General features: G+C 31.3%; 34 protein-coding genes, 1 long non-coding RNA gene, 3 other non-coding genes and 3 pseudogenes across 46 annotated transcripts; 21 read left to right on the top strand and 20 right to left on the bottom strand.

Annotated features, from left to right (window-relative positions):
- Positions 1-1,727: 1,727 nt before the first annotated feature.
- LOC130495541 (agamous-like MADS-box protein AGL27) lies at positions 1,728-14,517 on the top strand (annotated as a pseudogene).
- Positions 14,518-16,020: 1,503 nt separating this feature from the next.
- On the top strand, positions 16,021-20,323 carry LOC108812187 (protein MADS AFFECTING FLOWERING 5). The gene is made up of 7 exons (XM_018584373.2): positions 16,021-16,349; positions 18,224-18,281; positions 18,614-18,675; positions 18,758-18,857; positions 18,977-19,018; positions 19,311-19,361; positions 19,963-20,323. Exons 1-7 carry the CDS (start codon positions 16,165-16,167, stop codon positions 20,062-20,064), a joined length of 600 nt encoding a protein of 199 aa, XP_018439875.1. The 5' UTR covers positions 16,021-16,164; the 3' UTR covers positions 20,065-20,323.
- Positions 20,324-22,256: 1,933 nt separating this feature from the next.
- Positions 22,257-26,896, top strand: LOC108812188 (protein MADS AFFECTING FLOWERING 5-like). Its single transcript, XM_018584374.2, has 7 exons — positions 22,257-22,559; positions 24,578-24,635; positions 25,329-25,390; positions 25,472-25,571; positions 25,710-25,751; positions 26,014-26,064; positions 26,603-26,896. Exons 1-7 carry the CDS (start codon positions 22,375-22,377, stop codon positions 26,702-26,704), a joined length of 600 nt encoding a protein of 199 aa, XP_018439876.1. The 5' UTR covers positions 22,257-22,374; the 3' UTR covers positions 26,705-26,896.
- Positions 26,897-34,200: 7,304 nt separating this feature from the next.
- Positions 34,201-36,898, top strand: LOC108810211 (type I inositol polyphosphate 5-phosphatase 5-like). The gene is made up of 9 exons (XM_018582340.2): positions 34,201-34,472; positions 34,557-34,634; positions 34,846-34,909; positions 34,993-35,097; positions 35,190-35,754; positions 35,832-36,025; positions 36,108-36,216; positions 36,308-36,456; positions 36,526-36,898. Exons 1-9 carry the CDS (start codon positions 34,418-34,420, stop codon positions 36,725-36,727), a joined length of 1,521 nt encoding a protein of 506 aa, XP_018437842.1. The 5' UTR covers positions 34,201-34,417; the 3' UTR covers positions 36,728-36,898.
- A 3,446-nt stretch (positions 36,899-40,344) lies between these two features.
- On the top strand, positions 40,345-41,442 carry LOC108810994 (ethylene-responsive transcription factor ERF057-like). The gene has a single exon (XM_018583063.2). It carries the CDS (start codon positions 40,497-40,499, stop codon positions 41,313-41,315), a length of 819 nt encoding a protein of 272 aa, XP_018438565.2. The 5' UTR covers positions 40,345-40,496; the 3' UTR covers positions 41,316-41,442.
- A 2,495-nt stretch (positions 41,443-43,937) lies between these two features.
- Positions 43,938-46,997, bottom strand: LOC108806821 (probable trehalose-phosphate phosphatase J). Its single transcript, XM_018579017.2, has 11 exons — positions 46,408-46,997; positions 46,177-46,317; positions 46,017-46,088; positions 45,839-45,934; positions 45,695-45,751; positions 45,505-45,606; positions 45,288-45,365; positions 45,122-45,191; positions 44,806-44,876; positions 44,537-44,629; positions 43,938-44,375 (listed from the first exon to the last, which is right to left on the bottom strand). The coding sequence occupies exons 1-11, from the start codon at positions 46,675-46,677 to the stop codon at positions 44,325-44,327; spliced, it is 1,101 nt and encodes a 366-aa protein (XP_018434519.1). The 5' UTR covers positions 46,678-46,997; the 3' UTR covers positions 43,938-44,324.
- A 22,214-nt stretch (positions 46,998-69,211) lies between these two features.
- LOC108810896 (PLAT domain-containing protein 3) lies at positions 69,212-70,013 on the top strand. Its single transcript, XM_018582969.2, has 2 exons — positions 69,212-69,390; positions 69,487-70,013. Exons 1-2 carry the CDS (start codon positions 69,322-69,324, stop codon positions 69,940-69,942), a joined length of 525 nt encoding a protein of 174 aa, XP_018438471.1. The 5' UTR covers positions 69,212-69,321; the 3' UTR covers positions 69,943-70,013.
- Positions 70,014-70,238: 225 nt separating this feature from the next.
- LOC108810800 (succinate dehydrogenase [ubiquinone] iron-sulfur subunit 3, mitochondrial) lies at positions 70,239-71,947 on the bottom strand. The gene is made up of 5 exons (XM_018582880.2): positions 71,666-71,947; positions 71,454-71,569; positions 71,116-71,354; positions 70,719-70,928; positions 70,239-70,594 (listed from the first exon to the last, which is right to left on the bottom strand). Exons 1-5 carry the CDS (start codon positions 71,832-71,834, stop codon positions 70,408-70,410), a joined length of 921 nt encoding a protein of 306 aa, XP_018438382.1. The 5' UTR covers positions 71,835-71,947; the 3' UTR covers positions 70,239-70,407.
- A 7,844-nt stretch (positions 71,948-79,791) lies between these two features.
- LOC108807166 (uncharacterized) lies at positions 79,792-81,259 on the top strand. Its single transcript, XM_018579424.2, has one exon. The coding sequence runs from the start codon at positions 79,968-79,970 to the stop codon at positions 80,973-80,975; it is 1,008 nt and encodes a 335-aa protein (XP_018434926.2). The 5' UTR covers positions 79,792-79,967; the 3' UTR covers positions 80,976-81,259.
- A 4,244-nt stretch (positions 81,260-85,503) lies between these two features.
- Positions 85,504-87,562, bottom strand: LOC108806309 (U-box domain-containing protein 38). The gene has a single exon (XM_018578384.2). It carries the CDS (start codon positions 87,361-87,363, stop codon positions 85,729-85,731), a length of 1,635 nt encoding a protein of 544 aa, XP_018433886.2. The 5' UTR covers positions 87,364-87,562; the 3' UTR covers positions 85,504-85,728.
- Positions 87,563-88,112: 550 nt separating this feature from the next.
- On the bottom strand, positions 88,113-89,470 carry LOC108808911 (short-chain dehydrogenase RED1). The gene is made up of 3 exons (XM_018581016.2): positions 89,088-89,470; positions 88,835-88,994; positions 88,113-88,685 (listed from the first exon to the last, which is right to left on the bottom strand). The coding sequence occupies exons 1-3, from the start codon at positions 89,425-89,427 to the stop codon at positions 88,328-88,330; spliced, it is 858 nt and encodes a 285-aa protein (XP_018436518.1). The 5' UTR covers positions 89,428-89,470; the 3' UTR covers positions 88,113-88,327.
- A 127-nt stretch (positions 89,471-89,597) lies between these two features.
- On the bottom strand, positions 89,598-90,218 carry LOC108808912 (uncharacterized). The gene has a single exon (XM_018581017.2). The coding sequence runs from the start codon at positions 89,959-89,961 to the stop codon at positions 89,743-89,745; it is 219 nt and encodes a 72-aa protein (XP_018436519.1). The 5' UTR covers positions 89,962-90,218; the 3' UTR covers positions 89,598-89,742.
- Positions 90,219-99,560: 9,342 nt separating this feature from the next.
- LOC130495540 (transcription factor TGA1-like) lies at positions 99,561-100,550 on the top strand (the record flags this gene model as incomplete). The annotated part of the gene is made up of 3 exons (XM_056986948.1): positions 99,561-99,836; positions 100,017-100,244; positions 100,325-100,550. Coding segments are annotated over 3 exons (657 nt in total), but the record flags the coding sequence as incomplete, so codon positions are not given.
- A 705-nt stretch (positions 100,551-101,255) lies between these two features.
- Positions 101,256-102,057, top strand: LOC130495951 (50S ribosomal protein L29, chloroplastic-like). Its single transcript, XM_056987624.1, has 2 exons — positions 101,256-101,445; positions 101,685-102,057. The coding sequence occupies exons 1-2, from the start codon at positions 101,335-101,337 to the stop codon at positions 101,856-101,858; spliced, it is 285 nt and encodes a 94-aa protein (XP_056843604.1). The 5' UTR covers positions 101,256-101,334; the 3' UTR covers positions 101,859-102,057.
- A 94-nt stretch (positions 102,058-102,151) lies between these two features.
- Positions 102,152-102,236, bottom strand: TRNAM-CAU (transfer RNA methionine (anticodon CAU)). Its single transcript is given in 2 exon segments — positions 102,152-102,187; positions 102,199-102,236. It is a non-coding gene; the product is annotated as a tRNA-Met (tRNA).
- Positions 102,237-102,364: 128 nt separating this feature from the next.
- Positions 102,365-103,872, bottom strand: LOC108813284 (uncharacterized). Its single transcript, XM_018585802.2, has 3 exons — positions 103,101-103,872; positions 102,848-102,958; positions 102,365-102,724 (listed from the first exon to the last, which is right to left on the bottom strand). The coding sequence occupies exons 1-3, from the start codon at positions 103,734-103,736 to the stop codon at positions 102,632-102,634; spliced, it is 840 nt and encodes a 279-aa protein (XP_018441304.1). The 5' UTR covers positions 103,737-103,872; the 3' UTR covers positions 102,365-102,631.
- Positions 103,873-103,889: 17 nt separating this feature from the next.
- Positions 103,890-106,313, bottom strand: LOC108813285 (polyadenylate-binding protein 2). Its single transcript, XM_018585803.2, has 6 exons — positions 106,133-106,313; positions 105,951-106,050; positions 105,810-105,880; positions 104,444-104,635; positions 104,243-104,364; positions 103,890-104,140 (listed from the first exon to the last, which is right to left on the bottom strand). The coding sequence occupies exons 1-6, from the start codon at positions 106,232-106,234 to the stop codon at positions 104,092-104,094; spliced, it is 636 nt and encodes a 211-aa protein (XP_018441305.1). The 5' UTR covers positions 106,235-106,313; the 3' UTR covers positions 103,890-104,091.
- Positions 106,314-112,992: 6,679 nt separating this feature from the next.
- Positions 112,993-117,342, top strand: LOC108813556 (uncharacterized). Its single transcript, XM_018586140.2, has 14 exons — positions 112,993-113,405; positions 113,587-113,675; positions 113,972-114,130; positions 114,234-114,447; positions 114,589-114,675; positions 114,759-114,898; positions 115,020-115,100; positions 115,184-115,248; positions 115,416-115,591; positions 115,689-115,819; positions 115,893-115,974; positions 116,049-116,262; positions 116,357-116,460; positions 116,526-117,342. The coding sequence occupies exons 1-14, from the start codon at positions 113,238-113,240 to the stop codon at positions 117,015-117,017; spliced, it is 2,202 nt and encodes a 733-aa protein (XP_018441642.1). The 5' UTR covers positions 112,993-113,237; the 3' UTR covers positions 117,018-117,342.
- Positions 117,343-118,018: 676 nt separating this feature from the next.
- On the bottom strand, positions 118,019-118,625 carry LOC108809278 (uncharacterized). The gene has a single exon (XM_018581421.2). It carries the CDS (start codon positions 118,616-118,618, stop codon positions 118,169-118,171), a length of 450 nt encoding a protein of 149 aa, XP_018436923.1. The 5' UTR covers positions 118,619-118,625; the 3' UTR covers positions 118,019-118,168.
- A 1,332-nt stretch (positions 118,626-119,957) lies between these two features.
- Positions 119,958-120,042, bottom strand: TRNAM-CAU (transfer RNA methionine (anticodon CAU)). Its single transcript is given in 2 exon segments — positions 119,958-119,993; positions 120,005-120,042. It is a non-coding gene; the product is annotated as a tRNA-Met (tRNA).
- A 5,056-nt stretch (positions 120,043-125,098) lies between these two features.
- Positions 125,099-127,416, bottom strand: LOC108813103 (homeobox-leucine zipper protein ATHB-5). Its single transcript, XM_018585548.2, has 3 exons — positions 127,002-127,416; positions 126,163-126,575; positions 125,099-125,817 (listed from the first exon to the last, which is right to left on the bottom strand). The coding sequence occupies exons 1-3, from the start codon at positions 127,066-127,068 to the stop codon at positions 125,359-125,361; spliced, it is 939 nt and encodes a 312-aa protein (XP_018441050.2). The 5' UTR covers positions 127,069-127,416; the 3' UTR covers positions 125,099-125,358.
- A 4,691-nt stretch (positions 127,417-132,107) lies between these two features.
- LOC108809377 (transcription factor bHLH99) lies at positions 132,108-134,348 on the bottom strand. The gene is given in 3 exon segments (XM_018581524.2): positions 132,108-132,317; positions 132,456-132,827; positions 133,353-134,348. Coding segments are annotated over 3 exon segments (774 nt in total). The 5' UTR covers positions 133,665-134,348; the 3' UTR covers positions 132,108-132,227.
- Positions 134,349-137,851: 3,503 nt separating this feature from the next.
- Positions 137,852-139,097, top strand: LOC108807814 (agamous-like MADS-box protein AGL75). The gene has a single exon (XM_018580056.2). It carries the CDS (start codon positions 137,964-137,966, stop codon positions 138,981-138,983), a length of 1,020 nt encoding a protein of 339 aa, XP_018435558.2. The 5' UTR covers positions 137,852-137,963; the 3' UTR covers positions 138,984-139,097.
- A 3,245-nt stretch (positions 139,098-142,342) lies between these two features.
- LOC108810555 (protein MIZU-KUSSEI 1) lies at positions 142,343-143,398 on the bottom strand. The gene has a single exon (XM_018582661.2). The coding sequence runs from the start codon at positions 143,365-143,367 to the stop codon at positions 142,612-142,614; it is 756 nt and encodes a 251-aa protein (XP_018438163.1). The 5' UTR covers positions 143,368-143,398; the 3' UTR covers positions 142,343-142,611.
- Positions 143,399-147,285: 3,887 nt separating this feature from the next.
- On the bottom strand, positions 147,286-147,906 carry LOC108806381 (histone H3.2). The gene has a single exon (XM_018578477.2). The coding sequence runs from the start codon at positions 147,847-147,849 to the stop codon at positions 147,439-147,441; it is 411 nt and encodes a 136-aa protein (XP_018433979.1). The 5' UTR covers positions 147,850-147,906; the 3' UTR covers positions 147,286-147,438.
- A 1,377-nt stretch (positions 147,907-149,283) lies between these two features.
- LOC108807813 (putative clathrin assembly protein At5g65370) lies at positions 149,284-150,441 on the top strand. The gene is made up of 2 exons (XM_018580055.2): positions 149,284-149,726; positions 150,003-150,441. The coding sequence occupies exons 1-2, from the start codon at positions 149,284-149,286 to the stop codon at positions 150,439-150,441; spliced, it is 882 nt and encodes a 293-aa protein (XP_018435557.2).
- Positions 150,442-150,561: 120 nt separating this feature from the next.
- On the bottom strand, positions 150,562-163,310 carry LOC108806257 (protein DETOXIFICATION 27-like; annotated as a pseudogene). Its single transcript, XR_008934776.1, has 10 exons — positions 162,924-163,310; positions 161,635-162,676; positions 161,277-161,563; positions 160,849-161,102; positions 160,680-160,766; positions 154,616-154,672; positions 151,264-151,502; positions 151,061-151,179; positions 150,874-150,963; positions 150,562-150,750 (listed from the first exon to the last, which is right to left on the bottom strand). The product of XR_008934776.1 is annotated as a protein DETOXIFICATION 27-like (transcript).
- A 2,502-nt stretch (positions 163,311-165,812) lies between these two features.
- Positions 165,813-167,481, top strand: LOC108809069 (uncharacterized). Its single transcript, XM_018581193.2, has 6 exons — positions 165,813-166,199; positions 166,290-166,388; positions 166,476-166,517; positions 166,585-166,729; positions 167,022-167,123; positions 167,213-167,481. Exons 1-6 carry the CDS (start codon positions 165,828-165,830, stop codon positions 167,305-167,307), a joined length of 855 nt encoding a protein of 284 aa, XP_018436695.2. The 5' UTR covers positions 165,813-165,827; the 3' UTR covers positions 167,308-167,481.
- A 3,222-nt stretch (positions 167,482-170,703) lies between these two features.
- On the top strand, positions 170,704-171,754 carry LOC108809991 (zinc-finger homeodomain protein 1-like). The gene has a single exon (XM_018582120.2). The coding sequence runs from the start codon at positions 170,866-170,868 to the stop codon at positions 171,652-171,654; it is 789 nt and encodes a 262-aa protein (XP_018437622.1). The 5' UTR covers positions 170,704-170,865; the 3' UTR covers positions 171,655-171,754.
- A 3,307-nt stretch (positions 171,755-175,061) lies between these two features.
- Positions 175,062-177,565, top strand: LOC130496684 (uncharacterized). Its single transcript, XR_008935860.1, has 3 exons — positions 175,062-175,948; positions 176,023-176,115; positions 176,209-177,565. It is a non-coding gene; the product is annotated as an uncharacterized LOC130496684 (long non-coding RNA).
- Positions 177,566-177,576: 11 nt separating this feature from the next.
- On the bottom strand, positions 177,577-180,196 carry LOC108810640 (cyclin-D4-1-like). Its single transcript, XM_018582740.2, has 6 exons — positions 179,654-180,196; positions 179,332-179,418; positions 179,139-179,240; positions 178,845-179,049; positions 178,633-178,760; positions 177,577-178,102 (listed from the first exon to the last, which is right to left on the bottom strand). Exons 1-6 carry the CDS (start codon positions 179,900-179,902, stop codon positions 177,956-177,958), a joined length of 918 nt encoding a protein of 305 aa, XP_018438242.1. The 5' UTR covers positions 179,903-180,196; the 3' UTR covers positions 177,577-177,955.
- A 1,713-nt stretch (positions 180,197-181,909) lies between these two features.
- TRNAS-GCU (transfer RNA serine (anticodon GCU)) lies at positions 181,910-181,991 on the bottom strand. Its single transcript has one exon. It is a non-coding gene; the product is annotated as a tRNA-Ser (tRNA).
- A 1,753-nt stretch (positions 181,992-183,744) lies between these two features.
- Positions 183,745-186,900, top strand: LOC108835765 (O-fucosyltransferase 39). The gene is made up of 8 exons (XM_018608989.2): positions 183,745-184,145; positions 184,491-184,547; positions 184,628-184,709; positions 184,795-184,954; positions 185,045-185,248; positions 185,318-185,597; positions 186,120-186,347; positions 186,424-186,900. Exons 1-8 carry the CDS (start codon positions 184,047-184,049, stop codon positions 186,829-186,831), a joined length of 1,518 nt encoding a protein of 505 aa, XP_018464491.1. The 5' UTR covers positions 183,745-184,046; the 3' UTR covers positions 186,832-186,900.
- A 257-nt stretch (positions 186,901-187,157) lies between these two features.
- LOC108835767 (uncharacterized) lies at positions 187,158-188,821 on the top strand. 2 transcript variants are annotated; one of them, XM_018608990.2, is made up of 3 exons: positions 187,158-187,280; positions 187,619-188,100; positions 188,303-188,821. In XM_018608990.2, the coding sequence occupies exons 2-3, from the start codon at positions 187,731-187,733 to the stop codon at positions 188,347-188,349; spliced, it is 417 nt and encodes a 138-aa protein (XP_018464492.1). In that variant the 5' UTR covers positions 187,158-187,280; positions 187,619-187,730; the 3' UTR covers positions 188,350-188,821. The 2 variants fall into 2 exon arrangements, with proteins under 2 accessions (XP_018464492.1, XP_056845255.1); XM_056989275.1 differs by lacking the exon at positions 187,158-187,280 and adding an exon at positions 187,315-187,432.
- A 10,820-nt stretch (positions 188,822-199,641) lies between these two features.
- On the top strand, positions 199,642-201,039 carry LOC108807811 (non-functional pseudokinase ZRK15-like). Its single transcript, XM_056986947.1, has 2 exons — positions 199,642-199,794; positions 199,981-201,039. The coding sequence occupies exons 1-2, from the start codon at positions 199,642-199,644 to the stop codon at positions 201,037-201,039; spliced, it is 1,212 nt and encodes a 403-aa protein (XP_056842927.1).
- A 2,493-nt stretch (positions 201,040-203,532) lies between these two features.
- LOC108807242 (receptor-like cytosolic serine/threonine-protein kinase RBK1) lies at positions 203,533-206,414 on the bottom strand. The gene is made up of 8 exons (XM_018579503.2): positions 206,064-206,414; positions 205,512-205,976; positions 204,714-204,971; positions 204,472-204,629; positions 204,310-204,389; positions 204,086-204,224; positions 203,853-204,002; positions 203,533-203,775 (listed from the first exon to the last, which is right to left on the bottom strand). The coding sequence occupies exons 1-8, from the start codon at positions 206,074-206,076 to the stop codon at positions 203,626-203,628; spliced, it is 1,413 nt and encodes a 470-aa protein (XP_018435005.1). The 5' UTR covers positions 206,077-206,414; the 3' UTR covers positions 203,533-203,625.
- Positions 206,415-210,816: 4,402 nt separating this feature from the next.
- On the bottom strand, positions 210,817-212,086 carry LOC108809598 (dof zinc finger protein DOF5.7-like; annotated as a pseudogene).
- Positions 212,087-228,871: 16,785 nt separating this feature from the next.
- LOC108813620 (transcription factor bHLH93-like) lies at positions 228,872-233,883 on the top strand. Of its 7 annotated transcripts, none has more exons than XM_056989248.1 (9): positions 228,872-229,293; positions 229,371-229,417; positions 229,535-229,629; positions 229,730-229,956; positions 230,113-230,168; positions 231,892-232,521; positions 233,043-233,225; positions 233,391-233,558; positions 233,661-233,883. In XM_056989248.1, the coding sequence occupies exons 4-9, from the start codon at positions 229,935-229,937 to the stop codon at positions 233,745-233,747; spliced, it is 1,146 nt and encodes a 381-aa protein (XP_056845228.1). In that variant the 5' UTR covers positions 228,872-229,293; positions 229,371-229,417; positions 229,535-229,629; positions 229,730-229,934; the 3' UTR covers positions 233,748-233,883. The 7 variants fall into 7 exon arrangements, with proteins under 7 accessions (XP_056845228.1, XP_018441729.1, XP_018441730.1 ...); XM_018586227.2 differs by having other exon boundaries at positions 229,700-229,956; XM_018586228.2 differs by lacking the exon at positions 229,371-229,417 and having other exon boundaries at positions 229,475-229,629; positions 229,700-229,956.
- Positions 233,884-244,273: 10,390 nt separating this feature from the next.
- LOC108807414 (uncharacterized protein At5g65660) lies at positions 244,274-245,436 on the bottom strand. Its single transcript, XM_018579699.2, has 2 exons — positions 245,068-245,436; positions 244,274-244,630 (listed from the first exon to the last, which is right to left on the bottom strand). Exons 1-2 carry the CDS (start codon positions 245,287-245,289, stop codon positions 244,448-244,450), a joined length of 405 nt encoding a protein of 134 aa, XP_018435201.1. The 5' UTR covers positions 245,290-245,436; the 3' UTR covers positions 244,274-244,447.
- A 17,760-nt stretch (positions 245,437-263,196) lies between these two features.
- On the top strand, positions 263,197-265,878 carry LOC130497128 (probable E3 ubiquitin-protein ligase WAVH2). The gene is made up of 2 exons (XM_056990123.1): positions 263,197-263,774; positions 264,053-265,878. The coding sequence occupies exons 1-2, from the start codon at positions 263,376-263,378 to the stop codon at positions 265,775-265,777; spliced, it is 2,124 nt and encodes a 707-aa protein (XP_056846103.1). The 5' UTR covers positions 263,197-263,375; the 3' UTR covers positions 265,778-265,878.
- A 3,488-nt stretch (positions 265,879-269,366) lies between these two features.
- LOC108806755 (phosphoenolpyruvate carboxykinase (ATP) 2) lies at positions 269,367-272,912 on the top strand. Its single transcript, XM_018578943.2, has 10 exons — positions 269,367-269,606; positions 269,712-270,006; positions 270,299-270,471; positions 270,568-270,721; positions 270,876-270,960; positions 271,060-271,633; positions 271,717-271,961; positions 272,046-272,215; positions 272,314-272,482; positions 272,604-272,912. Exons 2-10 carry the CDS (start codon positions 269,717-269,719, stop codon positions 272,745-272,747), a joined length of 2,004 nt encoding a protein of 667 aa, XP_018434445.2. The 5' UTR covers positions 269,367-269,606; positions 269,712-269,716; the 3' UTR covers positions 272,748-272,912.
- Positions 272,913-277,143: the final 4,231 nt, after the last annotated feature.

Raw genomic sequence — 277,143 nt, 5'->3', positions numbered from 1 at the left:
TTGAATTTTGAATTTTTTTATCCAATATTGTAATGCACTTCCAGTAGAATTGTTGAGAGATTAATTGGGGTTAATTTTAACACTGATCAAGAATCTTTTGTTTAAAGGATGTCTTTTGTTCAATTATTCATCTGAAATTTATTGTTGACTATTTGTTTTGTGCTTTCTCTGTGATTGAATTGTTGATGAGTTATCCTCCAAATGTCATGTTTGGTTGTAGAGCATTGAAAATCCACATAAATACTTGTCACACATGCTACATTACATCTAGCTAATTTGGATAATCTGTTCTCGCCCTTTAATCTTGATCGGTGTGTCGTGTGTGCATATGACACCATCCCAGATATATGTATAATGTCTAGATTGATAGCGACCTTTTGTTGCTCCTCATGATGTTGTTCCTTTTCTTCTTGCAATTAGCAAAGAAACAAAAACTAGACTAATTGCAAGCAGAAAGGAACAACATCCACGACTGCTAAAGAACACTCGAACTTAAAGCTAGTTTACAAAAAAAACACTCGAACTTAAAATTAGTCTACGGTCATTATATTCATATATTTGGCAGTGGCAAAGGCCTAATGGATTTACAGTGGAAACTAACCGTTGTTTTTTTCTCCTATAAGAATTAAATCACTAAGCTACAACCACTTTTAACGGGTGTGATATTCTTCTCTATCTCTGGTAGTAGAAGTTCTTAACTAAAAACATACAATACCTTTTGGCATTTTCCTTATATATCTAGGAGAAATAACAATGAGACCAAACTAAGCTTAAAAATTTCCTATCTTACGCTTAGAGAATCTTAAAAATGGATGAGATCAAATGTATTGTAAGAAATTGAAATGTAACTCATTAATATGACAATATGCATATGAGTATATCTCTGTATAGTTCCTTCGCATTGTGCTTCCATTTTACAATAGTCAAACTCTACAAGTCTAGTTAGCTAGTTTCTTGGTAGTTTCTCCTATGTATTAGCACTTTACAAAGTGTACTGACTTGAGATTAGGCTCTTATGTTCCTTATTAATTGCACAGTTTTTTTCTGTGGTTAAAAATTAAATTACTAATTCATAACTTCATATGCAAGTGAAGATAAAGTGGATTAAAGCCAAACTGTGTTTGAATTCTTTCAATAAATCATGGACTTCAAGAATTAGGATTCCAACCGTGACCTTACCTAATTTGTTATACTTGCTTTCTTGGCTTATCCTTTATGGAGTGATTGTCCCACAACTTTAAGCCAAATTTTTGTTTTCAGTTCTCCGATTCAATTGAATATATGTTTTAAAGCTTCAGTAATAGCTAGGTGTGACCTTGGACACCAGGCGAGCTAATCCATTGGTATATATTATTTTCATGTATAATTAGCCAAAATTTGTAGCGACTTCACCAACGTCTAGAGATTTTTCCTTGTATATATCAACATGAGATTTTACCCATGTATATCCGTGGACATGGAAAGAAGAAAATACTGGAAAATGTAAATCTAATATGGACATTGCAAAAATATTGTAGCTAGTTACAAAGATACAAGAAGTGACTGTAAACAAACATGTTTGTGAGTTTGTTTTAAGCGATATATACTACATTCACGTCTATATAGAAGCCTAGTTAAGTAATATTATTGATACAAACTGATGTCAAACTCATATACAATTTCTAATATATAATAGCATTCTCCCTATAAAGCCGCTATTGGTGCTCTTTCTAACTCATAATTTTGAAATGTTATTTTCGTCAATTGGCTCTGATACGTATTTTTGTTTTGTTCTTGATATCTCCAGCATGACCAACATCATCGATCGTTATGAAATACAACATGCTGGTGAACTTAGAAGCTTGTAAGTTAGCTGAGAACATCATTTAAGTCTTATCTTAGACGTGGTCGTTGATGTCGTGAAGGGATCTAAGTGCTGACTGCGTTTGAAATAAACTCTATGCTTTGAGCTTATCATTGCGACTAAAGTTTCTAGGGTTCCCATCATTTTTTTTTAACGTGCAGGATCTTGCGGAAAAAACTCGGATTATCTTCCACACAATGAGTTACTCGAATCAGTCAAAAGGTTAGCACTAATTAAGACGCCTTTTCCCCTCTTCATCTGATCAAAAAGTTTTTTTTTCTTCCTTTGTCTACTTTTGACTATGCAGCAATCTTGAAGAATCAAATGTCGACAATGTAAGTGTAGATTCTCTAATTTCTCTGGAGGACCAGCTCGAGACTGCTCTGTCTGCAACAGAGCTAGGAAGGTACATATGCTGCTACGAAGTGAATGAACCTATATTACATAAATCTTCTGTCTAGGTAGTTTTCTAAGACCTTGCTTGACTTAAAATGAAATAACTTAGTTTTAATATCTTGTTGCAGACAGAACTAAAGATGGAGTTTGTGAAGATGCTTCAAGAAAAGGTGTAGTGCTACCATCCCGGTCATTATCGGCTATGCTGATTCTTGAATCCTCTTATCCTCAGAGTATGCAGATCACTAGACTCAAATCTCTAGACTTTGGATATATCTTTTGGTGTTGTCTTAGTCCCTGAATTGCTTTTGGCTTTTGTTATGTGCCATTCTAATTAGAACAAAAAAGCTTTGTCGAAATTTGATAAAATGTGACTTAACCCTAATGGATCACTCAGTCTATGATGAATTTTCTATTTCGAAAAAGAAGTTTCCGGGAGATGGCTTGAAACACATGTTAATTAGGAGACTTATGGACTTGTTGATCATTTTCAAATAGGAGGAGTTGCTGAGACAAGAGAATCTGGTTTGGCTAGCCAGGTAACAAGAGTACTATTGTTATACTTCTATAGATTCTAATTAGATAGACATTAGACATATACGGTGTTCAAAAAAGAAGACATTTAGACATATACAAAGTTGAAGACTTCTATGGATGCAAGACTATTTTATGTGAAGCCCATAATTTAAGATTTGTTTTTTTTTTAAACAAAACTTATTTCCAAAATTTATAATTGCGGGAGAATAATAAAAAAAGAATAAGGATGCAAGAAAAACAAAAAGAGAATAGGAATGCAAAAAAACATCTTACAGGATCCCGTTTAAATTTTGGCAAAAGACATTATGCTTCTAGAATTCTTTTTCTTGTCCTTGTTAATAGAGATGAATTCTTTTTACAAAGTTTCAAACGAATGTAATAGTTGCACAATTTTTTCGGTTTTCTTTTTTAAGTTTACTGTACAATACTTATTTTTTAATAAAACTAGCTGATTTTCCCGTGCTCATGCACGGGTATAAATATTTATAAAAAAATATACTATGATAGTTGATTGCTATATACTTTAATTTTAAATTTAATTTATAAATTTTATGCATAATTTATATTAATAATATTACATTACTTTAATTAAACAAATATGATTTTAGATATGTTATATCTAGTCGATTTAGTTATCATTTAGGTATATTGGATTGTATTTATTTCTCTAAATTCAACTATATATATTTTTATTCTAAATATATTAAAATTTGATTAATTTTCTTATTTGCATTTAGGTTGGTTGTTGTCTTCCTTAATTTTAATATAATCTATTATTTTAGATTTAAGGTTGATTAGTTTATGTTACTTAATTATTTTATGTAATCATCTAAGAAATTAGATAGATATATCAAAATATTTATATTACTTTGACAATATATATTTTTATTGTTAATAATTATGTTTCAAAATAAACAATATTTCTTTTTCTAATATCAAAATTATCTTTCTGAAATTTGTTTTTATGAAATCACATTATATACAAATGTGTATATTTTTCATATAAGATATAAAGTTAGTATTTTATTACTTCAAAAGTATATTTTATGTTATTTATATTTTTTTTAAATAGAATATTACTATAATGTGAAATTTTCCTTTTTAATGAAATCATATTATATATACATATATTTTTGTTTTTAAATTCGATTTTAAAAATTTATATTTTTTTCCTTTTTAATATATATGTTATATGGAGAATTTAAAAAGAAAACTAAAAAAATAATAGTATTTAAATGTAATATTTTTAATTCATTAAAGTTATCCGTGTAATCAACTATCGTGAAAAATAACGGCTCTAACTGGTGACCACAAATGGAATAATAGGAACAAAGAGGAATAATGCAGAGGAACAAAAATAATAGGAATACTTATTCTTTATTGTTCCTTGCCAGATTTTATAAGGAATACTTTTACTTTATAATTCCTTAAATTAAAAAGAACGAAAAGGAACACTAGAAAAAAAATATTCCACATAAATGGTGTAAAATTTGAATGAAGAGGAATCACTCATTCTCATTCATTCTTTTGGTCACCAGTTAGAGCCAACGTGAGTGTGACACATAGGAAATTGACTTCTCAAATTATATTATAGATAGATATATAATTTGTATTGTTTAAAATTATGTTTTAAAATAAATAATATTCTTTTTCTAATATCAAGATTATCTTTCTGAAATTTATTTTTATGAAATCACATTATATGCAAATATATTTTTCATCTAAGAAACAATAGATATAAAGTAAGTATTTATTACTTCAAAATTATAATTTATGTTATTTAAAAAATATTTTTAAAATAGAATACTAATCTTGTGAAATTTTCTTTTTAATGAAATCATATTATATATACATATATTTCGTTTTTAAATTTGATTTTTAAAATTTACAAATTTCCTTTTTAATATATACTAGATTTTGACCCGCCCTTTGAGAGCGGGTAATTATTTATTTTTTAGGTTTTTCTAGAAATTTTTTTTTATGTTTTTGTAATCATATATGTGTATACCATTTTTAAAAATTATTAGTAAAAAGTTTTGATACTTTTATTGAATTTTTGATGTTGCATAGCTATACACTTGTATCTAGTGTTTTGAAACCCGAACTGGACCCGCCAGTTAAATAGATAAATTCGGTTATCAAGTATGTAATCCGGTTTGAGTTTTATGAAAAATATTATTTAATAATCCAGTAAAACCTACAAAAATCTGCTAAAACTAAGGACCCGGCTACCAGTTAAATAACGGGTTGAACCAATACGTAACTTTTTATTATTAATTTTTTAGTTATATTTTAGATCTGTTTGTATTCTAATTAGGAAGTTTAAATTTTTAGTTTTCATAAAAATATATGATATGATTTTATATATTAATAACGCACAGAACACAGCCTATCAGTTAAACCATTGGTTGAACCAATACGCAACTTTTATTTTTTAATTTTTTTTAGTTCTATTATTAGAATCTGTTTGTATTCTGATTAGGAAGTTAAATTTTCAGTTGTCATAAAAAGATGATATGATTTGTAGATTATGAATGTATTAACAAAACTAATTTTTTGATTTGAATTAGTTTATTTTTGTTATCAGTTAGCTATTATAATTTATAATAGTCCACTGTATATATATGTTGTAAAATATAATAAAATAAAATTCACAAGAAACCTGTGTTACTATTGGTACGAAAAAATAATTTATATTATTTTTCACCCGTGAATACAACATATTTGTTATCATCCCTCTTTATGTTGTAAAATATAAATAAAAAAAACATCTTCAACTTCTTTTTGCAGTTGTATTAAGATAACATTTTTAACGTTTTGCAATGATCACAAAACATTATAATTTGTTTCAAAAATTGTTCCACACTTTTAAAATTAAAAAATGACTTCGGATAATATTTGCGGTTGCAGATGGTGTAGATAAATAAATGTAAAAATATTTTCTAAAAGTATTTAAATTTTAAATTTTAAAATTTAAATGTTATAACTAAATATATTATAAAATTCATTTATATTTTATATATATTCACTAACAATATTATAACTTGTTAAAAAAAATAACCAAGAATATTCACTATAATTTGAAGTATTAATATTTATGTTGCTGAAGATATGTAACTTAAATTGTGTAATCCAATTTCTTAAGATTATTAGATTTATCAAAGTTTTCAGGTTTCTTAACGACATAAAAAAAACAAAGCCTATATTAAAGTTCATAACCCAATTTGTTTTAATCAATTTAGGATTTAGTTGTATCTATATCAGGGTGATATTTTTTTAAAAAAATAATAATAATATGATGATATAGCATTACATAAGAAAATGTATGTTACGGAACTAATGTCAGTCGACAGTTTTACTTATTAATTATTGTTAGGAATCCCTACTATTAAGGAACTAAATTAGTGGTTACAAATATATATTATAGATACATTACAAAAATATTATCGCTTATTTTTATAAATATGTATTATGTGATTATTTTATTGGACTAACATATATTAATAGGTCATGTTTCTAATTTAATAGTATATAGATGTTAGAATAAAAAGATGTCAATTCGGTTTAGTAATGTTTTGTGGGAAGTAGTTTGTATAAAAATTTAAATGGCCCACATTTGTTGGTATAGTTTTAAATGATTAAAAGAATCATGGAATCTTAAATATCTAAGAGATCTTCTAATAATACAAATTATTTTTTGTTTTTAAAATAATTAAAAATGGTTTATAACTAATAAAAGTAATGGTACACTTGAAAATACTAAATCAATTCAATGGAAACTAAAAAAGGCGTCATTTTATATGTTACTATTTTGCTTAATTTTAAAAATTTGTTTAGAAAATGCGATCTTTGTAGTTTTTTTGTTTAAAGTTAAAAAATAACATTTATGTGGTCATTTTAAATGATAATTTCAACACATATAAAATTTTTTTAAATATTGAAAATTTTGTTTCACTTAGTTTTTATTTAATTTCGGATGTAAATAATATACTGAAATATTTTAAGTTTGCAAAATAGAACAAAACAATTATACAACAAACAAATGAATCCTAAAATAAAGGGTTATTTAAAATATGAGATTCTATTGTTGTTCAGTTATTTTTAAAAAATCAAAATTAAATATTGTTGGATTAAATAGATTCTGTTAGGACTAAATAGATTTAATTATGATTTAAATAAAAACATATGTTTAAAATAATTTAGTTACACATAATGGTAAATAATCTTGAAACAGAAGGACACCTCAAAAAAGAAATTTCTGTTTTAATAGTATTGATATGAAAAATTATGTAGTACATTTTAATTTACAAATTATATATATATATATATACACCATTAGTACAAAGAAAAATATTTAATGTGAAAAAAAAAAATTTATATGGTCACGGGTCAAACTCTAAAAATAAACAACAACATCATATATATTTCTATATTATTTTTAATCTAAATTTATATTTTAATATTACAAATATATCATTTAATATATAAAAAAAAACTAAAAACATAAAATAAATATGAGGTTTGTTTTTATTGTCAATGTCAGAACTTTCAAATCTTCTTCTAGATGTCACTCTGAATATTACCGCCTATTAATTGTTATGACAACCTCCGTTCTCCAATAGAAACGTCATGAAGAAACTTCTAGATGCCACTCTGAATATCACCGCCTATTAGTTGTTATAGCAATCTTCATTCTCCAACAGAAACGTCATGAAGAAACTTCTGTCTTTTGTTTGGAAGACAGTATATGCTCTATTTCTTTAAGAAACGAACGTGTTGCTTTGAGTTTCGGAAGATGGTTTCAACGTATATATAAGAAGGGTTAACGCGTGAGTTTCTATTTTCTGTTACTGAATATATTTTCATAAAATCACATATCTTGCGAATCAATCTAATTTAAGTTATAGAAAAATTAGTTTTTCTGATTTAGTATATTTGATATTAATGATAAAACTTCCGATTTTATGGTTTATATTTTCTGTTACTGATATGTGGAAGATTTACAAATACAATGATTGGCTGGATCACATATCTCGGGATAAAGATAATTTAAGTTAAAGAATATATTGTTTTCTGATGTGGTATATGCTATATTAGTGATAAAATTTCCGATTTTATTGTTCTTATTTTCTTTTATTGATATGTAGAAGATATTCAACTATACTGCTTGGCTGGGTACTTTACGAAAGAGTATATTCGAAAACTCCACTAATCTCTTCTTTCTATTTTTTCTAGTTTTTAAAACAGATGTGCAAATATAATGATTGGCCGTGTAACCGGGCTTCGTAGCCTGGTGGTAATGGAACCTCGGCTGAGGTGCCCGCCACCCAGCTTCGAAACCCGGCCACAGCGATTTAACATCCTTACTGCTGGGGCGCTGGACCCCTTCGGGGGATATTTGGGAAAGTGGCTGCCCAGACACCAGAGATATCAAAAAAAAATGATTGGCCGTGTAATATGCATTGTTATTAAAGATCTTGGTAGTTATCCATGTTTGTAGGTTTATAGTTTATTTTTAATAGATACTGAGGTTAAGGGTTTTGTAAATTAGAAGTTATTGAGTTATGATCATGCTTAAAGATGACAAACCATGAACCAAATTACGATGTAGTATTAAGTTTTGCAGAAGAAAATAATCTATTCATGGTTTACAAAAAAAAAAAAATCTATTCCATACAATACGTAAAAAATTGTGAAGCTTTCAAATATATAGTTACGTTTCATACAGGATTCAGAACTCATATTCTGAATAGTGCTATAGATCATAGAACATAATAAGCTCTATGCTGGTATATAATAGTATGTAAATTTGAAATCAGTGAAATGTTGAATTGTGAGTGTTGAATGTGCCAGATGGTGTAAGATTAAACATGTAAAACTAAAAATACACTTTATAAGAATGAAGATCGATGGACTGACTTCTGTACAATCAATACAATTATTATAAAATGAATAACTCAGATGTTCACAACTATGGGATGACATATGATGCAAAAGGGAAAGGAATTAAACGTGAAGTTGGAATTAAAGTTGCCGTGGATTATTATCAATAATTAAAAGGAAGCATATGATTAAAAATAAATGCAGTGGCATATAATGGTAAATATTGTTGAAACAGAAGGACACCTCAAAAAAAGGCCTTCTGTTTTAATAGTATTGATGTTATATGGCCGACAAAAAAATATATATGTTGTATGGAAAATTTCAAAAAGGAAATTTAAAAAAATAATAGGTATTAAATGTAATATTTTTAATTCATTAAGGGTATCAATGTAATCAACCATCGTGAGAGTTAACGTAAGCGCGACACATAGGAAACTGACTTCTCAAATAATATTATAGAGATCGTAATATACTGCACGATATCTTTTTTATAAAATCGTAATTAAGTTCTTGTTATAAAAGTATCTGTAGAGACAAACAATCTAAGGAATTTTTGTTACAGATAGGGAAGACGAACGGAGGGAGAGAGAACAATTCACCGGAAAATAGCTCCGGCATCAATCCTCCGGAGACTCTCCCGTTGCTCAAGTAACACCATGATCCAAAGGCCGAGTTAACTGAAAGCCTGATTTGAAGTTAAAAAGCAGATGTGTATATTATAAAAAGCTGCATAACCTCAAAACCCTTTTTTTATCTTGCTCTAATGCGGAAGTTTAGGTGAAAAAAAAACGGAGCTATATAAAGGTAAAGACAGAGTATAGGAGACCTCAGATGTAAAGATGAAAGTTTGCGATTTTATTAACTTGTTTTGATACAACTCTATGCTTCTCTATTTATAGAAAGATGAGATGATTCTCGAACTCTGACAGCTAGCCCTGACAGCTCACTCTCCTTGCTCCAATAGTGAGTCAAAACGGTTGCGCAAGATGACTTGACCAGCTGGTGAAACCGTACCTTTGTTATCTTGCTTTCCTCTGTTTTGTCTTGATGTCTTTGTGACCGTTGCAGGTATTGCAGGGTTTGGAGTGGGCTTCTTTGCTTGACGGGCCAGCTGCTTTACTTCTTCAGATCCATTGGGTCTTATATCCCCGCGCAAACTCGAGGTGGGTGGCAAAACAACTCCGAGTTTGGAACGAAGATGAAAGAAGTTTCGTTGAGGCAGAGACTTGGTGAACACGTCTGCGAGCTGCTGAGCTGCTGGAATGTGTTTGACAATGAGTGAACCATTTGCGACTTTCTCTCTGGCAAAGTGATAGTGGGTGGCGAAGTGTTTCGACTTTCTGTGTAACACATGATTCACAGTCAGATGTACTGCAGAGAGATTGTCACAATAAATTTCTGCAGGTTCTGCTTGCTTCACACCGATGCTTTGCAGCATCAAACCAATCCACTCGAGTTCAGCCGCTGTGTCAGATATACATCGGTACTCTGCCTCTGTTGACGACCTAGCCACGGAGTCTTGTCTCTTGGCTGACCAGGAGATCATGTTTGATCCAAGAAACGTACAAAAACCTCCTGTTGACCGTCTTGTTTCCTGACATCCACCCCAATCACTGTCGCAGTAAGCCCGGAGTCTTGAGTCAGAGTTAGATTCGAGTTGAACACCCATCTCCAGTGTACCTTTGACATATCTCAAGATCCGTTTCAGTAGATTGAAGTCTGAGACCGACGGGAGATGCATCTTTTGACATACTATATTGACTGCAAACTGTATGTCTGGTCTTGTCAAGGTCAGATACTGAAGTTTGCCGGCCAAGCTACGAAAGTATGTTGGGTTGCTGAACATTTCATCCTGATGTGGTACTCTATCAAGCTGAAGTGGAAGAGATGTTGGCATTGGAGCACAATCCAACATCCCTGCAGCTTGAAGTAGGTCAGTTGCATACTTAGCTTGATTCAAGAATAATCCAGTAGGTGTAAACTGAGCTTGTATACCCAAGAAGTAGCTTAGCGGACCCATGTCTTTCATTCTGAACTGTTGCTTCAACGAGTTGAGCAGCTGCTTAAGTAGTTCTTGATTGTTACCGGTGAGAACCATGTCATCTACGTACAGGAGAAGAAACATGACGTCCTTGCCTTTAAGATAAACAAACAGCGATGGATCTCCAGTGTTGCAGAGGAAACCAAACTCTAGGAGAAAGGAGCTGAATTTGTCGAACCAGGCTCGTGGAGCTTGCTTAAGGCCGTAGATGGCTTTTCTCAAGAGACATACATGATCAGGGTTGTTCTTGTCTTCGAAGCCTGGTGGTTGTTTCATATACACCGTTTCAGTCAAGTCGCCATGTAAGAAGGCGTTTTTGACATCGAGTTGCTTGATGTCCCATCGAAATATCACTGCAAAGTGAAGCACCATTCTAACAGTTGCAGTTCGAACAACAGGACTGTATGTCTCTAAAAAATTGACTCCTTCTTCTTGTTGGTTTCCACGAGCAACTAAACGAGACCGAAGCTTGAGAAGTGTGCCATCAGCGTTCAGTTTTACCTTGTGTATCCATCCACAACCAATAGGTTGGACATCAGGAGGAGCTGGAACGAGATCCCATGTGTGTGTTTCATCGCACATATCTTTCTCTTCTGTCATGGATCCGTTCCAACCTGGATGATTCAATGCTTCCGCAAGCGTTCTAGGTACTTGAGGAATGCCTTTTATCGCCATCAGGGCATATCTTGGATTGGGCTTCATCACCCCTGCTTTGCCCGTTGTAGTCATTTTATGAGAATTGGCAGAGACCAGAGGAGCCACAGGTGGTGCCTCATGATCAGAGTCAGACTCGGATGAGGAGGAACTTGACGCAATTTGCTCTTGATCATTGCCAGTAACTTGCGCAGGAGCAGGAGCTGGTTGTAAGGAACCCATAGGTAGTCTTACTGGAACCGTTCTGCCAATCTCTTCTTGCTGTTTCTCTGCTTCACACTGATCTTGAGGAGAAACAGGTGGTTCTTGAAGCCTCCAAGAAGAGTTTAAGTACGTAGTTGCTGCAGGAAGAAGGTGGCAATACTTGTCTTTATAAGGAAGAGACACGTCCGGTAGGTGGATGATAACATCTGTAGCCTTTGTAGCGCTCGTTATATCCAACAAAGACACACGACAGAGATTTGGGATCAAACTTGTTCTCTGCGTATGGCCTAAGATATGGATAGCAGGCGCAGCCGAAAGCTCTTAGTGCTGTATACACTGGTGATTTTCCATGCAGAATCTCGTAGGGGCTGATCATCTTGTCATTAACAGAGGTAGGCAGCAAGTTACTCAGAAATGCAGCGGTGAAGAAAGCTTCAACCCAAAGCTGCTGAGGCAGAGAAGTCTCAAACATCATTGATAATCCTAACTCGGTGATGTATCTATGACGTCTCTCTGCTATACCGTTTTGTTCAGGTATGTGTGGACATGATATGAGATGTTTGATTCCGCATGAAGCAAAATGATCCGTCAAACGTTTGTTAACAAACTCACCACCACCATCTGATTGAAACAAGGCTATCTTCGTTCTAAATTGGTTCTCTACTTGAGCTTGAAAAGTTTTAAAGACAGAGAACACATCAGACTTTGCTTTAAGTGGATAGAGCCAACAGAATCTTGAACAATTGTCAATGAATACAACATAAAACCGGAAGCCCTGAGCTGATACAACAGGAGCAGGACCCCATACATCACAATGTATTCTCTCAAGCACTCTGTTGGAGCGAAAATCTGAACTAAAGAAAGGTAGTTTACATGTCTTTCCTAACTGACATGCTTCACACAATGACTTAAGAGTCTTATTGAACGAGATAGCTTTGATTGTAGATAGATGCTGCAGAACTTGATCGTTGGGATGTCCCAATCTCCTGTGCCACACAGTGTCACTCGCACTCTGCTGTCTAGAAGAGTAGAAGGACTGAAACTGCGGATCATCCAACCGATACATGCCATTAACCTTGCTTCCCCGACTGAGAACCTGACGAGTGACGAGTGACCTTGTCCTTAACATACACAGCAGAACCATCAAACGTGAACTTACAAGGATAATCATCTGTCAACTTGGACACAGAGAGCAATGACTTGGTAATAGTAGGACACACTAGTACATCCAAGAGAGGGATTTTACCTGTTGCAGTCGGAATAGAAGCGGAGCCCACATGTGTGATAGGTAAGAAGTCTCCATTGCCTACCATAACCCTGTCATTTCCATCATATTCTTGTGGCGTGTCCAAGTGTTGAGCAGAGTTGGTTACATGAGCAGTGGAGCCACTGTCTGGGTACCACTCCGCTCCGTTCTGTCTGCTGTTGGAGCCTGTCGTTAAGACGTTGGCCTGAGGAGGGTCTGGAACATAGAAGTTCTCGTCAAAACAGTAGTGACACTTGTAAGCTGGATGTCCATATTTGCCACAGATTTGGCAAGTAGGTCGTGGGTTGTTGTTGGAGGAACCGCGTCCCTGATGAGCACCTTGACCAAACTGTTGGGGGAATCCTCTGCCTTGTGTAAAGTAGGAGCCACGACCTCTGTAACCTCCTCTGTTTTGACCTCGTCCTCTTCCAGCGTATCCACCACGATTCACATAATAAGCCTGATGTGGAGACGGTTCAGCAGGTACTTCATATGAGCTCAGCTTGTCGTCAAATCCTGTGAGCTTGTGAGCAACGTCATCAAAGCACAGACCAGGAGCAAGATCCATGGAGTGTTCAATGACGGTACACATAGCTTCGTACTCCTTTCCTAGCCCATTCAGGACTCCATATATCTTCTCTTGCTCAGTAATGGGAGCTCCAATCGAATCTAGCTGATCACAGAGAGACTTGATCTCAGCTAGATACACCGACATAGTTTTGGTTCCTTTCTTTGTCGTTTGAACCTTCCTCTGGAGATCGAGACGACGTGTTGCTGAGACGCGGTTGAACTTCTTCGCTAGAGCCAGCCACACCTCTTGAGATGTGTGAAGGCCGTAAACGGATTTGAGAGCATCTTCCGTCAGTGTTCCATACATCCAGGCTAAGATAAGTTGATCTTTCTGCATCCACTTGTTGTATTCGGGATTGACAGCTTGGGTTTCTTCTTCGCCTTGTTGTACAGTAACTGTCGGGAGAGGACGTAGCGTTGCTCCGGTGACATGACCAAGGAGCATTTGGCTTGAAAGAAACTGCTCGAATTGCAACTTCCATAGAAGATAGTTGCCTTCTTTGAGCTTTAGAGTTACAGCCTGCGTGATTGTCAACGCAGAAACCGCAAGAACTTCCTGTTCTTCATCCATGATCTACTTCCAGAGCTCTGATACCATAAAGGTAAAGACAGAGTATAGGAGATCTCAGATGTAAAGATGAAAGTTTGCGATTTTATTAACTTGTTTTGATACAACTCTATGCTTCTCTATTTATAGAAAGATGAGATGATTCTCGAACTCTGACAGCTAGCCCTGACAGCTCTCTGACAGCTCACTCTCCTTGCTCCAATAGTGAGTCAAACGGTTGCGCAAGATGACTTGACCAGCTGGTGAAACCGTAACTTTGTCATCTTGCTTTCCTCTGTTTTGTCTTGATGTCTTTGTGACCGTTGCAGGTATTGCAGGGCTTGGAGTGGGCTTCTTTGCTTGACGGGCCAGCTGCTTTACTTCTTCAGATCCATTGGGTCTTATACTATATTCCTCTTGCTAAAAAAGGAATTGTAAAATTAAGATAGTATGGAACTTTGTTGTACCTTCGTAGACAAGATCGGAGCTTGTGTACTTGTCTGAAAGTACAGGTTTTGGATTTTAAAAGTCTTTGCTTTTCTTCAGAACACTGAAAGTACAGGTTTTGGATTTTAAAAGTCTTATTCTATTTGTTTTTCCGTAATTAATCGAGAGTTCCTTGATTACTTGTCTTACGTTACGTGGCAGAGTTAGATCGATCTTTAGTTGTTACTTTTTTTTTTGGTAACACCTTTGGTTGTTGTTACTTAGTCATGTTTTTTTTTAACAAGTTACTAGTAATGTGCGGTAGTAAATTTTTTAAATTAAAAATTATTAAAAATAATATTTTATTATTATTGATTTTATTTTTTTTTACCAATATTGTAATATAAAATTTGATTAAAATTAAGATAAAATGAAAAAATTATTAATTTTAAATTATATTTAAGAATAGATAAGTATATTTTTAAATTATAATCTTAAATAGCTTTTTTATCTATTTTTTGAAATAAAATATATTAAATTAATTTGTGTAAAATTAATAGAAACTAATATAAAAATTGTATAATTATCAAAAAGTACAAATGAACATATTTTTAAAAATTTTAGATACGTAAAAGAAGCTAATAATATTATGGTTAAAATTTTATAATTAAAAAAAAACTGCAAAACAATTTGAAATCTTTTTAGTAATCAAATTGTATAATTAAATAATATTTCGAAATGTAAAATCATAAATAATTTTTCTAAATTTGTAAAATATTTTTATATTATTTATTTTCATATTTGAAAATATTTATTTTAATGATGATGTACAATTTATTATCATATTATAATTTTTTACCAAAAATGTAAATAAATATTAAATATAATTATTTATATCACATTTAGACTTAAGTCATGCCATTATTTTAATGATTATGGACATGATTGTGGAAAGGATATATATCAAAATCACTCGGTAAATAACGGGGATATTTTTAATTTAATTAAATCATATATGTTTATCGTCTTTCCAAGGACCCTTCTGTCCAATAATGAGCTTCGGCACGGGAAAGGAAAGGCCATCTTAAACGGGCCTTACATTTTCCTTATGCCAGAATATATTGGGCCGAACTTGTTTTACGGCCATATTTGTACGTGGCAAGCCGAACCGAAAACGGGAGCCTAGTAACGATAATTCCATTAGTTCACATCGTTTTGACGAGTCCGAAACTGCGTTACGGCCGAGTCAGCTAAGGTACTTATTAACATTTACAAAGTACACTTGTCGTCACATTATTGTTGGATATGCTGACATACAAGTACAATTGTACAAATGACCAGAAAAGAGCAAATCCAACTCCCAAATTTGTTTTTCTTTTAAAGTAAATTCGCGTTTAGGAGATATTGTAAATTTTAAAGAAACATGTGGTCTGATAAAACGACATTAAACATGTTGATGAGTTTTGTATTTTATTATTAACGAAGAGATAATAACTAAGATTTAAATTGAATGACACGAAGAACTTAAACGCGCCCGCAGGGAATTCGACATGCGTTAAATACGTGTCTAAACGCATCGTTTTCGCACATTCTTTTTTGGGTATCTATATTTCGTTTTTTGTCGCCCGCTCGTTTAACAAAATAAAACAAAATAATGCTTCTAAATAATATATTTTTGATAAAACTTCTAAATAATATCTGCCAAAATAAAATAAAAAACAGAAAAATAAAAAGATAGAAAACGTTTCAGTGTCTCCGACCAACTATACGACCATCTGAATCGGATTAGGGTATAAGACTAGTCGGAGAAAGAAGTCATGGGAAGAAGAAAAGTGGAGATCAAACGAATTGAGAGCAAAAGCAGTCAACAAGTCACTTTCTGTAAACGCCGCAATGGTCTCATAGAGAAAGCTCGTCAGCTCTCAGTTCTTTGTGAATCATCAGTGGCCATTCTAATGGTTTCCTCCACCGGAAAACTCTATAGCTCCTCCTTTGGCGATAGGTAACACTATTATCTCCTCTATCTGTAGATTATCTTTTCTTAGATCCTCTCTAGAAAAAAATAGAAACTTAAAACTAGGGTTTTTCATTATACTCCTTTGAATCTGTAGATCTGATCTTCTTGTTTGATCTATTCCATAATTATTGTGTAGATCTAACCAAATTTTAGATTAAACAATGTGGTGGCCAAATATGTTTTTGGTGCTCGTTTTGTTTGTTGTTTTTTCGTTTTTAATTGTTTTAGTTTGCTGCAAGGATTCTTATTTTCTTATTTTGGTGAGAGAATATTATTGCATGCGCTTGTAGAGTTTTATCTACACGTGGTAATCCACACTTCATGTTCGTCTATGGGAATTCAAGTTATTTTTGTGTTGCAAAAGAACAATGTTATCATGTTTATCCAATTCAATTAGACACCTCCGGTAGATTTGTACATTGAGAAATTGTGTGGGAGTAATGCTATTGATCAAGAAACTTTAGGTTGTTACAAGTGTATTGTAGATGATTTCTTAATTTCTCTTTTTGTTTTTTTTTTGCTTGAGTAAGAGGTTTCTAGTTGATCTTGATGGTCAAATATAGTGCTTGGATATATAATATGAATTATGACATGCTGGTATAAATCACTAGGCTACAAATTAACCCCTATTATCGTATCCCTCTTTCACTTGTAATTTTTGTGTTCATATAATAATTAAGAGATGCATGTGTACTTTAGAGCATGATTAACCTCACCCTCTTAACTGGAATTTTTAGTTTCCACTAAAAAAACGTTCTTAACTTTTCTTAGATTTTAATTAGTTATTGGATCTTACGGGCGGCCAAAGTCACTGAGCGCCAACAATGACCCGAAGAGCTTGAAGATATGGGAATGTAATCTTCCTCACTATATATATACTTACCATATATGTACATATATAGCTTCTTAGCATTGCTTTGACATATACCACTAATGCTTGATCCTGAGACTATATTTGTAAGATTGGGTAACATGTACGAATTATAGAACTAATTCTACTTCTTTTTTTTTTGCTTCAATTCTCTATGGGTGAAAACGGTAGTTGTGGCTACTCTGATGATACCTTAATTTAGTTGTACTATGAAAAGTGTGTTGACTTGAGATTGTGATTCTTATGTGCCTTATTATTGCATAGTTTCAAGTCACAACTTAGTATTAAATCAAATTCACTCTAAATTTGAGAACTCGTAATGGATCTCTGACAATACAAATTAGTAGGATTGAGTTTGTCGTGTATCAATAAAAATCTCACATCGAATAGGTAATGCCTTAGAATAAAGGTATATATGTACACATAAACTAGCTTTTCTGGTGGATCTTTTGGGCTTCATCCGGGCTCAATCTTTTTAATTTATAATATTCACTAAAATGCTAAACTTTTGCAATCTATCTATCCACTGATTCTGTTCTCTGGTGCTGTTAGTTCTCAAAATAACAAAAAGACCATTCTTCCCATATATATGTCCATAACCATTCTTTGTCAAGACGAAGTCAGCAGTTTAAAAGCTGATTATACAAAAAACTTAGAGATGGACTTGTTAGCTTAAGCTTGGTGGTTATTAAAGTTGATAATTGCAAAGGTAGAAATTAGAGCATGTATAAATTACGTTAAAGTTACCCATATATATATGCCTTGACAAGTTAACATTAAAATGTAAGACAATACTATGTACTGAAAAGTTCATAAAGTATTGCATACCGGACTATGAATATATCATCATATAAATACCAAAAACCTATTAGATAACTGAACCTACAATTAAGATTAAGTAACCTAAATATATATATAATGTAAATATATATGGTTTGGCATAGATTGTTTCTAAAGCCTTTTTGTATTTCTCTTGATATCTCTTCAGCATGGCCAAAATCATCAAGCGTTATGAGATACAACATGCTGCTGCACTTAAAAACATGGTAAGTTCATTTTAGGTCCACATGCATAACCAGAGGTTTCTAAACTTCTTGCAGGCTTTTATTCTCGAGGGTTAGAACAATCTCTTTTTATCCATGTTTGCACTCATTGCACTAGCTTAAAGTCGCCAGTGCATATGCAACTGAGATGAGCGTTTAGAAGCTTCAGCTAGAATACTCCTGTCATATACTGAGATGGTTGTCATATATTAGGTGGTCTATGAAAACGTCATAAAGTTGTTGTATCGCACAATTAATTCTCGTTGGTATCGCTTATTTGTCTTTGAAATACACATTCTTTCTAACTATTCACATCGTTATTTTTTCCGTGGCAGGATCTAGCAGAGAAATCTCGGAATTATCTTTCACACAAGGAGTTACTGGAAATAGTCAAGTGGTTAGCACTAAAGACTATTTTTCATATCTTCCCATGATCAAAAGAAGTTTTTATTTTCTATTGTTGATTAACATATTTGCAGCAAGCTTGATGAAGCGAATCTCGATGATGCAAGTGTAGAGTCTCTAATTTACCTGGAAGGGCAGTTCAAGGCTGCTCTGTCTGTAACTAGAGCTAGGAAGGTATATATGCTGCTACGAAGTGATTCAGATGATTATTTCGTAAAATCTTGGGACCTTGCGGGTCCTTGCCAACTTTGGATCATGTTTCCAATTTGACAATCCCCAATTTCTTGTTGTAGACAGAACTAATGTGGGAGCTTGTGAAAAATCTTGAAGAGAAGGTTAGTGTTTTGCTTTTTATTAGCGGTCCGGCCATTGTAGCCTTATGCTGATTCTTGAATACTCTTAACCTCAGAATATTCCAATAAAACTATGTCTAGCGCTCTAGTCTCTGTCTTTTGGTCTTACTCTTGTCTTAGTTTCCTGATTTGTTATTGGCTTCCTGAATTGAAACTCTAACGAAAGGGTGCTGTTAAAATCATAAAAAGTCCATCCTCGGTGAATCACCAAGTTGTGATGAGGATGTTTTGGAGCTTGTTTAAGGAAGATAATGTTGTGGTCTTGGTCAAACAGGAAAAACTGTTGAGAGAAGAGAATCACATTTTGGTTAGCCAGCTAGCAAAGGTATTATTTTTAATATATGCTTCGAAACGCTATTAATCATTTAATACACATTTAGATGGACATTAGATAGCTACAGTTTCACATATATTCACATAGACTTGCTTATGAAACTCGAGTTTGCAACAACAACAAAACTATGCTATTAAACGTCTGTATTTCTACCATCATTTGTCTAAAATAAACAAAATGGTCCTGTTTTTTTGTTTCTGCTTCCTCTTCATTTCAAGTCTGGGCCCGTTCTTACCCAAGCATATTGTTTCTCTTATTTACAGTGGCTACTAGGTTTTGGTTGAGGTCAATTTGTTTCATTGTTTTCTGAAATTTTGGGTTCCCATGAAGGGCAAATTGCTGTCTTCTCAGAGTTTAAATTTCGTATTTTAATCATATAAGGTCTTTATTTCTTGTTAATGTTTAGTATATGTAGAAAAATGAAGTTTCTTACTATGAAAGTTAAAGGACTTTGATGGATTTATGTCACAGAATTTTGGAATGAAACCCATAATCTTTTTATTTATCTTACACTGTAGTTTTAAAGCCTATATTTCTTGTTAGTAGTATATATGTTAGAAAAGGTTGAAATTTATCTACGGAAGTCTTACAGATGGAGAAGAAGAGGCTTCCGGAAACAGAGGATGAAGGAGCAATGTCATCGGTAAATAGCTACGGCAACAGCCCACCGAAGACCCTCCCGCTTCTAAAGTAACAATCATCATCATCGGCTGCTTTTGCACCATATCCTGGTTTTAAATAAATGTAAAAAAAATCATATATGTATCCTAAACATCCTCTTCTTCACCTGATCATACGGAAAGTTGAAGAAAAGAAACTCAGGGAAATCATTAAACTATCTTTGCTGTTACCTTTGGAGACATGACCACAGTTTCATATGGTTTCTATGTTTTGTATGATCTTGTGTTGAAAAGTATGACTTATTGAGCTTATAAAAAGTCTTGATTTCTTCAGCATGAAGATCCCAGATTAAAATCCTTTTATTTACTCTTTGTTACTTATTTGCTACTTGATACTTTAACTTCGTGGCAGAGTGTAAGCATATCCTTAGTAACGAATTTACATGTTCATTTTGAATTTATTTTTAGGTGAGAAAGTAAATTTTAAGATATCAGATAAGTCCTGTTTTTAGGAACTCTAAAAACTCAAATTTAAAGAAAAAAAAGAAATTGATTTTAGGCAGAAAACCGGTAGAGACTTGTCTTATTTGTCACATTGAGCTCATAAGAGGCCTATTTATTAAATATGTTGGCCCATTATTGCTGCCAAATGTTTTGTGTTAAGAGACAAGTAGTGCATCCTCGGTTGTGTTGGCAAACTTTGCAAGATAAAGCCACCTGTAATCCTAAGTGCGCTTTATGTTTTTGTCTATGTATCATGCATGTATGTATGTGTTTGACACCAATGACATAGTTTCTTCTGGTGGCTTACATTTATTATTATTTTTTGGCTTACATTGATTATTATTTTTTGGCTTACATTGATTTAGTGCATGGGATCTAACTTAAAAAAAAAAAATTTACTCTAACTAGTAAATTCTTAGAGAAATCCAAAATTAGTTAATTCCACCTTGGTAATGTATCAAGGTGGAATGTAATACAATGACCTTACCACGGGCACGGGCCTATTTTGTTTATTACAGGTCATACCACTTACTTTAGCCCAACCAAAATGGGCTTACAGATCATCTTTCCGTCCCGTGTCACTGCCCGAACCAAGAGACGGATGATGATCGTTTTGGCTAGTCGGTACCTGCGTTAAGCTTGAGCCCTGAGCTAACTCGATTTGAGTCTAACGAAGAGAAGATATTTTGTTTCTTTTTTTTTCATACTGTAGAGAAGATATTTTTGACAAACAAATGAACTGACAATAACGAAGAGATAACAATAACATTTTAATTGAACGCACAAGGAGGGAGGCGTTAGGAAACTCGACAAGTCGACATGCGGTATAATACGTGTCTGAACACTCTCCTAAAACGCATCGTTTAGCATTTTTTTTGTTCCTGCTCTCCCGTCACCAAAACAAAATATCCTTTTTTTTTTCCGTCTATAGCATTTTTATAAAAAAAGGACAGGCCCAAAACCGGAACAAGCCCAAAGATACAAACCAGCCCGAAGACCCAAACGACAAAACAAGCCCGACACTAGGGCAAAACGAAATGGGCCACGCCCAAACCCACAGACTAAACGGTGCACATCCAGCCACGTGTCTGATCTCTTCCCGTACCAGCCCACGTGTTCAAACCGGTCACCGTTCGAGACACGCGTCTCCTTTCCACCGAAACGGAGACCAAACGCCGGAGAAAGCAAAAGACCGCCGCTCCTCCGCAACGCACCAAAACCAAACCGGAGAATCGCCGTCTCCATCATCTTTGCCGACGAATCCATTCCCAACGACTGTATTGGAGATAAAGGATTGCGTCGGAAACCCAAACTCCGGAGATAGACGCTGTATCATTATACAGTTCTTCGCCGGACCACATCTATGACATGCGTGTACCGCGCATGCATCGTTATCACCACCGCCTCTTTCACCAGGGGAGCATCAATTAAACGAAACCGAGATCTCCTCATTGAAACGAGGCCAACACATCGCCATCGGAACCCTTAAGCCGGCCGCCTCACCTGAGAAAAAGTGACACGCCGGAATCATAAGCCGGACAGTCACCAGAAGAAAAGCGCACCGCCGGAGTCAAAAATTGGCAAAAAACGCTAGTCGATACTCTAGCTAAACAAACTCCCACACCCTCAAAACTATCTCAACCTCTAAAGAGAGGAAGAGGAAACGAGAGAGAACCTCTCTCTAGGAGAGGATGAGAGAGCCCTTCCGACCCACTTTAACCACCAAAACAAAATATCCAAACAACATAGAAACAGAATAAAAATAAAAATGAATAAAAATAAAAGAAAAAGAAAAAGGAAAAACGTCCAGTGTCTCCGGCCAGCTACACAGGAAGACACTAGAATCAAATTAGGTGTAGTACTGGTCGGAGAGATAAGCCATGGGAAGGAGAAAAGTGGAGATCAAACGAATGGAGAACAAAAGCAGTCGACAAGTCACTTTTTGTAAACGACGCAATGGTCTCATGAAGAAAGCTCGTCAGCTCTCAATTCTCTGTGAATCCTCCGTCGCTATTCTCATAGTTTCCTCCACCGGGAAGCTCTATAGCTCCTCCGCCGGGGATAGGTAACACTATTTTTCCTCTCTTTAGTTAAATTTTCTCAAGAAACATAGAAACTTAGAAACTAGGGTTTTTTTCTTTTCCCCTTGCATCTTTAAGGCTGATCTTGCTGCTTTGTTCATCTCCGTAATAGACGTGTAGGTTTAAACCAAATGTAACACTAAACAGTGTGATGGCCTGCCAAAGATTATCTTGGTGTCCGTTTTGTTTTGTTTTTTTTTATTGTTTTAGTTTGTTGCAGGGATTTTTTTTTTGGGTGAAAATATTATTGCATGCGCTTAAAGAGTTTGTTCTACACGTGGTGATCTTTACTTTATATTTGTCTATTGGGATTTCAAGCCGTCTTGTTATGTGTTGTTACTAGAGTTATACAAGAACATTGTACATTGTTTAATTTGAGATTAATATAGGCTCATCACCCTCTTAATTAACCAATTCAATTCTTCTTAGATAGATTTGTTGAGAAATTATGTCTCAAGAATCTTTTGATTGGAACGGCTGCCACTTTTCCTTTCAATTTTTTTCTTGGTTAGTTACAAGTGTATATTCTGGATGACTAATTATTTTATATTTTAGTTGATTTGATGCTTAGGTAAAAGCTTTTTGGTTGATTTTACTAAATATAGCTTTCCCACATGCTGAATTATACTCCTCTGATCGAATCTCGTTTTTTCCTTGTCACCGATAACTCACACACTCCCGGACTTGAACTTGAATTATAACACAACGGTGACACTAGTACAACCAACTAGGCTACCAGCTCATGTCATCCATTTTCTCCATCTTTAATTCTGACATTTGTGCATTAAACAACTTTACAAGATACATGTGTACATTGCTTAGTGGATCTTTTTTCTTGCTGAATTGTTTTCTTCCCTTTGTCGTGCATTTTAATTTCTTTTGTTGAGGTATTGGGCCTGATGGCCTATAGGAGCCTCTGTAATCATTTAGTTCCTTACACTTTACCTTGTATTTTTCGTTTATACCATTTCCTAGGTGATTATAATGAACCGAACTGTGATCTTTTAGGAATGGGAATGTTTTGTCACTATATATAGAGCTTCTTGGCATTGCATTGATATCTAGGAAGTATATTTGCTAAACTCGCAGCTAGGACTACAAATGAAACATTTTTTTGTTGCTTTCAGTTTTAACAGCAGTCAGAAACTCCAGTTGTAGATAGGCTACCTTAAACTAGCGGCATTATACAACTAAAAGGCTTCTGACTTGAGATTGAATTCATAAGCGCCTTACCAATTGCATAGTTTCAAATTATAATTTTTATGGGCCTTAGGATTCTAGTAACAACATGATGATCAAGTCCATCAAATTCACTCTATGGAATTTGTGATAAGAATGTTATGTAGTATCAATCAAAATCTTACATCGTAGTGGATAATATAAACTTTAATGTCTTTTTTAGACCAACGAAAATGAATTTCACTGATATTTCATTTTAAGGGGGAATTTAGTGTTCAGTCTGTTTATCCACTTAATCTTTTCTCAACTGCTGTTAGGTTTCTTAGAATAACAAAAATTTGATCACTTAACTTTGATAAGAAAGTATGAGGTAATTAACTAGACTCCATAGGAAGAAATTGTTCTTGTGCATATATGTCCATAGGTCGAAATGAATTCAGTGGCTAAAAAGTTGATTACAACCAAAAAATTTTGATGGACTTAGTGGTTATTAGATTTGTATACTGGAAAGTTAGAAATACATAGAGTTATAGATTTACTTTTAAAGAAGTAAAGTATCCATTTATATGCATTTGACACTAAAATCTAAGACACGCTTATGTACCAGAAAGTAAAGAAAGAAGTCTGTTATAACACATGAATCTGTCTATTATTAGATGTGATTTTTTCGAAAAGAAAACTATTAGATGTGTTCCTAACACGTGCAGAAGCCGTAAGTAAGGTTCATCACCCGAAATGTAGAATACTTGGTCTCTATTGATGCTATATTTGTTTTGTCATGATCTGTATCTAATACTTTGTCTCTTTCTTGATTTTACTTCAGCATGGCCAATATTCTCAAACGTTATGAAATACAACATGCTGATGAACTTAAAACGGTGGTAAGAATTTCTTAGCACCCACTCCTATGTAATTGACACGAGTCTATAGAAGATAGTTTATATTGATCATGGTTTCTATGTGAATACTTTGTGTCGTGCTTTAACTATTATATACTTCGTTCATATTCTGTTGATATTGCACTAAAAATTCTACGGCAGGTCTTCTATCGTTGTATACCAAACGTAGTTCTCGAGGGTTAGAACTATATCTTGCCAGAAATACATAGATTTATTGCCCTCAATGCATCTACGACGTAGATGAGCATTTAGAATGCTAGAATAGTCCATCGAGATGATTTGTGTAGTTAGAAAACATTGTGGAGAGATAACTCATGTAACAAATAATACAATACTAAATTTTCAAACTATATAATCTCTCAAATGAATAGGGAGGTACTTTGTTATTCAGTACTGCTTGCATTGCATTAGAAGACCTCGGGAAGGTTGTAAACCACTTTTGGTGTACCAAACTTAATTGCCGAGGAACCACAAAAAAAAATCACAATACTTTTTACTAAGTAGATTAATGGCTCATAAGCTTTGATATTTACATAATCCTAGTATTAGAGATTAATGGGCTCTATAAGGATTATATAGCAATTAACGGGTCATTGGTGTTAAGTTTTAGCTAATCTATTATTAGATGTTAATGGGCCACCTAATCGTAATACTTCCATCCTTTTTTTATGGCAGGATTTAGCAGAAAAAAATCGAGATTATCTCTCCCATAAAGAGTTGCTAGAAATAGTTCAATGGTCAGTACTATCCTTCTCCCCCTCACCGCCTGGAAAAATTGTTTGATAAAAAAATACTCTTCTATTTGTCGATTTATGCAGCAAGCTTGAAGAAGCGAAAAGTGGTAACATAAGTGTAGAGTTCCTAATTTCCCTGGAAGAGCAATTCAAGAGTGCTCTGTCTGTAACTAGAGCTAGGAAGGTATATGCTGCTACAAAGTGATTCAGCTTGATTATTGTTAGTGTTTGTCTACTTTTCATTCGAAGAACAGTCTTTGGGCACTGCTTGTCTTTGGATCATGTTTCCAATTTTGACAAATTCCTTTATCTAATGTTGCAGGCAGAGCTAATGATGGAACTTGTGAAGACCCTTCAGGAAAAGGTTAACGCTCGGGTTTTATTCGCCGTCTTGGCCACTGTAGTTTTCTCCATCCTCAAGAGTATTCGGATCACTAGACCTAGCTTAGCTCTCTAGATATGTATAGTGGTCTTGTTTTAGTTTCTGATTTAATATTGGCTTTGTTACTCTAAAATATTAGTGAACTCCTATCGCCCCTCTCGGTGATTTACCACTGAACTGCGATGACGATCGGTGTTTCAGAACATGTTAGAAAACTGATGTAGTTCTGATGTTTTTTAAACAGGAGAAGGTGTTGAGAGAAGAGAAGAAGGTTTTGGCTACCCAACTTACAAAGTTACCATCACTTATGCTTCTAGAAGCTAATAGTTAATACACATGTAGATGGGCATCAGATAGATGCCCCTACAGACTTGCATATACTATACATATGAAACCTAAGGAGCTTCTGGATGCTATAAAATTTTTGAGTGAACACATGTTTCGATTTTTTATAACTTTTTCCAGCTTTAAAATCTAGATTTTTTTGTTAGGACTTCGATGGGTACTATCATACCACACGATTTCTAGATATATTAAATTCAGATAACTTAATTACAAAAAGAAATATCATGCTTATAATGAAGATTTCTTGTTAATAACTAGGAAAAAAATTGTAAGTTTCTTACAGATGATGAAAGCTTTTTTTTTTTGACATAGATGATGAAAGCTAAGGAAATTGATTACTACATAACTTCAGTGAAATCCATTTTTTTTTGGTAAAATTTTTGATTTTTTTTTCTTTAAACCATGCTTTTAAATCTAGATATCATATATATTGTTAGGTAATAATATTTAGTATTTCTAGTAAAGAAGTGTAAGCGAGTTTCTTACAGATGGAGAAGAACAGGTTTCTGGAAGCAGAAGATGAGAGAGCAATGTCACTGGCAAAAGATTTCCGCAACAACACACCGGAGACTCTGTCGCTTCTCAAGTAACCACCATCAATCAACGGACGACTGATTTTTCACCATCCTGTTTTAGAAATAAAAATGTAAAACATTCAGATTTGTAAATTACAAGGAAGCTATACATATCTTAAAATCATCTTCTTCCCCCCTGATACGTTATCCATGGGAAATGTAGCGATCTGTGTTGTTACCTTCAAAGGGAGGGTCACAGTTTCAACTGTTATCTGTGTGCTGTCTGAAAGTAAGAATGGAAACCATAGAAGATTTGGTTTCTTCAGAGTGAAGAACTCTAGTGGCCAAAACTATACTTTTTATATATCAGATGTTATTATGGCTAAAAAGGTTTGTCAGATGTTATTATGGGTAAAAAGGTTTGTCAGATGGTATGATGGCTAAAAAGGTTTGTCAGTTGGTACTTTACCTTCGTGGCAAAGTATAGCATATTCTCATTCTGTTTCTTAGGAAATATAAAAAGTGTAATTCAAAAGAAAGTTGATTTTTGGCTACTTGTTTGAGTCCAGATTGAGGCCCTCGGCTCATCTGTTTTTTTTTTCTTCTCTTTAGTCGGCTAACACTTTCTAAGCATTACAGAACCTAAAACCAAACCAAACAGTAATAAATTAATTTAACCAGGAAAATATTTCATTTCAAAAATATATTTTTATGTTTTTAAAGTATTTTCTGTCAACTAATAATGAATCATTATAAATTTCAAAACAATTAATTGTATTTAATGAATTTTTATTGCTTAAAAATTATAGGAAAAAATATTCACAAAATCTTATATAATTAGCACTAAAAGTTAATATATCTTATTAATTTGTATAGAAAATAAAACATGCATTATTTCAAAAACATAGGAAATAACAGTTTTTATTTGAGTTTATTAAGTTAAATTGTCAAATGATTTCGACCATAAAGAATATTGTCCACACATGGTGATACAAGATGTAGGATGAAAATTAACTGGGGTCACACACACAATTTTTTATTATGCATATTTTCTTATTGGGGGCACATGTACAAATAGCAAGCTAATTATTATAGAAATTTAAAAAGTAGACGGGGTCACGTGACCCCGTAGCCGTCTTAGTCCGTCCGCCCCTACTGATTTAAATTTTAACTTCATAGTCAACGCAATTTCTTCTAATCTGACTAGAATGATACCGTGATGGCATTGGCCATGATCTAATGTGTTTGATTGCATATGAGCATGGATACGTATAGGGCTGAAAACGTGGGAACTCAGCACAAGCTTTGGACTGAGGACAAAGGAATTAAGTAAAGGCCTTTGCTCTCCACTAAGCCGCAACATCAGGAATTCAGGATCATTTGCAAGCAGATCTCCCATTATTTCCTCCATAGTTTTTATCATCGTCTCAACTAGTGATGAAAAAAGTGATGAATGTAGTTACCATATCCTGATATCCCTATAACAATACAACAGAATCATCTCGGGATAATCATTCTATAATTTAAGAAGTTCGTTTATGACCATGGGCGGAGCAGAGCCGGTCCTAGATTTAAGAAGGCTAGAAGTAAAAAAAAAAATTGTGGCCACTTATCAAAACAAAAAAGAGAAGAAAATATGTACTACGGTGGTTTCGAACCCATGTTGCCCGAATTAAGCTTAATTGCTGCGTCTTAAACCACTAGACTAAAGAAGTATTTTACAAAAATGTGACCGGAATTTGTTCTTACAACTGGCGGCCGGAAACATGGGCTTCATTGGCTTGGCCCAAGAGCCGGCTCTGGGGCGGAGGCACGCAAGCAGTGGTGGGGTCAAGTGACCCAGTAAATTTGGGAAAAAACATTTTAGTGCATTTTTCTACTAATTTATGTTTAAACTTTTATTTACCCTTATTAATTTGTAAAATATATTTTTATTATATAAATATATTATTTTGAATATTAAATTTATATGTTATGACCGTAGTCAAAAAATTTATAGTTCCGCCGCTATTTATGACCTCTACCCTTTGAAGTTCCATACCATCCAAACGCTAATTAACTTGCGTCCAATATAAGACGTCCCATCTGAGGTTTCGGGCCATACAGTGGTCACTTCTTCATATCTAATGAAAAGGCTATGCACATATTTCAGGATATTAACAAATGAAAATGTTAGTTTCTTTTTTTTTTTTATATCGTGATTTCCCTATCATATGCCGCTAATTAATATTGGTCAGATATACAAAAACATATATCCAATAAATAATCAAATCTTAATTATTAACTAGATTTTGATGCGCATTATTTTATCATTTTATTATTTAAAACTGATTTAACAACTAACATTATTTTTGTTTCTAGTCTTAACAATTGAATTTCTTTATGTTTTTATCATTTTTTATCAAATTATGGAATGTATTGGAAATTGATTTAAAGAGGATATAAGTGATTTAATAATATAAATATTCTATATTGAAGAACAATCTTCTCTCATTATTGTAATATAATAACAATATGAATTGTCGATTTTCAAATGAAAATGAATTTTTCTTGCCATATATATATATATTATCTACACTACTTTTATCCATATTCAATCAGAGTTATTACTATTTTTGAAAGTGTGGATATTTTCTTCTTGAACCATTTTGATAAAGTTTATATGAAATTATAATTTTTTATTAGAAATAATTTAAAAGTTGTTATGTTATAATGTTTGAGTTACAAGCTGTGTTTTCATATCCGTCCACATCTGTAGTTAAACCAGTAGATTTGATACTTTCTATATAATCCAGTTCAGATTTAATGAAAATTTGTTAATTAAAAATCCGGGAGAATACATTAAAACCAAAAACTCGATATTAATAAACGATCTGATGAAACCCAATATATATTATAATATTTTTTAAAAAATTGATTAAAATTACTCATATGATTTTTTTAATATTATTTTTTTGTAATTCCTTAAACTTTGATAAAAAATATTATGTCATCCAAAGAAAATAATGATACTAAAAACAAAATTTATTGATATGAAATCGTTAATTTTTTTGTTATTGATATTATAGGTTTGTACTTTTTATTTAAAGACTAGTAATTGCCATTTTAATATTATGTACAAAATGATATAGCAAATAATATTTTAAAAACTAGTAATTGCCATTTTAATATTATGTACAAAATGATATAGTAAATAATATTTTAAAATTTGTGTGGATCGTTAAATAATATTATATGCATGAAAATGATATTAAAATATGTATATGATATATTGTTTAGGTTTTTGGTTTGTATTGAAAATATGCACATATAATATTCGAATGATCTATCTTTAATATTCATATATAAATTTTAAGAAAATAGTGTTTTGATGTCAAGATATTTTTTAGGTTCATAATATATGTAGGTCCAATATCTAAATGTATATTCTTTTCATTTAAGGTTTCCATATCTTAGAAATATATGTAGACCTAATATTTATTGATCCATTTAAGTGTACATGTATGTCCAAAATCAAAAGTCTAAAATGCCATTAATGAGACTTAAAATTTCTTTTGTAAATTTAAGAGGCATTTTGGAAAATTTGTCGTTTTATTAAAATGGAAAAAAAAATTGTTTTAATAATATATATTAATTTGTTCCTTTAAAAAAGATTATTAAATATTTTGGAAGAGAAAGCTTTTAGTATAAATATGATTCATCAAATCAGATATTTCCATCATCTTTAAAAAGTGATATGTAGTAGTAGTATACTAATGGAAATAGAAAATTAGGTGTAAAATTTACCATTCCTTAATAAGAAATATAAAACTAAACATAGGAAGTGTATTCAATTTAAAGTTTTAATGAATTGAAGAGTTTAAGGTGATTTTTGTTAAACCATTCTATAATTTCACATAAAATTATGAGATTTGAGTTTTATTTTTTAACTAAGAAACTCCATCTAAACATTCTAAAATCACTTGAAAACTTTATAAATTTTAAATAATAATAGATTTCAAAATATTTTATGAAATGTCAAGTTCAATAATAGTGAATTTTAAATAAATTTTAAATGAATTTTTAAATTTATATTTGAATAACAATAGATTTGTCGTCTTTCATACACTAAACACACAAATCACCTAGCCATCCAAATTATGACACCTAATTTGTGATTTTCAAAAAGCAATAAAATCATTAATTATAGACAGCATAAAAGCTACTCCAATTATAAAATTATAAATTTATAAATAAAATTTCTATAACCAAAAATAACTCTACCATCTACAATTTCCTGAAACTGTAGGTAAATTCCTTGATTTTTCGGATTCCTAATTTCTTGGTACGATTTCAAACTGTTTAATTGTTAATATGTTTATGTTTTCTTTCTTTTGGTTTTGATTGATGACATGATTTACACTTGATTAGTTTTGAGTCAGAAGCATAACTCAGAATTTTTCTAATCATGAAGTAGTTTTATTTTCTTGAGTTAATTTTTGATTTATGATGTGCTATACTTGATTATCCTTTTTGTTTTTGTTTTTCGACTAGTGTCTTCTGTTACCCTTTTTTATTTTGTTAGCAGCTTTTTTTAATATGCATATGCTGTCTTACGTTTAACTTTGTTCAGTCTAAAAGTATATTTTAAAAATATATAGCTATTTATTTATTAGTCAATTTTTTTAAACTACTATTTTAATTATAATTTTAATTAGAACAATTCTCTCAAATAGTATTTTTAAGTTTTGTCACAAAATCGTGTTTGTAATATTCTCATCGTTGTAATAGCATAATTAATCTCGATAATAATCGATTCAGACGTTAAAAAAAAAATTGTTACAAAATAGCACTCAAAACATAAAATGACCAAAATATCACATTTTTGTTTTGAAAATTTTAATAATTGTTTTTAAAAAAAAATTGAAAACATTCCTAAGACCCCAACCCTTAACTCGAAATCCTAAGTCTTAGATTAATTAACCCAATAATTATAAATGCATATTTACCATTCAATAATATTTTTTTGGTCATTTTTCTCATTTTGATGCTATTTTGTGACAAAAACTTGGTTTGGTGCTATCTTAATCTTTTTCTCTTTTAATTACTTAAACAAAATTATTCATATAATTTTAATTGTTAATTCTGTTTGGTAACTAAAACTTATATATATATATACAATTATATGTAAAAATAAAGATATTATTGTTAGAATATGTAAAAATTATATTTTCATAATTTTATTTTAATTATTTTATATAATATATTTATATCTATTTTATTAAATTTAAAATAAATATTATTATATCAAAACATTACCAGTCAATAATCTTTAACTCATACTTTTACAGAGAACTCACTACACAAATCTACAGTTTTTATCACATAAATTTTATTGTCAACTTATATCTTTTATTGTAATTCAACTCTAATTTAATATGTGCCCAATCAATCTTAATGGTTCGCTCTCTTCTTGACCAAAAAAAGTTTGATCTCTTCATCATTGTCGTGGGTTTCGAGTGCAGCAACAAATATTAATATAGCTTTTGACTATTTTTAGGGGTATATTCAACCGAAAGTTTCAAGTGATTTGTATTAAAATGACAAATCTACTGTTATTCAATCATGAATTTTAAAAACTCATTTAAAATCCACTGTTATTGAACTTGACATTTCGTAAAGTACTCTGAAATCCACTGTTATTGAAAATATTTTAAGCTATGGAGTTTTAAAATTTTGAGGTGATTTTAGATTGTTTGGGTGGAGTTTTGTTAGTTAAAAAAATTAAAACTCAAATCTCATTGTTTTATGTGATATTCTAGAGTAGTTTAACAAAAATCACCTAAATCTCTACAACTTATTAAAATCATCTAAAACTTCATTAAAAATCAAATCACATCAAATGTTAAATTGAATACATCCCCTTAATTCAAATTCACTTTTCTCTTCTTCTCAAATTAATATTAGTTTATTATTTTGTATGATCCATCTTTAAGTTTTTTTGGGGTAAAATCCATCTTTAAATTATTTAATGAATTAATCACAGGAAGACGCAGGAATAATAAGATTGCACAAATAGAGTTAAAGAAATCAGACCATGGATGGAAATACTAAAGACAATGTTTTAGTCATGGGGCAAATGGCGTTCCAGAAAAAGTCATGGGGGCAAAAGGAAGACATAAGCTTGCCATTAGGCTTGAGGCAAAAAAATTGAAACCGAAGAACTAAACAAAAATCTAACCATACCCAAAATTGGATCGAAATTTTCAAATATCTGAATGATTCTTATATTTTTATATCTAAAATAACTGAAACCGAACTTAGAATCAAACGGATACTCAAATATATAAAAATATTAGCTATATATATAACATAACTAAATATATATTTATAATTTAAACCTATTAAAACTATCCAAAAATATTTTAAGAAAACAAAATTATTACAAAGTATTCCAACCAATCAAAAGTAACTGAATATTTTTATATTCGAAGTAGTCCGAAATATATAAGATTTTAATTAATTATTTGATATTTTACCCAAAATACTCGATTTTTAATCATAATTACCCGAATTACACAAAATAACTGAACCGAAAGTATAACCAAATGAGAACCAAAAAAACTTTCTGTGTATTTTCTGATTTCTAGTTTTACTATCCAAATAGAACTGAACCGAAAATAAATGAAATAGTAAATGGATTGTATGATCTCTTTCCCGAACTATCTGATACCAAAATGCCCAGACTTAGTTGCCATTATTTAAGGAATGACATATTGGTGGTGCTTCTAGGACTAGATTGATGTGATAGTGTAAATACAAGTATTTTAGTTTATCATCTGATGTAAATCGTTATGGTTTAATCGGGGCTTCTAGCTCTGGTGGTAAAGAGCTCACAGTCACGGTTGTGAGCTCCGTCACCTGGGTTCGAATCCTGACCATTGGAGAATTAATATTTCGGCATCGCCAGAGACAGAGAACCGACATGTGGCAACACATGATTAGTCTGAACCATTTCTATTGGGCCAGGATACCTCTGTATAATTCAAAAAAAAATTGTTATGGTTTTCTGGATATCATCCATAATTCATGTTTTTATGCATGTAAAAGTTAACCCCCTTAGATATCTCTTGACACCCAAGAATAGTAGAGATAATTAATATACGTGGTGTTAGTATATTTTTAACCCAATATATGTTATCTTTAATACATGTTCAAAACTAATGTTAAATTTCTGAAAATCAATTATTTTTATCCATTATAATCCAATTGGAGCGATCAAACATAATCCAAATAAAAAAATAAGATTAAAATTAAAAATAATTTTAAACAAATTTATAAATTATGGTATAAACTTTACATAATACTAAACTTAGAGCTTCATATTCGATTAAATATACCCTTAATATTTTTGGAACATAGTCCATAGATAATCAGAGTTAGGCCCTGCCAAGATCTATTAACTTCAATGTTTAACTCTTTTTTGCAACTTCTCTGTTTCCAGTCTTTTTTTGTGTCGAAGATTTTGATGAATGAGTTCCAGTAAAGATAGGGACTCTGAGAACAGCCACCGAAGCAAGAAGAGAGAAGGTTCTCTCTCTCTCTTCCTGGTTCAATTATTGTTGTCACTGGAGTTTTAATTATAATTCTCTTCGAAAATGTGACGACGTGAATCCCATAAATTTCGTTCTATTTAAACTTGAAAAATAAGTGTTTTTCGTTTTTGGTGTTTGTGGAGAATAGTCAATCCTTCCCAAGGTTTTTGGATCAAGACGGTCTGGTAAAGAAGAAAAAGATGCATCAAATAATATGAACAACAGAGGAAATCATGATGATCAAGGCAACAATAATGAATATTTCAATGGTATTCTTCTTTAAATACGTACATCACAAGAAAAGATATTTATCATTCTTATAATTAAATGGCTCTTGGATCTTTGTTTGATAGATTTGAAGCGACGAATGGCTACTCGAAAGAAACCGATTCTTGACAACTCTTCTTCGATGATCTGGAAGACTGCTTCTGGTTAGGAAAATTTTGATTTATTGGGTAAACCTACCCTAGAAAAGTTTATATTTATCATATGTACGATTGCTTGCAAACTAAAGAAAAATAAATTTACATTGTCATTTTTTTTCTTCTTTATCTTGATATGTATGTGGGGTCTTCTTGATCCCAGATGAAATCTAAGGTCTGCTAAGAAAATTTTGATATTTTTAATTGTAATATACGTCAGAGAGAATGGAAGGCTTGAACCTGTCGAGTTCTATGGCACCAAAAAAGGAGTTTCGTGAACTCAGGTTTGATAATGAATCAATCTCTAATTTATAATCGTTCTGCTTTTTTTTCGAATTCATATTCACTGTTTTTTTTCATCTCTCAGGGTGTTTGTAGCTACGTGGAATGTAGGAGGAAGAACACCAAACAACGATCTTAACCTCGAAGACTTCTTACTCGTTGAAGGCACAGCAGATATATACATCTGTGGGTATGAATTAATATTTGATAATTTTAGGATTCGTAGGTCTTTTAACGTTATAAAAGAATGAATTATCATTACATGGTTTGTGTATATCTCAGGTTTCAAGAGATTGTTCCTCTAAGTGCAGGAAATGTATTAGTGGTTGAAGACAATGAGCCAGCAGCTAAATGGTTAGCTCTAATAAGCCAAGCTTTAAACAAACCGAAGCAAGACTCTGCTTCAAGAACAACAACCGCTAGTAGTAGTTGTCGTGGTGAAGAGTCAAGAACACCAAGTACTCTAAGTTTCTTTCAAAGACCTAACCTTAAAGTTTTGAGCAGAAACTATCGTGTCGATTCAAGTCTTTTGAAGACTTGTAATTGTCAGGTTATTGGTACTTCGTTTGGTTGGGAAGCTAGGCGGTCAAAAAAGTATAGTGATCATGTTGTAGATAACGATAACTATGTGGAGCCTGAAAATTTTAGGGTTCATGAGAATTTATTGTTTGATGATGTTCCTGCGACTACCAAGATGCCGGAACAAATGAGTTATAGATTGATTGCTAGTAAACAAATGGTTGGGTTATTTTTGTCTGTTTGGGCTAGAAAAGAGTTGATTCCACACATATCTCATCTTAGGCTTGATTCTGTTGGAAGAGGAATCATGGGTCGCTTGGGAAACAAGGTAAAATAACGTTTTTCTTGATTAATTCTAGATTGTTGACACAAGCAAAAAGAATATATATCTTTGTGCTTTTACAGGGATGTATTGCTGTAAGCATGTCACTGCACCAAACAAGCTTTTGCTTTGTGTGTAGCCATTTGGCTTCTGGTGAGAAAGAAGGTGATGAGATGAGAAGAAACGCAGATGTAGCTGAGATTCTGAAGCATACTCAATTCCCCAAAATCACCAAGAACCCTATTTGCTGCGCACCAGAAAGAATCCTTGATCATGAGTATGTTCCCATGAAACTCATAAGCCTTTCTTGATAAACAAGCAAATAAAAACCGCTAAAAGGATGTTTGGGAATTTTGCAGCCGAGTTCTTTGGCTTGGAGATTTGAATTACAGAGTTGCTTTGACCTATGAAGAGACAAGAGTATTACTACAAGACAATGATTGGGATAGGCTTCTTGAGAAAGATCAGGTTTTGTATTATAATGCTCTTAAAATTTCTTATAAGTTTTCGTTCTTTTATTTTGCGGTTGACCAACTACTTTGATCTCTAATTATTTCAGCTCAACATTGAAAGAGGAGCAGGAAGAGTCTTCTCTGGATTTCAAGAAGGTCAAATCTTCTTTGCTCCAACATATAAATACTCTCAAAACTCAGATGCTTACGCCGGAGAAACCACCAAGTCAAAAAGAAAAAGACGTACTCCTGCTTGGTACTAATCCAAAACTTAAGAACCACGTTGTATGGTTTGATTAAAAGCTATACATTTGAATGTGTTCAGGTGTGATCGGATTCTATGGAGAGGAGAAAGAATAGAACAACTTTCTTCACGGTTTTCAGATCACAGACCGGTTTGTGCAATCTTTGCAGTAGAAGTTGTTGTAAAGAGTATGAACAAAGGTAGATTCAGGAAAGGTTATTCTAGTGCGGCTGCAAGATTAGTTGAAGATTGCATACCACAAAGGCATAGTTTTTACGACTAAAATTGTTACAATTATTTTTGAAATAAGTATTATTTTTTATTGTATAGATCATTTGGATAAACAAAAAACAACAAATTCTTAACTCTATTTTTAATACAATGTGTTCTTGAGACACAAATACATGCCTTCACAACCCATGTCCCATATAAATGATACAACAACACTTAGGTACGCTTGTTTTAAAATTACGGGTTTAAACTGTGGAAAGGCTATATAACCTTGCAAAGTCGGTCCTAGAATTCTTAAGCCTAGAATCCGAAAAAGAAAAAAAATGGCTGAAAATAAAAATTTTGTCGTTAGGAGAACTTGAACTCCGGTTAAGGGACATCTACATGGACTATTCAACCACTACATTAAAGATACATTTTGAAGAAATATTACATTCCGAAGAAATGTGGCCGATTTTTTATTTTTGAACTCTGTAACCTTGTCTTCTATATTTTAAACAAATCATGTGTGTATCGATTTTAATAAAATAAAAAGTAAAAATAAGAAATACTACTAAAACTTACAACTTATTTAGTAATAGTACTAAAGTAATTAATAAGTCTACTTAAAAGTATTCTTTTTCTAATTAAATAAATTCCTAAACCAATTTCAATATAAAATAACTATTTGATTACACTTTAATGCCACTGAAAACTACATAATCTAAATTTTAGCATTTATTATCCTCTTAGCAAATTAAACAGCCATCAAAATACCTATATTGATTTTTAAACTAATTAATGTTAAAACATAAATTTAAAATAGTTAAATAATAAACATGAAAAATAATTAATGCTACATTGATTAGGTAAACAACCTTAAAACCATGAAAAAAAATATATTTAGATATGTTAATGTTATATTATTAATAACTAATTAATAAACATTAGAAAACAATCATAAATCCACCACCTAAACTAATTTAGATATTCATTAACTAAATTTAGAATACAATATTATTTTAATCCATATAGTTATATTTTTATTATTTATTACTTATTAGTAATAACTAAAAAAAGTCACATAAAAATCATTTATATAATATATAAATAAAATATAAATTAATATATAAATATATTACTTTACGTATATTTTTATATAAATATTAGCTCAATCTAATTTTTTTTTGTCATTGATTCTGTAAACCAAATTGATAACTCTGCATCCATATGTACGACAAATGACGTTTATTTCCTAGCAAAAAATCTAAATTCAATATGATAAATTTTTGAAGAGTATAAAATATATATCACTAATTTTAAATAATGTATAATTTTTATTATACATGTTTTTATCCTTAAATTTTACCCGTAAAAAGAAAATATACATTCGTGTGGATGCATGAATCATATTATAAAAATGCGGATAATATTATCGACAGTTTACAAGACTAAATAAAATTACTCAATATAAACTATAAAATTATTATTTTGTAAATATCATATTAAATAATTATTTAATATATGTAAAAATTTAAATATATATTATCACTTAAACAAAATAATTATTTATTTATAAAAATAAACATCCGCGTGAGCTCTGGCTATACCTTACATCGTCTTTATCTGATTATTGCATCTATATTAGTGAAAAACTTGTTCCTACTAGCACTTCTCTGTCGGTTCTGTGTGAATTTTTACCATATTGGTCTATGTGTTGTACTCATTTTCTCTTGAGCACGTCTCCATATGGTTTCTCATACTTTTGTTACTTTAAATGCCTCTTGATGAACCTTAATTTTATTAATAAGTGAAACAAACTCAAAGTGTCATTTATTGTCGGAATTATAAGTAAAGATAAGAGGTAGCATGCAATCGGTGCGAGTCCACTGGTGCTAATTATCTATAGAGATCCATTGAATCATGATAAATATCGATTAGCTACCTAATCATGTCTATTAGATTAGCAATGAATTCATTAAGAATAGCGGATATTATTCTGCTTTGACATACAAAAGTCAACTACTTAATATTTTTTGAAAAAGGATGGCCTATAGTCAACTAATTAGCGGTTTCATCACAAATTTCTTTTGGTTTTATGATTTTTGCATTTCACCCGTAGAACTCAGATATACGTAATTGTTAAGCCTTAGTGATGATACTTCTAAGCAAACAAATAAAAACCTATGTGAAGATACAACATATCGACATTGGTATAAACCAGTCACTTATATAATCTATGTACATTTATAATTTTTCGCATGGCTTAATCGAAACCGTTAGTCGAGTTATGCACTCCTATAAGGCTATAACTATAATGGTTTTGTTCATAAAACAAAATACGAGAGAAATGATAGTAACTTTTCACTTTCTGTGGTGGTTGTTGTAAACAGTTTTTAAGAGAAGCAACATAGAGTTCCCTGCTTTCCCTGAAGCAAACAAAAGCTGATAAAGAATCCAAATTTACTATCTAAAGCTTTTTCTTTTGTAAAAGTATCTAAAGTTATATTTATATACATTGACCATTTCTTTCTTATTGTTTGACATTGAGCCTCATTTCTTTTAATACTATGTTTGTATTATAATTAAAATTCGAATATTATTGTTTTCAATATATAAAAATGTCTAAACTCCGAAGTAAAGAAATCTTTGTCGGTCTCTAAATTACAAAAAAAAGGAACTAGAAGTCATGAGCTGAATAAATTTGTTCTGCTAAAATGATACTCAAGATCGAAGAAGGTGCTTTGCGTAGTTTACAAGTCAAGTCCACGTAGATACAACGTGTGAACACGTCTCTATGGGACCCAATAGAGTTTCTCTATGCAGGGCCAGTTTGTTTTTACCCTCAACGCTGATTGGTTCCAACTCCATTTCGTTCCTTTGAGTGTTGTGCATTTTATTTTCAACTTAGCAAAGTTATTGGAAAATTAGCAAAGCAGGCTAAAAACCATGAAAAGAAACCAATCAACACTCAAAAGTTCATAGTGATTTGTATATGAACTCTGGAAATTGATGTTTGTTATTGAAAAGAAGAAGCACTGTAATACAAACCATGAACTTGTCAATCAACACTCAAAGGAACCAATCAACAGTCATTTCCAAAGTTTTTTTTTTTTGAACTTGTCATTTCCAAAGTTCATATACAAATCACTATTGATGTTTGTCATTGAAAAGAAGAAGCACTGTACTACATTTTATACATGCCTTTTTGTTGTTATATCAAAGATTGGATTATATCAAAACTTCAATCAACTAGTAGATATGCAAGAGACTACTAATGGGATTGAAATCTTAAAAAAAAATATCTATATACATTGTTCATATGATTTAGTTCGCAATGAATTTAACACATGGTAAAATTCCATAAACATGTATGAATTAGTTAATTCTTTTTATTTCTTATTAAAGAAGTGGTAATAGACTTGAGTACATAACGAAATTTGAGTGGACATGGCAATTGTCAACGCGTTTGTATGATACTAATATTTTACTTCGATGCATTTTTATTAGATATATGCATTTGATGTTTTTTTTAGAACAAATATGCATCTGGTGTTGTAACTAAACATTAGTGTGTAGTTATTTACAACACACACATGATGTCACCAACGTCATTGACTTCACCACATATATAAGCCAGAGGATATGGCGAAACTATCAACACACAAGAATATTTCAAATCCAGACGACAAACAAAAATCTTCGTTCCTGTCTTAGCATTTGTGTGCATTTTTCCAATTATTTAGTCGAATTATTTTTCCAATAGGGCTTCTTCTTTTTCTATAGAAGCTCATCTCTATTTCCGTCAGTTGTTTATTTTCATTTTTTGTATTAAATCACAAATGGAAATAGCTTTAAATATGAATGGCTGCAAAGAAGAGTTCATGCAAGCTCTTGAACCGTTCATGAAGGTAACTTCATCTTCTTCTTTTCCATCTTCATCAAAACAAGAACCATTAACTCCCAATAACCAAACGGGTCCAATTGGGCTAAACCAGCTCACTCCCACTCAAATCCTCCAAATTCAAAGAGAGTTACATCTCAGACAAAACCAAGCTCGCCGTCGCGGTAGTGCACATAACCTCCATCTTCTCAACGCAAAACCAACCCTAATGAAGAAAACCGACGTAAGTAAACCGGTTAAGCTATACCGCGGTGTAAGACAACGACATTGGGGCAAATGGGTTGCTGAGATACGGTTGCCTAAAACCAGAACCCGGTTGTGGCTCGGTACGTTTGAAACCGAGGAAGAAGCTGCATTAGCTTACGATCAAGCTGCTCGTAGGATAAGAGGAGAAAACGCTCGTCTCAATTTCCCAAACAATGGAGAATACAAGCAGACCTTGTCTCCTACTGTCAACGCTAAGATCGAATCCATCTTCAATACCTCAGATCTTCCCCTGCATGAGCTCAAGAAACCGGCCAAAACAGAGGAAGAGTTCTTTGGTTTTCATTATACAGGTCCTACACCAGATCGAGAGCGTGAATTTTCGGATATGTTCGGATACGGGTTTGGTTCTTCTCTAGAGTCGGATATAACGTTGTTGGATTTGTCAAGCGAATGGGTAAAGGAAGATGAGAGCTTTTGCATGGGTTTGCAGAAGTATCCTTCTTTTGAGATTGATTGGGACGCTATAGATAAACTATCTGGATCCGTATAAGCCTTCAAAACTCATTCGTTTATAATTGTTTTAGAAGTTTATATGTTTTGAGCTTTGTAATATAGAACTTCTTGATGCAGAGGACCAATGAACTTAACTCTGTTTATGCTTTCATTTGTAACATCATTTATTTTAATGGGCCATGTTTATTGGAATATCCAATATCTTTGTAATGGTACGGACATTTGCTATCATGGACAACAATAACGACAACTAGATTTTGAACCGCACGCCCGTGCGGGTGTATATTTCAGAAATATATTGCCCAATCCAAAATTTAAACCAAACCAATTTATATGTTAAGTTTAGATATTCTGACATATGTTATTCAGATTTATATACAATATATTATTTTATTTATATATTTTAAGAAATTCAAAATATATAATCAATTTTAAAAAATAATTTAAATGAGTTATCCGAACCCGAACTGAACCCGCAAAGATCTGAATATAATCCGAACTGAAATTTAGAAATATCTGAATAAGACTGAAATATTTGACTCCGGAAACCCAAAACTCAAACAGATCCGAAACGAACCCGAATGGATACCTGAACGTCCAGCCCTAGTCATAATTCAAACTGAAATTTAGAAATATAAGAACGGCCTGAAATCTTTGACCCCAGAAATCCGAAACCAAACAAATCCGAAACGAACCAGAATTGATACATGAACGCCCAGCCCTAGTCACTGTTATGTATCATATATATGTCATCATATAATTAATTGTATTGGTCCATCATATAAATAATCATATAATTAATAGTATTTTATATGTACTGTCTTATATATAATCATATATATTATATTCTTAAAGTTTAATGTGAAATATAAAAACCATAATTTAAGTTGGTATAGGAAATTAATCTTTTTTGTATTTTTATATATATTGAAAACATTTTTTAGTAATGGTTATTGAAAAATATTTTAGTAATAATAAATTTTTGAATATATGCATATTTTAAATAAATTTTGATATAAATCAACTTTAAATTATTATTTTGATTTGAAATATGTATATAAATTTTAAATTTTATTTTATGATTATCTTAGACAAAACAATATTTTAGGTAATTAGATTAGTCCATTTGTATATTTTAAAATTGATATGATGGATTTCCAATTTTTATTAATAACATAAACCATTATTTTTTATGATGTATATAAAAGGTACACAAAGATGAACAAAGTTATAATAGTAACAACAATGTCATAACAGAGGAAGAATGTTATAGTACGATATGTAAACAGGTATTCTATTTGTGATTGTTTAGAAATGATTATGTTTAATTATTGGTCTGTCATTGTATGATATAGTAATGGTTTAATAATTAGACATAATTTTCGGTATAAATTTTTTCATAGAACGTATGCCTTAAGCCTTGAAATGGTTCAGTAATTATGATAACAATTTAATGGTTTAAGTTTAACGTGTCGGTTTATTAAAATTAAGCTTGGTTCAATTTAAATACAAAACACAGTGTTTTTATATCAGTGACATTCTATTGTAATATTTGTGCAACTTTAACGGGTAAATAATATTTGTACTTCTCCTTTAATAGTTTAGATATTAACCAAATCCATAATCTTAAAAAAAAAACTTATTCCATAATTATGTGCTTGTTTGTTCCTTGTTTCTTAAAGCATTAACAATAAACGATCATAGCATTTAAATTTCTCTAGGGAATGCCTCTTCCCATGCATCCCCATGTGCACAGTTATACATATGTGATATGTTCTTTTTTTCTTTAAACACCACATATGTGATATGTTCATGATCCTTTTTTAACTTAATACGAACATTGATGCTTGAGTTTAGACAGATCAAAGATCTCGAAGCGTGGACCGACATTTCCAATGTTGAAACGTGTAAGAAATTTACAGATAAATATGCGCATGGTGGGAGCTTGAGCGGCCAATGATATGAAAGAAGAACACGTCCCTACTTAACGTTTATTTTCATGTGGTGCAAGCATAGCAACAAAGGGAAAATTGTACTTTTACCCTTATTTTGTGGTTAAAAATGTACTTTAATTCACAAGAAGATTTGGAAGTTGGAGAAATAGTCATTTCTCAGTCATTATCAGAAAAAACACTCTGTATGTTTTCATGTCGTGGAAAAAGGAACGGACCCATCAAGGATGTCTGTCTAAATTTCACTAGTCGACAATCTACATCCTATTAAGCATTAAATTATTTTTAGTTAACTCCTTCCTTTCTTATTTGAGATGTTTCAAAGAAAATAAATTGTTTCATTTTATTGTATTTTAAAATTTTCGTAAATTTATTCGATTTTTGCAACCATATATACAATAGATGCAATTTTATCATGTTTTTAATTAAATACTAAAACCGTATTTTGATAATAAAACTATATTATGTGTATTTTATATTTGGTGTTTTAGTCCAAAAAGAAGTAGTATATTTATAGTGAAATTAAAAATGAATGTTACTTAAGAATTTTTATTTCCGGTTGACAAATTTGTATTGTTCAATATTTTGATGCATGATTTTTAAAGAATGGTTCCAGCATTTGAAATGAAACATTCTTTTTATTGAACAAATAAACTATAATACGTTCTGCAAGATGATGCCGGAAAAAAAACATTTTACAACATTACTGGTGGAGATAAAAACAGCCATATATAGGACAGAAAATATGATTACATCATAAAATAATACACATTTTTCTGTAGATTTTACAAAAGGTATACCCCTTCCCATACTTTCCCTTAGTTTACAAGGTAATAATGCCTTCAAGAAATAGAATTAGAAGGCTATAAAAGAAAGAAAAATATATCCCTGATTGACAAAAGGTCATGTTCATATTTTTCTCAAGGAGAATTATGATGAACAAGATCAACCTATATATAAGGGCACGTTAAGAATTTTCCCTCGTATGTCTTGTAAAATGTTCCATTGAAGGTTAGGGATATACATCATCTATAAATATATACTATATGCTGATAATTATTTTTACTGTGACTACTCCATTGCCCCCTTTACGATCATTGTTGAATCTGTTTCCACTCCACCAACCGTCGCAAGAAATCCATCACCTGTACATTTCACACAATTAAATCATTATACTTGTACAAATATACGGTGCAGGAGTGCCTATACGCGTAATTGGATACATGTATATTTTAACTTGTTTCTTTTTTTAACTTGGATAAATGTATATATGTTAACTTGTTTGTATATATGTATATGTACTTGCCTCGGGTGGATCTTGCAAAGAATACGATGCATTAGTGTCTTTGGGGAATTTGGAGACAAGAATACCAAAGCCTTGTTCTCTCTCTTGAAGCAGCTAAATTAGGTCACAAGTTAAAACGTATATAAAATACAATTAGTAATGTGAAATCATTTGTACAGTATAGGATTTTATGGATAGGTTTCACATAAAGGGGTTTTAATATATCCAAATGACTTATAACTTCAAATTATGAAATAGAAATATTTAAAACACTAAGTAAATTTGTATACCTTAAAAGCATCTTCATCGGTTCGATCATCACCAATATAAATCGGAAATACGTCGTTAGAGTTCTCAAATCCTGCAACAGCCAGAGCATTAGTTAATAACTTATTATTCATTTTTAGCAAAAGAAAAATTATTATTATAAAATAACACACATTCAAGAGCGTTACTATTGTTGATGATTCTGTTTTTCTAAATAATATACCGTTTTGCAGTAAGATACGTCAAACAAGCACAAGGTATAAAACTTTTCGAGATCTCAACTTTTTATGTGCTTTGAAATGTAAAATTAATCAAAATAAAAGAGGAGAAATATATTACCAAGTGACTCTAACAAAAACTCAAGAGCCTTGCCTTTGTCCCATTTAATCATTGGTCGGATTTCAAAAACCTGTTTGAAGTCCAAAAATAAATTCCACTTACATAAGTTTTACTACATTTTTTATAGATTACTTGAATTCACCAACAAGAAGATGTCACAACATACCTTCCGACCTTGGGACAGTTTCAATGTCGGATAGTTCTTTACCACCGACCGAACTTTTAAAGCCAGTTCGCTCCATTTCTGAATATTTTTCCAAACAAAATTGTGAGCATTTAATATTTTCCAAATAAAATTGGAAGAACTTACAGTAGAAATTTGCTTTTAAATATATATATATACAAGTCAGGAAATTTGTAAGTATATATAGTAAAATATTTACCTTCTCATCGACGCAACGGAAGTGTACAGAAAGACAGAACTTGTTGTTCTCCACTTTGGCTCCTGGTGTTGATTTGGTTTTCTCCACTAATTGTTTAAAAACCTATAAAAACATTTCAAATTAAATACTCAACCATATACATACAGATTCCAGAAAGATGAACAAAAAGAAAAAAAAAACTTTTCTTTACCTCATCGATCATGGGAAGAAAGTCTCCTGCTGGTTGATAAAGAACAGATGGTTTATCCTAAACAACAAAGTAAAATTTAGCTAAACAAAAGAAAATTTGGGATTGTAATTTTATATACTATTTGAGTTTTATAATCTTGTATACCTTATTGTATCTAGAGAAACCTTTTGTTGGGCCTTTAATATCCATTCCATGGCTTCCAGCATAATACAGTTCTGCTAGTTTCACAAAGCCATACACCTACAAAAATATTAGGCTTATAGTTAATTAACTTCAATTTGTTGATTAATATTAATCTTTCAAAATAGGAAATGAAATGTACCTTGTCTATGCATCTACCAGTAACTATAGAAGTTGGAAAGCACTTAGCCAGTTTTTTCACCGTTCTTCTCATCTGTGAAACACAGAACGAAAATTAGATACAGAAAGAAACAACAATGAAGATGTTTATAAAACCTATGTCTTGATAAATTAATAAGAACCTTGCTGGTTATGAAAGCTCTGTCTGGATCAGAGACGATTGGAGAGAGAGTACCGTCATAGTCCAGAAACATAACGATTTGTTTTCCCCTCGAAGCTTCGATGATTCTTTCGAACATGTCAAGTGCCGAAGGATGTCGTTTCTGGTAGAAATTATAACGTCAGAAAACATAAATTCAAGAATCACCTATGAAAACAGAGTTTGTCTGAAAAAAGTGTGTGATGGAGCTTACAAGCCAAGTGTTGAGCTCATCTTCTGATGAAAGAGAAGGAAGTGATTTGAGGTGAGTAGGAGAAGAAGCTCTCATGGAATCAACCCAAGAGTTGAGTCTCTGACTTTGAGCGCCACTGAGCTCAAGGTTCTTGAGTAGTTTCTTCTTGGAAATCGAGATGTGACCAGGAACAGTCGGTGGTTTTTGAGCAGAAGGAGTAAAGACGGAGGAGTTGGAGACGGTTATGATTCCGGTATTGGCGTCTGATACGACGACGTTTTGGCTCACCATCTTATAAAACTATAAAGCAGAGAAGAAGTAAAGAAAAAAACAGGGGATTTTCTGATTTTCAGAACAGAGGATGTGAAGTGAAAGTTATTGATCTTCTTGTCAAGATCGTGCCCTTATAAGAAAACCAGTGATTGAAGATGAAACTTCAAAAGGGTTTAGTAAAGAGAATGTGACTAGGAGAGAAGTTAAGGAAACGACAGGTGTTGGGAACAGAGGAAGGAGAAGAAGAAGTTGCACTGTTATTCGAATCTGTAATTTGGCCTTTGCAGTGTTTGAAGAGATGAGTAAGATGGAGAGAGATAGTGTGGGAGAAATGCCAAGTCCAAGAGGTGGCTTATATAGATGCTCAAGCGCACCAAGATTTAGAGCGAGAGAGAGAGAGAGAGAGAGAGAGAGAGAGAGTCTCGTGACAAGTGGGAGCCATGGGACCGAAGTTCTGAGGTAGGACCTACAAGGTTCTGGTGGTGACTCTTCCCTTTGTATATAAAAATAAAGTTGGTCCCAATACATGCCACGTGTGTTAGATGCAAAGGAACCACATTACATTGCCACGTGGTTAGACCGAAAGGAATCACCGTTTTCATCTCATCTTGTTCATGTAACGTCGTATAGATATTTGTTTAAGTAAGCTAACGTCAAAGATCATAATATGGTAGTTAAGTAACCAAGAGCTTTCACGATCAATTTTAACATTCATGCAATAAACTTGGGATAGGTGTGTTTTTATATGCGTATAATCGCCTTACTCAAATCTTTAAAAGTTTAAATTATGTATTGTAGAGTTATTAAATTACGTTGTCCAGCTCTTGACGGTAACCCAAGCTAGACGACTTCATCGCTTTCGTTAACAATCAAATGCAGTATTGTATAATATGAGGGTGAGTGTGACCCCTTGCGGAGTTACGATGGATTATAGATACAGCCATGAGCCATGGCCATGCACACGTAAGATAACTAAAATGACATTACCATTATTTATAGATTGTACGTTATTTAATCAAAGATGAATCATCATATTGTAATAAACCAATAGCTCTCGAACTTTCTTCTATACCTGACTTTTTTTGTTCAGGAATTGATGTTTAAATAATTAATGGAAAAATTCGAAAGTATCCAAAAGTTTTTAGCGGATTGCCAATTCGACATTGATAACTACTTCAATTTCGAACATAAAATTTGATCATACTAATTTCAAATGTACATATCGATCAGCAATGAGCACGAAAACCAAAACTTACTAATCTACTCTAAGTTTTCCTTAAAATATGAGTGACCATTCGATGGAGTTTTAGTTCATATTTGAAGTATCAAAACAATTTGAATTTTGATTGTATAAGTTGCAACGCTTCTTATTTTTTGCACGTGTATATATGTTTTGCGACCGTTTCTGATCTCGTGACCCATCTGGCTTTGGTACTTATCAACTACTATTATCTATAGTGATAAGCTTTTTGGGCAATATTATAGGATATCACACTGTCACGAAAATGGTGTCACTCTAGTGGAACACACATTTGTCACTCCCACACATGACATGCAACCCCAAGTGTGTAATTTCTTATAAAATAAAATGTTCGAGGACGAAACATACAAAACTAAAGCATTTGAATTTCTAGGAAATATATAAAATTGCTCAAAGGAGATATATAAAAAAAACTTTATCAAATTAATAATAATGTTGTTAATACAGTAAGAAACTCTATAAATTAATAAACGAAGTAAATTAATAAATATTTCTCGTTTCAAATTAGACCGATTCAAAATATGACACGAGTTAAAATAAAAAGATAATATTTTTTAAAAAATTATATATAAATATATAGTCCCACTAAAATCATAAATTTATCAAATAAGTTTATATAAGTACAAACAAAATATTATATCATTTATTTCATATTAATAATGAATTTATTTTTAATTTTATTTTAACACTTCAATATATTTTTATAATATTTGGTGAAATTATATCTAAAACTACATTTAAATTCTATGAAAGATATTGCATATACGATAAATAGTATAACAACGATACAAAAGTCAAATTTTAAAAGTTAATATATATATATATAAGAAAATCAACTATTATTATTTTATAAAAAAATATTCTAGAAATAAAAAATCTAAAAGGGTTTTTGTAAACTGTTAAGTCTATAAATTAATAAAATTAATAGTCTCAATATTAATAATTTATAGAGTTTTTACTGTACAAATAATTATATAAATGCAACTCGAATTCGCCACTTATCTTTGAAAACAACATTATTTTGAACTAACCATAAAATCGGCTAAAATAAACTTACTAAACTTTAACCAGCATATCAAGATATATATTTATATAGTTCAAATATATAAATTTGATTGTATAGTATATATTTTTATATTTTAATGTTATGTCCCTAATTGTGTAACTCTATAATCTTATTGTTTATATATATATATATATATATATATATATATATTTTAAATTGAATGTTTAAATTTAGTTCAAAAGAAAATATCTTGTTACAAGAATTATAAAAAAAACAGAATAGAAAACTCTTTTCTTCTCTTCTTCATCAACCTTACTTGTCTACCTTCTCATAAGTACCTAGTTCTCACTCCTACTATTGTTTATATTTTTTATTTGACATAGCCAATATATAATGATTTGTTTTATAAATATTTTTATTAAATATTATTACATAACTAATATATTTTTAAGTTTTGTACAATAAATTCATAATTTTAAATAATCAAATAAATAATCTTCGTCATTTTTTTTTTCCAATTTTAATATTTTGCATATAATAAATTTTTTAAAAATTATTAATTATATTTATTTAGAATAGTTTATATCTTAGTGTTGTGTTCAAAAAATAAATCTAAAATTTTAGTATATTATGGGAACTAAATATACTGTTTTATTTACTTTATTTTAAAATACTGAATAACTTTGTACTGGTAGTTCTAAGAGAAATATTATATTTCAATATATTTTTTATTTGGAATATTTTTACTTTGAAAATTTTATATTTGTCAAAATATTCTCTGACAAAAGGAATATTTACTTAATATGATATAGAATCTCGATTATGCAAATATTAAATATTACAATCACAAATTTATATTTCAGATATTAGGGAGACATAACTTAATTATGGTGACATATTATTTTAATAAATTTTATTGATATAAGATATTTTGATATTATAGTATTAAGTTTTCTGGTTTTTTGTTATTAAATTAAAATTTCAGAATATTATACTACATTTAATTTTTATAACATAATTTATTTTTTTTCGTGCTGCATTTCAAAATATTACACTTTTAACCTCTATAATTTTGTCTTTTATAAAATTTTAAAATATTATCATTTTAAGTTTAGAATATTTATTTTCAAAATTATATATTTGGTTTTTAAAAATTAGAAAATTACAATACTATTTTGAAATATTATCATTTTGAGTTTGAAATATTTAGTTTCAATGTTATATATTTGATTAAGAAAAATTAGAAATTAAGAAACTATTTTCGAATTTGGAAGAGTATATGTGAGATATGTTAGGGTAATTATTGGTCGGTTGTGAAAAAAAATATTGATTTTGGTTATTGTATATTTATAGTGTTTAGCTTATGCGATAATTATTACTGGTTTCTTAATTTAATATGTCGACATTAATTATTAAATATTAGCTTTAACATATTAACTTACTGCATTAATTATTAAATTTAACGTAATATTAAGAATATTGGAGTTGTAAAAAAAGAATATTGGAATAAAATAGTTTGGAAGATTCTTTCCAAAAATTTAGAAAATTCAAATTGTGATATATAATTATGGTTAGATTGTTATTAGGTAAATATAAAAATGTATTTAAATAAAAAATATTAATATACAGTTCAACTTAAAAATCACATATTAAAAGATCATATCACACATTAAAAGATCATGTATGAAAAAGATTATGACTTCTATTTCAATAGGTAAGACTAGATTTTGATCCGCACGCCCGTGCGGATGTATATTTCAAAATATATTGCTATTTATTTTTTGATGTTAATATCAAAATTGGATAAAAATTTCAAATCTAAAGAACCGAACCGATCATGATCCGAAAGAGTAATACCAAAATCAAACCAAAATTTATTAAATATCTAAATTATTCAAAATTTTAATATTTAGACAACCGAAACCATAACCAATTCGAACCGAAGTATTTTGGATATCAAAATGTATCCGAAAAAAAAATATATACTTGTATATATATTAATTATTTTAGTTTTAATGTATATAAAAACATCCTGAATATATATGATACTTTTAGGTTGGTGTAAATACAGTGAAACCTCTATAAATTAATAATGTTGGGACTACACCAAAACTATATTTTTTTATTAATTTATAGAGATTATTAATTTATCGAGATACTAATTGAACTAAAAACTCAATTTGGGACTATGAAATTATATTAATTTATAGAAATATTAATCTATCGATTATTAATTTAAAGAGGTTATACTGTACTTGAAAATATATAAAAATAGTCAAATATAAATATCTAACATAGTGGAAGTACACTTAAAACACCAAAAAAATTTAAAATAGTTTTTGATTCAAAATTTAAACCAAACAATTTATATATTAAGTTTAGGTATTCTGACATATGTTATTCAAATTTATATACAATATATTATTTTATTTATAGATTTAAGAAATTATATGTAACGAATTAAAAATGGGTTATCCGAACCCGAACTGAACCCGCAAAGATCCGAATATAATTCGAACTGAAATTTAGAAATATTTGAATAAGGCATAAATCTTTGACCCCGAAAACCCAAACAGATCCAAAACGAACTCGAATGGATACATGAACGTCGAGCCCTAGTCATAATTCAAACTTAAATTTAGAAATATATGAATGAGACTGAAATCTTTGACCCCGAAAATCTGAAATCCAAACAGATCCAAAACGAACCGGAACGGATATGTAAACGCCAGCCCTATTCACTATTATGTATCATATATATGTCATCATATAATTAATTGAATTGGTCTATCATATAATTAATCATATAATTAATAGTAATTTATATGTACTATTTTATAAATAATCACATATATTATATTCTTAAAATTTAATGTGAAATATAAAAATTACAATTTAAGTTGGTATATGAAACTAATATTTTTGTTGTATTTTTCTTATATATATTAAAACATTTTTAATAATGGTTATTGGAAAATATTTTAGTAAAAATAATTTTTTTTAATATATGCATATTTTAAATCAATTTTTGATATAAATCTACTTTAAATTATTATTTTGATTTTAATTATGTATGTAGAATTTAAATTTTATCTTATGATTATTTTAGACAAAAAAATGTTTTTAGGTAATTAGATTAGTCCATTTTGTATATTTTAAAACTGATATAATGGATTTCCAATTTTTATTAATAACATAATCAATTACTTTTTTTCTTACTTTTATCCATGTTTCAAAATTTTAATTTTTGCATTATTTTTCTATGAATTATTATTAATTTTATGATATTTGTTTTTTGAAAATTGAACTCGTGAAATTTTTATATTTGACTAAACTAAATAAGGTAATAATACTGTTTTTAAAAATAAATTATATAATATACTATTTATATTTCAGTTTATGTTTTTATTTTCACCATAAAAAATTGTAAATATAATTACAAAATTGTAAATAAAAAGAAATATATAAAGAATGTTGTTTGATTTATTGTAAAAACAATGGCTAAATATTTAAATAAAAAGAAGTATTTTCACCATAAAAAATTGTAAATATAGTTACAAAATTGTAAATAAAAAGAAATATATAAAGAATGTTGTTTGATTTATTGTAAAAACAATGGCTAAATATTTAAATAAAAAGAAGTATTAAAATGTTACTCATGTTTGTAAACAATTCTAATTTGTTATTAATTTATTGAAAATACAATGGGTAAATGTATAAATAAAAGAAAATACACATCTCTACTATCTATGTTTCCAAACATATCTCATTTATACTATTATATTTGTCTCCAAACAATCTAATTGTGTACTTCAACTTTAGTAATATAGATTTTTATATTTGACTAAACTAAATAAGGTAATAATACTGTTTTTAAAAAAGAATTATATAATATACTATTTATATTTCGGTACATGTTTTTATTTTCTCCGTAAAGAATTGTAAATATAGTGACAGAATTGTAAATAAAAAGAAATATAGAAAGAAAGTTGTTTAATTTATTGTAAAAACAATGACTAAATGTTTAAATAAAAAGAAGTATTAAATATGTTATTCATATTTCTAAACAATTCTTATTTGTTATTAATTTATTGAAAATACAATGGCTAAATGTATAAATAAAAAAAATACACATCTCTACTATCCATGTTTCCAAACGTATCTCATTTATTCTATTATCTTTCTTTCCAAACAATCCAATTGTGTACTTTAACTTTAATAATATAAATAGATATGCGGTTTTAAATTAGTTTAAATACATTTCCTTTTAAAATTTAATCACAGTAAAAACCAGAATATTCATTACTAAAAAAAATATTCCTTACTAAAGATAAGCAATACGTGTTCTCAAAGTTTGATAAGAGAATATGGAGATTGTCTCAGTTAATTGATATATTGTTTATTATGATGATGATTGGTTGAAATAGGAAAAAAATAGTTTGGAAAACACGTTATTATTAGTATCCATTAAATAGCTTTAGATTTAGATTGTTTGTGTTAGTTGCTTGATATTGTTATATTTATGACGATTGCCTGGAAGTAGGAATGGTTTTGGAATCATATTGAGTTCAGAAAAGTAATCAATCCAGTTTCAAAAAAAAAGTAATCAATTATTAGTTTTGATTTTGTTCACCGAGAAAATTTAATGATACTAACTATAATAATATTTTTGATGCTAACTAATAAAACTAAGAATTTCAAATATATATTAACATTTTATACATGTGTAAATCATAATATATATGATGTTACAAACATACAACTGCTCAAACCATAAAACCGAGCAAACAAAATAAAAGATGCAATTTAAAAGTTAGATGACAAAAAAGTTACTTGATAGCAAACCAATGTATATTAAACCGAGGGATGCTGCGGAGAATGACATATTTTTGGTTCATTTGGTTTAGTTTTAAATTAAATCAGAGAAGGGGATTTCAGTTTCCAATTAAATCAGTAAAGGAGACATCAATTTAGGTTTGGTTGTTAAGGAAATATTCACATCGTTTATTCTTAAGACAGTGGCACAAAGTGGTAATTTTTGTGCAAACTAAGGATTAAGTATTATTTGTATTTCAGTTTTAGTAGATTAGATTTGTTTGCTATTATTTTATTCTCATTAACTATCCAACTGTTTAATACGATGCATTTGCAAAGTTTTCATTTTCTGCCATCAAAGTTTTCATTTTCTGCCTTTATATTCAAATTGATTTCATAAAAAAACTCTCACTGGGATAATTTGCTTAAAACAATCGAACTATTAGAGGTTTATATAAGATTTGCCTTTTATTTCATGCTGTAACAGTACTTGATATTATAGTTTTATATACATATATGTGTGTGTGTGTTATTTTTTGCATAAGAAAATGGTAATGTGGACTACTGTGTATACGGGGTATGTACACGTTGATGATTGTAAGCAACAAACAATGCGTATGTGTGCATAAAAATTTGTTAATCCTGTGGATTATGTATATAACTATATGCATGTAACAAATCGAACCGTGGATCGCGTGGAAATATGCTCTTGTTACATCCTTGTTATTGAATACTAGGATTATGGCCCATGCTATGCATGGGCATTACTATGCCTAATAATATTCCATTCCAAATTTGAAAATATTTTGTTACTCTGAATCAAATTTCTATTATATTAAATCTGAAAAATAAATACAAATAGTTATGAATAAAAATAAATAGAGAATTTGAATATATTTAATTATGTCTAGTACTATGGTATTATGGCCCCTACTATGTGCAGGATCACATTATATTTAGAATATAAAACGGTAATTAGAAAATCAAAAGTGTATGAATGGTGTAGGATATGATTTTGTTAAAATATAAGTCTAAGTATTAGTTATTATGATTGCTTATATATAAAATACTTATATATTTATAGAAAGTATGATTAAATAGTTAGAGATATATATATTCTTTTAAAGCATACATATACGTTATTACTTTTTGCAATCAAACACATCAACCAAACGAAATTCACAACAAAATCAGCAAACAATGTTTAAGGTTAAATATTTCAGCTGAAGAAGTTGAAATAGTTTATAAGAATCTCAGCAAAATCAACCAAAATGTCATAACGAATGATTAACAAAAAAAACTATAGGATTAGAAAAGGAGAACTCACCGATTTGTTAAAAGATGGTACTAACGTTCATGAATCCGGATGCCTAGATGATTTTCCTTCTTATTTTCAAATCACCCTTCCTCGGTAATTTTTTTCAATCTTTATACGGCTCGTATATTGGTTTGATTTTCACTGAAAATTACTTGCATATAAATGTCAGAACAACACGTCAACACATGTGATTGACTTTTAACTGGCAATTCTACAAAAATGAAATAGAATGAAAATATAAAAAGAGTAAACATGGAAACGATCATCCATCTCCATGTTCCTCTAATCGTTCAACCTTTTAATGATGCGGTGTCAACAAAACTCTAGAATCATTAAAATTTATCACTGTTAGATGAAACAAAAGTTCAAAACAACTCATTTTTCATTTAACAAAATAAAAAACTAACTCACTCTTGACAAAGGAGAATGAGTGTTGTTTTCAATTATTCTTTGATCTCAGTTCCTCTGTCTTCGTGTTCCACCATCTTCAGTCTCACCTTTTACTTTACGATAGTGGTAATTTCTCGAATATTAGGGGATATATATGATTAGAACCAAACAAATAATACATTAAAAAAATAATACATTAAAAATCGTGGAATGGGGAAGTTACGTGAATCATGGGTGTGTAACTGCTTATCGGTTTACTTGTCTTTGATAAAAAAAATATTTAGCAACTAAAACAATTTCCAAAAATTAATTATTTTTAATTAAAAATGATAAAAGCCACATGTCACTCATAGAATTGTCAATTGACTTCTGTTTTATTGTATAAAAGATTATAAAAAAATAGTCAAGATATATATATATATATATATATAGTCTTATGTGCTTAATCAAAGTTCACCATCTCCGTGACATTGAAGTGGAAGAAAAAACTATATATTGGAAAAAACTCTCGAAAGAGGGAGAGATATAAAAGGTAAAAGGACATTCGAAATAAAAATGAATTGTAATTTTTTTGTGAGAGCCGAGAGGTTAGATGGTATGTCGAGAATTCAAAATCTAACAAGGAACCTGTTTTTTTTTCTGACAAGAATTCAAATTCTTACAAAGAATCTGGGTTGTTCAAGTAAATCTCAGTCTTAGTGTGCGAATGGAATAGCGGGACAAATGTGGTTCTCCTGCACATGCAATTCTTCCGCACTGCATTCACCATTCACCTTTTTATGTTTATAAAAGTAGTTTAAGTAGGAGATCTGCAGATCAATATTTTCTGTCTTTTTGTGGAAAAAGCAGGAGATCTGCATGCAGATCTCATCCGCCAACATTTGGTGGTGTTGATCTGCTTTTTTTTTGTTAATAAATAACTTTGTTACAATACATAACTTTAAAATATATTTGTCGAGTTTTATGAATATAATATTTTTATTTTATTTTATTTACAACTTTAACAATACAAAATTATGATTTTACTTATTATTTTTTGTCATATAATATTTACTTTTTTAATAATTATATTAATATAATGCATATTTCAATTATAATATATTATGTATATCTATAGTAATATAGCTTAAATATGTATACTAATATAAAAGATGCGTATTTTGTATTACGCAAGTATATAGTAATATAATTGAAATATGAAAAATAATGGAAGTTATATATTTCATTAAATTTTTATTTTAAAATTGTGATATCATGGATTTAGTGCAATAATATTTGTTATTTATATACTATATTTATATATTATATATTTTCATATATTTTAATACAATCTTTTAAACATTTAATCTATTTTATTTGAATTTTTATCATTTAAAACTATAATAGCTATTTTCTGATTGAACCGCATTTCTCCTACTTGATCCACTTGATCTGCACTTCTCCTATTTGATATGCACTTCTCCTGCTTGATCCGCTTGATCTGCTTGATCTGCACTGCTTGAACCGCTTTTATCATTCGAACATTTAATTTGACCACGTTTGTGATTACCTGGTCAATGGCAAGAACCAATAGACTTCCTGCTTGGTTGACAACTAACACGAATAAGATTCTTGGAGACTGGAACAGAGCGTTTGACATTTTGACCAGCTAAGAATATTGGATACTATCATACTACATTCTAAAAGAAAATCAAACCATCCTTTTCTATTATTAGGAATGACAATTTTATGTGTTATATAACATCTTTATGTCCAGGATTAACTTTTAGCGAAGTGCCGAACTTTAAAACCAATGAAGGGATACCAAAACTCGGATATAAATTTCAATATGGCTAGTCAGTCATCCAACTCTTTTTAATAAAAAGCTTATTGTTAAGCTATTCGCATTTGAACTCTTCCAGTTAAGCTATTCGCATTTGAACTCTTCTTTTGTAAGGTTATATAATTGGTATCATATTAAACTACGATCAAAATGAACGAATATATGTTTTCATGATTCCGTGACGTGCTTATACAATGTTGACCAAAAAAAATTCTTTACGTGAACGAGAACATTCACGCCTACGCCCTCGGGGAAATACTAGATGGACAATTGGACACCGGACACCCTTGACGAATCAGTTATTTTATTTTTTATTCTTTTACCTAAATAAATTTATAAAAGATAATATTTTCGATTTGTTAGGATCTCATTCGCTCGCCATGTGCTTCCCGTTTTCCGATTCGTTGTATGTTAAAAATTTCTGAAGTCAAATGCGAACGTGATCGATACACTTATTTGTAGAATGCTATTTTTTTTTTGGTAAAATGTTAAATTGTAGAATGCTATTTTCCTTTAAAAGTAGTTTCTTTGACATTTTTTTGGAAAGTAGATTTTCTTTGACATTCATAGAAAGTTTCTTCATTTTCTTACAAGGTTTCGAATGGTGTAAACTCAAAAATGGAAGTAATAGTTAATTGTTTTAAATACTTGCCATATCAAATAATTAGGTCATCCAATCGATGTACGTAAGCGAAGACGTAATGGTTTAAGAAAAAAGGTTTCACGGCTGATCCTAGACTAGATAGATATTCAGATTCTTTCAGTTCTTTGACCACCGTTAGTTTTTATATAATTACACTTAGGGCCTTGCACTTTAAAGTATAAAAAATGAAAAGCTGCAAATAACACTTTTTATATAATTACACTTTGGCTGTAACTGGTGACCTCTTGAAACTTAAGGAACAAGAGGGAATGATACGTTCCTGTTAATTCCTTTTTTTCTTTTACCATTCATTGGTAATTTTTAACATAAATGGAACACACAAAGTTCCTCACTATTCCTCTTCGTATATGGAACGACAGAAGAAAATATTCCCTAGCAATTTTGACTAGGAACTAAATGGAAAATGACAAAACTTGTTAAATATCTTTAACATGAATTAGAAAATTAACATTTTAATTTATTGAGTCCCCCACATTCATTACTTCTATTATATATGTGAAAACTATTCTACTCACCTAACCTAAACAACCATCAGAGTTCTAACGTGAAGAGGTACGCAAAGAAATGTTATAATATCTCGACGCAAAGAAATGTTATATTTGCAACAATGGGACTACACAACTTCATTCGCTGGAACAAAATTAAAGATGTTGACTTTGAAGAATGGGATGTGGGAAGAGACACCACACATATGCATCCGAATGTGAACAACAATTCAGACGATGAGAGTGATGAACAAGTGAACCAAAATACATCGGCAGGAGTTTATATGGAAATTGTGCGAGATCATATTGCTGAACAAATTTGGACTGCTAAAAGACATGCCTCCCGGCGACGATAGGTTCGTATATGTCTTCTTTCTATTAAATATATTTAAGTTATAGATACATGGAGAAATAGTGGTTATAGATTAGAGTTCTGGTGGAAAAAAATAATCATGTCGTTGTTTTGTGCAGGCAAAAGATATGAGAGAGGAGTTTTAAAGCTTACGAAGAAGAAAGCTAATTATTTTTAAATGTCTTTGAACTAGTTTATAAATTATATTAGTTAAAAATACTTATTCCTTTTGTTGGTTACCATTTAAAGGGACAATTTATTCCATTCCCTCTCTGCATCTATTCCTTTTAATTTATTCATGTTCATTCCTTTTTGTTTAGTGTTCCAATCGTTCCTCTTGTTCCCGTAACGATCACCAGTTAGAGCCTTAATGTTTTGACTGTTACCCAATTTTGTCACAAGTTATAAACTGTAAGCAGACCCATGTTTTGTTTCAAAAAAAAAAAAAAACAGACCCATGTTTTCCGGCCGAATCAACGCCTTTGATCATCTTCAGTTAGTTTTTTTAAGTATTAAGATATATTTTTTTTTTGTAACTAAGATATATTTTTTTGAGAAAGAAAAAGCAAAGTTTTAGATTTCGCGATTTTTTTAAGTATTAAGATTTTGTTGTGGGTTTTCATTACAACCTCTAATTATTATTATTATTTTTTTGGCGACGAACGATTCATCGTGTAGCTAATTGTATCAGAAAGTTAGATTGTGAATTAGTTACACGTGCATGCACATCGACAAAGTTTTTTTTTAGGAAAAAGTTTTTTTTTGAAAAAGTTTCTTTTTTTAAAAAAAATGCAACACGAAAACTTTTTGGAAGGTCACATGTCCTAGTATTACTCTCGCTGAAACACGATTAACTACAGAGTTTTGATGGAATCCGGTGCATTAGTGTTGATATGAGCGCACCCGACAAACTATTTTTGGTGAGAAAAAAAAGAAGATTTCACTTATTTGCCAGAAATCTAAACGAATTTTTTTTTTCATATGAATATTCTTTTTCAACAAATTTTTTTTTTAATTAAAGTCATGTTTTTTTTTGTTTTTTCAACAAAATTTGAATCCGAAACGAGATGCTTACTAAACATTTTTTAATATTAGACCACAGTTGTGCCCATCCACGAAGTTTACGAGTATTCTCTTGACTTGAAACATGGTCGTTCTCTTAAAATGATGTTTTGGTCAACAAGAAAATTGCTTGCTTCAAGTTAAAACAAAATTGTTAAAATTTTAAAATAATTATCTCCTTAGAAGAATGTTTCTTTTACAGAAACTAGTAACATGATACATGGTCTACGAAGTTGTTTCAGTGCAAAATTTTCTCTTTGATCACAACAATTCCCTTTTCAAAGTTTTCCATATAAATTACTATTCTGATGCTAGGTTTCTTATAATGAAAAAGAAAATATTTTATTTCAAACAATAAAATTGAGCTTTTTTTGTAACATCAGTTGAACTACATAAATATTTAAAGAAAATTAACCGGTACGTTGATCCTTTTATTATATCACTGTTTAGTTCGAAGTAGTATTTCAACGTAAGTTTAAATTTGCGTATTAATTTATACAATGTCGAGAAGATGACATGTGACTTTCATATCTTTATTATTTTGTACACTTTTTCTTTACGAATAAAATACATAGATTTAACTCAACTATTAATATAGTGTAACATTTTTTTATTAATCAAGAGTTGTCTGGGCTGCGGTCCAAACAATTCCTCTAGACCGAGACCAACCGACGCTAACATACATTTCCTAGTAGTCAATTGAAGTGTCAGGCTAAATCGCCGGCCATGGACCGACCGTGCTTCAAAGGTTCATAACGTGTAAGAGCTTGCAAGTCGTCTGAATCTGTCGTTATCCAAAACGGACATCACACCTGTGGGTCTTACTTCAGTACGTGTCCCTGTTTAAACACAAGCACTCTCTCTAATGGTCGGTAGATTCTTTTCTTTTATTTTTTCCGTCATTTTTTTTGCCATCGAATTTTATTAGAAGATCAAACCTTTTTTTTTGCCAACTAAAATTATTTTATTAAAAACCTAAAGGTCCATACAAACATACAAAAAACATTACTAAATCCCAAAGGACCAACCGAAAAGACCCCAACAAAGAAACCCGGGTCCAAACAAAGCCATCCGACAAACACGGGTCAAGTTGTGAAACGAACAAAACACGTGTCATTCCTCAACAACGAGAAGATCACACGCATCGCCCAATCGATCACCTCCACCGCTTCTTAAGATTCGCCGGAAACTGACCGGCGTTTTCCGAAGTCAAGCGGAGCTTCCATATCTCCACCACCGGAGTTTCATCCACAGAGAGCCTCCATAAACGAAGCCGGGAACTCCTCCGAAACTTCAAATCATCCCGTCGGGATTGAAATCCCCCAATTACACCTTTCGTCTTCCTCGTCGTAGCATCACCAAATGGAAAACTTCATCGCCTGTCGAGATCTCATCCAAAGCTAGCCACGCCGTCAAACTGAAGACAAAGGCATTCCCCAGTCACACCTCCCTATCCACACCAGAGCCGAAACGAGAAAGTAGTCAAAAACCGGCAACGGGGAGCTAAGAAAGCCTCCACCCCCTGGAGTCATAAGCCGGAGACGACAGTGCTGCGGAAGCCACCTCTTCCCGGAGTCAACAAACTTCTAGTGAACCGAGAGCAAATCAATATCTCTCCCTCACTAAAAGGACATGCACGAACAGCAACAAAACAAAACAAAAGACAAAAAAAAGCAAAGTCGGACCGGCGGTGGCTGTGGAAGCCCACCCGCCGGCCGAGATCACAAACGCACGATGGTTTCTTTTTTAGAAAGAAGACAGAGCAAATATTCTAGAGAGAGACTTTTTTTTTTGCTGATTCTTTTTCAAAAAAATGTTCTCTTTCTTAGAAGATCAAACCTAAAATACAAGGTCCATATATCTTACAAGAAAAAACAAAGCCGAAAACCCAAACTAGAAAACAAAGAAGAAATAAAAATATTTGGAATTCTAAGCCATTAAACCTAAACCCAGACATAAGAAACACCGACCACACAAATCGTTTTTTTCTTGAAGAGAACATATGTTAGCCATCAAACATCGAAGAACACGTGTCCCACAAATCTTTCCACCTTCCTCATCCAAAGAAACAGCACCAGAAAAATTGAACAGCGTCGAAACCACACCGAAAAGAAACTACAACGCATACTTTCATCACTTGGGATCCTTTCAACGGAAAACGTCCATCAAATATATCGAAATTTTATCCAGATCGCCAATTCACCAAACATGAGATTATAAAAATCAAAATGAATCCGAAAAAGTCCGGAAATACCACTATCAAACACCAACATAAGATGTGAAGCAGAACCAAGTACAGACAAACCAACACCGAAAAAGAAGATGTGGTTCTCAAATCAAAACCGATCGTCCACCAAAAAAAGATGCGGCACCGGAACAAGAGTCGGACATGCATCACCGACAGATCCATCCAAGCCGAAAAAGCACGAAAATATCTCCTCTTGACCGATGGTGGTAAAGAGACACCACATCACCGGTCAGAAAAACACGATTTCATAAAAACTTTTCTAGAGAGAGATCACTTATTTTTTCCGTCATATATACGGGAAGAAGCTCGTAGCAATTAAGTAAAACTAATAGTGTAATACTAAGATATTCCATGCATTCGTACGTGCACCCACCAAGTCCACATGCTGGGTCTTTCCCCGACTAATCCCATCAATAGGCCAAGCAATTTCCTTAATAATCTTCCATATATATAAACCCGAGAGTCGGGTCTCCCTACGGGACATATTGAAGGTGATTCAGATGCTCCGCCTTGTTGGCGGGTTTTGTCAGAGAAACCGGTCGATTGGTTGAAGCAGCATGGCGTGGAGTAGAGGCGAAAGGCGGTGAGACGAGGATTGGAGAGGAGCGACGGTTGTTGATGGTGGTGGTGGACGAATCTGGATTACAACCTGAAGAAGACTCGACTTTACACAACAGAGAGATGCCTCCTCGTCCATTACGGTGAAGGTTCGCAGCAGTGGTGAAGGAGTCTAAGTCAGAACGGCATGCAGCGGAGTTGAAAGAAGTTGAGGAGCTGCAGAACCGAGCAGATCTGGCGACATGGAGTGATGGAGGCGCTTTGGATATGCAGAGCTAAACAGATCTGGCGAGCTTGTGCCCGAGATAAGTGGATCTGTTGGTTCTGTTTGTAAAGAGAGGCGCAATACCAAGGAACAGAGGAGCTGGAGAGATTGCGGCGATGGGAGGAGCGTGGGAGGCTGTGGCGGCGAGGAGGCCAAACGAGACAGCAACAACGAAATAAAACAAAGACATGAAAATAAACATGGTAGGACAAAGTAGAAGAAGAACGGAAGAGAGACAAGTGGTGACGCCGGCGAGCTCGGTCGCTCCCGGCGTCGGGAAGTGCATCGGAGGGTTGCGCCTAGAAGTTCGTGCCTAGGAGCTTTCTCAAAACTATACAAACTTCAGTTAAATATTTAAGACTATACTATTTTATATTTCTAAATAGAATAGAATACATCAACATTGTGTCTCATTTTAGATAAAATCTAACTATATATATATATAATATATATATATATATATGTATAAATAATATATATAAATTTTAAATTGCGATTATGTAATATTATAAAAAATTATAAAATATATGTTGTTTTGAAAAGTTCAGAACATGTTATGGGTAAAAAATCTATGTTTTGTTATATGAACTACAAAGTTCAATAATTATTTTAACAGAATTTGAAAACAATTAAAAGTATAATGAGAAAACATATTTGTAAGAAAAGATTAAGGAAAAAAAACCATTCAAACCTAGTGCATGTCAAAGACAAAATAGCAATTTTTATATAAATATTATAGCATTTTTTCTTGTACATATATTCAGTTAAATCCTTCAATGGATATGATCTCAAAAAACTCTATTTATTTTGGGGAGAATGAAAAGAAAGTAGAAAAAATGAGCTGTAAAGACTTGTAATGAGTGGAGAAATGAGAGTGTGATTACTGTAAAGAAGCTTATTCTACGTCGTTTGTTTGATGTGTTTCTCATCGCTTTCCTATCTTTTCTTTTTCTGTCGAAGCATTAAGGAGCTAACACGTCTCGGTCCTCTTTTTTTGTCATGCAAGTCTGAACCCTTTTCTTTTGCGAGTGCATATAAACTTGTTAGTCTAGGAAGTTGTGAAGTTTTTTTTTGTTGTTGTGATAATCATAAATGCTTCTGAACATGGATTCATAAAACCATGGTGAAGTATATAAATATGTATATATACATTAGAAACATGTGAAATTTTATCTCATGATTCAGCTATATGTTATTTAGGGTTATTGTTGAACTTGTGACTATATTTACTAAGGAAAAAATAATACATAAGATCGTCATAGTTTATTGATTTTGAATCCAGCATAATATTGAATATTAGTGATAAGGCTCAAGCTATGTAAATTTTGGTATGCTATCTGGTTTATCTAATGAAAATGAGAACATTAGTTCTTCAATAGCTTCTGTATTAATTAGAACATGTTTAACTACAGTCCATATTTCACTCCAAAATTTATTTATTTTTAGTTTTACTTTATTTTACTTCAAAGTAGAATAAAATAAAATTACAAATCAAATAACTATATCATAACTTCGTGTTTTAGTCGGTCTTGATTTTCATTATTAAATGTAATAGATATGGACTTAACTCAATAATTTGCAGAGTAATTTCAATTTGAAATAAAATAGAGTAACATTTAATTACATAATTTGATATATTTCTGTTAAAATAGTTGATGTCATAAAAAAATTTATGTCTCTACAAATCTCAGTTTTATGTAATAGAATGATTCACTTCACACTATCGATGAGCGAAAAATGTGTACACAAATATGTGTCCTGGTAAAAAAAAAGCATGGGTTACCACTTGCCAGGAATTATATTCTTCATTTTTTTTTTGTAACAACCATGTTCTTCATTGTTTTATACTTTGATTGATGAACTTTGTTTTTATTTTTGTTGTGGGGTGTGTCCAGATTTATTCTGAATATTTATTTATTTTGAAATTAAAAGAAGAGGGAAAAAAAGAAGTAAATTGACAGGTAAACGGAAACAACTGCCGAACCCTAACGGTATCGTTCCTTTCCACGTACTTTCGGTCGTGGATATGAGCCCACTTTTGTCATCCCCTCGGCTTTCCTACGTCTTTATGACTCAGTTACTTCTTGGCCCATAAGATGATATATTATTTAATTATTTCAAATAGAAAACGGTAATGGGTATTTTGTAAATTGTAATTAGTGAATGTTGAACTAGAAGACAAACCATCATATCCAAAAAAAACAGTAATATCTAATTTAATACATAATCTACAAATGTTTAGTAGTGGTTTTAATTAATCGTAGAGTTATAATTAAATAAAAAAGAAGTCGGAAAATGAGTTGCCACTTATTGTCGGCCCACACATACACTGCATAAAGAGGAAAAATAATATTCTAAAACTTGGATTCTTTTGTCATTATTTGATTTGCTTTTCTTTGTTTATATCATTTGCTATATGCCCTTGTTTTTAGTCATTTCTCTATTATCAGATGAATTCAGCAATTTGCTTCTATTATCTACGATTTTAAGACAAATTCAGATTTTCCTTTTCGTTTATGGTTCATGTTTTGAGTTTGCAATCAGTATATTTCCACCTATTTTGATATATAGTAGATTTTGTTGAGATAAATAATTAAATATCAAAAGATTTATTTACCTCATATTTTGTCACATGTTTGCCAAATAAACATTTCGTTTCATATTATACTTAAGTCTCTTTATATACTTTGTCATGCGGCCATGAAAAGAAAACAAACTTAAGTTTATTACTACTATATTACATAATTTATTATATATTCTCTATTATATATAACTTTTTTTTGAGAAATTCTATTGTATAACATTGGTTCCTTTTTGAGTCGCGGTAGTTAATCCTTATCCCTATAGGTAAGAGAAGATTACAATTTATCGACTACTTACTTATAATATTTGTGATGATAACAGATAACAGATAACAATCCAACGCACTAATCAAATTGATACATCACCACATTAGCAACAAAATTATTAATATATTGCCTTATAATTAATTTATTATCAATTACTAATATTTTGCTGTCATTATAGTTTGTCTTCTTCATTTTATCTCTACACCCAAAAGGACATTAAAGTATATGCTTTTCTTGTCGACTTATTATCCTGATAAGGCTTTTCTAAGTCTGAGCTTCCATGTCTCTGAGGAAACTTATTAAAATAATTATCGCAGAAGTAACATTTAAACACGGCAGATGAAAATACATATGTTGAGTTATATGCAAGTAACTAGCTAGCTAGTGTTTTAAATAACAACAAGATTTGGCGGGGGTTTTAAAAAAAAAAAAAAAAAAAAGATTTGGCGGGTAATATTTTTGTTTATTTTTTTTAATTTCATTTTTATATTTGACTTTTTTGTAAACATATATGTATTTAATATTAATTTAATTTGATAGAAAATTATCTTAAATAAATGAAATACATATATAGTTTGACATAATAATTATTAATAGGTCATGTTTTTGTTTTAATAGAATAGATACAAATTTGATAAAAAAAAATAGAATAGATACAAATAAAGATCAGTGATGATGCTTTAATAATTTGGAAAAAAAATTGAATCAACTATAGATTTAAGAATCTGAAGACGAGAAGACACTACACATAACAAATAAGTGGAGAATTTTAAAATTACCACGCCCAAATCCTCATGGTTGCAAAAGTGTTTGCATTTAAAATTCTCAAAATATCAGAATACTCCAATAAAATCAGGAAAAAGAGATATTTACCTACAAAATCTAAATGCGCAATAACAATTAAAGACTATAGTAATGATTAATGAACTCCGATTGTAGATTCACGTTTTACTTGTTTAGTATAAATTATCACAGTTTTAGATTAGTCTGTTTATGTTGATGTAAAAGAAGTATATATAAATTATGACTAATATGTCATGCATTTGATGTTTCCATATACAATCTAATATGTGTGTTTTGTGATTTCGCAATAAGATTTATACGTCTAATATTTATATTCCTTAACTCCTGTATGCAAATGTTAAAACGAGAAGAAAAAAAACACTTTTCTTAACATCCACTAGTCTTGTCCGCTTGGTTTGGTTTGGGGATGCTTCTTGTTATGAAATCCATGCATACACAAACGAATGTGTGTTATAGATGCTATGATGAACTCTTTTGCTAGTAGACTAGTAGTGATTGAGTTATTTAGTTTAACAGGGGCTAATAGCTCTCCTTGATGTGAAAGCTTAGCTTTAGTCTTATTTGCTTGTTTTAGACTAAACCTACAATCACGTATCTAAAGACTTTTTTTTATCTTTTTGGGGGTCTTTTGGGTAGAAATTTGCTTGATTGCAGCTTTAGATCCAAGTTTACTTGTATCTTCAAGCCATTTCGAAGAAATGAATTCACATTTTGACCCCCAAAAAATTATATGTTATCTTACAATTTTGTATCGTCGTGACCATTTCTACTTTTGTTATTTTACTTTGATTCCTTATTGGTGTATCACTTTTCTAGTTTTGTTTTGATAGTTTACATTGTTTAATACTATTTGGCTTAAAAGCTTAATAATAAAATTCAGTGTTAAAAAAAACCATTTCAAAACAGCGATCGTTAAAGTAACTTGTGATGTCAGTGTCATTAACCAGAACAAAAAAAAATATACGACGTGCATGCTTAATTGACAATCGTTTAGTTTCTATTATTAAATAGCGAATTATTGTTACTAGATAACAAAGAAACCTACGTACGAAATACTGAAAGAGTAGTAATTAGAACCGGTAACCACATTACTATTTTTCAACCATTCGTTTCAGGTCAGGGCATATTAAGTATGAATTACAAGTGGGTGTCTTTAAAACGATATCGGATTCTGATTTGATAGAATCCTCAACGGCTCACAAATCACCTCTTTGAAGTTTTTTATAAAGAAAAAGACTAAAAATTCGAATATTTAATCAAATATGATTTGCTTCTGAAATCTGGGGATAATTTAATCTGGGCCGTCTAACTTGGTGGGTTCACACACCCAACTTAGCTTCAGCTGGAATATGTATATATATGATAATAGCAATATAATTTTTTATGCTCCTAGTTTTTTTTGTGAAATTTAGAGTTATTATTAGGTTCACCACTCAATAGTATTTTTTTATTTCATATTCGAACTTTAAAAAAAAAATATATTATCGAGTTACATTATGTTTTAAAAATAAAATAAAAAGGTAAAAACAAATGAAAAATAATAGTAATTGTATTTTTTAAAAAAAAATATATATATCTTACACCATCAACAAAATACAAAATCCTAAATCCTAAACCTAAAATTTTGGCTAAATCCTAAACCCATTAAATAAAATACACTAAGCACTAAATCTTATAAACACTAAACTCTTAGTCCTAATCTTTAAACATTTTGGATATAAATAAATAAAAATAATAGTAGTTGCTAAAAATCGATTATCTTAAAAAATATTTTTAATACCATTAGCAAAACATTAATCTCTAAATACTAAACACTAAAGATTAAATCTTTGAATAAACCATAAACTCTAGGATCTATAGTTTATCTAAGGGTTTATAAGTTAGGATTAAGGGTTTAGTGTTTAGTGTTTTTGATGTATGATCTATCTAAAAGTTTAGGATTTATCCAATAGTTTAGAATTTAAGATTTATGGTTTAATATTTTGCTGACAGTATTAAAAATATTTTAAAAGTTCTTTTTTTGCAACTATTACTATTTTTATTAATTTTTACCTTTTTATTTGAAAAACATAAATATATAATCTAACAATATTTTATTTATTTTAAAAATATAGTGAATATAAAATAACAAAATATTTTTAATTCCTCAACCTCTTAAATCTATGCTCCTAGTTTCTCAGTAAGAAACTCACTTGGAAAATAAACTAATGTTTTCGGTTGACAAAGAATTAATATCTCGAGAACATAATGTAAGTTCAAAGCACAATGAGCATATACTTTGACAAAAAGCATATGCTACGTTTATTACTATCTTTCTAAAATTATAGTAGAAACAATAATAACAATAAGACATCAACATTATGGTGGACAAATAAAAAAGAAGTATACCATTTTTATTTCATTTATTTTATTAAGATGAAAATATGCTCGCAAGGCCCAAAACAAAACCCAAATTCTGATAAAATATCAGATAAGAAAACAATGAGATGCAGTTAACAACCATTAAAAGAACTGGAAAATTATAGTAGAATAATTCATTAGTTCCAACGGATTATAGCTACAGCACCGGAATATCCACATAAACTATTGCAAGAAAATTTAATATCTCAAGCCACAGAAAAAGTATTATTATTATCAGAAATTAATAATCTCCTTAAGCGAACAAGTAAACGATTGCAATAAATTTAAGTGCTCAACATCACTCGAATTCGTGCAATTTGCCTCTCTACCAACCAATAAACATAAGAGTTTTACAAGACGACTATGTTACGCAGCAGCTCCACCGTCCTCCTCTGTTTCATCCTCATCTCCGCCGTAGCAATCGCTCTTTCTGTAAGTCACTTCCTTACAAAAATGCACACACAAATCGTATATTACAACTTACAAGTCAATCGTTACAATTTATGATTAATGATATTATTTACCTAGTTTGACAATGATGACGACATGTGCGTGTTCACGGTTTACATAAGAACCGGTACTGTTTGGAAAGCCGGTTCAGACTCCGTCATGAGTCTCCGTCTCTACGACAGTTACGGGCAAAATGCTGTTATATCCGATTTGGTGTCATGGGGAGGTTTAATGGGTCCATTTCACGATTATTACGAGAGGGGTAACCTCGACATTTTCACCGGTTTAGGTTCTTGTCTATCAGGTCCGGTCTGTGCCATGAATTTGACTTCTGACGGCTCTGGCGATCACCACGGTTGGTATTGTAACTACGTGGAAGTGACAATGAGTGAGAGTCGTCGGAGAAGTTGTTCTCAGGAGAAGTTCACGGTGGAACAATGGTTGGCTCGTGATACTTCGCCATATGAGCTGTCGGCCATTAGGAATCAATGTTCGGACTTTGTCAAGAATCGAAGAGTCGTTTCCACGATGTGAATGTGTTATTTATTTATTCTCGTGGGGGTTGTCAATGAAAAATGATTTGATCATATTTGAGTGTGATTGAGATTTCGTGTTAAAAAAAATAAAAGAGTGAAAGCAAATGTGTTACTGAGTTACAATGATTGATACTTGAGTGATTAAAATATGTTCATTTGTATCGTACTACTGTAGGTCAGTCTTAAACTCTATTTTTTTTTCTTAGTGTTGAATTTAAAAGACTATTAATCTTTGGATTAGGATTAGAATTGTCCGAAAATTAGTATCAGTTTTTTTTTTCCGACTGAATCCATTTTTAGACATTTTTATGGAAAGCACGTATATATCTATTATATTCGCTTTGATGTAACAAAGCGTGTTGTGACCAAGTTATATAAATGGAAAATAGTCGAGAAACACACATAACCAGAGAGAGAAGCTTTTTATTACATGATAACTGGACAGGATGGAGTAATGGTATGGCTAGGCTCTCTCAGCTCTCTTGACCGGATCAGGGAGCGAATGCTTAGCCTTCATCTTCAAGATGGCACTAGCTGGGTTAAGTCCTTTAGGACATGTGGCCGTACAATTTTTGATTGCTCTGCATCTATACACTTTCCTTTCATCCTCTGTGATCGCTTGTAACCTCTCTTCTCTAAACTCATCACGGCTGCGTTAAACAAAAATAAAATATAAATCTATTTAAAGATATGCATGAATTGAAACCATTAATCTTCGATTTTCTATTCTAGTTTGAATAGAATGTATTGAAGATTTATTTTATTTTATTTAACCTGTCACTGATCCAACGGTACGCTTGTAGTAAAGCCGCAGGTCCTGGAAACTCCTCGGGATTCCACCAATAAGAAGGACATGACGTGGTACAACACGCGCATAGTATGCACTCGTACAACCCGTCTAGTTTCTTCCGGTCCTGTGGTGATTGACGGTGCTCACGTCCATCTTTAGGCGGCTTCCTTGTCTTTAACCATGGCTCGACTGATCTTTAATCACAACACAATAACATTCTTAAAGTTTACATAGAAATCACGATTTATGTTCCATTAATGTTACACATACATCATAGAAAGATATGGCTGGTAACACACGTTATTTATCTTTTCCGTTTTAAGATCAAAATATCTAACCAACATATTACCAATAAGGGACAAAGAAGGGGGATTTACTTACTTGTATTGTTGGTAAAAATTAGTGAGGTCGATGACTAAATCTTTGATGACGTACATGTGAGGTAAGGGAGTGATAATGGTTGGCTTCGACGTGTCGGAGTTTATAGGTTTAAGACATGCAACAGTATTAGTACCGTCGATGTTCATCGAGCAAGATCCACATATTCCTTCTCTACATGATCTCCTGTAACTCAAACTCGCATCTTCCTCTGCTTTTATCTTCTGTAAGACGTCCAGAACCTACGAAACACACATCTGGTTATCCAAGAATCGAAGCCCTCCAAAATTAAAACTAATCCTATGGAACTAGTTAGCAATCAATAAACCGTAGTAAATTACCATGGGGCCGCAAGTTGAAAGATCAACGAAAAATGATTGAAGAAAGGGTTTAGTATTTGGCTTATCAGGGTTCCATCTGTAAATCTTGAACTCCTTCTTGGTCACTTTGTGTTGGCCTGTTATCAACGGATTTTATATATATTATATAAAACAACATTGCGTCTTTAAAAATATTATAATTTGCTTTAAAATAATTATTGGTTTATTCATACCTTCTTTGTCTTTGATTGTTTCATGGGACTTTAGAGTATCTTTGGACAAGTCCTGAGCAGCCTTGTGACCTTTTAAGATGGGAAAGCCTCCGTTGCCACTTAAACTGCTGCTCAAACGTACTTTCTCCGCCGCTGGATTGCATATTCTCCGCTGCAGCAACCGGAACATCTCTGCTCGCTTGATCAAAAGATGTTATTGCATGGTTTTTAATTCGTTCGTGGAAGGAAAGAGAGTGAAGTTAGCATGCCGAGGAGAAGAGACCTTCTTCATTTCACTGACACGTAGACACTGTCGAGGATGTACTTCAGGGCACGTGTGCAACAACGTGTTCGAAGAGAATCTTTATTACATCATCTACTTATAAGGCCTATATAAAGCCCAAGTTTTCTACGATAAAACCCATTTCTCGAGGACTTCGACAAATCGGTCTTTATTTGTTTGACAGGCAAGAAGCATTCTGTCAATTGCATTGGATCTTATAATTTGTAAATCCCAAAAAGTTTTGTAATTGAAGTTAGTGGTCCAATTTTCTGATATAGGGAAAGAGATGATGCAAACGTGGCATGTCTCATTGTCTGAAGCATAACCCGCCTTTGATTAATCACACACACCCTTCTATACTTCAGCACTCTTTTTGAATGCTGCTTGTTTGAATGTCATTGTATGATTATGTATTTTTTATTTTTTTTTAAAAGGATTAAACCCGGGTCAATGATAACACAAGCCTAACCTCTATGTGGAAGTACAGCCTACGGATAGACCTTCTCATGGACATTCAAATGAGTCGAAAACAATAACTCATATCCGTGTGGCCGGTGGGGTTTAAATTATGTATTTTTTTATATAGCAAAATAGTAGGATATGATTTTAACTTTGGATATCAAACAAAAGAAAAACTTGTTGCAATGATTATACATTTTGATCAAAAATATTATATTGGTTACAAAGTTTTAATTTTTCCATTGGTTCTCTTTGGCTTGTTCTGTCTGTGTATAAAAAAGAAGTAATCAAATTACGAGTGAATTCTTCAAACATAAGCCAAAAAGATAACAATGAAAATTAGTAAAGATAGATCTTGTAATTTTCTTCGTGGTGTCTAGTTGCTTTGCTACAATCGTACAAGTTAACAGTTCCCGAAACTCTTAGATAAAAATAAAATAAAGAGGTCAAGACTTCAAATACTTTCACATTTAGCTTTTGACACCTCTCATTTAGCTACCTTTCAGTAACAAATCGCACAAAATAAATCATATCAGAAAAAGAAATAAAATAGATATTGTATGATCGTAGTGTACTTACTATTCTGTAAATTTAGATATTATGATATCAAGTGTGGATTCTCCGCGAGTGATTGAGATCAGATGTCAAAGAATCAAGCCAGTGAGGAAACCAACAAAACCTAACAGACAAAATAAATATTCTTACAGGTGGTAGGAATATTTTTGTTTGAAAATATAATTATTGCTTAAACTGTGGGTAACAGCTTAGACATTCGCTTCAAAAGGGAAATGAAAATATTTATGTAGATATGCATTATGATAATATTAATGTAAACTACAAGTGTTATGATCAGTTATTTATGAGTTTTGATTCTCTACATGTGTTTATCATGAACATTGCCTTTTGTAAAACAATTGCATTATCCACATATGATTTTTCTGTGATAATGTTTTATGATATTGATTTGATAATAGAAAAAAATGTTAAAATAAAATTATTTAGACGAGCATCACACACACACACACATATATATATTTGTTATTGTTTACTTTATTTTAGTAAAACTATATGACGATCTTTTCTTTTTTCTTAATTTTGTTTTGTTTTGTTGTTTATCGGATATATTCTAAATTGAGTATCCTGTAGATTTAATTTTTGGAATCTCTTTTCTTTTGTAAACCAATGGGTTTTTTTTTGTCGGGAATCAATAGATTTGTCATATTTGAGCACCTTATATCATGGGTAATATCCCTGAAAATCTATAAAAAAATGTAATGTCCCTGAAAACATTTTTTCTTTCTTTTGTTCTTCAGATTTTTGATTTATATATTTATATATTTATGACAAGTTCTTGTTAAAACTTAAAAGTAGGCAATAACATGCTGTTTAGATATGTGTAGTATGGTCAATATCAACAGGGGTAAGGGTTATGTTAAGTGTTTTTAAATTGTGTTTTTGTAAAGGGGGGGGGGTCTAATCGGTATAATACTTTTTTCTTATTTGTCACGATATCTATATGAAATTGATCCCTACCTACTATCCACCGATATTTTGTAAATATATCACTTTATACTTATTTCGTATATTTTATTTTATAAGATTTGACAGGTAGAATTTATAGAAGAGCATTAAATCAACGACTCAATTTTGATTAATTAATCAATGACAGGAATTCTTCGTTTACAAAAAAAAAAAAGGCTCTTTTCTTTCAAACTTCCAATTTGTTATGTTTTTTTGTTTACTTTATATAAGAACATTCAAACTTTAATATAAATAATTTAATTATAAGCAACCTATGAGTCAGTCCATATATAAGCAGGCAAGGGCATTGAAAGCCTTAAATCCCATGCAAAATTTATGGCTGGATTGAGATGTAATCTAAAATTAATATGTTTTTGTTTGCTAAAATGTAAAATATTATTTCAGAAATAAATATAGGTGTTTTAAAAATATGAATTATTAAATATAAGATTTCCATATTTGACTCTATAGAAAGAACAAATTAAAATCATAGACGTAAAATTAAAAGATAATTTGTTCAATATTCATAAGAGAGAAAAAGACTAAGAATATAATTATGCTACATATGAATTTGATAGATGGAGCAATTGGCACAAATGTGACTGAAATTCCCTTCTAAGTGTGTGTGTTTGATATTAACATTTTAAAACTAAAATTATCATACTATACTACATATCATATTGCATATTCGCACAAAAGAGTTAACTAATTATGAGATTGGATTTCATCCATTTAATTACATGAGTATATTAAGTGTTATGATACAGTATAGGATACTCGATACAAACACATAGTTCTTCCATATATGGATTTTTTTTTTGAAAATTTCATATAAAAAGAGAGAGAGATAATGTAAAGTTACAGTTGTATTCTATATTTCTCATATAGAGCACAACAAAACAAAATATTACATTTCAATTTGAATTGCTCATTTTTTCTAAAGATGATGGATAAGAATTAGAAGGTGTAAGAAGACATATGATTTGAATCATAAAATCATTGATCACCTAAATGTTTCTCTAATAAAATAGAACAAAAAAAAACACTTTGAAAAATAATAAAACACTAGGATTTGACCCGCGCTTTAAAAGCGCGGGTTTATTTTTCTTTTTTTTTAATAAATTTTGAATAAGGTTGTTAAATGAAATATTTTCATTTATTTTTATTGTATTGTTTTATTTTTATTTTTATTTTATAAATGGGTATTTATGTTTAAAATTGAACTTGATTTTTTTCAAAATTTGAAGTGGTATTTTAAATTTTTTCAATCAATTTTCACTTTTATGTACTGAATTTTTGAAAGATATAATTTTTAACAGATTTAACTTGTGAATAAATTAATATTATATTCTTTTAATAATTTAAGTCTTTCATTATCAATATTAAAATATTTTCAGAAAGTTTTAATTATACTGAGAAAAAAAAATAATTATGTGTAAATATTTGTTAATATCAATATTAAAACTTGGCCCAAATGAAAAATGTGAACTTAGATAAATATTAAAATCGGCCCAAATAGCCCAAAACCGTGAAATTAAAGGAACAAAAAAAGTTTGGGCCTATAATTAAAAGACCTATTAATTGAAAATGATACAAAATAACAGAAATACCCTTAATGAAACATGCAACTTCCTTATAACAGAAGGGTAGGTTTAGTAAAAAAACCAATAGGATTCTGCTTTAGTAGTATAGATATTTATGTCACTAATATAGAATAGTTCATCGCAATGGTAATTGTTTATCTTTTTCATAAATTTTCATTTCTTTAGCAATCAAAGTAGATGAATAGTTCAGATAATCAACCTCATGTATCGATCATTGATGCATTCAAGTGATACAAACGAAATCGCTGCCAATCTCCGCTTACCACCATTCTTGGAGCCGTTATTGTTTTTAGCATTTTCTCAATGATTTTTTCCTCATTGTTTCATTTTTCAGATGAGTCATATATGATGCATATCCATTTGTAATCTTTACCACAACAAACAAAAATATAAAAAAAAAAATCATTTGGGCTAATGAAACACATGTACAAGATAATTTTATCATTAATACATAATATATAAACAATATCATAGTCATCAACTTGTTACTTGGGTATGAACTTAATATTTTTTCTGTTATGTACATGATCTCTAATTTTTCTAAAAACAATCCACTCTATAGTAATTATGCTTAAGACGATTTCCGATAATTTACTTTTTTCTAAAATAAAATTGGTTGTTGCTCTAATATTACTTTATTTTAGTATAGAGTAAAATATAGAGTGATGACTAAAAAACAAGTTACTATATGTATAGAGTAAACTTATTTTATTTTATTTTATTAGAGAGTAGAAAATAAAATACTTTGGAACATTTTTACTCTAAATTCTGTTTTAGATTAGAAAACAGAATGATGTTGTAAATGCCCTAAAAATATGGATCAAAATTGATGTAAGTCTCTCAAATCTAATAAAGATTGATTATGCAATACTGAAATCTTTATGAAATTACTTGTAAAATAGTCAATATATAGTTCATTTGATAATACTATAATTATTATTTATTATCAAATGATTATAGAAACAAGTAAAGAATCGTCGGTTATAAGTCCGTATTTAGGGTTGGAATTGTTAGAATGGTGATGGCGGATTTGGTAACTAAAATGATATGAAATTAAAGTATGGTACGGTGCAGCTGCAGTTCATGCGGAATTAAAGTATAGTAAGATACAACTGCGATTTTAAGTAAAAAGAGGTGTAAAATATTGTTTTATTGGTACTAATATATACTCCCTTCATATCACTTTAAGTGGTGTCTAAAGAAAAAAAAATATTTTAAAATAATTGATGTTCTCGTTGTTTTAAGTAGAATTTAATATCATTTAAACTTTGTAATCAATTACAAACTATTGAATCTTTTTTTATTGGTTGAATTAGTTTCATTGATGATATTTTTATATAATCAAGATAAATTGTATTGAAGTCTGTATTTTTTTAATCTACGTGCAAAAACTTTAAAACCACTTAGATTGATATTATATGCGGTATTGAAAAATTATTAAACTAATAAAATAATATTGTTTTTGATATGTAATATATTTAAATAATATAGAAAATAAAATAAAATTAAAATATTAAATAACAAAATAGGCCAAAATAATTTCGATCAGAAAAGTATATTTAACGGTTTTGCTAAGTAAATTTAAAATAGTTTAACCTAAATTTTTTTTTGCAGATTTTTAACCATTTATCGACTTAACTAAAATACAGTTTTTAATATAATATATAACTGGATAGATAAGCCCTAATTTTAAGTATATAAAATTTTATTTTTGATATTTAGATATACATTCATTTTGGTTTGATGAAGTGTTTTGGAAATAAAAATCTATAGTCTGATCTTTTTATTTCAACTACATAACTATATTAATTAGAACTATAATATAATAACTGCAGTTGTTAGCAAATAGTTAAATAATAAATAAATACCTAGAACTAAAAACGCACATCTATCTCAAATACTGCACTATAATTGTAGCTAAACTATGCTAAGTGTGTTATTGTAAAATGTAGACAAACAGAAAAAAATAGTTTTTATGAGGTATTACAAAGGCGTTATTAAACCAAATACATCCTTCTTTTAAATTTTTTCCCCCGCTTTTAATTTTTGTTGTGATTGGTTTAAAGCGTACTAAATTCTGATCCGTCTTTTTAAAGACGGATATATTTTTTGTTTTAGTTTTTTTTTAATTTTAATTTTTGAATTTGAAATTTTTTTTTAATCATATTTGTTTTAATATTAATTTAATTAGATAAAATAATTATTTAAATAAAATATATAGATGGTAAAGACGGATATATTTTTTTGTTTTAGTTTTTTTTTTAATTTTAATTTTTGAATTTAAAATTTTTTTGTAATCATATTTGTTTTTAATATTAATTTAATTTGATAAAATAATTATTTAAATAAAATATATAGATGGACATAATATTTATTAATAGCTCGGGTTTCTGTTTTAATAAAATAATAAATTTGAAACCCGCTCTTAGAAAACTTTTCCATTCACACACTTAGAAAATAAATAGATTAATATTGTTTATCAAACAAGTGAACAGTACGTGAAGATGTCAGATCTCGGGATTTCACTTCAAGATTTCGGAGAAGCAAATCTAGGCAACTAGACAACAGCTATGAAATAGAACGACAATGACCTCAACAACTACACAGCCACCTCTAATTTATCCCTAAAACAATTAAATCCGTGAAAAAGGCATAATCTAAAAATAAATACTTTTATGTGTAACGTGTTACAAAGAAAGTAAATGCTTTAATAAGTTTTGCGGTCAAAAATACTTTTGTTAGCTTATAAAATCTCCAGTTATACAAATTATTTCGATTTGATCTAGAAGCCTTCCGTGATACTTGAGAAAATTGACTAATATTACGCATAACTTAATTAAGTTCCAAGTTAATGGAAAAGTATCGATCTTATACGAATACAACAAAAACTTTAGGTATACTTTTCAGAAACCAGCGAGTAAAAGTTTACTGTTTTTGCACTGTGACTGTAGTTGTAGTTCGTGGTTAAACTGAAGTTATCTACTCGTCCAAACAATTGATCAATCTAAAAAATGCCACAATATTAAGCAAAGAATACGAACCATAAAAAACATATAAATTATTAAGAATGTTATTATATCACTGTATACTCCATAAACCATAATTATCAAATTTTAATTAGAAAGTTATATGGTTTATGTGAGAGTATTAGAAAATGACGAAATAGCAAGTTCTTGTCAGTGACTAAATGACAATAAGCGAATGATTTCGTCTTGTTTACGATTCACCTTGTTAGTCCAGACCATAAAACAAATAAAATCAAACATAGATTGAAGAAAAGTACAAATGTACAATAAATACAATTAATTCAGGAAAAGGATACACACATTGTTCCATTTACTAAATTTAATTTGGTCACACAGATCATTGACCCGGTCAAAGGCTGTGCTCTGTTTGACAACTTCTGGTACATGTCTCTATTAATCATACCAAATGTCACTATTTCACATGTAATTACGCATTTTCGTACATATAGTAACACATATAGATGCCGACTTGAATATTTACATATTAGCCTCTCATTGGAATTCTACTGTTTCTAAATACAATTCTCTTAGCATAGAGAAGTTTTTTCATAATGAAGTATCGTTTTAAGTATAAAAGTACCGGAAAAGAATTAAGGAGCTATATGGTTATTGGTTGTATCATTTTCATATAGACTAACAACTCATCATTTTCATATAGACTAACAACTCTCTACCTAAATTTCCTAGAGGTTTTACATTATATATTATCAGTTAACTATATTATTTGCAAAAAAAAAAAAAACTATATTTTTAAAATCATTTAAATTTTTAAAAAACCATATATAATATGTATCTGCTGCTAATAGTAAATGCTATTAAATTCCATCTTCAATTTCTTATTCCATTCACATACGAAAACAACAATAGTACAATACTTATTAGAAGCACTCCTTGAAAATAATAATAATTTGGAAAAGATTATATATATATATATATATATATTCGTGTTTAAATAAAATCTCCATGTTCTTAAATATGTATTACTGTCAAGTAATTCACTTATAAATTTTGAATAATTGTAAATGTGATTTAAATACGTGCTATTTTTATTAAAAAGTATTTTGATTGTAAACCGAACCACTCTAGCAAACGATCAAAAGGCATAGTTCGAGCACCCTCTCTCTGATATTTTTAGCCCTAGTTTCAAATTTCAAGTTCAAGTAAATCAAAAAGGGGAACAAAAGGTAAAGAACGCTAAAAGTAAGAGTAAACCAATGAGAAGAAACTGTCCCCTTTTGATTGGTTTTTCCATGTCACACACAACCATCAATTTTAATTCCATTCACACTCTCTTCCTCTTTTCGAAGTTTTCTACAACCAAAATAATAATATCACAACCCTCTCCATTATTTGTCATTCTTCTCTCTAAACCATCATCATCATCTCTTTCTCTAAGCAATCATCTATCTTTCTTTTTAGCTCTCTCTGCCATGGATTCCGGCAACAGTAGTAGCATGCAATCTTCAAGCGGTGGTGGTGGAGGAGACCAAGAAGAGTACGACTCACGCGCCGATCAATCAATCTCTGCTTTATTCAACAACAACAACACAACCACCGCCGGTCAAACACAGCTTGACTCTCTGATAGCTAACTATTTCAACACCGGTTGGTCAACAGATAATCCTCTCTGGTCAACAACGACCGTGAAGCCCACTGATGGCTCTACACCACCAGTCTTCTTCACAAACCCACTTCAACAAGATCTGAGAGTAGTCTCAAACACGAACACAAGTAGTCCCATTAGTTCTGTCCCCACCGACAAGAAAAACGGTCTGGCGGTGACAACACGGATTCCAAAGAAGAGATCTCGAGTCTCGAGAAGGACACCAACCACTGTTTTGACCACCGACACTTCAAACTTCAGAGCCATGGTTCAAGAATTCACTGGTAATCCTTCAAATCCTTTCACAGGATTATCCTCATCATCCTCTCCTTTTCCAAGATCAAGATTTAACCTATTTGGCCCTTCTTCTCCTTCTTCATCCTCACGACCCTTGAAACCCTTTCCTCACAAAATTACTCCACCACCATCGACGAGTCATCGTTACCTAACTCCTCCTTCTACAGATTATCATCAGAGTCTTCTCCTTAACACGAACATGCAAACCATCGCAAACCCTTTTCTCAACAACCAGAGCTTGGGAAGGAGTAATGGTTTTGGAGACGTGGACGTAGGAACAAACTTTGGGGGGCTTCACAACATTATTGCCTCTTCATCGATGACGCAGCCAACCCCAAACACGATGCATGGACTCGACAAGAATTCTGAAACCGATAATAGTGATCCGCTAAGATCAATCAGTGGTGGAGAGCAATACATGATGCTGCAAAGATCCGATGGTTACACACCTCCCGTTGCTTCTGGGTCGGAGAATAATTTAGCAGCGGTGAGGAATAAAGGTATGAAGGAATTATCATGGATCTCTTCTTCAGATTAGATTCGATCTAACCTTTTATGATCGTATTTAATATTTATTATTATAGATATATGAAAAATGGATCGTAGCGAAAATATTTGATGAATGGAACATTAATTAGTGTATGGAAATATTTTGGAATCTTTTATGTTCTAAAGTTTGTGGTCTAAATTAACAGTGACTTTGTATATATTGGAACAATGTTATTGTTATATCGGTCTTGCTCCGTTTATTAACTGGACTGGATTGGGTGTGGTTATATGTAATAGTGGATCTATATAGTAGTGTTTGATTTTGAACATCTACTCGATGTTTCTATACTTTAAAATTCTATTTAATTAAGGGAAGCATGCAACAAAGAGAAAAGTTTATGTCACGAGGGACCCAAATATCATGCTATAAAATGTTAGCTCTCTTGATACGTTGTGTTTGAACCCTAAACAAAAGAACATTGCATTGGTTGTTATTTTATTTCACCTAGGGTTAATTATTTTATTTACCTATAGATAGAGTGATTGGTGGCGATATCCAGGGAATTGTTAGCCGCCGCTTATCGTAAATTAATCCTCATATTTTTATTTTAAACTCACATAAATTAACACGTCCTTCATCTATTAATCAATAATATTAATAGATGCCCAAAGAAAATATTTTTTTACGACAAATTTATAATTTTATTGACTTGAAAGTTTTTTTTTGGAAATTAGAAAATGTTAAATCCGGGTCTATTAAAAATGTAGAGGTACAATCCACGGATAAATCTTTTCCTCTGACATTCAAATGAGCCGAAAACAATAACTCATATCCGTGTGGTGTTAACTTGAAAGTTTCATATCCGAAATCCGAATACAAAGATGGTGTTAACCATACTGGAGGAAAAATACAATCATGTTAATTCGTCGTGTCTCGTTATTCGACAGTAATCATACTCGTCATTCAGTACGTCACCATGTCCCGTAATTTCTTTAATCATAGTCGTCGTCATTAAACCAAACTTCGATGGTTACACTTACATCTATGGGGTATTTTCAATTAGTAAGCAAAACAGAAAAGGGGAAAAAGGTTAGTGAGCAAAGTTGCTTCAATCACACAGAAATTAATCAAAAATTGTTCGTTTAGTTATGAGGTCAGCTTCTGCTCGTTCTTCTTTTCCTCTCAAAGAAATGGTGAAAGAGTTTAATCATGAATAATAGTTTAGTTAATATGAGATAATTAATCTTGATCGTATAACAACCATTCTCTCTCCAAATCTATCGATTTGCGCTTCTTATAGTGAAAAGAAGGACGTCATGCCTAGACGATGGCGTTTGGGGAAAGTACGGTTCATTTTTTCATATTTTCTTACAAGAATCCCTTTGGTTGATGATATAGTGAAGATCTTCTATTCTTTTTGTACCATGAGGTAAATCAATGGTTTTTGTTCTCGCTTCATTAATTCAAAAGATCTCTGTTTTCTACTTATTACTTATATATATACAAACTGCTATTGGAAACGGTTAATAAAGCAGCTCAGAAGAGGAAAAAGAAAACGTTTTGATATATCTATCAATTTTGTATAACATAGAAATCTAATGATTGATAAAACATGAATTTTTGTGAAAATAAAGCCTTATCTTTCTTTATATATCCTTCTGGAGATTGGAAATCCAAATGATTTAGGCTAAGGATTTTAGAAGATTTAGGGGGCAAACAATTGTAGCAGTTTTGTTGTTTTGCAATGATGTTTCCACGTTGATAACTTGATTACCAATTGTTGTAGTGTATAATGCGTTTTTCATAGGCATGACAGGACAAGTCTTTTTAGCAATAGCTACGCCCCCCCCCCCCCCCCCCCCCCCACCCACTATTTTCTCTACTTATATCGTAAAATTGAAAAGGTAAAAACCTTTTTATGCATTACGATCGATCACACTATCATATTTCTATATACACAGGCAGATATGATATCCCCACTAATAATCGACTTTACGAAATATTTGGAACATATAATACCGTTTTAAATCAAGAGATTAGGTTGCAGTTTACGAATTAAGGGGGCCATTACTGTCGAATTCATGTATAAATCGAACAATCGCCATATCCATAAAGTAGTGGAGATGTCAACTCCGACCCTACATCAGATGATTACTAGAGTTGTTCAAAATATTGACCATTGGTAAAAAAATTCTATTAATAAGCTTATAGTTAGGGGTGTTACAAAAAAAAAAAAAAAGCTTATAGTTAGGGACCCTTAGAACATCCTTAATGGTATAAATTAAAGGATATAGCTTAGATATAAAAAATTAATAAAATAATATAAAAGATAAAGTTTAATAATAATTAGTAGTAGGATAAGTGGGAGAACTTAGCCAAAATGCTTCTTGTGTAGAACCCAAAATATACATTTCTCATCACTTATTCAATTTTTTCATTTTATTATAATGCTCTAAGAGGCATTAAAATATACTGATAAAGATGCTTTATAGTTATGAGTATTTTTTTTTGTTTACCCATATATCATCACCATTATTTCTTGTAGTGCTTTCTTCTTCTTTTTTATTGTAGTGCTTGATATACAGTAATAGTCATTCCGTTACATATTTGCAAACTTCTTGATATACAGTACCTGCAAATATGTGATCATGAGAAAACATGACAACTAATCACACATTAATTATAAACCACGATAATCCGTAGATATGTAGTTTCTGAGAGTGAGAGATATACAAATACGACTATAAACACTTGTGCGAATCTCTAGAATATGGTCAGTCTGCAAGGACAGTAGCAGCATTTGAAGGTTTTCTTAGGAACTCAGTTCACTAAAGATCAGTAACATGATATACCCAAATCTAGATATATACATATATAACTATAGATCACTTAGTTAGGCACATAGAGTTTTGATCAGAAGTTCAGAACCCAAACTAATCTCGGAACGTGTATTACAAGTATACATTACTCTACTATCAACTGCTTGACAAAAAAGTTTTAAGAGCCAAAAGGAAGTGATATAGTTAGTTGACTCCATGTGGTGAACCTCTACATTCACCCACCAATAAAATTTAGTTATTTAAGATTTGATATCTTTTAAAAAAGGAAACTAAATAATAAGAATTTAATGAAATAAAATTATATTTTTAAATGAATAAAAAATAGTAGTAATTATAAAAAAAAGAATTTTTGTTTAATATTGATAAATCTGTCAATAAATACTAAACCCTAAACCCTAAACCCTAAATTCTAAATACTAAACCCTAAACCCTTGAGGAAAGCCTGAACCCTTGAGTAAATCCTATACCCTAAACCTTTAAATTTAAACCAAACCCTAAATCATAAACTAAATCCTAAACCCTAAACTTTAAATCATGACCTCTAATAGGAAACTCTAAATCCTAAATTTCAAAATGGTTTATGGTTTACGATTAAAGATTTAATATTTGTCCAGGAGTTTGGGTTTAGGGTTTCGTGTTTAGAATTTAGGGTTTAATATTATGGTTTAAGATTTAGGGTTTAGGGTTTAGGATTTAGTTTATGATTTAGGGTATATGATTTGCAAGGGTTCAGGCTTTCTCCAAAGGTTTAGGGTTTAGTATTTAGAATTTAGGGTTTAAGGTTTAGTATTTGTCGACAAATTTATCAATATTAAACAAATTTTTTTTTTGATAATTACTACTATTTTTTATTTATCTAAAAACATAATTTTGTTTTATTAAATTCTTATTATTTAATTTTCTTTTTTAAAAGATATTAAATCTTAAATAACTAAATCCTATTGGTGGGTGAATGTAGAGGTTCACCACAGGGGGTGAACTTAAGTTTTGTTATTGATCTTTTGGTATCTAATTTGATTTCTCACAGTGTATGTGTGTGTTCATTATGTTGGAAACGGTCAAGAGCCGACAAGATATTACATTTCAAAAAACTTTACTTTAATTTCAAAGCTCAAGTTTATAAATTCGTGGAAGAATTTCTTTACTTTCTATGAAGTTATCTTAGAACTATTTAGCTTTGGGTCTGAGTGCTACATCCCGTGGCCCAATACGAATAATTATCTTAAAACTATTTAGCTTTGGGTCTGAGTGCTACATCGCAATAAGAATGATTTTCTTAAAACTATTAAGCATTAGGTCTGAATGCTATATCCCATGGCCCAATACAAATAATTAATTATCTTAAAACTATTTAGCTTTGGGTCTGAATGCTAGATTCTGTGGCCGACATACGAATGATTATTATCTTAAAAACTATAAAGCTGTGGGTCTAAATGCTAGACCCCGTGACCCAAATATGAATTAAGCCCATTTAGTAAATTAAAAGCCCAAGACGAATACTCGCGGATTCTGTTTCCGCGCAAACGAAGTAAGAACTTAATGGCGTTGGCACAAAGAGAAGGAGAACAGCTTCACTGGTTTTGTCCCCTGCGATTATCGTTACTTGTTTCTCTCAAAGGGTCAGGACTGCAAGTTCATCTTCTACTCCACCTATCTCTTCTAGACTGATTGATAAGCTCGCCAAGCTCAACAGCACTTGTCAAGCATTTGGTTTATACATACAGATAAGACTGCTAAGGCAAGTTTGCTTCACATTGGTAAGCTTAATGTAATGTTTATGTTACAATATACACATAACACATCATATTTACATCACTCACACTTTCTTTGTCAATTCTTCTAGAGTCATCATATCATTACAAGGTTACAAAAAAATCATCACAAATATTTTCCAACTTTTTTTTTCTTCAGTTTTTCTCTCTATACAACAAAGCATGAAAGAACAAATAAAATGTGACTCATTAGAAGCCAGAAGAATTCTGAGTGACCATTCTGTTCCGACCACCACCACCATCTCTAAACCTCGACCGAATCGACCCGTTGGAGTCAAGAATAACTCTGTCCCAATCAACCGTCCCTTCACCATCATCATCATCCTCCTCCGGAACTCTCTCCCTCATCAACTGAAGAATCTTCCTCGCCTTCTCCCTCGCTCTCTCCGTCCCTCTCTCTTCAACTTCCTTCAACACTTCCACCACCCTCGCCTCCTTAGCCAACCCCTTGAACCTCAAACTCTCATGACTCAACGCGAACAACGCCGCCACGCAATTCTCCCTCGCCGCCGCCGAAGACCGACTCTCCTCCCTCCTCCTCTCCTCCTCCCTCAGCTTCCCTACAAGAATCGCCACCGCGTTGGCATCGAGCATCGCCGACCGTCCCTCGCTACAGCAAGCCAAGTTACAAATAACCAAAAGCGCTCTACTCGCTGACTCACCAGACCGAACCAACGAGAAAAGAACCGGCACAGCTCCAAGCCTCACCAGCTTCAACCTATTCGTCTGGTTCAAAGACAAATGATACAGAGCCAAACCCGCATCGTGGCGCGTACGGTCACTCTCCGCCGCTCTAAGCGCGTGGAGAAGCGGCTGAAGCGCGCCCAAAACTCCTATCGGCATTTTATTATCGTCTTCCAACGAGAGACTAAATATCGACCCGGCTGCATGTTCCTGCGCCTCCTTAGAACCAGACTTCAAAACGTCTATCAATAAAGGGACGAATCCTAACCGTACGATCGTCAACTTATTAGTCTTCTCCAGAGACAGATTCACTAGAGAAGCAAGAGAGTTCGTCTGCACTAAACTATATCTCGAAACGATCATAAACTTGAGGAGAGAGAGGATCCTGGAAGAGCACAGCGAAACCCTAGCTTCGTCTTTGGTCCGAGTCATCTTCCTCATCATGATTAAACCTTGTTCTTGGTCGAACACGTCGGAGCTTTTCAGCTTGGTGTAGATCTCTTCCTCTTCTGGAGAATAGTTCAGAATTTCGATTTCGGAGGAGGAAGAGGAAGGGGAGAAGCAAGCGGGCCTGGTGATAAATGGGCTTTGGTGGGCCACGATTACCGATTCATCCGAAGAGCTTGAGTTGTCGAGTCTCCTCCGGTTCATGAGCTCTGAGTCAGCGTGGTGGTATATCACCGGAGCTCGGTCGGCTACAGCTCTTAGAAGCTCCTGCTCCGAGACGCGAATCTCCACCTCCGAGGAGGGAGGCATCTGTTGCCGGAGATTGGTTTCGACGGCGGAGTAATCCGGCGGATGAGGACGTTCGACGCCGACGGAGTCGCACCAGCCGTCGATGGTCGATTTCATGTTGCGGTTAGGGATTACGGTGGAGAAATCTGGTGGAGAGTCGTCGTCGTCGTGGTCGGTGAGTTTGGGGATGAAGGCTAAGTCGAGACAGACTTGAACAGAGACACGTTCGAAGGTTTGACCGGAAGATACGACGACGGGGTCGGACATTATGGTTTTCGAAATCGGACAGATGAATTCAATCGGAGGTTGTTGTTGTTGTTGCTGTTGTCGTGTAGATGAAGAGGAGGAGGAGGAAGTCGATTTGTGGCTGAAAGGGTTCCATCTGAGCCGTCCGTTTTTACCCATCTTCACTAAATTAAACGGTTAGATTTGATGGAGAGTATGATTTTGGGGGAGAAAGTAGAAATTAGGGTTTTGAATCCATTTTTGAGGATTTTCTGGGAGATTGAGAGGGTAAAGAGAGTAGTCGTCTCTGTTCTTTCTCCTCCTCCTGAACTGGAAGGACTTTTGTGGCCTGCTGACTTTTTCTTTTTTGTTTTATTAATTTTTTTAACTTCGGACATGTATTTTACAAAATCTTGACCGTAGATTAATATGGTGGACCATTGAATATTGAAATTTGCTCTCGTAGTTCATGCATAAGCTTTTTTGCTTTCTTTTTCTGGGGTCAATTGTTCATTAACTAATTTTTTTTCCCTCATTGAAATAACTAATTAGAAACAAATCTAATCATTTAAGTGTATTCTAAAATTTCTGTGAATGTGAAATTTGTTTTATGTAAGTGTCATCTTTTTGTTTCTGACCCTGGATAATTATGGTAATAGAAATATTTTTTAAAAAAAAATTATATCTGATAGTTATATTTGTCTTATTAGAATTTATGTATGACTATATTATTCTGAACATTTTTTATGAAATTTATGTGTGAGGGTATTCCTTCCACCATACTGAAGAGTGAAGTATATTGAAGATCTCAGGCTTTTTGTTTATTAATTTGCAAAGTCCGTTTTCTTTGGAATTCAAAACTTATATCTTTTGTATAATTGTCATCTATATTCTTTAATTTGTTGGAAGGATATTTGTAGATATTGATATTCCTACCAACCACACACATTATTGCCTTGATTTATTACCTAGTACAATTAGGCTATTACATACTTTAGGATAGTTGTGTGACAAGAAATAAGAACCAGACTTTAGTCTTACTGGGATCTTATTCTAACTGTGTTGGTCTTATAATTTTTTGTGTGGCTTTGTATTTAGCTTGTTTCATGGTTAGGCAACATTTTTACTTGTTGGATACACACATTCAAACAGTTTCTTTTGGCCCCTTTTTCATGAAGCTCTTAGTCAGGAGAAAATCTTTGACTGAAATGGGCATATGGTGCATGATAGCGGCGACGGTGGATAATCTTCCTGTAGAGTACCAAGCCGGTGGGTGTTCCTTCAGCACCACCGATACCACCTCTTTCGCAAATGTCTCTGCGGGTATTGGCTTAACGTTTTGCGACAAAAACGCCCTTTCACGGATAGCTTCTTGGAACGGCTTGTATAGTTTCAGTTCAGGTAACTTGTTGAAGCTAGATACTCCTGACTCGGCTATGTTTGATTGAATACCTCCTGGGACAATGTTGATTACATCAATCCCAAATGGCCTAAGCTCCAACCTTAGAAAAAGAAACAAAACACAAAACAAGAACATAGTATTTAGAAGGCCCAAGATCATAGTAAACCTTAAATGGGCCGAATTATTGGGCCTTCTCCTTTTATTAATGAACGTTTGGTGCACAAAAGAAGATTGCTGAGGATCAATAACCGTAATGTGTCTGTAAGAGCATGAAGAGCAGCTTTTGATGCGGTATAAACCCCTGCCCATGGTCCTGGTGCCATTGTGCTGATACTTCCTATGTTCACAATCTTTCCTTTCTTCTTTAACGCCATGTGGGGTACAACAGCTTGAGTCATCCTCATGGAACCTGCAGAAAAAAAAGTATAGAGTCAGGAATTTTAACAAACACGTGGCGCGATCATTAACGAGAATTTGAAACTTTTTTTTTTAATTTACAGACCGAACACATTGGTGTTAAAGGTGTTCTCCATGGTCTGAATTGGAACCTCCGCGAGTGGTCCGATGCATTGAACTCCGGCGTTGTTGACCAGAACATCGATCTGACCAAACTTGTCGATAACTTCCGACAAGACTTTACTCACGCTCTGTTCCGACCGAACATCGAGCTCTTGTACTAAAAACTTGGGATCTTTCTCCAAATCGGCCATCGTGCTCTGCGATCGACTCGTCGCCACCACTCGGCAGCCTTTCGCAGAGAATTCACGAGCCAGCGCGTTGCCGATTCCTCCCTGAGAGCATCCCGTGATGAGCACCACTGGCATCTCCTCGCTGCTTCCCATTATCTTGGCTCAGATAATAATTAAAAGCCAGGATAATTATGTACAAAAGAAAATATGAGGCTTTATTTAAGATAAACACAGAATTTAAGGGTCGAATTGCAATAATTACGCCGAAGTTTCTCAACACATGAAATGGATGATGAAGTTTAAAACGTAAACAGCGTGTGGTATGTTTTATCATATCCAAAGTTTGATTAAATAACAGAAAATTACATTTGATTCATTCAGATATTTACTTATTTTACATAAACTCATAAATACATTAAAAAAAAAGAAATCAGAAAGGAAATTTAGATATGAACAAAGTGGAAGGAATCAAGGAGAGAAGAAGCCATGTGAGATGGCGAGAGCAAACTGAGATTTAGCATCAAACTTCTTCATCAAACTCTCAATCTTCTTCTCGTTGATTCCTATACTCATCTTCGTCGGAACATTCTTCCACCAATCAAATTCCAACGACGCCGATCTCGAACCCCCCGTCTGTTTAACCCTCCGCTCATACTCCTCCGCCACCAAAATCGCTATGTCCGCCATTTAATCACTCTCTCTAGCTTTCGGTTATCTCCGGTTATTTCTTCTTTCTCTTTCGTATTTTGGTTATCTCTGGTTCTATACCAATCACTGGGGAGTTATTTATAATGGCTTGACGTGCGGCTTTGGATAAGGTTCGGTCTGTATAGTCTTTTTTATTAAATATAAAAATTGGTTAATGGTTTTATAATCGCTCCCAGTCTGTTGGTACCGGTGGTTTTCGTTGGCAGGTGGACACGGTCGGTTTTACTTTTCTTTTTCTTCCAATGGAAATGTTTTTAAAATTAATCAGCGTTTATCGTCGTTAATAAAACCATATTAAAAAAAAAACAAATCAGGGATTATCCATATAAAATATTATTTTTCTGTGGAAGATTATGGAGTGCTTACCAAGGTCTGTGACATGTCATTGACGTATGGATTGGATTATCTGTATGAAATATTAATTCTGTGTGGGAAGGTTCTTGAGTGCTTGCTTACCAAGGTCTGTGTCATGTCATCGACGTACGGAAACTAAAAACTATGGGCCGGGAACCGGACAGGGGTGACAGTAGTCTCTACGGTTGAAAAAAAGACGGGTGTGTTTCTCTTTCAGTTTGTGTGATCTCTCACTAAAATTGCTTTAAGCCCATTTGTAAAACTAAACCCATTAGTAACATATAGCCTATTTGTAAAACTAGGCCGAATAATTGTTCAGGTGATTGTTTTCAATTTAACTAAATTGGGCTTATTTCGATTAAGAGCATCACATCATCAATATTCTAGGAAAAAAATGGTTTCAAAAAAGATCTTTTTTTTACATTTTCAATATGTGTTTTTTTATATAATTGCAAATTTCAAAAAACTTAATTGCATTTATTGAATTTTTATTAATTTAAAATTATGGAAAAAATATAAACAAAAAAATTATACAAATTTAATGTATTTTATTAAAATGTGTGAAAAATCTAGAATATATAACTCTAAAGAACAAAGGAAGTATTAACTAAACTATTAATTCCCCCGGCGCACAAAGAACTCGAGTGCCGCTTGCTACTACAGTGTATTAGTGTTCGAGTGGTGCAATGCGATACGATCTGTCACCTTATTAGTTAAAGCATGAAAACAATGTTTTGAAAAAGTGAACCGGATATCGACTTAGTATAGCTATTGATTGACTGGTTAGACCGATTCAGCCGGTCGAACCAAATTTTCTATTTTCTAAAGATATAATAAATAGTCATATATATATACTCTACGAATCTTACAGATATGATCCAATGATGGGAGCCAAAGGTCGCTTTACTTCTAAGTTTTGTTAACGCCCATAACATCCATCTTTAATCAAACTTTGTTATCGATTTCACATTACAATTTTCCATTAATTATACCATTAGTAAAGTTTGCATCTCCTTTAGGCACATGCACGTAGCACTGCATTAATACAGTTCTCTCAACCAGTACTCACTAGATCACTGATTTTTTTAATTATATTCTACAGTCTATTAAAGCAAGATTGGATTTGCTAATCAATGATTCTTCATATTCTTGTCAGTACAACACTAATAATGTTACCAATTGGTTGCAAAGAATATATATATATGGTTGTGTATGTCGACCAATATTGAATTACTAGGTGATTTTCCCGTGCTCATGCACGGATACAAATATTTATAAATTAAATATGTTATAATAGTTGATTGTTATTTAATTTTAATTTTGAATTAATTTATAATTTGTATGCATAATTTATACTAATAATATTATATTATTTTAATCAGACATATGATTTTAAATAAGTTATCATTTGGGTATATTGGATTGCATCAATCAATTTCTCTAAATTCAACTAATACTTTTTATTTTAAATATATGAAAATTATGATTATTTGCTTTTACTTTGATTGTTATCTTAGATATGTAAATATATTTGAGGAAGATTATGTATAATTTAAGATATATTGTGCTTAGAATGAAGTAAAAATAAACTAAATATTTGATTCCAAATTACAAAAATTAAATTATATGTCGATTTTTAAAATAAAATATTAGAAAGTAAAACGATAATCAATTAGAAGTTACTTACATAAGTAACTAATACTTTTTGGAAGCCCATGAACACATATCAATATTTACAATAACTAAAATATTTATAAATTCTAAATAATTTTATGTCTTATATATATTAAATGGTAAACTGAAATTTAAGTAAATAATCCTAAAAATGAGAATTCAGATTTGCGTTGGTATTTTGATTATGGTTATATTAACTTTGACAAACATAAAACATAAAATTTAATATTAAAAAACATTTTTAATAATGATAATATATAATATATCTACCTTGTTAAATTATATAGTGTTATGTTAATTTAAAATATTTTAATTATTTGATCAAAAGTTAATTTGACTTTATTTTTAATATCTATTTAAAATAAACAGTTTAATTTTTTGTGATTGTATTTTAGAAATCATATTATATAAGTAAAATGTAATTTATATATTAAGAAATCACATTATAAATATATATTTTCATCTAAGAAAATATAGATATAAATAAATATTTTATTACTTCAAAAGTATATTTTATGTTATTTAAAATAGTCTTAAATGGAATATTTATATTTTGTGAAATTTCCTTTTTTTAATGAAATCATATTATATAAACATATATTTTCGTTTTTAACATTTTAAAAAAACTTTATAAATTTTTCTTTTTATTATATATGTTATTTGGAAAATTTTAAAAGGAAACTAAATAAAAATTTCAATAATAGTATTTAAATGTAAATTTTTTAATTCATTAAGAGTATCAGCGTAATCAACCATCGTGAGAGTTAACGTGAGCGCGACACATAGGAAACTGACTTCTCAAATAATATTATAGAGATGTAAATGATAAAACATCAGTGAAAAAATGGTAAACTAATGATCCTATTTGTTTGAGGAATTGTCTTGAAAATCCATTATTTAAATGTATAGCTATTGGAGTATTTCTAATGCATTGTTATTTTTGCCTCTATAATGAGATTTAGAAGTAAATTTAATCTAATACATTGCTATTTTTACTATGTATTTATATTATACAGCGACTAAACTTCATATCTATTATAAAAATACTATATTTTAGAAAAAAAATAGCAATACTTTCTTGCTATTTTTTTTTGACGAACTACTTTCTTGCTATTATACAGCAATATATTGGACCAAACTCCATGTCTATTATAAAAATACTATATTTTAGAGAAAAAATAGCAATACTTTCTATTGTTGAAATATTCTATATTTTTTTAAAAAATAGCAATATAGATTATAAATGGTCTTAGTTAAAACTACATATGTTTCTTACGGTTTTTAACAACTGCACAATTCTCAGTTATAATTAACAACAACTTATGAATTTATAATTTATATTTTCGTTCGTGACAAAAAAATATTATATTTTCGTAAGTGATAGATTACCGTCTTTTTCACGAATTTGTAGTTATATTTTGGTTCCCTTTGTTTTCTACTTATTTTCACGATACGGTCAATATATAGTATCACTGTTGCTAGCTAAAACCTAAAAACATTACTTTATTAATATAAACAAAATTATTCTGAATTCGTTTATAAATTTATATTCGCAAGGATGGAATCAACCTTTTATACCAAAATATGAAGAAAAATGGTGAGAACTCTAAACACGAGGTAGCCACTCGATCGTGGTGACAAACCACTTCATTAAGATAACACTTGAGACAAAAAAAAAGGAGATAGCACTTGAGAATAATTCTACAAATAGGCAAAAGCTAGTGTTAATTGCGTGACGTCTCCTTTTCTATCTCTTGTTTTTACAACTTTGTATGATTAAATATCCTCATGTTGGAATTAAAAATGATGTATATTAATGTGGATATGTGAGATGGAAACTCACCAACGGCTAAAAAAACCACCATCATATGAACTGCGTAGCTTTACACACAAATCATTTTTTTTCTGAAGAAAAAAACACACACAGATCATTTGCACTATCGAAGTTTTAGAAAGAAGAAAAGATCGAATTATATACTTTTATATACTTATTAAACTTATCCTGTTTTAGATAGCTTCCTCCCACCAGACAATCCAATATATTACATTTTTCCTTTGAAAGATAAATAGATTATGCATCTTTTATAATTCTCTTAACATAATATTTCTCGTCCTTATTGTACCTAATTTGGTGGGACTGGTCTCTACCTCCCTTATATCCATACGTCATGTATTTATCGTAAATGTTTTTCCAAGTATTGACCGTAACCCTTAATGTCTATATATGCATTCTTTTGATAGATTCATGCTAAACTAAGCAAAAAATATTGTGTTTCGACATTTCACGGCAGATAATGGTATAGACTTGATTGGTTATAACTTCTACGCTAGATATTTAGCAAAAAAAAAAAAAAAAAAAAAACTTCTACGCTAGATACAATCAATTTGTAATGATGATTTCATTGTGGGAATCAACAAAGACATGTAAAACTTTTTCATTAGCTAGTCTACAAGACTAACACCAGTGATTTTTAATCTAATCTATTAAAAGTGGAGTACAAAATTAGATTAATCCTTAGTTTTTTACTATATTTACATTGTCATGCCATTGAAGTATTAATGAAGCTATATCTAAATATAATTGTATTTTTCTAATTTAAATGATAGATTTAAACATTTAATGTATTTCCTAATTTAAATAATAGACTTTCTTAATAAAATATTAACCAAAATAGAATTCCTAATATATTTCGTATTAACATATTAAATATTTTTAATATTTATTAGTAATAAATCTAATCTATTAAAAGTGGAGTACAAAATTAGATTAACCCTTAGTTTTTGACTATATTTACATTGTCATGCCATTGAGGTATTAATGAGGCTATATCAAAATATAATTGTATTTTCCTAATTTAAATGATAGATTTAATCATTTAGGGGGGTGTATTCAACTGAGAGTTTCAGGTGATTTGTATTAAAATGACAAATCCACTGTTATTCAAACATGAATTTCAAAAACTCATTTAAAATCCACTGTTATTGAACTTGACATTTCGTAAAGTACTCTGAAATCCACTGTTATTGAAAATATTTTAAGTTGTGGAATTTTAAAGTTTTGAGGTGATTTAAGGGTGTTTGGGTGGAGTTTCTTAGTTAAAAAAAAATAAAACTCAAATCCCATTGTTTTAGGTGATATTCTAGAGTATTTTAACAAAAATCACCTAAATCTCTGCAACTTATTAAAATCATCTAAAACTCCATTAAAAATCAAATCACATCAAATGCTAAATTGAATACATCCCCCTTAATGTATTTCCTAATTTAAATAATAGACTTTCTTAATAATATATTAACCAAAATAGAATTCCTAATATATTTCATATTAACATATTAAATATTTTTAATATTTATTAGTAATAAATAATAAAATAAAAATCACAAATCATAATCAATTTATATAACATATAAATAAAATATAAAATAGTTTATTCATATATTATTAGCATAATGCTTTCATAATATAAGTCGAATTAGTTATAAATATAAGATGTGTGTATATGATACACTATGATCATTTATGTACCACGCACACAAAACAAGAAGGCCGATAGACTAGCACGAAGGGCTAGAATTCAAGCGTCTTTTGTTGTGCACATGGATGACGAGCCACCAACATGGTTTACAGAATCTATATGAGTTTGTAAAAGTCGACGACAAAAAAAAAATGATACACTATGATATAATAAACGATTAAATAAAAAATATAATTATTTTAAAGTAATAAATAAAGTTGTTATGTTTTAAAATGTTATATTAACAGTTATGCATTAACAATTATGTAATACATTTTAATTTTCAAATATATATATAGTATACTATTAGTATAGAGAAAATTTTTAAAGTGAAAGCAAAATAGGTATATGGTCACGGGTCAAGAAGCTCTAGAAATAAACAAAAACAGCACAAGGTTATTTTTATTCAACAAATTTATATTAATAGAAATTATAGTTCCAAATATGTTTGTATATTTTATGTATTTATAATTTTTTTTGTTTTTGAGAGATGCTAAGATTTTTTAATTTGAAAAAATTATGACCCACTTCTATATTATTTTAATTTGGAAATTTAAAATTTATATCAAAATGTTTAATTAAAATTTTAATTTTTATTATAACTGTAAAGATTAATTTTCCATCTAAATTTATATTTAAATATTACAAATATACCATTTAATATTAAAAAACTAAAAACATAAAATAAATACTCGCCTGATCGGGCGAGTCAAAATCTAGTTATAATTTAAAATGCCTAATGTCTCCTATGGTGCTTGAAGAGACAATCTGCTTGAATGCATCAAATAAAAGCTGCACTAGGTGATTCCTTCACGTAATTAATTAACTCTCTTAATCAGCCTGTTTGGACTACCAGAGGCGCTAATTAATATCCAATCTTTTAATAAATTATACTTGTAATCTACAGATGATTTTATCATTAACAACAATAAATATATGTCGTTAGATGATTTTTATCATTACCATACATATTAGTGTTCTCATCTTTTGATGTACATGCTTGTCGTTCGCTTGGTTGCTAGCTATGTAAACTGTATTATAAGTACGATACATCATACATATACTAATATAGTATAACTACTTGCAAAGTCTACGCAGTCTGAAAATATTTAATGAGACAGCTAATGGATAAACATAAGAGTTTTATTATTATTTTTAAGTACGAAAACAGCTTGTTGAAAGAATAATATCCGTAAACCTATTCTGTTTAAGTTCCAGTGAATATTTGTGAATATTCGCAAATAACTATTAATTTTTTGGATGTCCGAAAAATTAAATATACGTATTTTTTTCAAACCAAAGCAAATTAAAAAAGTAGTATCCATCAAGTACGAAATAAATAACAAATATTGAAAAATGTGGTATGATCCATCCGTTCTGCTCTCACTCCTAGTCTCACTAATGCGACGACGTGATTATAATATTGTCTTTTCTTGTGAACTGCCAAGTTTTATCCCGGCGAAATGTTAGTCTTGTTAGGCTTCCCGTCTAGTTACCGCCGACGCATGCATAAGGTAGAAACCTTTTTCTTCAAGAAAACTACAAAAGGATGAAGCGAATTAAAGAAGAAGATCTACCTGGTACGCATCTCAGCGAGAGGTAGTGGAGACGTGAAAATTGGATTAAAAAAAGGAATATAGCATTTTTATTTCTGATTTTAATCAAATTTATTATTTAAGCAAAATACATATAAATTTGCTCCTAATTTTAAATTTATCTGGTGCGGAAAACAGTTTGTTTTTTTCTTCCTTCTTTTTGTACATATCCGCACAAAAACTTACGTGATAAAACGGATCAGTATGCTATATTTTTATTAATTGAAAGTGGAATATCAAAATAGTATATAAACATGTAATAATTGCTTTTGACCTTGCTGCGTATTGCTTAAAGACAAAACCCACCGATAATACACAAAAAACCTATAAATCATAATAGTTTTTTTTTTGCCGTCTAAGGATTTTTATTAGAACAAACAGGCTCAAAAGGACAAGTCCAGGACTAATACAAAACAGGCAAAAACTCTATAACAAACTAAAACCCGAAAAGCCGAAACATAAAACGGGCCTAAAAGCCCAACCGATAAAAAAAGCGGCACCACCCGACAAAAAACGCGTCCAAGATCGATGTTAGGCTGTCCACGTGTCCGTCTTCACCAGCTCACGGAACACGCGTCTCCTCGTCTGCACATCGAACCTAAAACCACCGGTGTAGACTTCCGGTCACCGGTTCCCGACATCTCACGAGACCAAATCGAAAACTCCTGCTCCGTCATCTTTACCGCCGATAACCCATTTCCAACGACAAATATTGGAAGTAAAGGGTTCCTCAGCAATTCGACTCCGGCTGAAGACCGCCGCTACACATACGACGTTTCACCGGACCTCTCCGTTGGCATACACGAGAATCGCATCCAACATCATCAACCTCACCACTTCCAGCTGCGAGAATCAATCGATCTGTAATCGAGATCTCTTTCTGGATACAAGATTTTGGGAACGCCAGAGAACCACCGCAAGCCGGCCGTCCACATCAGAGAGAAGGTGGCGACACCAGAGTCAGAGCCGGACGACCACTAAAAAAAAGCGTGCCGCCGGAGTCAAAAACATTGGATAGACCGAACCGATAATACTACGAACAAAGCAAAAAAAAGGAAAAGCAAACTGTAAAACCGGACCGACGGTGGCTAAAGTAGTCCACCCGTCGACCGGTGACGTTTATCACGGCGAGACTCTTCTTGTGGTAGAGAGAGGTTAGAGGTATTTCGAAGAGAGAGACTCTTTTTGAATTATGTGCAGCGACCAGTTAAGTCTCCTATAAATCATAATAGTTATATTAGTAATTTATCTTTCTGACTACTGAAATTTCTTAAATTACTACGTCAAAGATTTTTTTAAAGGTCTCATTTAAGTTGTCGTGTTCTCTCATGATTCCACTTCTTCTTCTTCTTCTTCTTCTTCAAGATGATGAGACATGAGTTTTTGAGATAGAAGGAAGAGCTTTAAGAATCCCTTTGGTGTCCAACTCGGAACTTCTTGGCTTTACGTCCGATCTTGTCGCTAGAGCCTTCTTTCTTTCTTTCATGGTTTTAGCGACATAAGTTGGCCAGACCCAAGAACCCATCAGAAGGTTTGGCTTTAGATCTCCTTTCTTAGACGATACTATATTGAGTTTGTTTTTTCCGTAGTGAAAGCCAGAGAGAGAGATTGAAAAGTCAGATATTTCACGGCGTCGTTTATGAATCAAAACCAACCACTTTGACTTTACTCTGTTCCACACTAATCTTGTTACTAAACATTTTAGTTTTCTTTCATTTTTATCTTATAGTTTACTTTGATTATATGTCTTTTCCTATCCCATGATCGATTTTATAAACTTGATGATGTACTTCAATATGGGATTCTTGGAATTGAAGCTGGTAATGAATATTGCTGAGAGTTGTGTTGTATTTCAAATGTTTCAATCTATCTGGACTTCTTGATCAAGTGTGTTTGACTTCATGGCTAGCTTTTTTGCTTTCTGATGCTATCTTCTCTTACTTTTGATTTCATATTTCTTCTATAGCGCGTACAAGAGTTTAACTGTTATTCTTGTTAAGTTGGTCCACCATTAGTGCTGAACATAAAGTGACATTCTCAATAAGTGCAAATTTGACTTCTGAAGCGTTTTTTTCTTTCTTTCTGATTAACACATGATCTTATCTATTAACACCCTCCAAACACTATTGAGGATAAGGTTCTTTAGCAAAGTTTTAGTACTTTGTTATTATCAATGGAGGTCATGGATTATAGGAGGAGGATGAGGGATTGGGTGATATAATACTTAGCTAAAATCTTTTAACCTCTATGTTCTTTTAGCTGATCATTACAACATATGTTTCACTTGTGATCTCTTTTGGTGTTCTCCAAGGTCTTTGGGACTTTTCATGAACTCTCAGATTTCTTTCTTTGAATAAAATTTTTTTTTTTTTTTTTTTTTTTTTTTTTTTTTTTTTTTTTTGTCACGGAAATAAATAATAGTGAAAGTTCCTTTCTATTTACAGGGATTGCTACGTTTGAGATGGAGTATGGACATTGGATTCAAGAACAGAACAACCAGATATGTGAACTAAGGACTGTTTTGCAAGGACAAGTTAGCGATGTGGAGCTCCGTTTGCTAGTTGAAACAGCAATGAAACATTACTTTGATCTTTTCCGGATGAAGTCAGCAGCTGCCAAAGAAGATGTGTTCTTCGTCATGTCAGGGATGTGGAGAACTTCTGCAGAACGGTTTTTCCTGTGGATAGGCGGGTTTCGACCCTCGGATCTTCTCAAGGTAAAAAAGAAAAATTGTTAAATTTTATGAGATTTCATCTTAAAACCAATTGGAGATTAATGGATTAATCGAAGTCCTTTATGTGCTATCAAAACATTAATGTGGTACTTTCACACACCGACTATAAATTGTTCTTGAATCCACTATAAAGATTTTCTTGATTTTCTTGATTGTTTGCAGGTTCTTTTGCCACATTTTGATGTCATGACGGATCAACAGATACTAGATGTTTGCAATCTAAGACAATCATGCCAACAAGCTGAAGACGCTTTGTCTCAAGGTATGGAGAAGCTACAACACACGCTTGCGGATTGCGTTGCAGGTGGAAGACTTGGTGAAGGAAGTTACATTCCTCAGGTGAATTCTGCTATGGAGAGATTAGAAGCTTTAGTCAGTTTTGTAAATCAGGTATAAAGACAGAACTAATGTTTGTGTGATTTTAAGGACACTAGTATCAGTTTTGTTGATTTGTTTATCTTGTTTCTTAGGCTGATCACTTGAGACACGAGGCGTTGCAACAAATGAATAGGATCTTGACCACACGACAAGCGGCTCGAGGGTTATTGGCTCTTGGTGAGTATTTTCAACGGCTTAGAGCCTTGAGTTCGAGTTGGGCAACTAGAGACCGTGAACAAACATAGGATTTGAGTTTTTAGAAACAAAAAAAACAAGAAAAGACCAACAAGAAGAATCAAGAATGAAAAAGAATGAAGATGTGTGCATCTTGAAAACAGAGGATTGATCACTCAGAACAAATGGGGTTGCTGCCGGTAATTAATTTTTATTTGCGATGGAATTTGAGAATTTGAGAAATATATTGATGAAGTTGTAAATATCAAAAGAGGGAGCTGAGTGCAAAGATTTTTTACTTTGTAGCTTTTATAGAGAAGTTTTTTCGGATGTTTGTTTGAATATATAGAACTTGGTTCCTAATAGATAATATTACATATGTGTGTGTGTTCAAGTTATTATCTTGAGTATTATCTTGAGTACCTTGAGAATACAGAACATTCAAACAAACTACCAAAATAATATAAAACGATTTTACAACCAACAAAAGCTCATTTGCTTTAAAATATCCGCATATAATACTTTTTCACACTACACTAAATTATATTTGTATTATACCACATTATATTTAATTTTTCTTATAAACTCTTCATTAAACTAATTATAATTATTAGAGACACAAAATTTATATTTAATCAAACAACCGGATTAAAAGGATTTGTACCTAAAAAGTTCTCTAAACTAGAAACAATAGATAATATATTTTAATAGATTAGATATATTTAGGGAAAAATGGAAAGAAAAAACATTTTGTACAATCTATTTGCAATTTAGGTACTATTAGGAATATTTTCGTAATTAAAGATAAAAACAGGGTCAAACGGAGAGATATAAAGTGAAGCTTCAACCCCGAGAGTTTGTTTGCTTCGTTATCCTCTCATAGACATAGTTCGCGACTGAAGTCATCTCTCTTAATCTTCTTCCGACAATGCTTAGGCTCTCTATCGCCTCGCCAGGGACAGCGGTGACTTCATTTAGAAAAGCTAGCTCGGCGAGCTCAACCTCGTCTTCGTTCCATGGCGTCAGAATCAATCGCCAGGTTTCTTCTGCTCTTGTGTCTTCACACTTGTATCTATAAGTTAAAAGTGGTTCTTGCTGTAAAAAAAGTACATTTTCTTTTGAATCAAAAAATAAAAAATTATGGTAAACTATAGAATATAAAAGTGGTAGTTATAGTGGATGAATCATTATTAGTTTACAAAGGTCGATAATTTTTGTAATTTAACTGATACTAAAAAGATGTATGTTATTTTGGTTTGTGTTGGTTTAATTGAATAGGTAGCGAGGATATTGACGGTGAGGAGAGAGAGGGAGATGGAAGAAGGGATAGGGAAGAGGTTGTCTAGGAAACTTGACAGGCAATGGAAGAAGAGCATTGTAGTGAGACCACCTCCTTCTCTCAAGAAGCTTCAAGAGGAGGAAGCTGCTGAAGAAGCTGCCGAAGCTGCCTGATAACCCCAGGCATTTGATGTTCGGTCCCTTCTTTTTGTTTCCTTGGGATGTAACTCTCTCTCTCTCTCTCTCTCTCTCTCTCTCTCTCTCTCTCTCTCTCTCTCTCTCTCTCTCTCTTGTTGTTGTTCTTTTTGGTTTACAATAAACTCTCCTCATCAAGTAGTTTGCATATGAATTATATGGTTTAATGGTTTTGATACCAGAATCTATTACCAATCTGACTGAGAAGCGAGAACCCAGTATACACACTCCCTACGGCTAAAAGTTAACTAAAGAACGTCGTAGCAAAAAATTGGGGCGAGAGAGGCTCGAACTCTCGACCTCAGGATCACTCAGTAGCTATGAGACCTACGCGCTAGCCAACTGCGCCACCGCCCCTTTGATATTATCTGGTTATCTTTATTATATATCGAAATCGTACCGACCAAGCTATCACAACAACTTAGATGTTGTGTTTTAGGGGAATGATCAAATGATGAATGGGTATTGTCTGAAACTTTTGGAGATCATCATCAAAAACTCTCTGTTATTAGAGGGAAGACATGAATTCAAAACAAATGGACTACACAAACAAGAAAACAATGTGACTACAATACATCAATAAAACCACAGTAGCTTATCCATTTTTGGTGTTATCCCGGCTCTTGGCTTCAAGACTCCATGAACAGCTTGTCAACAAAAAAATCTCTCACATCATTAGGTCTGGTTTATAGAAAGAGTATCTGTTTGGATGTTGAGGGTTTTTCTGCTTTGTTGCCTTTCCAATCCATTAGTCAGTCACTTGCTGGCTTGCTACTAGTGCTCTCAAACAGCTTCCCGTTCTTTGCAATTGTTAGAATAAGCTCAAGTTGCTTTCGCTGTTGATCCTATAAAGCAAGTTAACCACAGCTTTCATAAACTCATAGGAAACTAGTCTGGCCGTCTCCAGTTTCAGGCATGGCATAATCTTGGAAGAACTAACAAAACTGAAAATAAAATAGATGTAGTACCTGCATAGCGAGCAGAACCTTTTGGATTTCGCCAAGCTCCTTCTCTAGAATCTCTTGTTGTGCAGCTAATACTCTTGTCGCCTCAGAGTTCTTTTGAGCCAAAGCTGCAGTCTTTGCACAAAAACAGACCAAACTCTTGAGATATAACATACAACTAGGCACGAAAGAACTAAACTTGACATAAAGACAAGCAAGCTACACTGATCACTCAAGTTTAGACCAAGGTCCTTATTCAGGTGAGAGGTGCTTTTACCTCAGAAATGGGTTCCTTGAGAGCTTTTCGGGTGATTCGAAACCGGATCCCCAGTTTCTCCAGATGCCTCGACAGAACTCTAACAATGGTGGTCGACGTTTTCAAATCATCTTCAAGTTTCTCCAACCTCCGAATCAGATTCGTCCCTTCGCCGTAGTCTCTCGTTCCTCTGCAAATCCTCATCCATTGCCGCCGTCTAAGCCAAGAACCAGACGCGACCGAGCCCAACAACCCGACAAAACCCAAAGACAGCACCTTTCTCCCGATTTCACCAACCGCCACGTAGTTCGCCGCGAGAACCACCGAGATCACCGCGGAGGATACGATACAAAGCACCTCCGCGAAAGAAACCAAGCTGTTCAAATCGAAACCGTTGGAATTGGCGGCTTCTTGGTCGTCTGTAGAAGAGGAGCTGCTGTCTTCGTATGATCCGATAGAGGACGCATGAGCTCTACAATCCCGCGCGGTCTCCAAGTTTGACCACCGAGGAGAGGTGACGTGGCGGAGGAGGATAGGCTCGGGGAACAGTTTAGTATTCCGGTGAGAAGTCGTCCGTACAGCGAAGCAGAGGCTGCTGATGCGGACAGGAGTTGCGCCAAAGAAGAAAGCGTATCGACAAGGAAGCGATATGGACATTCTCGTCTTCTCGGATCTCCAACATGTGGAACTCTTTCAAACTCGGGTTCGCTGTAAGAAATGGCTAGCTAGCGAGGTCTTCAAAACTGTGTCGTATAGAAATCTACTAAACACCAGTGCTTTACACGATTGTCAATGATTGGGTCAGTGGAGTAAACATAATTTCAACTGATATTAAAACCCATCCGCATAATGTAAACACATAACAAAAAAGTATATCATCACTGATCAAAAGGGACGATATGAAACTTGTAAAACAATTCAAGATTCGAAAACTTTTATCGCAGAGTTCTTAAACAAAGAGAAGTCACTGAAAGCTCAAACAATGGATGGATATAAAGCAGCCATGATGGTTTTATTGGTATGGCATGTAACGCATTGGCCTTCTGAACCTTGGAACTTTCCTGCATAAATATTAAGAACATAACAACAACAAAAAAGGTTAAGAAGAGAAGAAAACTGTGACAAATATACAATAGTATGTCTCGGTGTTAAAATAAACTTACCCATATCCATATGGAGAATACATATAGGGAGACATGAAAGGTCTGCGGAATCCCATGTACGGGTTGAATCTTCTACCGCGGAACTGTTTCAATCCAGGAACGTTTGTTCTCTTAGGCATCACCTACAAATTTTCAGACAATGGTAAAAGTGTTTTGGTCTTAGTGGGTTATAGTAAGAACCAAGAAGAAGCTTTTGTGTACCTTTATCTGACGACCATGTAACTCTGATTCGTTCAGTTGTAGCGCCTCTTGTATAGCTTCAGCTTCCACAAACTCGACATAAGCGAACCCCTTTGGCTGCCCAAACTTGTCTGTCAGAATTGTCACCCGGTGGACTGTGCCGCATGATTGGAAGTGTTGCTGCACTTCTTCAGGTGTACAAGCGTAATCAACCTGCACAGTTAAAAAAATGCGGTTATATTTTACAACAAACAAGAAATAAAACGACGAGAAGAGCAATCCACTCAAATTAACAAGTTCAGCGTCACAAAGCAAACACATTCCTCCTTTTCATACGTGCAAAGATGAATAAGAACGCAAAGCAAAAGCAGAGTAGAAACCTAGCATACTTGAGAAGCCATCAAGACAAAAAAAAAAAGGGCCCTTACGCTGTGTGCCAAGCACAAAGTTTATATTTTTGTTAGCACCAAACTGACTGCAGCCTCTCAACCAAATCTCTGCAGATAGCAGATATGCATCTTGACTGGAAAGCATCTACCATCTTGGTTCAGCTCTTTAAGGGCTATCTCCTTGAGTTAGGATTGCAAAATACACCTACTCAACTAATTTCCCGTTTCTTCTAACTATTTTTTTCTTTCTTTTTTTCATTTTTTTGCTCTACAACGTATTCATTTCTTTTTTTTTTGTCTTTTTTTTTCTTTTTGTTTTCTTTTGCGTTTTTTAGTTTTTTTTTTTGAATCATGTTCAACAAGAGAACAGAGCAGATTTTTTTTTTAACTTAGAAAAAAAATGTAGAGACCCCACTAAACCTAGCTGACAACCGAGAGCTAATAAGAACTTCTGATATGAGAAAAATCCTGCGATTGTAGTGAGAAGAGTCATAAGAACAGCAAAATAAAGAAAAAAAGAAAACAACAGGAAGACTAAAATTTGAACAAACGATTTATCTCTCAAAGTTCAGGTTCCTCAGTTAGATGAAGACAACATCTCCTCACCCCTCAATCCCTAACAACAAAACTCTCAGACACCAATTACGATGTACTCTACACTCTCTCTCGTCACCAAGTTTTACCATTCATAATATTCGCCAAATCTAGACTCGCCACTGAACAGATATCCAGTGCATGGCCATAACAAGAAAGATGTATGATTACACCATATAATTCATGGTTGACTAGATTTGATAGCATTGTAGAGAAAGTAAGAGAAAAATAATCAGATTATGGACTCACAATTGAACCATAATACACTCTTCTAACCTCTCTTTTTATGAACTGAGCTAGTCATCTACACACGATTCACAGTATATAGCTGAATGCACACTAATTCAGAAAGAGAAACAAAAACTATGAAATCAACCAGAAAGAAGCATGTAAGAGGTTCTTACATTGCCAACAAAAACAGATCGAGCATCCACCTCCTCTTTGCCTGCTTGATCTGCTGCTACAGTACCAGCATCTGCAATTCGAAATTGAATTTAACAAAGAGCTTGATCTTCCTCGCTTAACAATCAGAATAAGAATCAAACCTTGAGGTCCCATATCCTTCTCAACCTTGGCCTGCATCTCACGAAGAGCAGCAGCTTCGTCCTCTATCTCTTTCAATCGCTTCTTCATCTCATCCAACTCCTATTGTTTACCAACACCACCAAATCAATCAAATCAAATCAAATCAATCGATCAGTAAGAGAGAGAAGAGTAGCGATTAGACCTTAGCGGCATCATCATCAGCGGCAGTCATGTCCATGTCTCCATCCATCTCTCCGACGTCGGGAATCTCTCCGCCGTATACCTCGTGCTCCTCTTCCTCCATAGCCTCTCTCTCTCTCTCTCTCTCTCTCTCTCCGTCGCGACGTTAGGGCACGCACTTTTAGCCGATTTGGATAGTGACACGTAATCGTCGTTTCCGGGCCGTTTATTATACCCTTAATGGGCTTACAGGCCCAGTTTTAACGTTTTCATTACCTCGTGCTATTTTGAAATTGCATAATCCATATTTCAAATCTCACGGTTGAGATTCAAGTCGTCAGAATAACATCACCAATAAATGACCACCTTTGTCGAGGTGAATATTGCAAGGTCTCTCTGTCTCCTCGGGACTAAAAGAACAACGGTAATATTTCTTCATTTTCTTACCGTTGGGTAATAAATATCGATACTATTAAAGTTGAAGTGTGCCTATTGATTTAAAGTTATGTCCAACTATTTTTTTTTAATAATACATACTAAAAAAATAAAACATATATTTCTTAACTGCATTTAGATATAATTTTTGTAACCACAACTTCAAGTTCATAAAAATAGGGATCCACTATTACTAACTGCATCTAAATATTTTATTTAGCTTAATAATTGCACTCACGTAACTGAATCTAACACTCACGTAAATCTAATTCGTTTATATAATTATATTTAGCTTAATAATATTAGGTAACAAATACAAACCAGGCACATGAGTGTTTTGTCGTCAGATAAAAAAAATTGGGCCATGGGCTTTCATATGTCACGAATTTTTAAAGAAATATAATTATTTTTTAACAATTCAAGTGGGTATTTCATTTACACTAGCTCAAAATTTACAAAACCAATTTTTAATTGCATGACAAATTATTATGTGTATGAAATCAAATCATGAAAACTTAATGAACAACATATAATTTTATCTATTTAATTACTATTGGGTTATTAAAACAATTGCAACTATACTTTATTATTTAAAATAATAATAATTAATCACTGTTTACGACTAAATTACAAATAAAAATTGAAATGGCTTTGGCACATGTGTATATTTATGCAACAAATCACAAATTTAATATAATTATCAAAACCTCTTACTAATAATAAAAAATTACACAAATATGATTACAAAAAAACAAATATGATTACAAATAAAACTACAAATATAAAAGTTAAATTTCAACCATATTAATTTATTAAAATTTTAAATATTTAACAGAGATATTAAATTTATCAAGTAACAGAACACATGATGTTAAAATAGTGTTTAACTTAAGTGAATTTTAATTAAAAATCTATTTTATTAATTTAGCAGTATGACCAATTAATGATAGTTGAGTCTAATTTAAAAAATATATGGAATCCATAAATATAACTGCAACAACCTATATATAATTGTTTATATGTCAAGATATAACTGCAACAACAACAAAGAAGTTTCACAAAGATAAATTCCTATTTTTAGGAATGTCATATTTTTTGTATATCAAACTCCTTATCATGAAACTTAAACTCTTATTTTAAAGACTTATCTATATCCAACTCTTTATCATACTAATCCCAGTTTCAAATTTTGCATATTTGTTGCAGCTATATTTATAGGTTCAGAGATGTGAGAAAAAAATAAATATATCCTGGAGAAAAGTAAATATTTAGAGATATAATTTGGTTACAGCCTGGATTTTATAAAAATTATATTTCTTAAAAAATATTAAAAATATATATATTCGTTCTTTTAAAGGCGGATCATAAATTTTGGTTCAACTTTTGAAAACTCGATTTACGGATACGGGTTATGAGTATTTTATTTGGGGTGGGTGCGGATTGGTAGATTGTGGATTGCCGGTACCCGTCGATCCGAAAAGTATTTAAAAAATAAAAATGAAAGAAAGTAAACAATTTTTTTAAATATGGTAATTTAGAAAAAACAATTTCAATATTTTAAAATATATAATTTTTATTATAAATATATTTTTATATTTTTATAATAACTAAATAATTATTTTTAAAAAATTATAACCCCCGGATAACCGCAAAATTAAATGGGATGTGTGCCGGTATAAATTATTTGTTTGCGGGTTGTGTGGGTTATATTTTTTGACCAAAACAAAATCGAAACCAGCGGGTTGGCGGGTTCGACCGGAAACCCAGTCCTAATCTAGCATATACCGTATCAATTTTTCAAATTTCTATTATTTCATAAAATATAGTTTGATTATTTACACACAAATATGATTACAAAGAAAAATACAAATATAATCACAAATAATAAACACAAATATACAAATTAAATTTCTAAAAAATGTAAAACAGAAAATAAACCCGCCTTTTTAAAGGCGGGTCAAAATTTAGTTTTCTCTTTGAAAAAACTGAAAAAAAAATATACACCAACGGTAACAACATTCATTAAAACCCAACACGATCTATATAAACAATAGCAGCCTCCTCTCTCCACCACCATTCTTCCTTCTCCATCTTGTTCTTTCTCTCAATATTGTTTTCAAATGATCTTCATCCACAGTTTACGAAAGATGTCGCTCATATCGCAAGAAGTAAAAGACCTCGAAGTATTGATTAGTCTCTCCCGAAGCAATACGATGCGTCGAAGAAGTTCTCAGAACGATGCGAAGCTTCCCTTCTCACTCCTCGGCTTCATTACCAAAACAAATGCCCTTGCGCTCTCTTCAGTTCCTCGCCACGAATCAAGATCAGAGTCTAAATCACTTCAAGGGTACAGTGTCTTTCTAGTATCATCTTTTTGTTTTTATCGAATAAACATAAAACTCTTTTTAAAAAAAAATATTATGTTTTCAAAAGTTTTTAAAGAGAAATTTTGGTGTATTGTTTGATTGATTATGAAAACTTTAAGATGCATGATGTGAAAACTATTCGACCCATATATCCATTCAATTGAACGTAAGTGATTATATGATCGTTTTTGTTTTAAAAAATGCGGAGCATGATCTCTAAACTTCGTGCCTGCTGCACAAGAATCAAAACATAATCATCCAAACAATATTAAAAAATTAGTACTAGAAGAACATTAATAAAATAAATCAAGCATGCAATCTATATCTATACTATTATTTGCGAAGTAATTTTTCGCAACGGAGCTCTCACGTTAAAAGTTAGACTGGTTAATATCGATTGTACCCTTAATGAATTTGTATATAATTTATTATATAATTAAAAACGAATTTTAAGTCAATAATATTGTTATTTATATGTTATAATATCGATACTACCCTTAATGAATTTGTATATAATTTATTATATAACTAAAAAGGAATTTTAAGTGAATAATATTGTTATTTATATGCTATATTTGATTATAAATTTACTAAATATAAAGATAATTCTTATATATTTTATTAAGGGAATTTTCAAAAATTAAAAACGAATTTATATTAGTCAGATTAATTTTTATATAAAAATAAGATAATTCTTATATACTGTATTGTTATCTTAAAATAATTATTTCTGTTATAAAAATTAAAATATAAGATATATAACAATTTATCTATATCTATACTATTATTTGTGAATTTATTATATAGTTAAAAATAATTTATGTTAATAATATTAATTATTTTTTAAATAAGATAATCTTATATATTGTGTTGTTATCTTAAAATAATTATTTCTATTATAAAAGTTAAAAAATTAAGATATAAAACAATCTATCTATCTATTATTTGATAAGTGAAATTGCTTATTGTTTATGCTTTCCATAATTATAGGCTAATTAGTCATATTTTATGCTTAATTATTAATATTAATTAATTAATACCCTTAATGAATCTGTATATAATTTATTATATATTTAAAAACGAATTTTGAGTGAATAATATTATTATTGATAAGCGAATTTGCTTTTTTCATGCTCTCCATAATTATAAGTTTAGTTATATTTTATGCTTAATTATTAATATTAATTAATTAATTAATACCCTTAATAAATTTGTATATAAATTATTATATAATTAAAAACGAATTTTAATTTTTCGCAAGGAGCTCTCACGTTAAAAGTTAGACTGATTAATATCGATTGTACCCTTAATGAATTTGTATATAATTTATTATATAATTAAAAACGAATTTTAAGTGAATAATATTGTTATTTATATGTTATAATATCGATACTACCCTTAATGAATTTGTATATAATTTATTATATAACTAAAAAGGAATTTTAAGTGAATAATATTGTTATTTATATGTTATATTTGATTATAAATTTACTAAATATAAAGATAATTCTTATATATATTTTTTGTCATCTGAAAATAATACTTTTAATTTAAAAGTTAAAAACGAATTTTAAGTTAATAACATTATATTTATATGTTATATTACATTATAAATCAATATTAATATATATAATAATTAAGGGGAATTTTCAAAAATTAAAAACGAATTTATATTAGTCAGATTAATTTTTATATAAAAATAAGCTAATTCTTATATACTGTATTGTTATCTTAAAATAATTATTTCTGTTATAAAAATTAAAAATAAGATATATAACAATTTATCTATATCTATACTATTATTTGTGAATTTATTATATAGTTAAAAATAATTTATGTTAATAATATTAATTATTTTTTAAATAAGATAATCTTATATATTGTATTGTTATCTTAAAATAATTATTTCTATTATAAAAGTTAAAAAAATTAAGATATAAAACAATCTATCTATCTATTATTTGATAAGTGAAATTGCTTATTGTTTATGCTTTCCATAATTATAGGCTAATTAGTCATATTTTATGCTTAATTATTAATATTAATTAATTAATACCTCTAATGAATTTGTATATAATTTATTATATAATTAAAAATGAATTTTGAGTGAATAATATTATTATTGATAAGCGAATTTGCTTTTTTTCATGATCTCCATAATTATAAGTTTAGTTATATTTTATGCTTAATTATTAATATTAATTAATTAATTAATACCCTTAATAAATTTGTATATAAATTATTATATAATTAAAAACGAATTTAAGTGAAAAATATTATTATTTATATGTTATATTTGATTATAAATTAATATTGTCAAAAATATAAAGATAATTCTTATATATATATTGTGTTGTTATCTGAAAATATTTTTTTTTCATTTAAAGTAAAAACAAATTTTAAGTTATTAAAATAATTATTTCTATTATAAAAGTTAAAAAAATTAAGATATAAAACAATCTATCTATCTATACTATTATTTGAGAAGTGAATTTAGTTATTTTTCATGCTCTCCATAGTTATAGGTTTAATCATATTTTATGTTTAATTATTAATATTAATAATTAATAATTTTAGTGATTTAGCTAATAAGTTATCATTATGTTGTAAATAAATGAAATATGCTAAAGACAATATCATAGCCAAACTTATACACTATAATTTAGTAATATTAAAGTATTACATATATGTTTATATTATATTTTGGTTTAGTAATATTAAACCATTAATATATATATCACATAAGATATAATATTAATTTATCTTTTATGATAATTTTTAGGACAATCAAAATCACTTATTGTGATAATTTTTGAAAAAAAATTGGCAGAAGATTCAAAATTATTTATACTATTATTTGCATAATTATTTTTTCGCTCTCGTGTTTAAATTTAGAGCGTTGAAATTTTTTATTATTCTTAATAAATAATTAGGTTATATTTGTTAATATATAATTACCCTTAAATTTAAAAACAAATTTCATTAGTTTGATATTCATCATGATGTAAAAGATTTTATATTATTTTATCTAAAAATATTTTACATCATATATTTTAAAATAAATATAATTTATGTATATATGAATATTTTAGTTTATTTTATGTAAGAAAAGATATTTTTACAAAATAAAAAGAAATTGAATATAAAAATTAATATTTAATTAATTATTAAATATTTCAAAACACGAGAATAATTTTATCCTAAGGTTTTTGAATTTATAGTATATCTGTTTATAATGTTTTTAACTATTAAGCCCGCAAGTGCGGGCAAAACACCTAGTCTTTTAAAAAAAAAACCAATGTTATATCAAGATTTTGTTTATCATAATTACTTGATTAGGAATAATTTAATTTCGATACGAAATATTAATATTATTATTAGTCGTACTAATGAAGCTGAATCTATCTTATTAAAACAGAAACATTCTGTTGGGCCTAACATTTATTTTGTAAGTTTTTAAATTAAATATATCTTTATACTTTATAGTTAAACCTACGTTAAATCACTAATGTTTCTTTCTTTATACTACTATTCATGTTTCCAAACAAAACATACTTATACTATTATCAATGTTTCCAAACAATATGTTTTTATACTACTATTAGTGTTTTCAAACAATACAATAATTAATCTTATTTATTTTATATCTATCATTTTCTCTTTAAAATTTTGTAGAAATGTCATAATTTTATAAATTGCAAAATAATGAACTTTAAAATTTGGATTATAAGATTACAAATTATGAAACTATTACAATTTAAATCCAATTAGATTACATATCAGTCATCCATCAGTTCAATCGGTTATTTTCGGGTTTTACTGATTTTTTTAATATGAATATTTTAAAAACCTAAATTGAATTGTCAGATCTCCGGATTAACCGATATAATCACAATCAGATTGAATTTAAAAACACTGATTTAAATGTAAAAATATTTTAAATACACACTCATTAAAAATTACCAAAATATTTGTTAAGTTATTAATGAAATTTTTCATTGTAAAATATTCTGCGCTTCCAAAGCGCGGATCAAAATCTAGTTCTATATTAAATTAAAAAGAGAAAAGGGGGTGGAAGCTTTCTCCATCATCAACGAACCAAACCGAGATCGAACCACCACCGAAGAGAGAAAAAAAAAAAAAAAAAGAGAAGAAGGAAGAAAAACTCAAACGCAGAGGAAGAAGACGAGTGGAGCGATCTTCTACCTATCTCTCGCTCGCTGGCTGCTGCTGAGGGACGTAATCGGATTGTTTGCGTCTTTCATATTTAATTTTTGAATTGAGATTTTAATCTGGCAATCGAGAGAGAGAGGAAGAGGGAGGAGGATGTGGGTGTTCTACTTGATCTCGTTGCCACTAACCCTAGGACTAGTCGTTTTCACGCTCCGTTACTTCGCGGGACCCGAGATTCCTCGCTACGTTCTCGTCACCGTCGGTTACACCTGGTTCTGCTCCGTCTCCGTTATCATCCTCGCCCCCGCCGACATCTGGACCGTACGATTCTATCTTCAATTCCAATTAGGGAGATCATTTAGCTTATTATTATTCTTTTAAGCTGTTAGAGGTTTTTCAGTTTAGATCAGATGCAATGCAATGCAATGGTGGTTGAATGATTTAGGTTGTTAACTAGAGAATGAATCATCTGTTTTTTTGTTGTTGTTGTTGTTGTTGGCAGACATTGTCATTGCCACCTAACCATCCAGAGAATGGAGCTATTTCCTTCTTGTGGAGTTGGTCTTACTGGAGTACCTTTCTTCTCACCTGGTATGAAGCACCGCTCAAAACTCCTTCTCTTGTCATTTTGCAATTCTTGCGAAATTAGTATAGTCTGCTCTCACTTTCATCAACTCCACACTTTTTTAAGCATGACAAGATTTAGAATACAAGGTTTACCATATGATACTCTTTATGTGATCGAATAAATTTTTTTTTGTCTTTTACTTGTAAACTAGTGGAAGTTTTTGCCTTTAGAATGGTTCTTATGTTTCACTTTGTTTTGTAGTACTGTTTGTGGATTACGTACCCTCCTCATATATTGAAATTATGTTTCCTCTAAGCAGGGCTGTGGTGCCCCTTATTCAGGGCTTCGAAGATGCTGGAGACTTCACCGTCTCTGAGAGACTCAAGACTAGCGTTCATGTCAACTTGGTTTTCTATCTCGTTCTCGGTTTCATTGGCCTTCTCGGTCTTATCCTTCTCATCATGCTTCACAGGAACTGGTAAACTTTCCCTTCATGATATGAAATATATTTGCTTCGTAGAAAATGCTTAGTGTTTCTACTCAGTTACCCATCACTTAGCAATTCTTGTGTGTTTTAACAGGACAGGAAGCATTCTTGGGTATGCTATGGCGTGCTCAAATACCTTTGGGCTGGTCACTGGTGCATTTCTTCTTGGCTTTGGCTTGAGCGAGATTCCTAAGACCCTTTGGAGGAATTCTGATTGGACCACCCGCCAAAAAGTTCTCTCCCACAAAATTGCCAAAATTGCTGTGAGACTCGATAATGCCCATCAAGAACTCTCAAATGCTATTGTAGTAAGTACTCATCTGCTCTGATATGCCCTCTCTGTTTCAAAAGTTGATTATGCATGTCAATGTCACGTTTATATTATGATTTCCTCATGTGGGTGTTTGTTTGTCAGAATTATTATCATTTGATAACCATTGCCTTGTTAGGTTGCTCAAGCGACTTCTACTCAAATGTCCAAGCGTGATCCTATGAGGCCATACATGAATGTTATAGATGCTATGCTGGCTAAGATGGTAACCTCTACTTCCCTCCTATCCGTATATTGTTAACATACGGTGGCAATTTTCTAATTCTAATGATGATTACTGTATACCAGTTCAGGGAAGACCCATCATTTAAGCCTCAAGGTGGTCAATTGGGTGAAAACGATATGGACTATGATACAGATGAGAAATCGATGGCAACATTAAGGCGGCACCTTAGGAATGCTAAAGATGAATATTATAGATATAAAAGGTAGGGATATCTTTCTAATGGCCTATCTTAGTCTCCTAGAATACTTTCAGAGGAAAGCCCATTCAATTTTATAGACTTTGTTACTGCAGCATTAGTTATGTGTCAATATGGCTGTTTGCAGTGAGTATCTGACGTATGTTACAGAGGCCCTTGTTCTTGAAGACACAATGAAGAATTATGAACGACGTGATTCAACTGGATGGTCAGATTTTCGTATAATTATATAAAGAGATCTCTTTGTCGTTTATCTTTACCTTAAAACATCTTTGTTGCACCAACTTTTAGGAAATATATTTCGAGCTTCAGAGCCAGTAGGACTGGAAAACTGGGGAATGTTCTTGATACATTGGGTAAGCTCATTTATACCATTGTCGTTTATAAAGATACCAATACACCTTCAGAAAGAAAAGGAAAACGAATGAAAACATCCGTGAAAAGAGTTACTGATTGGATTATTCATTGGTTAAAAAGCTTTGGCATGACAACAATACTGTTTGCTAATTGTTGATATTGGCAGAGTTTATCTGGAGGTGTATGCTAAAGAAGCAGATTCAAGTGGTGTTGGCAGTAGTTACAGGGATTATGTCAGCTGCAATTCTTTTAGCTGAGGCAACTCTCCTTCTTAGTAAACTGGACTTATCCCTCTTCTCGATCCTTATTAGGTTTGTCAAATCAGATGAACTGCTAGTCCAGGTACGTTGTTACTCTACATTTTTGTGTTAATTATCGGTTTATAGTATAGCAAATTGCTTCTATTTTCTACCTAAACCCTGATCAACTTTGCTCTCAGGCATTTGCTTTTGTACCTTTGGTGTATATGTGCATCTGTACATATTACTCACTCTTCAAAATTGGAATGCTCATGATATACTCCTTGACTCCTCGACAGACAAGTTCTGTTAATCTACTAATGATTTGCTCGTAAGTGATACAACTTATCCTCTTTTTTGAGAAAGAAGATGCTTATTAAATGTTTAATAATGTATCACTGTAGGATGATTGCTCGATATGCGCCGCCAATATCTTACAACTTTATTAATCTCATTCAACTTCATTCCGAGACTATATTTGAGAAGGTATGTATGTATAGCTTTACATCTCCCTTTGGGAAGGTTTCTTTACGGTTGTTTTTCCATTTGGTTCCTTGCAGAAAATGGGTAGAATAGATGACGCTGTCCCTGTATTTGGACAACGGTTCAATGAAATCTATCCCCTCATAATGGTTATCTACACATTGCTAGTTGCAAGCAACTTCTTTGATCGCATCTTTAGTTACTTTGGTAGCTGGAAAAGATTTAAATTCCAAACAGAGACCGACGACATGGACGGCTTTGATCCTTCAGGGTTGATGATTTTGAAGAAAGGTAAAAAAAAAAGATACCATAGTGATCATCTTTCTCTTCATTGAGCGTTGACTGATAATAATAATAATCTCTTTGCGTTTTATGGTTGTTAAAGAACGAACATGGCTTGAAGAAGGACAAAAGGTAGGCGAGCATGTTCTTCCACTAGCAAGGAACTTCAACGATGCTGATGACATTGAACCAGGAAGCAACTTCCCTGTAAGTGTTTTTGTCAACTTACAAAGAGTTTTGACTCTGTTCCTGACTATGATCTTCTTTGGCAGGGAAACTCTTCACTTGAAATGAAGATGTCGTCATCAAGCTATGACATGGACACATCAAACGACGACATGTCCCGTAGATACGGATCAGCCAGAGAAGCAATCACTAACAAATACGCAGCCATTAGAGAGCAACAGAACAGACACTCTCCATCTCCAAAGCCAGAGAAGATGGCTTCAGCGAAAGTGTCGTTACTCGAAACAGAGAGTTCGGGTCCAAGTAGTGGTGGTCCAGGAGGAGAGGTGCCCTCTTCTCGGTTGGCTTCGACGTGGAGGAACATGAAACAAGGGATCCAGAGTTTTAAAGAGAACGTAGCTACCAAGAAGTTTCTTCCACTAAGGCAAGGTCCAGAAACAGCAACAACGATAACTAGCACAAGCACAGGAGTGATGCCTTCGTCAAGGCCGCAGTCTCTAGATGAGATATTCCAGAGACTGAAGAACCGGTCTGAAGAACACGGACACTACCTTGATGATGATGATGATGAAGTTTGATTATGAAGATATGGTGTTCGTTCATTGGTGAAAAGTGAGTGAGAAAAAGCAAAGGAAGCACCAGATTTGTTCACCATAAGTATACAGAAACATTACAAAGACACTGATTTAAAAAAAAAAACAAAAGCTAATTTAAATGTTACAAATCTCAAAAGGAACAGTTTTGCGTTGTAGTAGGTTTGGTATGTTTAACAGTTATCACGTACTATGTACTGTTGGATCTTATCTTATACACAGACTTGTCGAGTTATTGTAAAACAACTTTGAATTTGTAATTGTAAACTATATAATACTCCTGCTTCATAATATAAGTAATTTTAGATTTTTTGTTTATTTTAAAATATAAGTAAATTTTAACACATTAATATAATTTTATATTTATTGAATATTCTGTGATCAATTATATTATACAAATTTTTGTTGACAAAAAAATTATATAAATTTTTATAACTGGTTCAAGTTATATATTAACTGATACTTTTTAACGAATAATTATTTTTTAATATTGGTATTTTTAACTAAAATTTGCTTACAATTTGAAATAGAGGGAGTAGTTTTCTGGAGATCTTGTTGTATATTGTCTATGTTTTACATACAATTTATTGCATTGTTAATTACTGTAAAATTATAATTTTTTTCATTCTCATCTCTCCAATAAGTATTACTATCCATTTAAAGAAATCAACTCTATCATGCAGGATGAGATATGTTACCAATAAAGAAAGAATGTCACGTAAGATAAATCATTAGGTGGCTTGCAAATAGATAAAATAAATACTTCAAGATATGATAAAAGATCACAGGATTGGTTGGTCAAATCTCAAGAAACTTCATAGCTTTACGTAGTATCTTCGGTCAAAATTGAATACAAACCGTAATAATTCAAACTAATTTCTAATTTTCAATGTTCCAAAAAATGGAATGGCGATAACTAGACAATTTCTAAGAAACTATTACTGGTTTTTCTTTTGACTGATTAGACCATTTTAACAGAATAGATATTTAATAAAATGTTTCGTTTATATTCGGTTTGCAGCAATGACAAAAACCAATATTTAGAAGACTGTTAGTAGTTCTCATATCATTTTCGGCTCCATTTGACCTTTTCTGATATGTACACATAACAACAAGAACAAAATAAAATAAAATCTCTAATACACTCTTTGCCGTGAAGCAACCAATCCTCCTCCGACGTCGGCGCCACCGCCTTTCCCTTTCAAATGAAACAACTTCCTCCAAAATCCACTCACCTTAGCCTTGGTGGATTTCAACTTCTTACTCCTACTAGAATCACCAACGATATTATTATATGGATCATGACTCGGAACATGAGCCATAGATCTGCTTTTCTTTAGCCCTCCTCCACCTAAACTCTCTTTGATCAGCTTACCACTCAACGCTTCCCTCACGGCGAACGACATCATCGTCATCGAACCGGACCGTCGGTGGTATTCCTTAACCGGAGAAATGGTGGTGGTTGAGGAACTAGATAGGTTTATGGTGTAGTACGACGTCGTATCGGGTAATAAAGAGAGTCTTTCTCGTAAGCAACATGCGCATACTCCTCTGTTGCCTTGGTGCTCGTGTTTTCTGCAGTCCATTTTTTTCTCCTCCTGCTCAGAGGTTCTACAACGTAGTACATATATATATACATACACACGCGCATGCGCACGTGCGTACCAACATGCATGTTGCCATTAGCTAATAATATCGTATTTATTTTTATGTCAATAAATTATAATTATAGATTTTGTTTACTTTAATAATTTAATTTTTAAGGAAGGAAATCATTTTCTTTTTAGTCAAATTGTAGGGCATGGTTGTATTTATCCCATAAAATCTGAACATTATCTATCATCACTGGAAAGAAAACGATTCTTCAATCTATTTTTAAGTTAATTTTGATTTATTAAGAGATAAAAATCCATCCAGAATCCACATGTATGAAAAGAAGATACCTAAATTTGGAACTTAATTTAGCTCTTTTAAAATTTAGATTAAAAAAAATATTTGATTTCATTTCAATTTAATTAGTGATAAAAATCTTTGAGTTCGTTCCATTTTATTTTAAAATTAACGGAATTGCCCATAGATTTCTTTGTGCAGTTAGTTTGATGAATTAAGATCACAGATTGTCAGATTCATAGAATGGGTGATAGAAGTAGTCACAACCCGTGACATTAATAATACCTAAACCTTTTTTCCTACACACAAAAGTCGCAAAGTAGAGGAGATATGAAGAGGGTCAAGTCAACAAAAGAAACGCAGTGAAAGGGTGATAGCGATGGACGGTTGTGGTTTTAACAAACACTTAACATGTCCATAACTGTTAGCTCTGACCCCATCCAAGGCTCTGTTAGGCATCATTTGACGTCGACCGTGGCCGGTGTACTAGGTCCCGGAGTCCGGACTCGTTTGTCACGCGTAAAACCAAAAGCGCACTCGTGCGGTTTCGACTACGTACGTCTTAATTAGTGTTTTTATTTGTTGATTTATGTGTGTTTTTGTTTGTTTTATTGAATAAGGTACGCCGTATACTCAGGCTGCGTATACTTCAGTTCCATGCACACGTGAGACTGTAATCATGGAATGACCTTAATTAGATTTTATGGGAATTGAAATATCGAGGAAAGCAAAATTTCTAGAAGTTCGTACGGTTTCGTGATCGTGGGAATGAATGATTTCCTTTGGACCAGAACATCTTGTTCCGGAAAACAATATTTATTCGGTGACCCTTCAATAAATATTAGATGATCATCTTTTTATTCACCTCTTTAAGAAAATACATTGTTCTACAATGGAGGTATCTACACATGTCGCGGCTCACCTATTTAAAGGAGAAAACATGGCTCGTTAGTCATTACCGAGTTGTGAGTTTTTCGGAAAACTATAGAGGCCCATTAAGCCCAAGTAAGGTAAATAGTGATTGTAAAAATATTATGGGGTGAGAGAAGCTCGAACTCTCGACCTCAGGATCACTCAATAGCTATGAGACCTACGCGCTAGCCAACTGCGCCACCACCCCATGTTGCCCTTGACAAAGCTACCATCCATGAATTTCCTTGTGAATAAAACAGGTGAGAATGAGATACACAATGAAACCAAACATTTAGTAAATATGTAAGTGATTAGATCTCAAGTGCAATTCGTCAAAAATGAACCAGCGGGCTTGCTATACTAATCATACAATCACGTTCAGAAAAGCTAGTGATAGAGACGATCATAGGAAAAAGGAACACCGAAGATAAATAATTAGTTAGAGTCTAACTTGCATAGCAAAGTAAATAAGTTGATAAAGATACTAACTAGAAGGGTGTTTGTAGTTTACTAGTAGAGTATCATTTCTTAACCTAACCGTTAGGTTTTTCTTTTTTGAATCACAACCTAACCGTTAGTTAAAGGCTATACTATAACATATAATTAAGGTCTGCAAAGAATTTATAATGGGAATTGGGACCTCGATTATTCACCTGCAAAGTAATACTTATATATATGATGACCAGTTAATTACTAACGATTAGTGAGATACTGACATAAAAATGTGCATATTTCAGTGATAGAAATGGTGAATATTAAGTATCGATAGTTAATTTACTGAACAATTCTATTGATCAAAAACCATATTTTAAAATCCTAACCAGGAAGTTTTTTTCTTTTTTCTTTTCCTAACCAGAAAGTTTTATTCTCTCTAACTCTCAGATATTTGTATAGCAGCTGCATATATTCCAACTACACTTTTTAGGTTTCGATTTGAAAACTACTGATTAAAATCATTTGGATTGTCCAAATAATAAGAAAGTCATGTTGGTACATGCAATTTAGCCGAGCCGGTGGATGGATGGAGTCGCGATTTTTCTTTTAATTAACTCCAAAGCACATGGAAAGGGCGAAGATGCTACTGCTGCTTACGTGACAGGATGAGTCAAAATTGGCTGGAGAGTAAAACGAGGGTCCAGCTTCGTGAAATGACAAGCCGAGTTTGACCCCAACTAACCTCTCGTTATGGCCTCCAAGAGTATTTGCTAATTCTGTAAGCAACATTATGTTCATAAAGGACAATGATTTTTGGCAAAAATATATAATAGAAATGTTGTCGTTCTTGATCTTGAATTCACCAATATATAGACTACATGTTTGTAAAGCTTCGGACAAACAAACACTGTTGTTTTATAAATCATACAAATTATCTTTTCTTTTGCGACAAATGATCAAATACAAATCGATTACCAATTAGAAAAATTGGTTTCAAAATAACAAAACTACCAGTTACAAGAAAATAAAAATAATAATAACAAAACTAGGAGATATCGTTACGTGAACTTTCGTTTTTCACATATTAGATCTCAGTCTCATATAGTATAATATTGATTTTCTTCCTGTCATCGAATATTTATATCAGAATATATATGTGGATACAGCATATATAAGTGCACATGCATGGTTGGGAACTTGGGCAGCATCAAGTTGGCATTTCACAAAGTTCTCGACCAAAATCAGAATCTTTTCATTTACTTAATTATTATTTTATTATATACATATATACCATTATCATGTTTTTTTTTACGACACCATTATCATGTTATGTATACCGTAAGCACCAAAACAATAAACATTTCTGTTTATACGTTGAATTACATAAGTTTATCTCATAATCAAAAGAAATTAAAAAGGCGAATACGTTTATATGATTCAGCAGTTGGTTTGTCATTAATTCAGTGGGAGAAAAGGCAAAGATGCCCAATATACTACAACATTGTCAGAGTTGTTTTGACAGAGTGGAGCATGTCACCCCAAGTGTTAGCTAATGATCGATTATTCCTTTGGTTATAATATAATCCATTGATTAACAGACGGCCAATTATAGTTACGTTCATAATACTTTTAATTTGTTTCAAGGATTATAGTGCGTATATTTTAGGTTAAAAAGATGATTGACAGTGGAAGTCGACGTGAACAACTTTTATTTGTTTATGTTTTCAGGGAAATAGGGAATGATCCTAAATTATTAATGTATACCCCCATTTGAGTTTATAAAATGAGCTGATTTCAATATTTAAAGTAAAATTCAACATTACTTTAAAATAAACATTACTGCAGTAAATTAAAACTCTGGTAGCAAATTACCAAATCTCTTCCTATACATGAAACACTTATAAATTCATTTTCTTCTCGAAATGGTATTAAAACAAAAAAAATTGAATTGATAACTATGTTACAAAAAAGAAGAAGATAACTGTGTTGTTGAAAAGTATAGACAAAAAATAATAAACCGTAGATCGTGTAACTCTTTTTTTTTAAAGTGTAACTCTTTTATTTTGTTTTCTGAACATAGCTTAATTAAGTCAATGTCTATTTTTTTCTCCGTCTAATATTGATTTATTTAATATGAAGGTCCAAGGCCCAAAGTACAAAACCAAGGCTCATATTAGACATTACATAAGTCCATTAACCGAAACAGGCAAACTGATTAAAAAATAAAAAGGGCCGACCATGCCCCACCAAGCTGAAACACGGTCTATGCATCTAACGAGACGAACACGTGTCGAAACCTCGACTATGAGGAGACACGCGTCGCAGATACATCGTTGCGACCGCCACCGCTCTATTCCACCGCCGGAGTCCGCAAACCGACACCTTCGATTCGCCGGAGCCTACCGGAATCTACTCCTCACACCTTACGCATCTGAGCCTGTTTTGCAGAGAGTCTCCATCGAATCTTAATTCGAGATCTCATCCCGAGCCTTCAGACGCCGCTCACGACTGTAACACCAAATCTTCTCCGCCTTCGATTCCTTCGATCATCGAGTAATTTCATCGTCACACGAGATCTCACCCGTTTCCACCGAACCGAAATCGAGAAGACGAGAAGACACATCCAACCGTCTCACGGTTCAACTTGAAACCAACCCCGGAAACAAAAACCTTCTAGAGCCACCGTCAACGGAAAGAGATCAGACGACTCCAAACTTAAACCGACCGTTCACCTGAGTCAACAAGGTTCAACCGACCACCGCGAGTAGAGTGCATCGCCGGAAGCAAAAATAAAAGTCCTATACAAGATTAGAAACGAAAAAACAGAATAAACAAAAAAAAGGCAAAAAAAATCCGGACCGACGGCGGCTAAAGGCGTCCACCCTGTCGGCCGGAAAATCTAATCTCGGCGGAGCGTTTGTTTTTTTATAGAGAGAAGATGTCTGATTTGTATTTTCCCTTTGGTACATACATACATCATAGTTTTATTTGTTTATTATAAAGTTTTGATTTGTAGTTCTACCGAAATATCTAGATCAATACTTTATAACTATAAATTTAGAAAAAAACTTTGATTGGTAGTTCTTGCTGGCCAGCATCTTTTCGCTTCCTTTAACGAGAGTGCATCCTTACTCTTTTACATATTGAAAAGTTTCACAGAACAATTATCCCCATTTTAACTTTTGTAATCAAGCTAGTTTTTGAATACTTTTTTTGTTGACCAAAATAATACTATTTTGACGGCGGTAAATAACGATGATACACGTGCATATATAACCATTACCGTGCAAAGAATCTATATCAAAAGAACAGAGAGGGAGGACTCTGCGAGATATACGTGTGATTTAAACGGTGACGCGACGGCGGTAAAGTGACGTGCTCGATGTAAAGCAGGTCCCACATCACATGCTCCTCCACCATTGTCTTTGTCTGAAAGGGAGAGAGCAAAAGTCTTGCGGGGTCCACTATCTTTTGGGTAGCCCCTACCTTGGCTTTAAGTCTTTTGGCCTTCTCTAAAAATCTAACACCTTTGATAAGAGAAGATCTCTTGTAGATCTACACGTGTACGGCTAACATGTTCTGAGATTCGGAGTCAGAATACGGATCGCCGCATGGAGATTAAAAACTCACAAAACAAATATTTTCTGAAACTGGTTGAACAGAATCCCATGTGCATCTCTCCACTTCGTCATGTCTGAAATTTTCAGTATTTATTTATATTTTTATTTACTACGAAAATTCAAACTTTTCAATTGATAAAATATTAATTTCAGAAAACATCGTCGATAGATAAAGTGAAAAATACACTCCACCACACGAATTTAATACTATAAAAATTATTCTTGCCCTCTTGGGTGAATACTAAGAACGAACCGATAGACGTGGAGTTGCACTGATATTTTATAACTGTATGTTATATACCACCAGTTAATATCATAACTTTAGAACGGTGAGATAGTGAAAAAACTTGACTAGTGATACATATATTAACAGTACACGTAAGTTCGTTACCAAATAATCATAGATATACCTCCATGGGAACATCAGCGGATGAAATCTCTGTTTGGATATTTTGAATTAATATTCGAGTTTGTATTTCTAATTTTCTAAGCAAACAAAGCTCAAAAGATGCTTTAGATTACAAAAAGCAAGTAACAAAAGGAGAAAAAGGAACGGCTAGAAACAAACACGGATATTTAGGGTGATCCAATTAGGTGGCTCGGCTTTTAATGTTTTTTTCTCCATTACTCAGAAATTTTCCAAAAGAATTAAAAAATCTTTGCATGATTCTGAACGTTGTTTTGAATGTTGTAAGATTGTTTTTTTTTTTGCTATATACTTTTTCTGTTCAAAATAATACTATTTTAAAATTTTAAGTTTTTTAATAAAATATATTAGAATTTAGTAATAAATGCACAGTTTTATGAAATTATATATTTTCTATATTTCTAAACTAATAAAACTTTACAAAATACAATTAATATTTTTAAACTTCACGATTTTTATTATAGGTTGACAAAAATTACATTGAAAATATAAAAATGTATTTTTTTGAAACAAATATTTTCTCTAAAATATGCATATTTTGAAACTGATGGAGCATGTTGTAACATTGTTTACTAATTCCTTTACAAACAAGGCACTTAAGTAATTAAAATCAAAAGTTGTAAATAAGGACTCACAAATAGATTAATCAATGAACATATTAATATGTCGAAACTCTTGTCACAATACTCACCATTTAAGTACTGATCGTTTACATGCCATTGCTAGTCATTAACGGACGACGAGAACCAAACAAAACAAAAGAGAATAGTCGTAACTTTGGCTGCTCGGAATCTCTAGAAACCTTCGGAGTCTAAAGTTTTTATTACTACATTCAACGCAATTAATCCAAGTAAATTATATAAACTTCCAAAACAATTTCATCTTCACATAATCTCTTAATTAACCTTGACTTGGAAGTGCATGCAATTTTAGGTTTTAATCTTTTTATCTGCTCGCTTCATTTCCCTTGATCAATGTTTTCACAAACAACCCTCATTGTTCCTTAGTTTCAGTTTTATCCTCAGCATCATGTCTTTTAGCTTTAGGAACTCCACTGACCGGAGCAAAACCACTGCTCATTATCCGCAAACAACTTGCAAGCTTCCTCTCCACTAAAAAGATCCTCATGCTCTTCCATTTTCACAAACTGGCCAAAACATCCCATCGTGGACATTTCAACCGCTGCCGCAGCCGCCGCCGCCGTGGGACTATAATCTTCGTTCAAAACAGCGCTCGAGTCGCTACTATCGGCAGGATCTTCTCTGAAGCTTTCGGTACGTGGGAAAATGCTAAACATCTCGTATGCTAGCTCCGATGCCTGAGCTTCTGTAGGAATATGTGGCGGAGGACGCTGGCTTAGCTCTAAGACTTCGTTATTAGCAATCACCGTCTGATACGCGACCGTCTCAAGCACTTTTACAACGCCGGTTTCTTCTGTCACCGCGTTACCATTGTTTACGCCGGTTCCTTCCCCGTCAAGTTTTGCTCTTAGCTCTTTAATCTGCGCAAGTGTAATATTTAAATAATCATAAGTTTTTTTTTGTTGTAGAGTTTTGTCGTTATTATTATTCTAATTCGTGTAGTTTAATCAATAAATGTGAAATTCTGAGTTTATTTTCAAGAAACTATAAATTTTTATTAATATATACTCAATTGTAAACTAATAATCAAAACCTTTACTTGTTTTTTATTTTATTTTATTTTTAGTATATGTACATTTTAAATGATATTTTAATGTCTTAATCGTTTATTTCTTATATTAACTGAATTATAAATGGATTATTTAGTTAAAATCACATCATAACATGCGTTTGTGCGTGTTAAATTTTTTAAAACAGCGTTATACCTCTGCAAGGAGGGAATCGTTATCACGTTGAAGCGAGTCGCGGCTGCGTTTGAGTGAGTCAAAATTTGACTTGAGAACGCCGTAATCGCGTTCGAGCTGCTTTGTCTTCCACCGAGCACGGCGGTTCTGAAACCATATCGCCACTTGTCGAGGTTGCAGCCCAAGCTCTTGAGCCAGCTTCACTTTCCTCTCAGGCTCTAACTTGTTATCAATCTCGAAATTCTTTTCTAACGCTTTCACTTGCGTTACACTCAACCGCCGTTTTTTCTCCGCTGCCGCCGTAGACGACGCGTGTCCCACGCCGATGTCTTCTAGACTTCCGTCTTCTTCTAGACCGTCGAACATCTGGGAGTAGTCTCCGGCGCCGGGATAGAGAAATCCGGTGGCTGTTGGTCGTGGACTTAGTTGTTTGTCTGATAAAAATCAGTAATCACGGTAATGCATTAAAAACGTCTATATTAATCTGAACGGATAATTTAAATCAAATTTGGAATATTTATATGATGTCATAAATGATTACACTAAATTTCAAAAAACCTGACAGGATAATGTCTCGATAATATGAATTGTCAGAAAGCACATCTTTGCTAGTTTTAAATACTACTACTAAATTAATTATAAATAAAAACTCTGACTTGTACCTCTAGCTAATTTTACATTTCAATTACTACTAGTTAATCAAATCACAAATCAACATCAATATCCTATACAGAACTGCAATTTCAAAAAAAAAAATCCTTAATAAGATAATTGACGGTAACCTCATTATAACAGATATACTGTATATAGCCAACATGGTTATTCAAAGAAACAAGAATCTTTTTTGTTTTTCGTTTTACCTGATGTAGAGTGGCAAATTGGTAAGAAACCGGATAAGGAATCGGAGCTTCCACGTGATCTCTTCATCTTGTTTGGTCGGAACTATTGAGATCAAGAACAACTTCAGAAGGTAGAACGTTTAGAGGGCCTAGATCGGATTGAGTAGTAACCTAACGAACGATGAGGATCTATCTACGACCAATACATATTGCTCGAAGATACGATCATCTCCCAAAGATTTTTGCGCTGTTTCTGCTATTATCCATGATTAGAGTTAACTAATTTTACGTATTCATCTAACACCTTCCAAGAAAAAAGTTACTCTTAGATCATCGAATTTTCTTGATCGGGAAAATATATAAATTGGAATTTACAATAAAGAGGAAAAGAGAACAGAGAGTGGGAGAGAGGGAGATGGTCTCACGGTCCCTCTCCGGGTTTTAAATAAGAAGACAATTTAACCCTAGGGAAAAGTGTTGGATATCTTGAGTTGTTTCAAGAATTTTTGGTTGGAGTTTTTATTTTAATAGTAATATAAAATTTTAGTAAAAATAATTTACAATGAGCCGGTTTATTCATGAGAGTCTGATCCAGGATCTTGATGAGTTTATGCTGTTTTCCAGCTTGGCTACATTTTTAGCCGGCATCGAATTCTAAAGATTCATTAAACTAGACGGTAATCATTAGTTTCCACCTTCCACCGTTTTTTCGTAAAAGAAAACAACCCAAGGGCATGACTGGTTTCTCCGTTACCATGGCGTTTCGAAATAATCATAGAAAACGTTACAAATCGCTTCAAACCGCTCCGAACCTCTTAAAATCAAAAACTGGTTCCAACTAATGTTTGCGGTTGCGGGGGTTGCAGGAGGATAAATTTTTTTTCTTTAAAAACAATATAAATAAAAATAATACTAAAAATATCCAATAAATTTTTTAAATTGAAATAATAGATATTGTAAAATGTATACATATTATATTTTAATTTATATTATAAAATTTTCAAACCAAAATATTTTCTATAAATTTTTAAAATTTAATAATATGATTTTATAAATATAAATTTTATATTTATTATATTTTTATAATTTTTATATTTTTTATAATTATATAAAATGTATATATTATTAATTTATTATTTAAAAGATGTTGCGTTTGGTAGTTTACCAGTCATAAGAGTCCCGCAAACGCAACAATTACTAACCGCTGTACCAGTCGTACAGATCTCTAGAAAACGCTTGAAACCGCAACCACCCGCACCCGTAAACTCCCGCAACCGCAAATGCAACCGCTGCGGTTAAACCAGTCAGACCCTTAGTTTAAAATAATTTTAACTAATGAAAATCTTTTTTTCAGTTATATATCTTGATGTTGCAGTTCAAATACTTTGTAGTTAACTAAAACCATAACAAAAATGGGATTCAAGATTTTTAAATATTTTGGAAACAATTTTATAAGATTGATTAGAATATTATTTGTAAACATAAATATTAGGATGATATTATTTTTATGTAGTTACCTTTAGTGAGACTAATGATATATGTTCAGTGACATATTAATAACATATGGTATGGCTAAATATTACTTTCAAATAGTCATACTGTTTTAATACTAAATATTATTTTCAAAAAATCAATACTGTTTTAATAGTATAGATTGTGATTGATAAACTTAGCTAACAGTGGTTCTAACTTAATTTGAGAAATCATATCTACTCCATAATTACCACTTAGTAATGCAATAGTTAAAGCTAAACTGTTACACTGTATTAAAAAGATATTAACAAAATTATGGACTTCTTAAATATTATGAATTAACTAGATGTTTTGTCCGCATTTGTAGCTTAATAATTTTAAGAAAATTGTAAGTAGATATATTATCAATTCAAAAACCAATAAAACAAATTTTTTCATGTTGTTGAATAATTAATAATTAGTTATATATGAAATTGTTTATAGACGATAATTTTTTCATTTTAATAAAATATATTTAATTATGTAAAAAACATGAAAATATTCATATATACATGAATTTATATTTATTTTTTAAATATTATGATGTAAAATATTTTTGGATAACATAATATATAATTTTTTAGATAATGATAATTATCAAATTAATGAATATTTATTTTTAATTTATGAGTAATTATATATTTACAAATCTAATTTAATTATTTTAAGGGTAATAAAGACTTTAAACACTCTAACTTAAAACTGAGAGCAATAAATCATTTTGCAAATAAGAGTGTACATATTTTTGACTTTTTTGCCATTTTTTCAGTAACTACCACAATAAGTGATTTTGATTGTCATGAGAAATTTATCTTAAAAGATAAATGATTCTTTCCATCTTATGTGATATATATTAAAATAAAATCAGTTTAATGGTACTAAACAAAATATAATATAAACATATATGTAAATATTTTAATATTACTAAAGAAAATATAAATATAAATTAATTATGATATTATCGTTAGATTTTTAATTATACTCAAGATAATAATAACATATCAGATAAAATTATTTATTAATATTTATAGTTGGGCATAAAATATGACTAAATCTAAAATTGTGAAGAGAATGATACATCAGCAAATTCATTTCAAAACAATATTATTTCCGTTTAAAATTATATGATACTCCTTCTGTTTCAAAATAATATATTTTTAGAATTTTCACAATTTTTAATAATACATATTAAAACTTAGTTATAAATCATAGTTTTCTATAAGTTTATATTTCCTTTATTTTAAAACCAATAAGACTTTGCAAAATGCAATTATTGTTTTTGAATTTCACAATTTTTCATTATTAATTAACAAACATTGTATTGGAAATATAAAAATATATATTTTTAAAACAAAATTTTTCTCTAGAATATTCATTTTTTTTGAAACGGATGACGTATTTTAGAAGGTTTATGTTATTTCAAAATATAAGATGTTTTGAGATTTTTAAAGTTAACTTTAACTTTATTGAATACTGTTCAACCAATAAAATTTTACATTCTTTTTATAATTGGTTGAATGATTTTAAAATTATATCTTTAAGAATGATTTTTAGAAGAATGTAAATTTCTTAATCTTTATGCATTCAATCAAAATACTATATTAAGAAACGGAGGGAGTAGAATTGACTACTTGGTTGTCACTTGTTTATTTGTTTGGGCGGGTTGATGATATGGTACAAAGTAAATTAGATACTATTAAAGCTCGGTCGAAATGGACTCTCTACAGTAGAGTTTGGTATTTTTCTATTAAAATGTCATAATCAATCGTAGTATTACTTGTTTATTAGTTTGGGCTGGTTGATGATACGGTAAAAAGTAAATTAGAGACTATGGTCGAAATCGACTCTCTACAATAGAGTTGGTATTTTTCTATTAAAATGTCATAATCAATCGTAGTATTAATACGCTGGGCCAACCATTCATATTAATACAATATAGACATGGGTCATGGGTGTTATATACAGCAGATACTCGTAACGAAATATTATATAAAAGTTGAAGTCGGTCCAGTAGGTGGCCATGCAAATTGATTTGCTTTAACCCGCAAGATTTTAATAGGTATCAATGTGGGTCAGCATTTTTATTATATATTGTGAATTCGATGCACAAGTAACTTATATATACTAGTAATAGTGTGTTATTTGTCTTTGAAAAGTATCGTTTTCTGTTGTCATATTTAGATTACGTATTGTGGAAAGTCTAAAACCGTAATTCAAAAAAAAAGCAGAAAGTTTAAATAAAATAAAAGTTTAAAACCCCATCATATATGTCTAACCTCAGTTACAAAAAAAAAATGTAATGCGACGTCTCAAAAAGTAGTATGCTATGATGATATTTTTTGTTGCTCGTTATCCGATAATGTATACACATTTATAGATTAATAGTTGCACACACACACAAACATGTATGTATTTTAGTGTGATTTATAATGTTATAGACAAGGAGAGTGAGTGTGGTGTACAAATAATATTCACAAGCTGCAGAATATTTTAAAAATCGGGTAATGGGAAAGGCGACATAGCTTTGATGAGATAGCTGTCTCTGTAACGATATTGTCCATTTGCTACAAAATGTTATTTACAGAGGTAGTAGTACCAAGTGAATTGATACATATGATTTTGATAAATTTATTCATAAAGAAAAGGAAACCGGAAGCAGACTTGTGGATGTTTTAACACAGTTGTTTTGATTTGCTAACTCTATCATAATAGTATGATAATTTGTGATTTCGTATGTTTTTCTTCTTCTTACCAGAAAAAGAAGAGAGTGTATATTCATGTGTATGTAGTTAACATGATGATTTCGTATGTATCCTTCTAAAATCTTTAAATGGAAAAGCCTAAAGTAAAAGAGGATTGGTGTTCCTACTATAAATCAAGAATTAAATATTCTTATATACATAGTTTAGTTGATGAGCTGGTTATCCTATGAAAGCAACTAATCCCACTGAATTCTTGATGTTTTTTGTCTTCTAGAACATTGACTACGACACCAACGATCGATAATATAACTTTAGAAAGAAAAAAAAAACAAAAACCTGAATATACCGTCTTTCAACCCATCATATAAGAAACATGTATTTCTAGATCTATAAAAAAATATGCAAAAGTTAACTTTACCAAATACCTTTATTCTTTGCTTTTGTTTTTTACTTTTACCAAATTCCTTTTCTTCAAATGACTTCTTTTTCAGATTGCAACATTTACCCATATGGCAATACCATTAATACGAAATGTATAAACGAAAAATGAAATGTACGATTTGTTTATATTGAATAAATTCTTCAAGTTTGTCGTTTAATGGCAGAAGAGCTGAAAGAGACTCGTTCTTGATCTAGTTTTACTGAATACTGATTGCAGTCGACCTTTCTATAATGTTACCGTTAATTCTCGACGAATCAAGATCCAGCTATCACAAATTGAATATTTAACCCACGTCCCGTTAAACTCTTCTAAGTTTGAAGGCCTATTTTTTGCTTGAGAAAAAGGCTATCTTGTAAACCTTACTAGGCTTAAAAAAACACTGGTGACGTACTGACATGTATATTTAGTGTAAATATGAAACTTTCTTTACGTATTGTATACGCAAGTTTTTTTTTCTTTTCAAATTCTCCGTGTGTAAATTGAGATAGATAAACCAGAAATATAATCTATAATAAATTTATAGAAGATACAATTCCAAAGTTAACGTAAACAGAGTTCATTTTTCTTCTCTTTTGGCCTTTACCAAAAAGGTCAGTGTTCCTTGTGAATTCTGCTAACGACTTCATGCACCGCATGTGCAACCTCATTAGCTGTAGTCGTTAAGTGACAGTCTTCGTCTACCTAATCCAGAAGAATAATAACGTACATAATTAGATATGTATTTTTATCATATATAGTTGATTAAGCCTGAATATAATCAATGTTAATCATTAATTAATAATATGAATTTCCCCCAAAATGAGGAAGAAAACAATTTACCTTGACGCTAAAAGTGAAAAGAGACATGTTATTTGAAGCTGTGAGGTTGAGATGAAATATAATTAAACCTAAGGAGTCAAACTCATTGATCATCTTGAACAACAATCTTGGGCGTGTCTTTGTTAACACTTTAATGTTAGCATGCATTTCGACCATAGTAACTTCCACCTCAGCAACCACCGCAAGTCCGTTGTGGTGGTGGCGGCTCGAGGCGTTGGCGGTGGAGTATTGAGGGAAGTTGAAGAAGTCGGAGAATATGTTCGTCAGTTGATGGGGTTTTGTGGGTTTTAATTAGGCCTCAGATGATTGAAGAAGTTGTTCTTGCTTCTTTAGATAGTTTATAGTCCCCTCTATGATTGATGCTTGGTCACTCTATTAACAAAAGCAAAAAGACAAATAATTGGGTTACGTTACTAATACTATCTATCTAACCAAAACTATATAAAATAAAGAAAACAAATTGTTAATATTTTAAATAAAAAGTTAACTATATTTCAAAGTTTTAGAAGATAATAACATCTTTCAAATTGATCAAAAAAAATAAATAACATCTTTCAATTTCCTTTTCTTTTCTTTGATCAATATCTTTCAATTTCCAGTATATTTTTGTATAGAGTATTTTAAATTGTAAAAATAATGGAAGTAAGTTTCCAAAAGGGGGAAAAAATTGACGCCGTGTTTTTATTGGTTGTCTAAACATATGTACTTGATAATATAACTTGTCTAAACATATGTACTTGATAATATAACTTGTCTAAACATATGTACTTGATATATATTATCACTTGTAACAGAATATAATCTAAATTGCTGATGTCTTATACACCCAACATATAACTATTAAACCATACTGGAGCTATATATATGTGTGGAATTGTTAAAAAGAGATAATCTTACACGCTGAGAATAAGAGAGAGGCATCATAGCTTTGAGAATGGAGAGAAAATGATTCATCTGTCTTCTCCGGTTACGCTCGACAGCGATGTGATTCATCCTTTGGTTCTCTTTCTCTTCTATCCTTTGTTCACTTCTCCTCCTCTTCCTCTTCTTCCGTGGCGGTTCTTGACCAAAGCCACCTCGTGCTTGTACAGAAGATAGATTTTCCGTTGAAAGAGATTGTTGCTCGGCTATGTTGTAATCCAAGACTTCGTAGCTTGATGATGTTTTATCGAGTGAGAAGTCATATGGATACGCTTGTTGAAATATCATAATACTCTCTCTCTCTCTCTCACTCTCTCTCTCTCTCTCTCTCACTCACTCTCTCTCTCTCTCTCTCTCTCTCTCTCTCTCTCTCTCTCTCTCTCTCTCTCTCTCTCTCTCTCTCTCTCTCTCTCTCTCTCTCTCTCTCTCTCTCTCTCTCTTCTCTCTCTCTCTCTCTCTCTCTCTCTCTCTCTCTCTCTCTCTCTCTCTCTCTCTCTCTTTGTCAATCAAACTAAACGAACACAAAAGTTGGGAGGTTGATGCATAAAGTTAAGCTAGAGGATATCTAATAATCTTGTATGGATATAGTAACAAGTTTTCTCAGAGTTTATGTAAGAGATGTATCCCTAGCTAGAGAGTAGATATTGAACTTATAAATATTAAATAATCTGAGAAGTGTTTTAGTAATAAATATTTATAGCTGGCGTTTACTAATTGGTGATCTTCAGACAAAACGACCCTACACTCGTGTAATTATCAGTAATTAACGACCTAATTTCAATGCTGGTTTTGGGGTTCACACTTCACACATTCACGGTTTAAAAAAGGGTACTTGATAATTGGTGCAGTTTCATTATCGGTATGAACACCCATTATTCTATCTTAGTTTTGGCACATTTTACGCGTTCTGTATTCGTCAGGAAACCTTTTATTATTCTTCCCGAATCTTGTACGTTTGACTAATACATGTAGAGAACACATATATAAGGACATACTCATCTTATATAATAAAGTAGAACTAGATCTTGACCCGTGCGACCGCACGGATACTAATTTTCAGCTCTAGTTTTTATTTATTTATACTAAATAGTATATTTATAATATTTGATCGTTGTATTGACTAAGCTAGGAATGAGTATTTGAGTATCCACTCGAATTCGGTTAAAATCTATTCGGGTTTGAGATTTTCGAGTTTAAAGATTCTAGCTCTATTCGGGTATTTATAAACTTTGGTTCTAGTTTGATTTGGATCTTTGCGGGTTTGATAACCCGTTTAAATTATTTTAAAATTTTCAAAATTTATATATCTTTAAATATCCTTAAATCTAAAAAATAACATGTAATTTGAATAATATAAGCTAAATTACCTAAATTAAAAATTAAAATAAATTTAACTTGAATATTTGGATGAAGAATAAATATATATTTTAAGTATTTCTGGTGTTTTGATTATTGTTTATCAACTTTAGATGTTTACTTATGACTATGTTTTATATTTCAAATATTTTAAACAACTTAAAATAGCTTATATCTTGGATATTAACTCAAAAAATAGCTAACATATTGAAGTATATATATATGATTTAAATACATTCGAATATCCGAAATATTTCGTTCGGATAAGGTTTAGTTATGGTTCTCTAGATACCAAAATGGTAAATCCGTTTGGATATTATCTAGTTTCAGTTCAAATTTGGTAATATTTTTTTCATTCAGATTTGTTCAATGAAGAGTTGATATTATAATTTCCATGAATTGTTTGTCCAATAAAAATATATTTTTTGGATTTGATATTGATTTAATTGAGAAATTAATGAAGTGTATTTAATTCAAGTTTAATTTTAGAAAACAAATTAATGTAAGTGGAAAAGACAAAGCATTAAAATAAGAAGTATTATTTAATTGTGTATTTAATTCAAATTTAATTTTGAAAAATACATTAATCAAAGTGGAAAAGACAACATTAAAATATGAAATAATATTTAATGTTAGTGGCATGGAAATGTAAATAACACTGAAAACTAAGGAGTATTCTATATGTGTACTTCTCTTTTAATAATATAGATTTTTTATCTCCATAGGGAGAAAAATGCCATGTGTCATCATCATTTAATTCTTTTTATATTGAGTCATTAAAATTATTTATATGCAAATTTATTTAATTAAGATGTTGAGACCCAATTCCAAAATTTTTGACAACCAAGCCTAATATTTTACATACTTTTTTTTTTACTGTTATCGTGTATTCATATCTATGTTCCACCTGCAAAACTTTTACTGAATTATAACGTTTCCGTGTCACTAAAACATGCTCATCAAGTCTGGCCATTAACTCTTTCATTGAAGATATCTCTCATGACGTTGATTTTAAAAACTTTTTTTCCTAATTTCATAGATGCTAATAAATAGGAATGCAAATAATCAAATTTTTCCTGCTTCACCAGATTCAACCTTCTGCTTCCTTACACACATATGCCGCCACAATGGTTTCATCCTACATCCTTCTTTCTAAGTTGAAGTTCGGTTGTTGCTCTCAGATGGTGGTTACACGTCTTTTCCGTCTCTGGAAAACACGCAATCTTAAGAAAGTAGAGGAGTTATGGGAGTTCACGAATGCCATCAAGAAATCTTATAAAGAATGCCAATAAAAATCTTACAAAAATGCAATTCATATAAAATATTCAACAACAAATAAAATATTTATATTCAAATAAAAAATAAAATACAATTTATAACGTTAAACTGTTAATCTTAAAACAACAAATGCAAAGTTATTGAAATTTAATATGTTTTACATCAGAGACTTTACTATTATATACAAAACATATTATTGAAAAACACAAACACAAAATATATTAACCTATAACCTATTACGATATAACATAATAAAAACATTAAATAATGTTCTTAACAAATAGAGATGACCACATAATTACATCATCCAAAAAAATTTACTCAACAACAATAAATATCAAAAGTTTTAAAAATTTAATACTAAGATTTAGGATTAAAAATACACTGTACCAACTTCGAATGTATCTTTACGATCAATATACATCTGATTGGTTAAATCGATATAGTCACAACTTCTTAATTTGACAAATCCAGAGCGAGAAGAAACTAGCGGTTAATATAACACCTGTGATTATTTGAAATTTCCATCATAAGCACCGCTCACAAAATATAATTCATAGAAATCAACTTAGAAAAGTCCAAAGCATCAAACTATTATAACACCTCCCCATCATCCCAATATACAAAACTAGGTCTGGGCATAAATCTCAAACCCGAACCCGATCTGAAGTAAGAATATCGGTTCAGTTATGGATCTAGCCAAAAACAAAATCAATTTCATTTACTTTGGGTTATCGGTTTGGTTCCATTTTCGCCGATAACTGAAGAGTAACCCAAGTTGAACCGAACAAATACAAAGCTGATAGTATAAAACGTGACAAAAAATCATCTTATTCCAAATGAGATGACGCAAAATAAAAGATAAATAAAAATGCAGTTTATATAACTAGCATAGATTTATCAATTTAAGTTTTTAGGCATCTTTACTATCATATCTAATTATTGATATATATATATATAATGTGAAAAGTAATATTTTCACAACATAATATATATATGTATATATACATATAAATATATATGTATAAACTCTAATTTAATATAATCATTGTAAGATGAAGTCCATATTTATAAATTTTCTAAATCATAATTTAAATTAATAAGTTTCAATTAAATAATAAACAATTCAGCTATTACACTTTCAAACTCTCATGCATATATTTAAACTTAAATTTCTTTCATGGTAACTTTGTAAAGACTACAATCAAATTAATAAATTCCATAAAATCATATACATATTTTGTTTTCTAAAATACTGTTGAGAAATGTTCTAAATAATAAAACTATAATCAAATTATAACAATATTAGCAAAACCGGCGCGTAGCGCCGGCAAACCCCTAGTTTTATATAACTCCTTAGTTTAAAAAAAAAAACACTCAATACTTTTCAATCTCTCCTCTCAGTACCTTGTATTCTTGTCATTTAAAACAGCCGGGTGGCCAAGGGAACTTGAAGTTAGGACGGTACTCACAGCTGTAAACTTCTTACCATTAGACCAAGACAACTTGATTTTCGGTAGCTCTTTTTGTTTAGATTGAGTTTTATTTTTCTTTAAATATTTGTTGTAATTTGTTTAAAAAGGATCTAAAATACGAATAAAAGTTTCCTTTTTATTCTATATCTTCAAGAGATTAATTAAGGAAATGTTCTTCTATACAACCAAGAGGCTAATTAAGGAAATATTCTTCTATAAAATGAAAATATTAGTTAAGGAAATATACTTCTATACGATCGAGAGATTAATTAAGGAAATACGTAGTAAATATGGAAATAAAACATCGAGTTTGCTATTTAACAATGATGAGAGAGACACGCTTGTGTTTCAGCCAAGAAACCTATATATAACATATTCAACCTCACAAAGTTTCTCTTACTTTCATTATTCTTTTTGTTCGTGTGTTGTCTTGAGAGAGAGAAACCCCTAGTTTCTTAGCGGATCAAGAAAACTCACCATGCGAGCCTCTTCGTCGTCCTCTTCTAACTCACTTGCTGCAACCAGTTTGAACAATAGACTAAAGACCATCTACAAAAAAGCTTCGGAGCTTTCTATCCTTTGTCGAGTTGCGGTTAGCGTCATCTATTACGGACCAAACGGCGAGTTGAAGACATGGCCTAAGGAGAAAGAGGTAGTGAAAGACATGGCCTTAAAGTATAAGGCGGCTACAAAACGCAAGAACAGCTATAATCTTCGTGATTTCTTGGAGGGCAAGTTAGACAACGATAAGAACTTGAAGGACAATAAGAAGAAGAAGAAGAAGACAAAGAGAGAGTTTGAGAACGTCAAGTATCCAGAATGGTATCCAGCTCTTGATCATTACTCTCCCGACCAACTCCGTCAACTGATTCTGTCCTTACAAGGGACTCTCTCTAGCATGGAGGAAAGGATTCGTGTTCTCCAGGTGCAGAAACAGAAGAGCACAAACTTGGTTCATCAGAATTTGACCAAGCATCGTCATGATCACTATCAGACAGTACAACCCTTGAACTCTAGCCAGTGCTCTCTGTATCTGTATAACCATGACGATGCAACTCTCTCAGAGCTCCCACTCTCTGCAGCACATTCCAACCAACTCATCAATTACCAAAATTACTTGAGGATGCAGCAACAGAAGCATTATGATCCTTGCGTCGCTAACACGCAAGATCACCCAGCTTTACTTTCAGTACAAGAATCTAGGTTGAAGAATCAGTTTATGAAGCAGCAGGAGCGTAACATGTGTATGATGAATAACACCAGCAACAGCAACGTTCTACTACATCCTTGCCCCTTAAACACAATTCCAAAGGAGTTATCTTTTGATCTCCAGAAGAACCCTAAAGATGATATGGTCGGTAGACATAAGTTCTCCCAAGATTTTCCAAATTTGTTTTTAGCCTATGCTGATAGCCCTCAGCTTCAGACATCTCTACCATCTATACACCAAACCATTCCTAACATTAACCTTATTCCTGACAACTCAAGCTGTCTTTGAAGTTGAAGTAGTTACCTCCTTGAGAGTCGACGGTGAAGAAGTGAAGGGTTGTTTCTTCATCTAGGTTCCTCCTGCTAGAGTTTTATCTTTGAATCTATAATTATAATAGCAAAATAGATATATTAGTGGAGATTTTTGTTTTGATTTTTTAGTTTTTCTTGAATTTTAATATGTTTATTCATTTTTGTAATGCAAATTTATTATAATACTATAATTACCAAAAAGATTATCTAAATATTCTATGACCGCCAATTTCATATAATTTATGAGAATTAATTTCTAATTGAACGGGCCTTGTGGTCAAGTGTCAGTGGACAGGTCTGGTACACTAACACATTTCAGATTCAATCATCCTGTTATGTGAAACTAAGTCACAATGTTCTGTTCACCTAATACAAATATAGATCCATGATTCAGGAATCATTTGAATGTCCTTGAAAAAAAATTCATCCGCGGATTTACGACTTTCATGGATTCAACCAGGTAAAAAAAATGTTTTACAAAAAAAAAAAATTCTAATTGTACTAGTTTGAACAACCTAAATGAAAATCTAAATGAAAATCCACGTCGGATCAGTTTCATGTAAACTCATTTTATATTGATATAATTGTTAATAAAGGAATTTCTACAATATCTTTACTAATTCTATATGCATATGCACATCCATCTGAAAAAAACAGTGACAAGTAAAAAAGGTTTGAGATGTTTATGTGTTCAGTGACAAGATTGTTATCAATATATATGAGTAAATCATAGATTCCACCACCTGCAAAGTCCAATTCATTGCTCTTGTCTTAAAGTATTCAATCCTTCACCTGGTTATGAGAGCCCACTGTTAAAGAGACTCAAACTTCCATCTCATTTGTTGATTTGACGGCCTTTTTGTGATTATTAAAGTATTATCCGTTGATTCTGCGGCCCAATTAAAGTAATTGGTCCTTGTCTACTATTCGTATTATCCGTTGATTCTGGTCCTAGTAGACAAACACCACCCTGCAGCACTTCCTTGGAGCTTAAGAGTGCTTTTTTTGCTAAACAAGGACCACCCGATTCCAATTTTTTCATTTGGAGATCTCCAAGAAGCATCAACAATGCAGTAAAGGTCTGTATCATCTGGAAGGAAATCCTGGAGTGAGCTTGTGGTAGTAAGTTGGCTTATCTGATGAGAATTATTGTTAAAGCTCAGTGCTTCCTTCCACAGTCTTTCTTCCACTATAGCGGATTGAACCACATATACAATATGGTCCCTTTTATTTTCAAAGAGAAAACGGTTTCTCATCTTCTATATTCTCCAACCTACAAAGAACGAGAGGATGTCCGGTGTATTCACAGAGATTCGGTGGAGAATATACAAAAACAGGTCTCTGACCGTGTTGATTTGAGTCATGAGGAAACTGTCGTTATTTAAAGTAAAAGACCATATTTCTCCAGAAACACGACACTGCAGTAGCATATGGTCTATACTCTCTAATTCTTCTCCACAAATCTGACAGTATCCATAAACATGACAACCTCTTTTGTTTAAATTCTCTGCTACCGGTAACCCATTAAGCAGGATTTTCCACCAAAACATTTTTAACTTAGGCGGAATATTTATTCTCCACAACTTAGCAAGCATAGAGTTACGGGAAACAGGTAGAGAATCGATGTTAACCTGAGTTGTTTGATGTTTCATATCTAATGACCTTTGTATGTAATAACCTGTTTTAACCGTGTAAGAGCCATTTGATCCAAAGCACCAGCGCAAGCTATCTTGGTTTCCGGTACAACTGGGTCTTATAGATAATATCTTGTTAATATCTTCTTCGTCCACCATACGTCTTATATTCTGGATATTCCAGGTAGTTGTTCCTTCTATGAATAGATCCTTAACTCTTAAGTCAGGATATAGTGTCGCCCCTGGACCTCTTGGATGTGTATTATCATTACCTGGTAACCAGTTGGATGGTGTTTAATCCAGTAAAATCCGATATATAATCATATAAAGTAATTAATACTAAACCGAATTAAAATAGATAAAATTGTTTGGATTTGCCAATACTGAATATAAAGAATAGATATCATTTTCAAGAAACCATGGTATATAAATATAGATTGGCATATAAACTTATCAAACCGAATAAGCTGATTTATTAAATATAGTAATATGATTATATGTAAATTATATAAAATTATACAGAATATATACATAATTTATTTTATGATATATTTTATATTTAAAATATTGATTTTAGTAATTTAATATTTTATTTTAAGTTAAAAGTTATGATTCATTTTTATTAAATTAAGTAATATATATATACCTTTTGTTAACAGATATGTGTGTTAATATTTATTTATTATAATATTATGCATTAATAATTGATATTATTTTTATTCTATAAAACTATTATAATTATTAAATTACTAATTATTTTAAATAGTAAAAGAAAAAATAGGCTATTTAATAACTGAATTGTCTCCATGTTATATAAAATTCGATATATATCATATAAAATAAAATTCATAAAATATTTTCTAATAAAAATAAATTTATAATTTTTGGTATAAATCCGAATAAACAAAAATCGATGAAATATAAATCGAATCAAATCAAAGTAAATACGATTCTAATATAATAATATTTTTTATAAATCGAAATACCAAAAAAAATCGAACAGAATCAGAACTGATATCTGAATTGAACACGTATGCATTGATCTTTCTTATGACTAAAAACAAAGAACATTTGAAAGACAGAGGGAATCAATAACAGCTATGACAACCAGCTTGCCATTTTCTCTAAGCACACAATAAAAGTTAGCACAATAAAAGTATAAAGTCACGGATGAATTATTTTGTAATATACGTTAATTATTTGGGTATGTAAATTAATATTTTAGTTGAAAGTTGTTAGTGATCTTGTAGTGATGGTTTCGCCGCGTGGACTCTTACTATTCTCCCATGATAAGTCGACATTGGACCTCCTCAACACACGTACGAGTTTTTCTTTATTTAAGGGAGAAAATGCTATTATTTTCTTGTTTTTGAAATATAAAATAATTTATCAAAAAGCGTGGCGTTTAAAAAAAATATATTTTTTCCTTTTCATAAAAATCACTTAATATCAATTTTGTTAGTTTAACTAATCATAAAAGATCTTACATTTGAATTTTCATATAAACAAAAAATATATTATATCATAAGACAAAAACTTCCATAATGTTATAATTAAGAACAATCTACGAAATGTAATTATGTATAATTCATTTCTTGTTAGTTACATAATAATTACCATGTTTGCTTGTATGCCTACACATTCTATAGAATTATGGCCGACTAAAATTATTAGCTTTACTCCTCCAAATTATTGACAATAATAGAAATTAAGCAAATGTAAACATACATTCATAGATATAGATGATTAAAAATCCTTTGCACTACAAGAAACACATGAACACACATGGCCACCACTACTGCATACAAAAGTTGAGATCATCAAAAGCTATGCTTGTTTACATTTTCATCTAGTTAAGCATAGCTAAAAAACATTTCGAGAAAAAAGAACCAAAAAACACAAGAATGTCGAAATAATCCCAACATATAGTATGTAAGTGCACGTCCATGCTGTAAACACAACGATCCAAGATCATTTTCTTGACGATCTGAAGAAGAAGATACTTAGTTCTTGTCCGATAACTCCGCTTGGGTCGATGACATGAAAAGATTCCGAATCAAAGGATCCAAAAACTCGTTTAAAACTCGCTCTTAAGTACATCATATGATCACTCTTCTCTCGGTTGATCTCTTCTCCGTTAACAACTCCGGCTCCTTCAGTCACCGGAGTAAGCACCTTCAACGCATCTAGCTCGGCTTTTGAAGGCTCTCGTTTGATAGCGAAACCTACTTTCCGACCGTTGCAATACATGTTCCATAAAGGTGTCGTAAGAAGTGAAAAAGAAGAAGAATCTTGATGTGAATCATATCCATCCTCATTGTTTGATTCAAGAGCGATTCTTAGCACGCCCCCTCGCATTTCGCGAGCTAATACCTCGGTAGGGACGGTGAGTTCTAAGAGAACAATAATTGGATTTAGGGTTTTGGAGTCATTTGTTGCTTGGATACAGAAGTTAACTTTGCCACGGCGGAAACCAAATATTGTTCCCGTGAAAGATGAGGAGTTTATGGTAGCGGAGGAGGTTCTTGGTTTGATTTGGCGATAAGACTTGTCTTCTTGGTTATCATTTGGATCTACGAGTGTGCAGTAGCAAGATGGGATGAGAAGTTGGACGATGGTGCGAAGAAGCCTCCATGAACGGACTTGTTTATGGCAGTCTACGCCTGCGGTAGCGGTTGTGGTGGTTGCCGCGAGGCGGCGACAGTGAGGGCTTGTGATGAAGGACATATTTTTTTTTCTTTTCAAGCTGCGGGAGAATGATGATAATATATGTGCCTTCTGGTTTATGGCCGTATGGGAGTATATATAGAGAAATGGTCGTGAAAAGAAAGTGATATGCGCTTTTGTTAAGATTATTGACGTTATCACACTTTAGAAGAATTATAGTATTATAAATGACAATTACTGATATAGTATGGTGTTATCCGTGTGTACTGATATTTGAGCTTTAACAACTTAAATATTATAGACGTAAATATTTTTGCTAATCGACTGTTAAGTGCCTTAAAAATTCAAGTATTCGGTGTTGAAAAGATAAGTAACTAGTCGATAATTTTCTTTATTTGCAATACCAAATCGAGTATCAAGTATCATAGTTATTTTAGAATTTGATTTGTTACTAAACCCGTTACTTACTCGATTACTTGATTTTTAATATGATTTATTTAATATTTATTCTTTGCATTTACGATTAACAAAAATACTCATTACTCTTCTTATACTTATTACTTGTTTCGTATCAGTTTTGATTTTTAAATACTCGTAATCATCTAATCAATTATTAAATAGTAACACGTATTAAAACTAGCTATATGACTTGTTATTGCCTGTTATTTTCTTATAGAAGACATTTTTGTTATTGTGAAAATTACACAATGCTTGTATATCGAAATATTCATATATTTTTTATTTATCATCTTTTTATAATATAAACAAATATTTTGTTTAAAATAATTCACATGCTATTTTAATTGAAGAATAAATAAAAATTGTTCATGTCTATTTTTAATAGAATATTATTTAGTAAACAGTTTTTTTAATATTCAGAAAAACTCGTAAATAATTCACAAGTATTTGTAAATAGCAAGTAGTAGAATGTGGCAAGTAATCTGTAAGTAATTCATTTTTGATCAAGTACTCGAAATAGCAAATACTTTTTTTTAATAAGTTGAGTATAAGTCGAAAGTTTTACTATTCATACAACACAAGTCAAGTAGCAAATACACGTAAAATAGCAAGTACTCATCTTGTGTCCAGCCTAGGTTTGATTGTTGAATGTGACTGTTAGGCTGTTAGCTATATATAAACTTATGATGGAAAGTTTCAGAAATGTTATGTTAAAGAAAAAAGTTTCAGAAATGTTGGCTCTTCTTTATCTATTATTATCAATTTACATAATATAATATACGAGTACTAATTTTTTGTCACATGTTTAATGAATTTAATGTTATATATTGTTCTAACAAAAAAATAAATTCATGCAGATACGTAATATATAAATATTTGTAATATTTTGTCTGATTGATGAGTTTATTGTTATATATAGTTCTGAAAATTAAAAATTCATGCGCTTGAGTATATTGACTCATTTGGATCATTTAAAGGCTAGAAAGAATGAGAGACAGTGGCCTAGGAAACTTCCGTACATCATGTATCTAATCATTGGATTATGATTCGTCATTTTATCTTATTTAATTATTAAGAAAGTTTTAATCTATATAGTTTTTGCCTATAATGTTTATGGTCGTGCATGCTTAAACAATAATATTGCTAATAATTTTAGTAAACGATAATCAATGAGATTCTCATATATGAATCGGATGCACACCTTTGTTAAGAGTTCATTTATTTTATTTTCTTGCGTTTACCTATCCGCTTAATTTCTGTTTTTTTCACTTAGTTTATGTTACTATTCAAGATCTACTAAATATATGGCTGTTGCCAATATAAACTCTTTTTCCAAGACCTACTAACGTGACCATTGCCAATATAAACTTTTATTTAACATCTTCATTTGTTGATATAAAATTGAACACAAGATTTGGTACAATATTAGCTCTTATACTTGAGTATTCCTCCTACAAATTGATATAAGATTCACCATTGAGGGATTACAGTATGTGATATGTCATCCTGATATATATGTGTGGTCAATTTAACTCAATTTGAAGACGAACCCTAAGTGGACAAACAAAAACTTCTAAATAAGCGACAAAGCCAAATTATCCGTCTATTCAACAATCGACAATGATTTGATCATATGGGCTAAACTTGTTTCCACCATATTTGGACAATTTACCACTATATTTGATCTTTTAATATTCTACCACCAGTTCTGAACACAGTCAAGATTAAACATTCGTTGACTCTCAAATTCCGAAAAGCTATTATACATAGATTATATAGTCTTCAAATTATGATTTTTAATCAAAATTAACCTTAAAATGTTTATAACCTTATAAATCTTAGATCCGGCTCTCAAAAACACTACACCGTTACAGATTTCTGATCTGATAAACATAGGAATTGATCGTATGATCACTGAACTTAAGAAGACGACCTGACGTCAATCAGGTAAATGAAGCCACCTGACGATTGACACTTGACATTATTTCTTTTCTAATTTAACTTTTAACTCTTGTTTCAAGAATTTATCTTCGGTTTGGAGCATTTGCATCTTTTCCCCTTTGCAACAACGACTGGTGTTGGAGAATGCATTGTTGTTTTGCGGTTTGTTTTTTTCCACTCGAAAGCTTTTTTTTTAAACTACGAACGACTATTATAGAAAAACCAATGTAGCAAAACATTCTATAAAAAGATCTTGTATTAATCTTAGTTAGAAAGTACAAAATTTCATATTGTGACTTTGCAATAAGATATATCTTGAAGTCTGGAAAGCATATATTCAGTGTCTTATCACCTCTAATTCAGTTATAAAACATGGTGAAGTGTGAGATTCATTTATCATTGCATCAGATCCTTGCAATTTGTCTCAAAGCTCTAATATGACAAATGTTGTAGCATGTTTTTCAGTGTTTTATCGCCTCTAATTCAGTTGTAAAAAACTTGGTCAAATGTGAGATTCATTTATCATTGCATCAGATCTTTTCAATTTGCATCAAAGCTTTGACATGATAAATATTGTAGCATGCTTTCAATTGTCCATCGCAATGCTTTCAATTCAGAATATGAAAAAGTCTCTCCCCTTCTTAAATTTTACGTCTCCGTAATTAAATCTTTTCTAAACTATTATTTCATACACAACTGTAACCACTAAACTGATCTGTGAAAATACATGAACTATCCATCGTACAAATATTTTCCGAGCTTATAATTTGGATTCCTCACTCAAAAGCATTAAACATTTTTTGGGATCAAAATATAAATTTTTATAAATGATGTATATTTACAAAAGAAATGACAAGAAAACAGATCATTTGTCCCAAATTTATTCGGCAGTCCAAGAGCCTGTTTTGTATTTTCTTATCCTTGTGGCAATTTATCGTTTGTTCTTGTCATCTAAAACCACGCTATCGTACAAACAAGTACGAAACAAAAAACGCAATTAACTCAAATAATCACACGCCTTTATTAATCAGCATAAGGATGAAGGGACCACGTTTGAGAACCCACCCTTTTCATCAACCAACGAACAATTACAATACAAAATATAGGTCGACTGTTTATGGATCTTTGCTCAAATTGAATTTGCACATGCCACACTGAACCCATAAAGATGAGAAAGTGTTTATGTCATACTCAACCAAATATCTAGAGGGATTATTTCTGTAAAATAATATATTTTCTCTAAAGATCTCAATAACTAAGCATTCTGATTTTTCAAGTGCAAAGAAGAAGAAGAGAGCAATGCGCAAAATATATAAATGTTACATGCAACCATAGCATAGCATTTTTTTTTTTTGAAACAACATACATAGCTTAGAGTCCAGAAACACCAGACAACATACCAAACAAATCTGATACATAAACGAAAAAGCCCATCAAAAGCCCAAAAACACAAAGCGTACGAAGGTAATGCATTTGAGAGATGATGTTAGTGCTTTGTGTATCTTAAACGATGAAATCGTATGATACTATACTAATGGGCATAAAAGAAGATTTATGATGCAGAAAACGAAACCTTGATAATAAAAGCATTGTTCACATTGATAATAACCAATTCAATTGGCGCGTTTACAAGATTACGTTTCAGATCAAACTTAAAAACAAATATATATATATAAAGACAAACAAAATATTCAATGAGGCAATTCATCGAACAACTTAAACGCAAAATCCTCAAGCTCTCTCGCCTCTGATCCTCCTCGCGAGCTGTATATCCTTAGGCATGATCGTCACCCTCTTCGCGTGTATCGCGCACAGGTTCGTGTCCTCGAACAGCCCAACCAGGTAAGCCTCCGCCGCCTCCTGTAGCGCTGCGACGGCGCTGCTCTGGAACCTCAGATCCGTCTTGAAATCCTGAGCGATCTCGCGGACCAGACGCTGGAACGGGAGCTTGCGGATCAGAAGCTCCGTGCTTTTCTGGTACTTCCTGATCTCTCGCAGCGCCACCGTCCCGGGACGGAACCTGTGCGGCTTCTTCACGCCTCCCGTCGCCGGAGCCGATTTCCTCGCCGCCTTCGTCGCGAGCTGCTTACGCGGTGCCTTTCCTCCGGTGGATTTTCTTGCCGTCTGCTTGGTGCGAGCCATTTCGTTGAGGGTGAAGAAAAGATTCGATTTTTTTGAAGCGATGAGAACTGGTGAGTCTCTGAGATTTGTTTTATATAGTGAAAGCGTTTCGATGAAGAAGACGAAGAGTTTGTTTTTGGGCCGTTAGATCTTTGATCTTATCAACGGATACGATTGGTTTGAGTTTAGTGATCCGCGTCGTATTTAAATCGACCAATCATATTAGTTTTCTCCAGCGCGCAGCTTTTTTTAGTTTCGTGTCGAGTTTTCAATTTTGGCGCGTGTTCCAGAATTCTAATGTGGCCTTCTGAAACAAGTAAAGCCCAGATAGGCCTGTTAATATTTCACATAACACCAGCCCAAAGTATTACGATTGGTATGTTTGCATTTATCTGTTATCGCTATCTTTATGTTGCCATTTAGTAAAATTCGATGCAGTCTATGCTAAGAAGCAGGAAGCATGCATGAGTTTCATAAGTTATGCTACCAAGCACGTTAATAAGTATCTAATTAACGTGTTCAGTGATGTAAAAGTAGGGTTAGTATCCATTAAATCTTTTAATGCGCATGTATATTGATTGATGGTAATTAATTAACTGTAAATTTTGATGTTTATATAAGTATATTTTACATTTTTTGGTGTTTATATAAGTATTTTTTACATTAATAATTCGGTCAATTGTAATTGAGGGTGTTATATTGAAAGATAGATAAATTGCTTAAAAATACAATTCAATGCAGTCTATGCTAGGCAGCATGCATGAGTTTCATAAGTTATGCCACCAACGCACGTTAATAAGTATCTAATTAACGTGTTCAGTGATGTAAAAGTAGGGTTAGTATCCATTAAGACTTTTAATGCGCATGTATATTGATTGATGGTAATTAACTGTAAATTTTGATGTTTATATAAGTATATTTTACATTTTTTGGTGTTTATATAAGTATTTTTTACCTTAATAATTCGGTCAATTGTAATTGAGGGTGTTATATTGAAAGATAGATAAATTGGTTAAAATACAATTAATTCAATGCAGTCTATGCTAGGCAGCATGCATGAGTTTCATAAGTTATGCCACCAACGCACGTTAAGATCTAACTGACGTAGTCAGTGATGTAATTAACTATCGATCGATGGTAATTAACTATAATTACAAAAGTACCACTTAAAAAGTAGGTTAATATCCATTAAAACTTTTAATGCGCATGTATATTGATCGATGGTAATTAACTATAGTTTTTTATGTTTATATAAGTATCTTTTACATTAATAATTCGATCAATTGTAATTCAGTGTGATATATTGAAAGATAGATAAATTGCTGAAAATACAATTAATTCAAGAAAATGTATAAATGTTAATGAAACCTTCAACGTTACAAAACACATACCCGCATTGCTCAAGATACAAACATTTCAGAAAGATAAAACTCGATATACAACAAAATTGATCAAATGGGAAAATTAACAACCTTGAGTGGCTTGTTAAAAGACGAAGCCTCGCAAATGAAACTCAATGTGGTTCATTTGTGTAGCTCCGAGAACGCAAAAACCATTGACTTAGCTCTTTTGAAAGCCACGACTCATACCTCATACGAACCACCTTCCGACAAATACGTCAATCTCCTCCAATCGACTGTCGACACGCATTACGGTCCTGAAACCATCGCTGCGGTGGTGCAAAGGCTGCGTTTGACAACGGACGTGTGCGTGGCTGCTAAATGTCTCATTCTTCTCCATAAGATGTCTACATCAGAAAGTGGACATAAAGGAGAAGGTAGTGTTCATGCGACTAATCGTAATTTGATCTATAACCAAGGTGGCAGACATTTAAAATTGAATAATCTTAATGGGGATTCATCTCGTTTCAATAGAGAATTGTATCCATGGGTTCAATGGTAAGATTATATATGTACTGAAGTTAATTAATATACTTTTGGTTGAGATTAGAAAGATTGATGTAGATATTGACAAAAATCAGTGAAAGTTCGTATATAACTAAAAGTAGTCAAAAATGTTTTTTGATAACTGTAGTCTAGCCTTAAGATTTTTTTTTTTTTTGATAAATATAGTCTCAAGATTTTTTTTTCTTTTTTTGATAAATGTAATCTTTAAGATATTTTTTTGTTCTTTTTGATAAATGTGGTATCAAGAGTGAGTTGTTCTTTTAATAGGTACAAACAATATCTAGATTGTTACTTACACATTGGGGAGGTTTCAGGTGTTACCCCAAACATAAAAGAAAGTTCAGAAGATAAGCGTTTGGAGACTCAACGAGTCTCGTCTTATACAACAGATTGCATTTTCAAACAAATCGGTTTGTTAGTGGATCTGTTCGAAAATATTGGTGCCCGGCCAGAAACTACAATGTCGAAATCGAACAAAATAGTTATTAAGATGATAGAATTAATGGTAAAAGACTGCTTCTCGGCCATGATATTGATCAAGATAAGGTTTGAAGAATTGAACGCGAGAAAAGCTAAACGGGAGGAGATGGTTCTGGCTTTGGTGAGTCTTGAAAAGTGTAAGGAGGCTTTGAGCGACTTTTCTTGGCAACGCAAGTATTTTGTTGAAGATTTTTGGTGTTTGGTTTTGAAGTTAAAACAAGGGTGACGTTAGAAGACAAAATAAATGTTGGATGAAAAACCTAAGCTAATCGGTTAATAAACACTTATCTTATAGTGATAGCTAGACCGATAGCCTATAAAATAAAACTACTAGCCTTCTGCAGTAACTCACTAACTGCTCAAGGCTTCTATGATACTTGAACCGGTTCTAGATAAATTGCTGACAAAATGTTTACAAAGACAATACATAGATAAGGAAAAAAAAATAGATAAGAAAATTATGCTGAAATGTTTCGAGAAATCTTCATTCTATTGCTTTGGACCATTTGTTAACACGTGCTTGTGCAATCTGCGCCTATAATTTTGCCAAACAAAAACTAGTAAATGTGGGGGCTCTAAGCAAGTCAGATGCAGAGAAAAATGTATGCAACATAATTTACCTCTTTAAAACAAAAACAAAAACAAAAACATAGTTTACCTCTTTTTCCCATTCACATCTCATTGTGATCAAACTTAAAATTATTGTCTGAACTGCGGTTCCTCCAAATATCATACCAGCCCAAATACCCTACAAATAAGTAAAATTTAACAACATATTATCATAATCAATCATATCAATTTAAATAAATGATTTTAATGAACAAAAAGAAGAAGATTATAAATACCATGACGCCGAATTCAAAAACCCAACCCATTAAAATTCCAAGTGGAATTCCAATGCAATAGTAACATCCTAAGTTTATATATGCCACGTAGGATTGCCAACCCGATCCAACTGCAACACCTACTCACAAGTGATAAATTAACACAACAGCGTTTGATTTTGTATATAACAAAAAAATATTATAAAAGAAATATTGTGACATACCGGAAAGTACAGGTTGAATGCTATTAAGAAGAACGGTGAGAGTTAACAGAACGGTGAGTTTATTAACAGCTGTTAAAACGGCTTCGCTTGATGAAAAGATCCAAGCGATTTGGTTATGTAAAAGCATTATTATCAACCCAAAGAATACTCCGATTATCATCGATTGTGTCACTGATACAATCGTCGCAAACTTTGCTCCTTTTCCATTACCTGCTCCTAACTCGTTCGCCACACGTACACTGCAAATAGTTAATGTATGATCAGCCAAGTATAATCAGTTTAAAATATAAACCATAATCCTTTTAAAAGTGTAACTAATCCGGCATATATATTAATTGATTAGGCTAGTCTTATTGCCTCAAATATTAAAGGGAAATTTGGGAAAAAAGAACAAAACAAGTAGTATTTTGTCCCATTAGAATGATTTCAAATTTTTCCATTTTTGGACTTTCACTACCCTTCAAAAGTTTAAAAATTCATATAAAATAATTTACAACACAAAATAATTTACAAAAATATGAAAAATGAAGTACTAAATTATGTGCATTTATGAAAAATATTAGTTTTATAAAAACATATTTGGAATAACAATTTGAAAAATGGGGTAAAGTTGTTATTATATCAGATCTACCATCTACGGCGTTTCATAATATGCATTCTACTACAGCCACAACGATCTACCCATAGTAGACTGCTAAATACACCAAAAACAGTTGAGTCTACAAACGTAGAATACATAATCTACATTATATACTACTTTCTGCGAAAATCGTAGATAGTAAGCCCTAATAAATGTTCTTATGTCTTCCTCTGAAGAATATACTTTCTTCCTACCTCTCGTTTGTCTACGTTCTCTGTATACTCGTTCTACCATGTCATCCATATTCTACGGGTTGTAGTAAGTTCATTCTACCGGATTTTTAACAGAATCCGAAAATCTAGGAAATAACTGTCAAAAAATATTACCTAAATCTATTAAATCTTATTTATTTTCCTTTTTAAAAAAATTTGTTCCCTAAATTTTAGCTTTTCTTGCCAACCACGATTTTGATAGATGTAAATTTACATCCCTATTTTATTTAAGTTTCTAATCAGCCACTAATCTCAATAGTTTCAAGTAGTGTAAGTGGTTTATGTTGTAGTTATAAATACCCAGGTGAAGTGTTCGATTCTCCCCTTCTACATTTTTATTTTTAAAAAAAAATTCCTAAAATAACCTTTAATAAGAAAGTCAAATAAGACCATTTAAATTCATATCATGTATGCTTTTGTTTGTTATTGTGTATGAAACCTAAAAAGAGATTCAATGCTAAATAAGAGATTTAAATCCAATGCTAAATAATAGAGTTAAGGATCATATATATAAGAATAACTAAAAGAAATGATATTTTGCTGATCAAATTCGTCGAGTTCTCTAGCCTTTTGTAACATGAGTCTCTCTTCTTCCTCGTCCTTCTCTTATTAATTTTGAGAAGCATGGGCAGCAAGCCTCCTGAGAACAAATCCACATGTTAGTATCACTTCTCTCATGATATTAGCATACAGAGCAAAGACATATCAGACAATAGTTCTTCAAGAAACTCATTAACTTGGTATCACAAAATTTTGCAACAGGTCTTAACAAATATACAATTCAGAAGAGTCAACTCTAAGCCCCTTTCTACCATAGATAAGCACAAACAAAATTATATGCAACCAACCATTAGTCATCTAACCCAAAATTGCAACGTCACAAGCATCTCCAACACCATCAAAGGAGTTCTGGATCTTTTTTTTTTGCTAGTCCAGTCGGTAAACAACTCCAGCAAAAGGAAAATATTAACTATGGTGAATAGAAACAACAAGGCCAGAACTCATTGAGCTATAGTTGAGGTCACATTAGAAGCACATCACACTTAGGTGTCAAACCACTATAAGGGGGAACAATGACTTAATACGTAACTAAACCAAGAGTTTCTCCTTCAAAATAATCAATAATCCAACTCCTTACCAGTCACTTAGGCATCAGAACCCCGAATGATAATGGTATTCCACAACAATTCTAACTTAACATGTTAAATTGTACACAGAAGAATCTCAAAAATATACACTGTGAGCCATTAATTTGCGTTTCTACTCTATTCAATCTTTTACTAATACACATGCACATCAACAAAATCAAAAAAAAAAAAATCAAAATCGAAAAGGGGATCTCAAAACCCTACCTTCAATTTTGGGGAAAGAAGAACCAAGATGAAAATCAAACACCTATTTGTTCTTAATCAGCGACAAGAAGCTTCTCCCGAGCTTGAACAACTTCAATTGTAGCCAGAGATTACAAAGAGATTCTAATTTCTGGTGTTTAGAGAGGAAAAGAGAAAGAAGAAGGACAACAGAGAGATGTGACGATGAGTTAAAGGTCTCCGAAGAACTAATACGGCGGAGAAGGTGTTGATGGCGAAACCTAATGGCCTCTTCGCTGGAGAGAAAGAAGAATCCTAGTAGACGACATGTTTCTGATACTTTCTGTTTTCTTTTTAATTTTTTAATAATTGTATTTGGAAATTAACATAAAGGATTAAACGGTATTTACATTATTGTTTGTACTATAGGGACAATTATTTTGATTTTAATTCTAAGGGGACAAAGTCATAGTTGTTTTGTTCCCTTTTCCCAAATTTTCCAATATTAAATAGTATACTTGTATTTATGTACTCCGCATAAAAAGACAGGAATAAAAAGCACGTGAAGAACAAGTAGCTATAGCCTATAGATTATTGGAAAGAGATATCATATCTAATTTATGTCCGCGTAAATTCTTATTCGGATAACACGCTAACTACAAAAGGAAAATAAAAACACGGAACGCCAAATGCCAAATGTGAGTTTCTGTATCCTAATTCCTAAGTTCATCAGAAAACAGAGTTCCTTCAAAAATAATTGGTTTACAGAAAAAAATGTAATGTTTTCTTGCGAATGTGATGTTCACGGATAATCTCACACAGCACAATTATAACTTTTAAGCACAAAAAGAAAAGAAAAACAGCACAATCATGATTTTGTCAAAGTAAATTGACAGTCCACCTGAAAGTCGTAGGCCCATCATTAACCTGATATTTTATATACCATTTACACTTATTTTGTTAAAAACGACGTGTAACACGACAATACGAAATGAGTAAATACTTTATAATTTCATGGGGTCCATGTAACAAACAAAATAAAGTAAACTATATAATAAGTTTAGTGGACTAAACCCATCCGGGATAGTTAGAACTTAGAACACAACCATAGTTGACAAAAAAAAAAAGATCACAACCATAAATCGGTTTAGAAAATAGAAATCAGCAAACAGAGATGAAGGGCTTTTTACCCGGTTCCGGCGAAGAAAGCGAGAGGAATCATCATCTCCCACCCATTTATCGACATGCTGCCAGAAGTTTTTTTGTTCGCAAGTAAAATCATACATAAAGATGATAAGGGATTACAAAGATATAATCAATATAACTGTTTTAAAATAATGAGGAATGCTAAAAAGAAAATTAAAGCCAATTGTAATTTTTCCGCAACATAAACATGACTATATGATCGATGACCTTTTCCTCTATCCCCTTGCTATTATTTGAGAAGACCACTTATGAAAATAACCTTTTGCCCATGTGTTTATTACATGTGTGTCATTTCCTATGTGGCATCTCCACATTTCATCCCACACCAATTTTTCAAAAGCCTATCCTTGGCCTAGAACATTTACATCTCATGTCATTGTAGACATATGTTATAATCAATGCTTTTGATGTGCTATACGTGATGTGCATATAGTTAATGTCCAATGCTATATAGTTAATGTCGAACAGATTTTCTCTTATATTAAACTTTTTTATGTTTATAAATTCTTGCTTGCAGGAAATGTTCTACGTATTATAACTTTTATATTATACCCAATGCTTTTTATGTATATATATATTATACCCAATGCTTTTTATGTATATATATAAATTTTATGTTAGTATCAGCATTATAACTTCTATCCAAGAACATATATATATATATATATATATATATATATATATATATATATATATATATATATATATATATATATATATATATATATATATATTTTTTTTTTTTTGATCCTACAACATATATATTTATATTTTTGATCCAAGAACACATATATATATATATATAATATAATGCTCATATTTTCATACACATCCATCATTTCGTGAAAAAAACTAATTTTTATACTTTTGTATTGTTATAATACAATGAAGGCATAATGTAGAGGGATTAAATGATACAATAAATGTCATTATTGAATATGAACGTTTTGATTATGATTGATTTATGTTAAGTCCGTAATCAGATCGTACATTATTATTGATTTATGTTTCTTGATTGATATGATAAAGCATGATTGATATGATTAGCGATTTTAATTTTAATGTTTCATATTTGAGGTTACCATATTTATAAAAATAATGTAACATCCATCATTTTTTATGTATATATATATATATTTTATGTTAGTATCAGCATTATAACTTCCATCCAAGAACATATATATATATATTAAACTTTTGTATGTTTATAAAATATTCGATCCAAGAACATATATATATACATTTGATCCTAGAACATATATATTTATATTACATACATATATATATATATATATTTTGATCCTAGAATATATATATTGTTAATATAATACTCATATTTTCATACTCATCCATCATTTCGTGAAAATTAATTTTTTTACTTTTGTATTTTGTTATAATACAATGAAGGCATAATTTAGAGGGATTAAATGATACAATAAATGTCATTTTTGGATATGAAATCTCGGTTATGATTGGTTTATGTTAAGTCCATAATCATATCGTACATTATTATTGATTTATGTTTCTTGATTTTCCTGAATATGAAATCTCGCAAAGCATGATTGATATGATTAGCGATATTTCTTTTAATGTTTCATTTTTGAGGTTACCATATTTATAAAAAAGTTTTAACATCCATCATTTCGTCATTAACAATTATTTGATGTTACCATAATTAAAAAAATTCTTTGTCAAATTTGTTATAAAAGGAAAGCCATGTGAGTAAATTATGTCTTATGTTTTCTTATAAATACTCTTTCTCACATTTCGTTCATACCCAACAAAAATGGCTGTCTTTTGTTTTGTGCTTTTCAAAAATATTCTAGATGGATTGCGTAATCCTCATATTCTGATTGGTAATTCAATTTTTTCTGTTCATGATGTATCAAATCCCCTTCTTATTATTTGAGGAGACCATTTGACAATAAACTTTTATCTCATGTGGGATTTACAAGTGTACCATTTCTTAGGTGTCACAACCACAATTCACCTCACAACTTTTTTGAAAAAACCCTCTTCAATCTAGGCTAATTACATATCATGCCATTACAATTAATATATAGTATATGTTTCATTTTATGCATATTCACTAAAGACAAACAATGAAATTTAATGAGTTGCTAAATAAGGAAAATATCAATATTGTCACTAATTATATTCTTCGGTTATTATTTAACCATTTTTAAAAAAAATTGGATACTCGAGATCAATAAAACAAAATGAATTAGTTGTGGGTGTCTTTTCTGTTTCTTTCAAAAAATGTTTTAAAACAATGGAAACTTTGAATCGATTTCCGAAACGTGAAATTTATTGTTTATATTATATACAATATTTTGAGTACTCTAATCGTTGAGAGTTTGAGTTTACACTATTTTATAAAATGTTAAGTCAATGTATAATGTTTTCAGAACCATGATTACAAAGATAACTTCAAAACTAAAATAATATTCGTAAATTATTAACATTTATAATCGTCAGCCACTTTTCGGGATTTCAATAATGTTTGAGTCAATGAATTATATTTACGTGAATCAAAAATAAACTTAATGAAGTAAATCTTGGTGTCAAGTCAAATATAGTCATAAAATTTGAGTCAATCAATCATATATGAGATTTCAATTATGTTTAGTCTATATTATATTGTTTCCTATTTTAGAGCTAGACTGATGTAGAAACGTAAATCACATGCTGAAAATGATCACAATAACAACAGCAACATTATGACAAGCTTTCACAGTAAAGTAATTTTTATCAATCAATTATATTCGGTATTTCAATTATGGTAGTCTATTATATTCTTACCAATTTTAGATGAAAATATAAGGATTGATTGTGATATATGATAGTAACCTAATAAATTTTCAAAATTAAAAAAAAAATATATGCGATTGATTACTGATTTAATTCATTTTTTTCAAAACGTACAGTAATGTCGTCATTAAGTGTGTTGCTTATGGAACACTTACTCATGTTTTCTAAAATTTATGGAATTCGACAAATGTTAACGTACTTTTTGTTTTACAGTTTTGGCAAATTAATTGGAGAAAAGGTAATTTATTATATTTTTTTTAAACCGGTTGAGATAATATTATCTGTATATTTTTTTAATTTTTTTTATCATGATAAGGTCGATTCAAGAATTTGACTAACATTTGAGCCTAATGATGTTCTAGAAATTGATGCTTTCAGAAAGAGGTAATATATTCACTTAATTACTTCCCATTTATAATTCTTTGTAATTTGATAAGTTTATATTCTTTGTTATGTTCTTTATAGGATTGCAAACGGAGAGTTTTGAAGATACTTTCCACATCAGTTGTTGTTATTGATTGATTTTCTGCGAAACTTTTTTTTTAAGTTCTACTTTTCTTAATTTATTATTATAATGTCTACGTTTTGTTTTTTTATGGCAGCAATAATTGGATTCTCTATTTTAATCCCTTATATATTAAAATAGAAGCACTTTTAGAGACTAGCCTTATGTTCATGTGTTATTAACAAGAATGTCATTTCCTATGTGGCAACACCATATTCCTTCTCAACCTCTTTGTGTAAAAATCCTCTTCTTACTAGACTTATTAAATTTTTTGCCATTGTGAATTAATAGTAGCTTACATAATGTTTTAGTCATATTAATTGATATTAATTGGTTATGTGCATTGATATGGACGATAATATCAAATCCGGTAGGGTTTTTATAATGTTATATGAAACTAATATGATAGTAAATGGTATCTATAGTCACAATTAATAGGGTTTTGACTATATATATGATTTATATTTTTATAATATTATATTTCTTTACGACTCTAAATTATAAATGATATTTTTTAGGGACTGGAAAATATAAATAATTCATAATTTTGTTTTTCTATAAAATTTAGTACATGACATTTATTTTGATGAATATTTTTTGTATTTTATGGGATACATGACATTTATTTTGAGATAGACAATATAAATTGTTTTATATTATAATATCAAAATGTCGTATATAAAAATTTATGAGAAATCTTGAAAATTATAAAATACATTCAAAAAGGAATTCCATATTAAATTTATTGCAATCCCTAATTTTTTTGCAAAAATACTTTTTGATTACAAAATTATCATAAATGATGACATATATATTGAAAATGGAAATTTATATAATTCTTTTCGATTAAATTTAAGGCAAATATCAATCTTTAATGTGGACTTCCTTAATTTATGCTATATGCATATAATACTTTCTATGATTATCTGAAAATCTCTGATTATAATCATATACAAAATTAATAGGATAGTCTAATATATATAGTCACAACTGATAGAATTTTGACTATATATACAATTCATATTATTATAATATTTAACTTCTTTGCGATTAATAAATGATACATGACATTTTTAAGAGATTAGAAAATATACAAGAATCATAATTATGTTCTTCTATAAATATTTAGTAAATGACATTTATTTTGAATAATATTTTTTAGTTTATGAGATACATGATATTTATTTTGGGATTGGACATTACAAACTGCTTTATATTGTAAAATCAAATTCGTATATAAAATATTATGAGCTTACATTCAAAAAGGAATTCCATATTAATTTTTTTGCATTCCCTTAAATTTTGCAACAATACTGATGATTACAAAATTATCATAAATGGTGATAGACATTTAATTTGGAAATTTATATAATTCTTTTCGACTAAATTTAAAGAACAAACCATTTTTAATGTGTAATTCCTTAATTTTTGCCATATGTTTATAATACTTTCTATTATTATCTTGAAATCTAAAATTATAATCCTAAACGAAATTAATAGGATAGTCTTATATATTAGTCACAACTGATAGAGTTTTGACTATATATATACGATTCATATTTTTATAATATTTAATTTCTTTATGATTCATAACATTCTTTAGGGACTGGAAACTATGATTATAAAACTTTGGTATGTGAATTTTATTTTTATTAATATTTTTTTGTATTTTATGGGATACATGACATTTATTTTGAGATAATATAAACTGTTTTATATTGTAAAATCAAAATGTTGTATATAAATTTTTTTGAGCAGTCTTGAAATATTATAAAATACATTTCAAAAAAGAATTTCGTATTAAATTTCTTCCAATCTCTTAGTTTTGTGCAATAAATTCTTTTACTAAATTATCATAAATGGTGACAGACATTAAATTTGGAAATTCATATAATTATTTTCGATTAAATTTAAGAAAAACATCAGTTTTAATGTGGACTTCCTTAATTTTCGCTCTATACATATAATACTTTATATAACTGTCTAGAAATCGACGAACAATTAGGGATTTACAACATTACTTTGTGGCAATATCTAAATATATCAGCTGATGAGAAATGAGATCGAATCCAACACCCGAACCGTAGCCCATGATCTCATGTCTCATCAAGATTTTTAGTAAAAACACTCTTTATAAATAAAAGATAAATCAAAAGAAACTCATATGTATTTTGAGTCATAATGGATATTAAGGTTCGATAAAGGGTCTCTTTTACAATTTTGAGTTCTATTTTTTTTTTTTTTGTCGACAGCATTACAGACTCAAGTATGACTCAAGTAGAACTCAATTTTGAGTTCTAATAAACCCACTAAATTTACTTCAATTTATTTATATTCTTCTTACAACTTTTATGTACTTCAAAATCAATATGATTTTAATGAAATATAATGATTTAAATTCGATAATAAGACAATTACGTTTGTCAACCATAATAAAATTATCATTATCCGGATATTTCAATAAATTTTTTGTTGATTGAAAAATTCAATAAACTTCTAATTCCAAATTGGTTTTTCTTACATTAATCTGTATATCAACATTACTTATGCTAATTATACCAAATATAATATGTCATTTTTATGTTCTCAATATCTATAATTAAAATTTATAATTTATTTTGGTCCGTTCGCCCCGCACTGGGTGCGGGTGATCACCTAGTCATTGTAGTAAAAAAGGAAGTAAAAACTAATGTCTACAAAACAAAAACATACGATGTAGTGAAACGACTTACCATATAGATAAAGCGTCAACAGCTATTCGAGTATTCTGAAGATTCCCAGTCACTATAATCAAAATCCGGTAATACCAATTTTCTAAACTGTCCAAAAACAAAATATCTACCGTCAGATGTTGCGTCTTGCTCATTAGACAATGTCACAAAAATATATATTCATAGGTACCAAAGCATGACGCCGGAAGAAGCGGAGAGTTTGAGAAACTCCCAAAGCCCGGTGAAGGCTTCGGAAGAGAATCCGGTCCAAGTGAGTGGACAGCCGCCGCAAACGGTGTAAGCTAATACAATAAGAACGTTGACCCACCAAGAGATGCTGACAGTAACCATAGTCCCAACGACTCCGAGTTTAAGCCCATCCACGAACAACCAACTCACTAAAAAGTGAACTACCAATGAAACCGCAGCGGCATACGCAGTCACCTAATTAACAACTCCAAAAACAATTATTTTAAAATTGTCATCTAAGAAATATTTATTATGAGCAATTTTTCCAATTAGTAAACAGGCTTTTGGAAATATATATATTTTTTTGGTAATCATGTTAAATCTTTTGGAAATATTTGAGTGTAAAACAATCAAATATCGATTATTTACGTGGTTTTTGAGCTGGCACTGGAGGAACGTTGAAGCGGGAAGGACAGAGGGTAAGCGAAATGAAGAGGGATGGCCCACAAAGACACGACCCCAGAAAGCTCAGCGATATCGTCTGGTTGACCGATAAATTTGAGAACAGGGGTTGTGAAAAGATAAGTCGGTAATAACAAGAGACAGCAAAAGAAGAGAACAATCCAAGAACGTTGCATATAAACTCCTAACATGTAATGCTTCTTCGCTCCAAACGCTTGTCCACACAGCGTTTCCAACGCACTCGCCATCCCAAGCTGCACCGCGTTTTACGTGTTATATTAAACAAACAAGAACAAAATGAAAAAGCCATTCAGTTACTGCTTACAAAGAGGCCGAAGTTGAAGCCAACGATGACGTTGTTAACGATGGATATTGCGGCTAGTTCGAGATCTCCGAGATGACCAGCGAAAGCCTGAGTTATTACAAGCATCGAGTATGCCGATAATCTAGTGAATATCGCAGGGCCAACGATTTGCCATAGCTTCTTTGTCTCAACCCAAACTCTCTTCTTCAATCCTCCACCTTCTTGTTCGGCCGTGTTAGGGCTTTCCAGCAGTGGAACTCTTGCCCCTGGCTCTTCTTCTCTACTTCCTCTCATCGTTAGTTCTCTCTCTGTTGTTATGGAGAAAATATAAAAACAAAAAGATACCGGAAAGAAAGGTGTAGACTAAGAGATGCTTACAGTCTGAGTTGGCTTTTATAAAACGTTTGTGTCTAATCCTAGTGTCTAAGAGCATCTACAATGGTGGATTCCATTGTGGAATCCTTAGGGACTATTTTAGTATTTTTTTTTTCAATTGAATAGTTAAAGACTCTTAGTAAAATAAGCAGTCCAATGGTGGATTTTTTTTAGGAATCCTTAAGAGAACAAAAAGTTTATTTTTGTTAAAATTCACATCTCAAATGCATTACACTGATCTAAGAAAACAAGTGCATTGAACAAAAGAGACAAGAGTCATGACATAATCCAAACACAACGAGGTGGAGAGAAGAACTAAAGGAAAAAGAAGGTTTTGTTTATCCACAGAAATGGACACATATCACTCGTTGAATACATCCTGTGAAGAAGCTGCACAACAACTAACCAAATCCAAACAAACCACATGCGAAGAAGAAGCTACCACATATTGCTACAGACTCAAATGCAGCTTCATCAGTCCCTCTGCAACCCAATACTTACACAAACTTACATCTCGGAGAGAGCTTTCGCCATTCCCGAGCTGTAGGGGAGACAGTGTGATCTGATGATTTTTTACCGCAGAGGAAGTTGAAGTCGAGCATTCGTTGGACAGGAAGCTGCTTGTAGTTGTAGAACAGAGCTTGTGTCGTCCGAGAAAAGGCTGTCCCGTTGCCATTTCTCGAAAGAGCTGAAACAGAGTAACCAAAACAGAGTATTAAACAGAGGAATGGTCAGATCCAGAGTTTAGTTAGGCAATGATCACACAACCGACAACGAATCTATAATTGAAAAGACATAGAAAGTTTCGAACTTTACGGACTATCCTCGTAAATATCGAAACTTTTTGGTATCAGATCGGAATCAAGACAGATTTAGACACGCAAAAAGACAAGGACTTGTTCAGGATCCAAAAGCTAGGAGAGAGGAGAACAGACCTGGTCACGACCCGAGTCGAGTGAGTGGGAAGGAGGAAAACTAATAAATGGAGGAGGTAGGAGAGGAATGGGTTAGAGGAGAAGCGTTAATATAGAAGAAGATGGTCTCTCTCTCTTTCTCGCTATGCGATCGTGTGGTGGCCTTATTGGTGGGTAGTTGGATCACAACTTCCTTCTAGAAGTGGATGGCTAGTTGGATCACAACTTCCTGCGGTGGAAGCAGAAGACCAGACGGAGAGCTGCTGCGGCTGGGGCTTGGCTGCGAGGAGTGGGCGACGAAGAACAAGAGGAAGATGATAGAGGAGAGATAGAGAGAGGGAGAAAGAGAATGAGACACCTGTTAAGGATCAAGTCCTTGCAGACCTTCTCGAAGGATTGATCCTTAGTTAATTAAACCAAAATATTATTATTATATTTCATTAATCTTAAGGATTGATGTTAAGGACTCGTTACGGACCCCTGTTGCAGATGGTCTAATAATATACGATTTATTTCTGAAAATAAGTCAAATTTCTGAATATATTTGTTCACTTCATCAAAATAATGAATTTCCAATCGAAAATTGATATATGTTCAAATATAAAAATTTAACGATTCCAATCTATTTTTTTGTCACATAACGATTCCAATCTTTTTTTTTTATTAATTTGAGATATTTCACACCTATGAAAAGATTCACACTAATATTAAAGGGAATGTGCAACTATAGATAGATCTTTTTGTGAATATTCGAATGAGGTCAAAATCATTATATCATATCTATATCTATGTGACTACATAAGTTTAGGATTGTGTGGTTAATTTAAACCCAAGTTATTTACCTTCCTAAAATCCTACTACCATTAAACCACCCATCATGTGTGGTTAATGATTGCAGATTGTCTTTTTTCTTTTTTCTTGAAAAGAGCTTTATATGCATTAGATAAATAGAGAAAAAAATAGAAGCCTTGAGGCAGTGTTTTGATTTGAGAGAAATTTACTAATTGGCCAAATAATGATTGCAATTTAAAAAAAAAAACTTTTTCCAGTAAGGCTGTTTGATAAAATTTATTAGATTAGGTCAGATTTGCGATCTAATGAATTAAATAAGTTGAATAAACATTGAATAAAATTGACCCGAAAAGTGTAATAAACATTGGATAGAAACAAGACGCTCGATTCACGTGGTAATGCTATATAATTATTAGGTTTGGTAATGTCCATTTATTTCTACATGCGTCAGAGTCCCCTTGTGATCTCACTGCTTTCTCAATGACGGGTACGTCTATGATTAACAAATAACAAGTACCTAAAACGAAACAAAATCATTCCCTCCTAGCATTTGTTCTTTCTTAATAAGCTTTACAAGGTTGTTATTGTTAAGAATTTAGGTGAGATAAATATTTATATGTGTTTTTATATTAGTTGTATATATATTATATGTGATTATTTTATTTGGAGTGTAAAACAACTAGAGAGAAGAAGCAAAGATGCAATAACAAAAATAAAAGAAGAAGCAAAGATGAACACTTGATTAATATTTCTGATGTTACTGTCTTGTAAAAAAAGAGAACATACGATGTTACTGTCTTGTAAAAAAAGAGAACATACTTTATATAGGGGATGAAGCCGGTTACTTCACCAACTTAAGAAAAGAAGACAAAACAAAAGGATAAACATTTTTTTTTTGAATTGACTGTTAATTTTTTTTTAAATACGTTTTACATCAGTGTGCTTCTTTTCTTATGTTTTTCTATACAATTTTTTTTTCAAAGAATTAAACTACTCTTCTTCTTTAACTTTTGAACTTCAAACTCTCTTTAGCATTGCTCAGTCCCAAACCAATATCGTAAGTTTCCTTCCAGCTCCTTATCCTTCTTCATCTGGATGATAGAGAACTTTTCTTACTATTTTATCAATCAAGTTTGCCAAAAGGATAAACATCTATCTTATTAAAACAGAAACATTACAACTTCTTCTAGGTGGATTTTAAAGTTGGACCTTATGTAATTAATGCTATATTAATCTACTTATTTTTAGACATGCTTCTTTATAAATAATTAATATCAACCATTACCATAGTTTTTCATTTCTTACCTTATTATTATATCCACTACGCATGTTTCCTTATATTACATATATTTTACTATAAGCTAGATACATCCACTAGCATATTATACTATAAGATAGATTATTAATAATACATCTACTAATATATAATACTATATGACATATTACTAATAATACAATATATTATATGTATTCATTAACTTGCATCTATCGGTATTAGCAATACTATGAAGACGACTAACTCTATATTTTGAACCTATAAACCATGATATACTAATTTATAACAAAAATGATATTACTGTTACAAATTAGTTTTTATAAAAATTATTTATAGCAACAATTTTTCGAATATATACCATTAGGTTAACCAAAAATCTTCCGAATAAATAGTAAATCTTACCAACCCAAAAAAAGAATTAAAAATATAACAAAAGATATTATGTTTGAAGTTTAGCTCATTGGGCCGGGTACAAATATGTTCATTTCAAGTCTGAGGTTTTCGAGTTCTCAACATTTGGATCTAGATAGGTATTTGATTTTTTTTTTGTCCGGGTCGATTTTTTTTTGTTCCGGATCATTCTAACTTTTTTATATTATAAATCTTAAATAATATACAATATGTATATAAAATATGTAAATCAAAAGATAAATCTGCGCAGACGCGCGGATCATGATCTAGTTATCTTTACATTGGATAATCATTTATTAACTAACAGTCATTAGCTCAGTTATTTTTTACACTTTTCAGAACAAGTATTCTGTGATTTCAAGGAAATATTCAAATAGAAAATATACATTTATAATTTATAAAAAACATTAATAATAAGAAAGTAATGTGCCACGTGGCCGTTAGATATGGATCTGAAATCTAACAGCTCTTGCAAAACCCGAAACCTGTCGGAGAGCTCCACAACAACAACACTTTTGTCTAAAATGCTGAGTCATTCTTATTCCTGTTGCCAAACAGCAACTGGATCGCGGCCACCGAGACAAGCCTTCAAGATCACGGCTGCGATGTCGTCGGAGAGGAACCCTAGGATCCTCTGCCTCCACGGATTCAGAACAAGCGGTCTGATTCTCCGTTCCCTCATTACATCTAAATGGCCCGACACAGTCCTCCGAAACCTCGACCTCGATTTCCTCGACGGTCCGTTCCCGGCCACCGGAAAATCGGACGTCGAGCGGTTCTATGATCCGCCGTATTACGAGTGGTACCAAGCTAGCAAGGTCAGAGAGTTTAAAGGGTTTGACTTTTTATGTTTATTAGAAATAAAAAGGGTTGACTATTTATATAGGTGCTATTGTTTATTTGAATAGGGTTTTAGAGAGTACTGGAACTTTGAAGAGTGTTTGGATTATGTTGAGGATTACATGATAAAGCATGGACCTTTCGATGGTCTTCTTGGTTTCTCCCAGGTTTTTTTTTTTTTTTTTATTGAACGAGATTTTTCAAGTACTGATTCTTAGTTGATCCCTTCTTGCTCTGTTTTGATTCTTGTTTAGGGGGCTTTTCTATCTGCTGCTCTTCCTGGAATGCAAGAACAGGTATAGTGTTGGTGTTAGGATAGTGTTTTTGTTGTTTTTGTTCTGATGAGAAGGTGTTTGTTTGTAGGGAAAGGCTTTAACTAAGGTGCCAAAGGTCAAGTTCTTGGTGCTAATATCCGCAGGAAAAATTCCTGGTTTGAGGTTTGGACAGCCTAAAGCTGCTGTTGGTGCATTCTCATCTCCTGTTCGTTGCCCCTCACTCCACTTCATAGGTAAACTGGACCAAAGTTTCTGCTCATGCTCTTGAGTCGGTTCCTCACTTCAATTATAATCTAAGACACTGTGATCTGCTGATCAGATGCTAACTGTCATAGGTTTTTATTGTGTAAGCTTTACATTAGTAGTGTAGCCAAGATTGAACCTAATGTGTGGTACTAATGTTAACATAGTTTCAAATCCCCATTAGAGCTTCTCTGCTATAACATCTGGATTGGCTTTTGCTGTTTCTGTCAAAAGGATTTTAAATGAGAATGCAGAGTCTGTGATTCTGTATTTGGATTGCAGGCGAGAGGGATTTTCTGAAAACGGAAGGTGAAGTTCTTGTGGAATCATTTGTAGAGCCAGTGGTGATCCGTCATACAAGTGGACACACTATACCTAAACTTGGTTAGTATAAAGAAGAACCAAGCTGAATAACTTTAAGATCTGTCTCTTTCTTGTTTTGATGTTATGAGCTTCACTTGTGCCTTCTGTAGAAACTGAAGCTGAGGAGACTGTGCTGAGCTTCTTCCAGAGGATTAGGCAGATGCTTTCTGATGATGAATCTTCTTCTCTAAGAAGCTTGATGTGATTGACAACTGCTTTAAATAGGTTTCGGTTGGATTAGATGATCTTATAATTATAAATTTGTGAGGTGTGCTTGTTCTTTTCTTTTTGCATATGTTCTTAGTCTTTGTGTGCTTGTAAATTTGGTAATACTTTTCCACTTTATGTTAAATTTAATAAAAGTAGTCTGAAAAAATAATGAATAGAATTAAAAGTAGTCTGATGAATTTTATAATCAAATTTCAGTTAGCATGATTAGAAAACAACTAAATTGAGATCAACTGTAAGAAATTAACTTAGATGGTATAGAAAAAGACTAATGGTCTACTAGGTGACAAATGAATAAAATGGAATATTGCATTTTTTTACTATTTCTAATTTATTTTACCATTTGTAAGGAATGATTTTTCTTTTCTATTGCTTGTCATTTCTTTTATTCTGGAAGAATATAGAACAATTTTTTTTTCACCAAAATTGATAAAGAATAATTTCTTTTTTTCTATTTTTTCTCATTTCTTTTATTTTAGAAAAATATAGAACAAATTTGTTCTTCGTCAAAATTGATAAGGAATAATTTTTCTTTTCATTTCTATAATTTCATTCTTTTATGTTTTTTTCTCATTTCTAATGTTTCTGCAATGGTCATCAGCTATATCATAAATCATAAATAAGTTATTTTAGTAATGAAAATTATGAGGGTTACTCTACTACTCTTGGTACATTTTAGGTAACTTTTATTTCTTTCCTTCACAACATCCATTTATGAAGCTTGTTTTGTTAGTGAGAAGGTATTCAGTTTTATTTAAATTTCATATATTTTTTTTTTGTGTAAGAAAAATGATGGAAGAAAAAAGAATGGACGGTGCACTAAAGAAGAGGAGTTCAATTATTGTTCTTTTTGATGCACTTATATTAATGATCAAATGGATTCTCATGATAATCTATAAGTTCCACTTGTAGCCAGTGTTACTTCTTTCTCAATCTATCCTCATGCCCTATTACCTTAGACGTGTCGGTTGCTTTTTAGTCTTTAAAAAAGGGTTCAGATTCCTTTTGATTTATTCTTGTAGAAATATATATGTGTATAATTATGGTACATATGGATTTACCAACCCAATCTTTAAGTGGGAGTTATTGGTTAGTGTATTTTGACCCCAAAAAAAAATTGGTTAGTGTATTATAATGGATTTGAAAATCTAAACTAAATCTAGTGTTATTGAATTTATGATTTTACAATCCGTATTGAAATCATGTTTTATTGGTTTAATGATTTATAAGTTTTAATTCAAATCAAATCAAGTGTTATTCAATCATAAGAATTTACTAATTGATTTGATTTCATAATGTATTTGTATTGATTTCTTTGTTAAAAGTATAGAGACTCAAATTCGTGGGAAGACTTCCGGATTTGTAAATACTTATCCGAGAAAATCTGAAAATCTGTATATTTTACTTGGATTTATAAATACTACATAGATTTCTAAATCAATCAAAATATATAAGCCAGTAACATCTCTTAAAATAGGTATATTTTAGGCTATAAAGGTAATATATCTATGGGTTGTGACATTTCAGAACTATAAATTCTACTGTTTCATGCCGCCCTTGCAAAGCTTTGACGATTTTGTTTTGGTAAACTTAACACAAGTGTTGCACACAAAAAAGGGTTAACCTAACACAATTCATAGTACTAATATAGTATCCCATCCGTTTCAAAATGTTACATTTTTTACTTTTTCATACATATTAATAAAATATATTAAATTTAAGTATTAAATACATCATTTTCTGTAATTATTTATTTTCCATGATTTTAAACCAATAAAATTTAATAAATATAATTAATCTTTTTGAAATTTATAATTAATCATTATTAATTGATAAAAATATATTGAAAATATAAATAATATATTTTTGAAACAAATAGTTTTCCTACAATATGTATCTTTATAAAACGGAGGGAATATACAATAATCTGCTTATATCTCGAATCACTTGTTTGGTTTAGCCGGTCTACGTTTGTGTGATAACTTTTTTTTGGTGAAAGTTTGTTTGATTACATTACTTTGTCTCTTTTAAGTTTATAATTCTGGTGCGCGCATGGCTGGGCTTATGGTTATGTTCTTGATCTCTACTAAACCCATTTTCGTGAATCATTTCTTGTGTGTTTAGCCTAGGTTATGTTCTCAAGAGTAAACTAATCATTTCTCACCATCGCGTTTTTAAATTTGAAAATTTGGTTGTGTGTTTGTTAATAAACGGCGACCAATCCTCTGTGTGTCTCTACGTAGGAAATCTGTCTCCCACCAGCTGACATGTACATATCAGCTCGTCATCTCAAACGTCTTTCAGTATCCACTTTGCTTGTTTTCTTACTCTCTTCATACTCGGTGCTTGTTTTCAAACGTCTTATATTTATATGTGTTCCTAACATGAAAGTTTTACTTACGAATTAAATTCATTATGCAATTTCGTGTTACCAAGATAAACGACCGTCGTCTGAATTTACGAAGAGACTAGTCACTAAAAATAGTTTATATGAGTGTGAGTACTTGTCAAATGTTTAGCTGACATAAAAATGTAAACATTGTTTGCTGACATAAAAATTGTTTTTTTTTATCAAAAAAAAAATTGTTTTATTAAAATTAATTATTTAGTAAATAATTCTGAAAAGTTGACAACAAAAAATCAGACTTTGAAATTATTAAAGATTTTACAGATTTTGATGTGATTAGACTGCCCATCACTTTATCACAGAAGAATCAATGCATACATATATTCTATTGGCATATCGACAAAAATAATTACCACACTTTATATATTTCATTCATTTTAGTTTCCCCAAAAAATTATCTCTAATACTATCCATTCGCTTTCCTTTTAAAACCATACACTAAACTATTTGTATTTTCTGTCCAGAAAAAGCTTATTACAATGCCAAACACAAAGAAGCTGCCTATTTCAAACTTTTTTTCTATCGTCAGCTTTCTTTCTTTAGGAAAAAATTTGTAACACAAACAATGCCATCACTAGAAGCTAATCAGAAAAACATTCAACCCATAAGAATCAAACAAGCATTGTTTAATAAAGATTTATAATATGTCAATCCAAAATAGTTTTAAAATTCGGTCAACATTTCACCGACCTAAAATGTTTTCAATCCATCTTTATCCTATTCATGATTTAAATTGTATTTTGAAATAGTTAAAAAACGAAAACATTAATTTTAAAACCAAACTAAAATTCTGTTAGTTAGATCATAGTCATGGTTAGAGCGGAACTTTTGAATAAAATAGTTGTGATAACCAATTAACAAGTACATAGATTGGTTTTATTGCTTAGCTGACTTGTTTCAATTATATTAAAATTAAATACAGTATACAATTAGGAAGGAAAAAGTAATGCAGAGATAAAAGAAAGCGTTACAAAGTGAGGTTGAGGACAAATTCATTAGATTCCGATTTCCAATAACCAAGAATGTGTATAGCAGCAAATCCTAAATCTAGAGAGAAGATAAACCCTTTTGTTGTTCAAATCCTAAATTTCTTCTCCTTCTTAGTTTTAACCATCTTTATTTGCTTCAATGGACTTTGAAGAAGAAATTAATCTTCACAAGAAAGAAGAAGAAGAAGCCCTTTACGACTCTCCTCCTCTTCCTCCACCGTCTCGCGTCCTCAAGGCCTCCACTGAAAGCCCTGACACCGCCGGAGGATATATGGTGGTTCACGGAGGTTCTTCCCTCGGAGGGGGAAGCAGGTTTAGGTTCCGTGAGTGTCTAAAGAACCAAGCGGTGAACATAGGAGGACACGCGGTGGATGGTTGTGGTGACTTTATGCCAGCTGGAATCGAAGGTACCATCGAAGCCCTAAAATGCGCCGCTTGTGGCTGTCACCGTAACTTTCACCGCAAGGAATCGCTTTACTTCCACCAACACCACGCGTCGCCTCCTCCACCGCCGGGATTTTACAGTCTTCCAGCTCCGGTGAGTTACCGACCACCACCGTCACAAGCTCCTCCTCTCCAGGTCGCTCTTCCTCAAAGAGAGAGGTCAGAAGATCGAATGGAGACTTCTTCAGCGGAGGCAGGAGGATTTAGGAAGAGGTTTAGAACTAAATTCACGGCAGAGCAGAAGGAGAGGATGTTAGGTTTAGCTGAGAGGATTGGATGGAGGATGCAAAGACGAGATGATGAAGTGATTCAAAGTTTTTGCCAAGAGACTGGTGTTCCGAGACAAGTTCTTAAGGTTTGGTTACATAACAACAAACACACTCTTGGTAAGTCGTCGTCACCACCAGTTGTTCATCATCATCAGAACCCAACTCTTCCTCCACATGAGTCTTCGTCGTTTCATCATGAACAAGACCAACCATGAATCATTCATGATTTTCTTCTAGGGTTTTAAGTTAGCTAATAAATTACTCAAGATATTTAAGAAGTTTTTATTGTTTAATTTATGTACTCATTTTCGTCTTGTTGCTGATGATCTTTCTGGTTAATTACGTTTTTCATTATTAACTTTTAACATATCTTAACAAATACTTGATTTGCCTAGCTATTTAATAATCAGTGAGGTCTTTGGTAATTACCATCACATGCGTCCGCCATTGTTTAAATCTATCAAGTTTTTTGTCTAGGAATTTATATGGATTCGTACGTGTGTATGTATTCTGTTGTTGTGTAGTAGTATATGATTAATGTTTTCATGTGCATTTGTGTGTGAATCCTTTTGATGAATGCTTCTTTTGCACTGGTTGACATTGTTCTTGTTTCTTAAGTTCTTGGTGTTCGACAGTGTTATCATGATTCCTTGACCACCATTTCCAACGCGCGCACACACACACATTTGCCGATTTGATAGTGTACTTGTTTCTTGAATTATCTTAGGTGTTCTAAGAGAATATATTTATCCTACACATACTAGTATACTACATATTTTTATTAATATTATTATGTGTTTGTGGGTTTCTATACATACTTTTCATTTAGTTGTCCAACGAGTGTAGTAGGACTCATATGTGGATCGGTCGGAATCTCCTTGGGATGGAGATTTCTGCTTTAAAAAGTTAGTTCAATTGCTAAGATATAGACGTGGATTATTCAGTAACCAATCAGTATAAATATATATTTTCACTTAAAAATCATTTATTTGTTCCCCCTTATTTTGTCACGAAAATTTGTTCCCCCTTAGAAATGAAAAAGATGAAATAACATCTGATAGCTGCTGCAATAGTATTCTAATTCCTTGGAATTAGCATATTGTTCTTTGAAGATCTGGGGAATGCGACATGTGGGCTCTTTGGAAGTATAAGACATATGGGCACACATGCATACATAACTATATTAATGATGTTCTTCCAAATCTTAGACTCTCATTCTGACCTGGAATCAATTGTTTATTTTTTCTCAAGTGCAAATTAAGCATTCTTAATTAATTTTTCCCGTTACATACTAATCATTATAATCGAGGTATACCTTTCCATTGGATCCATATGTTTAGTAATGTATCTTTTCTTTACCAAAGCTTTTGTAGTAATAACGTCAACTGAACAAGTTAAAGTAAGTGCTTCGGCCTACTATAAATTTATTTAAAATCGGGTTGCAAAAAAACTCATGTACCAACGGAGAAATTAATGAAATTAGGGTTTCTGAGTGATGACGCAATGAAATATACAGAGAAAAGATTCGAGTCCCCATCTGACGGCCACTTCTAGATTTAGCCTTTCAGGTCTCAACCTCTCCATCTTCTCTCTCTCTTTCCTCTTTACGAAACAATACAATGGAAAGAGAGCCAAATGACAAATATATACACACAAACGAGAGAGAGAGAGAGAGAGAGAGAGAGAGAGAGAGAGAGAGAGAGAGAGAGAGAGAGAGAGAGAGAGAGAGAGAGAGAGAGAGAGAGAGAGAGAGAGAGAGAGAGATGCTTTTGCTTGATAAGGCAATCTCTACGCCTTCTTGTCAAAACTAAAGCTGCACATTACAAGTGTGGAGATGACTTTGTGGTCCTCTCTCATTTATCTTTTTGTTTGTTGTTGGGTCCAAAATTTTGTTTCCACGAATTTCAAACGCGTGTGTACTTGATCGAGTTTCATCAGTACATGTTAAGGAATAATGTGCAATCAACGTTTGCTAATCAACTATTTTCACGTGACATTGCTTGGCTTTGACTATAATTCAAAACCTAACTAAATCTGTTTCTTTTTACTTTCTTATGTGTTATCTTCACGGGAACGTGAAAATTATCTTAAGAGTATCTAGATTTTCCAAAGAGTATGAGAAAACAAGGCTTCTAATTAACTACTCCCTCCGTTTCATATTACTTGTCGTTCTAAGTTTATGCACACAGATTAAAAATATATTTAATTTTACATATTTCCAAAACAAAAACACTATTACCAATATACCTAACCATATATCAATCAATAGAAAAAAGAATAGAGAATATTGTCAATAAATTTTGCATTGAAAACTGAAAACGACACTTATTTTGAAACAAAAAATTTCCTCTAGAACGATAAATAATTCGAAACGGAGGGAGTATTTTCTTAATAGCTAGTGTCTTTTCACTTCATAATTATTACTATTATTTTTGATAATTGGAAGATATCCGGTAGGCCGAGATCCAACCGACTAATTTTTTCAAAGTTTGACCATCGGCTGTCGTCAGATCCGGTTATTCACAAAAAATTATAATCATATGACTATATGGATGCATAAAGCTGAGTTGATGCGGATTCGAACTCATGTTCCTTAAGGATATTCGGGACGCCATTCTTCAGTCGACCACACCCATGTGGTTCAATGTGGTTCACTTTACAATCATTTGCTTTAGATATTACTAAAACTTCCTAGTTTACAAGAAAGCTTAATTTTGGTTGAGGAGTTTCCAATTCTCCATTGATCCATAAATGAATTAAAAAGTTTTAAATTATGGCCGGGGAACTTAACACATACTTGTATGATTGAAATTTTTATTCAGCTGTGAGAAAAGTTTAACCAGGCTGCTGCAGTAATGAGAAATGATCCGACCCTACGTTGGAGTCTGGATTTGTAATAAATGTTCATTGAAAATAGTGCAACGCAGTTTTTTGTGCAATTATTTTGGTTTTATTTTGGCTTTATTATGTTGTCAAACTAAAATGAATTATTGATATGAAGTGTTTGATCAGATGAATATGTTCTCAAACATTATTCTTTTTAATGAGAATATTTTAAGGTATTTCAGACCTATGTAAACATTCAGATTAATCTTCAAAAAATTGTGCAATCCAAAAGTAAATTTCTTTTTTTTTTGGGGAAAAATGGCTTAACATTTTCTCCAAATATTTAAATGAGGTACAACATAGTTTTATATCGACGTGGCTTTGTGTTGTGAAATTACTTCGAACCTGAATTTCTCCAAAGTTTGTCTACCCCTACATGACTCGTGTAGTTTCATTGTGTACAATACATGTATGTATATCATCAATTGATAATCATTCTTACTGTTGAGTATTTACTGATGTTATGCTTCTTTTAGGCAATCTAAATATGACCCACAAGCAGGGTTTTATCACCACCCTTTTTTTTATCACCACCCTTTCAAGCTATGTTTCGAACCAAATAATATTATATATTATAAAAAACAAACAAACTCGACTAAATTACTTAAACAAATAAGTATATAATAGCAGTTAGAAGTCTTTTTTTGAGCAACTAATGATTTCATTAAAAAAGAAAAGTTTAAATGGGTATAATATTAGGATTGCTAATTAAATGGTCCGCTAAACAACATTTGGCAAGCCCATCAGCAGATCCATTTAGAGATCTAGGAATGTAGATGAAACGACAAAAGAGAAAAGATGAGGAAGATGAGAACGCGAGATCGTCGATATCGACGAGAACTCCAAAGAGCTCCGTTGATCGTCGGCGAGAGTTGATCGTGTTAACGAACACTTGAGAATCTGATTTGAGACACATGTGATGGTAGTTATGTGACGCCACTTGCAGGAGGGCTTCTCGGATTGCCAGAGCTTCAGCCATGCAAGGAGATGATACTGATGTTTGAGCGCAGGATCCACAGAAGGTCTCTCGATTGGCGGCATCTGTGAATATCCAGGCGAGACCCGCGACACGGTCTCCACCCTTCCATGAGGCATCGGTGTGGCAGGTGATTTCCGACGGGTCTGCGGCGGTTCGGTGATTGATTTGGGAGGTCCGTTGAATCTGTAGCATCTTTAGTGGTTGTGCCGCCTCCCACTCCTTCTGAAGATTTAAAGCTCTCGTGAATACATCGGTAGCTGAGTTGTATCGGTTTTCAAACATGAGTTGATTGCGTGAGGTCCAGAGTGTCCAGCAAATCCAAGGGAAAGGGTTCCCGATAGCACCAAACGGAGGCAGAGGCGAACTGACGATCGACGCTTGAAGCTTTTCGAAAAATATGTAAGTGAGGATGTATCAAGTGTGTTCTCCCACGGTCCCAAGCTCCAAACTTCACCTGCAAAAGGGCATTGGAATAAGATATGCTCGATGGATTCAGAGTCTCCACACCGTCTGCAGTGTGTTTGCGAGAGCATTCCCCGTACTCGTAGGTTAGCTCCTGTTGGGAGAGCATTTGTACCCACTTTCCAAAGGAACAACTTCAGTTTAGGCAATAATGGTGGGCTCCAGATTAATTTATTCTAAGGGTGAGTTCCTAATTCCAAGAGTCTAGTCGATTGGAACTTCTGAGATTGTAATGCTCTGTACCCTGTTTTGACAGTGTATTCCCCCGACTTCTGTAGTGGTCAGACAAAAGCATCATGTGTTCCAAGAAGACTCGGCCTCAGAACTAGGATGTGCTCCTTCAGCTCAGGTAGGATGCTTTCCACTTTGATCGTATTATATTCCCTGGTTTCTCTTGTTAGCAGGTCAGATACCATAAAATCTCTGTCTTGCATGGATATAGGGCCGAACGGCTTTAGGTTCTCTTCCAGGTTTATCCAGGAGTCAAGCCATACAAAGGTAGTTTCTCTGTCTCCTACAGCTTTCGCTAGGTGAGTTATCAGTAGATTTCTTCCTGCTAGGATACCCTCCATCCATGTGAGATGTTGCTAGCAGCTAGAAGTCTAGAACTAGAGTTTTTCCCCCTATAAACTATACGATATTCCAATACTATCAGCTTCAAATACATTGCCCTTAACTTTTTTTTTGAACTTTTACGTTGCCCTAACTTGGGGAACTAATGACGCTTAACGTCCAGTGGATACATTTTCCACTTACACCTAGAAATAATATATATCAGTGATTTTTTTTTCGCAATGTATAGCTCAAATGATTACTGAAACACGTTAGTTTTAATTTTATACAAAAGGGAAAACATTTTCTCTTTGATTATGTGTGAAAGTGAAAGCAATGGCTGTAAAAAAGTATTAGAAGCTATATAACTTTTAGCAACTTTTACCCGAGAGAACAATAATAAAAATATAGGAGTATGTATTTGTTTTGGACAGCTGAATGACTATGACGACTCATTATGACGAATCCTAGTCTACTGTCCAAATAAAAGAATTATGAACGTTTATTTGTTTTGTATTGTTGTCTGCACTTATTAGTCCACTGTCCAAATAGCTCTTTATTTCAAATTTCATACACACATAGAAGTATGATATCTATTGCGTGTGTATATATATACTCTGCAAGTACGAATTGACCCAAAACTCTACGCATTCACATTTGTTTTGTCTGATTATCGCTTGGTATTACCAAAATCTACATTTTGTCTCCAAACAATTGTTTTATCTGATAAATTGATAATCGTCAAGATCGCTGGTGTACCGAACGACAATGGCCCGGCCCATTAATTTTAATAAATATAATCTGGAACAGCTTCAATCATTTTTTTTTTTTGAACTTTTTTTTTTGTTTATCGTGAAATACTTTTCATAAATAATATAGGTTTTGGAATTCTGTTGGTAAAGGTAGGAAGCTCAAAAACTCCTTAAATAAGTGACTTAGGGGATTAGTGGAATTTGTCGAAAATGGGGGATTAGTGGGATCTTTTTATTTAGTTGAGAGTTTTGTTAAATTCTAACATTTTGTTGAATTAATATAAAGACTTTTACTAAATATAAAGAGAATTTTGTGTATCCAAAGAATTATTATAAGATATTTAAAAGAAAATTAGAATCTATAAATAAAAAACAGTTGATTTTAATTAAAAAATGTTACAATCCACAAAAATAACAATAGGATTTAAAACCTTTAACAATCATTTTAAAACATTCTATTTATAACCTCTTACGATAACTAAGCCGAAAGATATATGTTGGTGGACCCAATTATCAGTCCACTAATACGATGTACGCCTTATTTACGTAATGACATTTTTGAAATTTGAACAGTTTCTTGAAATAGAAAATCAACTCTTATTGTCAGTGCTCAATGCTACCGAGAAGGATTTTTTCCCGCTATATTTATTTTGCGGGAACCAACACAGAGAAAAAAAAACACCAGAAACCATTCCCTTTTTCATTATGGGCCTTTATTAACAGAAGCTAATGATAAATTCTGTTCCACAAAAAAAAACTAATTATACATTAAAATATCAGAACTTGAAATTTTGTTATTTTATTTTAAATTTTTATTGTTTATATTTTTCCTTCTGAACCTCTCTTCAGACATAACAATGATTGATAGTTTTTAAAGACAGAAATTTAGGAAAGATCTATATGAGAAGAAGAAGAACCATGAGTCTTAAAGCTGAAACAAGAAGTTGATACTTCTAAAACTCCACTGGGTGTTTGTGAACATAATCCTGAGCCACCACTCTCTATCATTTCTCCAATCCTCTTTACTCTCTCCTGCAAATAGAGTTCATAAAAGATCAACAAAGTTTAAAAGCTTGATACTTTGTTTTTATCTCTTGAACACAAAATACAAACATAAAATCCTATCAGTTTTTTTGTGTCTAAAAAGAAGATCCTAATGAAAGCTAGTTCAGAATCAACCAAACAACATGTATTGTGGGATCAAGATTTGGTAATAGATGTGATATGAGTCCAACGAGTATGAGAATGAGAAAGAGTCACGAGACAAATAGCTATTGAATCATAGACTTTAAAGTGGTATTTGGGCTATACTCTCACTAGTTTAAAGGATTCAGACACACAAACCAGTTGCTCTTTATTATTTTGTCAATTAACTTTTTATAAAATATAGTTACACATGTGTGCTGACAAAAAAAAGTTACACATGTGAATGCAATGCATCAGTTAATGCGCGCGCACACACACACATCATCTTTAGTGATTTCATTCTTCTCCGAACTGGCATTTCCTTGAAATTGAAGTAATGAAAATGAGTTTGAGATTTATAGTGGAATTTCATTTACCCTTTGAAGTGGTGAGAATAGAGGAGATAAGGAAGAGCTGTCAAAGTGTACTGTGTACAGTTCTCCAGAAACATAAAGTGCCACTGCAGCAGCAACTTCAGAAGGTCTAAACTCCAAAAAGTCAATACCTGTTCACTCACACAACCCACTATTATACTCCAACATTTTAACCCTAAAAAGCAGAAAAAACAAAAGTGATAGACCTTTTTCACCTTTGATTTTGCTGGCTATCACTTTTAGTGATCTGGATATCAATGTGTTGGATGGTTCTTGTTCACTTTTACTCATCTGCCTCAGGAAATAACTTATGTATGAGTAAGGAGTTATTGCTCTCAGTCTCCCTTTCAATCTGTTAACCACCAAAAGTTCCATTCTCTGGATTGATTTAGCCACAAACAGAAACTGAGGATGTCCAACCTATTCAGAATGTGTCCAAAACCTCAATCGATCAATAAGATTAGCCAGTTATGCGATTTAGCGATCTTTTTGTGAGAGAGTGATCGTACCTGAAGATCAATTAATAACATTGGGACATAAGTTTCATCAAGTTTGGCTGCCAATGACAAACAAGCCACAGCCAACAACTGCATTGTCCAAGCCTCGCCATTCTAAAAGACAAATCATATATCAAGAAGCTACAAATGTGTAGTTTCAGATGATGAAGGGCTAAAACATTTTCATGATTCAACGTGAACTTACAGGGAGATCATGAACAGACAAGAATCTATCAAAGTAGTTCACTGATAAGCAAATACACAATGGTCCAAACTGGTGCTCCTCACAAGCCTGTTGTAACAAGAACAAGAGATACATCAAAACTTTATCTATTTTCCTCACAACCTTGATATTTAGTATTATCTATTTGTCAAATGTGCATCATATTCACAGATTTAAGGCAACAGCTCCCTCTCTCTCTATTTTTTTTCCTGCATAAGCCTAATATACATACCAACACAGTCTCTATGTCCAGTCATTCATCAAAGAGATGCAAACAGTTCAATAAATAAAATAAAAACCAGACCTTAATTATCCAGTTAAGGGCTTTTCTTCTTCTGGCATTGAAATCCATATCTCCACTTCTGAGTCTCCTGATGTAATCATCACTTGGAAAATGCTGTTTCTCCTTCTCCATCATCTCTCTTATCATCTCTTCGCTCTCCAGTGGAAAATCCATCTGAAAATTCAAAATTTCACGACCAAAAATCATGTCATCATCACCAAAGTTGATGGTCTCTGTACATAAAAGACTCAGTTCTAGATTTTGTGCCATAACAACACGGTGTTGTTCAAAAAGTAAAATTGTTCTTAATATAATGTCATCTAGAGATTGGAAAGTGATGGATACAAGTTAGAGGAAGGAGCTTTTTATTGATGAAATGAAGATATATGTTTTTCTTTTTGGGTAAGTAGGTAATGTGATAATAGGAGAAGAAGATCAAAGAGTAGAATACAGAAAGTGAATTGACTATCATGGTCACATATGTTTCCATATTGATAAATTTATGGAAATGTGTTTGAATTTTGTTGTAGGAAGGATAGTTAGTTTTGTTCATTGTATTTTAGGTTTTAATATCTGATCAGTCAAATAAATGCTAAAATGGCCAATTCCGAAAATGTTATCATATCATCCCCATTAGCCATTCTAGTTACAGCTAATCTTGTTTGACTAATTTTTTAAAACAGTATCAAATCCATTAGATTTCTAAAAATATTTTATATTTTCACGAATTTCAATAGATTTAGGTTAGTATCTTGTGGTATTTTGTAAGCACAAAAATGATAAAGTTATATGGTATAATATACACAATTGGCACTGTGATATTGTTCTTATTTAGCAGAAATATTCGTTGAACCATAAGATTTTTTTTCTAAATCAAACCAAATTGAAATTATTATTCAAATAAGCTAATGTAAATTAAAATTAACATGTCATAAATTAAAAATGGTCTGAGATATTTTTTTATTCAAAATCCATCAATAATGATGTTGAAGCATTTGCTTTGATTGATATTTGACCACATTGTTTTTGACCATAGACTCACTTTTAAATTCAATAATTTCAATTACTACATCATTACACATACATATACCTTTGAATGGAACCAGTAAACGTTTACTGTAGACATGTATGAGATGTCTTTTTATTTTGACAACAGACATGTATAAGATGTCATATACAAATTTGGTATGGTCTTTATTATTTAATCAATATGGTCTTTCTTTAATATGGATTTATTTAACCCAAAAATATGATTTTACATTTTTAACAAACATTTAAGATGAAATATCAAGTCATTTTTTACATAGAATATATATCAACTTTCCCAACTTGTGGTCAAGTTTTGGAATCCAGGAGTGGTTTAAGGTGATTAGTATATTTTTTTCCTTAGCTTTACTTCAAAAGATCACGGAAATCATAGGTGTGTACTAAATAATTGTTTTATAAATGTGGAATGAAAAAAATATTTCTTATCATTCACCCAAAATTTTCAATACACCACATGTCATGTATTATTTTTAAAGTTACGTGTTTTATTCTCTTGTTGGTAGTAGTATCAACGTGAATTAAAATCACGTGCGAGAAAATTAACTTTAGTGTTAACTATTGTCTTTATCTTGTCTGAAAAGATTGGTAAGAAGAAAACAAAGGTTCAAGTGAAGAATATGTTTTTCGAATTTGACCAAAAAGATTAGCTCTTTTATCAATTTTTTTTCATGCATGCAACTGCCAGACAAGAGTGGTACATGTACACTTTTGATGCTTTGACGTATAGCCAAGAAGCCAAACTGAATCTAACCGAGAAGCTTAGAACAAAACCAAACCAAAATTTGTTTGTAGAACTAAACAAGAACCGGTAGCGAAGCCGATTTTGTATATCTGAAACCAAGCCAAGGCGAAGTTACTAAACAACAACATAGAAATCAACTGAATTACAAATGATCTTGTTTGGTTTTAATTTTACAAAACCAGTGCGATCATACAATAGAAAGAAAGAAAACCGTAGACGAGATTGACAACTCCTAAGTGAAATCAATTTTGTAACTTTCCTTAAAGCAGCGTTTCATCACAGCACTGAGTAGAGTACTTCAAAGACCGGAAAATTTCACTGTTATCATATGGGCCTTTAATTAGGCTTCTAGATGGGCTTTCTTAAACCCGTTACGTCTATACCTTCGACAGCTTGCATGTTGTTGACTTCTAAACTGCGTAAAAGTCAGCCGAGCAGTTAAAACACGCGCGAAATAGGGTCTATTAAACCAAAATTTAAAAAGCAAACGTCGCCTGAGAGATTCGAACTCTCGCGGGGAAACCCCATGTACTTAGCAGGCACACGCCTTAACCACTCGGCCAAAGCGACTTGTCGTTAACTATCCATTTCGTTAGAACTCCATGGATGATTCTAGTGAGAGCTTGAAACTCTTCTAAATTCATGAGCGGACGGCTCTGGTGAGTGGTGATATACGTAGATCTATGTTTCATTTTTAGTGATTGTCATGCAATAATTAGACCTTAATTTAATTACAGTCCAAAAACTAGATGTTATTTTACACTAATCACACAGTCATACAGATGGTGTACATTATGCTTATGTTATTGAATGTTTTTTAATTTTAGAAAAAATGAAAATGAATTGCAAAGGATCGATTGTAAACAGTATAATGATATAGAAAGTCAAATTCTCTGATTAATGTTTATTCTGATATATACTTGCTTTCTGAGATAAGATATATAATCCCATATTAAAGTTGTTTCAAATTAAGACTACAGTGGAAATGTTAGAAAGTTTCAGTTTTTTTTTTGTTTGGTCAACTTAGAAAGTTTCAGTTAATTAAGAGAATTACACGTTATCATTTGTGTGATTATGCAACATCAGAAAATAATTAAGTAACTAGATCTTGACCCGCGCTTTGGAAGCGCGTAATATTTTACGATGGAAAATTTCACTAATAACTTAACAAATATTTTGGTAACTTTTAAAAAGTGTGTATTTAAAATATTTTTGCATTTAAATCAGTGTTTTTAAATTCAACCCGATTGTGATTATACCGGTTAATCCGAAGATCTAACAATTCAATTTAGGCTTTTAAAATATTCATATTAAAAAATCACTAAAACCCGAGACTAACCGATTGAACTGATGGATGACCGATATGTAATCTAATTTGATTTAAATTGTAATAGTTTCATAATTTGTAATCTTATAAGGGAATTTTCAAAAATACCACTTTGAAGGTACAATTATTCATCTTTACCACCACTAAATACACATTTTCAAAAATACCTTATTTATTAAAATGTTAAAGACTCTTATATCTTTGTTTTTATATGCTTTTCAAAATTTTAATCCAAAATTCTAAATCCTAAACCCCCAATTCTAAACCCTAAACCCTAAATCTTCAACTCTAAACCCTAAACCCTAAACTATATACCCTAAATTCAATATTCTAAACCCTAAACCCTGAAACCTCAACTATAAACCCTAAATCCTCAACTCTAAACCCTAAACTTTATACCCTAAACCCTAAAACATCAAATCTAAACCCTAAAACATAAAATCTAAACCCTAAATCCTAAACGTTCAAATCTAAACCCTTCATTAAAAGTAGTGGTAAAAGTGGTTAGTGTAAACATGAAAAGTGGTACTATGAAAATGGTATTTTTGGCAATTTCTCATCTTATAATCCAAATTTTAAAGTTCCTTATTTTGTAATTTATGAAATTATGACGTTTCTACAAAATTTTAAAGAAAAAATGATGGATATAAAATAACTAAGATTAATTAATGTATTGTTTGGAAACATTGATAGTAGTATATAAAATATATTGTTTGGAAACATTTATAATAGTATAAAGAAATAAGTATATTGTTTGGAAACATGGATAGTAGTATAAAGGAAATGAACATTAGTGATTTAATGTAAGTTTAACTATAAAGTATAAAGAGATATTTAATTTAAAAATTTACAAAATAAATGTTAGGTCCAATAGAATGTTTCTGTTTTAATAAGATAGATTTTACCGTTATAGTGTCACGAGAATAAATAAAAAATAGTGAAGATAGTTATGGGCAATCAAGACAAGGGGACCCAGGGAGAGACAAGACATCAAAGTTAATGAACAGTTGTCCTTGTGAGGCAGCTCTCTCTCTCTCTCTCTCTCTCTCTCTCTCTCTCTAAACCGTTCTGAGATAGTCAAGAAAGAAAGAAAGCATTCACATTCTCAATCTTAACGTACAAGTTGAAGAAGGAGAACTTTTTCAAAAGTTGAAGAAGGAGAAGTAGATCGTTGTGATTCTGGCTTCTCTGCTCCACTGGTGTTTCTGGGTATTGATTGATTTATTATAAAAAGTGTCAAACTTTCCTGGAAACTGGATCTGGGTTTTTTTTTCTGAGAAGCAAAAGAAGAATAAGCGATGAATCTTTATCCAAACCTAAGAAGAGGGATACTACTCTCTGTGCTCTTCTTCGACGTCGTTTTGCTGTGCAACTCTTCTACTTCGTCTTCTTCATCTGTGAGTTTGGTTTTATAAAACTTCTCTCTCTTTCTTTCCCTAAAATGTTCTCGGGAATCTTTTGGTTGAAAGTTGTTCACTCGACTATGTTTTCATGATTCCAGAAACAGTAGTTCCAAAAATTTCTCAATCTGAATCTATTTATAGAAAGTTTAAGAGAAAGAGACCCCAACGGTGGTTATTTAATTGTGTTATGTGTGTTTGATTGAACTCTTGGGTTTTGATTAATTTAAAGACTTGAAAATTTGATTAGTTTGGGACCAATAACTCAAGACTTGTTTAATTAGTTTCAAGTCAAAAAGAGTTCTGTCTTAATGGAACTAAAACCATTGTTCTTTTTTGCAGGAATCGATCACAATAAAGCCAAGACATTTGTCTTTGCTAAAGAGTGCTTTACAACGGGTCAGAATCTTTAAAATAATTCTTCATTGTTGATCTCTTTGTTGATTTTGACTTGTGTTTTTTTTTTCCTTAAATTCCAGCCAAGTGGGGAGCAGTCTGATCTATGGAAGCCAATGACTGATCAAGGATGGAGTCCATGTATCGATCTCGAAGATCCCCCTTGTAAGTACTGACAACATTTCTCATTTAGTTTTTTACATTGTTCTCTCTCTAACCTCTCTCTCTGTTTCTTGTCCTCTTGGAGTAGCATTACCGGATAAAACCGAAGGCTATATCCAAGTGTTTCTCGATGGAGGACTTAACCAACAACGAATGGGGATATGCGATGCGGTTGCAGTCGCTAAGATCTTAAACGCAACCCTCGTGATCCCTTTTCTTGAAGTCAATCCCGTTTGGCAAGACTCGAGGTAATTGTTTACTTGCTCTAGGCCCGTTTAGGCCCATGGGCTTCAAGCCCATTTAACATCTCTACTTGTGGTTTCTTTGGTGGTGTGCAGTTCCTTTGTTGATATATTTGACGTGGATCATTTTATCAATGCGTTAAAGGATGACATAAGAGTAGTTAAAGAGCTTCCTGATGAATACTCGTGGAGCACAAGAGAGTACTACGCTACGGCGGTCCGTGAAACCCGAGTTAAAACTGCTCCTGTTCATGCTTCTGCGCAATGGTATATTGAGAATGTCTCACCGCTTCTTCACAGGTAAATATGTTCTTTTACTTTTAATCTGACAGTTTGAAAAACATTAACAAGAGCTTTTTTTTTCTGTAGCTATGGGATTGCTGCGATTTCTCCATTCTCTCACCGTCTGTCGTTTGATCACTTACCTGGTGAGATCCAACGGCTAAGATGCAGAGTAAACTTCCAAGCTTTGCGGTTTGTCCCTCACATTACATCGCTTGGTGATGCTCTTGTGAGCCGTCTTAGAAACCCCTTGTGGAGAAGCGAAAAGGACAGAAAGAATGTGGATCATCTGGGAGACATGACGAACTCTCCTCATAGCAGACGGGAACTAGGGAAGTTTGCTGTTCTGCATCTTCGCTTTGACAAGGTAATGTTCGCTCTCAGTTCATAACATCTTTTTCGGCTTGAGCGTTCCTTTTGGTATTTTGAATTATTCTAATGTTTAAATAAAAAAAATATAAGGTAGTTTGAATTATTCTAATGTTTCAGATAAAATAATATTCTGGTAGTTCAGATTTTAGGTGATATGGATTTTCGGATAATTTGTTTTATAAATAGTATTTTAGGATTTTAGATTATTTAGAAGTTAAAAAATATAAATTAATACTCTTAATTATATAATATGTATTCTAAAAGTTATGGGTACCTATTCGGTTTTAGTTTAGTTTTGTTTTTTTTGGTTATAAAGATAGAAAATCTCTTTATAAAAGGAAAACTTGTTTCGGTTTTAGTTTTATATTTATAAAATTTGTTTCGGTTTTAGTTCTTCTAAGTTCACCCTATTGAAATGAACCAAGAAAAATTCTTCTGAAAAAATGAGTCCATGTCTAACATTTTTGATGATGTATTTTTGATTTGTTTGGTAATAAGAAGTTTGTTCTGTATATAGGACATGGCTGCACATTCGGCGTGTGACTTTGGTGGAGGCAAAGCAGAGAAGCTTGCATTGGCTAAGTACCGACAAATGATTTGGCAAGGAAGAGTGTTGAACTCTCAGTTCACAGATGAAGAGCTAAGAAGCCAAGGACGGTGTCCTCTAACACCAGAAGAGATGGGACTTCTCTTGGCTGCTTTCGGATTCGACAACAACACTCGTCTCTATCTCGCTTCCCACAAGGTCAGACACTTCACAACTAACGTTGCTTCTCTTATAACCTCTTTTTACATTCTGTTTTCTTTTATCCCCTTTTCAGGTATATGGAGGAGAAGCTCGAATCTCAGCGTTAAGACAAGTCTTCCCAAGAATGGAAGACAAAAGAAGTCTTGCCTCTTCCGAAGAACGAGCTCGGATCAAAGGCAAAGCCTCTTTACTAGCTGCACTTGATTACTACGTAAGCATGCACAGCGACGTGTTCATCTCCGCGTCGCCTGGGAACATGCACAACGCTCTCGTCGGTCATCGAACGTTCGAGAATCTCAAGACGATTAGACCGAACATGGCTTTGATAGGACAGGTTTTCCTCAACAGAAGCATCACTTGGGTTGATTTTCAACAGGCGCTTGGCGAAGGACACGTTAATAGACAAGGACAGATCCGATTAAGGAAACCGAAACAGTCAATTTATACTTATCCGGCTCCTGATTGTATGTGCCATGTCTGATGATGATGATGCGGCTCTATAACTATATAGTTAAATACATTTTAATTAACTAGAAAACCGATTCGTTGATAGGAGTAATATCAAAATGGTTTATTTGAAAAAAAAAAAATTAAACCGTAGTATCTGACCCAAAGACATAATAAACCGGTGTTGGTTATATCCTCATCAACAAAAGTAAGTTGGTTGGTTGGTTGGTAGAAATCAGGTGTTGTGAGGTCTACGGTAAGAAGCGTACAGTAACAGTTGCTATTAAACCGAGTAAACCGCTACTTAACCGTCGGGTCAATTTAAATTGGTTTAGGCCGATAAAAACGGGGGAAAAAACTAGTATAAAAATGAAGAAACAGAGCAGAAGAGGATGAGATGAGAGTTTCTTCTTTCTCTACAAGTCACATAAAAGTCAAAAGAGAAGCCGAAAACGACGCGATTCTGAGTTTCTTCGATCGTTGGTAATCTTATTGTTCCGATATTTTCGGATCTTCTGCCGAATATTCCGGCGAATCATTGCCGTGTTTCTTCATTTTTCTTCGATCGCTTTCGCTTTTTTTTTTGTTGAAATTGAAACACCGATCTGGAGAAACGTTAATTACTTTCTATTGATGTAAGAATAATGATGATGTTAATTGGATGACGTCATAAACAAGATAGTATTTTAATGGAATAGGAGATTTTCTCTGTTCGGTTTTAATGAGATTGCTTTAGTGTTGGTTGTTTATGATTGGGCAGTGACAATCATTAATTATGATGATTTTTAGAAAGTTGATTATTATTTAATTATTGGTTACAGGTTGAAGAAGAAGGTAAAGAAGCATCGGTCCATGGCTTGATCAGAGTTTGTCTCCGGAGGTGGTTCGGAGTATTAATTTTAGATCTTTTAAAAAAAAAAGAAAAAAAGGAAGATGGCAGTCTCTTTCCCTCGTCTTCCGAGGTGGTTGTGTGGTGGTGGTGGTAACACTAAGAAAGACTCAAAAGGATCTCCTCCTTCACTGAATCATTCACTGAAGAAGTCTAAGACTGGATCTTCTTCTTTGAAGAAGATGAAAAGAGGAGGAGGAGAGGAGGGGAAGATGGGGAATGTGTTGTTCCCTGAACCAGATGATCCTGAGTGGTCCATTGGTTGGGTGGAGCCACATGGTCCAGGGTTTAAAAGCGAGGATGATACTGGTGGTGGTGGTGGGTTTGTGGTTCTTGTTCCTTGTTACAAGAAAGTGATTGGTGGTTCAGGGAATCAGATTCCAACTGCTGGCTTCCTCTCTCCTGCTACTACTGGTAAAATCTTTTTTTTTCCATTTTCTTCATCATTAATAGCAATTATGTTACTTACTATGTGCATGTTTTAGTTGATCTCAGTGATTTGCAACCTAAATTTTTGTTGAAAGGGAGAAGTGAATTATTACCATAATTGCTTGTTTAGTCTTTTAGGATTCTGAACTCAGATTGTGTGTGGTTCTGTCCGGAACTAAATATGCAGATGGGAAGAATATTGAACAGTGGCTGTCTTCTATGGGGAAGCTGTAATACAACTGGAGGATTGGGACTTGGGAGGATCAAGAAAACTATTTTTCTCATTTTTTTTTCAGTATCAAAATTAAAAAAAATCAAAAAACAAGAAAAGATAAAAAAAAATGATTTGTGGATGGATAGCTTCTGGAGACTTCTTTTGGTTCTCTGTTTCAAGTGAGTGACACCAAAACATCCAAGTCATCTCTCAAGAATCTACTACTAATGGACAAATGTGATGGTGAGGGAGACTTGGCAGCATAAAATGATGAACGATGGATTGATATTGCTATGAATATGATTTGAGTATTTGGATTTTTTTTTTCATGTGGGTGTTTGAAGTGAAGGCGTCTTCTGCTTCTGTGGTCGTGTGATTATTTGGGCTTTGGAACAAACAAAGAAAAAATCTATTTTCTTTTGTTCTTTTGTGGTTGATGATGTGTAATACTACTGTACATACATGTACATAAGTTTCTGTTTTTTTCTTGAATCACATGTCATGTGCTTACTTTCCACAACACAAGAACCCCTGACGTTGTGCACGTTATGATTATCAGAAACTTGGCAAAAGACAACCAAAGTGCACTCAAACATGTTGCACACGCTTTGGAAGTTGCAAACCCATGAGGCCCAGTAGATTGGAAGCAGGATTCTTAACCAAGTTGAAATCTGCATCAATTGGTGTAAGCTAATCATCTGAACTCTGATGATTCCTGCAAATGCAAAGAAAAATACCTCATGAGAGAAGACAACAATGATTCCGTGGCTTTCTGTTTCCTTTCGTTCTTTGAGTTGTAGAACTCCATATCCTTCTGCTTCTCTTGAAGAACATAGTTTAACTCATCCTCACCATCGTAGAGCCAAGTATCATTGTCAGAAACAAAAACTTCCTGACCCTTGAAGTCAATCTCCGAGTAAGGTAGAACAAGAATCTCATCAATATGTCTCACAGGCGCCCTCATAATCTCTCTGCACATAAGGAAAACAAAACCTCAAGATCATAAACAACTCCAAGGCGAAACCTTTTTCTCAGTACCTTGTTCTTGAAACAAATGAACTCTTCTGATAAAACACCCTTGGTAGCCCTTTTTCAAAAAGGAAAAAAAAACACCCTTGGTAACAAAAGTAGATGTGAAACAAATACGTAGTTAGAAACCTTTTGGATTGAGTTTATACAAAAGACACTAGGACTAGGAGGAAGTTTGTGCTGCTCTTTTACTATGCCAATCTTGAATGAGAGCACACTAAGAGTATGATAGCTAGACTAATATTGGTCAAAAGAGATGTGTCATGTCATGTCCCATGCTTAGCCATTCCTCTATAGTCTCTAGCTCAAACGACTACACATCTGCTGCAGCATATGGTCCATGTGGATTTTTCATCAGCTATCTAAGATAAATGATAATCCATTGTAATTGGCTTTTGAAATTTTTTTCTTAATCTTTCTGTTGATTAAGCTAGAATATGAAACTACATATGTGTCCAAGGCATGGCCTTTTATGATTATGAATTTTGTGCGTGAATATTGATTTGCCTAACGAATACGTTGCACGTACCTAATTAGCAAAGGGGAATTTGACCACATGCACATAACCAACTACAAAATTAACTATATAGCGATATCAATCTTTAGGCTATGATATTTATGTATTATTTTCTATATCACCCTTTCTTATTTTCAATTTTTCTTTCTAATTAATTTTATGAGTTTCAAAACTACTTATTTGAATTTTTTAAGTATCTATGAAAACATAGATTTTTGTTTATATGAAATGTTTTAAATTTTTTAAAACTAACATATATTTATAAATTGTATATGCACAGTTATAAAAATCTTATCCCTTATATATTATTTTAGGAGCACTAATAAAAAATAACCTTGTCTTCATGTGTGATTTACATGAGTGTCATTTACACTTGGCAACTCCACATGCACTTTCACCACTTAAATCTAAAGACTCTTTATTAACTAGAATAATTACAGGATTTGCCATCATCCATCACATTATAACATTAACTATAATATATGATTCCTTGATATTTTCTAACCAAACAAAAAAACGTTGATAGTCAATGCTATATGATTGTCGATATTTTAGTGATGGAAATAATATTTATATAATGCGTACATACATATATATTTTTATATAACACATGTGACCACCGCTAATGTTATATACTTTTATAGTTTCATTTACATTTTTCTCATACATTTACATTTACATATATATCATATATCATATTATAAAAGCTTTCTTAATAATAACAAAAAATATAATGCATTACTATGAAAATGATGAAACGATAATGCATTATTTTTGTATGAATACATCTTTTTGATCTGTGATTATAATGTTATCTCGAAATCAAGGTTGATAATTCTATGATCTTTAAACTATGAAAGTAAAAAAAAAAAATGCATTACAATGAACGTGTTAAAAAAATATATTGCATTCTTATTTATATGAGTCCAAATTTTTGATCTGTAAATATAATGTCGTCTCTATATCAGTTCAAAATATATTTTCTTTTTTACTATAAAAGTGTTAAAATTTCTAATGGTTATAACAATTATAATGCATTCGTTTTGTATGAGTCCAACTTTTTTAAAAAAGTTGATTTAGTGTCGTCTCTATATAAATGTTATATACATTCACACGTTCATAGTTAATGTAGGCTCTAATTTCATTTATATCTCAATCAAATTCCTTATTAAAGTTCTTTGTATTAGTATTGGCATTAAAAAAATGTATCAATCAAGGTCATATGATATCGTGATTGATAAAACATTAATGTTTACCGACTTTTCTATATTTTGTTAAACAAGATTTTAGTAACAAAGGCAATCAACATTAATTGCCTGATGATATGCGGTTTGAACATTTAAATTAATTTAGGCACATTTGTACACGATTTTAGTAACCAAAGGCAATCAACACTAATTGCCTAATGATATTAATTTATGCACATTTTCAATAAGACGATTATGGTTAGTAGTCTTTATCAAATATTGTGATTGTTTCACATAAGAAATTTTGATTTCACAATAAATATTTATGTATCATTTATTATCAATGCGTACTCCATTTAAAAAATAGAATTAAAAAAAAATTAGGAAATTTCTATCAGAATACCGGATTTAGGTAAGTCTTATGATACACATGTTTATATGAGCCCAATAATGTTCCAGAAATCGATGCTCTCAGACTAAGGTAATACATTTTCACATATTTTTTTAACTAATGTTTTAAATTTCGCAATGTGATATTTTATTTAATTCCTCACTATAGGATTGCGAACGAAGACTTCAACTGGTGACATTATTCACGGCACTATTCACGTTCTTTTCTAAGAACTTGCTGATCAACATGATCATTTCTTATATTTTTATGCATGATTTTATTTTTCTATTTCATATGTTTCTTTCAACTTATATTTATTTTCTAAATGAAAACAAATTTGGACTTATATTATATTCACATCATAAGAAATTATATTATTATTTGTTTATTCTTATTAATTCAATTATATGATTTATGATCGAAATAAATAACTAAACGAAACCACAATGTACGTAAAAAATATGTGTAGTTTTAATTTTTATGCATTTTTAAATCATATTTCTTATAATAAAATGTGATTATTTCTTAAAATATTCTCATCCCGCGCAAGGCGCGGGTGATCACCTAGTTATATACTATTTACAAGACATATAATAGACTTGTAATTATTTACTATTTCTTTGCTCTATATTTCACTCTCTTTACCTACCCAATTTCCATATATATATATATATCTCCCTCCATCTATCACTCTATTTTTAACACCGAAAAAACCGAATTCCGCTCCACGTAAGATAGCCAAAGTACGGTTGTTCAGTTTCTTTTTTCTCTCTCTATTTTTCTATTTCTTTCTCTTTTTCAGTTTCCATAATATGTAATGTTTAAATAATATATTGTTTGTCTTTATACATTTTTTTCTCCCTCGCCCTATCCAGTTGCGGACGTATGTTAAGAGGAATGGAGTTACGTGCCCCCATCTAAATTTTATTTTCTTTCAGTAATTGATATCAATTTGAAAAGTGCTCTTTAATCCTATAATTATACATAATGAAATAATAGTTTGTGCCTCCCATCTATATATGATTCTGCATGCACCCAAGGCCTTATCTTTCGCCCGGTCCCTCTTTCTCTCATATACTTTCACATACTATATGGTTATCAAATATAAAATAGCAAATTGTTTTAATTTGTATTATATCAATCAAATATATTTTTAATATGTTATATCATACACTATAACATCTTTTTACCAACAAATATGTTCTTTTATGTTAGACATCTATATTATTAAAACACTAGGATAAGACCTGCGCCTTGCGCAGGGTGAAATAATTATTTTAAAATTTATGTTTTTATATTGTAAAATTTCATGATTTCTGAACATATGTGTTTTTGTGTTTAAAATATATTTGATATTTATGTTTTTTCAATGTAGAATAATTAACTAAGTATAAATATTTGGTACATAGAAAAATATAAAAGCTCAAATCAAACAATTAAAATGTGATATCATTGATATTCTTATAATCATAAATTAAGGGTTATGAAACATTTGATGGTATTTATAAGGAAAAACTCAACCGTATATATATAGTAGGCATATATAGGTTTTCGGATTGTTTAGAAAGTTAAAATAATTAGCACTAATAATCTAAAAACCATATTTTAATGTGATAAATTGAACCAATATTTACGTAAATTTTCAATAATTACCACAAACATACAGTGAAACCTCTATGAATTAATAATGTTGGGACTACACAAAAACTATATTTTCTTAAATTAATTTATAGAGATTATTAATTTATCGATATACTAATTGAACCAAAAATTCAATTTGGGACTATAAAACTATATTAATTATAGAAATTTTTAGTGTATATTAATTTATCGAGTATTAATTTAAAGAGGTTATAATGTATTTAGCAAAGTTGTTTTCAGTGGTCGAAATTTTAGACTTGGTGACAAAGTATATTATTATCTTAAATTAAACTTACCATATAGAACTTCTTCAAAATTGTGTACCAAACTTAAAAATTTGGTGGAATTATTAACTTTGTCGAAAAGTTTCTCAACTATTCAAACAGTATGGTATAAAAAAAATAATTTAAACTTACCAAAAGAGTTTGATACATAAATTGTGTATCAGGAAAATTTGGTTCAAATATTAGGATTTTTACTGTCTTCTAATGATCAAAATACCGGCAATTTACGATTGATCCTATTTCAACTCAACTAAAATTAAAAAGAACATTTAAATGACCTTGATTATAGATAATCCGAAATAAATAGTTATTTTCTAATTAAACATATTGTATTGATAAATTAAGATTTATATATGATCGAATTTTTTTATATGTATACAATTTTTGTTTGTTTATATAGTCATTTATATGTTGGGCTGATACATTTGGATATTTTCTTTTACTAATTTGTCAGTAAATAAAATTTAAATATTTTTGATTTTGAAGGTATAACAATTTTCAAAATATCAGATTTTTACTTTCGTTTTGAAAATATAGATGGAAAATTAAAATATTAAAAAGATAACTACAAATTTGAAAACTAAACTAAAATTGTGTCTCTTTGCTATAATTTTTTTTCCTTTTATTAACAAAACAATTTTGAATAGCTGCGTCTCTTTACTATTATTTTATCAAAGCGTCTTTTTGTTATTAATAAAAAAACAACACTTAAAAAATCATTAGTTTCTGATTTATACCAAAAGCATGCAATACTTAGACCATAATATATAGTAAATTTTGATTTAAATTTCTGTTTTAGTAATATGGACTAAGAGTATATCTTACACGTTTTTTTTAAAAAAATATTATTTTGGATCACAACATAAATCAACCTTGAGCCATTAAAGAAAATATCATTTAATGAGATCGTCGAGTATTAATTTAATGAGATCGCCGAGTATTAATTTAATGAGATCGTCGAGTATTAAGTTTATCATATCATATATATTTATGTTTGGATTAATATAATATTTCTAGAAATTGGATTTTGAACTTACTAATTTTTCAATTGATTTTTATGGTGCCACATAAACCAAATTAACATCATAATTAAGTGACACCTAAGCAAGATTTTTTTAATTAATACAAACTTAAGGTTACAACTTTTAAATGTTTTTTTATTAATATATAGAGGATAATCATACTTTTTGGTCAAATTAAATAATAATACTTAGTACGCGTATCTTTATTTTAAATGTAAAAATAAATTTTCATATTTTGATCAGGAATATATCTCGCATAAATGTTGCCAACTATGAATAACTTACTTTGTACAGAATAAGAAACAAAATTATTCTCTCTATTAATGTAGCCAAATATATAGAATAATTAATTGCTGGTTATTTCCAATTTTCTTATTGCGGGCCACGCAAGCATTCATATTTTTTTATTTATGGTGTTCGAAACACTGTCATAAATAGGAAATAAAGATTTATATGCGTAACTATAGTCTAAACCAATATTTGAGAGAAGTGAGACCAATGGCAAAACCTGTAATATATCTAGTAAGTTAAAGTTATTTCTAAATATGGTCCGAAGAGAATTGTGGAGCTGCCATATAAGCATGATATTGGTGTAAATAAGTATTAACTAAAATGTTATTTTTTTATTTTGCTTTCCTATTAATAAGAAAGGGATAATTCTATTAAAATCTACTGTTATTAGTATTTTAATTCTTAACATTTAACTCATAAAAAAATTAAAAATATTGTATATATACTCTAGATTCTCAAAATCATTACAGTGAAAAAGTTTTGTAGAATTTTTAAATATGAAAAACTCATAAGAACTTTTTATACATTTAACAAATTTCTTGATTCTTAAAATTAATCAACTCAACCTAAATTCATCTCTTATAACTCCTCTAAAATATAGTGAGGATTTTTGTACGCAAATGTTGTATTTGGATGCATAATGCATGGTACAACACTACAACCTCTATAATATTCTAAACATTCTAGTTACAAAAAAAAATATTCTAAACATTCTTTAATCATTTTCTAACATATTATAGTGATTTAGTATTTTATTTCTTATAATTATTTGTACATGCCAAATATTATATACGACACCATTTCAGTTTTTTGGTAAGTTATGAAATGGAAATATCATTAATGTTTATGGCTGAGCCTAAAGGGACGCACGCAGAATGAAAAATATCATATACTCTCTTTGATAAAACATTACAATATATAAGTGGTACCAGTGGCATAATTTGGTAATTAATCTAGATATGAAAGGATAGTTATAAATATAGGATGAGAAGACATATAAAGCTGACACATCAACATAATGGCAATGATGTAAATATATTACAAAATAAAGGTTACTTATTTAAAATGTTTCTCTGTTAATAAAAAAGGGATAATTTCTGTTAGGATTCTACCCCTACATTTTCAAATTTATTACAAAGATATACCACTTCCTTATTTAGATTTTAAAAAAATTAAAAGTTGCCGTTAAGTAAATAATTGTGTCATTTTATCAATTAATACTAACCCACGATTTATCCCTCCCTTCATTCTTTCATTTGGCTTGAACAAACTAATATTTATGTTCCAACGTATGAACCAATTCATTTGCATGTAATTTATGGACTATATAACATATATTCATATAATATCAGTCATACATTCTTTTTACTTAGCAAACAATAGTATATAATTGATGTTCAAAAATAGTATATATATTTAACTAAATTAACTACACACTCACGAAATAAATTTTTATCACTCATTTTATCATATTAGTAATTATTTGAAGCTTGGTGCTACATAATTATCTTGATGACTTGAAATGATACACACTCATGATTCTTAGAATAGTGATATCAGTAGCCCTGTTCTTTATACGAACGCGGAACCTGCGGCAGCGTCAAAGAAAATACAGTGAGAAGAAAGCAAATTAAACAAGCAAATTAAACGGTACGGAAAAATTGAAGTTGTCGCGCGTGAATGCCGGAAGAACAAAGGATGGAATTCAGTTGTCGCTGAAATTTTCTGCATTTGTTTTACTCTTCCGTCACTGCCGCAGCGTCAAGAAAACAAACTGGATCTGTTACATGAATGATGTGGTTGACTTTTTTTGCTGTGATGATAGGTTATAATTTCAGACGCAGCCGCCGGACGCGGCGTTCACGAAAAGAATAGGGTTATTGTATATATAAAATAAAGTGCATGTTAGATATTTAGGTTCAGTTTGAAAATTTGAATATATTTTAGAATAACTACAGATATTTGTATGTAACCATTAGTATTTTCACCTTATTCTTTAACAAATCAGAATTGTTATTTTGTTAACAGGATTTTCTTATATACTGACAAATTGTAACTAATTTTAACACTCTAGATTTCTTATAATACCATCGACGGTTATTCATAAAAGAGAGAATTTATTGTCTACAATTTATAAATAACTGCATTTCAAAATATGTTGTGCATCAGTAATATGAATATCGATTTACTTCCAAATATATAACTTATTTTATTACAAAATAAAGAAAAACATTCATATTTATATTTACCTTATTCAAAATAGATTGACAAAAACTTTAAGATTTTCAAACTTGGGCAACAATCAATATCATTAATACACTGTTTTAAAATATTGTATATCTAATTTTGTAATATAATGATACAGAAAATCAAGATAATTTAGATTTGATCTCGCACTTCAAATTTAATCTCACTACCCTTTCAATCTTATATAAATTCACGATTTGTTTATATAATAGTATCCACAATATATGAAAACATAAAGATAATAACTATATTCAAATCGCAATATCTAGAAAGTTAAGAATACTCTATACGTATATTCTTTTTGAAAAAAAAAAAAATTGAAAAAAGAAAAAAAAAAACTCTATACGTATATTCCTAAAGCTAATCTTAACCTCACCACCTAAAGAACTGCAATTTCTTTATTACAAAAATGTAGATGTCTAACGCTTAATTTATAAACAGACTATTGAAATAATAAAAAATTACCGAGGGCTCCTAAAAATGTTATCACTTCACTGAAATATGTGAAACCTTTCAAGATATGTTGACTGATTCATGTAAAAGGGCTACCGACTTGAAAGCAATACGCTTCTTTAGTAGGAGAAGCTATAGAAATCATCTTAGCAAACATTAATCTAAAAATGTTTTCACTTCACTGAAAATATGTGAAACTTTTCAAAATGGGTTGGTTGGTTCATGTAAAAGGGTTACTGACTTGAAAGAAATACTTATATAAATTATTTTTGCAAAAATTAATGTCCTATTGTTTATGAATACCTTTATATCTATTAAATATATAAAGCTTGAGAAAACTGAGAAATATGTATTTTTTTGTTTGTGTTCTAACTATTTTAGTTGTATATATAACAGACTAACAGTGCAAGGGTAATAAAATTCAAGCATCGTACAAAATGATTTACCTTAAAAGTAAAGGAATGCTTCTACCGGCTATGGTGAAACATTCATAATTTTAGACTGAATCTTACAACAAGAATGTATTGGTCAACAAACATGCATTCACGATGGAATTTGTTCAAAACACAGTCACATGAATTGACTGTTCAAGAAAAAATTTAGTGTTCAAATTTTGAGTGTTCAAAGAAATGATTTTGCCAATTTTGAGTATTCAATTTTTTAAACTTATCTTAAAGTTAATTTTTATATCTAAAAATAAATTAAAATACAAAATTATCATAGCTTATTAGAAACCAAAAATAAAAAATATTTTCATATCAATAAAAAAATTTCATATTACCATTGTTTTATTTTCTTCAAATGATATCATACAAATTTCATTAAAGTCTAAAAATTAAACTTTTTCAATTTTATATAATATTAAATAGTATGATTTATTGAATAATAATTTCAATTTTTTTTTTTGGTTTTCAGCAGATCATTTGATATCAGATCATATGTTGATAGCGGGTTTTTGGATTTTTACTGGTTTTCTAAGATTTTCAGTTATAGCTCTTTTTATTAAATTGAATCGGATTATACACAAATCAATTGATCTATTAGTTCAACTATAAGTTTGGGTCGGATATGTAAACATTGTTTGAAAATCAAGTATTATAATAGAAAAACTTTTTCTGAAACACAAATAGAAAACTTTAAAATTATTTATGCTCTAATAAAAATTATAAATTCAATCAAATCTTATTTAAATAAAAATATATCCGCACTTTTAAAGTTCGAGTTAAAATCTAGTTGTATTTATTACCTTAAGCGCTACAAATAAGTAATAGTAAGCAAATTAAATTCTTCTTTGTTGTTGCATTTTTGTTTGAAATATATATTCTATATAGCCTATTTAAATAGAATGGTATCAGCTGTTGTGTGTGACCTTAAATCGCTCACACGCTACGGAGGACTTTAATGTCTATTTATGAGGTAAAAAAATACGATTCTCAAACCATTGACATATTCTTAATACTTTTTCTAATATGGTTATACCACAAATTGTCCCATTAGCAAAAGTATTAGTCATGAAGAGTAGGTGGACGATTGACAATTTTTGAAGCATAAAAGTTGGTAATGTGAGTTTCTTTTGTTGCATTTTGGAAGACATATTGTGAAATATCTCCCAAACGGCCAACTTCATCAAGAACTTTTCCCACAAGGAAGTCATGTGGACTATTCTATTCAAAACATTAATGACCATGAATTTTTGTTGTTTTCTAAAAGCTTCTTTGACTTCTTGTTTCTACAATAGTTTTCCAGTTTAGTTTTGTCTTCTTGACTATAATTTTAAATTGACTTTTAAGATTTTGTATGTCTTTAGTTTATTATCTTGTTTGATAAGGTTGAAATTACTAAAGAAAATATCAAAATATTTAATATTTAAAAATATTAGTTTAAATAATAATAACTTAAAACTTTTAATGAGTTACAAATTATTAAGTAATAATTATCAATGAAACAAAAACAAAGTCTTAGGAAGAAAAAATGTTTTAGGTGAAAGCCAAGTAAGTTTTGTATTCTTCACAAATAATTGGCCAAAACCTTAAAACTATAAATTTCCTAATTTTTAGAAGAGAAAAAAATCTTCTATTATAGAATCTTGAACGGGTCATAAAAATTAGTCTTTTGACCCTTTAAAACACTCCAAAATAAATATCATTCGAGGCTATCTTAATAATGTTCTTCTTCTCCATTATAAGTGTGAGTGTAGGTCTTTAGTTTCATCATTTTATTTTTCAAAGCTACGTTCTTTTGTGTAAGTAGATGGGTTGGTGGAAGAAGAAGAAGTCACGAGCCGTTGTTAAAGAGAAGACGTGGGACCAGGGCCGGCCCAGCATAAACAACTGCCTAAAGCAAAAAATGGTTTTGGCGCCCTTCTTCTCCGAGCTTTGTATTATAAGTGATCCGAACCTGCCTGTATCCGCGCCTTTTTTTATTTCTCAACGAGTTCTGCATTTTTTGGCCCCATATTCCGGGTGTGCCATGGGGTTCGAATCCAACACCTAGCGCTCATCAGAATGATACACAACCACTGAGATAACATGAATATTGCACAAATCTTGGCGCCCTTTAATATGTAATCTAATTTGGCGCCTAAAGCAGCTGCTTCCCCAGCTTTATGCCAGGGCCGGCGCTGCGTGGGACAGAGACCAATGGAGGGGAGAGAAGATTTTAGAAGCGTTAATCCAATGCTGTGATGGCAAACCCAATCCCATAAAATTCTTCACTGCTGATCAAATCCTCAAAGCCACTCAAAAACATATATGCAAGTGTAGTATCCTTGAAAGACGTAAAAGTATCTGCGAGTGCAGTCGTGTTTCCGAATTATATTTTCATGGGAAATGGTATTCAGGTACGCTCGATGACCATCGCATGATTCTCCTTAGGAAAATGAAGGGAAGAAGTCCACATCCCCCTAGAGACATCTGCTCTGGACCTCCTAAGGACGTAGCGATATCATCGATGGTGAGTGGTCACAAAAATTTCATGAAGTTGGTTGGGTGTTGTTTTGAGTTTGAGTATCCAGTCATAGTTTATTATGGTGGAGAGGAACAATACTCACCTGTAGATTTGAATAAGATAGTGACGTGGAGAAGGAGAATGAAGATAGCAGAGGAAGTTGCAACGGCTTTAGCTTATCTTCACGTTGCGTTCTCAAGACCCTTTGTGTATAGGAACATGGGGTTACGTAATATATTATTGGATGAAAATGGCGTTGCGAAGTTGAATGATTTGTCTTATTGTGTCTCCATCCCAAAAGGAGAAACACATGTTAAGCTTACTTGGGCAGGGAAAGACTACGATTACATGGACGATGATTATATATTCAACCGCGTTGTGTCGGAGAAAACTGATGTTTTCGGGTTTGGTGTTTTTATGCAAAAGCTTTTGACAGGAGAAGAAAAATTCGAGGAGCTTTGTGGTTGGAAGAACTGGAGAGAAAAAAACAAATTCCCAAAGTGGTTGTCTACGTACATGGGAGAAGGAAGAATGGATGAGATCATTGATCCAAAGATTAGTGAAGGTTCAGAAGAAGAAGAGCGTTGTCTAACGGAAGCTTTTCTTGTCCTCTCAGAAAGATGCATTGGTCTTAGAGGGGAAGTTCCGAAAATGGTGGAAGTGGCCAAGGAACTAAAGAGATCACTTAAACAAGGGGTTTAGACAAAAAGATGATAGGTCTTGTTTATTGTGGCTGTAACTGGTTCTTTATAGTAGGAATATCATGAATAAAAGGAATGAATATTTTTGGAATAGAAAAAATGGAATGATGAATTAAATGGAATAGAAACTGAAAATATTAATGGAATGGTTAATTCCACTCATTCCATTCATTCACGAGGGTTTATATTGTGGAACAAAAGGAATGAATTTTACAAAGGATTTTGGTTTTTATTTCATTCCAAAAATGGAATAGATGGAATTGTTTTGGAATGGTATTTACTGTGACTGGTAACTATTTTTTGGAATGTTATGGAAAGGTGTATTCCAAACAAATCTATTCCACAAAATGTCATTCCAGTTACAGCCTGTTTCATCTGGTTTTGAAGGCTTTCAAAGTTTTTGATCTTATTTTCAGGTAAATATATATTAAACTGAAATACGTTTGAAAATTGTTCGAAAACATGAATATCAATATAAAAAATATAATATTATTTAGAAACATGTATAGCAATATTTGTTTTTTTTATCAGCAGTTGATAGAAATATATTTTTTAAAAAAGTAAAGAACTTATGTTATTAAGAAAAATTGAAAATCTATTATATTATGAGAAACTATCTATATGAATCATGTTTAAAATATACTAAAATGATTCAATTTAATTATCTAAAAATATTTTTGTTTAAAATAACCATAAATCAAAATTTCAACTTCATATACATATTTTAAATCAAAATAATAATTTAAAATTGATTTATATCAAAAATCGATTCCATAATATACATATATTCAAAAATTAATCTGCACTAAAATATTTTCCAGTGACGATTAGAAAAAATGTTTTCAACATATATAAGAAAAATATAATACAAAACTCAATATTAAACACCAGCTTAAATTATGGTTTTAATATTTTATATTAAATTTTTGTTGACGAAAATATATTTCACATTAAATTTAAAAATTATAATATATGTGATTATTTATATGATGGTACATATAAAATAATATTAATTATATAATTACTTATACAATGATACATATGAAATAAGATTAATTATAAGATGATATATATAATATATAATAGTGATATTAAAAATAAATAACAACATATTTTGAAAAAAAGAATATCCACGCCATCAAACTCTAGTTTTTGCTACGAGAGAAGACTTTTTAGTCAATATAAAAGGAAGAAGAGAGAAGAAATATGTGTTTTTTTTTTTTTGAAAAAGAAGAAATATGTGTTTGTCGTTCTGTTTTTGTAATCAAAGGGAAGAAAGTTTTGCCGACATGTTAGCGTGTAACATCAAGAACATGCATCGCTGTCCAATATGGATCGAGGTTGCCTAGGTATTCAAGAGCCTCACATTTATTATGTTCTAAGTAGTTATCTAAAAATAGATAATAATTTCCAAATTTAATCGTCTTTTGAAGGTTTTATTTTCATTTTTGTTGGTGTTGATAATTTTTGTTTTCATATGAACAATGTACCTAAAGAAGTGATCACATGGTCGGCTTTGGTGAGCGCTGTCTTGGCGAGTGATTGAAATTGGGATTTCTTGGTGGAGCGTCCAGCTCGAGCAAAGAGGCAAAAGTGTTGGATTAGCTGACGCTAGGTTTGTATTGTGGCTTGGTGTTTGGTTCTGAACTTTGTTAGGCCTTGTTGAGAGAGAGACTTGAAATGTCAGCAGCTTAAAATGCTCTTTGTTAGGCCATGTCTTTTTGTTTTGCTTTCTAATGACTAAACCAAAGGAAAATGAACATTTAAATCCTTAACTATTTGAAATCAACAAGTTTATATCGAACTATCATTTGCACGACTTAATTCATCAACTAATAGTTGATTTGGCAAATTAGTGAATAGAAAAGTCAAATGTTAAGTCAAACGACTTGAGTTAGTTTTATATCAATTGTCTTCGTCACTAAACTTGAAATCTCCAAATTAAAACTCTAAATTTGAGTGAACACGATTTTCGGCAATGGAAAAGGCGATTTCCGGTAATATTTGTTTATGTGATTATGCCGGATTTATTCTCTTATCATCGGAAATCGCTTTTGTTGTCATTGAAAATCATTTTCCATCAAAGTTAGGGTTTGAATTTGGAAATTTCGAGTTGTTTAGGTTCAATGATAAAGATAATTGATATAAAACTAATGAGAATCGTTTACGACTTAACGTTTGAATTTTTTAGTCACTAATTTAACAAATCAACTATTAGTTGGAGAATAAAATGATTCAAGTAATAATTCGATATTAAATTTCCTGATTTCAAATATTTCAGGATTTAAATTTTCATTTTCCCACTAAACCAGTGACTATACATACTCTGTTTTTCCACTATTTTCTAGTAGCTTTTACCTATTATGGTTACAAAGTTGTGAGAATTTTAGATTAATCATCCGGATTTCAAAAGTGCTTTCAGATGAACAAAGGTTGAAGACACAAGCATAAGCTGAGACTAGAGGCCAATTATACATACAACATTTCCTCTCTCTTTTTGGAGATCTTTACAATGGATAAGATGAAGCAAAGTCACATGCAATAAAAAGGAGGGTAACAGTTTGCTGTTGTTGTTGGATTGCTTGTTTCACTCCATCAAGAGTTGTCTATGCCGAGTGAGATCATTAAGGTATGAGGAAGACGTATGATCTTGTAAGTCACAACCGTCTAGACTCACTGTTCTTGCTACGCCTTGCGGCTCAGCTAACCGGTCATCCCCACGCAATAGCTGCACCAACTGCATCCACAACCAACCCACTTCATATTAGATTGAACATTAATGTAACTTGTTTGGCTTTTGGAAATGGAAAATACCCGGTTCATTTCAGGACGCATAGTGGCTACATGGTGTATACACATTGAAGCTGTTTGCGTAACTCTTTTCATCTCGGTTTCATCAAAGTCATTTCCTAGCTTAGGATCAACTATTTCCTCCACGCTGCTCTTCTCTAGAAGCGGTTTCGCCTTGCAAGAAAAAACATTCCAAGCTGTCTTAATTGTTGTAAAAAATGCGTACAAAGAGAAGAAGAGAAGTTTCAGATCATTACCCACAATACAATGCTTTGCCTGCTAGCTGTATCAACAGCACGACGACCAGTTATGATCTCTAGAAGCAATACACCAAACGCAAACACATCCGTCTTCTCATCAACAATCCCATGCATAAAGTACTCTGGAGCTAGATACCTTGTAAGAGAAACAAAGAACCAAAACCTGGTTAAGATTTAAACATCAAGAAGAGACTGTTTAGCTGTGGAAGTCTCTGTCTGACCCGAATGTGCCTTCGATAGGGAAAACAATTTGATGAGGACAATTATCTGGGAGCCACTTAGCAAGTCCAAAATCAGATATCTGCCAAAAAACAATTCTTATAAAGTCAGCTAAAACTGATTAGTTTTGGATTCTTGAATTAATCATCAATCAATAAAAATACCTGAGCTTCGTAATCTTGACTTAGCAAAATGTTGGAAGCTTTGATGTCACGGTGTATAATCCGTCTAGGACAATCATTATGAAGATAACTCAAACCATCAGCTACACCCAAAGCCACTTTATACCGTTTCTTCCAATCCAAACACTCCTCCTCAGACCCTACACAAGTTGTTATTAGAAACATAAACACAAACAACAAACAATGTTTGAAAGTGCATTTTCATTGCAACGGAGAGTGTGTACCAAAGAGTAGAGAAGCGAGACTGCCGTGAGGAGCGTACTCGAGCACGAAATGCAAACCGCGATCGCTGCTGAAACCGCGAAGCCTAGCTGCGTTTGGGTGGTTGACATGTGCGATCATCCCTAACTCTGACAAGAAGTCGCTGACTCTTTCTTCTTCTTCCGTGGCGTGTCTCATCAGCTTCTTGATCGCCACCGTCTCTCCGTCAGGTAAAACTCCTTTGTATACCTCCGCATGTCCTCCTTTCCCAATCATATTATCTAACAAAAACAAGTACAGCATATCAAGACGCATGCCAGGAGACACAAGAAAGCAGAACCAATGCTGGATTTGGACACATCTCAATTAAAACAGAACTAATGCAGGCACATCCTAATAAAAAAGTCTTATTGCAACAAAACTTTAAGAAATAGTTTTATCAAATAAAAGCCTTCAAATTTTTTTTTTAAACTATTTAAATTTTTTTAATAATCCAAAGATGTCCGGCGGATTAAAGTCGTAAGAGCATGATTAACGAGAGTTCTTAGAAGTGGTTTTTAAAAAAACTGGTTCTTATGTTTGTTTATTCGTAATAAGAATTAGATATTCATTTCACTCGATCACACTGTGTGTTTATTCGTAATAAGAATTATTGATTTATTATTACGAATAAACAAACATAAGAATTATTGGGTTTAGGAAGGTGCTAAATATCCGAATTCATCATCTCACATATGTTTCTTATATATGCTGTTTGTGTGAATCACAATAAATGTTTATGGCTTTTGAAATCTAAGAATCAGTCATGAACAGAACCTTACCGGGATTAAAACTGTCGGTGGCAGCGACAAGCTCTTCGTAAGTGAAATTCCTCCAGGAAGGTTTAGCGACGAGGATTTGACCGCAGTCAACGGACGGAGACAACTTAGGCTGTTTCCGTCGCTGCATGTTTTTCCTCGTGAGCTCGTAGCTAGCGAGGAGAGGAATGACGGAGAATCTCCTTATGGACTTCTTCTTGATGGTGTCGATCATCCTGTTCCATTGAAGGCCGTGTTGTTGTAAAGACGAGACGTTCGGAGGAGTCGTAGACAACGGGGACAACGATTTGTCAGGAGAGCACGAGCTGCAGCTGCTGCTGTTGTCCGAGTCTGAACTCGTTAACGGGATTTCAAGAACGCATCTCGGCGATGGATCGTCGATAGATAATGAGTCGTTGTTCTCCGTATCCGTCTTATCACTGCTTCCTTTGTTCTTGTTCTTGTTCTTCTTCTTCTTCTTCTCCATCTCTATACATAGACATGTTTGTGTAGATTTTTTCGTTAGAAGATAAAACAGAAACATACATGTTGTAACATTAACTTTAGCGCCTTTACCTTCAACAGCCATAGCCTTCGTCCTCTGGGATTCTCTGTGAGAACAAGAAGCTTTGAAATGATAAATAATAAAAATAAAAAAAAAATCTCAAAGATTCATGAAAGTTTCTCCGGAGAGTAACATCTCCGTGAGGAGAAGGGAAGGAGAGTCCGGAGAAACAGGGAAACAGAGGTTTGTCTTCTTTTCCAATGTGTAAATTTTGAACCGTTGTTTTTTTTTCTTCTTTTGATTCTTGTCTTCGTTAAAGACTATTATTATCTTTTTAGGAATGTTTATTCTTAGAAGATTTTTTAGAAAGCAGGGAAGTGGAAGAAGAAGAAAACGAAAGACAAGGTTTTCTTCTGACTGGTAATGGATTGGAATCTATGCTATATTTATACAAATCCACCACATGCATGCAAGTTAAGTTCTGTTTCACTTTTTTTTTTTACAAAAGATAAGAGTTCCGTAACTAACGCTATCCAACGAACGGACACGCCGACGGTTGACTGGAACTGGTCAATGGCATTTCCGTGATTACAATCAATGAAAAGACAAGACATCCTCTTTGCTTTTTAATAAACTTTTATTTAATCGAATTACAAGATTTGCCATTTAATCCAAATTTTAGCAAAAAAGAAAAAAGAAAGATATGCCATTTAATATTAGCCATGTGAAATACTGTCATCTTGTTTTTTTCTTGGACTCGTCAGGCAATTTTTCATATTAATGCAACCTAGAAAAACAACAACAACAGTTGACAAAAAAAAAAAAAAACAACAGAAATAAATTTAAATATCGTGTGGCGCCACCGAAGAGACTTGCATGAAACGTAAGGGAAATAAGCTCGACCACCCTAGAACTTATTTTATATATTTCACCTTCTTATAAAATAAACCGGTGGAATATCCACCTCAACGTTTTTGATTTTACATCACTAATCATGATAAACGACATTCATGAGAGCGTTTTGGTTGACGACACGACAGTCACGAGTCATCATGGAGCTTAGTTAAAGACGTTTATTCGAAACACATCAGGCGCGACATTATTGGACCCACCTTGTCAAGCTCTAACTTAAGTGCACCAGGTATATAAATTACTACTTGTCGGTTTTACGTGACGATCATGTTTATAAACTAGAAAGAACAAACGATAAACATAGGTATGTGTCGAACATTCTAAATGAGTGGGTTAAGTACATATCATCGGAGAAACAAATTCATAATCTAGATAAGCACATATTAATAAGTGAAGTTGTTGTGGGATAATAATTTTTTATTTGTAGTCTTTGTTGAAATGCGATTAGGCAATACTACATTCAAAATAAAGTTACTAGTTAATTGGTAATTTTCAGTGAGAAGGTGTGTGATGCAGAGTGGGTGAACCAAACCCCTTAACTAAGTAGACTCTCCTAATCTAATCTAAATTTGCTTCCTCTTTCTCCATTGGGCCCCAAAGTCCAAAATCAAAATAGCCACCAAATTCACCAATGTCAAGTTCTGTCTGAGAAGTCAGTCTAACCAATCTCGTTCTCGCTTAAGCAGAGTCATAAACACACTCTTCTCCTTCGATCCAAAATTCAGTTAGTTTTTTTTCTTTTGCGAGTTCTGGTTTGAATTTTTTAAAATTTACTATAAGTCTATGACTGATAAATGCTAGTAATTAAATCAAAGTAAAACCAAGCCGACATGCGTTAATCCTAATTTTCTGAAATGGAAACTGATACGAGTATATATAAGCTTATATTTTTATATCCGCATTGACTGCTTAGAGATAATCACTTAACCCAACAAGAGAATAGAGAATAGTGTATTTAGTTCCATTTAAACATGTCAATATGTTATTAAAAAAAAAACATGTCAATATGTCATATACTAGCTAACCGAACCACATAGATAGTGGATGTGACATAGAATCTTTACGTCTACATGGAAAATAGTTATATTCGTCAATGAAAAAGCCTAACAAGATCTTCGGCCTTTCTGCTTAGGAAACAGACGCTCTATCCACTGAGCTATAAACGCTAAGTTAGGACTAACTGAACAATGTTATTAACAACAGTTTGGAGCTTAAAAGTAGTTCAAAAAAAAAGAAGTTAATTAGTCCTAAAATAGACCTTCTCTTAATGTAAAAGGCATTTACGAAAAACAACTTTTACTTCCTATGCCATCTATAGAAGCTAGGGACCTTTCACCATACTATATCACTCCCGAGTTGTGTCAAAGATTTTCCGATGATGGAAAAACAGAGAATAGAAGGGAAAAATATTTCAGAACGGTTTGTTTCAGGTGCTATGCAAGCACAAAAATCTCTTAATAGGCTATCTCCAGTTTAACAGATTTATTAGGCCTAAAATGCTCTCAAGTTGGTCAACTAGTGCCTAAATGGACCTTAATGAATTTTCTATTTTTCCAACAGCGAACTGACACACTCGAGGTAATGGTCGGAGGAAAAATGCATCGGCGATGAGAAGAAATTGTCACGGCGGAGTGATCGCCTTCTCTAGAATTTCAAGCTTCTATGGTACAAGAGAGAGTTCATCGGAACCCTTTTTAATACCCCAATCTAGGCTTCTCTGCATCACAAGTAACTCCTTAACAAGGCCATTTCATATTAACAATGGAAATGAGCCCAACATCTTTTTGTATTATTTGTTGTTACTCTTTTTTATATGAATGAAATAATGACAATGTTACATTTTTACAAAAGAAGAAAAGGGTCAACTGTTTTTATTTTATTTTATTTGTGCTAAAAGGGTCAACTGTTTTTATTTAAAATTGATGAAATATAGTTTGTGATTATTTTTCTCAGAAAACAAGTGATAAATGGTTCATTTTTTTTTTTCATTTTGAGCATTTGGAAGGAAAATGAAGCTATTATTAGTTGTTAACTTCTCAGTTGGCGATACTTAACACAAATCGAAATAAAGTTATATATAGACCTTTTAATCTAATATACAAAGTAAAAGTAACGACGAGACAAAAAAACACATGTAACGAGTTTATTGCCTTTCTCTTCTTTCTTTCGTTCTTTCTTTCTCATCATTATCAAAGACGTTATGTTGCGATGAGGTTATGACAAATTTCATATGTGTGCTTAGGTTAGACGTACGGCCTCACACATGTACAAACTTCATACTATCTCCTCCTCGCAATTGGTTTATATTGATTCTTGTGGCAAAGCCATGAAGATAGCGACATATTAAATTTACTCATATTGCATGATATAACTAGGCAGTTACAGCACTTGTATTCACATTCATCATGCTCCTTCACTACCTATCCGTTACATTAAATTTATACAAAATATTTCTAACTTTTTTTTTATTTGTTATAAATTATAACATTACACTTTAGCTTATTATTAGATAGTTAATGTAGACCAAAAGCAAGAAAAAGGTTTATTCTTCTATATTACCTTTTTTATGATGGTTAAAAATAGATGATAAAGGAAAAAAAAAACAAAAGGTCAAGATATCCGAAAGACAATGATCTTATAAAGCCAACTTATTATTTATTAATGATCAATCATAAAAAAAGCTTAGAAGGAGGAGATTGTAGTATGCAAAAGTGCCAACATCGGCTTTTTGTTTGGGGAGAAACCAACATCACCTTTTGAGTGATCGGAAGCTTTTTTTTTTGTTCAAGAGTGATCGGAAGCTAAAAACATTAATTTAACTCTTGTAGATGTGTGTGTGTATTTACATACATATAAAATTATATTATAGCTTTAATAAGAAGATGGTTTGAACGTAGTTAAGCGCAAACCTATTAGGCTATTACACTGTATTTTTTCTTCTTTGTTCCATTTAGCCTAGCATAGCTTACACATATCTATTATAAATGTGCCTTATATTTTGCTCCATAAATTTGATATTCAATCAAAAAAAATCATAGTATTAATTTTCTATAAAATATTTGAAATAAACAAATTACTCTTGTGATTTAAAAAAATAATATATATTGGGCTTTATGATGACCAAAGCTTTGTAACATTTATGAGTGAGCTTATATTAATAAACATACTTATAATCATGACTACATTCTAAAATTTTGTTAGTTAAACTAAATCGTTATAATTATTTTATAAAAAATATTATTTTAGCACACTTATAGGTTATTTATTTGTAATTATTGTGACACATAGTTTAAAGCACATATAAATTATGTGTGTTCATGTATACATATATAAATGTATGTGTAGACTGTAGAGAGACTGCAAAAGAAGGCTAAGGCCTGATCTCTATGTTTCACGTAGACTCTGATCTCTATGTTTCACGTAGACTCGACATAGTTCAGTGTCTTCTAAGATGCTATGCTTGTATATACATTAATTAGACCACACTTCACAGTCACAGACAAAGTTTTCATGTAACATCGGTCTATGTTTTCGATTTACCGCACAACTATCGATGTTGTAACGAATATTACACTCTCTCGAATTATTGAGATTTCATTATTCACTATGGCAAATTTCAACTTGAGTATAATTAGGCTCAGTTAAACTTTATCAAATCAAGTAAAATGAATTGATTGGTACTATAACTAATCCCAAGGAAATATCATCTGTTTACTGAGGATGACATTGAAGATTGTTTAATTAAATTAGTAGTATAATTAATCTCTGGATAACAACCACCCAATTACTCATTAATTGAGAATTTCAACACCCAACTAAAGTCCAACAGCCTTTCAATAATTAACCTTTAAGCACAGTAAATCCTGTTACGAATTTGCCAACATTGAAATAATTTTAAGAAAACAGACTAATCACAAATTTATAGAATCTAGTATATAGTATATCTATCCATTCTTGAATTTCGGGTTTTTTTTACAAATTGAAACATATAGTACAATAATAGAAACCAACAACAAACAAAGCTTACTACAAAGACCACCCAAATAAAACAAAATTACAAACATAAATATTTTTGGAATTGCATGACAAACACACATATTTTTAAATCTTGATCATATAAAAATAGTTTCTTATAACTTACCAAGAATCATGGCAAAGCATTAATTATAATGATTAAGATCAGTCCAAGCTTGAATTCCATTGTTCCATTGATCGATTCCTCCAGTTTTATTATTATCATCATTGTTATTAATCACCCTTTCGTTATCGTTATTATTACCAAAGTACCACTCTGTCTGATTCTCTCCTTTCTTCGTTGTCGGGGACGGCGATGAGTTAACGATCTCGAGATTCCGGTAAAGAAGCGGCTGTGGCCTCTCCACAACAACAGTCTCTTGTTTAGAATTGCCAAAAAACATAGCCATCCTCTGTTGCTGAAGCCTCCAGTGTAAATCTTGGTTTAAACAACTCAAAGTTTCTATCGAGGTAGCTAAGTTCTCGTCGGTTGTGAAAGTCGCCGGTGAATGGCTGCTGTTGTTGGTGTTGTAATCTCCAAAACCCATTAGGGTTAATCCTGATCCGACATCAACTGGGGTTGTTCCGACCTGCTCCATGGTCGTCCTAAGGCCGAGAACTTCTTGATTATTCATAAGTTGAAGATCGTTGATCTTGTTGAGAGATATTTCAGCGAGCTGAAAATCCATTGCTGTTGGAGGAGGGAAGAATTTAGATGCTTCTTCCATGGTTGAAGAGAAGAATCTCTGAGCTGAAGAAGAAGAAGGAGCCATTATGTTAGGTTTTATTGATTTTTTGGTTTTCCGACAACCGCCACCGATGGGGACGTTTCTTAAGGAACCGCCACGTGTCCAGTAACGGCGGCAAGATTTGCAGAAGTGGCGAGGTTGAGAGAGGCTGTAGTTGTTGTAGTAACAGAACTTTGTGTTTGAGGAGTTGCATCGAGGGCATTTTAGGGTTTGTTGGTCTTGAGAAGCGGTGGAAGACGGTGGTTTTTTGGTATGGGAGGACATGATAATGATGGGACGAGAGAAATAAAGGAACAAGAAAAGTATGATGAGATCTTAAAAAAAAAAAAAGTATGATGAGAGCGAGAGGGATTGAGGAACAGTCGGTAAAAGGGTTTCGTCTGGTGTGTATTTATAGATATATAAAAATGATTTTGCATGTATGTGACTATGTGAGCTTGTCTATGTTTTAGAAACGTTTGTTTGGCTTAATTATTTATAGATATTGAGTAAGCAAAAAGTGGCTTTGTCTTCAAAAAGTCGGAGACGTGAATAATTATTTTTGTTTATGAGACTTAATTAGTCACTTTAATTTTCTTGTCTCAGTGAGTTAATTATTTGAATGTTTTGCTTTTGTAACTGTAGTACTAGATTATGACCCGCGCTTTGGAAGCGCGGAATATTTTACGATGAAATTTTTTACTAATAACTTAACAAATATTTTGGTAACTTTTAAAGAGTTTATTTAAAATATTTTTGCATTTAAATCAATGTTTCTAAATTCAACCCGATTGTGATTATACCGGTTAATCCGGAGATCTAACAATTCAATTTAGGTTTTTAAAATATTCATATTAACAAAAATCACTAAAATTTGAGACTAACTGATTGAACTGATGGATGACCAATATGTAATCTAATTTGATTTAAATTGTAATAGTTTCATAATTTGTAATCTTATAATCCAAATTTTAAAGTTTATTATTTTGCAATTTATGAAATTATGATGTTTCTACAAAATTTTAAAGAGAAAATGATAGATATAAAATATTAAGATTAATTATTGTATTGTTTGGAAACATTGATAGTAGTATAAAATATATTGTTTGGAAACATTGATAGTAGTAAGAAATAAGTATATTGTTTGGAAACATGGATAGTAGTATAAAGAAAGGAACATTAATGATTTAATGTAGGTTTAACTATAAAGTATAAATGTGTATTTAATTTAAAAACTTACAAAATAAATGTTAGGTCCAACAGAATGTTTCTGTTTTAATAAGATAGATGTATATATTAGTACTAAAATTACAGAGTGTGTTTATTATTCAATTTAACTAGTTACAAAAAGATAATGGTACAAATTAATATGAACATATAGATTTGTTGTAGAAAAAGCATGAATATATAATAATAACATGTATATAAAATTAAATATTTTTTTATTTTGTTGCAAAAGAAAAATTCAATATTTATGTATTAACAACTAAAACCAGAATGATGATGTTGCATGTAAAATATGTTATAATACTCTTGCATAATAATTTTTTTTTTTTTTGAGAAAGCGCTTTCTTGCATAATAATTACCTCAGCAATATAATATTTTCGCCAAAAAGTAAATCTACAACATGTTTTAGCACTTTTTACTTTGTCGACCATGTATTTAAACATGTTATACTTATATATACTATGTTGGCAATGCTCTTGTGTAATCTTAAACCGCCATTGTAGTAGACTTGTATACTCATAAACCGCCATTTTGTCAAAACTGTCGTGTTGTTTTATTACATTCGATTTATTACATTCGATAGATTCATCATGAATTTTCTTCGTAGGTACAGTCCCTGCATTCGTAGAGAGAGAGAGAGATGACTGAGAGATAATAGAGACAAAATGAGAAGGATGAGAGAGAGACATGGAGTGGCAGAAAAGACAGAAGAACATATATAACTTTTCGTCAAAAAAAAAAAAAAGAACATATATAACTGTGCTGATCGGAACAAATCGGATAGAATTTGTTATGTGTCGTGTTATGTTGTTGCGGTAACGTTTTTTTTCAATGTTTGAAGTGTGCACTGCACCAATCTTTATACGTAAACTATATTTTATACATATATACATGCAGTCAGTTATACTTATTATAGCTGTCAGCAGTATGCAACTCTATTAAGGATACCATGACTATTTGAACAAGCTATTTATATATATCCTTAAGTTATTCTTGCCAAGAAACCGAGGAGACATTTTTTTTTTGCCATCTATAATTTTATTAAAGGTAATTGGTGCAACTGAGCCAAGCCCAAACGATATTACAACATAAGCCCAAGTAAAAAACCCAGACAACTAAACGATTAAACAGTCGACACACTCTCCACGTGTTCGACATCACCGCAATCCAAAGACACGCGTCCTTCCGATAACCTTTCTTCTTCCTCCGGAACTAGCACAACAACACGACGACACATCGTCGGCGGCGGAGTCAGATCCGGGACGAGACCGTTCAACCCAAAACAACCAAACCAAAGCTCGTATACAACAACATATACGAGAACCATAACCTTGTCGGGTCTACGAATTCATCATGATTAAACGCCTTCAATCGAACCTCCATCTCCGACATACATGCATGCGGTTACAGATATCAGAACGAGAGGCAGAGTAGCATATGTGTGTCCGATTCGTAGATCGAAGAGTAAAAAACCGGAGAGACAAGCCGGCGATAGGCGGTACTGAGAAAACCACCTCCTCCCGACAACAGAAGCCGGCGAAACAGGTTCTGTCGAAGTCGCCGCTTCCCAGAGACAAAAGGGCGACCACCGTATTTTGATGCGACGCCAAGACAAAACCTTTAACTAAAGCCGAAACTAAACAAGTAAATAAAAACTAGAAAAACAAGCTATAAACGAAAGCCGGACCGGCGGTGGCTAGGGTGGCCGAGACCGCCGGCCGGAGAACACAAAGCTCGTCGGTTTAGTTTCTAGAGAGAAGATGGAGGAAATAGGAGAGAGAGAAAAGTTTACCGGTACCGAGGAGACATATATTAACATATCGATTTCAAATTTATATAGAAGACATAATTTTTTTGATCAAAAAATAGAAGACATAAATTTGACTTGTATGATATTGAAATTTATATAGAAGACATAAAATTTTTTATCAAAAAATAGAAGACATAAATTTGACTTGCATGATATTGAATCAAACTCTTATCTCAAACCCAAACTCTTTATTAATCTTGTTCTTAATGTCTTAGAAAATAACTCAAAACTAAGACTCTCACAGCTCTATAGATTATGCTACCACATAGCATCCTTTATATAACTCACAATTATCCTAAACACTCTTATAGATAACTTCAAATCAAATCTATTTTTCCTATTCTATATCTCACTAGGAAAGCGATAGCTTACTCCTCAAGCTATCTCACATTTAAATCAGCATATGAATCCACGTTTAAACATTCAAGTAATTTTTTTTAAAGTTTAACAAGTAGGGTTTCCGAGTAAAGTAACTTTAGTTAACTTCATCACAACTTTGTAAAGTTTTTCCTTAATATAAATTGACCATTAGCTCCTAAAAATTCTCTCACACCTTTTATCACACCTTTTTATTTTCTTTTTTCTTTTGTAACATTCATATATATATGATTAAAATATCAACTAAAACTTACAATATTTGATGCTTGTTCATAACCAGATTCTGTTGGGAGTTTAATCAGTACTATTAAATTTCAATTAGACTGTTACTGAGACAATGTCCTCAGAACATGTTTATTGGAGGTTTTTAAGATGGGATTCTTAACAGAATATAAGAAACCGTGTTTTGACTTTTAGCTATAAAAGACATGCTCTCAATACAGACATACGATATCTAATCATATTTTCAAATATTAATAAACAATACGTCCAAAAATAGAAAGAGAGAAGATTGTGTGTTTGATGATTGATCAAACGTCTCCATCTGTGAAGAAACACGAGAGAACGGAGAAGAAGAAATAGGAAACATGTGAGAGCTTCAAGAATGGATCTCTCGTGAAACTGAACCGATCATCCTCTCTGATACATACAGCTTACACCCACTTTTGTCCTGAGCTGATAATAAATCCAAAACCATCTACCGCAATTGCAAATGAGAATCACACACGCCCGTTTAACTTTTAAACTACTCTTCTTCATACGTATATCCATTAGCCATTTTTCATAACATAAAATTTACTACTGAAATTAATCTACAAGGAGCAAAAGTAAGTAGAGATTTAGAAATATACGTTGGTGATATTATTAGATGTTCTAACCCCAACAATTTATACTACATATAACTGATATATATATATATATATATATATATATCGACTAATTTGATCAAAAAAAAAGTTTGATCAAAAAAAATAATATATATATATATATCGACTAATTACTTAACCAAAAAACGCATTTGCATCACAAAAATGATCTCTATATATGTTTGTTATTTTAGTTTATTTTATTTTATTTTCTTTAAGAAGTTTAGGTCTTTTAGTCATTTTAATTTATTAATGCAAAGCAAGTCATTGCAAAGTAAAAGTTTTATTATTATAAAATAAACATCATTTTAAATTTAAATGTAAAATTTATTAATTTAATTTATTCTCTAATTTATTTTTATTTTGGTTGAAATATGGTTACAATAATATTTTTAAAAATATACAAATTAATGATTTTTATTTTTAATTTGTATGTATAAATGTAAAACAACATTTTAATATTCTCTCAAAAAAGAAACTTTGTACCTTTTTAACATCTGGATTTCCTTTATTTGATATCAATAAATATTGTGATATTCTATGTATATATATATTGAATTGGTTAAAGCCAGAAAGAGACATGACACAGAAATGACTTAGGGTAAAGACGCAGTTTCATCAAAGATTGGTCAAATGTTGTATCGTTATCAAACGTTGTAGAAGCATACTCCACACCTGATTTACCTGTCCTGCTCCCATTTATTCCAGCCGTAAATTGACCTTACTTTTCAATAATTGCTCTTTATTTATTTATATGACTTCGGTCCGTAAATAAAAAGTAATTCTCTACTGGGTCTTAAAGCAGGAAATGGAAACAAGAATTAATATTGGAAACATGTGAAGCTAAATAATCGCGAGAAACGAACGGAACGAGAGAAGAGCAGATTCGTGGAGGCCCGTTAGTTTAAAATCAACATTGGGCTTTTTTGTTTGAACAACATGAAACTTTTTAATTAACCTGGGTAGTTTTAGGAAACAACAATTGGACTACTGATTAAATGAGCCGCTAAACAATATCTTGCGAACCCGTCAGCAGATCCATTAACAAAACGAGAAATACAAATAAAGTGACAAGAGAGAAACAGTGAGGAAGACGAGAAGATGAGGTCATCGATATCAACCATTGGGCTTAACAGCTGTATTTACGGATTTTTAGATCCTTTCGTCGAATAAATAATTATGACGTGTATGGCCTCATACGGCCCGACCTTATACTCTAAAAACAATGTTACAAAAAAAAAGACAAAACAGAAAATGGTGAATCCATCAGCAGATCCATTAACAAAACGAGAAATGCAAATAAAGTGACAAGAGAGAAACGGTGAGGAAGATGAGAAGCTGAGGTCATTGATATCAACCATTGGGCTTAACAGTTGTGTTTACGGATTTTTAGATCCTTTCGTCGAATAAGTAATTATGACATGTATGGCCTCATACGGCCCGACCTTATACTCTGAAAACAATGTTACAAAAAAAAAGACAAAACAGAAAATGGTGAAAAACGCTAGAAGAAAGGTCGAACCTCCAACCTTATGGTTAACAGACACACGTTCTAACCAACTGAGCTATTCCAGTTTTTGTATGGAAATTTGAAAACACATTGTAGATGTTTTATGCAATATTATTTCTAAGCAATACCAATAAACAAGTTCCTACAAACTATTAAAATTTACTTGAGATTTTTTATTTGAATATATAATTCCCCTTTTGCTGAACTAATAAGTTAAAAGTTTTTAACTCAAAAAATTCTCATTTTGTCATATCGACATCATATTTAAACAACCTCACAAAATAATCTCACTAAAATAAAATGAAGTGAATAGCAATAATCGAAATTTTTCATTTTTTAACTAAATCCGATTCCTAGCTTCGTTCAGCTCAATTGTTCTTGAAGTTTATGCTTAGTTTCTAGTATGTTTTGACTTTTTTTTGAAAAAGAATGTTTGTTGTTGCTTTCGACTCATTTGAATGCCTAGAAGAGGGTCTATCCATGTGATATACCTCCACCCGGGGGTTAGGTCCGTGTACTTAATATGTTTTGGCTTTTTTCACTTTTTTTTCTTAAGTTGGTGCAGTTGGTGTTAGTTACTTAGTTCTATAGTTTATCTCTGGGTGGTATCTTATTTCATGCCGGTTTGTGGTTCCAGAAAGGGTATATCTTTACCGTTTTTTTTGTAAGAACTGATACAATTTTTTTTTAATCTAATATAGATGACATTAAAAAAAGCAATAATCGCTACGTCTGTATAGCCAATACCCTAATGGCCACTACTGCTACAACGTACGTCTCGAGCCTCTCTCAAATTTTCTTCTTCGCCGTTCTTCTCCAAACGCTAAACGTCTTCTTCACTCTAAGATCCATCAAACTAGCCAGCCAATTTAGTCCAATTATAATCATGTACCGGTTGGTTTGTTGATGATGTCACTTAACCGTTGCACTATTATGCTGGACCTTTGACTGTCCATATCTGATTGAATAGTTAGATACAGAGCTATTAATTAACGAGCTTATAGTGTAGCCCAGTAAATATACATTTATAACAAACTATTAGAGGCCCAAATTATGTAAACATATATAACTCCATTCTCCCACTAGAGAGAGACTAGACACGTTTAAAAATAATCTCACTGGAATTACCAATTTAGCATATTAACAGTCTATTCAAGCTTAGATCGAAAATGGTGGAGATGAGTTTTGTGAAGAAGATTAACGAGAGAAAAGTTTGTTATTCACATTAAATAACTTTATAAACTAAGCTAATGTCACTTATATACTTAGCTGGTGGTGGCAAATAAAACTTAGCTGGTATTTCTAATTACTAAACCATCTATCCTAAGATAGCATACAAGAGCAAACAAAAATAATATTAACATTTCTAATTATATTGACTTTATGCAATAACATATTAGTAATGTGCAAAGCTAGCACTAGAGATGTTGAAGATACGAACTAATTGTTAGCTTGATTTGTAGCGTACAATGATTCAATGAATAGTTTTGAACATGTGAATATAAGATGCGATATGACTTTGATTATGATTACTTCAAAAACTGTGGTGAAAAACAAAATAAATTAATAATATATTCATAAACAGGCATAATTAACTGAATCTGGCTTGTCTTCTCGTAAAGCTCTCTCCTATGCTGTAATAATTGAGCGGCCCTTGTCTTATTTTTCTTCTGTTCTTCCGTCTAATCTATTAAAAATGAAGTACAAATGGATATTAACCCTAATTTTTTCACAGTATTTATGGCAGAATGCCATTCTTTATTATTAAAGAGATTTGTTTAGTTATCAACAAATATTTTCGTAAAATTCACTGCACAAAACAGCACATTCCGTTTTTTTCTTTGGACTTTTAATGGGCCACGTATTTTTAATTTCAATTCTAAGATTCTCAGTTTTTTTATATATATATATATATCTAAACTATTAAGTCTGAAGTACAAATAAATTTAAGCCCTAATAGTTGCACAAATATTACAATTGACTGCCATTGATATTAATTCTACATATCTAAACTAACTAAATAAAAGGCTTTCACGCCATCAATACAATAGTAATAATTAATGTCGTTACCAAAGGTAGAGAAAATTACCTAGCATGCAACCTGTCGATACTATTAATTGTTCATTGTACTTTCCATTTTATGTGATACAGTTCTTCTGTAAATTAACATTATTTCTTATCATAGTAATTATTAACCAATTATGTTATACACTATATTTCATATTCATAACACTATCTAAACTATTAAAACTGAAGTACAAATTTGAAATATCTCTTAGTTTTCCTCAAAAATTACAATTTTATGCCACTGCATTTAATTTTAAATGAAAACAAAGAAAACTATTACTTACTTACCAAAATTGTAGGATCTATATTTACCTTAAATAAAATATATATATGGCCATTTATTGAGTGCATCACATTACGGCCGAACAAACAAAACAGATCAACTTTCATATATGTTAAAATATACTGTAATATGAAGGACTTTATACTAACTGACCTTCAGTTATTTTAAAATATAGAAACACTAAGAAAATATTGTTCCTTACCTAACAAGTTATATATTTTGGATGTTTTATATACATTAAATCTAAAGAAATAATATATATAAGTATATAAATTTTTTAAATACATTCGGGTATCCGAAATATTTCGATTCGGATCGGATTCGGTTTCAGTTATCTTAAATATCAAAAATTTGAATAATTTGGATATTTAGTCAATTTTAATTCGGGTTTGGTACTTCTTTATGGATCGGGATCAGTTCGATATTTTGGATTTGGGTTTTTGTGCAACTCTAATATTGATATAAAAAACATATTTTATAAAAAAATACACCCGCACGGGCGTGCGGATCAAAATCTAGTCTAATCTATTAAAACTGAAGTACATTTGAAAATTAACCATTAATTTATCTTAATAATTACTCTTCATGCCATTGAGATTAACATTATCTCTAACCTTTAATAATCATTAATAGGCCTTCACGTTATTTAAGCCCACAATATCGCATAACCTTTTTGAATTTAACTTTGCATTTATATGGATTATTACATAACTTGCATTAAATACACTATTGTTAGGGTTTTCTTTAATGGTAGTTATGTGATTAATTTGTCATCGTTGATTCTTCATTGATGAAGCTTTTGATTCAGGCCACATATCTTCATCGATATACATATCTTAATCTTTCGAAAAATATAAAGAAAATGTAGAAAACATTTTACCAAAAAAAAAGAATGTAGAAAACATCCACTTCTACGAGTGTTTCAGAAATGAGTCCCAACGAACAATATTGTTTGTTGACGTTATTTTACCAGATTTAGTTCAATGTATCAATACTATTAAAGTTAAAGTATGCCCCATTGATATTAGTTGTGTCCATTTTTTAAATTTTATAACTACATCTAAAATATAACTGCATAACATTAATATGAATTAATTATAACTGCATCTAAAAAATGTAACCACCTTGATTTTTTTTTAAAGAAAACGTAATCACCTCTAATCAAATATTTAATGTCATGAAAAGTGATCAGAATCGAACAGATTAGTATAATATTTTATTTTGAGAAGTGATACAAACGTAACTACATTCAAATATTTTATGCCCTTTAACAATTAACGTACCATATACTGCCTTTTGAAAAGTGATCAAACGTAACTACATTCAAATATTTTCTTCATGTTTTACTAATGTATAACTATACATTAGTATATTATTTTATTTTTATTTGTCATACACCATTTTCTAATATATTGAAAATTTTATGAATAAAAATTTAAAATAATCTCTTATATGTATGTGGTACAAATGTATAATCATACAATTTGACATATTTAACATAGTAACCAAAAATTATATTAAACTAATATTAAATACAAATATGATTACCAAAAATAACACAAATATAAAAATTAAATTTCTCAAAAAGGTAAAACACAGAATATACTGAATTTTCAAATTGAAACAAATATATTTCTTAAAAAAATAAAACAAAAATATAATTGTCCTTTTAAGGACGAATCATAAGTTTGATCCAACTATTTGAAAAATCGATTTGAGGATGCGGGTTATAAATATTTTATGCGGGTGAATGTGGGTTGGTAGATTTTAGATCGCGGCTACCCGTCGATCCACAAAGTATTTAAAAAATAAAAGTAAAAAAGCAAATATTTTTTAAAAATATAGGAATTTAAAAATAATAATTTAAAATTTAAATCATGTATAAGTTTTTAATATAAAGATATTTTTATAATAATAAATAATTATTTTTAAAATATATATAACCTGCGGATAACCACAAAATTAAGTAGAGCGGGTGCAAGTACAAAATTATTTGTTTGCAGGTTGTGCGGGTTATATTTTAACCAAAACAAAATTGAAAATCTGCGGGTTGGCAGATCAGCGGGGTGAGTTCGACCCGCAACCCAGCCTTAACCATGTACATACCAGATTAATTTTTAAATTGTTATTATTTAATAAAATATATTTTGATTAAATTTATACACAAATATGATTACAAAACACACAAATATAATTAGAAAGAAGAAACAATAAAAAAAAATTAAAACAAAAAATTACCCGTCCTTTTAAGGGCGGGTGAAAATCTAGTTGTTTTTATATTACAAGTCGTTTCCTAAGGTAATGTGCAATAGAGGTCGTGTCGAATAAGTTTTTTATATCTCATAAAACAAAATAAAAATTCAGAACTGTTGACTAATTTGATTTCTCGAATACTCCTACAGTATTATCGCTAATAAGCAGATAGCTTCGGTTTTGTCAATCCCTGAGATATTAATGGTCAAATACTAAATACAAAACCGAGATCCTTATGAAAAATCAAGTTTATAATAAAAAAATTACAACATCTTCAAAACTATTAAATTTTTTTTTTTTTTTTTGTAAATAATACTTCTTAATTTTTTTAAAAATTATCTATCAAAATTTCAGAATCAAAATTTCTGATCGTTTTTTTTAATTGATAACATAACCAAACCATTTAATATTTCTTATAATATAATTAATCACAATAAATATTTTATCAATTGCAGAGAAGCTTCTTATGGTTGGAGCATCTGAAACCGAAATTGTAAACATTATATTATAGACAATCTATATATTTTGGTCTTGTAGCACATATGAAAAGGTATGTAATAAAAAAAAGAGTGAAACACAAAATTGCCTGTGAAAAAATAATAATTTAGCCAAAAAGATATTATTTTTAATTAGTTATGTTTTTTTATCCAGAAAAATCAGTTATGTTTTTAATCCATTCATATTATATAACATAAAAGGATATGCGTGATTTAATTGTATTTGCATATAAAAGATGTCTTGTCATTTTTTAAACTTGTCTACAATACGCATTTTTAACTTTTTTTAAGCAACAATGTTACAACAATAGAAAAATTAACCAACATTTTTTCTGATACATTATGGGTTCCATACATTTGCTTCACTCGTATGTGGTCAAGCCCGGGCATGGGTTTTGTTATAACTGTGGATTTAAAAGGTTTTTGCTATGGATTTAAAAGGTTTTTGATAAAAAAAAGGTTTTTGCTATGTATTTTATATTTTGTCCATATGAAACCAAAACGTTGATTTAACAAATCGAACTTCCCTTCTAGATTAAATCCACACATAACCACGTTGGTGTGTTAATAAGTGATCAACGAAACGTAAAGACTAATTAAGTTGATGGTCTGGACTCGGAAGAGAATTAGACGAAGTCTAGACGGTGTGTACGCAATATGTTATATACATTATACGTATCTAACACCATACTGTACCTAAATCAGAAAAGTTGTAACCTTCCACAGTATTTGTTGTCAATAATTTATTTGACTGGGAGTGGTTAAACAGTTAGTATATGAAATCGAAGCTAAGCAAATTTGTACATTTAAAACCAGTAGAAGAATTTCTTTTTTTTAAATGAAACTATTGGTTATTCTTATTTCTTACAACTAGAAAATGCAATTTATTATCTGTATTGGTTACAGATCATGTAATATTCATGTTTAAATGGGAACTTAAATATGTAATATTCATGTTTAAAATCACACAAGTGTGGCTGAAAGGTACCCTCATGACTAGAAATTTAAAAGATAATAATTTTATCGTATATTAGTTTTTCATCGAATAGATTGTCTCAAATTTTCACATGTATTTGTATATTCTTCTATATATATTTTTGGATTATTATTACATTACTGAACTCGTAAATATATGTAAAGATTGGTAAAATATTGTTTTATTGTCATCTCTCCAAAAATATTGTAACATTTCATAAATTTAGAAAATTTAACAAAAATTAAACTTTTAACTTCATATTATGGAGTAAATAATTAAACATTTAGTTTTGTTATTTTAAAAAAAAATAAACTATATAATTTCAAAAGTTATTTTCATTGGTTTAAGGTAATACAGATGAATCATTGTTAGATGATGATGTTTTTTGTTATTTTTAATAATAAACTATATAATTTTAAAAATTAACATCGACAAATATTTAAATAATTAACTTGTAAAGGTAAACTATTATAACATTAAATTATAATATCCTATATTTTATTACTCATACGAAAATTATTTTATATTTAAAATTAGATATTGCTTTGATTAGTTATAACCGATTAGCACTTAATTTTAATTAATTTTAATATTAAGTAATATGTAGATATTATTGTTGCAACTGAATGATGTTGAGATGTGTTTTCATTAGTGTCTTATATTTAATATTAAGATTATTAATGATTGAAAAATGTAATGTGATCAATTCTAGTAGATGGTCTATTTTTTTTTAAAAAAAGTCACACATAAAAAAAGTCATGATTTTTCTTTTAGTATAATAGATATCTAATCGAGTATATTTCAGACTTTAACCACATGTACAATTTTTTTTTTTAAGTTGAATGTTAAATTTAATTCAAAAGAAAAAACCTTGTCACACTATGCACATGTACAATTTCATTATCCAAACTGGGGTATTTAGTTTCTCTTAACTTATTTTTATAACATTCAGTATAAGTTTGGCAACAAAATTCGCACACAGTCTTAACAAAATTTATGAGTGCATTGGCTTAAACGTCTTCTGATAAAAGCATTATTGGTATTTTCATTCTTCGTATATGTTGTATTAGTCAGTCGTTTATCCTAAATATTTTCTTTGTTGAAGTGCTTAATCTAAATTTAATAGTTTCATATTGTATAATTAATAAAATGTAACTTAGGAGTCCACAAACGGGCCCCAAAAGAAGAAATGTGTCATTTCAAAGTTTACAAAAAAATAGTTAACAATGCAAAAGCGAAAAGCGGTTTTGATAAGAGAATATTGCTAAACTAGGGGCTGTCCACCGATTCATGCAATGCAAACAAAATCTCCCTACGTACGTTTATATTTTTATTTCATTTTAGCGAAAACATTAGAATCTCAATCAACTAAACTATTTATAGCTACCGATTCTCAAATCCAACCATGACAAATAATTAAATAGTTGCATGTTGATAAAATATTTAATAGTTGCTCAATTCTTCTTCCATACCTCTTAAATAATAAGTTTTGGAATAATTACGGAAATTCTTAAAATTGTTTCATAGTTGTTCTTCTATAAACCAAAGTGATAATTATTAAATGGACCTGGTAGGAAGGATTATAAAAATGATTGGAGGAATTGTCCTTAATTAGAAGAAAATAATATGCTTTCATGTGAAAGTCAAAGTAACTATTCCCCAAAATTAAAATAGTATGTGTTCAAGGGAAACAGAAAACAAACATTATTGTGTGCATCTGCATCGCATCTCCCGATTTAAGCTCTAAAAATATATATGTATATGTATATGTTATAAGTTGCTCAAAAAAAATGTATATGTTTTATATGCATATGTAATTACGGGTTTTTAATTTTACGGAAAACTTAACCGAAAGTATTTTCTTATTTTTGAAATAATTAACAATAAAAATTACGAATCCGAATAACCGGACTAAAAAATCAAGATATATATCTAGATCCGGATTCAGATGGATCCAATATTTTACTATCTAGATTCAGATCTTACCCCTCCGGATATCCGAATTTTAAAAACAGATCCGGATTAGATTGAATCCAAATCTCGGATAATAAATCTCAGACCTAGCTCTAAGTTCTAAAAAAAAGAAATCAGGTCTCTACATCTAAACAATGTTTCGAAAATAATTATTTACTTTAACTATCGTTTCTAGTTTTAACATCTAAGCAATGTTTTGAAAACTTTACTGAATACGAATTCGGTATAGTTACTGGCTTACTAATTAGACAGGTTAACCGCTTGAACCGAGTTTTCTATTTTTTGAAAGTTAAAAATTATTTTGCATATATAATACATTATATATTATATAATAAATTATATATTCTATTTTATTAATTATAAAAATAAATAATAAACATAACTCTAACTATCTATATAAACTAAACAAATGAATAACATACAAATTGAAATTGATAAAATTAAATGATTAACCGTTTAAATTATCATATTTTTTATTCTTACAATAAAATTCTAAAATTTATGAATATGACAAAATAAAAAAGTATATAAGAATCAAAAGATATTGTTTTATATTTAAAAAACATATAAAATTAAATAGACAATCAATTAAATAGTGACAGTTAAACATTAATCATGAAATATTAAATTATTAATAATAACTGAAAATACATATAATCTATGTTGATTTCTTAGAATCAAGTTTTGAAGTTAGATCCGGATCACTAATTTTACCATTTTTTTCAAATTCAGATTTTAAACTAAGTTGGATTCAGTTTGAACCATAGTCAGACCAGCCGGTTTTCAAAACGATGTCTAGAAGTTAAATATTTCCTTTACGTAGATGAGAATCAAAATTAAAAATAATCGTTAAAGTTTGGCGAACTATCCCAATCGTCGAAATTTCTTAGATATAGCATGGGGTTTGACTTATGATTATAATCCAAAAATAAGTAAGTGGAAAGGACGAGTATGCACAGAAGAAGAAGACGAAATTATAATTAATGTTTTTGACGAGCAGCTTTTTAGTAAGTCGAGTCATGTGAAGAGGAGGACGAAGATAATAGAGGAGTTCATTAATTAGGGACATGGTCACGATACAGCAGATAACAGTTCACTGAATGTGCCCCCACAAACTCTCACGCATATATCACAGCTTCCGAATATCACAGCTTCCGAAAAAAAAAAAACACAGCTTCCGAATACAAACAAGGCTCGATCCTTTCCACAACCTTGTCCGTCTCTTCTTCTTCACAACATCCATTTTCTCTGATAAATATAAACACCTATCCTTTTTTTTTGTGCAACAAAAACACCTATCCTATCATACGTATTAAAAGTGTGTATATATATATAGATGACAAAATAAAAAAATTGTATATGTGTGCCTACATCTGGTAGTATGTCTATGTTTTTAGTAAGTTTTTTAAGCAACTTGTTTTTAGTATGCATTGATAATAGATTAAATATTTTTTTATATAAACTTAAACAGCATGTTTGTTTGATACTTAAAATTATACTTTTCATTAAAAATCAAATTTATTGTAAATGCAGACGACATATTATGCAGTACAAAATAATGTTTAAAACACAGAACATATATAATTCTAAACATGTAATAGTATTACTTGTGTTTTAATATAATGAAAGAAGCAATCTTCTATAATATATATGGCAGCTAGCCAATCAGGCATCAGCAAATGTATTTTAATCACCGGAATATACTTTAATTTGCTTTATTATGAATGATGTTTAAAGTTCTTTTATACGCATATCAAAAATTTGTTACTTGTACTATAGTATCCTTATTTAAATTGAAAATTTAGTTAAATATAAAATAATAATTATCACAAAATAATATTATATTAACATTATAAAATATTATATAAATAACATAAAACTTTAATTAAAATATCCCAAAATATGATAGAGAAAATATTAATTTTTTCAACAAGAGCTGGCAATATAAAAAAATATCAAAACAGATAAACTTGCTTGTGCTTTCTCTTTCACAACTAGAGAAACTTTTCTTTGATCTAATTAATTATATATAGAAGAATTTTTGAACTTCTTATAAATTTCAGAAGTTCCGAAACTTTATTCATAGTCTCTTTAGGTATACACTATAGTCAAACATTGAAAATATCATAATGAAAATGTAAATCATTTACTGTTCATTGGAATTGAAATAGTTATCATACCATCTTGAAAACTCTCAAGTATCACAAGATCACCATCCATTTTGGTTAGAGAATTTTAAAATACATTCTATATATATGTAAATACAGTCAGCCTGTACTATAGAATTGTGAATGTATATATATGGGTTTATTATAGATTGAAAGTGAGTGAACTGAAAGGACGCGAGAGGCCTTAGACAGCTTGTTTGTTTTCGTGAACATGGAACTTCTCTTTGCCATGTGCTTTCTCTTCTTATATTCTTTTATTTATTCTTATGTTTTATACACAACAAGAATGGCACTGAAGATGGAGCAAGAAGTTCACATGCAAACATAAAAATTACACATAGAAAATGAAAAGGCTACATTCTAGGCATATGCGTGATTGTCCACGGATTTGTTTCGTATATAAAATATATACCACCCGTATATTTTAGCAGTCAAGTAGCTAGATTTGCTTCTATAAGTGTGTTTCTAATTTAACCCCTTAACTTTCATATTTGCTAATCTACATACCCTAATGGTGCCTAGTTAACAGCAAACTGAAGTTCCAATTTGTTCGGTGATTAATTTATAATAATTGCAGCTAATAGTCCATCTGAATTATGAAAACACGACTTTAAAAGCGTACAATTAAAAGATAAACGTCCATATCAAATGTACGTAAGACAAATGTGAACATGGCATAATGCAATTATTTCTAAAGCCTATGTTCCAATCATTTAGAAAAGGTTAGAATTACTATTGACAAACGATACCTTGACTTAATGGTCAAATTGCAACTTAAAACAAAACTGAGGCTAATATCGAATTTAGGGCAAGATCTAGACGCAATTTAGTTATTTGCGTAGACACAACAATAGACAACTACGTACGCTTGTGTGACCAGAACCAGATAATAGTAAATGTCCTCTGAAGACACTATTTAAATACAAAAATCCAGACAACATAAATAAACAAATATTTACATAGAGAATATAAATAAATAAAGCAAGAAGGGGGTAGACAATGTTGATGATCCGTTTTCGTCGAGACAGGAAATTTGTGGGATCAAAGCTTTCCTGTATGGAAAGGGATTAATCAAACGTATACTCTCTTTCTTTCCTGTTGTTTGTCATTTACGTATAACTAATTATTAGACTCAAAAAAGTTTTTTTTCATCAACTAAAACTGCATTAATAAAAAAAAAGTTTCAACCTATTACAAATAAACGGTCCAAATGCAGAGAAATATCGAAAATAGAAAAACAGAAACGGAAAAGTACGAAAGATTAACTTAGCAAGCAAATCAGCTTTCGAGTTCTTAGATCAAGAGATGAAGGAGAAAAAGATAGATGAGAACGATTCTGAGAGGCTCCTGATATCTGCTATAATACCAAAGATTTTCTTATCTAGAGGATCGTTGTTAATTTCGGATGAACGTTTGATTGTCTGAGAAAACCCTAAGAGTTTCAAGTCTGATTGAGATGGCGTAATGGAGGCTGATCTACACGCGAGTGCTTCCACTATTAGAGGGGAATTGACGAATTGTTGAACTTCATATACTCAATCAAATTCACTGCGGCATTAAAGAAGATCCAGCCAAATCCTACATGTCGTGAGTCCTTATTCCAAGAAGCGTCTGTGAAAACTTAGAGGGCTGTCCAGGTTTGTGATTCTTTGAGCTTCTTTGATTGTTGCTCTAGTTACGGTGGTCTGAGTCATTTGTTTGGCTGTTTGTTCAGCAATATGTTCCCAAGCTAATGTGAAGCTTCGAAATACTATTTCCTCGGTAGGAAAGCTCTTATCCTTAAAAATGATTTAATTTCGAGAAATTCATATTTGCCAGCAAAATCACAGCAAGTTATTCATCGAGATTCCATATGGATTAACACAAGTCATTTCTCAGAATCGAATCACCAACAATTCAAAACTCTGATTTGCTGCTGCGTCGAGCGTTGGAATTAAATTCCAAACCTTTTCGCAAAGGAGTAAGTGAAGAAGGTGTGTGTTGCTGACTCCATACTTCCACATCTTGGGTAATGGACATCAATTCTAATACATCTTTTTGTAGGTTCTCACCTAGAGACAGAACATTATGCAGGATTGTATAGAGGAAAACCTTAAGTTTAAGGGAGCAAGAGCTTGACCACACATCTTTGTGCCAGTCGACAGTGTCAGTTGGAGATTTACTGAGAGACAAAGCCATGGTTGAATGGTATCCTGATTTAGCTGAGTAAATTCCAGACTTAAGTGGTTGCCACATGTAGGCATCCTCCACTCTCAATTGGCTTGGTTTCAAACATATAATGGTATTCAAGAAAGCAGGTAGTAGTTCTTCGATCCTCTTGTGATTCCAATTCAAATATGATGCTAGGAGATCTGATACTCTTAGGTCTCTTGCTTTTCTTCGAGAGAAATCTAAGAGTCATTCTAAATCTTTGTAGTAAACTTCTTACCAATTGCTTTCCCCATATTTTTCTTAAGGAGGCGAATGTGCCGTTAGCATCCGCCGGGCTAGTTTGACCAAGAATGCTTTGAAGGTTTAGATATTCTTGAAGCTTAGTTTTCTATTTACCTTTGATTTTGAAAGGTCAGTCCCTGAAATCCAACATAATTTTTTTTCTCCTCATTCCCGTTTCACTAGAATCTAGTAAATGTGGGTTGTATTAGTTTGCATAGATTCACAGGAAACAGAAATCAAGATATAGAATGGGTTGCTATTAGGATAGACTTCAGCATGCCTGCCTAGACTCAAAAGGTTAAAAATGCATTTTCATGTATATTGATATAAAACTGAATTTAAGTCCTTTTTTCTTCTTCAAAACAACTTAAATCCTCTTTTTGTTGAAAGATATTAATTTTACATCATGTTATGTAACCACTATTATTATAGAATTTCGTGATAAGCAAATCTCGAATTGGTAAACCATATAATCGTATATAACATAAGTTTATTAGTGTCCAAATCGTGTGATAGTATTTAGATATATGAATATGTGCTGTATAAATCGAAGATAAAGGAAGAAAAAATAATATAAAAAACACTTATATGTTGGATTCTATACTGCAGGTATAGTGGTTCAAATCAAAAGTGTTAACATTTTAAAAGGTCCCTACAATTTCAGTAGTAATTAATCATGCATGACACCAAATGTAACAAGAAACGACCACATGTATGATTTATACTATGAATAATAAATAAATTAAGAATGGCGAAAGATTTCAAAATTCTAATGGGAAATAGATAGAGTAAACCCATAGATCGTCCATCTTCGTTTAGATATCTTAACGTTGCATCGTATTTATATCGACATAGAACCTCTAGAAATTAGAAACCGCACATACTGCAATAATATAAATCCTCAAACCTAACTTTTATATAAAAATTTGTAAAAAAGCTTCTACAAAATTCAAATATGGCTTCCTCCTAACTTTCTACAAACTGAGTCTGTACAAACTATGCTACTTTATCTAGTATCCATTTTTCAAAACTTATGCGATTTTATATGATTTGAGTAAAACTCGATTAACATTAGCACTTTTATTTATTTATTTTTTCTCAAATTGAAATTATATAAAAGTCTAAAGGTAAGTTTAGGGTCAAAACTCAAATACAACTAAACCAAACACAAAAACCCAAAAACACACATGGACGACAACTAAAGAAATAAAATCCACGGTCCATTTCACCAACTCGTATCTACCGACAGTCGAAACTCGTTTTCGAGACGAGTCCCGAAACCGATCTGAAACGTCACCGTCGAGAGAGCCTCCGCCGGGAAAGACTTATACCATTGTAGAGCCAGCATCTCATTGGTCACCCACGCGCGTGCACCTACACCGCTTACCACTTCAGGATTAGCACCTTTATTTTGCTTAGGCAATTAATTTTTGGCAAATAAAATAACATCGATTTATGTCAAGTCTTGTAATATAAATAGCTCATCTATTCATCATAGCTAGACAGAGGCTAGAGCCTAGAGCTAACAAAAATGATTTTATTATTTGTCACGATAAATAATTACAAAATGTGTTATCAAACCAAATAAAGCAACACATTATATAAAAGCCCACAATATATGTTAAAATAGAGTTAACAAAAATTACCACTCAGTCTTTAATTTAATCAACAGTATCCTTTGCCACTCAAACCTCTCTCTGGATTTTATATAAATACGCTTACACTTCATCTCCTTTAATCCACAAAACTCTCTCTATCTATCTCTCTCACACAGACACACTATTTATCTTCCTTCATTACAGAAAATGGAACTGTCGACTCAAATGAATGTGTTCGAAGAGCTTCTTGTTCCGACAAAGCAAGAAACCACCGACAACTACAACATCAGCAATCTGAGCTTTAATGGCGGATTTGATCATCATCAGTTATTCTCAAATGGATGGAACATTGATTACCTCTGTTTCAACAATGAAGAAGAAGACGAAAATACGCTTCTGTACTCATCTTCTTTTATGAACCTAATCTCTCAACCTCCACCGTTGCTTCTTCACCAAACACCACCACTACCACCACCCTCATCTTCATCTCCGCCGTTGATCTCCTCCACGGCCTTAACATTCGATGACCCTTTTCTTGAGGTGTTACAAGAGATTATAGACTCCTCTTCCTCTTCACCTCAAGTGACGCTTCCAACTTCCCAAGAAGAGAGCTTCATTAATCAGTCGTCGTATCCATCTCCATTGGTGGAGTCTGATCAGAGCAAAAGCTTCAGTGTTGGATACTGTGGAGGAGGAGGAGAGACAATAAGCAAGAAGAAGAGCAAAAAGCTCGAAGGACAACCTTCAAAGAATCTCATGGCGGAGAGACGTCGAAGGAAACGGCTTAACGATCGCCTCTCTATGCTCAGATCCATTGTTCCAAAAATCAGTAAGGTAAAATAATAGTTCTAACTAAGTTACAAAAAAAGATAATAATAACGTTTTATGATTTAACCTTTTTCAATAATTATAATCATAATGGTCAAAATCAAGAAAAGAGTCTTCCTATATATATTTTTAAATTAACGGGATTAATGTATTTTCTATTATTATATGGGTTCATAAAGAGATTAGCCTTTTTAATCATTATGTTCAAAGCACTTAGTTAAATCTCAAAATTTAAGCCCTAAGCTAGCTGTAGTATTTGTTTTCTTTGAAGATTTTACATTTGGTTCGAAAGATTCGTCCTTTGTACTGAGTGAATTAATATATTAAATGGATTTTCATGAAAATAGCCTTTTATATGTTTTCAACATTATATGTTTGTTTTTCTTTTTTGAACCTTTTTCAAGATTGTTTAATTATTGTGTTCTTACTTCTATGGGAATCTACAGAACCGGTCAAAAAGAAGATATATAAATGTTTAATTATTTAAAAGTTTTTAAAACAATGATTATTTTTATGTTCAAAATTAGATGGACAGGACATCGATACTAGGAGATGCCATAGATTACATGAAGGAGCTTTCAGACAAAATCAACAAGTTACAAGAGGAGGAACAAGAACTTGGAGTTAGCAACAGTTCTCATCATTCTAGGCTCTTCGGTGATATCAAGGATCTTAATACAAAGGAAAATCTGGTCAGAAACTCACCAAAGGTATAGCAAGAATGAAGATAAGTTTTCATGTCAGTATTCTTGATTTTTGTGGTTTTACATGTTAGCCCCTGTACTTGTGAATTGTTACTAGAAATACCCTCGAAATTTCACAAATTCACAGTTTGATGTGGACTGATTTTGTTAATTTTATTATGTATTGTATAGTTTGAAGTGGACCGGAGAGACCAAGATACTCGGGTTGAGATATGTTGCTCACCCAAACCGGGATTGCTTCTATCAACTGTTAATACACTTGAGACTCTAGGCTTGGAGATTGAACAATGTGTTATTAGCTGCTTTAGTGATTTCTCTTTGCATGCTTCTTGTTCCGAGGTACTAAGAATATATGAAGATAACATATGATATCCAGATAACATATCTGCAATGGTAAGAGTGACGAGTTTGGTTGTGTTGTGTATGTGTGTGTCTTTATAGGTAGCTCAGCAGAGAGATTTCATCAACTCCGAAGATATAAAGCAAGCATTGTTTAGAAACGCAGGTTATGGAGGAAAATGCTTGTAAGGAGATATATATTTTCTTGGAGAGTAGATGGAGGTTATAACCCTACTTAAAAGTTCACGTTATCAATTAACGGGTAATGATGATGTATGATGTATGATGTATCAATGAAATAAAATGGTAAAAAGTTTATACTGAAGGGACCAGATAATTTAAAATCAGGGTTGTCTTTTTTCCTTTTCTTTTGTGTTCACCATATTTTTAGGGTTGTCTCTGATCAGAAAGATATATATATAGGACCGGATCTGAGAATTTAGGGGTTTGAAATATTTAAAAAAAAAAACTTTTTTCAAAATTTGGAACCTGATACCTATATAAAAAACCTTCAAAATTTTTGGAGGCCAAGACTAATGTTTCAATTGATTATGTTCCAGATATATGATAAACAGTGTATTAATCATAGAGTTTTAATGGCTAACTAGATTTTAAAAGCGCGGGATATTTTACGTTGTAGAAATCTAATAAAATACATCATATGCTTTGTTATGATCTTAAAATAGTTAACATGTCCTATTAAATGTTACTCAGACAGAACCGACAGACGGACCAGATTAAACTGTGAACCGAAAACATATCCGAGTCGAATGGATAAAATATATGTTTGTTTGTAATTACGATCAAAAATCAGAATACTAATTATTTTTGCCTTTTAAATCATTAAAATGAATTCATTATTATTTTTTATTCTTTTCATAGTTCATGGTAATAAGTACTTAAAATAAATAAAAAATTATATCTGAAATCAAACTATTAATTTTATTATATGATATCATTTTTATTTCATAATTATCTGTATTGAAACTTTAATAACTAAATTTAGTTATGTTTGTAAAATTCATGGAGAATAACTATAAAATAAATTAGTTTAAATTTAATTTATTCAATTATTGAACTGGATTAGATTCGAATGATCTCGATTAAACCTGATCGATCCATATTGATTTATGAACAAAAAAATTTCAGTTCAGTTGCTGATCCGGTTTTAAAAACATTTAACCTATTTAAACTCGTCTCTTTTTTACTGATCCCATTTAAATCAAATCATGTTCACTCTAATTTCAAACTTGCATAATCAAATTTAAGCACAAATTTAAGATAGTGGTAATATTGTTTAACCGAAAAAAGCAGTATATTCAAAACCATCATGCTTTGAATTATTTCAGATCTTTCAAAAAATTTAATTACACAGTTGTTTTTTCTAAAGCGTGATAAAAGCATAAGTTAGAGGTGAATAGGGATGGGATTAGCTGTAGTTTTTATTTTTTTCTAATTCCAAATACTAACACAAAAATTAATGTTATAATATATTAAAATTACATACAAAAACTTAGTTAATAAAGAAATAGTTTAATAACCGTAATGTAGCATATATCTTGGTTGCAAATCTTAATTATTGTTTGCATAAAAAATATAATAATTGGAAATGTTTTAATGAATTATATAAAAAAATATTCATGTAGAATGATATTATTAAAAATTATATTGATTGCGGTTGAATAATTAAGTTTTTTTAATTATTAAAATGTATGGAAAGCTTCTTAAATTTTGAGAGATATTTTAATATATTTTATTTTTATTATTGTTGTTGAAAATTTTGCATTATATTTGATTATAAATTTGAAAAACTATAAGTTAATATATTTGTATCATCTATATCAAAGTTTTAGTAAAATTTAGAAGTAGTACATTTACATAAACTTTTTACAACACAATTGTAATGATCGCATTAATATAGGTTAATATATCTATATTATAGATATATCGCATAACTATGTGTATTAGTAGTGGAACTTTCTTTAATATTTGATTACAAACTTGAGAAAAATTTCTGGCACATTTAATAAAGACAATCCGCTGACATTTAGATATAAACATGTTAAGTGTACGTGATGCTTTGCCATTTAAAAATAAACTAGATATTGACCCGTGCGACCGCACGAGTATTTATTTTATGTTTTAGTTTTTTGTTATATTAAATGATATATTTGTTATATTTGATCATAAATTTAGATCGAAAACTAATTTTTTTGCGGTTACAAAAAAAGTTAAAATTAAAATTTTAATAAAATATTCTTATATAAATTAAATTATCATAATTAAAATATTATAGGTGTGGATCATAATGCTTTCGAATTCCAAATATTTGAAATTTTTATTAATATAAATTTGTTAAGAAAATAATCTCACTCGATATTTAATTTTAAATTTCAATTTGTGTGTGTACTAAATGTTATATTTGTAAATGTAATCATATTAAATTAAGTAATTTAATAATTTTCGTTTAACGTAACATGTATCATCGACACTGGAGATCACCTAAACAAATCTAACATTTATATGATTAGATGTATGTGTAAGATATATAGCAAACAAATTTTTTGAATGATAAGTATGATGCATTAGTTATAAAATTTGTAAGAAAAAAATAATTTTTAGACTTTTAACAAATTTGTGACATATTAAAATTAAGATTAAAATTTGTTAGAAAATGAAATGTAATATAATATATATTTGATCTAACTGCTAATTAATTATAAGTGAGCTTACGTGTTCAATAATTTTTAGATTGGATTTTTACAATTAGTTTTATAATTATTGTAGACCGATGAGAAAGTCAATGGAAAATATTTTTTCAAAAATAAATAAGGTGATTCTGTTTCTATATCTTGTAGTAGGGTGGACGTTCGGATGTCCATTCGAGTTTGATTCAGGTTTCTTTGGGTTTTAGATTTTTGGGGTGAAAGGTCTTAGCCTTATTCGGGTAATTATAATTTCAGTTCATGTTCTGGTTCGGATAACTCATTTAAATTGTTTAAAAAAAAATTCTTAAAATATAAAGTAAAAAATATATATATATATATATATATATATATATATATATATAATAAATTTGAATAATGTATGCCAAAAATTTAAACTTAACATAGAAATTGGTTTGGTTCGAATATTAAAAGATAGTGATGGCACAATAATTTTTCTACCATACCATATGTGATTTTTATTATCATTAAATGTGGTAAATTTAGAATTAGGAAATGTATTTATTAAACTGAAAAGACAGCAATTAATAAACTATAAATAATTTGAAATTGATTTAATAGAGAAGAAAAGTTAAATTTTATATTTGGACAACACATTAACTCAACTCAAAAAGACAAACATTAAAATAGGTAACTTAATTTATATTAGGACATCACATTAATTTAACTGAAAAAGACAAGTATTAAAATAGGTAGCTTATTTAATTCTCAGTGGCATAGTAGTGTAAATAACATTGAAAATTTAAGGGCAATTTATATGGGTACTTCTCTTTTAATAATATAAACTAGATCATGACCCGCTCGACCGAGCGGGAATCAAACTTTTTTATCTTTATTTGTACTAAATGTTATATATGATTGCAAGTGTATTAATATAAAATTTTGATAAATAACAATGTGTACTAATATGTTTAAATAAGCAATGTGTTTAATTATTAAATTTGATTTTTAAAATTTATGATAATGTAAAGTAGATTTTTATATATTATTTTAAATATATAGTGCTATATTTTGTATTTTCAATATTTATCATACAAAACTTACATTGGGGTATTATTTATATGAAAATATGTATAACATAATATATTTATATATTATATAAACATATCTACGATTTTCGCAAAGGCCATGCGTACACGCACGGGTTTGTTTTTAAAATGTATTCTGTATTGTTTAGTTTTATGTAGTATCGAGTTTGTATAATTCAATTTTGTGTTTAAAGAACAATACCAAAACTGTCTTTCGTATATAAAAATAATATTTTGCAAGCGCGAGTTATGTCTTTTTATTGTAACACAAAATTTGATATAAAACTTATGTTTTTGTACATTACGAAGTTTAATTTTTTAAAATAATTATTACATAATTTGAAATTGAATTTATCCCTGAGGTATAATATATTTTGTCAGTAATGGTTCAATGCATTTTCGATATATATTATATTTCAGTTTGGTTTGTTTTTAGTATTATTGTATAAGTATAATACTATACAATATTACTATATTCTATATAATATATAAAGCTATGTGTTATTTATTTTAGAAAGTAGATTAGGTCCAAGGTAGTTAAAAATAGTCAAATCTTTATGTATGTGTCTATGATTTATCTACCTAATGTTATTCGTACTAATAAAATCAATATGGCCAATGAAAGTATACTGATCAATTTAAAATGAATTGTATAGGGTAATTCTAGTAAGATTAATATTTTTAGTATTCTTAGTATCTATCTTATTTAATTCGATATGTAATAAATGTGAAACTATATATGGAATATGGACAAAAAAGAATTGTATTTAAGGAAATACATCAATGCAAAGTTAGACTATGATACATATTATGTATAAGGAATGAGACATTTAATCTAAATATATGAGGCCCACCTTTAAAATCTACATAGAAGAAGTTGTAATGTTTCTGATTTAATAAGATAGATATTAGATGCCACTTATTTTCTTAACTGATTTTGTTGAGTACTTTCAGGAAACATTTTTATTTTGTTTGAATAGATATTTACTATAATTTTTAATTAAATAAGTAGTGGCAGTCTTGTAAATATTTTAAATAAGCTGATGTTTTAATTGTATTGATGATGAAAGTGATTATAATGTTAATCACTGTGCCTCCAGGCCCTGAACATAATATCAGTAAAGAAAAGGTCAATTCACAGAAGCCTAATAAGGGCTTAAGCAATAAATTGGACAAGCCCATTTTATAATTTTTAATATTCGGGCCTTGGAAGGAATGGATATTGTATTTGACTACCAAGATCTTGTCATGGGTTTTAGACTTTTTAGTAGAAAATAGTTTCGATCTATTTAATGAAACAAGTGGAAACTGTTAGTCAATAATAATTGGACTAAAAATCATCACACAATTGGAATGAAGTTAACTCCCAAAAAAGGAAAATAAGCACACGCACAAACACTTTAGTTTTTAGTTGCTTAAATGACTCCACTTGGGCAATAGGAAACAACTTGCCACAATAACACTCACTACCACAATGAAAAAAAGGCTACCCAGAATCCGGAAACAAAAAGACCATAAAATCCGTTCAGCTCATTTCTTTCTTTAGATAATTAGACTTGATCAGGCAATGATTAGAAAACAGAGAAAATACAAATCAAAATCTCCTGCTAAAAGTAAAATAAAACTGAATTGAAGTAGCATATATCATTAATCATATACTAGGCATGTCTAACCAAGAATCTTAGTTATGCAACTTAAACAAGTATAAAAAGAAAAACATAAACAAGTATATATATATATATATATATATATATATATATATATATATATATATATATATATACGCGTGAACTGTATAATATTTATCCACATCCCTGTTTCAACATCTTGGTACTAATGATGAAAGCTTTTTTGAATTGTGATTTATCCCCACAAGTTGTGTAGCAGCCCTTTTACAATCATGCTTGACAGATAGTATTACAGAAACAATAAAGTCAAAAAGAGAATATAATAGGGGGACATATATGACTTGATGGTTACTTTTAGTTTTTTAACTATGAAAAATATAATAAATTAGAAAGCATTCATCTAATACTTTCAAATTAGTTTGATTGTAGATAGCATGTATGGTCGAAAATACATGAAACCATCAATACTACGTTAATAGTTCAATTAATGTCATTCATATTATGATGGATAATAACCTCAGAGAGGTTATAGTCCACAAACTACATTAAATGGCATTATTTAACATCTGAATGCTTTATAATTATTTGGCCAATCCCATGTTTATACGCAAATTGTGTGTTTACAGCAAAAGAAAACAGAGGTTGGTATTAGTCCATGTCGAATTTTGATATACGATACTAATTTTACATTCATCTAATACTTTTGTTTTATGTTCGATATCATTGTAGCTTCCTGCTATCAAACAAAAACAAAAAAAACAATTATCAAAGAAGAAGAAAGAGAGAATAAGAAGAATGAAAGAAAATGAAAACGGTGACGTCAGAAAATGAAGAAGCGATAAGAAATGTTTCCCCATGTGATATTCTTCAATCTCCGGCCCGCTCTTGTCTTGCTTATCATCCGTACGTTTTACATTATGCTCCACTTTTCATCCATTTTCTTTTCTTTTAGTTTAATCTAAATTATATTATAATTTATACTGATAACTAAATATTGAAAAATTCTTAGTATCATTCTTTTTGGTTTTAAAAATGAAAATAACCAAATATTATTTCATTAAATGGTAAATATATACTTATACACTTAAGGTTAACTAATACAGTTTTAGAGTTTAAAGTTGTGTGATGTTTTAAGCATAGAGATGAAGTTTAGATTTAAAAATAAAAAGTAAATAAATATCAAAAATTTTAAAATAAAATTTTATAAAATAGTTTCAAAAGAGTTTAATACATATAAAATTCAAATTTAAAAACATATAATTAGATATACTTTTTCATTTATTTCTATTTATAAATAATATTTACGTTTATGTATTTATAAAGCATATGTAGAAAGGTTTTTTTACCTTTTCAATGAAATATTGTTTAGTCATTTTCCTTTTTAAAAATTTTTTTAGTGACTAAAAATTAAAAATAGTTATTTGAAAAAAAAATCATAAATATTTCATTTGACTATTTATTGTTAAGGTTTTTAATTATATTTTGAATTTATAAAAGAGTCATAATTGCAGTGAATGCAAATAGATTCGTAAATATAGACCTATATCTATATAAACATTTGAGAATAATATGATTCAGTTTCGCGTGATATGTGGATCAAAGCTGAAATACATATCTTACGGTCCGATCAGAATTTTATTGTTGAGTTATTTTGAAAATTTCTTATTTTCTGAATTTCAAAAAAAAATGAAAAAGTTGAAAAGAATATAAAAATGCATGTTTTTTTTGTCAACACATGTTTTCTTATTTATTAATCATGCTATTCAATATCCTCTGAATTGTAAGTTTACTTTTTTGGTACGCATGTTAAATAAATGAATTTAGAAAAATCATAAGTATAACATTTTATATAATTTTCCAGCTCTTTTTCGAAAATAAAACAAAAAAAATCCGTACTCTAAAATACAAAAACAAATAAATATATGAAATGGCATGATACATAGGTTTCAGCGGTGATTGCGGTGCCCTCACATGCTTTCGTATGACTACACAGTACATTAAATTTGTTTTTTTCTGTAAGTTATATTGAATTTTTTTTTTCATGATAATATAGTATTTTTAACAAGAATATTATGACAATATTTAGATAGGTGGTACTGCAAGTTTTTCAAGAATAAAATCTACTCTCTCTTAGAAAATAAAATAATTTGTAAGACACGAAATATAGATAAGATCTTTTTAAGAAGATAGCTTAATTAATCCTATTTTTCCTGTTTGAGGTTATAAAACTTGAGATCAGATATAGTGACGCAAGATGCTTCCATGTAAGAGCAATTTCTTTGCAAAGTATTTCAAATGGTATTTTAAAGGAAAATATTAATATTAATTAAGTTTAGCTAGTTAATTAATTTTTAAATACAAATTCGACCACTCATAAAATAACATGGGTTATGAAAGTTTCTATTTTCCCTGTACAACAATTTATTGTTATTGGTGAGATATTCTATTAGAGCATCATCAATCCAGCCACCCTTTTGGGTTGCTTATTTTTTTTAATCTAATTTTGTTTTGTTTGAAACAAAAAAAAAAAAAAAAAGAGAACCAATCGCGGACCGCTACACGTCAGTAGAGCCCGCAAATAGTTGAAACAACGCCGCTTGAACAAACGTTTTTCCTTCTTGTTTCTTCTTCCTCTCTTTCTCTTTCCTGCTTTTTCTAATTAAAAAAAAAAATAAGTACCACCACTAACCACTGCGTTAATGGTGCTCTTAGTATCTTCCGGTAACATGTGTTTGTTGGTGACTTCTTGTTGGTGACTTCGTAATCACTTTGATTTCTTAGCGTGTAATATATATAAGAAATATTTAATACTACAAAAGCTCTTTAATAGAATACCAGCAGAATTAAATGCCCATAAACAACAACAATTTCCAAAAAAAAAAAACCTATTGCCGAAGAACCGCGAAGCATATAGATAACGTCATCAAAGGAATCCATCCAGTCAGTTTGTAGTTTGCAGTGTATGACGCACTTGAAACAAGCACTGTTTACTTTGCATTTTCTTTTTGAAAGATGTAATATATGAAACTCTCTGCAAGCATTTAGTTACTCATTCGATTAAGTGAATTTAGTTAGTTCTGACATTTCCTAGTACTATTATGTGGTTGTGATGCCTCTGAAATTTGAAACTTGATAAGATTAAAAAAAAGAGAGTTTTGATACGAACCTGCGACCTGACCTAATTTATTAGCACTGGTATTCTCTTTTTTTTTGTTTAATTGATAATTAGTGGACTTGAGCAAAAGGTAAAATCTCTATCTATCAGATTCGGGAGTATTTGGATTAGAATATTAGGACAAACCAAGAATTAACAAAACCAATATTCAATTTAAAATGACAAATCAGAAAAGTATACGAATAATATATATAACAGTGAATTTAGGTCATGAAGTTGATTGTTAAATTGGAGGGGTCAGTGGTGGGGATGTGTTTTGAGCACTTGGCTAAGAAACTTGCTAGTGACGTCAATTTGGGATGCGTAACTTTAGTGCCAAAAATAAGGATCGTAAAAATTTCGTAATTAATGGAGAGCTATATTGTTTACTTCGTCCGTCCATACCGTAAATGTAATAATGATACATCTATCTATCTTATTAAAACAGAAACATTATAACTTTTTCTAAGTGAATTTTTAAAGGTGGACCTCATATATTTAAATTAAATGTTTCATTCTTTATATATATTACGTACCATAGTCTAACTTTGCATTGATGTATTTCCTTAAATACAATTCTTCTTTTTGTCCATATTTCATATATAATTTTTACATTTATTACATGTCGATTTAAATAAGATATATACTAAGAATACTAAAAAATATTAATCGTTCTATAATTACCGGGTAATTATTACCCTATACAATTCATTTTAAATTGATCAATATATTTTCATTGGCCATATTAATTTTATTAGTATAAATAACATTAGGTAGATAAGTTATAGACACATACATAAAGATATGACTATTCTTATAACTACGTTGGGCCTAATCTACTTTCTAAAACAAATAACACATAGCTTCATATATTGTATAGAATATAGTAATATTGTATAGTATTATACTTATACAATAATACTAAAAACAAACCAAATGAAAAATAATATATATCAATTAGACCTCAGAGATAAAATTCGCTTTGAAATTACGTAATAATTATTTTAAGAAATTAAATTTCGTAATGTACAAAAAAACATAAGTTTTATATAAAATTTTGTGTTACAATAAAAAGACACAACTCGTGCTTACAAAATGTTATTTTTACATACGAAAGACAGTTTTGATATTGTTCTTTAAACACAAAATTGAATTATACAAACTCGATACTACATAAAACTAAACAATATAGAATACATTTTAAAAATAAAACCCGTGCGGGTGTGCATATGTTTATATAATATATAAATATATTATGTTACACATATTTTCATATAAATAATACCCCAATATAAGTTTCGTATGATAAATGTTGAAAATACAAAATATATAGCACTATATATTTTAAATAATACAGAAAAAATCTACTTTACGTTATTATAAAATTTAAAAATCAAATTTAGTAATTAAACACATTGCTTACTTAAACACATTAGTATACATTGTTATTTATCAAAATTTTATATTAATACACATTGGCGATCATGTATAACATTTAGTAAAAATAAAGATAAAAAAAAATGACTCCCGCTCGGTCGAGCGGGTCATGATCCAGTAGTTTGTTAAAGTCAAGTAACTCATCTAATATTGGAAATGCCTACTATGTTCAATGATTAATCACGAGGCTTCTTGATATGACGCACAAGCTTGCAGTTTAATCGATTTGCTTGTTTTTCCATTTAAAGTATCAAACGTGGTTGCATAAAACACCTTTTTAAAATGAGTGACTACTAATTAAAAAAACGAAAATGTGAAATATGCAATCTCCGCTATTTCTGGTACAATTCAAACAAATTTCGAGGTGTACTAAATTGGTAGTAATCTATATTGATATTGGTAACCAATAGTATTAAAGACAAAGTATACTGTATTAGTTTTTTCAGTTAACGTCTATTTCATAAGTACTTTTTGAATATATATTTCATAAGTATTTATATAGCCAAAGGAAACATAATAGAATTAGGACATCGACATCGAAAATACCATGTGTTTTGTTGCTGCATACAGCATTCATAGGTAATATAGCTCAAATCGATAAACAATATCCACCATAAAAAGATTTACTGCATTAAGTGTGCGAGATTTTTTTTTTTTAACCAATCAAACAATCATGTTTTCAAAATTAACATCTAACTACATCATTATTTGATTAATATAAGTGTCATTCTCTATTAAAAAATTCACACATTCAAACCACTTCATAATGTTGCCAACTGAATACATAGTAATAAATCAGTGAACAAAATTAAATTTATGATAGTTTCAAAAGAAAAAAAAATTATGATTCATATGTACATCAAAACGAGATATTTTGACTTTTTTCTCCTTTGTGTTATCTTTTAGCTGATTAAACCTAACAAAGAGGAACTGGAAAACGCGGGGGCTTAACAGGCGGTGAGTGTGGTGGACTTTGAACATCAACGGTAAGCTTCTCCGGCCGAGGCGGGGCACATGGACACGGCAATGCTATAAATTTAGGCGTATTATCTCCAGGCATCAACACCGTTATGCTTAGATCCTGGGGCTTCTTCAAATCCTGTTCACAATAGTTATTTTTAGTTCATAATCAACTCACTGGATTTATATTTAGGTTTTTTAAAAGAAATTTATACTAACTAAATTTAACTAAAATTTTCAAAATTCGACGTCTGGTCCTTAAATTACATTTTCATCAAGATAGTAAATGTTATTTTGTATGCTTTTTAACCTACTTCCCGATTCCTAAAATATTTATAAGAAACCCTTTTTGTATTTACTAAAACAAAACTTGTGAGCTTGTTTTACTTAGATTTAGTAACTAAAAACTTTAATTATTTTGCTTACGAGTTTCAAATCCTCTATGAGAATTTAGCAAAGGAAAACATCAAAAAAAAATGTTTTCTTTTTCTTTTGTTGGTACAATCGTAATTTATAGCAAACTCTAAAATCTTGGAATTAAGATAATAATTTCAGAAATGGGAGAGAAGAGTTTACCGGAAAAGGATGTCTAGGTTTGAACAGAGAGGACTCAATGTCAGCGGAGGCATTGGCCAAAGAACGGCGGAGAGAGCGATGTTTGTCCCAATGGTAACAGCAAGAGAATATTCCGGAGAGGCTGAAAATGATTATGAGAAGCAGAGCTGTGCCGAGAGGGAATCCTAGTGACGGCCGAGAAGCGTCCATGTGCGGCGGCGAGGATCCTTGAGTGTTCTCCATCTAAGCTTGCGATATAATCAAAGGCTGAGATTGTGAGATGAGTTAGTTCTCTCATGCGTTAGAGAGATAATCAGAGAGAAGAGAGACAGAGAGAAGAGAGCTTGTTTGAGTTTGGAAAGAGGACAGGGGACGGGGAAGCAAGAGGCAATATGGAGCGCTTATTTATAAAAGAAAATTTCACCTTTAATTTAATTTATCTTTACAACTGTTATAAAGTTATCCTCGGTACAAAAAAGAAGCAAATATGCTGTACAATAAAGTCGTCACTTTTCTTTTTTCCGTTGAAAATTTTATTCCCGTTAGTTTATTATATTATCAAAGGATGGTTTTAAAAAAAAAAAAACATACATAAGGATTATATATGTCTCTTGACTTGTTGTCCTTTGAACCCACTTCTCTAATCATTTTATTATGTTGCAGTTAGAAAATTTAAAGGAACTTTTCACTGAAAAAATTAAGTTTCACATTGAACTAAAAAAATATTTTTAGTTAAATAGTTTTAGACTAACATGTTATCAGATTTGTATTCCTTGGAGATGTTTCTTATGCAGAAATTCGACTCTTGTTTATTTTTATTTTATGTAGAAAAAAACAAAACAAAGTGAGATTAATAATATTATAAACAATATGATAAGATGAAAGAATTTGATTAACAACATCCTAGAAAGATATAACAACTATATATAATAGTTGTGACCTTAAACAAGATATAAGATAATTATCGGCTGATCCGTTTGGCTTCCGGAGAAACGTATTTAGTGCTATAGAGTGAACTGACTATCACACTGTCTGATCCGAGTTTGGAATATCTTCCGACTAATGCTAGGAGGTGAACCGATCATCTGTTACGATCCACTATGTAAACTATTTGGGCCAAAACCTAAACCCAGACTGGCTAAATGATGATAATTTAGTTACCACTGAAAATTAAATATAGGACTGACGTGGATACACATCAATATATGATTTTATAATAATTTATTTTATTTATATGAGCAAATATAGAAAAATGTTATTTTATCTCCAAATATATAATTGAAATAGTTTTTTCTATATTTTCTTTATAATAATAGAATTCTATTATAATACATCTATTTCAGCAAAATTCATCTTTATATTACAAATTTATATTATATATAAAAATAAAGAGATGAATTGAAGATATCTGAGAAGGGGAGAGAGTGGAAAATGTACACGGAAAGAGGAGAGAGGGAGGCTGCCTGTACGGAGAATACGTGGACTTGTAGCTCCACCATGTTAACGTTTTTTACCTTTGTTACCTGACCTAATCTTCGTTAATTACCCTAATCACACTTCAAGAAATTTCAATTTCATGCTCTCTTCTGTATCAACCCCACATTGAAACATTTATTCACATCTATGCAATGCTCTAACGTGTTTTTGCGGTTTAGATACACATCAAGTCGGCTTAGAAAGAGTTCATAACATAATTCTATTATTCTTTTTGAAACTTAAGACGAAGAAAAATCCCTATATTTTTTGTTTATGCAAGGAATAACGGTATAAAAATTTAGCAAAAAAAGAAGGAATAACGTTAGCTCGTTGATATCCACCGGCGATACTCCATTGATTTCGTAGATGAGTTTATACATTTTATAATATAATAGTTTGGCGTTTTTAAATATGATGAAAAGTATATGCTGGGTACGGGTACTATTATGCTACCAAACCAAAACAATTATCACATGGTTTGTCTCTATTCTGATTGATTATTTTTCAAAGATTACAATAATTCTGATAGAGATTCGTACATCTCTTGATATAATTAATATGTATCCTGATCTGATAAATATATAATTAATTTATTGATAATGTAAATGCTGAACGCAAATAGTAACAGACAATTTGGCGAAGACTTGTTACCATATCAATTTGTGTCCGTGTGATATAGGCATATAGCTAAACTTTTACTCTCTGTGAAAAGGAAATAGTGCCATTCTATGGTCCCGTGCATTAATTTTTGTGGGCGCGTGCTAACAGGCTCGCCCAGTTGAAACGATCGGAAGAAAAGTTGAGTACTTCTTCCTTGAACAGACGAGCGTCCTTTTGTTTTTGTATTCGATCGTTGTTTCTAAAAAAAAAATATACAATAGATTTGAAAAAGAACAAATCATTTATAGTGATTTTGTTTGTAGTAGAAGTCGATGAACTTAAAACAGATGGTATGGAGTTGTCGATTTATGTTTGGTTCCTACACCGTCCCAAAACAAACTAGTCCCCACTTAAAATATAGAACCAACTAAAACAAAATTTCCGGATGAATATGAAATAAATAACATAATTTACGTCAAATGTTTGGGACTTTTGCCGGCACTGCGTGACTGCATCTCACCATCTTCTTCCTTTTAGTTTTTCAGTTTGATTACTTTTTATTGTTATTAGAAAATAGATTTCACATTTTTATAAGAAACGATAAAATGCTGTCTAATGAAGAAAACCCTTAACGACACAAAACTACCACTGAAATTACGAGAATGTACCTGACCGTTTTTGTGGTTGGTCCTTTGGCCTTTTGAGTTCCTAAGGGACAAATATCAGTCCGTAGATTTTAAATGACTCAAACAACTGAAAGTACAAAAATCCATGACAAGATATGATCATGGGAATGGCTTGTTTATATTTTATTATGTTTATGATAACGGTTGACGTGTATGTAATAGCAATATATACAAACGTAACATGTATGATCGTTGAATATGCCTAGAAATTATAAAGAAATACTAGATAACAGTAACTAAAATATTTGACCACATGCCACAAGGGACAGTGTCAGTAGCCCATTTAAACTACTAAAGTCGAAATTAAATTGTAGATTTTACGGCTGCTATACAAATCTAATGAAAACAAAAGAGTATCGTGTGGAACTTCTATTTGACAATACTCTTACTTTTCTGACTTTTTTTTAAATAGAGGTATTTTTGTTTTCTGCAGTTTTAGTTGCAAACAATGCCAAATTCAGAGAGTCTAAAATTTGTTATAAATAGTTTTTGTCTTCTAAGTTCTCACAACTTTTGTAAAAGAAAAGATCTCCCAGTTTTTTTTTATATATACGTTTGTTTCTTTCGGGATTAAATATTTCACATTGACATGAGAACTACACTATTTCATGCTGCCACCATTCCTTTTGTTATAATGGTTGTAATATAACAACATCCATTTTAGTAAACTAACATTGTTTCTTTGCATTTTCACGCTGTTTATCCTAATCATTATCATATTTGGTATAAATTATATACAAAATATTAGTTTTACAAGATTTACTTGAACGATTGAAGTAGACTTGCTATTTTTTTATCAAAGACTTGTTATTTATATTTATATGCGTGTTTCCGTGTCTGAACTGTAAATGGGTCTTGAACTGGTCACCGCCGTTACTTTTAAGGTCAATGAGTGTGTTATCCACTACACAAACCCAACTGACACTTTAATATTACAACTTGTGTCTTTCCTTTCTGTCAAGATAAAATTCCATAAAGCGTTTCTTTTTAACTATCGTATTCATATGTATGCTTTCATAGAATTCAATGGACTCTGTATCATCTACCATACGATCTCAAAGGGTATGCAAAATGCTGGGCTTGTTTTGAGAGTGATATCAGTCCTTTTCTACTCCAATCTAATCAACTATGCATATCGATTTTCTGATTCGGTGACATCACTTATAAAAAGTTAGAAACTTAGATATTTTCTTATATAGAAAAAGTGATCTATTATGCATTTATATATTTTACAGAAAAATTCAAACCTATTGCACAAGTAAAACTAAGGTACATGGGACCATGTTGACGTAGACCAAGACCCATTGAGATAGGTACAAATGCTAATACAGGTGTTATTCAATATACAGAAGAAGAAGAAAATCCAATTCATATACAGCTAGATATACCTACAACTTTATATGTTATCTCATGGAATAATTTATTAAGAGGGAAAATAATAATTTATTACGAGGGATGGAATTATATGTTACGAGAGATTTATATGTGAAAACTCGAAGGTGTATCTCATTTTGGTCAAATCTATTTTAATGTTCCTCTCCTACTTTCATGATCACGCCTTGTTACATTGTCTTATACGAATTCCTATACTAGATTTAATTAATTACTATATAGAGAGGATCCGATTTAATAGCTTGTGGTTTTGACCTGACCGCATAATAAGACGATAAAACATAAACAATGTGATAAATATATTAAATTTTGTCAACTATGTGATAAATAATTAAGTAGTAGTTTCGTGTATATTTAATATAAAATTTATCAAATAAAATGCACATATAAAATATAAAACACTGACAGCAACATTGAACTCTCTAACAAAGAAATATCTTACATAAGTTAAAAAAATATCTTACATTAAAATAAAATATATATCTTAATCTTACATACATTACGTAAGGGGAGCCAAGTATCCTACATAAACGCTCTTAGTGGCCCAGGCCTAGTAATAAGAAAATGATCTATGGGCTTATAATTAAATCTACGAATTAAACAAATAAGGCCTCATTATACTAGATGTAATTTGTATGCTTGTGCAAGTATGGGCCCTAGTAAGAGTCAAACATGTCTCTCAACGTTCTCAACTTATTTAGAATCCTGCCACTTCGACGTAATCAACTTATTTAGAATCCTGCCACTTCGACGTAACTTACTGGTTCGTATGGTTTAGGAGAAGAATGTTTCCTCAGGTACATCTAGATGTAAATCGTAATTGATATGGTTTAGTTTTGTTTTCTCGATTTTCACCTACTAGCAATTGCATCTAAGGAAGACTCAAGGAGCATACCTACTTGGGGCTCTCTGATTGTTCCTCTTCTTATGTTGGAAGCTCAACTCTCTCTCGGGTCTTGCAGAAGATGACAAGGCTGCTATTAGCCTCAAGGCTACGGAGCTGACACTTGGCCTTCCTGGTCACAGGTCTCAACTTACTGAGTGAGCTCTGCTGCAAAGCTCGATGAGATTTGCTCCTCCTCCTCGGGGAACAAAAGAGGCTTCTCTGACGCAATGGATAAGTTTCCTGAAGCTAAAAATTCAGTTTATGCTGAGAAAAACTGGATGTTTCCTGAAGTGCCGCAAAACATCCCAAAGGGATAGGGGAGCACTACAAACAACAGCTCTAGCCCACCTGCAGCCAAGTAATCAGTGCCGGCTCTGAGGGTGCGCGGACGGTGCATTTGCACCGGGTCCTACCTTTTTAATCAATTTTTCTTATAAGAAAAGAGTCCAAAATTTAGAATTTGGGTGAAGAAAGTAGTTTAGTATTTTTAGTAATGCATGTGAGACTGGTTATATAAAGGGCCCTTCATTAAACAAGAATCAAAATAGACCTAAAATATTTAGTATTTTTTTCGTTTTAGCACAGGGTTTGTTTAAAGTTTGAGCCGGGCCTGCAAGTAATGACCGTAAATAGTAGGATCATTTGCTTGAGTTTGATATCTATCATCAGCTGAAGGGTATTTTTGGGTTTTTGCAACATTTTCAGGGCACAAATTGTTGGTTGGCCTCCAGTAAGATCCTACAGGAAGAACACATTGGCAACCATTTCTAAGAATAGTGATGAAGTTGATGACAAAAGCTTTCTTCGTGAAGACAGGAAAGAAAATGACAAAAGCTTTCTAATTAAATACAGAATATGTGTGATTGAGATTATCCCTTTTGGTGGTGTTTTTACGACCATCTCCAATCCATACATATTTTTACACTATAATTTTCACAAAAATAGAATAACTCTATTATAGAGTAAATTTTGTTCTAATGGTTCACTCTATAATAGAGTACTGTAATTATATTCTTTTGGAAATTATAGTGTGAAAATAGGTATGGACTAGATAGGGTTTAAGCCAATTTCTACTTTCGCTGTTTGACTACGCTTTAACAGAACTAGTAAACTGGTCGATATTTCTACTTTCTCTAGTGTCTGGCTATACATCTTTTATACAATAAAACAGAAGTCAATTGACAATTCTGTGTTTGACACCTGTTTTTTAATTTTTTTTCCTTTTCGAAAATATTGCCACATGGAAAAGTTTTTAAACAAAATATTTTAATCAAAATTATTTTCCTGAAAAATCTCAATCTCAATCCCGAGTTTTCAATAACTCAAATACCTATATTCCTAAAATTTCTCCCATTATAATCACCACGTTCAAAAATCACGATGTAAAACTGCATTATTATACCTTCTCCATCTTTCTTTCTTCTACATTGCTTCATATTTTCGTTTTTTTCTCTGTTCAGATCTTTGACTGATGCATCAATATCCATACAACTAATATTCTTTTATTATTTCTTTCAGGTTGAAAATCACATCCAAATGCTGAGTCTACTCATGTTTTAAAGCATTGTCTGATTGTCAACTAACGATAAGTATCTCCAACTTTATTGTTCATAAATTTGGTATTTAATCATCTGTTCTTTCCGTGGCCTTTTCTTTTGATCAACCTCTTTCCGTGGCCTATTTTAGGAAACTACTCGGCTTGCTTGCATCCAACAAAACACAGAAACAGAGAAAGAAGAAAACAAAAGAAAAACTTGGCTGTAACAAAAACGAAGTATTGTCAGACCAATATATGATGAAGCACAAGATAAACTCAGATGACAGACAAAACAAACGAATGAGCCTTTTCTTAAAACAAGTGTATCCTTATATCTTTTCTGAATTCTCTCTAACTCTTTTGATTTTTTTTTTGTAGCCTCCAAGAAATCTTATTCAGTGGCTAGCTAACCAATAATGATGCGATGGCTCTTTCAAATTTAAAGATGTGAAAAAACCCTCTACCAAGGATATAAGGTACCAACAAAACTGTTTGTTATAGTAGAGCATGTTCGATTATCTTAAGATTATTTTATATAAAGATTGTATTTTTTACGTACATGTTTAATAATAACTTTTATTATGTTAATCTTTTAGAAATTTACTAGGTGTTTTCCTGCACCATGTGCAGTAAAAGAATTTTAAAATATTTTTTAAAAGATAATTATAAATTATATTTATTTTTTATTAATATTATAAATTTTCTTTTTTCTTATCAATATTTTAATATAAATTTGATTTAACTAAACATTAAAATTAAGATAAAACCAATTTTGTTTATTTTGAATTATATTTAAGAATGTGCATGTATATATTTAAAATTATAATCTTAGGTAGATTTTTCTATCTATTTATTTTAATTAAATATATTAAATAAATATGTAAAATTTCAGAATTGTCAAAAATTAAAATTAAACAATATTTATAAAATCTGTAAATATATAAAAACTTATGATTTTACGATTTAATTTGATTTTATGATTTAATTTTATAATTTTCTAAAAATATGTATATATTTTTGAAATATTTTAATTTAAATGATATTTCAAAATTTGAAATGCCATAATTGAATATATTTATTTTAATGATGATTTATGCGTTATTGCCATATTTTTAAAAAGTCCAAAAATATAAATCGATAATAAATATAATATATGAGTTATTACCATATTTTAAATTTTTTATCAAAAATATAAATTAACATTAAATATAATTGTCCATATCATATTAATCTATAAGACATGTCATCAATTTTAGTAGTTATGTCACAATTATTAATCTAGGTGTTTCCATGCACCATGTGTAGTGATAAATTTTTTAAAAGTTAAAATTTATATTTTAAAATGTAATTTATTAATATTATATATTTTATTATTTTGACTAATAATTAATATAAATATCACTAATTAAGCATAAAATTAAGAGAATTTTTTTTTATTTTAAATTATATTTAAGAATATATATGTATATATATAAAGTTAAAATCTTAGATAAAAAAATTATTTATTTCATTTGGTTAAATTATTAAATCAACTTGTACAAAATTACTAAAAATCATATAAAATTGCATAGTTATCAAAATTTAAAACTAAATAATATTTATATAATTTGTAGATATCTAAAAGAAACTAATGATGTTACGATTTATTTTTTAATTCAGAAAATTTAGAAAATTTTAGATAACAAAAATTTTATTATTATAAAAGTAAAATTATATAATATTTCGAAATTCAAAATTACTAATATTTATTTTAATGATGATTTATGAGTTATTACCATATTCTACAAAGTTTACCAAAAATATAAATCAATATTAAATGTAATATATGAGTTATTGCCAAATTCTAAAAAGATTTACAAAAATATATATTAGCATTAAATGTAATCGTCCATTTCATATTTAACCATATGACATGTCATCAATCTTAATAGTCATGTCACAATTTTTCCTGCACCATGTGCAGTAAAAGAATTTTAAAATATTTTTTAATAAATAAATATTAATTATATTTATTTTTTTATTAATATTATAAATTTTCTTTTTTCTTATCAATATTTTAATATAAATTTGATTTAACTGAACATTAAAATTAAGATAAAAATTTGGTTATTTTGAATTATATTTAAGACTGTGCATATATATATATTTAAAACCATAGTCTTAGATAGATTTTCTATCTGTTTATTTTAATTAAATATATTAAATAAATATGTAATATTGCATAATTGTCAAAAATTAAAATTAAACAATATTTATAAAATCTGCAGATATATATAAGAAACTAATGATTTTACGATTTAATTTGATTTTATGATTTAATTTTTATAATTTTCTAATAATATGTGTATATTTTTGAAATATTTTTAATTTAAATGATATTTCGAAATTTGAAATGCCATAATTGAATATATTTATTTTAATGATGATTTATGAGTTATTACCATATTTTTAAAAAATCCAAAAATATAAATCGACAATTAATGTAATATATGAGTTATTACCATATTTTAAAAAGCTTACCAAAAATATAAATTAACATTAAATATAATTGTACATATCATATTAATCTATAAGAAATGTCATCAATTTTAGTAGCCATGTCACAATTACTAATCTAGGTGTTTTCCTACACCATGTGTAGTGATGGATTTTTTAAAAGTTAAATTTTATATTTTAAAATATAATTTATTAATATTATATATTTTATTATTTTTACCAATAATTAATAAAAAAATCATTAATTAAGCATAAAATTAAGAGAATTTTTTTATTTTAAATTACATTTAATAATATATATATGTATATATATAAAGTTAAATCAACTTGTACAAAATTACTAAAAATCATATAAAATTGTATAATTATCAAAAATTAAAACTAAATAATATTTATATAATTTGTAGATATCTTAAAGAAACTAATGATATTACGATTTTGTTTTAAAAAAAAATTCAGAAAATTTAGAAAATTTTAGATAATAAAATTTTTATAATTATAAAAGTAAAATTATATAATATTTCGAAATTTAATGATGATTTGTGAGTTATTACCATATTCTACAAAGTTTACCAAAAATATAAATTAATATTAAATGTAATATATGAGTTATTGTCATATTCTAAAAAGATTTTCAAAAATATATATCAACATTAAATGTAATCGTCCATGTCATATTTAACCATATGACATGTCATCAATCTTAATAGCCACGTCACAATTATTTTTGTGAAAACGATTGTAGAGAATACATGTGGCAAAATTACTTCTCAAATATAGACTAAGGGATAGTTCAGAAAAATCATTAAAAACAGATAGAAATAAAACTGAATAAATTAAGTATGTACATTTGATTTAAATGACTCATTTTACATGCAAGCAAAAATTGATCCGTGCTTAGCACAGGATGAATTATCTTTTTAGTTTTAAAAATATTTTTATTATATCTTTATTAATTAGTTATCTGATTTCATAAAGCTTAAATTCGTTTTTATGTTTGAGTTTTATTATATTAAATCATAATTACTAAATATTTTATAATTACTCATTAATATATGTGTTACTAACTAAAACACTATGATAATAATTATTATTTTATTTCGTTTGAGTACTTACATATTAATTATAATTTTAAAAAATTTCTTTGTACACATATTTATTATATAGAAATAAATCTTAAAAGTCACTTAATATTCTCTTTTCAATTATATAAAATTTAGAATTCTATTTGATTAATATTTAGTTATATACTTTATGTTTTCAAATTTATATTTTAAAACAATTCAGATAACAACACAATATACATATAGGAATTATATTTATATTTTAAAATATTTTTAGATTTTGGATAAATCTTACTAATATTAATTTTAATCAATTATCTAATCAAATAAATTAATTTTCGATTTTATTTTTAGCTTAATTATATATTTTATTCATTAAGGGTAATATCGATATTAACCACTCAAACTTTTAACGTGAGAGCTCTATTGCGAAAAATCACTTCGCAAATAATAGTATAGATTAATATTTAGTTATATATTTTATGTTTTCAACTTTATATTTAAAAAAATTCAGATAACAACACAACATACATATAGGAATTATATTTATAATTTAAAATGTTTTTATATTTTGGATAAATCTTACTATTTTAATTTTAATCAATTATCTAATCAAATAAATTAATTTTTGATTTTATTTTTAGATTAATTATATGTATTTTATTCATTAAGGATAATATCGATATTAACCACTATAACTTTTAACGTGGGAGTTCTGTTGCGAAAAATCACTTCGCAAATAATCGTATAGATATAGAATCTTTTTTATGCTAATGGCAAAGCCCGTGCATTAAACTACAGTTATGAATCATCAAAAAAAAAATTGTTGTGCACTCACAATCCAGTGTCCCGTCACAATTGCATCCCGAAGAACCATATCAATAGAAACATTTTTTTTATCTTCACAGCTTCCACAATTTCAGAATGAGGTATATCTCCAATCCAGATTTCGGTTTGGCTTTTTTTGGTTTCGGTATTTTGGTTTATAAAAAATATTTACCGTATTAAAATCATATCTATTTTGGTTTGGTTTATATGCCGTTGGTTTTTTGTTTAATACCAAAAAACTATAAATATATTTCTTTATATAAATTTTTTAAATTTACTTTATTTAATTAGATATCGGCTTTGATAACACAAGAAAATAATTAGTAAACATATTAATTAATAATTATATTTTTATAGAATAGAAATAAGAACATAGTACTTCAAATAAAACATATTTTCAGAAAATGATTTTCATTTAACTTGATAAAAATGAAAATAACTTTTAACTTAAAACAAAATATTGAATTACTAAAATAAACATTTTAAGTATGAAGATCATATCAATAAAATAATTTTTTATATGTTATTAGTTATAAGATACTATAATTTACATATAATAATATTATATTTAATCTAATCAGTTTATTCGATTTAATCTATTTATATACTAAATAATATCCATATATAAATTAACTTTACTATGCAGTTTTCAAATACTTTTTTAATTTATATAATTTATTTTTTTATAATATTAAAAATTCAATGCCCGTGCATAGCACGGGCCAAAATACTAGTGTCAAATGATTGACTATGCTTTAGCGGAACTAGTAAACTGGTCGTTGTTTCTACTTTCTCTAGTGTCTGGCTATACATGTCAAATAAGGCCGAAGCCCGCAGTCCGAACCCGTATGGCCTTAAAAATTATCTGGTTTGGTTTAGTTTTGTAAGCCCAAACAAAAATTGGGTTAAGCCCATTTGGGTTTTGGATATTTTGGTCTTAAACCCGTTTGGGTTAAGACCGGTCCGAAAATCCGAAACTTTGTATTTTACTTTAAATATTATCATTGTTGCAATCAAAATCTTTATTACTATTAACATATTATTTTAATATTTTTAACTCAGACTCTAATAAATACAAAAGATGTTAATGCAAATTATTGTTTGATCATTATAAATGTCATATTTTTTGCAAATGTAACTTAAAATGTATTCAAAGAAAAGAAAAAAAAATTCTTATTTTATAACATAGTTTTTTCAACATATAAAGTCTGAAATGTTTGATCATGTTTATTATTAGTTTTGTTCTTTTATATGTTTAGTTTAAATTTATATTTAATTATTTAAATCTTATTAAATTTGGTTAGTTTATGATATGTTTTTAAAGCATACAAAAAGTAAAATAATTTGATAAAGAAGAAAAGTTTAAATTCACTTTACATTTTAAAATAAAAATTTGAAACTGATTTTTTATGAAAATTCATATGTATTAAAAACACTAGAAATGACAATAACAAATTATTTTTCGAAAAGCCAAAAAAAACTCGAAAAGCTCTATTGCTCTATAAGAGTTGGGCCGGGTTGGACTTTGAATTCTAGGTCCAAAATATTTCCGGGCCGGACCGGACTCAAATATTTACGAGTTTAGCGGGTTTGGGCCGGCCCGAACCGGACCATTGCCAAGTTGACACCCCTATGTCTGATTTCTATGTTTGATTTGATTTGATTTGATTTCCATGTGTGACTTTTATATTTTGGTATATAAATGTAATGTTGTTATACTGCTTTTCCGTTTTTTTCCTTCGGTTATCAGTTTGGATTTTTTGGTTTTTAGTTTGTTTATTTGTTAACTGAAGGTTCTAGGCCAGGATCCAGACATCCTTCAAGGTCTAGAGTAGCCACGTCATTTCCACTAGAGGAAATAGCAGGGTGGATCCGGATGACCCAACTATGGAGTATATATGAGGGTGATTCGAGTTCGCGGCCCTTAGGACCATTGCGAGTCGCTTCACGCCACTCGACCACCAACGTCAGGTTATTTTTAGTTTTTTGTTATAATTCGGTTTTGTTGAAACAGAGGTATATTTAAGTTCAAAATAACTTTAAAAAAAAGTTCAAAATAACTTTAAAAAAAGTTCAAAATAACTTGAATTAGATGAATTATTTAAAATTTGAACGCACAATTAGAAGTGCTCCAAAAAAAGGAAAAAAAAAAACACCATTAGAATTTATTCAATTTGATTCAGATACACAGCGGTGGCCCAGTCTTGTTAAAGGCCGTAGTCAAATTGGGCCTTTTTCTTTAAGCTAAAATAACTTTAAAAGGTCTTGGGCCCTTTTTCTTACGATAAAAACCTTCGAAAAATAATGGACCCTAGGTAAATGTTTATTTTGCCTATCCGCTGGCTGACCCTGCAGATACATTAAACCATGATTAACTTCGATCTCTTAACTGAACTTAGAGACTTAGTGTAAACTCATATCATAGATCTTAGTTTCAAAAAACAAAAATATAATCTCAACAACGGTATCAGTTTAAAATTCAGTGAGTAACTACATTTTAATCGTGTACTGAACTCCATAAATAATCAAAGATACATGAACATATTGATGGTATAATGATAGACTGTATATAATATTCTCTCATAGTATTTCTCTAATTATTTTCTGTTATAATGTGCATTGGACTTTGGCAATGGTGGTTTGCTTATTAATAATTGTTTTTTTTGACAACATTAATAATTGTTTTATAAACAAATATTATCATGATATCATTTATTGTCCATTTTTATAATCTCCATTAGCGTTGACAAAACAACATATATAGGTTACTAGTACTCTCTCTGTTACATAATAAGTGTCATTCTGAACTCATTTTCTTGTTACATAAAGAGTGTCACTTTACAATTCCAATGTAAATTATACTAACTTTCAGCTGAAAATTAATTGCAAACTGTATTGATTTTATAAATAATTTTATTTATCTAAAATACTATTGGTCAAAGAGATATAATTAATTACAACTTATATATATTTCAACAACTTTCTTAATCTGTGTGAAAAATGTCACAACGACACTCTTTAAGAAACGGAGGGAGTATAATTTATGCTGTATCATTCTTTGAAATATCCCACCCCAATGATAGGTTATATTCCAAGTGTCAATTTTCAAAGAGGCATTAATTAATCAATTCCAGTGCCTAAACTTGATCGAGATAATTAAATACTCCTATACTCTAATAACAAAAGAATCTACTGGTCGAAGTTAAATCATTCTTGTTACTTTAATCCAAAGAATTGGATAGATGTGTGATTCTTCTAGCTTCATGTGAAGCCTAGTAGTATGCGCATAAGCAATAGTCATCGGTTGTGAATCTCATTTAATTCGATTCGATGCACTGACTTCGAATGGGACGGACTATATAGTTTTGTATAAGTTGATCAACTATATAGTATTATTGAAAATTTATAAAATTAAATATGACAAAGACTTAGTGAATGACATGTCAAATTTGTCTCCAAAAATATGAAATGAAGTATGCTTCTGAACGACGGAACGTGGCGTTACCTTTAACACTCATTTACATTGGTCCCAAAACTATATATATAAATATATCAAATGAACAACCACAACATGCTAAATAAAATGTTTAAATAGTAACTGATAAACAGTTTGTTTAGTTATATTAAAAACTCATTCAAACATTGTAACATTAAAACGGTAAAACTCAGACATCAATGTCATTCTCGGGTGTATTTAAAAATCGATCGTACATTAGATTGATCAATCAATCTCACATGTCTCTAATAATACATACAAATATATAAATCAACACATATAAACTATATACAAACAACAAATTGTTTACACCTTTCCCCATGTAAATGGTACAAATCGCGTTATGGTCTTTTTCAAAACAAAAAAAAATCGCGTTAGCTTCGTTCTATATGAAAATAAAATATATATGTATGGTTAGCACTAGGCATTCCGTTAACCACCCGATATGATTGAACCAAGGTTTAGAACAGAACAGTTCAAATAGCCACAGTTGAAAATTCATATTAACTTTGTATTCGTTCTGCTATAAACCTAGTGCTAATTCTTAAAAAAAAAACCTAGTGCTAATAAGTGCGTATAAATGCATATACGATCAACAGAATGAATGTGTGTTTTTATTTGGTAGACCTTCGACAACCCACCGAATTGATGGTATCCATATATTATCAGCTATCAAACATGGGAGGTCATGATCTATTTATTTATGGACAAAATAGTATCAGCATTATAATTATCGTTCAATTTTTCTTTTTCGTTTTGGAAGGTTGGATTATCGATTTTTTCTGGATAGAACCAAGTATGTATACTTGTGATGATGTGTTAGGCATTAATAGATCTCATTCAAGTTTATTCAAAGCTAGTTAAGTTATACGCATTAACGAACTAATATTTTCCTTTTCTAATGGATTATCAATGATTCCATGACATTTACGCGCGAAGTCATGTGATGTTACCTACTGAGCAATTTACAAATCCTTACTTAGAATTTTATTGTAGCAACCCATAACTAGCTAGTCTTAGGTTTCGAATGGTAAAAACAGTTCAAACGATGCAGATCAAGTAGATCATACAGATTATGCGAATCAAGTGCAGATAATGCAGATCAAGCGGATCAAGTGCATATCAAACAGCTTACTACATTCATTATAGATGGATCAATGGTCGAGCGGAACCAACCGAATTTTGAATTTTAATATAATTTTAAACTAAATACTTATATATAAGTATAACTATAAAATTATTTTGATACAATTTATATCATTGTTAAAATTTAAAATGATATGAAAATAGAAAAAAATGATATAAAATATGACAAAAATAATTTATTTAGACATAAATTAGAAAAATATGATTTTTAATGATTTTTAAAATTACAATTAATTTAAAATGCTGGATTTTAATATCGAACCAAGTCACAATTTTACCGTCTGATTACAGTTTATAATGAGAAAACAGGATAAAAATAAATTATATTTGAATAATAAAAATTAGAATAATACATAATAGATAATATAATACATAAATAACAATAAATATTGCACTATATCTATGTTAGTGTATTTTTAAAATTAAAATATGAAAATTTTAGTAATTAACCAAATAAGTCTATCTTTCATTAATATATATATATATATATATATATTATATATATATATCTAAGTACAATATTATACATTTACATAATTAAAACACACACACACATCATATAAATAATTTAGATAAGTATTAACTTATATAAAAAATAGAAACAGAGATAAGTAAATCATGATATTTTTTGTATTGTAAAAATTGTAAGTTAAATAAAATGAATATATGCTCTTTATAGAAAAATATTAAATATATCATTAATTTGAAATAAAATCATTTATTTGTCATAAAAAGAAAAATGGGTGAACCATCACCAAATGCTAGTGAACAGAACTGCATGTAGGAGATCTGCTTTTTCTAGAAAAAGACAAAAAAACTGAATTGCTTGTGGATCTCCTGCATAATACAATTTCAAACAAAAAATGGTGAATGAAAATAAAATACAGATCTCCTGCAATGCTACATGATCTGCCTCTCTCCTGCCCTCCCCATTCATAACCTTAGTCCTTACTTTTCCTTCATTCATTTGGCTCGTTTGCAAAATTCCAAAATTCTTTAAAGCCACAAACTTCAATAATGTATGTTTTGGAGTTTATACCACCGGTATATTTATATGGAGTTATTTAGGCACTGATCAGCCAGTAGATCTAATGGGTATTCCAAAAGATTTTAAAAGGGGTACTAGAACTATCCTAGTCAAAGGAAACCACCATTTTTGCCATAGCAAGAATTCAAAAATTTGCTGGACCAGTCTAATCTTTATGTCATATCATTAGCTCTTGTCGTCGCCTTATAATTTATTATTATTTGGATCATTCGAAATGTAAACAAATTTTAATAATTTTGCTTGTAAAAATAAATGCACTTCGATCTTTCTCCATCAAACATTCAAACTTTTCACATATAGTCCCAAACCAAAACGTTAATTAAGTTATCCAGTCAGTCAGAGTATAGAAAGTATATACTCCTTCTGTTTTTTAAAGATAAATGTTTTAAAAAAAATAAATTGTTTCACAAAGATGTATTTTTATGTTTCCTATACAAAAATTGAAAATTTCAATAAAATTGATTGAATTTATTGAAAGACTATTGGTTAAAATGCATTGGAATTTGATAATTTTTTAAAATGATGTATAGTTAATGTGTTTTCTTAATATGTGTGAAAACATCAAAACATACATCTTTAAAAAATAGAGGGAGTAATAAATAGTTAAACTTAAACTTAGATAAAGGCATAAAGCTAAATTCAAATGGAAGTAAAACATTAGAAGTGAATGTGGAAAGATACTTGACTTGACAGAGGTTACAGTCAGACAAATAAATACCTCTAGTCTTTAGACCTACAGAACTCTGGTCCTCTGCTAATTACGACGCAATTCTAAAATCTCTCTGGAATATTCATTTTTTTTTTGTAGAACATGCTTACCGTTTGTTGCTCGGATTCCATTTCAAATCACGTGCCACATGAATTTTGTTTGACTTCTCTTTTTTTTTTGGCAAAACAAAATATCAGAACTTGTATTTTGAACAAACTAAAGAATTAGAGAAAGTTAGGTTTAGTTTCTTCTGCATTGAACCACATTTGGAAAACTAAATACGAATCAAAATTCGCCAAGTTAAGATTGTTAAGTGTTGAGATATAATACTCGATCCATCAAGTTAAATTTGGTTATAAAAAAAGGTAAAATATTACATGCAAATGGAACAAAGATTTACATGCATGCAATTTTTTTCAAAAGAAGAAATACATGCAAATGGAACAAAGATCGCCGCGTCTTTAGTCAAATGGAATCCCATATGCATATGGTCGGTTACGTCGTTGACCTTTTTTATTTTATCGTCCATCCCAATGAAAACCATTGAAAGATCAAAATATAAAAGTATGTAATATGACCTTCAAAAACAAAGATTATACTAGTTTGAAGTATGAAGGGGACGTAACGAATCAGTGATTATTTTCTTCGAGGTAAGAAATTATGAACGATTTACATGCAAATGGAAACAAAAGCCGTTTCAGACGCATAAAGTCACAATTTTCACCTTTTAATATTGCTACAAGCCTACAAATAAAAAATAATTAAATGTTTCTAAAGAGCAGTAAAGAAGAAATATCTCTCTCTTTCTCTAGTCTGTATCTTATTAAATATCTCCATCTTCCTTATGATCAATTCCCGAAGCTACCTTCATCTTCTTCTATATAATCACTTAAAGAAAAAAAGAGAGTAGAAGATAGAAAGAAGTAAAAGAAAGAACTTTTCTCTTTCATTTGTTCAGCTGAAAAATGGTGTTTGGTTGGAGAAAAGCGTTTTGCACATCCTTTCCTAGTAATCAAGACAAATCTCATCAATCATCAGCAGACCTTCTTCAAACTGATCCACCTATTCACACCCCAAGACTCCGATCAAAGTTCGGATTTTTCTCAAACCCATCAACTCCCCGTCTCCGATCTCGCGGCGGCGGAGGTGGTAGCGGATGCCGCTCCTCCGCTTCAACCGCAGCCTCAACTCCTTCTCTTCCCACTAGTCCCAAACTCCAATGCAGGACAACGAGCAATGCTACTCCAAGAACCAGTAACCCCTCCACTCCTAAGTTTCTCTCTAACCCTTCTTCTCCCAAATCATCTTCTCCTTCCTCCCACGGCGGCGTTTCTCTCCTCCGTGCCACACTCCTTCTCAACCAGGTAAGCATTATGATTTTCTTTTTAATTTTCTAATTAGTTTTCTTTTCTTCTAAATCTAAATCTCTGTTTTGCAATATGTACACTAATCTAAAAGCTTGTTTTGTAATAAGTATACTAATATTAATCTCTGTTTCGCAATAAGTATACTAATCTAAAAGCTCTGTTTTGTAATAAGTATATTAATCTAAAGTCTCTGTTTTGTAATACTAATCTAACTCTCTGTTTTGTAATAAGTGTACTGATCTAAAGTTTCTTTCTTTTTTGTTGCTGGGATGCAGAGTAACAGTAACAGATGTGGGATTTGTCTACAGAGAGTTGATTCCGACCAGATCAAACCGACGGCGATTTTCACGGCGGAATGTTCACATTCGTTTCACCTCTCTTGCGCCGTTAGACTACAAGACAAGCGTTGTCCGTTCTGTTCCGCCGCGTGGAGGTCCGATTCTCCCTCTCCGAATTCAAGATCCGACCCGGTTAGAAAACCCGAGATCCGAGAAATAAAGACGGGGAAGTCGCTGAGAGTGTACAACGACGACGAGCCGTTGGCTTACTCCCCTGTCTCCCTCGCTCGGTTCAACACGATAATGGAATCAGACGAAAACGACGACGTAGAGGAAGAGGGAGACGAGTTCCCCGGATTCTTCCCTGACTCCTCGATCACGCCGGCGGCTTCCATCTCCGGGAGCCTGGAGGTTCAATTGCTGCCGGAATCCGCCGTGGTGGAGACCGGGAAAAGGATCGAGACGCACGTCGTCGTCATGAAAGTCAAGGCGTCGGCGGCGAGGGACGCGGTGAGAGCGCGGAGGTCGCCGATCGATCTCGTGGCGGTTCTCGATCTGAGCGGCGGCGGAGGAGCGAATCTGCAGACGGTTAAGCACGCGATGAGGCTGGTGATCTCTCTCCTCCGGGAGATGGACCGGCTCTCCGTCGTCGTGTTCTCGACGGGATCGAAGCGGCTGATGCCGTTGCGACGGATGACGGCGAAGGGACGGCGGTCGGCGCGGAGAATCGTGGACGCGCTCGGGGGAATTGAAGCGATCGGCGGCGGCGGCGGGATGAGCGTTGGCGACGCTTTGAAAAAAGCGGTTAAAGTCGTTGAGGATCGGCGGGAGAGGAATCCGACGGCCAGCGTTTTGGTTTTATCGGACGGTCAGGATCAGTCCGAGGCGGTTCTGAGAGCTAGGCTGAGCTCAACGCGCGTGCCGTTCGTCGTCTCCACCACTCGCTTGTCTCGTCCCGAGATCCCGGTTCACTCGGTTTGGATCGCGTCTCCTAGCGCGTTGCAGTACGCGCCTCTCCGAGACGCGTTCACGGAGAGAATCGCTGCGTTGCTTAGTGTTGTTCTACATGACGTCAAGCTCGATGTAGGTTTGGTCTCCGGATCTCCGTTGACCGAGATCTCAGCTGTTTACTCTTTGACGGGCAGACCCGAGAGTTTCGGATCCGGGTCGGGCGTTGTCGTCGGCGATTTGTTCGCGGAGGAGGAGAGAGAGTTTCTCGTTGAGCTCAAAGTACCGACTTCGTTGAGTGGGTCCCATCGTGTGATGTCCGTACGGTCTTCGGTCGTTGACCCCACGACGCTTCAGCCGTTACCTTGTCCGAACGAGAAACGGTTTTTGATCCCACGGGCACAGGCTGTCCGATTCGTTTCTGCTAGCATCGAACGGCTTAGGAATCGTCACTTGGTGTGCCGCGCTGTAGCTGATTCACGTAAGATGATTGAGCGTGATGATTTAGTCGGAGCCTATCAGGTTTTAACAGCGGCTCGGTCAAACGCATTGGATGAGAATGATAGCTTAAAGAGCTTGGAGGCTGAGTTAGCCGAGCTAAACCGGTTGAAACCGAGAGACGGTATAGTAAATCAAGCCGAAGAGGAGAAAACCGAGCAACTTACGCCGACTTCGGCTTGGAGAGCGGCTGAGAAATTGGCGAAAGTGGCTATCATGAGGAAGCATTTAAACCGAGTCAGCGACATGCACGGCTTGGAAAACGCCAGATTTTAAGTTTTATTTTTTATTGATTCTTGGTTGGTATGTAATTATTTAAATATTAGTTACCAATAATTGAGTAAGATATCATAAATAAAATTATAGAAGTTTGATTATTAGAAAGGGACCCCTAGGTGCATGATGGCGACAGGCAGTAGCCGACGGGTGTGGCCTTTTTTGTAATGCAGAGTTTGTTACATTGAGAATTAATTGGTCTTTTTAGCTTTTATCATCTTCCTTTTTGTAATTTTCAGAAAATCCAAATCTGTGACAGAAAAAGTGGAAAAAATAAATGAAGTTTGCATTTTTTTATATACTATAAAGGTGTAGTGGATAATGAGAGAGTGCTTGCAACGCTGGACTTCGAAATCAAAAGTAAAATTGTACTTTGTTTATATTATCGTGCCGTTCAAATTTCATGAATTTATCATACTTTATATCTTTACATTATGAAAGATCATGATTAGTCATGTGATCATCACTATAGGCTAGCATATTGTTATAGAAAACTTAAAAGGTTTGCCAGAATAAATATATATTCCCAGTGGTTGTACTCGTATTATAATGTATATCTTGTGACACATGTACACAACAATCAAATATAGAAAACTATCATAAGAAAACCGAAAAGTTGTTTGGTGTTGACTTTGATGTACTTTTAGCTCAGTAGAGCCAAATGTTGTAAAACAAAGATGAGAGCATTCGGTATTGCCAAGCCCGTTAAGATATATGGAATTTGGCTCGTTAAGCCTTAACCTTTCATGCCACACTGCGTGGTCCGATATGTCAAAGCTATAAACTACTACCACAAGAAAATTAAAGACCCACAGATAAGCTGCTGAAAACAACAGTACTCTAGACACAACTGGCCCAACAAAATGGACATGACCACCAAATCACAGGAATTAAGAAAGTTAAGCCTTTTTCTAAGCATTTTTGTTTTTCTTTTTTACGTCTGGAATGATTATTAGTCAAAGAAACTAAGCAAGTGTGGGAACCCCAACCAAAACACACAAAACCTTGTAACCCAAGGTAAAAAGACATCAAGAACAATGACAACACTCTAAGTAAGAATCAAAAATCGCTTTCGCATGTTTTTCTCACAATCCGATCATGAAGCCAGGAAGGGTCACCCAAAGCTAAGTATGATTGAAATCTTCCATCTCTTAAAACACTTTTCGCTATATTTTTTTGTTTTACTGAAGCATTTTAGTTGAGTAAAAATAAGTTGTGATGACGTATGTTTTCAACTTTTATATTGCGCATATATTAAAATTTTAAATTTATTCATATATTAAGGTGGATTGTTTTAGTTTCTTTTCTCTATATAGTTTTTGTTTTTTGTTCTTTCAAAAACCATTTTTATCTAATCAAGATTTAGATTAGTTCTTTTTTGTGAAAACCATTTTATTTTTCATTTTCTCTCCCTGAATGTAGTATTAGTGGTATAATTATTATTTTTATTGACTAGAATTAATTAGTGGGATTTTAATTATTTGTAAAGCTTGTCAACTCTAAAAGACCTACGTCTTAATAGATAAGATAAGGCAGCTGACGTGGTTGTGATCTGTGAAATGCTGTCCAACGTTGACATTTCCACGGCCGTCCATTGAAATCGACGGCTCAGATCAAACTGACACTTGGGTTCCTAAAAGGTTAACTATACTTTTCCTTTTTAAAAGTAAACTTTTGTTAACTACAGGCCACGATGGACCGTCTTTCAAGTTAAAATAATTGAAGGATATTATTTCTTGATCTATTTTTTTGATGACTTGTCTTGTGCTTTGTTGCAACCAGCGGTATCAACAATGAGTCAATGACCATGTTTATATTACACTAAAAACAAATAAATTGTCTTACATACTTACAAGTAAGAGATACGGGTTTCAACTTTTGCTTATATTATACATAAATATCTAGGGAAATCAATCCATTTTGCATTTGAAGTTCAAATATTCTCCACTCACTATTTTTGTCTAGAGAAAGTAGTACCACTTTTGTTATTTTGGCAGTGGACTTCCCAAAATAATTAAAATATATTACTACTTAAGTTATTTTTATTACATATACACGCATAATGAGTTTTTTTTATTCACACGCATAATGCGTTTGACAGTTGATTTGATACTAATAAACCTATTTCCACATTCATATCATATTTATAATACATAGTAAATATTTCCATTACAACAAGTTAAATTATCCAGATATCGTATAAAATGTGCCTTACTTTGAATAAAAACCGTATATATTTTTTCAAGTCAAACAGCTGGAAACATGATTAATCACTAAAACTGAGCTTAAAATATGTTTATACTTCTTATGGATGATATTTTGGAAAACGACATATACATTTGAAATCCAAACAACCTTTTTAAGCTGTTACTGGAATGTATTAGTTGAAAGTTATTATTATTATTTTTTTGTAAAATGGATGTTATTATTGTTACCCGAACTGTTTCATGATTACAAACGTGAAGACATGAACACATGAACACATTCATCTACCACCGGATGAAACGGATATATGTATTGCAAATTGATCTACGGTAGATCATCTACCATGTGCATGCACAAGTAACTAGTGATGCGGTTAAACCACCGCAACGTCTAGTTTTTTTTTTTTTTTTCCGTCAAAGTGGTTTTAAATATAAGATGGGCTAAACTCAATAAAACGGCCGAAGCCTGATTACAACAAGAATCGGCCTATAAACCCACAGACCTACAAACTTAAAGATAAACTAAACAGGCCCGCGGCCCAACTCGAAACCCGAACGGCCCAACACAGAAAGCCCGTCGAGGAGGTGGCTCACCACGTGGTGAGGTCTGGACCAAACGCGACACGCGTCTTCATCTCCTCCACTCGACCGCTTCCGTCTCGCCGCCGCCGGAGCAACACTTTCACACTACCCATTCGTCGGAGCTCGGAACTTACCGACGCCTCCACCCGAAATCAACACCTTCACACTCGAAACCCTCAACACGCGGTCCAAGGAAGCCTACGCCTTTCCCACAGAGTCGTCATCTAGTCAGAGACCTCTCGTCTACCGGAGTGATCATTCTCGTCTTCACCGCAAAACTCACCAGACTAAGAACAAATCAGAACTCGAAGAATACATCCAAAGTACACGGGTTACTAAGCGGCAGCGCGGATTTATAGAAACCTCCGCACTCCGCAAACAGAAGCCGGCGAAAACAGATCTGAGAGAGGCCTTCTTCCCGGAAGCTTGAGCCGGCGTTTGTGGATCTTAGGAAGCCTCCACCACCCAGAGAAATCACCACTCGAAAAGCTGACCACTCCCTCTCCACAGAACCCTTCAAGCGGACGCGTCGTAACTCCAATCCCGAGCCACCGACAGAAATGGAGACGCAACCAGAGCTCGGACAAGGCCTCCGCTGACAGTCATATGAAGAAGGAGCCACGAGGAACAAAACAAAAGAACGAAGAAGGACTCCGGCGTCAGCACAGTCGCTCACGCGCCGACCGAACACCGGAGATCTAGTTTCTCTTCTCTCTCTTCTCTCTCTTCTCTACTCTTGCTATTTTAGTTTTTAATAATTTTCTTACCATATTATAGATTAATAATTTTCTTATCTATAATCATATATACATGTTGCTAGTCGCTACATGTGAAACGTGACAATCATCAATTAATCAAAGCCATACCACGTTCTGCAAGTTAGGTTAAGCGCGTATTCTGATCATACCGAGTCAACTAAAGCCTATAAAAGCGGGTTATTCTTCCTCTTTTCCACCATCAGCCGCTAATCTCTTCTTCTTCAGCAAATATTTTTTTTGTCCGTGTTATATATTCGTATTCTTCAACAAGAAGAAGACATTCTGGTATTAACATTTTATTCATAGCTCTCTTTAAATTCATATACGTGTATATATTTGTGTGTGTGTGCTAGCTAATTGTGTATATTGACATATTCATCCCCACGTTAGCGGACATGGCGGGAAACGGAAACACTGACGGAGAATTCAGTTTCTCGGCAGCGGCTGCGCGTGATGCCCTTCCGAGGATCACCACGGAGAAGGGAGCCAAGCCTACGACGTCGAGTGACGTGTGCCACGACGATACCGCGTCACCAGTCAACTTTCAAACCATCGATGAGCTCCACAGTCTCCAGAAGAAACGATCTGCACCGACCACTCCTCTCAAAGAAGGAGGTGGCGAAGTGATGGGAACCAGTGGCCCTACCACTCCTGTCTCCGGTGAGAGTATGCTTCAGTCCGTCAGGTGTGTAAATTTGTTATTAATATAACCCAAGGTCCTAATGTTTTTAAACTTTGCGATTGGAAATAATAAATGTACAAATTTTAGCCCAAAAAAAGAAGAAGATAAGAAATGTAATCATTAAGTCAACAGAAAGTTGGATCTTAATTGATATATTTATAACACACAAAATGGAGGAATGACATAACTATACAGTGTACGTGATTTATAAATCCAGTATAAAATATGATAATATGAACTATATATGGGAAACACAATGACAATGAACATATATAACGTGTCGATGAATCGATAGTGCATCGCTGGCTTCGTTGACGAGAGAGACAGGACCGAAGGTAATCAAAGGAGATCCGACGTCGACGTCTAAAGTGGCACACGTGCCACACACTCCTACGTCAGTTCCGGCTGCTGACATTAGCGACAGTGCCTTAAAATTCACTCACGTCCTTCACAATCTCTCCCCCGCTGGTTAATATCCAAAACGCCGCCCATCTTCATTAACAAGATTTGATTACATTTTTCTAATGAAAGAAAAGGTCACATTTTCGAAATATATGACTGCAGAATTGTACGAGCAGGCGATAAAATATGAGAAAGGATCGTTCGTGACATCGACCGGTGCGTTGGCGACATTGTCGGGAGCTAAAACCGGTCGGTCTCCTAAAGACAAGCGTGTGGTTAAGGATGAGACAACTGCGTCCGAACTCTGGTGGGGAAAGTAAGTCCCTCTCTATCAACATTTACGTAATCAACATCACCAAATAAAAATTTATACTGATAGTGTTACCACAGAAACACACATTAATCTATGATATCAAATCACTATGATATTTGTTTTTAAAAAAATCATTATGTTACATTATTTTTAACAGAGGATCACCAAACATCGAAATGGATGAACAAACCTTTTTGGTGAACCGTGAAAGAGCTGTCGATTACTTGAACTCTTTAGACAAGGTAATTCATCAAACAAAAAAGATTTTAGTTAAAATTATTTTCAATATTAGGTTAAAAAAAAATACAAACATTTATTGGTTATTTGTACCTTATCATCAGGTGTTTGTGAATGACCAATACCTAAACTGGGATCCAGAGAACAGAATCAAAGTAAGAATAGTATCAGCAAGAGCTTACCATTCACTTTTCATGCACAACATGTGTATCCGTCCAACACCTGAGGAGCTAGAGAATTTCGGGACACCTGATTTCACAATCTACAACGCTGGAAAATTCCCATGCAACCGTTTCACTCATTACATGACATCATCGACTAGTGTCGACATAAACCTAGGAAGAAGAGAGATGGTGATTCTAGGAACACAATATGCTGGAGAGATGAAGAAAGGACTCTTTGGTGTGATGCATTATCTGATGCCTAAGAGAAAGATTTTGTCTCTTCACTCCGGTTGTAACATGGGCAAAGAGGGAGATGTTGCTCTCTTTTTTGGACTCTCTGGGACCGGAAAGACTACATTGTCGACCGATCATAACCGGTATTTGATAGGAGATGATGAACATTGTTGGAGTGAGACTGGAGTCTCCAACATCGAGGGTGGCTGTTATGCGAAATGCATTGATTTATCGAGGGAGAAAGAGCCTGATATCTGGAACGCTATCAAATTCGGAACTGGTACGTACATTATTAAAACAGCAACTCTTTTTACATAACTTTTTGCCCTAACGTATATCTCACGTTTCGCATTTTGGGGACAGTTTTAGAGAATGTTGTGTTTGATGAGCACACAAGAGAAGTGGATTATAAAGATAAATCAGTGACGGAGAACACACGTGCTGCTTATCCTATTGAGTATATCCCCAACTCGAAGATACCTTGCGTTGGACCACACCCTAAAAACGTGATCCTATTGGCTTGTGACGCCTTTGGTGTGCTGCCGCCAATCAGCAAGCTGGATCTTGCTCAGACTATGTATCATTTCATCAGTGGCTACACTGCTCTCGTAAGTATTATTCTATCATAATCATCCAAGACACAACCAAATACGATGTTAAGGTTGATGAGCAACGAATCTGTGGTTTTGTAGGTTGCGGGAACAGAGGAAGGAGTTAAGGAGCCAAGAGCGACTTTCTCAGCTTGTTTTGGTGCTGCTTTCATTATGCTTCACCCAACCAAATATGCAGCCATGTTAGCCGAGAAAATGCAAGCTCAAGGAGCCATTGGTTGGCTTGTTAACACCGGCTGGTCTGGTGGAAGGTACAACCATTCATCACTACTTCAAGCTCTCAAACACAACCATAAAAGAAAAAAACATGTGTCATTGTTATAACTTTGAACTGTTGATAATTTTTCAGCTATGGATCTGGAAGTCGAATCAAGTTGGCCTATACACGAAAGATTATTGATGCTATACATTCGGGTAGTCTCTTGAATGCAACTTATCGGAAAACAGAGATTTTTGGTTTGGAGATTCCAAATGAAGTTGAAGGAGTGCCTTCTGAGATTTTGGAGCCTATGAATGCAGTAAGCTAGAGAGATCAAATTGAAATTTTATTTGAGTCAGAATAAATTAAACCCCACATATTTATAAAAACTAAGAAAATTTGACATTATTTGGTTATGTGTGTTTGTGTTTTTGGTGCAGTGGGAAGACAAAGTGGCTTATAAGGACACATTGTTGAAGTTGGCCGGTTTGTTTAGAAACAATTTTGAGACATTCACAAGTCATAAGATTGGAGAAGATGGAAAATTGACTGAAGAGATTCTTGCAGCTGGTCCAAACTTCTAAAGTAATGAAAGATTATGATGATGATGAACCAACCATGTTTAAAAAAAGTATAACAACATATAAAATAAAGTGAATAATGGAGAGAGTCGACGAATTTCAAGAAAATCCTATTTGATTGTTAGTCATATTTTTCCAATTGGAATGAGAACTATAATTTTCTTTTCATGAATGTTTTTTTTTTTTTTTTTTTTTGAAAAAAGGGCTTTCCTTTTCATGAATGTTTGTTTACTCAAAAAGAGGTTTACATGCTCTGTTCAACCAAACCAATCTAAGTACACTTCTTCAAATAGTTGCAACGGTAGCAATCTTCTATCAAGCATTTTTTTTTGGTTCTGGTGTTGTTGATCTAGGTTTCTTGTGATTTATCTTGGATTCAAATAGTTGCAAAGGTAATAATTATGATTTTGGCAGAAAAGAGATCCATGGTCGCATTAAAAAACGTTTAATAATAAAATACAAAAAAATACACAAGATCTCATCCACTAACAGAGAAGTCTTGAAAGATTGAAAGAGATACAAATCTTATTCCAAAATTTACGGAAACAAAAGAAACTGAGAAACACAGGATAATAAATTGAATCAAATGAATTGTTATTCAATTATGGAACCAAAAAACTTGTTAGTGACTAAATTCAAAAATAAGAAATTTAAAACTTTTGAAAACATTGAAATACAAAAGGGAAATTTTGTATTGCAACACTGATTAAGAAAACTCAGTTACATCTATATTATTAAAATAGAAACATTATGATTTTTTCTAGATGGATTTTTAAATTGGACCTACTATTAGATATGATATATTTTCTGATCCTATTAACTAACAATTAATGTTAGTAAATTATTTTCTTATTCTATGCTACCTTATATACATTCATTTTATCATTTGGCCCGTTTTCTTTCTATTCAAAAAAAATATTTTCTTTCCCAATTGATTTCATAATCAACATGCAGTAATGTTAAATTTGAGATTTCATAATCACCATCCAATAAGTCCATGCGATGATCACCATGCAATACATTACTCCTTAACCAATTAATTTTATATAATAGTCGTATTATATGATATATTCAAAGTGGATTCAAATCAAATTTATTAACCCATTACTTTTTAACCAATTCAAACATAATTGTATATCGGATTACCGGGTTTACTGGCTCGACGATCTAAATTAGATTTAAAAATGTTGATTCAAATGCAGTTTTTTAAATAGACAAAATTCTTATATATTAAATATTTATAACATTGTTAACAAAATTTTGAATCATAAAATATTCCGCGCTTCCGAAGCGCGGATCATGATCTAGTTAGTGTTATACAAATGAAACATACAATCTCTAACAATCAATAAAGACAGGATGTAGTGTTTTATTTATTTCCATGTTATGTAACTTATGTTTCTATTTATCAATCGAGTAATGTAAATTTTCCCTAAAAAACTGAAAACTTAAAAGTTATGTTAAAAAAAGTTTTACAAAATATGTTCAAAATACAATTTTGGAAATACAAAAGAGAAAATTTTATTGCAAGATTGATAAAGAAAAATTAAGTGAGCATAGGTTTAAGACATATAAAACATACAATCTCTAACAATCTCAAAGACATGTGTCTGTTCTATTTATTTTCACATTAGCCAATTAAATTTTCACTATCAGTCAAGTAATATTACTTTTTCTCTAATTTTTTAAAAGTTTTAAAGATTCTGAAAACAATATTTTTTAACCAAAAAGTTTTGAAAATGACCCATAAAAATAACACACGCACACAATAGTTTTAAGAAGAACTGAAAAAATAAAAATAAAATCGAAAGGCCGATTGAGATCAAATGTTTTACCAATACTGGTGTTTGCCAGGGTAGGGATGAACATTTTATCCGTTAAAATTTGATTCGATTCGTTATTCATTTTGATTAGATTCGAAAAAATCGGATATACATAAGTCTTCCAAACAAAAAAATATTAAAAAATAAATATCCGGTTAAAGCGAAACAAATCACAAATACTAAAAAATTTAGACCCGGATATCTAATCCGCTTCGACTTATATATAGATAGATATATATCTATGACTAAATATAGTTTTTAAATGTATGCTCTTATCTAAATATAATTTTATTAATATTGTCTATAAAATTACTTATAAAATATAAAATTAAGAAAAGGTATAATTTTTTTTATAGAAAATACATTTTTTCTTAAATTTATTATTTTAAAAATTCAAAAAACACATTGTTTCATCAATTTTTAGTTTATTTTTATATTATGTAAAATATATTTAAAGAAGAAAAGAAATTTGAATAATATTTTGTATATTTAGTTATATTAAACTAAGTCGATGAAATATTTGTAAATATCCGTGAATATTCGCAACTATCTGTATATTTTTCGATATCTAGAAAGCCAGATATTCGTATTTTCCTGAAGCAAAAGAAAATCAGAAAATTGATATCCATGAAATACGAAGCAAATCATAAATAAAGAAAATATGGTGTTCGATCTGTACCCACCCCTAACTAGGGGAAGAGGGAAGAACATGACTGTTGCGGAGTCGAATTAAAAAGCCTCGATACGTTCATGGCTAGCATGCTTGGAGTTTCTCGCACGTAGAGGTCTGATGATGAAAATCAGCTTCGTTTGTGCTCTTGAATCTGTACTCCTTGAGGCTCTGTGTTTGATTGAGGTGTAGGTTATGTTGGAACAAAAGGGGCACTCCAATAGGGGCATTCCTAAGCTACACCGCTTATATATCTCTTTCGTCAAGTACTTCAGCCACTGTTTCAGCACAACTCAGAACACTTCCAAGAACTTCTCTCTCTCTATAAACTCAGCCTCTGTGTCTCTGTCTTCATACAGACGATTCCATAGCTATTTTATATTATTCTCCACGTTCATGAAACCTAGTTTCCAAGGCAACATGAATATGGACATCTTTCATAACAATAAGTGTAACTTTCCTTTTCTTAGAATGCACTTATTCTTTTTCCTTTAAGTCATAAACTTGCTTCTCAAGTTTATTCCTCTTTCCATATCTTCAAGATACTCTCTTGCTCTCCAAGTCTGTTGACTCCAGCTCAGTATCTCGACTCCACATGGTCTTCATCACTCAACAAGACGTCTCCTTCAGCAACTACGTCAGCGACTACTTCAGGGTTGACATTTTACATCAACAGGTTAGAGGGAGTTGGTTGATGTGAGAGGACAGTGGAATCGTGTAGAATGCATAGAAGGAGATATAGCTTGTTTCCACTGGAGAAGAAGAGCTCTGGTACTGAAGAAGAAGAAAGGATTAATTTATAAACTCCAAATTACCAAAACAAAAAAAAGGAAATTTTAGATCATCACCATCGGTGAAGTTCTAAAAAACTAGTATATTAACCATTAAATAATTATATCACAACATAATAAAATTTTCTGATTAAAATTTATTTTGTTTGTAAATGATAAGTCATTTATATTATGACTTATGGCAACACAAGTTATAAAACTGTTTCCAAAAATCCTTTGCAAATAATCTTTTATGACAGTCTCTTTCATTATGTTATTATTTTAATATTTAAAATTTTGTAGAACCCCATGAAAAAATAAACGTTGAATATGTTCTAAGAGTTGCGATCTGGATGAGCTGAAAGATTGTGCATGCCTGCTCCAACCATCGAAAAGTTTGTTGAAGTTGTGAAAGAAACTGTACCGGCATGCACATCAGAGTCTTGTAAGACTATAGTTTGTGAAAAATATCACTCTTATCACTATTTTCCTTAATTATTTTCTCTGTGAAATGTATGAAGAGTTATGTGGCTAATGGTCAGTGGTAACATCAGAAAGCTATGGCTAAGGACTGAAACCAAATAACGTGTGAAATAAGTGAACAAATCGGCATTGATTTGCGGGTTGTTTCTGCTTAATGAGTGACAGCTTAATTCTACTTTACAAATTGACGTTTACTGATTATACTAATTACTAGTTTAATACTATCAAAATATAATCTAAACCCCGCTATCCTTGTCCTTGGACCGACACTACATTTCCCTCCAAATCTTGTTTAAAATGACTAATTCCTGAAATCATCTCCAAATAATCGAATTGTTTTCATGAGTTTTTTTCCTGAAGTTTATTGGAGTACAAATTTTTAAAGCTATAATACTTTACAAAGATATTATCAAACACATTAAGCTTCTAGCGACAAGAGGCGTTGAACTTATGCAAAAGGATGTCATGATTATCTCATGATTACGATACAACAAAATATTAAATTATCTTTAGATTAGTCATTAGTGTAGCAAAAAGAGAGTGTAATACTTGTTACAAGTCTTATCATAGAAGTAGGAGTCACCTTCTTTTGCATAGAATACTTCCAAAAAGTAAATGGATCCTAAAAAGTACCATCAGGAAAAGAGAAGATA

Source organism: Raphanus sativus, chromosome 6 (assembly GCF_000801105.2).
Source record: "Raphanus sativus cultivar WK10039 chromosome 6, ASM80110v3, whole genome shotgun sequence".
Lineage (NCBI taxonomy): Eukaryota > Viridiplantae > Streptophyta > Magnoliopsida > Brassicales > Brassicaceae > Raphanus > Raphanus sativus.
This window is presented reverse-complemented; position numbering and strand designations above follow the sequence as displayed.

Coding starts and splice junctions, on each gene's coding strand:
- LOC130497128 (XM_056990123.1), top strand. CDS start 263,376: ATGGTGTTTGGTTGGAGAAAAGCGTTTTGCACATCCTTTCCTAGTAAT. Junction 263,775..264,052: donor CCACACTCCTTCTCAACCAG/GTAAGCATTATG, acceptor GCTGGGATGCAG/AGTAACAGTAACAGATGTGG.
- LOC108813556 (XM_018586140.2), top strand. CDS start 113,238: ATGTGGGTGTTCTACTTGATCTCGTTGCCACTAACCCTAGGACTAGTC. Junction 116,263..116,356: donor GTTGATGATTTTGAAGAAAG/GTAAAAAAAAAA, acceptor TGGTTGTTAAAG/AACGAACATGGCTTGAAGAA. Junction 116,461..116,525: donor AACCAGGAAGCAACTTCCCT/GTAAGTGTTTTT, acceptor CTTCTTTGGCAG/GGAAACTCTTCACTTGAAAT.
- LOC108806309 (XM_018578384.2), bottom strand. CDS start 87,363: ATGGGTAAAAACGGACGGCTCAGATGGAACCCTTTCAGCCACAAATCG.
- LOC108810994 (XM_018583063.2), top strand. CDS start 40,497: ATGGAAATAGCTTTAAATATGAATGGCTGCAAAGAAGAGTTCATGCAA.
- LOC108807814 (XM_018580056.2), top strand. CDS start 137,964: ATGCGAGCCTCTTCGTCGTCCTCTTCTAACTCACTTGCTGCAACCAGT.
- LOC108807811 (XM_056986947.1), top strand. CDS start 199,642: ATGGGTTGGTGGAAGAAGAAGAAGTCACGAGCCGTTGTTAAAGAGAAG. Junction 199,795..199,980: donor TAAGTGATCCGAACCTGCCT/GTATCCGCGCCT, acceptor CGCCTAAAGCAG/CTGCTTCCCCAGCTTTATGC.
- LOC130495951 (XM_056987624.1), top strand. CDS start 101,335: ATGCTTAGGCTCTCTATCGCCTCGCCAGGGACAGCGGTGACTTCATTT. Junction 101,446..101,684: donor GCGTCAGAATCAATCGCCAG/GTTTCTTCTGCT, acceptor TTAATTGAATAG/GTAGCGAGGATATTGACGGT.
- LOC108813285 (XM_018585803.2), bottom strand. CDS start 106,234: ATGGAGGAAGAGGAGCACGAGGTATACGGCGGAGAGATTCCCGACGTC. Junction 106,051..106,132: donor CTGATGATGATGCCGCTAAG/GTCTAATCGCTA, acceptor GGTAAACAATAG/GAGTTGGATGAGATGAAGAA. Junction 105,881..105,950: donor GAAGGATATGGGACCTCAAG/GTTTGATTCTTA, acceptor TTCGAATTGCAG/ATGCTGGTACTGTAGCAGCA.
- LOC108810896 (XM_018582969.2), top strand. CDS start 69,322: ATGTTACGCAGCAGCTCCACCGTCCTCCTCTGTTTCATCCTCATCTCC. Junction 69,391..69,486: donor CCGTAGCAATCGCTCTTTCT/GTAAGTCACTTC, acceptor TTATTTACCTAG/TTTGACAATGATGACGACAT.
- LOC108812187 (XM_018584373.2), top strand. CDS start 16,165: ATGGGAAGAAGAAAAGTGGAGATCAAACGAATTGAGAGCAAAAGCAGT. Junction 16,350..18,223: donor AGCTCCTCCTTTGGCGATAG/GTAACACTATTA, acceptor ATATCTCTTCAG/CATGGCCAAAATCATCAAGC. Junction 19,362..19,962: donor TGGTTAGCCAGCTAGCAAAG/GTATTATTTTTA, acceptor GAAGTCTTACAG/ATGGAGAAGAAGAGGCTTCC.
- LOC108813284 (XM_018585802.2), bottom strand. CDS start 103,736: ATGTCCATATCGCTTCCTTGTCGATACGCTTTCTTCTTTGGCGCAACT. Junction 102,959..103,100: donor TCAAGGAACCCATTTCTGAG/GTAAAAGCACCT, acceptor TTTTGTGCAAAG/ACTGCAGCTTTGGCTCAAAA. Junction 102,725..102,847: donor AGGTTCTGCTCGCTATGCAG/GTACTACATCTA, acceptor CTTGCTTTATAG/GATCAACAGCGAAAGCAACT.
- LOC108813620 (XM_018586228.2), top strand. CDS start 229,935: ATGGTATTCAAGAAAGCAGGTA. Junction 230,169..231,891: donor TGACCAAGAATGCTTTGAAG/GTTTAGATATTC, acceptor CCTTCATTACAG/AAAATGGAACTGTCGACTCA. Junction 233,226..233,390: donor TGGTCAGAAACTCACCAAAG/GTATAGCAAGAA, acceptor TGTATTGTATAG/TTTGAAGTGGACCGGAGAGA.
- LOC108806755 (XM_018578943.2), top strand. CDS start 269,717: ATGGCGGGAAACGGAAACACTGACGGAGAATTCAGTTTCTCGGCAGCG. Junction 271,634..271,716: donor CGCTATCAAATTCGGAACTG/GTACGTACATTA, acceptor TTTTGGGGACAG/TTTTAGAGAATGTTGTGTTT. Junction 272,216..272,313: donor ACCGGCTGGTCTGGTGGAAG/GTACAACCATTC, acceptor ATAATTTTTCAG/CTATGGATCTGGAAGTCGAA.
- LOC108835767 (XM_018608990.2), top strand. CDS start 187,731: ATGGCAGTCTCTTTCCCTCGTCTTCCGAGGTGGTTGTGTGGTGGTGGT. Junction 188,101..188,302: donor CCTCTCTCCTGCTACTACTG/GTAAAATCTTTT, acceptor CTAAATATGCAG/ATGGGAAGAATATTGAACAG.
- LOC108807242 (XM_018579503.2), bottom strand. Junction 204,630..204,713: donor TCTCGCTTCTCTACTCTTTG/GTACACACTCTC, acceptor CAACTTGTGTAG/GGTCTGAGGAGGAGTGTTTG. Junction 204,225..204,309: donor CCTATCGAAGGCACATTCGG/GTCAGACAGAGA, acceptor TTCTCTTACAAG/GTATCTAGCTCCAGAGTACT.
- LOC108810555 (XM_018582661.2), bottom strand. CDS start 143,367: ATGTCCTTCATCACAAGCCCTCACTGTCGCCGCCTCGCGGCAACCACC.
- LOC108812188 (XM_018584374.2), top strand. CDS start 22,375: ATGGGAAGGAGAAAAGTGGAGATCAAACGAATGGAGAACAAAAGCAGT. Junction 24,636..25,328: donor CTGATGAACTTAAAACGGTG/GTAAGAATTTCT, acceptor TTTTTATGGCAG/GATTTAGCAGAAAAAAATCG. Junction 25,752..26,013: donor TGAAGACCCTTCAGGAAAAG/GTTAACGCTCGG, acceptor TTTTTTAAACAG/GAGAAGGTGTTGAGAGAAGA.
- LOC108809069 (XM_018581193.2), top strand. CDS start 165,828: ATGGATCTGAAATCTAACAGCTCTTGCAAAACCCGAAACCTGTCGGAG. Junction 166,389..166,475: donor GTCTTCTTGGTTTCTCCCAG/GTTTTTTTTTTT, acceptor ATTCTTGTTTAG/GGGGCTTTTCTATCTGCTGC. Junction 167,124..167,212: donor ACACACTATACCTAAACTTG/GTTAGTATAAAG, acceptor TGCCTTCTGTAG/AAACTGAAGCTGAGGAGACT.
- LOC108809278 (XM_018581421.2), bottom strand. CDS start 118,618: ATGGACTGCAGAAAACACGAGCACCAAGGCAACAGAGGAGTATGCGCA.
- LOC108807813 (XM_018580055.2), top strand. CDS start 149,284: ATGGGAAAATTAACAACCTTGAGTGGCTTGTTAAAAGACGAAGCCTCG. Junction 149,727..150,002: donor TTGTATCCATGGGTTCAATG/GTAAGATTATAT, acceptor TTCTTTTAATAG/GTACAAACAATATCTAGATT.
- LOC108807166 (XM_018579424.2), top strand. CDS start 79,968: ATGGATTCCGGCAACAGTAGTAGCATGCAATCTTCAAGCGGTGGTGGT.
- LOC108835765 (XM_018608989.2), top strand. CDS start 184,047: ATGAATCTTTATCCAAACCTAAGAAGAGGGATACTACTCTCTGTGCTC. Junction 185,249..185,317: donor GTCTCACCGCTTCTTCACAG/GTAAATATGTTC, acceptor TTTTTTCTGTAG/CTATGGGATTGCTGCGATTT. Junction 185,598..186,119: donor TGCATCTTCGCTTTGACAAG/GTAATGTTCGCT, acceptor TTCTGTATATAG/GACATGGCTGCACATTCGGC.
- LOC108807414 (XM_018579699.2), bottom strand. CDS start 245,289: ATGGAGAACACTCAAGGATCCTCGCCGCCGCACATGGACGCTTCTCGG. Junction 244,631..245,067: donor AACCTAGACATCCTTTTCCG/GTAAACTCTTCT, acceptor TATTGTGAACAG/GATTTGAAGAAGCCCCAGGA.
- LOC108813103 (XM_018585548.2), bottom strand. CDS start 127,068: ATGAAGAGATCACGTGGAAGCTCCGATTCCTTATCCGGTTTCTTACCA. Junction 126,576..127,001: donor AATTTGCCACTCTACATCAG/GTAAAACGAAAA, acceptor GATTTTTATCAG/ACAAACAACTAAGTCCACGA. Junction 125,818..126,162: donor ACGATTCCCTCCTTGCAGAG/GTATAACGCTGT, acceptor ACACTTGCGCAG/ATTAAAGAGCTAAGAGCAAA.
- LOC108810211 (XM_018582340.2), top strand. CDS start 34,418: ATGAACAACAGAGGAAATCATGATGATCAAGGCAACAATAATGAATAT. Junction 34,473..34,556: donor CAATAATGAATATTTCAATG/GTATTCTTCTTT, acceptor TTTGTTTGATAG/ATTTGAAGCGACGAATGGCT. Junction 36,457..36,525: donor AAAAGACGTACTCCTGCTTG/GTACTAATCCAA, acceptor GAATGTGTTCAG/GTGTGATCGGATTCTATGGA.
- LOC108808912 (XM_018581017.2), bottom strand. CDS start 89,961: ATGGCGGACATAGCGATTTTGGTGGCGGAGGAGTATGAGCGGAGGGTT.
- LOC108806381 (XM_018578477.2), bottom strand. CDS start 147,849: ATGGCTCGCACCAAGCAGACGGCAAGAAAATCCACCGGAGGAAAGGCA.
- LOC108809991 (XM_018582120.2), top strand. CDS start 170,866: ATGGACTTTGAAGAAGAAATTAATCTTCACAAGAAAGAAGAAGAAGAA.
- LOC108806821 (XM_018579017.2), bottom strand. CDS start 46,677: ATGGTGAGCCAAAACGTCGTCGTATCAGACGCCAATACCGGAATCATA. Junction 45,752..45,838: donor GTTTCTCTAGATACAATAAG/GTATACAAGATT, acceptor TTTGTTGTTTAG/GATAAACCATCTGTTCTTTA. Junction 45,192..45,287: donor AACTGTCCCAAGGTCGGAAG/GTATGTTGTGAC, acceptor GACTTCAAACAG/GTTTTTGAAATCCGACCAAT.
- LOC108810640 (XM_018582740.2), bottom strand. CDS start 179,902: ATGGCACAAAATCTAGAACTGAGTCTTTTATGTACAGAGACCATCAAC. Junction 178,761..178,844: donor GATAGCCAGCAAAATCAAAG/GTGAAAAAGGTC, acceptor GTGAGTGAACAG/GTATTGACTTTTTGGAGTTT. Junction 178,103..178,632: donor TATTCTCACCACTTCAAAGG/GTAAATGAAATT, acceptor CTCTATTTGCAG/GAGAGAGTAAAGAGGATTGG.
- LOC108808911 (XM_018581016.2), bottom strand. CDS start 89,427: ATGGGAAGCAGCGAGGAGATGCCAGTGGTGCTCATCACGGGATGCTCT. Junction 88,995..89,087: donor CTTTAACACCAATGTGTTCG/GTCTGTAAATTA, acceptor TTTTTTCTGCAG/GTTCCATGAGGATGACTCAA. Junction 88,686..88,834: donor GCTCTTACAGACACATTACG/GTTATTGATCCT, acceptor TCTTTTTCTAAG/GTTGGAGCTTAGGCCATTTG.
- LOC108810800 (XM_018582880.2), bottom strand. CDS start 71,834: ATGTTCCGGTTGCTGCAGCGGAGAATATGCAATCCAGCGGCGGAGAAA. Junction 71,355..71,453: donor TTTCAACTTGCGGCCCCATG/GTAATTTACTAC, acceptor TGTGTTTCGTAG/GTTCTGGACGTCTTACAGAA. Junction 70,595..70,718: donor TACCGTTGGATCAGTGACAG/GTTAAATAAAAT, acceptor TGTTTAACGCAG/CCGTGATGAGTTTAGAGAAG.